The 288,358-nt window shown below is 42.8% G+C and overlaps 6 protein-coding genes and 3 long non-coding RNA genes across 23 annotated transcripts; 4 read left to right on the top strand and 5 right to left on the bottom strand.

The window, feature by feature from the left end:
- Positions 1 to 52,254: 52,254 nt before the first annotated feature.
- KCTD12 (potassium channel tetramerization domain containing 12) lies at positions 52,255 to 56,843 on the bottom strand. Its single transcript, XM_053384632.1, has one exon. It carries the CDS (start codon positions 56,524 to 56,526, stop codon positions 55,498 to 55,500), a length of 1,029 nt encoding a protein of 342 aa, XP_053240607.1. The 5' UTR covers positions 56,527 to 56,843; the 3' UTR covers positions 52,255 to 55,497.
- A 4,796-nt stretch (positions 56,844 to 61,639) lies between these two features.
- Positions 61,640 to 63,497, top strand: LOC128411970 (uncharacterized). The gene is made up of 2 exons (XR_008329988.1): positions 61,640 to 61,917; positions 62,677 to 63,497. It is a non-coding gene; the product is annotated as an uncharacterized LOC128411970 (long non-coding RNA).
- Positions 63,498 to 71,341: 7,844 nt separating this feature from the next.
- On the top strand, positions 71,342 to 72,765 carry LOC128411969 (uncharacterized). The gene is made up of 2 exons (XR_008329987.1): positions 71,342 to 71,443; positions 72,294 to 72,765. It is a non-coding gene; the product is annotated as an uncharacterized LOC128411969 (long non-coding RNA).
- A 3,478-nt stretch (positions 72,766 to 76,243) lies between these two features.
- Positions 76,244 to 80,243, bottom strand: LOC128412410 (uncharacterized). Its single transcript, XM_053385288.1, has 9 exons — positions 80,125 to 80,243; positions 78,898 to 78,974; positions 78,469 to 78,500; positions 78,218 to 78,334; positions 78,010 to 78,089; positions 77,763 to 77,856; positions 77,573 to 77,656; positions 77,380 to 77,484; positions 76,244 to 77,248 (listed from the first exon to the last, which is right to left on the bottom strand). The coding sequence occupies exons 1-9, from the start codon at positions 80,241 to 80,243 to the stop codon at positions 77,012 to 77,014; spliced, it is 945 nt and encodes a 314-aa protein (XP_053241263.1). The 3' UTR covers positions 76,244 to 77,011.
- Positions 80,244 to 87,302: 7,059 nt separating this feature from the next.
- On the bottom strand, positions 87,303 to 95,551 carry LOC128411968 (glutamine amidotransferase-like class 1 domain-containing protein 3, mitochondrial). The gene is made up of 4 exons (XM_053384637.1): positions 95,159 to 95,551; positions 89,741 to 89,912; positions 88,547 to 88,751; positions 87,303 to 87,592 (listed from the first exon to the last, which is right to left on the bottom strand). The coding sequence occupies exons 1-4, from the start codon at positions 95,534 to 95,536 to the stop codon at positions 87,400 to 87,402; spliced, it is 948 nt and encodes a 315-aa protein (XP_053240612.1). The 5' UTR covers positions 95,537 to 95,551; the 3' UTR covers positions 87,303 to 87,399.
- Positions 95,552 to 95,652: 101 nt separating this feature from the next.
- Positions 95,653 to 102,339, top strand: CLN5 (CLN5 intracellular trafficking protein). Of its 4 annotated transcripts, none has more exons than XM_053384633.1 (4): positions 95,653 to 96,335; positions 97,089 to 97,254; positions 100,078 to 100,303; positions 101,433 to 102,339. In XM_053384633.1, exons 1-4 carry the CDS (start codon positions 96,214 to 96,216, stop codon positions 101,942 to 101,944), a joined length of 1,026 nt encoding a protein of 341 aa, XP_053240608.1. In that variant the 5' UTR covers positions 95,653 to 96,213; the 3' UTR covers positions 101,945 to 102,339. The 4 variants fall into 4 exon arrangements, with proteins under 4 accessions (XP_053240608.1, XP_053240611.1, XP_053240609.1 ...); XM_053384636.1 differs by having other exon boundaries at positions 96,231 to 96,335; positions 97,115 to 97,254; XM_053384634.1 differs by lacking the exon at positions 95,653 to 96,335 and adding an exon at positions 96,405 to 96,541.
- A 4,466-nt stretch (positions 102,340 to 106,805) lies between these two features.
- FBXL3 (F-box and leucine rich repeat protein 3) lies at positions 106,806 to 121,865 on the bottom strand. Of its 2 annotated transcripts, none has more exons than XM_053384630.1 (5): positions 121,766 to 121,865; positions 116,955 to 117,318; positions 110,567 to 110,689; positions 109,085 to 109,256; positions 106,806 to 107,765 (listed from the first exon to the last, which is right to left on the bottom strand). In XM_053384630.1, the coding sequence occupies exons 2-5, from the start codon at positions 117,315 to 117,317 to the stop codon at positions 107,122 to 107,124; spliced, it is 1,302 nt and encodes a 433-aa protein (XP_053240605.1). In that variant the 5' UTR covers position 117,318; positions 121,766 to 121,865; the 3' UTR covers positions 106,806 to 107,121. The 2 variants fall into 2 exon arrangements, with proteins under 2 accessions (XP_053240605.1, XP_053240606.1); XM_053384631.1 differs by having other exon boundaries at positions 109,085 to 109,193.
- Positions 121,866 to 125,479: 3,614 nt separating this feature from the next.
- MYCBP2 (MYC binding protein 2) lies at positions 125,480 to 275,196 on the bottom strand. 11 transcript variants are annotated; one of them, XM_053384624.1, is made up of 83 exons: positions 274,685 to 275,196; positions 262,656 to 262,731; positions 257,284 to 257,499; positions 257,006 to 257,159; positions 253,517 to 253,713; positions 251,681 to 251,923; positions 251,341 to 251,412; positions 249,574 to 249,670; positions 248,016 to 248,089; positions 245,828 to 245,966; positions 244,321 to 244,397; positions 243,121 to 243,325; positions 241,966 to 242,130; positions 241,366 to 241,524; positions 239,474 to 239,678; positions 234,943 to 235,088; positions 233,812 to 233,913; positions 230,504 to 230,611; positions 215,897 to 216,016; positions 214,285 to 214,366; positions 212,863 to 212,980; positions 211,127 to 211,331; positions 210,791 to 210,944; positions 210,200 to 210,372; positions 209,187 to 209,312; positions 208,966 to 209,093; positions 208,568 to 208,659; positions 208,317 to 208,451; positions 208,149 to 208,232; positions 206,464 to 206,560; positions 205,762 to 205,954; positions 205,081 to 205,355; positions 203,657 to 203,878; positions 203,378 to 203,569; positions 202,791 to 202,997; positions 201,535 to 201,666; positions 200,837 to 201,015; positions 200,078 to 200,220; positions 198,909 to 199,009; positions 197,295 to 197,513; positions 196,149 to 196,374; positions 195,197 to 195,315; positions 194,614 to 194,701; positions 192,429 to 192,478; positions 190,670 to 190,842; positions 189,890 to 190,034; positions 188,978 to 189,190; positions 188,299 to 188,354; positions 186,999 to 187,114; positions 185,637 to 185,734; positions 184,389 to 184,505; positions 183,252 to 183,392; positions 176,927 to 177,151; positions 175,942 to 176,074; positions 174,979 to 175,104; positions 157,111 to 158,757; positions 156,360 to 156,529; positions 154,935 to 155,179; positions 153,684 to 153,851; positions 152,819 to 152,976; positions 151,915 to 152,114; positions 151,125 to 151,274; positions 150,360 to 150,520; positions 147,033 to 147,189; positions 145,596 to 145,820; positions 144,856 to 144,921; positions 143,800 to 144,039; positions 143,433 to 143,531; positions 142,373 to 142,453; positions 141,389 to 141,655; positions 140,967 to 141,250; positions 140,125 to 140,221; positions 139,124 to 139,243; positions 138,102 to 138,203; positions 136,048 to 136,176; positions 135,772 to 135,904; positions 133,448 to 133,551; positions 131,839 to 132,027; positions 130,739 to 130,846; positions 129,410 to 129,619; positions 127,350 to 127,457; positions 127,064 to 127,229; positions 125,480 to 126,281 (listed from the first exon to the last, which is right to left on the bottom strand). In XM_053384624.1, exons 1-83 carry the CDS (start codon positions 275,029 to 275,031, stop codon positions 126,166 to 126,168), a joined length of 14,085 nt encoding a protein of 4,694 aa, XP_053240599.1. In that variant the 5' UTR covers positions 275,032 to 275,196; the 3' UTR covers positions 125,480 to 126,165. The 11 variants fall into 11 exon arrangements, with proteins under 11 accessions (XP_053240599.1, XP_053240587.1, XP_053240591.1 ...); XM_053384612.1 differs by lacking the exons at positions 257,284 to 257,499; positions 262,656 to 262,731; positions 274,685 to 275,196 and adding exons at positions 160,686 to 160,787; positions 166,617 to 166,778; positions 178,081 to 178,155 and having other exon boundaries at positions 192,429 to 192,481; positions 257,006 to 257,177; XM_053384616.1 differs by lacking the exons at positions 257,284 to 257,499; positions 262,656 to 262,731; positions 274,685 to 275,196 and adding exons at positions 160,686 to 160,787; positions 166,617 to 166,778; positions 178,081 to 178,155 and having other exon boundaries at positions 143,442 to 143,531; positions 192,429 to 192,481; positions 257,006 to 257,177.
- LOC128411964 (uncharacterized) lies at positions 168,313 to 173,537 on the top strand. Its single transcript, XR_008329986.1, has 3 exons — positions 168,313 to 168,564; positions 169,890 to 169,976; positions 173,420 to 173,537. It is a non-coding gene; the product is annotated as an uncharacterized LOC128411964 (long non-coding RNA).
- Positions 275,197 to 288,358: the final 13,162 nt, after the last annotated feature.

The following is a 288,358-nucleotide window of genomic DNA, read 5'->3' as shown; positions in this document are numbered from 1 at the left end:
TAAACTAGGTCTAGGTAGAGCCTCAGAGACCAAACTGTCACATCTAGGGGGATAGGGATAGGTGCCACATTGAGCATGTATTATGTCTGGGGAAATTGCTTGCAGAAATGCATATATTGTGGGCAATAATGTGTACAAAAATGGGTATATTAAGAGAAATGCACACACAAAAATGTGCATGAAAACTCATGCAGACTTTTTAAAAGTTGCAGACTGGTCAATCGAACTTAAGATTGTAAAAATGAGAAACAGAGAGAAACCAAAATTGACATTCTTCCATTCCTTATGGCCTATGGCCTCTCTAGTGTTTTACAGTCTGATTTTAAAGTGGGAGAAAAGTAACTTGGTTATCTTTCCATTGCTAAAGCTATCATCTTTACTATTAATATGAACAATTTTATGGCAAATTTCTATTCAAAACGTGTGATTTGAACCCACACGAGAAGAATGGGAGCAATCATTTTTGAAAATAAGGTAGGCAGCCATACAGCTTGTTATTGTGAAGCACTGACGACGGGGAAGTGCTGTGTTGCAGTTAGTGACATAACCAGGTTATACAAATCAATCAGTCATGGCGAAAATCATTTCTGAAACATGCATACTTCAAAAATATATTACTTGACTCTGATTACTTATGTAAGAGAGAGCAGGGCTATAAAAATAGCTCGATTTCTGAAGGTTCTGCATGAGTTCTTCTAGTTAGTAAAAGACTCATGTTCTTGTTTTAAAATGAATCTGGCAGATTGTAGCCTAATTGTTAAAAAACAATGGCATTCATGATATCAAAAGGTAATTTAATTGCTTGTCACATCTGGTAGCTTATTGTTTCAAGAGCTGCTCTATAATGATCTGTGTTTGCATTTTTAAAAAAAAAATATTATTATTACTGGTATTATTAGATGGCCACAAAGTAACAATAGTTCTGAATTCCTGTCATATGAGGTGGACTACAAAGCAGCCATTTTTATCTAGGCAATATAATCAGTTGTTCAATGAGAAAAATAATTTTCTCTAGCTGGCTGTACCTTTTGAAATGTTATGACTTCTTTAAATGTCTGGTAACCCTGTTACACTTTATCAAGTTTATTGGAAGTTGACCTTGGCTCACCTTTTCTTCATGACATTTGTGGGCAACTCTACTGCATCAGGGACGCGGGTGGCGCTGTGGTCTAAACCACTGAGGCTCTTGGCCTTGCCGATTGGAAGGTCCGTGGTTTGAATCCCCGCGATGGGGTGAGCTCCTGTTGCTCGGTCCCTGCTCCTGCCAACCTAGCAGTTCGAAAGCACTTTAAAGTGCAGGTAGATAAATAGGTACCGCTCCAGCGGGAAGGTAAATGGTGCTTCCGTGCGCTGCTCTGGCTCGCCAAAAGGGCTTAGTCATGCTGGCTACATGACCTGGAAGCTGTCTGTGGACAAACGCCGGCTCCCTCGGCCAGTAAAGTGAGATAAGCGCCGCAACCCCAGAGTCATTTGCAACTGGACTTAACGGTCAGGGATCCCTTTACCTTTACCTACGGTCAGGGATCCCTTTACCTTTACCTACGGCACCAAGAGCCCTTTTTTGAATGCAACAGCACCAGTTGAATTCCATGTACTTTATCTAAAAAAGCACCACTAATACTCTGTTGGGGACGCGGGTGGCGCTGTGGGTAAAAGCCTCAGCGCCTAGGGCTTGCCGACTGAAAGGTCGGCGGTTTGAATCCCCGCGGCGGGGTGCGCTCCCGCTGCTCGGTCCCAGCGCCTGCCAACCTAGCAGTTCGAAAGCACCCCCGGGTGCAAGTAGATAAATAGGGACCGCTTTATAGCGGGAAGGTAAACGGCGTTTCCGTGTGCTGCTCTGGCTCGCCAGAGCAGCGATGTCACGTTGGCCACGTGACCCGGAAGTGTCTCCGGACAGCGCTGGCCCCCGGCCTCTTGAGTGAGATGGGCGCACAACCCTAGAGTCTGTCAAGACTGGCCCGTACGGGCAGGGGTACCTTTACCTTTTACCTTTAATACTCTGTTCTTCTGTTTCTCCATGTACATCCAGCTTTTGATGACCACTCTCTCCTTCTCCTTTTTTTTCCATATACAGTGGTACCTCGGGTTACATACGCTTCAGGTTACATACACTTCAGGTTACAGACTCCACTAACCCAGAAATAGTACCTCAGGTTAAGAACTTTGCTTCAGGATGAGAACAGAAATTGTGTTCCGGCGATGCGGCAGCAGCAAGAGGCCCCACTAGCTCAAGTGGTACCTCAGGTTAAGAACAGTTTCAGGTTAAGAACGGACCTCTGGAACGGATTAAATACTTAACCCGAGGTACCACTGTAATCTTAAATGCCATGCTTCTATTTTGTCCTATCTTACCACACTTTTGTGTTTCTGTTCATGGACTTCTTTTTCAGAACATGCTGGAATACTGAATTTGCTCATTTGCATTGTTCTTTAGGATCTCTTTTTGGTATTATCAAAGCTGTCCTGCATGGCATCATAGCTTATATTTAAAAAACTTTACATGCATTTGTGCTAATGATGAGATCTGCCTGGGAGATTTAACTTCTAGAGATCTTGGGAAAGCAGCAAAATCCTGAAGGGTGGCAACAAATATCTCACTTTTTCTCAGCCTGGTACTGTCCTGATGTTTTGGACTCAAACTCCCATCAGACCCAGCAAGCAAGATGATGATGGGAGATATAGTCCAAGATATCTGGAGAGCAGCCGGTTGGGGAAACCTGATTCAGATGTGTTTTACATGTATGGTATGTATACATACAAGGGTTCAGTTTCAGCTTCTTCCTTGCTGGAGCAACTTGAGGGCTCTTCAGAGCACAGCCTAAGCCTTGCATTCAACCTCAACTGTTTCTTGCCTTGGACTCCAGTTGGATCTGACCTTGCCTTGCCATGCCATATCACAAGGGTCAGCAAACTTTTTCAGCAGGGGGCTGGTCTACTGTTCCTCAGACCTTGTGAGGGGCCTGAAAAATATTTTGGGGAGAAAAATGAACAAATTCCTATGGCCCACAAATAACCCAGAGATGCATTTTAAATAAAAGCACACATTCTACTCATGTAAAAACACCAGGCAGGCCCCACAAATAACCCAGAGCTGCATTTTAAACACAGTGGTACCTCAGGTTAAGTACTTAATTCGTTCTGGAGGTCCGTACTTAACCTGAAACTGTTCTTAACCTGAAGCACCACTTTAGCTAATGGGGCCTCCTGCAGCTGCCTTGCGATTTCTGTTCTCATCCTGAAGCAAAGTTCTTAACCTGAGGTACTATTTCTGGGTTAGCGGAGTCTGTAACCTGAAGCATATGTAACCTGAAGCATATGTAACCTGAAGCGTATGTAACCCAAGGTACCACTGTAAAATGACACATTCTACTCATGTAAAAACAAGCCGATTCCCGGACTGTCCACGGGCCGGATTTAGAAGGCAATTGGGCCGCATCTGGCCCCCGGGCCTTAGTTTATCTACCCATGACAAATCACAAAACAGAGTACAGTGGTACCTCAGGTTACAGACGCTTCAGGTTACAGACTCTGCTAACGCAGAAATACATAGTACCTCAGGTTAAGAACTTTGCTTCAGGATGAGAACAGAAATCGCGCGATGACAGTGGGAGGCCCCATTAGCTAAAGTTACCTCAGGTTAAGAACAGTTTCAGGTTAAGAACAGACTTCCAGAACGAATTAAATTCTTAAACCGAGGTACCACTGTAGGGCATCCCCCATCTCTCTTTTTTTTTTTTTTTTTTTTTTGCTACAGAAGCTCTTTGCAGGTGTTTTCAGGTGTTGCTCATGACCCTTTCTCCTGAATTTCCCAAATCAAATAAACATCGACTTTATTATTATTATTTAGAGTGCTTTTGTGTACTGCCTTGATTTTATCACAGAGCTTAAACCGTTTGACTTTATTTTTTAAAAAAATATATGTTAGGTCTATAAAGCTTTTTGTGTCACTTGCTGAATTGCTTCCTACATTACTTTAAACAAATGTCTAGCTTCCTGTAAAGTGTCCACAATGATCCAGACAGGTTTAATAAAAACATTGAGCATAAAAGGTACACTCTGGTTATACAGAGTGCTTTCTTGCCTCCGGTTAGATGTTAAGAAGATGACTTTTCCACATTGCAAGTGAGCACCTGGGACTGCATGTTATTTCCCCCAAAGAATCCTGGGAACTGTAGTTTGTTAAGGGTCCTGGGAATTGTAACTCTGTGAGGAGTAAACTACAGTTACCAGAATTCTCTGGGGGAAATAATGGGCTCTAAATGTATGGTGTGTTTGAAACCTGGGTGCAAATATTTTACTACAAGAATCTCTTGATCACTAACTAATATTCAAAATCTCTGAAGTATCACCTAGAGTGTTCTGAAGGTAATAAAGAAGACTAAAACATATCTAGAAGAATTATTCACAACCCCAACCCACCAATGCCATTTCTGGCAATTCCAGGAATTTCATTAAAGCTTCTTTCAAATATGCCACTAACCTTGAAAATCTGTTCATGAATACAGTGGTACCTCTGGTTGCAAACGGGATCTGTTCCGGAGTCCCGTTCACAACATGAGCAGAAAGCAACCTACGTTTGTGTGTCTGCGCATGCACGGGTCACGATTTGCCGCTTCTGCGCATGCGCATGACATCATTCTGAGCATCTGCGCATGCGTGAGCGGCGGAACCCGGAAGTAACGCGTTCCATTACTTCCGGGTTGCCGTGGGACGCAACCTGAAAAGACCTAACCTGAACCGAATGTAACAAGAGGTATGACTGTACCTCTGATTCTAAGATTGTGCTTTCTTACTGCAAAATTAATCTCTTCCAAGTTATCCTCACCTTTTTCATAATATTTACTATGTTCCTGAATTGTCTACCCTATTATCTTTAATTCCTTCTGAATTACTCCTCAAAACTTGTTTTACCAGCTCATTTTAGTTTGTATCCAACAAAGCCATCCTGTTAGCACAAGGACTTCTTAATATGCAACAGAACTTCACCTCTCCTCTCCTTGTGCCCCAAATATGCTGCAGAGGGTTGGGGCAACCCCCAGAACAGATGGCAGGAGAGGGTAGGGAAGTTCTGTGGCATAAGCAGAAGTTCTTGTGCGTAACAAAATGACTTTGTTGGCTACAACTGTTAGGTTTTTGATTAATTGTTTTGTTGTATGTTTGAATTTCTCAGATTTCTCTTCTCATGCATTAACCTTGTCCAATATTTCATTAGACTTGGTGTCCATTTTACTGGGCATTGTGGGGAGTGATATAAATAGAAAGGAATGTAAGCTCTTCTTATATGCAATAACAGCAGCAAGAATATTACTGGCCCAAAAATGGAAGCAAGAAGAATTACCAATGATTGAAGAATTGAGAATGAAGTTAATGGACTATGCAGAACTAGATAAACTAACAGGAAGGATTTGAAACCGGCGGGACCAGAAATTCACGGAAGACTGGAGTAAATTTACGGACTACTTGAAAAGTATTTGTGAAGATCAGACAACATTTGTAGGTTTGCAAGAAGTTTTGTGAGGAGTATTATTGGAAGATTGCGAAAATGGAGAAGGGGGAGGATGATTTGTTAAGAGATGTAAAGGCAATATAAAGTTAAGAAATGCATAAGAAGTGGTTAAAACGGTGGATCATCAGAGGTTCTGATGGAAGTCTAAAAAGATTGTATAAGTGATAAGTTTTGTGGTACATTTTATAATTTATATGTTAAAATCAATATATATATATAGAGAGAGAGAGAGAGAGAGAGAGAGAGAGAGAGAGAGAGAGAGAGAGAGACTTGGTGTCCATTTAAAAATACTCTTTTTAAAATTCTCTTTTTCTTTTACCCTATTCTCTCATTTTTTATCTATGTTTTTTATCTTTCTCTTTTTTAAAAAAAGATATTTATTAAAGTTTTCAAATTTAATACAATAAAAAGAATCAAAAAGAAAAAAGCAAAAAAGTTTAAAAACACATAAAGTTCACAATACTTATTTTTCAATAACATATTTCCCTGACCTCCTCATACCTCCCCTTCTTGTATTCCAATTCAAATTGTTAGTTCAGCAAATCCTTATCATACCCTTTCCCCCCCATATCGCTCAAAGCATTACAGCTAAAAACCAGTTAATTTCTATCCAACATCATTCAACATTCGTTAATTTTACAATATTTCTGTAAATAGTCCTTAAATTTCTTCCAATCTACTTCCGCCGACTCTTCTCCCTGGTCACGGATTCTGCCAGTCATTTCTGCCAATCCCATACAGTCAATCATCTTCATCTGCCATTCTTCCAGAGTGGGTAAATCTTGCATCTTCCAATACTTTGCGATAAGTATTCTTGCTGCTGTTGTAGCATACATAAAGAAAGTTCTATCCTTCTTTGGCACCAATTGGCCGACCATGCCCAGGAGAAAGGCCTCTGGTTTCTTCAGGAAGGTATATTTAAATACCTTTTTCAATTCATTATAGATCATTTCCCAGAAAGCCTTAATCTTAGGGCACGTCCACCAAAGGTGAAAGAATGTACCTTCATTTTCTTTACATTTCCAACATTTATTATCGGGCAAATGGTAATTTTTTGCAAGCTTGGCTGGGTCATGTACCACCTGTATATCATTTTCATAATATTTTCTCTTAAGGCATTACATGCCGTAAATGTCATAGTGGTCCACAACTGTTCCCAGTCAGCAAACATAATGTTATGTCCAACATCTTGTGCCCATTTAATCATAGCAGATTTGACCGTCTCATCTTGAGTGTTCCATTTCAACAGCAAGTTATACATTTTTGACAAAATCTTAGTTTTGGATTCTAACAGTTCTGTTTCCAATTTAGATTTTTCCACCTGGAAACCAACTTTCTTATCTAGATTGTAAGCCTCCATTATCTGATAATAATGAAGCCAATCTCGCACTTTATCTTTTAATTTCTCAAAACTCTGCAGTTTCAGTCTATCTCCTTCTTGTTCCAAAATGTCCCAATATTTCGGCCATTTGGCCTCCATATTGAGCTTTTTCTGAGCTTTTGCTTCCATTGGTGACAACCACCTTGGGGTTTTATTCTCCAATAAGTCATTATATCTAATCCAAACATTAAACAATGCTTTCCTGACAATATGGTTTTTAAATGCTTTATGTGCTTTAACCTTGTCATACCACAAATATGCATGCCACCCAAAAACATTGTTAAAACCTTCTAAATCCAAAATGTCTGTGTTCTCAAGAAGCAGCCTGTCTTTCAATCATCAGAACGCTGCTGATTCATAATAAAGTTTAAAGTCTGGCAGGGCAAATCCACCCCTTTCCTTTGCATCAGTTAATATCTTAAATTTTATTCTAGGCTTCTTGCCCTGCCAGACAAATCTAGAAATGTCTTTCTGCCACTTCTTGAAACAGTCCATCTTGTCCACAATTTGCAATGTTTGAAACAAAAACAACATTCTAGGCAATACATTCATCTTTATGACTGCAATTCGACCCAACAAGGAAAGCTTCAAATTTGACCAAATTTCTAGGTCTTTTTTCACCTCCATCCAACATTTTTCATAGTTATCTTTAAACAAATTCCCATTTTTAGCTGTCATGTTAATCCCCAGGTATTTCACTTTCTTAACCACAGTCAAATCTGTTTCATTCTGAAACTTCTCTCTTTCAATCAATGTTAGATTTTTCTCTAAAACCTTAGTTTTTGACTTGTTCAATTTAAATCCTGCCACCTGACCAAATTCTTGAATTAGTTATAAAACTCTTTTAGTACTAGATTCTGGCTCCTGTAACGTCAAAACTAGGTCATCTGCAAATGCTCTCAGTTTATACTGTTTAGCTCCGACCTGTATGCCTTTAACCAACCAGTCCCTCCTAATCATGTTCAGCAGGACCTCCAGGACCGATATAAAAAGCAATGGGGAAATTGGGCACCCCTGTCGCGTCCCTTTTTCTATCTTAAATTGTTCCGTAACCACGTTATTTACAATTAATTTAGCCTTTTGTTCAGAATATATTGCACCTATACCATTCTCAAAACCTTGGCCTACCCCCATACCCTGTAAGTTCTTTTTCATAAAACTCCAAGAAATATTGTCGAAAGCTTTCTCCGCGTCCACAAATATCAGGACTGCTTTAGTGTTTATATTCACTTCTAGCTTTTCCAAAATGTCAATTATATTCCTCAAATTATCAGATAAAGGTCTTCCCGGTAGAAAGCCCACTTGGTCCTTATGAATCTCTTCAATCAATACTTTTTTCAATCTCTTAGCTAAAATATCAGCAAAAATTTTGTACACATTTAATAAGGATATGGGACGGTAGTTCTTAAGTTGAGTCTTTTCAGTTTCCGTTTTCGGTATAAGTGTAATATAAGCCTCTTTCCACGATTCTGGTGCCCTTTTCCCTTCCAATATTTCATTGCAGACTTCCTTCAAAGGTTGTAATAACCACTCTTTCAAAGATCTGTAGTATCTGGAAGTCAGCCCATCCGGTCCTGGAGACTTGCCCAATTGCATATTTCGGATGGCACCTTCTATCTCCTGGTCAGATATTTTAGAATTCAACATTAGTTTACTTTCCTGTGAGATTTTTTGTAGTCCATTTATTTTCAAAAATCGGTCAATGTGCATTTCATTCTGTGGCCCTTGTGCATATAATTGTTTGAAGTACTTCTGGAAGCAATTTCTAATCTCAATTGGATTATGTATGTCTTTTCCTTCTACTTCCAAATTTGTAATGGTATTTAGTTTTTGTCTTTTTTTCAATTGCCAAGCCAATAGTTTCCCACATTTATTCGCTGATTCAAATGTCTTCTGTCTCATTTGTTTAATTTTCCATTCTATTTCCTGATTCATCAATTCCATATATTGTACTTGATATAATTTTATTTCTCTCAAAATCTCCTGCGACTTTGGCTTTACTCTCAGTTTTTTCTCTCCTTCTTTTATTTTCTCCAAAATTTTATCTTTTTTCTCATTTCGACTTCTCTTCTTTATTGCGTTCTGTTGTATCAAAAACCCTCTCATCACAGCTTTACTTGCATCCCAGATTACTCTTTTTTCAACATTGGTAGCCATATTTATTTCAAAATAGTCTCTCAAAGTTTTTTGGGCCTTTTTATATACTTCTTCATCTCTAAATAGAGTGTCATTCATCCTCCATCTAAAGGAGCTGGTTGTTGTTTGCTTCATCTCCATCTTTACAGCGTTATGGTCTGAGCAAGTTTTAGGGCAGATTTCCACTTTCTTTATCTTTGGTGCCATTCCTCTAGTAATCCAAATTTGGTCAATCCTAGTCCATGTCATCTTAGCTTCAGAGAAGAAGGTTCCCTCTCTCCCCAGAGGGTTCTTAGTTCTCCAGATGTCAATCAAGTCCATATTGTCAGTCAATTCAAAGAAAGTTTTTGGTAGTCTACCATCTTTGGTGACTACCTGTTTTTGTGCCTTGTCCATGTTTGTAGACACAACTCCATTCATATCCCCCATCAGAATTATATTATAGTCCATATAGTCCAGAAGGATCTCATGCAACTTCTTAAAGAATTCAGATTTCCCCTCGTTCGGTGCATACACCCCTACAATCAGAAATTTCTCTCCTTGAAATTGGATTTCAATTGCCAAATATCTTCCTTGTTCATCTTTAAAAATTAATTTCGGTAAAAATTTCTCCTTTGCATATATCACCACTCCTCTCTTTTTGACTTTATCAGATGAAATAAACTCTTGTCCCAATCTCTTGTTAATAAGTATTTTCCTGTGTAACCTCATTACATGTGTTTCCTGTAAACAAATCAAGTCCAATTGTTCTTTTCTTAATATATGAAAAACACCTTTTCTCTTTTGAGGGGAGTTAAGTCCATTACAATTCCAACTTAGAAGTTGCAGAGCCATGGTGAATTACTTAGTTTTTCCTCCAACTGCACCAAATTGTTGTTCTTCCTCTGTCGGTGGTGTGTCTTTCCCTGGGCCAAGGAGTCCAAATGATAAGTTTGCTATGTCTAAAATTCCTTTTCCTGATGCAATTGGCTCCTCACCAGATTCCACTTCCTTCTGTAAATCCTCCTCGTGGTCTTTCAAAAACTTGTCTTTATCATTCACTGTCCTTATTCTTATTTTCCTTCCTTTGTATTTAAAAGATAGGCCTTGGGGGAATTCCCACCTGAAGAGTATTCTGTTTCTTCTCAATAGAACGACAAGATCTCTGTAATAAGTCCTTACATCCAAAATATATTTGGGTATATCCTTAAAGATCTCCACAAATGACTCTTCAATTTCCAAAGTTCTTTGGTAGTGCAAATTCAAGATTTTGTCTCTCTCTTCTTTTGTTCTTAATGTAATCAAACAGTCTCTTGCTTTGTTCTTTCTTTGTCTTTTACCAAGTCTAAATGCACTCACTATCTTGAATTCTTCCTTCCCCAGGTCCTGTTGCCAAAATTCTGTAAATTCCTTTGTAAGGAAGTCTGCCAGATTGTCTTTCTCACTTTCAGGTACTGCTCCGATTCTTAAATTTCTCTCCTTTCCTTGTAGTTCAATCATAGACAGTGTCAGATCGTGATCCTCTAGTTTCTTATATACCGGTGGTATCTTCTCCTGAGTGGCAGTTGCAATTTCCTTAGCTTCCTCTGCTATCTTTCGAGTCGAGGCCGATTCCTCTAGTAGTTTTTCAATGGACTGTGTATTTGAATTCACCTTCTTTCCCAGTTCATTAATACTTGTAGTATTCAAGTCAATTTTTGCTGAGGCCTCAGCTACTTGTTTATTTGTTTCTGCTACTTGTTTGTTTGTCTCTGCTACCTGTTTGGTTAAATTTTCCAAGGATTCATTAATTTTGCCAAGTGCCTGAGCCAATACATCTTCAGATGACATAGCTTTTGGTTTTACTTGCAAGGCAGCAGCTCCTACTGTGCCTGCTGCTCCGGATGTTGAAGCCCTTCTCTGATGTGTAATATCAGTCTTGTATTGTCTACCGGACCTGGTAGTTTTTTCCTGTGCCAGCTGTATCTTCCCTTTCTCATTTGCCATAACACTCTCATGTAAAACCCAAGGTCAGTCTCAGGCCTGGTAGATTTGTTTTGAAGAGGAATTTTCCAAAGCTTGGTTGCTTAGTGGCTTAATTGTTGTTGCAACATAGTCTCCTCTAGGGGGACACACTTCCAACTTCACTTTGCAACTTTTAAAACAAATATGATCCTTATAAGTCCCCCGTATCCCTTAAAAGCCACAATTTCAATGTCCTTAAAAGTTACTTTATAGTCAAAAGCAGTTCTAAAAACACTGTATCTTTCGCAGAGTTATTTCAGAATTCTTTACTCTTAACGTGCTGACAGTCTTCCCACTGATCGGCTTTCCCTGTCACAGGCAGTCCGTTCCCAGGTTTTAGAGGCAGCGTATATATCTTTACTTCCCTCTTTTCTTGCAGGTAAATAATGCTCAGATTTCTCCCCTCCGCTCCTGCAAACAGGAGGGGAACCACTTTTTTGATGTTGGATTTTAAGCCTTTAGGAAACGTCTTTCAAAGTTACAGCTTTACAGTCTCTTTGCTTTGATCTATTTACAAGCCGGAAAGGCAGACTTCCTGTTTGTACCTTTCCCGTTTCGGTGCCAAAATTACTCAAAATTTTCTCCAATTAATTCGCTTAAACCTACTCACGGGTAGTTGCTTTAGAGTCCAATTATCCAGAAAGAAATCAGCGCTCTCTGACCATGGCCATGCGGCTTCACTCTGCGGAAAGTGTAGACGACTCTCAGCCCCACGCCGCTCACTCCCATCCCGTTCCGAAGCCTTTAAAAAGGCTCCTTCGCAGCTGGGGGGGCGCAAATGGTGCCCGCCGAGTCTCCAAGTTCACAGGCTTCACCGCCTGTGATTTTTTCGGGTCCCCGCTTCGCTGCAGCGGCAAGACCCAGTGCCGCGGAGCCGATTCCCTCCGGAGCTCAGAGGGAATCCGCCATTAGTCGCTGGCGCTGACTGGAAGTCCCAGTCTCAGTCATTTGTGCCGAGTCATTTCTTCTAAACTGTTAAGATCCTTAAAAAGAAATATTTTTTAAAGAACCCCAAAGGCTTCCTATTGCATCTTTTGCTCCTGGAGGGAGGTTATCTTTATTCTGCATTTCCTTCTTTAACACAATAAATAATTTCAAAATTTATTTCAAAACCACTCTTCATCAAAATACCAATTAATACAATCTGCCTTTCTCAATAACGTTTATACCTATGTCTAACATCTCCACTCTGCTTAAATTAATATTGAAACATTCATTTATTCCCCAGTACCGTATCTTAATATTTCATCACCCAATTCATTAATCATATAAAGCATTTCCAGCTCATTAAGTCAAATGTTCAGAACATCCAAATTCATTTTGTATCTTGAATCAGCCCTCTTTTTGATTTTATGAATTCATCCAAATTATTTTTTTCAAGCACCTAAGATCAAAAAATCAAATCCATTTATTGTGAGGACCATGCCTGTGCACAAACATCAACACTACAATAGTTAAAAATATTAAAATTCATTACATACTATGCCAACAAAACCTTCTTCCCACAAAATATAAAAGGAGGGAAAATGAGCAACGAGTTAAACAGACGATGAAGGGGTTTTTACATTGTCGTCCATAAATCTTTCCCTGGCTTTCATGGCCTTCATCACAAAAACCGCTACCACATGGGTAATGCGTGGGTTTGCATCAACTAACAAAAATTTTACTCTATCTTCAGGACTGGTTATAGAGTTGGGTATAATTTGCAGCAATGCGTCTCTAAAGCCCGAGTAAATGGGGCAATAGAGGAGGTAATGTGTAAGATTCTCTTTAATTTTCATAAGGCAAGGACATAAACGATGTTCTACTGGGGTTTTTGTGTATCTACCGGTCAAATAAGCAGTTGGCAATGTTTGAAACCGTGCCATAGTAAAAGCTCTCCGAAGGGTGGGATCAGTGAGCTCCACCAAGTAGTTGGCACAGATTTTGACTGCTTTTACTCGGGGGAACCAGAAGGAAAACCCAGAGTTTTTTATCTTAGTGGAGTCCAAAAAGGCGTCTTTTTCAAAGATCCATTCCCGAACTTTATCAGGGCTCCACAATTTGAGAGTATTAAACTCAGGTAGGTTGTATCTAGATAGAATGTCTAGCAGGTTTTTATGCCAAGTGGTATTATTTTGTAATGATACAAAGGCTTGTTTAGCCAATAAGGTGTTCGGGGCATCCATGAGGTTGGTGAAAAAACGCAGGAATCTTAAGTGGGCCCTGGCAGACACGGAAGGTAATCCTACTTCCACTCTTAGGAAAGCTGCCGGAGTGCTCTGAGGGAGGCCTAGAATTCTTCTGAGATAAAATTTTTGGAAGATTTCAAGCCGTTCTAACAACTTCTGATTCCATCCCCAGAGTTCTACTCCGTATAACATCTGGGGAATCACTTTTCCAACAAAAGTTTTTAGTGCCGGGGTCACCAGTTGCCCTCCCCTCGAATAAAAAAAGCTGAGCAGAGCACCAATTGTCCTACGTGTTAAAAGGGCTACAGTCTTGAAGTGGGCAAGCCAGCTAGATGTAGCTTGGAAAGTGATACCAAGATATTTAAAGAGAAGACAAGATATTTAAAGAGGGCGATCTGGCTGTGACACCTAAGATCAATTTCTTAAACTGCCTCTAAAATCAGTCCATTAAATTGTCAAGTCCAATCAGTTCTAAGTGATTTTTCTTCAATAGTTGCTCCTCTTCTTAAATCCATTCAATGGTTAATCAGCAATCGTTTAAAAATTCATCAGTCGTCAAAGTATTTACATCTCTGTCTAGTTATGGGGATAAAAAAACACTTTCACATAGACAATCTGGTTTTCTCTGTAATATCTATCTATATCTCTGAATGTAAATGCCCATAAGCATCCATTAGTGAGATACAATGCCAGCAATCTTGAAGCCTATTTATAATTGACAAACCTCAGATAATGCACAGGTAAAAATTTCTCCAGAGGTCAGCCATCAAAAGACGTATTGTGTTTTCTTCTTTGGCGATCCCAAGTAAGATTGTCTTCCATGAACACTGTCTTAACAGTGAGTGACTATGGAGGCCAATTCTGGATCCACACATCCTTCCACAGTAGGGACATCAAGTTTCCGGGCAGAACTTGATCACGGTGACGGTTTGCCAAGCGTGCCTTCCTCTTAGCATGTTTCTCCCTTTCGTCCTGAGTTTGAGCATCATTGAAGTCCATGACGCCTTTGGTAAAGGCTGTTCTCCAACTGGAGCGCTCCCAGGCCAGTGTTTCCTAGTTGTCAGTGCATATACTACATTATTTTAGATCTGCCTTGAGAGAGTCAGCCCCCAGCAGTACACTTTCCATTTTTAAGTTCGGAATAGAGTAGTTGCTTTGGAAGACGATCATCAGGCATCCGCACAACATGACTAGTCCAACAATGTTGATGTCGAAGAATCATTGCTTCAACACTGGTGATATTTGCTTCTTCCAGTACACTGGCATTAGTTCACCTGTCTTCCCAAGCGATGTGTAATTTTTTTCAGAGACAACGTTGATGGAATCTTTTGAAGAGTTGGAGATGGCGTTTATAAGTGGTCCATGTTTCACAAGCGTACAGTAAGGTAATACAATAACATCTTGTGTACAAGTAAGCCTAATAGATAAAATGTGGTTCTTTCTTTCTTTCTTTCTTTCTTTCTTTCTTTCTTTCTTTCTTTCTTTTGCTTCTCATTTACGTTTGGTGTGCATTCAAGGCACCAACTTTGGTGTCATTCAGGAAATTATAGGAGCAACGGGGAAGCTTGCAACTGCGAGGACTGGGTTTTGTAGCTGCAGCCAGGAAGCTTGGTGATCTGCCTCCTCCACCCTTATCCCAAGTCTTCCTCTCGGATGGAGTAATTAATTTCTGACATGTCCTCTGCCAACCTCCCAAAAGGAATGCCTTTCAGTAGAAAGCAATGAACCTGGATTGGAGAAAGTGTTCCTCATCTCCTTCTCGGACTCTCTAAGAAGAGTTTGGATTTGATATCCCGCTTTATCACTAACCGAAGGAGTCTCAAAGCGGCTAACATTCTCCTTTCCCTTCCTCCCCCACAACAAACACTCTGTGAGGTGAGTGGGGCTGAGAGACTTCAGAGAAGTGTGACTAGCCCAAGGTCACTCAGCAGCTGCATGTGGAGGAGAGGGGAAGCGAACCCGGTTCCCCAGATTACGAGACTACCGCTCTTAACCACTACACCACACTGGCTCTCTATAAGTCATTTGGTGTGGGGGGAAGGCTTTATTCGATTTCCCATCCATGGCCACTGCATTGTCACCCATCCTTCAAGTCCACCCATTCAACTCACCAGGACTTTTGTTACTTTGCCATGTCAGGGAGTCTATTACTATTTGTGCCTCCATACCCTCCAACATTTCTCTGATGAAAATAGGGACGTCCCATTCCATAATGATAATTTTACTATTTATACCCCACACATCTTACTGGGTTGCCCCAGCACTCTGAGCAGCTTCCTACATATATAAAAACACAACAAAACATTAAACATTAAAAAACCTTCCCTATAAAGGATTGCCTCAGATGGCTCCTGGGTCGGATAATTCCATACCCGCCAACATTTCTCCAATGAAAATAGGGACGTCCTAAGGAAAAGCGGGACATTACAGGATCAAATCAGAAACTGGGATGGCTTTTGTAAATCAGTGACATCCCTGGAAAATAGGAGCACATGGAGGGTCTATGCCTTTCTCTTGAAAATAGCAAATACCAAAGGACCAGATGGAGAGGTGAAGTTAAGGGATTATCTGTGTCAGTAGAATTTCTAGCTTGGCCAAGTATCTTTTAAGGAAAATAATGCCTTTCTAGCTAGCATCACCCAATGTTAGATTTAATTAGTTCTCATTCTAAAGAGCCTCCCTTTTCCCAGTGGTATGGAGGGAACTCTCTTGAAATTGAGACAGCAAGTTCTCTGAATGATCTGGTTCTAACAATTCTAAACATAGAATGCAGGATTTTGTTCTGGAATTAGAATTCTGGGAGCACTTTGTTCACATAGCCGAAGTAATCATAGCGTGTGTAGATTTTGGAAGGCTATGGCTCCCTGTTGGGCAAGAGTTCAGCGCTCCTTGCTAGGCCCAGCTCCATGCAAGAAATGAAGGGGAGCAAAAGCAATGGTCTCCCTCCCTGTTCTGGTGCTTCTTTCTCAATAATACGTAAGTGCAACAGGGGAAAGAAACCAGAAAAGAAGAATTGCATTAGACATCTGCCCTGATCTGTAATTTGGTTTTTCGAGAAGTAAATTGGCTTTATGTGACCACCTGTTTGAGAGCAGGAGGGTGGATAAAAATAGCTTTGTATTAAGACAGAGCTTACAGAGAGGCACTTAAGAAAAAGAAAGAGAAGAAGAGATGACTGCAGCCTGCATTTAAAATACAATTAGTTCATGGTGGCTATGGACACTCTGGTCCAAGCCACAAAGCTGTGTGACATCACCACAATGTACAGTGCATTGTAACCGTGGCGAGGTTGCAGTCCACAAGCAGTGAGTGCCTGTATATTGTAACATGAACTTCATGGCTTCCCCCCAATATCTTTCCATCATTTCAAAGGGTCCAGCCCATAGCTGTCAATGTTGCCCTTTTTTAAAGGGAGATTCCCTTATTCTGAATAGGATTCCTCGCAAGAAAAGGGAAAAGTTGACAGCTATGGTCCAGCCTCGTGTGAGCTCCATGGCATGGGCGTTGCTTCAGAGCAGTACAAACAGGACTCCAGGAGCCCCGAACGCCATGGCTGATGGCAGGAAGGGATGGTGGCACTTTCCTGACCTCTCGGCAGCAGAGATGTTGCAGCTTACATAAAGGGAGAGCAGGAGGGGCAGGGCGGCAGGCGGAACCCAGGCGGTGCTCCTGTCTGTCAGGGTATAGTTCCATTCCACCTTAAAAGGCTACAGGCATGACGTTTGTGTATCACATGCCTATTTACTCCCAGCACTGCTGGGAACTTCCGTTGTACAGTGGTACCTCAGTTTAAGTACTTAATTCATTCCAGAGGTCTGTTCTTAGTCTGAAACTATTCTTAACCTGAAGCACCACTTTAGCTAATGGGGCCTCCTGCTGCTGCTGCACCGCCGGAGCACGATTTCTGTTCTCATCCTGAATCAAAGTTCTTAACGTGAAGCACTATTTCTGGGTTAGCGGAGTCTGTAACCTGAAGCATATGTAACCTGAAGCGTATGTAACCCGAGGTACCACTGTATGTAGCTTTTGTGTTACTGCAGTTTTTCTGGAGACGAAGGCATGCAGACATGTTTTCCTTTGTTCCTGAACTATGCTGAATAAATGCTGTATATAATGCTTACATCTGCCTCTGTCCGCCTCATCTGCTGTGTGGAGATTTACACACTCTGCTGACAGAGCGTGCACGGGTCTCTAAGCGTATCTGAGGCTCGTGTCTCTAACTGATTGATGCTGTTCCACAGGAGACCGGTGATCGTCTGGAGCCAGCTGGGGGCCTGCCCGATGCTACCGTCTCCCTGGTAGTATCCCAACACTGTCAGCGTGTTGCACAATGCCAACTTCTCTTGCCCCTCCCACTTTCCTTCCTGGTGACCTGCAGTGCCGCTTGCTGCCGCCTGAACCATGTGGGAAGAACCCACAGCGTAGCGCCTCCCCAGGCTGTAAAATGGGTAAACGTGAAATATGGGCTTCTCGTGTTTTGTAGGACTTCTTGCATTATCTTAGTGGAGCAGGAAGGAAGCTGTACTTCACTAGCTCCCACGCATGCTAAAGATAACTCTCAAAAAGCCTCTAATTTGGGTTTCCATCCACATCAAGTTGCCCATGCATTAAAATCCTCTTTCGCGAGGCCCTCCTCTGGGTGTCCCTGTCACGGTTGGAGGTGAGCTGGATGGAGACAGAGGAGGCAACATGATTGTGGGACCTTTCCCCAGAATGTGCTCCCCTGGGAGGCTTGACCGGTGGCCTCTCTTTTTGCTAGCAGGCAAAGAATGTTTTCGTTCCCAGCCCTTTAGTTTCTTGTGATGTTGATTTTATGCTGCCTTTGTGTCTGCTCTTTCATTCTTGCATTGTTCTACTGATTTATTTTAAAATTTGAAATTGTACAGTGGTACTTTGGTTTACGAACTTAATCCATTCCGGAAGTCTGTTCTTAAACCAAAGCATTCTTAAACCAAGGCGTGCTTTCCCATAGCAGCAGGGGACTCAATTTGCAAATGGAACACACCCAACAGGAAGTGGAACATGGTCTGCTTCCAAGGCAAAGTTCACAAACCAAAACGCCTACTTCCGGGTTTGCAGCGTTCTTAATCCAAGTTGCTCATAAACTAAGCTGTTCCTAAACCAAGGTACCACTGTACTTGTTAACCACCTTTGAAAATACTTGCATTGATGGTCCAATTCCACAAACAGTGAGTTGCCCAATCTAGGGGTGGCTCACCTGTGGTTCTCTAGATGTTGTTGGACTATAACTCTCATCATTCCTGACTATTAGCTATCCTGGCTGGCCCTAATGGGAGTTGGAGACTATGAATATCTAGAGGGCCACAGGTTAGTTGCCCTGCTATAAACGAAGGTAAGGGCTGATCTAAAGGAACTTGATTGAGAATTGCCGTTAAGTCTGGCCATCTACTAAGGTGATAATGCAGGGTTCTTGCAAACACTTGCAGGTGACCGCAGAAGCAGAATCACTAAGGACTATTCAGCATGTACTCTGGAAATAACTCTGTTTTTCTGAATCACAAGGGAGCAGTGGCATCGCATGTGGGGCCAGGGGTTGTTATGGGACAAAATTGTTAGGAGCTGCAAAATTTCAACCCCCGATACTGCTTAAATACAGCTGTGTGCTTCCGTCACTGGGCTCTGTTGAAAACGGCTTCTCCATGCAAATCAGGAAGCGACCTCTCCAGATAATGGAACAACTCTTCTTTTCTTTTCTCTGGGGCTGCAAATTCCTGGGTGATGTGGACCTCGTTAGGCAGTTAAATGCTCATATGTACTCTGTCTGTTTCCCTCTCTCCCACTCACCCCTCCGTGTGCCCCCGGACACTGGCAACCCATGCTACACCACTGCAAGGGAGGTTGTAACCGACAAACATGTTTTTAAAATTAAATCTGTGAAAAGGCATTTGTTAACCGTGGGTCCCAGCAACCTCTAATACTGTTTGCAGTGATATTAATGAAATGGAGTAATTTATCTATTATGACAATGTATTTTTTGCTAACTTTTCTGCCCCTTTCTGAGAAGAAAAGGAAAGGGTCTGGGCTAAACATTTATAGGCACAAAAAGTATCTAACAAATAGCATTTTGTCGGGTCACTTTGACACACGTACACAGCCAGCACCAAATGCTGTTAGAAATAAATGCTTTGGTTTTTCACTAGATTTAGTGGAGCTGAAACAACATATGGCAATGCACCTCTTCATCCTGGCTGAGGAATGCCTGGAACATGGAGTTATGGGAGACTTACCGTATTTTTTGCTCTATAAGACTCACTTTTTCCCTCCTAAAAAGTAAGGGGAAATGTGTGTGCGTCTTATGGAGTGAATGCAGGCTGCACAGCGATCCCTCTTGTTCTGGCTTCTGAGATTCAGAATATATTTTTTCTTGTTTACCTCCTCCCAAAACTAGGTGCGTCTTGTGGTCTGGTGCATCTTATAGAGCGAAAAATACGGTACCTAAATGTTTTCAAGAAGTCTGCCCCCCCCCAGCACTGTTGGGGAACATTTGACCTGAGCTTTCAATGGGGGCTTAGCTCTCCCAAGCCTAGAGATATTCCACCTGTTTCCATGATTCCACTAAATGAAACCGGGGCAGATATATTTTCATCTATTAAGCTCATTTGCTTGATTGCACATTAAGGACAAAACCAGTAATGCCAGTGTTGGTTAATATTCAGCAGAACCCCTACACAAAGCATTGAAAGGAACTGCTTTATTCTCAAGCATATATAAATGATATTGACAAAACGAACACTTCTTTTACCATGGGACTTTTGGAAGAGCAGCCACCAGGCTCGTCATTTCATATTGGGGGGGGGGGGGGGATTTTCAGCAAGGTTAAAAGATCCACAATGTGTTGTGGCTGTTTCTTCTTCTATAACACCTAATAGGCAGAGCAATATTATCAAACACAGGTCAAAAGTCACGTCTGTGTCACTGCTTGAGGCCAAGAAATTTGTGGCTGATAAACAGTAGTCACTGTGCCCTCATGTCCTTCCTAAATACAGTGGTACCTTGGTTCCTGAACGGCTTAGTCGTCGAACAAATCGGCTCCCAAATGCCGCAAACCTGGAAGTTAGTGTTCCGGTTTGCAAATGTTTTTCGGAAGCCGAACATCCAACGCGACTTCCATGGGATTCCAATGATGAAATTAGTGTTTGGGGGTGGGATTTTGAGAAATTGGCAAAATGTCTGGGTTTTTGAAACTTTCCCCCCAAAAGCTGAACAAGATTCTTAGGGTGGTCCCCCCCCAAAAAAAGTTCAGCAACTTTCCTTTAAAAAGGCTCAACAACTTTTTGTGTCCGGATTTTTACTTCTTGAAATATGGCGACCTTCTAAATGGTGCACTGAGAAGTCATTCCCAGAAACAGACGGCCTGGCCAGTGGAGGGTGGGTGGCTGTGTCCCTGGGAAAGATGGACCTGTCAGCACTGAGGGTGCCATGGCTGTTTCCATCCAAACTCAGACGACTTTTTGCTCCCCGGCTGTCTGCTCCTGCCCCCCTCCTTCCCTCCCTCCCTCTGACAAACTGACTGCTCCCTTGAAGCAACTTAAATTGTAGCACTTTTACCATCATTATTTCTAATAGGTTATTTAGAACGCAGCACAAAAAGAGAAGGACAATAGAAACTTGTTACTGTTAAAAGGGTGTACAGGCTGTACCCAGGCTATTGTTTAGCACCAAACATGACATGCAGAATAAATAATCTTAATCATGGGGAGGTGGAGAAGTTCTCATCCTCTCTCTGTCTCTGATGCTATCTGAATAGACAAGAAAGTGGCTCATTGTCAACCTTCGTATCTCTACGAGAGATGGGGAGATGCCAGATATTGGCTTTTTCGCTCTCATTTGCTCCTTACAAATAAAATACCACTGAATGCAACCTGGGCTCTTTCTGAAGGAATTATCGATATGTGTCCTGGGAGTGGAGTCTTTAAGAAAACATCTCTAAGAATACCAGACTGTGCCTTAAGGCCCTCCCCCCACACTCGGTCTGCGATAGAAGTAGCATTCTTGAAGCCCCAGGGCTGTTGCAGAGAGTGTTTTTTTCCTTTAATTTTTTGGGGGGGCCCCAAGAGAGTGGGGCCCTAAGCTACAGCTTGTTTAGCTTATACATAAATCCGGCACTGCATCCCCCTCTCCTGTGACCCAACATGGCAACATGTGGCATGAATTAAAACTTTTCCTGTTACTTTTGCAGAATTCCCCTAAAACTAACTGACAATTTAATCTTAATCTTAGCCACAAACTAGCCACAGCTCTCCTGTGCATGCACATGTACCCCAGTGAATTGTTAAAATGGATTTTTTTCCCCTGAACACTGAATTGAGAGAAATCCATTAGAATCGCAATGTGGGGGTGTAATTTCAAGAATGGATGTTACTATGAGTTGCCTTTGGTACTGTTGTGGTTTAAATGACCCCCAGTGCCATGTCTGCTCCAGAACAGATCATAAGTACAGTCATACCTTGGTTTTTGAACAGGTTAGTTCCCAAGTGTTTTAGCTCCCAAATACCACAAACCCAGAAGTGACTGTTCCGGTTTGTGAACTATTTTTGGAAGCCAAATGTCCAGCGGGACTTCCGCAGCTTCCAACTGGCTGCAGGAGCTTCCTGCAGCCAATCAGAAGCCACACTTTGGTTTTTGAACATTCTGGAAGTCGAATGGACTTCCAAAACGGATTCCATTTGACCGCCAAGGTACATTGTATCAGCAACTGTGTGGTTAAAGTAAAGGTAAAGGTACCCCTGCCCGTACGGGCCAGTCTTGACAGACTCTGGGGTTGTGCGCTCATCTCACTCTATAGGCCGGGAGCCAGCGCTGTCCGCAGACACTTCCGGGTCACGTGGCCAGCATGACGAAGCTGCTCTGGCGAGCCAGAGCCGCACACGGAAACGCCGTTTACCTTCCCACTAGTAAGCAGTCCCTATTTATCTACTTGCACCCAGGGGTGCTTTCGAACTGCTAGGTTGGCAGGCGCTGGGACCGAGCAATGGGAGCGCACCCCGCCACAGGGATTCGAACCGCCAACCATGCGATCGGCAAGTCCTAGGTGCTGAGGTTTAACCCACAGCGCCACCCGCGTCCCTAACTGTGTGGTTAGGAGCAGACTAATTTATGACAAGTTAGCATTTGCCCAGGGACGCGGGTGGCGCTGTGGGTAAAATCCTCAGCCCGTAGGGCTTGCCGATCGAAAGGTCGGCGGTTCGAATCCCCACGGCGGGGTGCGCTCCCGCTGCTCGGTCCCAGCGCCTGCCAACCTAGCAGTTTGAAAGCACCCCCGGGTGCAAGTAGATAAATAGGGACCGCTTACCAGCGGGAAGGTAAACGGCGTCTCCGTGTGCGGCTCTGGCTCGCCAGAGCAGCGATGTCACGCTGGCCACGTGACCCGGAAGTGTCTGCGGACAGCGCTGGCCCCCGGCCTCTTGAGTGAGATGGGCGCACAACCCCAGAGTCTGTCAAGACTGGCCCGTACGGGCAGGGGTACCTTTACCTTTTTTAGCATTTGCCCAGGAGCAAGAAGAGGAGGGCTCACCAGAGGAGATCAAGACCTACAGCATGGACTGTGAAGTTGGCACTGGGGTGACCTTGCACTAAATCAGCACCTAGCCCAATAATGGTGGACCTCTCTTTCCTTCTTCTTCACCCATGGGTCTGGATCTTGACCACCTGTTCAAGCACCTGCTCAGCTCCTATCCAGAGAGATCACCCCAAGGTGTGGCAAGCTCTCTGCTCCAATGTTTGCCACCAGCTCTAGATGTCCCTCTCTCCCCTTCTCTAACTTACTTCCCATCCTTGGAGAAACACCAGTATCAGGGACACTTCAGTGGCCCCTGGATAAAGGGGTGGCATTTTGGCTACAGCTCTTTAGATGAAACATGGAGTGATTCCTCCCAGCCTTGTGCCAAATTTGGCGACTGAAGTATAGGTGGGTTCCCACGAGGCAAGACACAGTGATAACATCAAGAACCTTTATTGAACTAACAGAACTGGACAACAGGGGCAAGGCAACTGCTTATATACATTTCTGAAGGCCTGGGCCACTCCCATTCCCAACGTGATTGGCTGTCTAAACTTCCAAGCTGCAAATCATGGCTCAAGGGCCAATGGCAGAGGCCCAAAACCTGAACTGTTCTGTGATTGGATATCATGCATCAATCAGAACACAGGAGCTCAGAATCCTTAGTCCAGACTCAAACTCAGGCAAACACAGACCACTGGATACATAACAGCGACCATGAACATTTTTGTTTATCTGTCATGATCTGTTTATCTGTCTGCATTCTGGGATCGTATCCAATTACAGAAGGATAACAAACAGAGGTTTCAAGACAGCTGATGTCCTTGGGGAGGTGGGGAATCATAGCATAATTTACTTGCACATCACCAGCAACTGAGGACTTAAAGCCCTCTAAAAATGATTCAGTGGCCTGAGGCTCCAGGTGGAATTGAGATTGAAAACAAACAAAGCCCTGTAACAAAGCCTTGAAAGCATCCTACCACTTTAAAAACAAACAACAACAACAACAGAATGAAGATTAAAATCATACCACAAATTGCCTGACTAGGATTACAGAGATGTGAGGCAAAACTGCTCAAATGTGAGTTCTCTTTCACTAGATAAAAACTCAAATAAGAGCACATGGAAATATTAAGAGCTCCTTGAAAAGTTGTATCTGCAGGGCTGTGCTTAAATGCAACAATTAAAAGAGGAGCTTTGGACAAGGAAAACATACGGTCAGGTCAGCGTGCCTCGCTAGCACCATCAGTCTCCTGACAACCTGTTTATTGAGCATTCATCCTGATTTACTTGCACAAAGCTTACACAGAGGTCTTTACTGAGTGTTCATTCTCAGTTGTTTGCAGCGAAGTAATATGATAATGAACATTCAGCCTAATCTGTTTATGTGGTGGTTATGGTAAAGGTAAAGGGACCCCTGACCATTAGGTCCAGCCGTGGCCGACTCGGGGGTTGCGGCACTCATCTCGCTTTATTGGCCGAGGGAGCTGGCGTACAGCTTCCGGGTCATGTGGCCAGCATGACTAAGCTGCTTCTGGCGAACCAGAGCAGCGCACAGAAACGCCGTTTACCTTCCCGCCCAAGGGGTACCTATTTATCTACTTGCACTTTGACGTGCTTTCAAACTGCTAGGTTGGCAGGAGCAGGGACCGAGCAACGGGAGCTCCCATTTATCGCTCATACATCTCACATTTTTCGCTGTGTTTCCATCACTTCCTAACAGCAAAAAATGGTGTTTTAAAAAAGTCAATTTGTTGCACCAAGCACAACACTTTAATCCACTTAAATTGCAAAAACGAAGATTTCCCGTATATGCTTGAACAGGGGCAGCCCGTCCCATTTCACCACCAGAGGCAAACAGGAAGGTGGTACTCGCCTGTTGCCTGCCCCACTGCCAAAGCCAGGGTTCATGGTGATGCCGGCTTCCAATGAGATCATGCGGGAGTTCTGTGAAAGATCTTACCAGAAGTCATCAGTGGTGCCACACCCCCTGGTAGTGGCACCAGGGGCAATTGGGGCACCAGTGGATGTGCCAGCTTGCAGGATTTCACTGACAAGGTAGCTGTTTTGGTCCACCTGCTTCAGGCCAGCCCTGTAGTTGACTCCTTCCCACAAAATACTGACACTGGAAATGGCCATACATACTGTTATTAGTTTGCACGTACCAGACATTCCTAAATTTCTGGATCTAATAATTCAAACTTTTTTCAATTAAAAATATTAATATAAAAAAAGAATTTGATCAACTGGGTACCAGACACTGAACCCCTGGATTCAGCTTATGTTAAAATCTAAGCCAGGCCAGTTTCCTCGTGAGGTAAATCACCTGGGAGATGAGCCATTAACCAAGAGCAAAGGTAAATGTCAGGGAACTGACATTGGAGCCAGAGGCAGAGGCAAGGCTCCCAAGCGATGCTGGAGAAGGGCCCAGCAGGGAGAGAGGCAGCTCATCAGCTGGGGAAGGAAATCAGCGTAACACCAGGGATAAAGGGGGGCAGATGGGGGAATCGGCGAGGGGGCTCCAGGACTCCTCGCCGGAGACCAGCGGGGAGAGCACAGGTCCTCCGCTACCCACACCCTCCCTGCGCAGAAGACTTCCGCGCAGAGAGAGTAGGAGGAGACTGGGCGTCAAACAGCTTTTATGCTGGAAAAGGTTTAAGAAACGCCCACTGACAAAACCAGAAGCCTTTCTATTAGGAATGGTAGGAAATGAAATCAATAAGAGAGACTGTAAACTGTTTCAATATGCAGTGACTGCCGCAAGGTTACTTCTGGCCCAAAGATGGAAACAGGAAGAAATTCCAACAGTGGAAGAATGGAGAAGGAAATTGACCGAATATGCAGAATTGGACAAATTGACTGGGAAGATTCGATACCAGAAAGACCAAAAGTTTATTGAGGACTGGGGAAAATTTACAGAATATCTGAAAAATATATGTGATACACAGACAACGCTTGTTGGTTTTGAAGAGACTCTGTGAAATAGTAAGAAATACTGCAAAAAAGAGAGTAAGAGGAAAAGGAGTGGGGAAAGGAATATCATGTTTAGAAATGCGTCAATAAATAGAAATTCTTCGAAAGATTGACAGAGAAACTGAGGGAAGTCAAAAATTGAAGCATGAGTGTAAAATAATTTGTTGACTGTATAAAACTTGTTTGGAAAATTAATAAAAATTATTTTTTTAAAAAAAGAAACGCCCACTAACGGCCTGAGTGCAACTTCAGTGCTATAAAATTGGTCCAGTTGAAAGGCAGAACAGATGAGGAGGGATAGACCATTGTTTATGTTGATCTGCAGGCTTCTTCTACTCACTGACAAGATTGTAAGACTTCTAAGGCTGCAAGAGCCTCAGTTGTTCTAATGTTTGTGACTGATGGCAGTGGTGGACCTTGGGGTCTCAAATTTTAGCAGCGCCATGTGTGACGTCAAGATTCCTCCCCTGCCTCTAACCTTCCATTCTACATCATAGTTGTGGCGCACCACAGGTTCTGCACCCAGTGTTACCAAACCAGTCACGCTCCCTTAAACCCACCTCTGTTGGAGGTAAAGTGAAGGCTATGTGTAATGTTATGTGTCCATTGGCAAGCTCTCTGTATCCTGGCTTTTACAGATCAGGAGACAGGAAGCATGCGAAGCTATCCAACCATTCAGCCCCCTTAATGGATATAGGGAGAATGAGATTAATGCATCCCATGATGAGGGACTACAAAGAAGGGAAGGGTCCTGCTAGAAAGCCATCTCTATAAAAGGTAAGAAAGGGTCTTTTAACCCTCTGCCAGACCACAACAACCACCTCTGGCAGTCCTGCTGGTCTGACCAGTTGGGCAGGCCCCAGGGCTGGAAGACTATGGAAGTTATCCACCTGAACTCCCAGTCCTTTGAAATAATACTAGATAGATAGATGATGATGATAGATGATAGATAGATAGATAGATAGATAGATAGATAGATAGATGATAGATAGATAGATAGATGATAGATGATAGATAGATGATAGATGATAGATAGATGATAGATGATTGATCAATAGAGAGATAGATAGATGATAGATAGATAGATGATAGATGATAGATAGATAGATGATGATGATAGATAGATAGATAGATAGATAGATGATAGATAGATAGATGATAGATGATAGATGATGATGATAGATAGATAGATAGATAGATAGATAGATAGATAGATAGATGATAGGTAGATGATAGATAGATAGATGATAGATAGATAGATATAGATAGATAGATGATAGATAGATGATAGATGATAGATAGATGATCGATGATCGATCAATAGAGAGATAGATAGGTGATAGATAGATAGATGATAGATAGATAGATGATGATGATAGATAGATAGATAGATAGATGATAGATGATAGATGATAGATGATGATAGATAGATAGATAGATAGATAGATGATAGATAGATAGATAGATGATAGATAGATAGATATAGATATAGATGATAGATAGATAGATGATGATGATGATAGATAGATAGATAGATAGATAGATGATAGATAGATAGATATAGATATAGATGATAGATAGATGATGATAATGATAGATAGATAGATAGATAGATGATAGATGATAAATAGATAGATGATAGATAGATGATAGATGATAGATAGATAGATGATAGATAGATAGATGATAGATAGATATAGATAGGCTAATGGAGTGGGCAGGTTGGACCTGGTGGCAGGAAAGTAGGGTGACCAGGTGCCAATCTTGAATCTCTAATAGTTAGGTGAAAAAGAAATTAAGCAATTTTAGCTTATCCTGGTATAGGGATAACACTCTGGGGAAAGCTTCACCTGACACATTTAATATCTACATGACACAGGAAAAAGGCAAGTTTAAAAAGTTGGCAGCCCTAGAGTTAAATTGGGCCCCACAAATTGTTTTTCTTGGAATCAAATATTTTCATTAAAACTGCTGAACAGGCAGTCAGCGAAGGTCTTTTCAATGTCAGCCACGTGGCAAAAATGTTCACCTCCACTATTGTAAGTTAAAACAGGTTGATGTTCTTCCAAGCACTCTAAATTTTCTCTCCGATTTAATTGTTGAGCAATGTTGCTTTTTAAAGAGCAGTAAGCATGTTGGGCAATGAATCATTGTATTCGTCAGTTCACATATGTTTTAAAAGCAGAAAAGGGAGTAAAAGGGAATAGAAAGCAAATATACATCCATTGCAATAAAGTCATGTGCTCAAGCATGGGGGGAAATTGCCCTAGAAATGTATTCTCAAGCTAATGAAAACTCCACAATGGTCTTTGAAAATATATTTTCATATCCCTCTTGTAAGAGCATTTAAGGAAGGAAATGCTGACCACTGGGCGATAGATAAGTGACTAGTAATAGTTTCGTGGTGAAGAGGCAAGGCATTTTATGTAAGCTGAAAAATTGTTGGGCCCCTTCGATTCTGACTTAACATTGGCAGGCGTGGGTAGATTGTGCAGACATTTGAAAGTGGCTTAAGAGGCCTTTCAGTCCAGCTCTCTTGGAAGTTTTTATTTATTTCTATTTCATTTCACTAGCATTCTTCATTTTACATTTCCTGACTGCCTTCCTGCACTCTTTGACCATAAATGCAGGCTTAAAGCTGATTGCAAAACAGTCCTCTGAATAGTAAAGGTAAAGGTACCCCTGCCCGTACGGGCCAGTCTTGACAGACTCTGGGGTTGTGCGCCCATCTCACTCAAGAGGCTGGGGGCCAGCGCTGTCCACAGACACTTCCGGGTCATGTGGCCAGCGTGACAAGCTGCATCTGGCGAGCCAGCGCAGCACACGGAAACTCCGTTTACCTTCCCACCAGTAAGCGGTCCCTATTTATCTACTTGCACCTGGGAGTGCTTTCGAACTGCTAGGTTGGCAGGCGCTGGGACCGAGCAACGGGAGCGCACCCTGCCGTGGGGATTCGAACCGCCGACCTTTTGATCGGCAAGCCCTAGGCACTGAGGCTTTTACCCACAGCGCCACCCGCGTCCCTATAGTCCTCTGAATAGCAAATAGCAAAAACAGTCCTCTGAATAGCAAAATAGCAGAAGGAAGTAGCTCGGCTTCTCCGACTGGGAATTAGCTGGCTAATAACATTTGCAGAAGATGTTAACCATCCTGCAAGATTTCCATTTTAGGGGAGAGGTAAAGAAAAAGAATTCTTTGGAGCACGTTTTGAGGAAAGTACAGTGGTACCTCGGGTTACATACGCTTCAGGTTACATACACTTCAGGTTACAGACTCCGCTAACCCAGAAATATTACCTCGGGTTAAGAACTTTGCTTCAGGATGAGAACAGAAATCGTGCTCCAGCAGCGCGGCAGCAGCAGGAGGCCCCATTAGCTAAAGTGGTGCTTCAGGTTAAGAACAGTTGCAGGTTAAGAACGGACCTCTGGAATGAATTAAGTACTTAACCCGAGGTACCACTGTATATGGAAACTAGGGGTGTGCATTGGATTCAGATGGTTCCTGAATTAAGAGCTGAACAGGAGGTTCTTGAAGGCCTGAACTATGTTGGTCCACATGACCACAACAGAACAACACACTGCACAGATTATTATTATTATTATCCTCATCATTAATTGCCTCTGTAGGGAACCCAGTGACTCAAAAAATATTAATCACTTGCAGCCCTAAGTAGCCCACAGCAGTGGTAATTTCCCAGGCTGAAGATGTGAAGCTATTATATGGAGACTGCAGAAGAGGGGGGAAGAGTCTTCCTTCCCCTCCCCTTTCTTATGACTACAAATCCAACTGAAAGTACAGTAATCATCATATAACTTCTCCCACACACAAGAATTCAGACAAATTGCAGAGGAACCCATGACATTTCCCCACATTTCGCAGCAACAGAACTTCTGCAATAGCTACAAATAGCTGTGCTGGGGAGGGAGGATTTAAACTTGAAAATATTGCTTAATCAGCCATTTCAAACTGCACTGCGAGTGCCTCTGTTCCAATATATTCTGTGAAGATGCTATAAATTAAACATGTCTTTGACATGTGTCAGATCAGTCCTAAGGAGGGAAGAGGAGGTATTATCAGTAGGGTACCAACCATTCCAGGCCCTCAAATGCTACAAAATCTGTTGTGCAGTGCACATTGTGGAGCCTGTCCTAACTCATCACTGATAATTGGCCTTTATTTTTAATACATTGGTGGGGAACCTGCGGTCCTGCAGATGTTGTGGCCTCAGCTAGCATGCCTGGCTATGCTGGCTGGGGATAATGAGAATTTGAGTCCAAAAAGGTCATTTTCCCAACAAACAAATGTCTATTTCTAGCCGGGTGGTTTCCAAAGCTGCATGTGGCAACCAGTAGTCAAAGAAGGACAGGGAAAACTCAGTGGGCTTTTAAGTAGATAAACCTCATCTAAACTTTACCATTTTACTGAACACTAAGGATGTCACATCACGCTGAAGATATTATCGCAGGAGCAATTCCTGGAATTTGTTGATACGCGGCTGTCATTTGCAGAGGAGTAACTACCTTCAAGAGCTCTCTGCGCCTTATTTAGCAAACTGCAAAATAGCGGATAAATAACAAGAGGCAGCAACATCTACTTCAAACAAATTGGTTTACAATTGCCTTCGATAAAGCGTCAGTCACCAAAACTGTCATCCTCATCGTGCTTACTTGAAAAGGATTTTCTACTTACATTGGTGGGATTCCCACATATGCTTAGGGCTGAAATATAAGATGCTTTGCTCTAACTGAAGGTCTTGCCCTGCGTATTTGTACATACAAAATGAGTGAAGAGAAAGGACTAGCAGGGGGGACCACTAAGCCATTAGTGAAGCACGTATTTATCAGTGAAGAGCACAGTGTACTACACTTTTGAGTAAATGTGTTTTAATAATGATGGTGATGACGGAAAGTCTCCGCATTGAAATGATGGTGCTCTTGCACACCCTTCTCAATTAAGCTTGTACAGTGGTACACCTGTGAAGAGCTTCTGTAGCAAAAAAAGAGAGAGAATTTAATTCTTTCCGGAGGTCCGTTCTTAACCTGAAACTGTTCTTAACCTGAGGTACCACTTTAGCTAATGGGATCTCCTGCTGCCGCCGCGCCGCCACCGCACGATTTCTGTTCTCATCCTGAAGCAAAGTTCTGAGCCCGAGGTACTATTTCTGGGTTAGCGGAGTCTGTAACCTGAAACATCTGTAACCCGAGGTACTACTGTACAGGAAAACTACCCCACAAAATGTGTTTTGGGGTCTTCTAGCCTTGGTGGCCAGATGACTATCATTGCTACCTTAAAATATCCAGGATCTTGGGCCAACTCCTGAATATTTATCGTCATCGTGATGCAACACGCAGAAATCAAAATGTCATCAAAGCCAGTTTAACTGAGCAACATAAAATAAAAAGTGAAAGAAGAAGAAGAAGAAGAAGAAGAAGAAGAAGAAGAAGGAGAAGGAGAAGAAAAGGTATACAGAAGATAAAATGGTGAAATCAAAAGAGAAAATCACAACCATACTTTAAAACATACGAAAGTTAAAATACTAAACAGATTCCCATTACCACAACTTTCTAAGCCTCTGGGTAGGCTTGCCGAAAGAAGTGTGTTTTTAGCAGGCACTGAAAAGAGTACAGTGAAGGCTGCTGCTTGATCTCAACTGGCAGGGAGTTCCAAAGTTCCAAAACTGTCGCACTATACGATTGAGTTCTCACAAATGTGGAATGGATATTATGTGGCACTGGCAGTAGTGCCAATTTATATGCAATGTTTTTTTTCCCAGGAGCTCAAGGTCGTCACCAGCCTCCTTTTAATCCCTACAAGAACAGCCCAGGTTGGGCTAAGAGGCCCAAGACCGCCCAGTGAGCTTCATGACCAAGCGGAGAATCAAGGATGCTTTAGTTGTGATTCCTGTGCAGCAGAAGGTTGGACTAGATGACCCCGGGGTGTGCCTTTCAACCGTACAATTCTATGATTCTACGAAACCTGGAAAATCTATTGCGCAGACATGAATAAAAAATATAGGAACATGGGAAGCTGCCTTACATTGAAACAGACCACTGGCCCATCCAGTCCAGGCTTGTCTACACTGACGGGCAACAGCTCTCCAACATCTCAGACACAAGACAGCCCCAGCCACACCAGAGATTAAACCTAGGCTTTGATCCAGCACTGATGAGTGATCATACCAAAGGACCATCTCACCCAACAACCTCTTTCATATAGCTACTTAGCCAGAAGGCTGCAATCCTAAAGTAAAGGTAAAGGACCTTTGACAGTCAAGTCCGGTCACGAACGACTCTGGGGTTGCGGCATTCATCTCGCTTTACTGGCCGAGGGAGCCGGCATTTGTCCGCAGACAGTTTTTCCGGGTCATGCGGCCAGCATGACTAAGCCACTTCTGGCGAAACCAGAGCAGTGCACGGAAACGCTGTTCACCTTCCCGCCGGAGTGGTACCTATTTATCTACTTGCACTTTGACATGCTTTGGAACTGCTAGGTGGGCAGGAGCAGGGACTGAACAATGGGAGCTCACTCTGTCGCAGGGATTCGAACCGCCAACCTTCCGATCAGCAAGCCCTAGGCTCAGTGGTTTAGACCACATCGCCAATCCTACTTCCCTGCTATTCCTCCCATCTCAGCTTTCTTTCACAAGTTATATTTTGCCATTTTAATAAACAGTAATTTCAGAGGGAGGGTGCTTATTCGCCCCCATTTATCTATGCTGGATCTCAGATCTCAGCTTCTTTCTCTTTTTTCAAAATGATTATCTTACCACCATTTTGATGAAGAGCAAGACCAGAGGGAGAGCGCTTATTTATCCACACAGCAAATGTTTTCTTTTGTAGAGTGCAAAACTGTAATTTTCACAATTATCTTCATCTGAAGCATTTGGCATGAATAATAAAAAAGAGTCATAGTTGTCTGTCCTTTCTAAAACCAAAGAAATGCTAGGAGGCAGTTCTGACACTAGGCTTGTGTCGCATTCGTCTCACTAGATTCTGCTCATAACTATTTCTTATTAACAGAGCAACTAAAATGAGAACGTGTTGCTTGGATACTATGCAACTATCCAGTATAGCAAATTCAAGAAACGTTTTTCACATGATGGGTCCATCAGAGCAGTGGGAACTATGGAATGAAACCATTTGTGCTATAGCAATGCCACGTCGAGTCAAAATTGATCTATTACAAGCAAGTGCCAGAGTCAAAAGTGACAAGTCAAAATTGATCTACACATCCACAAAGAGAGGTTTCCAAGAGAGCTAGGAATAGACAGTGATGCACACTAAAAGGGAGAAACAAGAATGTGAAACACAGCATTCTGTTCTTGCATGAAGCATCAGCTTAATTTTTAAAAATGTCTTCCAGTTCTCCCCCACAAGCAGCTTTTGTTTTCATTTGGCTGACTTCCCAAAGCAGCAAAAGTATTTAGGGTTTTAATGATAATTTTGTCAGTTATTAACAAATTAGAACATCAGGGTTGCTTTGCTTCCTTAAGATGCCAACGTCTTGCCAAATATTTGCATTGCTTAGCCGTGAACTTACATAGACAGATTTTGGCATGTTTGGGGTAGATAAGAAAAATAATATATAAAAACAGGGAGTGGAAAAATAAGGCAATATCAACTATAAACTATCTGTAGCTTTAGGATACAACCTAATTTTTCAAGAAGTTACTGTTTTTAGATGTACCCCTGAGGAAACTCTGATGTACCTAAGAAACTGTTAACCAACAGTATGACATACTCTTGTGATTTGTTTGTATTGGGGGTGGACAACTTTCTAAGAAGACTCTTCAGGTGTCTGTCTGTTTTATTTCCTAAACTGACCTCCTCTTCAATGTTCAGGTTCCCTCTCCATCAATAAAACCACTGACCTCAGTTGCAATACATTCCTCGAATAGCAACATGTGACATAGCAACAAGTTAGTATCAAACACTCCTAACAGGAACAAAACTTGATAATATCCAAATGCTGCAGTTACAATAATGTACTGTAATAGCAGCATTTGAGTGTGATTAGTAATTCACACTTTTAATGCTGGTGATGCTGGATTTTGTACTATGCCCTACAGTTTTCCTTGAATAAGTTATTTGAAATCCACTGGTATTAATCATTAAACTAGAACTGCACCTAATAAGTTTTGCCTGCCGCATTCTTACTTCTGTTGGGACACTCCCCCCTTTTTTCTAGCTTTCTAATTGTACTCTTTGCCAATGGAGGCCTATCAAAGCCCAAGTATATTACTGAAGTGCAATAAAACATCCCCGATTCATTTAGCTTTCAGACAGGACTGAAAGCTACAAGGAGAAAGAGCGGGAGCTTTTGAACCTTGGTGGTATAAGAGCTTCTACCTTGTCTTTGCCTGCTACGGTATGGTATGGTAATTATATTGCTGCAAAAGTTGGGTGTCCCCCCTCTCTCTGCTGAGCAGTGGCAAGAGCCCATGGGATTCTAGACACTCACCCAGGGCCTGAGTTCCTTTGGAGGATTGAGACATGGTGGAGACTGTTGTAGCTTGAAGAAATATAGTTCATTCACCTATCTGCACCGTCAGTTTACATGGAGGGAGTCCAGATCTTACACCATGGTGATTTCAAGAAGGGCTTGCTCCCCACAGCAGTGCAGCCAAGGAGTCCAAGCCATCTCTCCCAGCCTGCCTTCAGCCATCCTGCCCAATATGGATCCCAGTCTTCCTTCTCCTTCTTCCCAGAACACCTTGCTCAAAAACTCTCTTTTCCTATCACTTCAAAAACACACCCCATCACCTTGGCAACATCCATCTCTCCAGGCCAAAGGATTCCTCTCAGATAACCCATCAACACCTTTGCTCTTGTTTATTTATTTTGACAGTATACCCCATCCTCCCTGGCCAAGACCGGGCTCAGGGCGGCTAACATATAAAAACAATTGATTAAAATACAACTTAAAAACAAGATTAAAATACTACTTAAAATGCAGCCTCATTTCAGTGGAAACCCAGATCAAAAACTGTTTGGGGGGAGAAAATGTCAAATCTTCACCAAGGCCAACTATCCAGACTGGTCCTACGTGGGCCAGAAAAGCCAGGAAAGTCCCCAAACAGGGGTTCCATCACAGAAGGAAAAGGAAAGAGGGGGAGGGGATCAGGCTGGTTCCAAGCCAAAGGGCAGGTGGAACAACTCTGTCTTACAGGCCCTGCGGAAAGAAATCAGATCCCGCAGGGCCCTAGTCTCATGAGACAGAGCGTTCCACCAGGCCAGAGCACACCTGTAGTGTTGAATCCTCCCCAATTTCAAGCTGGAAATCTCTCCACCTCTGCCCAACAGCAGCCAATGACAGAAGCAGGCAAGAACTCCAGGATGGTTATGATGAAAGCAAAAACTGATCCTATACCTTACCTGCAGGGTACAGGTGGGGAGATCTCAACAGGGATTCCATTTTCACATCATCTCTATGTTAAAGACAAACCATCCAACTGCGGTGACCAGCCAAATAATATCACACCAGTGGTGGAAAAAGTGGTGCTCTTCACTACAGATTTCTATACAGTGGCACCTTGGGTTACAGATGCTTCAGGTTACAGACACTTCAGGTTACAGACTCCACTAATCTAGAAATAGTACCTCGGGTTAAGAACTTTGGTTCAGGATGAGAACAGAAATCATGCAGTGGTAGTGCAGCGGCAGCAGGAGGCCGCATTAGCTAAAGTGGTGCTTCGGGTTAAGAACAGTTTCAGGTTAAGAACGGACCTCCAGAACAAATTAAGTTCTTAACCTGAGGTACCACTGTATTTGAAATACATTGGTTAGCCACTTTACTATGTTTCTATTGACTATCAGGCAATTAGCATAAATGATCCCTACTTTCTACTTTTCCTTACCTCATCTTGCAAAGCCAGCAGTTACAACTTGGTCACCAGGGTAAATCAGGTACTGGAATGTCTGTGGGCTTTTTTGTTGTGGGGCGGGGGTGCTTCTAACTTATTCTGCTGATTATTAATTTGATCAATACAATGCTTAGGAAAGTAAAAAAAAGGACAAAGCCACAAGTTATGGCAGTTGGGTGCTGGTAGCCTTGTGGTAGCTTTTGCTGAACATTGCATTTTTTTTTGTTAAGGTTCATGAGGGATGAGTCAAGGGGGCTAATAAGTTTATGCTCTTCCTCGTTTGAGCTGGGTGAAAAGGTTATTAGGGAGGCCAAAATTATGCCTTGCTTGCTTCTAGCTAATTTCTGAGATCAAAGCTAAAGTCTGCTGTAAGTAGAAAGATGGGGTCTCCTGCCAGTGCCTGATATATGAGGCAAGTCTGGGGTCTCTTTGGTTTTCCTCTTCTTATGTTCCCATCACCTATGTCACGTGTGGTGTGTCCTTAGTTTTGAAAGCCTTGGACATGAATCCTAATGAGTGCCAATTCATGTTCCTGCTGGTTCATTTAAGGACAAAATAACTTTCATTTTAAATATGCCTTGATATCTTAAAGCGTTTAGACAAAATAAAGATCGACTCTCTCACAATCAATCTGTGTTTGGTTAGTTAGCACATATTCATTTCTAAACTTGCTTGTTTAATGTAAAAAAGGAAATCCAGCTTGGCAGAAATTCCTGTCCATTCATCTTGGTTAAACAAAGTGTCAGGTAAGGATCTCTCCTCCAACTTGAAAAAAGAAAACGAGATGGAGCCATTTGGCAGCCAGACGAGTATTCCTGGCCTTGCGCCTGAGTCCCAAACACATGACGTGGAAGTGGATTCCATTGCAGTCAAAGGCATTTCCTCCCAAGGAATCTGCAGGAGATCAGGTCACACACAAAGGTGAAAATGCAGTTTAACAGAGGAGACAATGTTTCTAAAGAACTCTATTCTCTCAATTTTTTTCATAAAGCAAACACTGTACCACAGTGGTGAAAGATGGTTTTCTTTTAAGTTGGAAACACAAGAGCCTTTGAAACACAAGAGCCTGACATGTTGTCTCTTACACAGCTTTCTTGAGGAACAAAAGGACTCTAGTTTCATGAAGCATAAGGCCACACTGGTAAGACTAGCATAGCAAGGAAGAAGAAGAAGAAGAAGAAGAAGAAGAAGAAGAAGAAGAAGAAGAAGAAGAAGAAGAAGAAGAAGAAGAGTTTGGATTTGATAACCCGCCTTTCACTCCCCTTCAGGAGTCTCAAAGCGGCTAACATTCTCCTTTTCCCTTCCTCCCGCACAACAAACACTCTGTGAGGTGAGTGGGGCTGAGAGACTTCAAAGAAGTGTGACTGGCCCAAGGTCACCCAGCAGCTGCATGTGGAGGAGTGGGGAAGCGAACCCGATTCCCCAGATTACGAGACTACCGCTCTTAACCACTACACCACACTGGCTCTCCCCACAGTGCTTTTCAGGGGCTGCCACATGATTGACAGTCAAGTGAATCCACCTTTACAGATAGTTCCCAGAAAACATCATTGCTAGAAGAACAATCATATTATAAATATTATTCCTTTGTCAGCTCTACAGATGCCACATGGATTAGACCAAAGCACACAGTTCTGCAATTGCAAAATTAAGTTATATTGTTTGTTTGTGCCCTAACATTTTCCCACTGTTACGCTCTTAGGTTTTTGTGCACAGTGAAATGCAATATAAATTGGCCTTCTCTCGTCCTTCACAGCTGTGAAGTACAGCATCAAGGTCGTTAGCATTACTGTAGCCAAATCACAGACAGGCTTTGGGGCACAGTCTGCATGGATGTTTTCCTGTTGTGCCTGCCCCACTGAAGCAAATGGTGCCTTCAACAGGTTAGTAAAAATGTCGCAGTGAATTGTGTTTCTTTTTATTTTACAGTAGAAAGTATTCTGGTCTGAAGGTCTAACAAAAATCAAATGTTCCCCACACAAGTTAAATGTTCCCTGCACTTTTCTGTGTGTGATAAAACTAATCATATCCTGAATTGATTTTGCAGGAAACATCTCAGTCCGCTTTCCAATCTGGATTCTTATATTTAGAGAAACCAGCAGAAAGGTTAGGTTATTAAGTTTCTTCCCTCATCCATAGCAGCTGACACAAGGATACCTAAGAATGGATCCCACTAACTTTGGCTGTGTGGATTTTATCTCAGACATGGAAACAGTTTTCTTGATTAAGCTGCAGTCAGTTTAATCACAACTAAGTCTCTATATAATATGTTTCAGCATTTAGCTCTTAGAGTTATATGGAGACGCTTGCCTGCTAGAAAATAAAATCCCTTGGTGCAAGGCAATTCAGTAATTGCAACTAAGTTTAAAGTGTCTAATAAGGAAATATCTCTGGGTTGAATTGGATTCAGGAAAACAGAACATTCACCAGAAGCATATATGAAGAGTTGGTAAATTTAAGTGGCTAAGTAATTGAGTTGTGATGGAGGTGATTATCTGTTCAGATCTCATCTCAGCCACAAACTGAGGTGACAATCCTGTGCATGTTTCTCTGAGTGTAAGTCTTACTGAACTCAGTGGGGCTTATTTCTGAGAAGACATGTATAGGATTGCATTATAAGCAGCTTTAAGCAAGCCTCTCTCCTTCTTCTCTCCCTTTGCCTCAGTTTCCCCTCCGCTACAATTATAACATAACAATCTTGTGAGGATTACCTACACACAAAAAGTAAAGTGTGTAATATTGGATATTATTGTTATTACTGTGTATTTTTGAATCTACCCTCTCTTTAAAAGATAGATTAACTTTTGAACTGAAGCTATAGAATTTTAGCAAACATGCAACCACAGGACTGCTTTTCATGTTTAGAATGGTTTGAACTTATATTGCCATATAATAATAATGTATGACTGTCATCATGCTGCAGTTCATGTGGCTGCCAATAGGTGGCCACAGTAGCATGATAAAAAAACAGCAGACATGCAAACAAGCAAGCAGCATGGGTGGCAGGCAGCCCAGGTGAGGAAGGGGGCGCTTCAGAGGATGGTTTGCTATTTCTCATGATCCTCTATTTCTCAAGACAATGAATAGAGAATTATTTATGAGAGTTGGCTGTCTCATCATCATCATTGTTTAATCACCCAGTGTGGGTCACTACAATTTAAAATCCAACAGTAAAGTCAGAGGGCAAAGCTCAAGAAGTTCAATAAAGCCAGGCTTTGCTAATGTTGTGAATCATGATGAGGGGCTTGAAGAGACCTGAAGCTTGATTTAGATGGGAAGGCTATTCTAAACAAGGCCATCTGCTTGGCAGAAGACAGGGGTATGGAGCGGAGGTGAGCCAATAGCAGCAAAACATAATATTCAGGTTACCTTGAAGTTACGCTTTTCAAGGCTTATTTGAATCCAGATTGCCAAATATTGGAAATCAAACAGTCTTCCCAACAAATAAATTAAAAAATTAAAAAATTGTCCAATAGCACCTTAAGTCCGTGACCGACTCTGGGGTTGCGGCGCTCATCTGGCTTTATTGGCCAAGGGAGCCAGCGTACAGCTTCCGGGTCATGCGGCCAGCATGACTCAGCCGCTTCTGGCGAACCAGAGCAGCACACGGAAACGCCATTTACCTTCCCGCCAGAGCAGTACCTATTTATCTACTTGCACTTTGACATGCTTTCGAACTGCTAGGCCTGCATGCACTGTATCTGAAGAAGTGTGCATGCACACGAAAGCAAACTTAGTTAGTCTCTAAGGTGCTACTGCACATTTTTTAAAATAATAATAATAATTTATTTCAACTGTGTCAGACCAACACGGCTACCTACCTGAATCTAGTCTTCCCAACAGTTGTTAATTTTACATGGCTTCAGAAGATAAACTACAGGACACCTATACATCCCTGAATAGGGTGGAGACAGGGTGGTTTTGGGAGGGTTGAGTTAAAACTGGTATATTACAGAACCCATTGTGCGTGCAAAGTTTGTTACTCTGGTCCCACTGTCACCTTTGATCAAAAAGGATTTTGCATAAGCCAACAAACCCCGTTTGACCAGAGACAATAGCAGGGCTGATGAAAATCTGTGAGCATCTATGGGCAATAAACAATGGCTCTGTCCTAACACTTTCAGTTATTTCTTTTTTTAAAATTGTGTGTAACAAGAGAAGAACCCCTCCCTCCCAGATCTTGACACGCTGTCATCTTGGGACCATCATAAAACCCGGGCCTGGATTCTTACAAGAGACGAGGCCATGGACCGGGCACAGTCCGCCACAGCTCGCCTCTCCAAGTGGCTCCCTAAAGTGAAAGTGGTAAGATCACTTGCCAACTACTTGATAGACCTGACGGAGCCCAATTTGAGAAGAGCGTTTACCATGGCCCGTTTCCATTGTATACCCACGGCCTTCTTGCAGGGGATTTACTTTAAGACCCCCATTACTCAGCGTCTATGTCCATGCACAATGAATGAAGTAGAGGACTTCATACACTTCTTTTTCTACTGCCCTATTTATGAGCTAATAAGAACTAAGCTCCTCCTCTTGATCCCACCCACCATCACATCTAAGGAAGACTGTTTGAAATTCCTTCTTGTGGACGCAAATCCCCAAATTTCACGTGGGGTGGCAATCTTTATAGTGCAGGCTTTGAAACTTAGGGCTACACTGACTGGGTAGTGTGTCCCAGACCTGGACCTGTTTTAATTCTTTGTATTACATTTTTAACCAAATGTGCCGAGCCTATTTTGGGGCCATTATATGTTTTATATACATCTGCATTTTAGATTCCCGGCGCTGGCAACTAAATTTTTATATTATTGTTTTAGGGTAATTTAAATGTCACAATGCCAGTAATATCGTTTGAATTCTGTTTTATCAGGTTGCTTCTCTCTAGCATTTTTGTCTTATCTTGCTATGGCTGTATGCTAATGCAATAAAGGTTTGATGATGATGAAGAGAAGAACCCAGAGGAAGAACCCAGGATGGCACAGCCAGCCAGACTCATAACAGAGTGACAGCTGCAGCATGCAATCTGAAAAACAAAAAAACAACCCCCCACAACTCCATCCTAAAAAAAATTAATGTGCTGAGAAGCAAAAGGCAAGGAACACAGATTTGGAAAATTTTAATCAATGATAATTATGGATGAAGAAGAGGAGTCGCTCATCAAGCGTCTTCTTGACATTTTTGAGTGGGTTGTTCAGAAGGTGGATAATGCCAGCAGCAGATGTTTGCGTTTCCACACTGTCACATCCCACTGCACCTTTTGAGAGAGAAAGAAAAGTCCCTGCTTACTTGATAGACCTAATTTGAGCACCCTTCTGATGGGTTGAGAGAATAGCACTTGCCAAGAAAATGCCGAGTTGCTCTCATTCTGCCATTTTAGACAATTCCCAGCTACCACTCTGGCTTTGTCGCCACGTGGTGAGATGAGCCACAGCCCCGTGGCAGGGCACAGGACGGTCCAATCAGAAAAGCAAACCAAGCAACTGTCTGGGGACAGCTGACTCAGCTAGGGAAATGTCTTGGAGACAGAGTTTGCCTCTGTGTACCTGTTTGGAAAGCAGAGAGCGAGTAGGAAACTCATCGATAGGGATGGTGGAGGATTTCACAACGTGAGCTCTGCAGCTGTTTGCTCATTCAACGACCTGGTGAGCCAGTTGCTTTCCGTGGGAGCACTGGCAAGCCTCAGTGATACCATTTTAAAATTTAAAGAAAATTGCAGACTTAATGCTGTGGGCATCCGTCCATCAATGGAAGTGTGTGCCTTCAGGGATGAAGTCAAACCATCAGAGAATTACAGCGCCTGCTGTATTTAATGACACTGTTTGCAAACCCATGACATATTTAGCTATGATTTCTTATACCATTGTTACTCTATTTGTTGTCATTGTTTTGGAGTTACTTTGGCAAAATGTGTATTCTGTTGAACTGTGTTTTATTGAGGTGACAATTGCCATCAACATTTACTGTTTCATTTCTCCTTCTGTCTACCTGCCTATATAGATCACCGTTACACAATTGTGTGTACTAGTAGCTTTATAAATACAAAAACAAATTTCAGAACAAAGAATCTTTTCAGAGACAGCTTCATACATTCTTGTCCAAAAATAAGGTATTTTTGAAGGACGCAGGTTTTCTGCAGCCTCATCCCTCATCAATCCATCATTTATTAACATTACGTTTTTCATTTACTGTATTTACATGAATCCAGTGCGCACCTCAATTTTCAAAACCTCGAAACCAAAAAAAGGATTTACAGGCACCAGAAAATCTAATGTGCACCCTAATTTTCATGACATAATTTGGCCCAAAAAGGTGCAGATTACATTCGAGTAAATACAGTGGTACCTCTGGTTGCGTACTTAATTCGTTCTGGAGGTCTGTTCTTAACCTGAAACTGTTCTTAACCTGAAGCACCACTTTAGCTAATGGGGCCTCCCGCTGCTGCCACTGCACGATTTCTGTTCTCATCCTGAAGCAAAGTTCTTAACCTGAGGTACTATTTCTGGGTTAGCAGAGACTGTAACCTGAAGCATCTGTAACCTGAAGCGTATGTAACCCGAGGTACCACTGTCCAGCATTTCTCATACAGAAGAGGAAACAATGCAAACACTTTTTTTGTCTGTGGTGGTGAAGGACAGAGGTCATTCCAGTCCAACCCACCCTCACTGGGGATGTTCTGCAATGTTAAAAATGTGACTCTTACTAAAATAATTCTTAACATTACTAATTTATATTAATAACAAAGTTCAAACTGAATACATTTTTTAAAAAAAGTTTGTTTTTACATGCAAATTGCTTTTATGAGAAATCTGAATGTAAAAATATATTTTTGTTATAAAAATGCTTACTTGAAATAAATGATTTGTTGATTTAATTCCCCCTTTTATGTGCTTTCAATCATCTTTCTAATGTCTTCCACTATAGTATTAATTCAGGCAGTAATGGCCAAAGTGGATAATATTTCTCCTGTGGGAAAAGTGCTTTTAGCAATTATTGCCTTTGCCAAATTTTCTTCTGCAAGTGGCCATTCACAGCTTTGCAACAGGAACAGAAAGGGAGGGATGAGGGAGAGGACTGGATTTGTTGCTGTGTTAAACGGTTTTTCCCAATAGGGGATGTCTTGCTGATGATCTGTGTCATTCACTCGCAATGATTTTAAATCTTTTGTTTCCTGCCCCCTGGGGGCAGATGACTACTGGATGGTGGGCAATCAATAACTGCAGCGGTACTGTAAACTGCAAGAAAATATAGGAATATAACAATATCCATTATGTAAGAGGCAATCACACCACCATCAGGAGAATCGAAAACAATAATGTTATTTTCACAAACTGCCATACTGGGCCAAGATTGGACGAATTTAGCAAAATGTGAGCCTCTATAGACCTGGTTTGAGTAACGATAATGCAATCAAAAGAAGAGCAGACCCCATCCCTTCTTATCGCTGGCTGATATTCCCTCCCAGACAAATATACTGTCGCAAAGAGAGAGAGAAGTAAAGAACTGATAGAGATTAACAACTACGTCTTATTGTTAAGGTGTGAAGGCAGAGAATAGCCAGGTAGCAATTGGCAGCCTTTTCCTCCATCCGAGTTGGTGGCCATCACTCATTTTGTGAGATGGAAGACATGAGTTCTCATCTCATGTCAAGGTTCTCCTTGAGGGAAACTTTGATACTATTACACTGGCTGTAGCAAAATTCCTCTCAGAGGTACAGTCATACCTCGTGTTACGTCCGCTTCATGTCACATTCTTTCAGGTTATGTCCCACGGCAACCCGGAAGTACCGCAAAGGGTTACTTCCAGGTTTCGGCGCTCGCGCATGCGCGCAAAATGACAGCATGTGCATGCACAGAAGCAGTGAGTCACAACCCGCGCATGTGCAGATGCACCGTTGCGGGTTGTGTTCCTTTCATGTTGCAAACAGGCCTCCCAAACGGATCCTGTTCACAACCAGAGGTACCACTGTAGTAAAAATCAGAAAGATCCTCCTAGCAAGGCCAATTTTACACCTTAAGAACTGTTGATATTTACTATTGTTGTACTATGGGGTTTTTTGGGTCTATGGACCACAATAAAGCTCTTTGTATGACTATCCTAGAATGTGGTATCTTTGAAGAAGTGGCAGCTGTGACCGTAATATGCAGCCAATCCTCGGAAATTCACCTGCAATTACTGCCTTAAGAAATAGCAAACCACGTGCAGTTTCTCTTGAGGGGAGCCTGAGCTCTCTTAAGGATTACTGCACATGGTGGAGATTGCCCAGGAGCTTCAGAATGAGTGGGGGACCAGAGGAGGTGTTCAAAGCAATGGGGACCCTCAGAAAAAAGCAGGCCGTGTCGACCACCATGGTTCAAAGCAGTGCTCCATGGACTGGGGAAAGGATGGTACTGAAGAGAAAGGACTGGGCTGAGGGTGAAAAGTCAGTGGGTGGAATTGAATATCCTCATGCGCTGAATCTGACATGTGGGCACCCCAGCTTTAAAACTTAACATGGTTCCCACTTCAATCTAACACGACAAGACCTTATTGCATATTGTAAATGCAGCAAAAATTGAGATGCAAGATAGCAAGGTTCCAGGGCCCAACATGCAGACAAATGTTTTAGCACCCAGGTAACAAGCACTAGGTATATGCAAATAATTACAAGGAAAGACAGCTTGTCATGGCGGTTAAACAGAGCGTGTTTTTTGCCGACTATGCTAAATGTACGTAACACACCAGAGCAGTCATCATTTGACCTTCAGCTTTTACCGTATGTAAATGACAATTTATGGAAAACCAGCTGTTATTAACTCACAAACTGTGTTGCTGAAACAAAACCACGGCTCCAGACAACCGGTTAAGAAAAATAATTTAAAAGATGACTGAGTTTGATTAATAGCTGTCGACATGTGATGCTGAAGTGAAACAACAGGAGCCATCGTTCCACTGGACGTTGATAAAATATGGAAAGAAGCCCCAGCGCCTTGCTTCTTGTGGCAGTGTGCGCAAAGAGCATTATGCGCGTGCTTTCAATCACACTTTGAGCAATGAGAAGTTTCAGGGTTACAGTGCTTACCCAGAATTCCTTTGGAGGGGTGGTTGCAGCATTTTGTAAGATATTTAACTAATATGCAAGTTGAGCATTAGGCAGAAGGTCACAAATGCTAACACACCATAGCGCTCCCACATAGTCACCAAATTCATTAGTTGCTCGTTTGTTTCTGGACCCTATTCAAAATTCTCACATGACTGTTTATAGCCCTAAGAGACCTATGCCCCAAATATCAGATATACTACCTCCTTCCCTACAGACCCACTCAATGTTAATATCACCAGAAAAGGCCCTGTGGATAGTTCTGCTATCCTCAGATGCTCAGGGTGGTGGTGGCCTAAGAGACAGCATTCTTTGCGGCAGCCCATAAGTTGTGGAACTGTACAGTTTCACTGAATGCTGAAATGCACCATTTTACCCTGACCTATAGACACCTGAGATAGGCATTTTTAGAACCCACTCTGTTGCCTAGTGTTGTTGGTTATAACCCACCCTGAGACCTAAAGAAATAATAGAAAGGACAACAAGAGGTGGTACTTAACGAAGTTTTACTCAAAGTACATCCACTGAAATTTTTGGATCTAACAAGAATTTCCAGTAATTTCAATAAGTCTGCTCTAAGTAAAACTCAGTTGAATACCACCCTAGGGTTCTAGGGACACCAACATCTCCAAAGGATTCTTTCAAAGTTCAACTCCACCTTCCAGTGGTATAGCGTGGGTTGCTAGTGCCCGGGACCGCTCTCAGGTATAGTGGTGTGGCCGGATGACCAACATCCATCCTCCTTCCCTCAGGGCCTCCCTGCACATCTTTTTCTTTTGCTATGGCGTTGTTTAAATAGGGGCCACATGGAGGGGGTGGGCAGGCAGGGAAACGGATGGAGTGCACCCACACATTCAATTACCTGACACCCCTAAGAATTTTGTGCCCGGAGCAATTGTTCCAGGAAAGCCTCACTTCAAAGCAGGGTCTTTCAGATGCCCTTTGTATTGTGCGTCCAAGGTATTTGTGCTTACAATGGTATTGGGGCAGCTATACGTGATCCTACTTTCAACATGCCTTGCGTCCTCAGAAGTTTCAGGTTGAACATACTTCTGTTTTGCTCAATCAGCGCACACATGGCAGCTTCCTGCTGAAATCCTGTCCCTTTTCACACCACAAACATTCCTAGGTGTGGGTGGTTGTCCCACTTTTGCTGCACTGCAGTTCAAGAGCGACCCTCCAGAAAGCAATAATGCAGTAACGTTGGAGAAACATCCCAGAGCAATTAATAAAATAGAACGTTGTGTGGATGGTCCAGTATAAAGCCACCAGTAAAGGTAAAGGTAAAGGTACCCCTGCCCGTACGGGCCAGTCTTGACAGACTCTAGGGTTGTGCGCTCATCTCACTCTACAGGCCGGGAGCCAGCGCTGTCCACAGACACTTCCGGGTCATGTGGCCAGCGTGACAAGCTGCATCTGGCGAGCCAGCGCAGCACACGGAAACACCGTTTACCTTCCCGCTAGTAAGCGGTCCCTATTTATCTACTTGCACCCGGGGGTGCTTTCGAACTGCTAGGTTGGCAGGCGCTGGGACCGGGCAACGGGAGCGCACCCTGCTGCGGGGATTCGAACCGCCGACCTGACGATCGGCAAGTCCTAGGTGCTGAGGTTTTACCCACAGCGCCACCCGCGTCCCTAGGGACCTATCAGAGGACATCTATATAAACCCCCAAACTTACAGGATAGTTTTTAACCAATATGTCTATCAGGCGTTGACAATCTTTTTTACGATTGAATATTGCAGGGTTTCATGTCCCCTATGGGAAGGGCCAAGTAAGCAGAGAGCAGGGCTGGATCCAAATGCAGTCACTGCCTTTAAGGCTGGCTTGATGTGCAAGCATTAGAAGGCAGTAATCTTACTCTAGAAAGCTACACCTACTCACACCAAGCAGCTGTTAATGCACAAAAGCAGGCTGGGGTGTGTTATTGTTTTTCTGATCAGCTGGCTAATGTACTAACTGATGTCATAGAACTATGCAAAATTCAAACCCCTCTGAATTAGGCCCCAATCCTGTTACTTAGGTGACATTCCACTGCAGAAAATGTTTGAAATTTAGTTATGATCACACGGCAGGAATCTATCACAAATGGCACTGGTTCAGTTTAAGACCTGGCTCATAAACAGAGCTTTGATTCGTTTTGAAATCGCAAGGGAATATGTCTTGGTGACATCCTATAGAAAATACAATTGAGCAATATGCTGTTCACCAGAAAAGTCAAGGGTAATTATTTTATCCTTTGGGGGGGGGAATCAACATAGGTCAGCAGAAGCTGTTGTTTCTATTATTAAGCTCCAAAAGACAATATACTTTAATTCTTTATGAGGCACGTAACTTGCCCATTACTAAAAAAGCAAAACCACAATTATAGTCATTTGGAATGTTCTTATTAGTGATTCCCTGGGCATAATTGTACAAATTAATTGAACTGCTTGGCTCTGCGCTGAGAAAAGGAACAATGCATTAGCTAACTTTGCAGGCTATTGTTCAGTGCTCTGTATTGTGCTTTAAGAAAATCGTCATGCTGGCAAAGCAGTGGACCACAAACTTCAAACTGTCCTCCAATCTACATTAATTGGATATGGTGCTTCAGAGCGCAGTGGCTGCACAAATCCAGATGCGCTTTCCTATAACAAAAATCTGGAATTGTTTCATTGTGCCCAAATCTGGTTTTGGTTTGGAGTGAAACTACTTTTGTTATCCTACTCTCCTGAATTATTCAGAAACTGAATTAACACAGTCCATCCTTCTGAAGTTATCAGCATCGTTTGAGACCGTGGTATCTTTCTGGATCATCTCTCTGGGTTAAGGCTGGAGAGTACCACATTGTGGTGGTTCTGGTCCTTCCTGGAAGGCAGGCAGGCTGCACAACAGCAACGGACAATTTATGGCCCTCAATTGTCCATCACCCACAATCATTATCCATGGTCATGGAAGGATGGATTCCAACATCTGCCCTGCCTTCACCTTGAATGAGCCATTTTTGCCTACTTGTGATGGATACTTTTAAAAAGTTTGCCAAAGGGAGAGAGGGAGCCCCTTTTTGTTGTTATTGAAAGGACTGAGAGCAAGTGGGAGGCCATAAATCATTGATAAATCACATTGTGCATGCAAAGGACTACAGGTTCAGTCGCTGACTGAAAGTGTGGAGAGCTGATGTTATTCAATTTACAGCATTGAGTTTGATGGACCAAAGGTCTAACTCAGCATAAGTCAGCTTTCTGAACCTTAGTATTTATGGAATTGATCTGCAATAGGACAGAGCTGCTACATCCAGATGCCAGAAGGGCTATTGAACTTTTAAGAATCACACAGAATAAACATTTCTACCAGGGGCTACTTCTTTCATCGCAGCAACATTATTTGCAGGAAATTCTGGTCAACTCTAAAAGCAGAAAGAGCTTTTCCAAGGCTCCAGGCTCAACAACCCTATTGAGCAAGCAATTGTATATTAATTTATGCAACATTATTCATAAATGCAGAGTCTACATAAAGGTGACATTAGCTGTCATAAAATGTCTTTGTCCCACTCTTCAGAAAAGATGTCACAAAGTACTTTTTTTCATCTTTAGAACTTATTAGATTTTTTAAAAAACAAACTTCACAAAAGATGTTAAAGACATTGTGTACTGACAAACTGAGTTTTTGTGTACCAATCTTACTGTGGTTACAAAAACACAATTTCTAAACACTACCAAGAAATAAAAGTCAAATCACACTACAGTGGTACCTCAGTTTAAGAAAAGCCCTGTTTACGAACTCCGTAAAACCGGAAGTAGTGTCCCGGTTTGTGAACTTTACCTAGGTCTACAAACAGAATTCGAATGGTGGAAGGGCACAGGAGGCGAGAGGCCTCATTAGGGAAAGCGCATCTCGGTTTAAGAACGGACTTCCGGAACAGATTAAGTTTGTAAACCAAGGTACCACTGTACTTTGCTACATTTATCAAATGTCTTTTTTGAAAAACTGCTTTACTATCTAATAGACCAGCCCCCACCCCCAAAAAAATATCCGTTAAGGATGTAATCCTATACATATCTTTTCAGGAGTAATTCCCATTGAGTTCAGTAGGGCTTCAAGTCAGCCTAAATAGATAAATACTTCACTTGATTAAAAGGGGGAAAGAAACGAGATTTTACTTGCAATTAATGAGTAATCTTCCATGAATCAGAACAAATCTATCATCCCATTAGGCTTTTAATGCATAGTACATAGCTCTCAGCAGCAGTTTTAATACAAGTTCAGTCTTCCGTTAGTGCAAACCTTTCACATAAATTTAAACCCTCTTGCAGGAAACTCCAAGGAGAAAGAAAACATTTGTAAGATCGAAGCTGACTGCTTCCTTATAATGAAAATGAAAGAAAAATAATTATGTTTATTTGTGTGCCTCTATGTGGATTCTTAAATATATATCTGTGACTTTTGTTAAATCATCTTGACTTGAAAGTCAGTTTAATTTAGGTTGTGCTAATAATATGCTGCTTTTATAGAATCCATTTACAGAGAACCCACAACTTCAAAAGGCAAAAATCTAAACGTTTTTCATCAAATCTCAAACCCAAGTGGGATAACTCTATAGTGGTGAAAACATGGCTAAGAGCTTTTTAAACTGCTTCTCCAAATCACTAACCCTGCGTCTTCATAATATTAATTAGAAAAACAGCAGGCTGCAGAAGTACCACTATTTCATAAACAGAGCCCTGTTATATTGTACTTCAGAGATGAAAATTCCTAACACAATAAATCTGCCAGCCTTTTAGATGCCACAGGGCTGGATTTTCTTTTTTAATCTAAAAAAAAAAAGTTCACATGATAAAGCGGTTGGAGCAGGCAGCTGCATGCGTAAACTTTCACAAAGAAAAATAATCCCAGCACATTCGAAACTCAAGTGGACCAAAATTAAGCAAAAATTAAGCAACTTCAACATGAGAAATTAGTGTGATTGCGGGTATTCTGGAAACACACAACGTAGATCCAAAAACTAGCAGACGCATCTCCAAATCTGGTTGCTGTCAGATAATAGTGTGGATACATGGAAAATCACATATTCCCTTTACAAAACAAACATTACCATTCAGCTGTTATCTGTATCAGTGAAGGAAACAAGGAGCCAGTGGGGTGTCTGGGGCTTCGAATGGGGAGCTTCTCATTGGAACCCTGAAAATTAAACCCTAACTCATCCCTTTTAAGTATCTATGCTTAAGCATTGCAAAGGCAAGTTTGAGCATGTGGTGGGGGAAATGTACACTGTGATTTCCAGCTTTACAATTCTGACTTATCACATTCTCAATTTCGCCAGGGTCTAGAGCGTGGACTTGAATCAAGCCCAAACTTCACCTTAAGAAATCCTCGTCCCACTGGGATGAATACAACGCAAATAATGACAGCAGACCTTCAGGAAAACCAGAGCAGGTTGTGTCTTGGATGAACAACACCTTCCTAGTATGTTTTCTCTGAAGCCCAGTATAAAGATCATGGCTGGGACCCAAAGTCTGTTTTGGGTGTACTCAACAGTTTTGTGCACCTATAACAGAACCACATGTTTTATCATGGGGAGGTGGAACCTGTTCCCTTCCCCCCTGCCCAAGGCGGCTGGACTCCTCATTGGCAGCTGCCAGCATGGTTAGTGGTCAGGGATGATGGGGGTCAAACAACCTCTTGCAGGACACAGATTCTCCACACCTGCTTCATCAGATAAAAACAGCTTGAGGTGTTTGGCATGGAATGCAGAGAATGGAAATTCCTGTTTAAGAAAAACCAGCCCAGGTACTTGGTAAAGGTAAAGGATGTGAGCAATTTTCTTCGGATCCCGGCCAATGGTTTTCTCGCGCCCCCCCCCCCACAACACTGAAGTGTTTTATCAACTGTTCGTTACACATGCGCTTTTAGGACAAGACCTTTGATAACATTTGCGCTTTGCAGCCCAATCCAATGCATGTTTACTGAGAAGTCATCACCTTGATTTTCTTAAGATTCTTTGTCAAGTGATTATGCTGAGGATTGTTAATATGTTCATACCCAACCTTTGCACCAAGGAGCTCAGCACAGTCTCTCACATTCTCTCTTCACAACAACCCTTTGAGGTATAGGGCTCATCTGATTTAGAACACAGGCCTCTCTGGTTCAAGTGTAAATGAATGTCCACTACACAGCCTGGTTTGCTATCTTAAGTTGCTCAAGGTATTAAAAAACAAAGTTTGTTTGTACTAAAACACAGGTTCAATTTTAACGTTATCAGATGTACACTTTGACAATACAGTGGTACCTCGGGTTACATACGCTTCAGGTTACATACACTTCAGGTTACAGCCTCCGCTAACCCAGAAATATTACCTCAGGTTAAGAACTTTGCTTCAGGATGAGAACAGAAATTGTGTTCCGGTGGCGTGGCAGCAGCAGGAGGCCCCATTAGCTAAAGTGGTGCTTCAGGTTAAGAACGGACCTCCGGAACGAATTAAGTACTTAACCTGAGGTACCACTGTACACATTAGAACGACCCTGTTCCAACCTGGGATTAAAACTCATCTCCATGACCTCACACATACATTCCTCTTTGACTTTTAATATTCGCATCAAAGATATGTGTAACCATTTCAATACAATCAACTTCCAAAACAGATGTGTTTAGAGTTAAGAACTATTACGGAACAATGCCTATGAAGGTGATAGAACTGGCCCAGTTAGTTCATTTGTCATCTTCCAGATGTTCCAGCCCAACTCCTATAATCTCAGACTGCTGGTCATGCTGGCAGAAGCTTATGCAAGTTGCACTCCAACATCTGGACAGCACCATGTTGAACTAAACCCAACATTCCTGAATTTGCAATTGTTCAATAATACAGAAATGCAGAGTTTCCCAAATTTTGGACTGCAATATGAGCTTTGCACCTAAACTCATTTGTACTGGAAAGCCCATTCACACCACTTGGAAAGGTTCCCAGTTTTGCTAACTTTGACAGCAAAGGACCAAAGTCTTGCTTTGCACATTCCTGCCATTTACAGTTAAAATAATCAGAGTTTGCAGTGTCGTGGGAGAAAAAAACTCCATTATTTCCCTGGAGCTCTGCTGTCAGTCAAAGTAGACAATTCTGAGCTACAGACATTTTATTTGTGGCAACTTTATATGTTCAATGGGACTTACTTCCTAGAAAGTAGACGCAATATGTTCTCACACAAACCACACAGGGGTGGCAGATAGGAAGTTTTTTTTTTGGTTTAGCTAAGTTACAAACCTAAATTTCCTCAATCACTCGGCTGTTAATGACAACCCAATATCCCACCAGTCCCCTTAATGATACAGAACACAACAATTACAAAATTACTAGATAGTTCCTTTTAATTATACCCATTCTGGTTTAAAAAATAATAGGAGCTTTAGGGTAGTCTGCTAGCAAATAAACATTCACTAATCAAAATACAAGTTTTCATTAGAGGGATGCGTTTTAGCTAACAGGAAGTTTCGCTGTTAATTCACATTCAAGCAAATAAGTGTCGACAAACATACTTCTATCATTTTGCTGATGTTTGTATGCAAGTCTCCCCCCATATAAATAGGTGCAGAAACACAGCTTAATATGAAAGTACTCTGTCCAGGTACAGCATATGAAAATCTGTATAGCACTAGTAAATGAATAAAAAACTAAATGATTCGTGTAAAATGTTTATACACTTTATATACACACTAAGTCACAAGTTCAATTAAAAACCACCTCCATTCATAACTCTTATGATAGACTTAGTAAGCTACAGTACAAGATTTATTTTTTAAACAGAAAAAAGAAAACTAGCTAAGAGCTCATTTCAGGACTTACTGAAAACTGGATTGTATACAAAATTTTAGAAAACATACTTCAGAGAGAATTACTCAACACAAACTAGAAAAAGACTGTAATCAGCTCTCGAGAATGACATTTTAAATACTTAATTGCAATCAATAACCTCTCACTTAGCGAAAATATGACAATGGAATTATTTTATAATAAGGCATAAGGACAACCAGGGTACTCTCTCTTCTGCGGCACTCTGGCTTCCCAATGCTCTCTTATTGCTTGTCCTTATTTAAAAATGCTCTCTCTCCCTTTCTTTTTCTTGCTTTCTTTGAAAAAATACATCATTTTAAAACCATCTCCCAGAGAAAAAAGGAAAACATTTCTGTGGATGGGAGATGTTTGAAATCTGGATTTTTGATTGATATTTATAAAGCCCCAGAAGAATTTCAAAATGAATGGTTTAAGCTGCAGCTACACATTTAGCTAAAAAGAAGGAAATAAAGAAAGCCTCTCTCTCTCTTTCTGTCTGTCTCTCTCTCAACAATTCTAACAGGCCAGCACTTGATCCTAAAATAATATTTTACTCAAATAAGGAAATTCCACTCTTTGAAATGAGAGCTTTGGAGTGAGGGGGAGGAAACTTAATAGAAATATTCTTTGGTTAAGACTATAGTGCCCATAACTCTGTATCCAAGCATCAAGACACTGTTTGTAACTAATTCTGGCTAAATTGTCAAGTTTCAATGTGCACCGCTTGAGGAATGGCCAAATGACTGGATCGCATAAAAAGCACCCTTTAGGTCGCAAATGTAAATGGACAGTACTTTTAAGTCGAGCAATGTGCATTTATGTATAGATCTGTTTAATGCGCGGGAGGGGGGGGAATCAGAGCTTTCGTTCGGAGTAAAAACTTGTGCTTATACATCACCATGGTGGTCTTTCCCTATAGATAAGACACCAGCCAAAATTCCTACATACGTGGACTTAATGTTTCTGCATTGTTGTAGGTGCAAACCCCCTCCCAGTAGAAAAGAATGAAAACAGAGCCAAATTTGCCCTTAGGTATTTGGAGAGAAAGACCGCATCCCACTCAGAATGCCCATAACTTTTACTCAGCAGCATGTCTTAACAAATGTAGAAATACCACTCTTTTGCCCAGGGAAGGAAAGGGCACCAATGGACACTTCAAAGAAGCATTAAACTGAGCCTTGAAGACATCAAACAAGAATACATATAGGATGCTACCCAGCCAAGTCATACTGAGGGCCTACCCCTCTTAGTATGACTTGGCTATTGCCCAGAGAGTTCCAAAAAACGCTTAGCACATCTGTCAATCTGTGGTGCTGCTCAAAACCCAGGACCTGACACACCTCCACCCTTAGCCAGTCTGGTAGACTACTTTCAGAACATTTAAACAATGTGCAATGGGGTTTTTTATATATAATACACACACATACATACATAAAGAGTGATAATACAAGAATTTTCATCAAAGACTCTTCCTTGCTATTGTCCCCTGTGTCAGAATTACATTTTGCAAACACACTCAGTTTTCAAAGAACTGACATTGCTTCGTGCCATCAAAGACTTCTGCTCCTGGAAGGGAAGTTCCAACTGTTCAAGTGGTGTAAAAATCCAGAAGTCGCCACTTTGATGACGGCCCCTTTTGGCACTGGCTCTTCTGACCCATCACCATTGTAACACAGTTCCAAAGAGCTGAAGAAGAAAGAGACTTTGGAAAGCGGCAGAGAAGGCAAAGGGAATAAAACGGTACAAGGAGGTCCCTGATTGCGTTGTCTAGTATTTCGCCCCCAAACAGGGTAGGGGTTGGGGAACAGAAGCAGCCACAAAATCTAACCTGTCAGAAATAGCTGTTCCATTCCACTGACTTCATCCAATTTAGGAGATAGGCAACACTGGGAAAATAATTATCAGGAAAGGTTCTCTCTGCTTCACCACCAACATGGCTGGGAAGTGCAAAATGTTCTCTCTCTCTCTCTTTCAGATTCCTCTTCCCATCCCAGGGCAAGAAGGCAACACTTTCTGGGAAGCAGGAAGGATGGCAGCGGACTGGCCACAAAGCAGTTCCTTCACCTTGATGCAGAAAGAAACAAAAGGCTGGAAAATGGGAGACTGGTGGAAGCAGACTCAGAACGATGCAAAGGGGTCCTTTTTACATCATTGAAGTAGCATTTGATGCCCACCCATTCTCTGGATGGGGGAGCGGAGTGGAGATGCAGGAATAAAATATACAGCACGTATGTTCTGGGGTGAACAAGACAGACATCTTTGGAAGCATGCATGTTAAAAAGGGGACACAGGTACGTGTGTCGAGATTTGTGTTTTACCTCTAGCGATATGAACAGATCACATAGTGGGTTGATTCTGGGACAGTGAATTCTGCACAGCTGGCATTTGAGGTGGGCAGCGATTATATAAAAGGGTTGGGCAATGGCAGCACATTACATGGAAAAGGCCCATGGAAGTGCTCTGGACCCATGTTAAGTGCAAGGGGTAGAAGGAAGTGATCAAACATGTACAAAACAAGAGGCGTTCCTTATGGGCGAGGGGCTGAGTGACTGTCTATATAAGGAACCTTGGTGTAGATGGTGTTCTTCCAAGGTGCAAGTGAGGGGTGCATGAGGTGTCACAAAGCTATGAAGGGATGACCACAGGGCAAGTGCATAGAAATGTAAACAAGGGGCCGGGAACTCAGCGTGCGGAAGGGAAAGAAGTTCTCTGCACCTTTAAGAACAACACAGAAGAGGAGACACCACAATGGGGAGGTTTCCTATCTGTGCAGTTCTAAAAGGTGGAAGAGGCTTCAGGCTGCCACCCTCTTGCTTAGGCAAAGGCTCCATCTGGGATGCTGGACAGGAATTCAGGTGGGGCACTTTTGTCTCTCCCAGCACAGCCCCTTCAAAACTCTCCTACAGTTTTGCAAGGCGCAGCTCCCACGCACCAAAAATGTGTCGAGCCTAGGCAGGTTTCTTTCTGCAAGGTCAGGCCCCGGTCATCCTAGGTTAGGGAAAGGAACGGCATGTGCCTGGAAAAAAGAAAAAATCTGGGGTGTGGTGGAGCTGGTGGCCAGCCCAGGCTGCGCTTGTGCATCTCGGTCCCCTCACTCCCTGCAGAAGACATACTCGGTGTAGCTGGTCCAGATCTTGTCGTCGGCGGGGCCGCCCTGCTCGGGGGCGAAGGCGCAGGTGCCGGTGGAGGAGCAGGCGGCCATGCGGAAGCCGGCCTCGCTGAGCCGGTCGAAGGCCTGCTCCAGGAAGTTGAACTTGAGGTAGTAGCGGGCCGTGTAGCGCTCCGGGGGCCGGTCGGGGTCGCGGCTCTCGTTGAGCGTCTCGCCGAAGACCTCCTTGGCCAGCGCCGTCTTGCCGCACACCGTGATGCGCGCCACGCGGCGGAACTTGGCGTCGGCCTGCGCGTCCCGCCCGATGGTGTAGGAGCCGCGGTAGCCGATGGTGATGTAGCCCGAGCGCCGCCCCGACGCCGCCCCGCCGGCGTCCAGCGAGAGCGACGGCGCCAGCAGAGGCCCGCCCGACGGGCTGCGGCTGGACGTGGGCGAGGCCGACAGAGCCCCGCCGCCGCCGCCGCCCCCTTCGGGAAGCTCGGCCTCCAGGTAGCCCAGGCCCGGCGGCGGCTCGTCGGCGCACACGGAGGCGTCGCGCAAGAGCCCCGAGAAGCGCGCGGCGGCGGCGGCGGAGGGGAGGCCGGCGGCCGCCAGACGGCGCGCCAGCTCGGGCAGCTGGAAGTACTCGGCCTCCCTCTGCAGGCGGCTGCGCTCGGGGAAGCGCTCGGGCAGCACCAGCTCCTGGTCGCGCAGGTAATCCAGGATGTAGCGGAAGAGGAAGCCGTCGCGGTCCAAGAAGAAGCGGCCCTTGGAGTCGCGCGGCAGCTCGGACGCCGCCTGCTCCGAGAACATGCGCCACAGCAGAGAGCCGCGCACCGACAGCACCGTGCCGCGCCGGGTCACGTACACCTGCCCGCCCACGTTCAGCTCCACGATCTCCGGGAAGCCTTCGCCGCCCACCGACGACGCCGCCTCGGGCTGCGCGGGGCGCGGCGCGCTGCGCAAGGCGCTGCTCCCGCCGCCACCGCCGCCGCCGTTGGGGAGCCCCCGCGCGCTGTCCGCCAAGGCCATGGCCGGCCCGGAGCGAGTCCTTCCTCTACGGCCGCGCCCTCGGCTTCTTCTCCTCCAGGCTGGCGCGCTGCCTTCCCCGCCAAGCTCCGGAGCGCGCCCGCTGCTGCTGCTGCTGCTTCCCGGGCTCCGCTCGGCGCCCGAGCTTCTTTCTCTTTCTCTCCCTCTCCTCCGGGCTTCGGGTCCTCGCGCTCTCGCGACTCGGATGCGCCGGCGGCGAGCGGCGAGCGCGGCTTATGTAGCGGCGCTGCAAGCTCGCAGGAGGGGAGCGCGCGGCGAGGGGAGCGCAAGGCGTGGACGGGGAGAGGAGGAGGAGGGGAGCCGGGCGGGTGGGTGTTGACACTGACGTGGGGCTGCGCCTTCCCCAATTGCGAAGGAGCCCGAGCGCGGAGCTCCCACCCCCTTCCCCCCGCTGCCGGGGATATATTTATTTATTTGCTCGGCGGAGAATGCCAACTCCGGCCAAATCACAATCAGCTCGACCCCCCCGTCGGAGAGACGCGCAAGCAACCCCCTTGTTGTGCTGGGCTCGCTTTGCAAAAACAGGAGGCTGCCATTCTCTGGAGCGCTTCCCTTGACACCCGCAGCAGCAGCAGCAGTAGGATTTTCCAAGCGATTTTTAAGGATGCAATCCTACACATACACGCACTTGGGATTAAGCCCTGTTGAGTTTAGGGGGGCTTCCGAGGCCATAAAGTCGGGCTGCCCCGTCCCCCTCCCCCCAGAGGCGAAAAGATCGCAGCTCTTGCTGTCCCTTTACTCCGGAGTAGCCTCCTCTTCCGTGAGAAATGTGCTTGGCGAATGGCAAACGCAGTTGCATTTTATTTTATTTTTACTTTGGGGTGGGTGTGTGCGTGCTCTAGTCCTGTTGAGGTTAGTGCAGAGGCTGATGGAGTGGATTTGAGACGCTGCTTGCAAAAATCAACTTTTAGAGGGAGCGGCGCCTTCGCATGAATCGCCCCGAGTATGGCTGGCTAGCTCCCCAACCCTCGGCGTGCCTTCGACTACCACAGGGATGAGTGAGGTGAAGATTTAAGGCGCTGGATGGGAGCAAAGGAGGAGCGGCGATGGGCAACGGCTCCCTAGACTCCCGTTCTTCAGAAAGTGCAAGTCAGCAGGGCTGCCGCAGAGTAAATGGATTGTCTCAGGTAGAGAGTGTGAGAACCAGTCCAGGGCAACGGTGTTGGTGCAGAGGCACTAAACTGCTGCAACGTCACCTCCAAGCTGTCCACTACGGAGCGGGTCCCCTGACGTGACGGATGTCATAATGCAAACTCTGCGCTTTTTGCAAACAGCCTCGTTGCAGATGGGAAGGCAAAGGAGCCTTGTGGCTTCCTGACCTCTAGGCAGACTTCCTCTTTTTAAAAATGTTGGGTTTAGCAAAAAAAATAAAATAATAAAAAATGCACACATCCCCCATGCCTATTTTCCCCTGCTCCTCTTTTTCTAGTAAAACGATTTTACATAGTTTCTAAGGGGGAAATGAAGAGGCACATTTCATTTTACACATACCAATCATTTTCTTGGGTTTCTAGGCTTCTGGTTCCAATTGATCCTTGACTAATATTGTCCTAGAGATATTTTTTTTTTACTTACCCTGCTTTTCATGCACCCACAATCTCTGGCCCTCCCTCCATTTTAATGAGTGGAACAGATATTGTTAGACTTCGAAGACCATATTGTCGTTTCCCCGTACTAAATTCTGCAGCATTTATCTTCACTGTGGGCTTATCTCCAAAAATGCTGCCATACTGTAATTCTTTACTAACTGTCCCTGGGCTTGCTTAAGACTGCAGTCACAGTACTGCAGCACTGCCAGGCACTGAAAGAGTGAAATGCAACTTACAAACATGTACATCTGTAAAAGGCCTGAGACGTCAAACGGTTAATGACTTATGTTAATTCTTTTCCCTGTTTTACAAATAAAGTCCCTGTAGGATTGATCCTAAATAGGTTTACTCAGAAGCAAATCCCATTAAAGCAGCAGATTTTAGTTCCTAGTAAATATGTTTTAGACCATAGTGCTACCTGCATCCCCTTAGAACCACAGTATTATAATGCAATCCTATCCACATATACTCAGAAGTAAGTCCAATTCAGTTCAGCAAGACTTCCTCCTAGGTAACAGTGTATATAATGTTGCAACAGTGTTAGGAACTCAAATATATAATCTAGGAGACAAATGACTCCTTAATCCGAGGTTACAGTCACCAAGATGGAATGTCTAGTTGCCGTTTCGGGACAAGACGGCTTTAAATTCTTATTTTTCAAATGATGGTCTGACTGCGATTATCAGTTAAACATTGAGCTAGTTCAGATGACAACCTTGAGCTAGGTTAAGAACTTTGAGAACCTGAAGAAGAAAGAAGCGAGGCTGGGGAAACCCAGCCAGATGGGTGGGGTATAAATAATAAATTATTATTATTATAAATCACTTGATCCAGGGACAGTCCACATATATATTGGCCTATTACAACCTCGTTTTCTTAATGGTGACATAACCTAGGGATATTCTTCACAACTGTGAGCAGGGCAGTAGACGGGGTAAGTGAAGACAAGCTACAACAAATAGCTGTAACTCCTGCTCAGGCTGCACAGAAAAAGCATTTGGTTCCTGAAATTCATTCCAATTGTGCAGATAAAATATAACTGACAGAATTCTACAGGATGGGTTATGTTAGTGTGAAAAGAGTAAAGATGCAATGATGCCAAGGCATGCACCTCCAGATGGCAGAGATGTCAGGTGCAATCCTGGCACCCAGGAATCTTCACTTGGTCGCAAGTGTTTGGTAGCCAGGTGCAAAATGCGCCTGGCCCCTGGCTAATTTCAAACACTGGATTGCAGCCTTAAGCATTATATTTCACCTTTCCTACACAGGAAGTTATGGTGCAGTCTCACTTCCAGCATAAAAGCTTCCAGTCTGTAAATGTGCTCATAGGAGTGCTTCTGCAGGTATTCTGCTTTTTTATTTAAGTAGCATGGGATGGATTTGTAGCTGCACACCTGAGCCTGACCCAAGTATGGGATGCTGCCATAGAGCCAGGCTGTACACGGGTGGCACAGGAGCAAGCCTTGGGCGTGAGTACAATTCCTTGTTGCCCACATAAACGACAATGCAAAGTGCAACTTAAATAAGTAGGGGCCTTTCTGAATTAGCCCAAGTCCTGTTCTCCATTTGCAGTGAGAAAAAGATGGGCAGTTCTCAGGAAAGGAGCCATTTCCCACAAGCTCCTTTTTGTGGTCACAAGTGCTTGGGTGAATTGACCTCTATTATCATTAGAGGCATTGTTCATAGTGGGAGGAGGTGCGTGAGCCCAAACTGTGTGTACCATACCACAACAGCCTAGCAGACTATATAAGCAAGTGGGACCTGCAACAAAGAGTTGCAGCATGGACTGCTCATCTTGGGGGGCAAGAATTTCACCTTAAATGCCCAGCTGATACTCCCATCCCATATTGGCTGGTGCTGTGCACATGATTACAGCCAGCTGCCTCCTCCATGCCCCTCTCCTGGCCAAGCTTTTCAGTGTTTCACTTCTCTATAGCCAGATTTGCATGATCACTGGACATGTTATTTTGGGGGTGTCTTCACCCCTGGGCTGACAGTTTATTCGTCCATCAACACTGCCAATGGAATAGTGTCCTCCAGTGCAGCCAGCTAGTTTAGGAGGTATATGACAGGCCTGGGGCACACCTAGTTCCCATTTCTAATGAAGGGCAATGACTCTGAGGCCTGAGGCAGTGACTTCAGCCTGCCTAATAGCAGGGTCGGCCCAGCTGCTGCCGAGCCTTCAGCAGCAGTGTGATACTGAAACAGAAGTTTTTTCCTGGAGTTGATATGAATAGTGGACAAAATATAACTTGCCATATTTCTGAGTCTTAAGCTGCAGTCCTATATTTTGATTGTAAGTGATTTTAATTCTGCATTTTATTGTTCTTACTGGTTTAAGAAGGGCAGGTAAGGAATTAAATTAAGAATAGTAATAATTAGCTGGGAGTCAGCTACATTGAATTCAGTGGTGCTGCATAGGATTGTACTGACAGATTTATTATAGAGATGTTCAAAAACCCTTTGAGAAAAACAAACAACTGGCTACCCTATTAACATTCTATGCAGGTAGCAGATGAAATACTAAAAGGATGTTTTCTGACTTTTAATGGGGTGGAGGAAGAGTCAAAATAAGGGCATTACATTTAATTGAGCTATATTTATGCAACTAACACAGGAAGGAGGATATTGAAAAGAAGCTAACCATTAACTAATAGATGCTTATTCAATTGATTAGAATGTAAGAGCCGCTTTTCCATTTTAACAACAACAAAAATTAAAAACTGAAACCACATAGAAGCAGCAAAATAAAACACAACTTCAATCCTATCTGCATTGCAGGTACAATTTAATGGGAAATACTTCTAATTAGATATGCTGAACCACTGCAATAAAATTTAAAAGATTGAATCTGTATTGGGTTTTTCGGATCAAAGAACACTCCCGAACCAAATCTCAAATAGAGGCCCACTATTACACCATTGAGGACGCGGGTGGCACTGTGAGTTAAACCACAGAGCCTAGGGCTTGCCAATCAGAAAGGTCGGCGGTTCGAATCCCCGCAATGGGGTGAGTTCCCATTGCTCAGTCCCTGCTCCTGCCAACCTAGCAGCTCGAAAGCACGTCAAAGTGCAAGTAGATAAATAGGTACCACTCCGGCGGGAAGGTAAACGGCATTTCCGTGTGCTGCTCTGGTTCGCCAGAAGCGGCTTAGTCATGCTGGCCACATGACCCGGAAGCTGTACGCCAGCTCCCTCAGCCAATAAAATGAGATGAGCGCCGTAACCCCAGCTTCGTCCATGACTGGACCTAATGGTCAAGGGTCCCTTTACCTTTACTATTACACCATTAAAATGGCAACAAAACTCAAGAAGCAAAATCCAAATGATCGCTCATGATCCCTATGAAGCGCAAACACTTTTACAAGCCTTCTCAAGCCCATCGGGGAAGGAGCAATGTGGGTTCTCTGGGACTTGCGCAGTGAGAATTCAACTACTGAAAAGCTCTTGCTTCTTTTATTGGTCCAATAGATTAGATGAGAGTCTAGTTCTCTCACCAGGTGCTTGCTCACCAGGTGCTTCCAAGAAGCTCATCAACCGGGCATGGAGGCAAGAGCCAACCCATAGTCTCCCTATCGCCGCCATTTGTATTCAGAATTCAGCTCTTGGAGAGATGGAGCTTGTCATAGTTAACGACTGCTCAGCCACATTCTGAATCAGCTGCAGCTTCCAAGTGGTTCGTGAAGGCAGCCCTCAGAGATCACATCACAGTAGACCTGGAGCTCTTCAGATGTTCCATCATCTCAAATCATTGACCAAGCTGGCAGTGGTTGACATGAATTAGAGTCCAACAGCAGCTTGCAAAAATCTATCACTTGCCCGATAATAAATGTTGGAAATGTAAAGAAACTGAAGGTACATTCTTTCACCTTTGGTGGACGTGCCCAAGGATTAAGGCTTTCTGGGAGACGATTTATAATGAATTGAAAAAGGTATTTAAATATACCTTCTTGAAGAAACCAGAGGCCTTTCTCCTGGGCATAGTCGCCGAATCAGTGTTAAAGAAGGATAGAACTTTCTTTATGTATGCCACGACAGCAGCAAGAATACTTATTGCAAAGTATTGGAAGACACAAGATCTACCCACCCTGGAAAAATGGCAGATGAAGGTGATGGACTACATGGAATTGGCGGAAATGACTGGCAGAATCCGAGACCAGGGAGAAGAGTCGGTGGAAGAAGACTTGAAGAAATTTAAAGACTATTTACAGAAATATTGCAAAATTAATGAATGTTAGAATGATGTTGGATTGAAGTTAAGTGGTTTCTAGCTGTAATGGTATAAAAGAATATGAAAAAATGGATTTTTAATAGGCAAAAATTTAATGCTATAATAATTTAAGATTAAAGATCAGGATAAAATAAGGAGGGAAAGGAATTGCTGAACTAACAAATTGAACTGGAATACAAAAAAGGGAGGTATGAGGAGGTCCGGGAAACAAGTAAATGAAAGATAAGTGATGAAAAGATTGTTTTTTCTTTTTTCTTTTTCATTTTGTAATATTGTAAAAACCTTAATAAATATTTACTAAAAAAAAAAATAGAGTCCAACAGCAGCAGAAGGTGGCGGACTCTCATTCAATGGAGGTTTTTAAGCAGAGGTGAATTGGCCATCTGTCAGGTATTCTTTAGCTGTGATTCCCGCATTAAAGGGGGTTGGACTAGATAACTCTTGAGGTCCCTCTCAACTCTACAGTTCAGTGATTCCTAACGCTGCGGTCCCACAGAACTTTCCCCAGCCTGCAGTAGATGAAGGAGGATATTTCCAAGCCATTTATGACACTTGCAGTGGGTCTTAAATATGGCCAAATTATGCCTTTGGGAACAGTGAGCTGGGATAAAGTATGAGAGGAAATGGCGAAAGTGTGGCAACAGGCAGGAATTTAATGCAGAGACTCTGCAGGGGAAAAAATAACCACAGGGAACTGGGCATTTTATGAGGTTCAGTGGCACAGTCGATATAGGTACTTTGAATCAGAAAGCAAATAGAGTAGCAAAAAATGACAGCCCAAGATGCTGTTTTGTATGGGATACCAAAAAAAAAGGAAAGAAGGAAAGAGATGGAGAGAATGTGTAATTCTCTAAGGCTTACAGTTTTTAAAGAGTTCACCAATCAACTGTCCTTTGTGGTGGTGGTGGTAAAGCCTTAGTTTTATCACATCAGTGTTCCAATATCGCAATACATTTTTCATTCTGGGGGACAACAAAGGACACAATGTGGTTTTAAATCCAGGGTTCCGGTGTGCTTTGCACATAAACTGATTGTGCCCCAGGCTTTTGATCTGCAGTGAAAATGGGGGCAGTGGGAAATAGCAATTGATTAGCAACTGGTGAGATTCTGCACAGGGTTAACAACTGGGGGTTTCTTAGAAAGAAAGAAAGAAAGAAATAGAGAGAGAGAAAAGGTACTGTTTCTTTGTATTCCATTAAAAAAATACTAATTAAGCACTATTGCAAAGTGAGACTCAAACACATTTTCTTTTTGCACAATCTTGTGGGTTCTTCACAGACCGCAATTTTCCACTGCTTATTCTTGCACATAGAACTGAAACCAAAGGGGTGGAATTTTCAAGACTCCAATTCCCCTTGCTCAAACTTGCTTGCAGAAAGAAAGAAAAATGGCACACCCGAAAGATAACCTATTTCTGGATATTGTTGGCATGACAGATTTTAGGAGGAGGAGACAGACAGACATTTAGTGAGGTGACGTTTAAGAGTCTCTCAAAATTAAAATTGGTTGCCATTGCCTTTGGGGGCGAAATCCAGTACCTCAACAGCAGAGTGAGCAGAAGGAGCCCCCCCAATAACAACAACAACAACAACAACAACAACAACAATAATAATAAAAAATTTTATTTATATCCTGCCCTCCCCAGCCGAAGCCGGGCTCAGAGCGGCTAACAACAGTAAATGATACAACATTCTAAAATCATTTCATTATAAAATCAGTTCAAATCAGGTTAATGGCAACCATTGGGCTAGAGTTCTGTGAGGTCTGCCTGGCTTACCACATTCTGAAGTGAACGAAATAATGCGCACTGCCATCTAAAGACTGGAGCCCCTAAGACCATCGGATGTGATATACTTCACCACCTAAAGAGCTGTGCCCTGTAAGATCAGTTGTGCTATCCTTTCCTCGTCTCACAACAGGCACCTCCAAACAATTGTCACTTCCAGTTTCCCATCCGTGGCTCAGCATCTCCCACTTTCATTCCAATTATCTTAATCAAGTCAAATTATTCACACATTCCAATGAGGTACAGCTCCCTGGGCGGAACATTCCCAGAATATCCTTCAGAGCACCACAAATGGCCCACCTCTGTATTCAGAAAGCTAATTTATATTTCCAGCAAGCCTTTCCCCAGAGGAGGAGATATATACAGGGACACGTAACTCTGGTAAAATTCATTATGTACAATAAAGTTTCCACAGAAGAGACATGTTGTGGGAGGGGTGGAGGGAAACCAAGTTATTCTGCATTTTGAATGCCTGTTATGTTGCCATCGGTTTGCATCAATTTAACTGGAGTTACTTTTAAATGTTAACAGAGTTAGGAGGCACCTTGTTCAGTGGGGCATTGAGCCCCCCACATATCAGGGCCAATGTGGCAAAAAGAGTTAGAAAATTAAAGAACTGAACTAGAGAATCACACTAGCTCATAGAAGAGTCTCAGTTCCCGTTTACGGAGCCAAAGAATATGGAATATGTAGAGAGAAATCATCATTGGCCAACAATACAGATTCTATTTTATCGCCCCCCCCCAAAAAAAAAATCACAAAGGTTAGAGTGGGGAGGTGGTATTTTTAGATCAGGGTATGCAGTTGCATTGGGTACTATACTCTACATTGTAGCATGGATTAAACAATTTGAAATGCTTTAATGGCGGGAGAGAAGACAAGAACTCTCCCAAAAGTGACCACAGAGGACAATGGCATCCTAGGCAATGCTCAAGGGGATGACTGGGAGATGTTGTGTGTGTCCAATTCTGGGCGCGACAACTCAGGAAGGATATTAACAAGCTGGAATGTGTGAAGGAGGGCAACCAAGATGATCACTTTACTCTAGTACAGGGATGGCCAACAGGTAGATCGTGGGGTGCCTGTGGTAGATCACGGGACTCCTCCCACCCCACCCCCAAAAGCTCAACAACTTTGACTTCCTAAAAAAATCTCAACAACTCTGGTCAATCCAGTGGGTAGATCACTGCTTTTTTATAGTGGGCGTAGCTCGCAGTCTCTTGGAATTTGGACAAGCCTACTCTAGTATATTCATTTTTGTAATAATAATAATAATTTTATTATTTATACATCACCCATCTGGCTGGGTTTCTCCAACCGTTCTGGGCAGCTCCCAGCAGAATATTAAAAAACATGATCAAACATTTTAAACTTCCCTAAACAGGGCTGCCTTCAGATGTCTTCTAAGAGTTATGTAGCTCTTTATCCCCTTGACATCTAATGGGAGGGCGTTCCACAGTGAGGGCGCCACAACCGAGAAGGCCCTGTCTGCTTCCCCGTAACTTTGCTTCTCACACTGAGGGAACCAGCAGAAGACCCTCAGAGGAGGACCTCAGTGTCCTCAGTGAACGATGGGGGTGGAGATGTTCCTTCAGCTATACTGGACCAGGGACGTTTAGGTCTTTAAAGGTCAGCACAGGAGAACTGCCTTCAACTTGGAGAAGTGTGAGTTTCAAAGAACGGCTGTGTTCTGGTTCGAGTATTGTTTCAGAAACTGTGAATTAGGTAGGTTTGCCTCTAAGTGTGAACAGAATTAAATTTCTCCTCCAGTCTCACTTACAAGCCTCCCTCTGAAAGGGAACCTTGATTTCATAAGGTTCCTGATCAGGAGAAGGCTTGTGAGCACGTTCAAGTCAATGCATGTGCAAGCCCCCTTCCCACCATCGGGGTGGTGGAGTCTGTAGCCAGATGCCGCCAATATAGAATCCTAATACCTGAACAGGGCTACAGAGGATCCAGGAGAATGATGAAGAGGAATAGAAGCCCCTCATCTCTACACCTTTTAAGAGCTACTTCCATAAACTCAGCAACGTTCTAAGTATTTCATAAGAACGTAAAAAGGTCTATCTGCTGCATTGCACAAAAGACTCACCTATCTCTGGCTATCTCTGATCCAGCAATGTGTGCATGCAAACCATAACACTGTCAGAATCTTATCTGACCGGATCCTTGTTTGCAGACACACATGCACGCACACCCCGAGAGTCACTACATAAAAACAGAGTGATTTTGGACATAGTTGTTGTTAAACTGAAGTGTTGTGAGAAGTAACAGAAAAAGTTCTCCAATTAAACCCCTGCTCATGTAAACAGAGAAGCTGGCTGCAATCATGTCTGTAACCTATGGGAAAATGGTTTTAGGATCTAAGCGTTCACTGTAGAATTTTGTTTTCTACTTGTATTGCAATACAACCTACCATTACTGGAGCCTTAGCAAGTATTGCAATTATAAATCTGAAGTTGAACAACAAGGGTCTTTTCCATTTTGTCCAATGCTACTGAATTGCTAGGCAGGAGACCTAACCTAGGTTAGTCGCTTTCCCATTATATAACCATGAGTTTGGATTGTCCATGTGTTCATACAAAGGTAAAATAACATTCATGGTTGGGGCATTACCTGCACCTGAAAATCCCAAGGTGTCTTTAAAGAATCCTACCTCACAAGAGAGGCAGAAACAAGAGCTCCAGGTTGCAACCTTTTCCTAGACCCAGTACTGCACATAAACAACATGCTTTCATTTATATTACCGGACTTTTCAGTTGCATTTTCTGCCAAAAGGCACTCGAAATAGCATACGATCCATAAAGAGAATAAAAGCCACCAATCATAAAGTCAATACGATAGCAAAATGTAAAAACCCATAAAACTAAAGGGCAGGTATCAAAACAAAGAACAGTCAGCACATTAGCAACAACAGGCTCCAAAAGCTCTCCTGAAAAATAAGACATTCAACCAATGCTGGAATCTAAAAGAGGCATGAACAAGCCACTGCTGTGAGGATTATTGATCGTGGTCCTGTAGCCCCACCCCTTCTGCTTTGGCCACACCCATTTAGCACAGCTCCCTGCCCACTTTGGCCAAGAAAGAAAGATGGAACGGAAGAGATATGAGCATGTACAAAGTGCCTTTCTATAAATAAGGACCAAGTGTCCCTTACAGGAGGCACTGCAGGGGTAAGACCCGGCACTTTCCTTTTTTTAAAAAAAGTGCTGTTTTCTTTCATCATAACCGCCTGAGATCAGAGTGGAAGTTCTTCTTTTTGTTAATAATGGTGAGATTCCTGTACCCACTGATTATGCAGGAACTCAGCACTAGACAGAGCACATTCACTTTAACCCCATTCCATGGTGATCCTGTCGTGATCAGCTGGGAAAACACAAAGTCAAACTTAGAGATACGGTGGTACCTCAGGTTACATACGCTTCAGGTTACAGACCCCGCTAACCCAGAAATAGTACCTCGGGTTAAGAACTTTGCTTCAGGATGAGAACAAAAATCATGCTGTGGCGGCGTGGCGGCAGCGGGAGGCCCCATCAACTAAAGTGGTGCTTCAGGTTAAGAGCAGTTTCAGGTTAAGAACGGACCTCCGGAACGAATTAAGTACTTAACCCAAGGTACCACTGTATTGTATTCATGGTTGAAATATGCTACCCTCCACCCCCAAAAAAATTTCAACACGCCCATTATTCTTTTTGTGTACATTATGCAATTCCAATGGGGCAAACTCCAGCTGGGACAGCTCACTAAACCGTTTGTTACAATAAGCACTTAAGCTAGCCACATTTAGTTTGATGAAAAACAGTCATCTGGATCACATACCCATTGTGGATCAGGACCCCATGTTGGTTTCTTGCTGAAGATCTTACCCAGACTGCCATTTGCCCCAGAAGGAGCTGTTAGCAGTACTACCTGTTTAACTGTTAAGCCTCTCACTCCAGTTGCAGAAACTAAATATTACAACACCGGCTTCCACAGAAAACCTGCACGATATCGCTTATATTCCTACCTTCCAATCCTCACATGCACAGACTGCTTGTGCCTGATGCTAAATCTGCAAACAGACAGCTGATTGTAATGTATTAACGAGCTCTAAGGCAACAAGGCAGTCTCCCATTGCTTTCAGTAAGGGAGTGAAGCGGGGGCTTAAATATCTTCCATTGAAATCACTGAAATTTAAACTGCTCCGTTTTGGCTAGATGAGCCCTTAAGTTTCTAGACACACAACCAGCCTCTGCATTATACTAAAGCTATAGCCTCTGCATTATACTTAAAATTCAGGCTGTGCTGAATAGCCCCTTTTCCCTGGTCTTCATGGATGTTCTGCACATGTCTGAAGGGAGCGCTAAGCTTTATGTGCACAGTCTTCTATCTGATCTGGAACCTCAATGGTTCAAAGTTCTAGATTGCCTGGAAGACAGTACCCAGGAAGGATCCTTCCCTTCAGATATCTGTGCGCAAGGGAGAAGAGCTCAGCCAGCACCATTCCTCATGTGCATGTTCTCTTACACTATAAATATAAAGCCCAAAGAGGGTATGTGTGAATACTGTTACCACCTGCGGGGCTTGGAAACAGGCAGCGGTCATGGGAAAGGTAAGATGGATCAGAGGAAATTTTAAGAAACCTACGCACTGCAACTTTTACCTCCAAATCTTTATTTGAATATTCTTTTATGAGAAGTGGGGTTTGGGGGGGGAGCTACCTCAAGAAAAATAAAAAAGGGATATTGTTCTTTACGTATTAATTTCATTTTGCAAATTTCCAGAATCTTCTGTGCTGCTGTATTTTATTGGTATGTCCTGTTGAATGGAAGTTTTGTAGATACATGTAAAAATAAAAATAAAGTTTAGATAGAATATTCAGGAAAAGTTTTGACTGAGCAACAAAGTGATTCAGTTTCCCAAAAATGCACTGCTGTCATCGTGGGTTGTGTGCATGTTATTTATGTATGTATGTACTGTATGTTTGCATGCATGCATGTATAGATAGATTACAGCCCCTGCTCCCTCAGCCATTCAGTTACATAAAACAGTCTTAATCTCTTTGTCATCTTTTGCTGTCATTTCTATTGACGTAAGAGACTATTAAGTAGAGAGAGATGCAGCGTTTAGAGATGCTAACCCTGGAACAAAGTGGTTTCACTGGAAATAGATGCCTCCCTCTCTCCCCTGATGGGAGAACCTATTTATGGTGCGAGCGGACAGCTTGGAGCTTCATACAAACACTGCTGTGAACTTCCAGCTTGCCATTTCGGAATGAATAACAAATACCTGAAAGCAAACAGCCAAGTATTGCCTGCCATTTCTTTTCATAGACTTGAAAAGGCTGGATGTCATTAGGCCACCCCACCTCTCACACACACCCCAACACACAAATATCCCTTTGAGATCACTCTCAGCAAAGAAGGACAATATATAGTTATTTATTAACATTTATTAGGTGCCTCGTTACAAACACCCTAGGCCACATACAATCAATTCAATATAAAACTAAAAACATAACCATAAATGCAATAAATTCATTTGTAAGTATGGAGTGTATATAGTTCTCCACACACACTTTTTTTATTTTAAGCATTATTTCTTCCAACAGGTTTCAGGGGCAACATGATAAATGCAACATTCTGACACACGTGTCCTATGCACAGCTGTTGTTTCTTTTAATGCCATCAGTTTCTTTCGTGGCCCCACAAACCCGACCCACAAACACAATGCTCCCCTCCTTGTTTGTGCTCAAGTATCACCCATTGCAGATTTAAGATTACCGCCCCTCCCATCCTAAATCCCTTTGTTTTGGAAGCTGTTGGGTTTTTCTTACAAGGAAAGGGGAGCCCCTAGTGGCTTGAATCTTAAGTTGCAAAGGCAAACTGCAATTGCTGTTTCTGACTTTTTCCCTCTCTGAATGAAAAACGAGAAAAGATAACATCCAGGAGTTTTGGGCACCCTTGTTCAGTTACCGTGCCATGTGCATCCAACAAACTGCGACGACTTCAGCCTCAATCCCTCCTGCTCTTTAAGATGCACATTCCCGGGGTTCAGTGGCATAGCATGCAAAATGGTTAGGGGTGCAGAATTTCAACACCCAGGACTCCCTCAGTACAGCTGTGCACTTCCATTGCTGAGCTCCATTGAAAATGTGAACCAGGAAGTGACCTCTCTAGAAAACAGAATGACTTTTCTTTTCTTATCTTTGCGGCTGCAATCTCTGGGTGACATGGACACTGTTAGGCTGCGTACCACATCCATTTCACCTCCTCACCACTGCGTGGCCCTGGGCACTGCCAACCTACACTACACCCCTGCCTAGGTTTGAAAATCTTACAGCCGAGATGAGAAACCAAATATTGTTTGACTCCAAAGGTGAGAGGTGAGAGGAACTGTGGTCTAACAACATCTGGAGGTCCACAGGTGCTGCATCCATGATCTATGCCAGAGAATAACCCAAGCCATTCATGGCTGGAGATCAAGCGCCATAATCAAGACATCCCTATCTAGGTAGAGGAGTTCACACTTGTGGAACCTATTCTCTCAGGCCAGGGTGCGGCAGACAGGTTTCAAACAGAAAGGTCACTTTAAAACATGGACTCACATACATGCATGCCTTGGGGGGGGCACAATTTATTCTCTTTGTCAATGAAAGGTTACCCCATGATTAAAATTAGGTAAGGCCCACTAGGAGTCAAATACAATTGTTTTGACCCATTGTCAACCAGTTAGGTACCACTGGATAGACCCTCCATCATCAGAAACAGAAAAGTAGCCAGAAACATTGGCGAGCCTGTCTAAAGAAGAGAAGCAATATTACATAGACTAGGAAACACATGAAATGTTAAGAGATGCATTGATAAAAGTTGGGGGTGCCAAGAGTTGTGGCTCCAGATACTGCTTGTGGGTTTGGATAGATTGGCACCTGTGGCGTTCGTACGGAGCCCCCAGTCATCACGGACTATTGACCCGTACACCATTAATCCACTGCCACCAACCAGGTCCTCCCCAGTAAATCACTTAGTCTCAGACAGATTCTCAAGTTAACAAAGAAGAGTGTAGTTTATTGCAGACACAAACAAACTTTAACTGCATTCCAAACGTTGTTACTCTTTACCTTCTTAGTCTTATTTTATCCTGTCTTCATCTCTTCTACCTCCTCCCCCCCAAGAACCAACTGCACTAACTGTCTCTCTATTTCCAACTGCCTGCCAACTGCTTTTCCAACTGCCTTACCCAACCAACCAACCAACCCACTGAAACCAACCAACTGCCCCCACCCAAACCTTGGGCTAAGTCCTTTTATAAACAGGTAGGCTCTGCCTCTGGCTTTCCTATTGATCTACATTTTAACCCTTCCTCTCCCCCCTGTACAGACATTTTCAAACGAACGGGCAAACACCACGTCACCATTTCCCCCCTGGTGGTATTCATTGCATGGATGTAGCCAGAGGACAGAGGGGCAGGTGCCCCCCAAATCAAGTAAATAAATAAAAAGACTTAACTAAAAGTAGAAATAATCATAATATTTGAAACTGAAATGTTCACTGAGGTCACTTGGATGATGGCATGGTGCATTCTAGCGACGCAACTGGCAACCTGCCTGAGCAATAGGCATGGCTTCTGCAAACTGATCAATCACGTCCCAGGTAGCTCAGTCCTGGCTCCCCCCACCCCAAAAAAAATCCTGGCTACACCCATGATTCATTGTTTATAGACAGTTCGATTGGGCTCATTCTACTTTGATGGCTTTGTACACATTATTGGCTTAAAACATAGGTAGGTCGTTGTTTCTTTCAATTCAGATCAAAGCTGGTTTGGGGGAGAAGGACATATCAAAAGGCAGGATTTCATAAGAAAAGGCAGGAGAGATACAGGATAAGTGGCTAATGTTGTGTGTGCAGCGCTTCTCTAACTGGGGGTAGGAGTGAATTGGATGCAGAGTAAACAGAAATGCACGTCTCAGAGGTGGCGATGGGTTGAGTTTAGCTATGCTGCTTCAAATTACTGTAATCAATACCAGGCACCTGTAAGTGCACTTGAAATGATTTCGAAGCAAAATATTTATCATGCTCTTACGGGGGGGGGGTGAGGCTTTTGGAGCTCTCTAATCTTAGATGGCTGATGATATTTACAGAGCTAACAGGTGTCTTCTTTTTCAGCTGAAATGGGGAAAACACACAGAGAGGCCAGCATTGGGATTAGAAAATAGAAGAATTTGCTTCTTCACCTTCTTTCACTTTGGCACAGAGCAGAGCACAGATTAACTCCTTACAGTCCAGGATGGTAAAAAGACTGGCGTAATAAATACAATCGTGTTCATTTGGTTGTGAAGACATTTGTGGCTGCAAAACCGGGCTGGACTTTTACAAACTAGGTTTAGAGGGAAGGGCTTTCAAGTCTGCAGTCTGTAGGAAGAAGACTACATTCCCAGCACCAGAGGAGTGTGGTGATGTTCAGAAAAGGCTGGTTTGATGTGCCACATTACTTTTTCAACAGCAGTTTTCTTTCTGCATCTTAATAGAAAATCCCTGACCTTGAAATGAGATGAGTAATTGGTGTTAAATCCGAGAAATAAAAATGTAAATAATCCTCTATTATGACTCTTACAATAACAGAACATGACATTGGGGCCAAGAAATGTGGCACCTGGATTAAAGATGAAGAGGATTTGTATCTTTCTTCAATCTAACAGGCTCATCTTCTCATTCACCTGAATTATGGAAGGAGAGGTACAAACTTGAAGGGCTACTTCCCAATGCATAGTTAGGCAAACAGCGACTGAGGGTCCTTCCAGATTATCTGTTTATTGAACATAAAACCTGATTTGTTTGCAGGGAGATTAGATACCATTGTGTCAAAGCAAGCATTATCCTACATTTTCCATGTCAGAAAAAAGTCTGGTCTATTGGGAAATTTCCATCAATGGTGTCTCCGAAAAATTTTACACATCACTTGGGAAGACAGGCGAACTAATGCCAGTGTACTGGAAGAAGCAAAGATCACCAGTGTTGAAGCAATGATTCTTCAACATCAATTTCGTTGGACTGGTCTTGTTGTGCAGATGCCTGATTATTGTCTTCCAAAGCAACTACTCTATTCGGAACTTTAAAATAGAAAGCGTAATGCCGGTGGTCAACAATAGAGGTTGAAAGACTCTCTCAAGGCAAATCTTTAAAAAATGTAGTATAAACACCGACAACTGGGAAACACTGGCCTGGGAGCACTCCAACTGGAGAACAGCTTTGAAGATGCTCAGGACAAAGGGAGAAACATGTTAAGAGGAAGTCATGTTTGGCAAACCATCACCGTGATCAACTTCGGAAACCTATGTCTCCACTGTGGAAGGACGTGTGGATCCAGAACTGGCCTCCACAGTCACTTATGTACTCACTGTTAAAACTGTGTTTATGGAAGACAATCTTACTCGGCTACAAGTGGTCGCCAAAGAAGAAGAAGAAGAAGCAGAGATACCATTGTGTCAAGCATTGTCCTACATTTTCCACATCAGAAAAAAGTCTGGTCTATTGGGGAAGCAGGTTTGTTGCGCAAAACCTCCCAATCAGCTATGGGGCAAGGCGAAAGTGTCATCATGTGATTGAATCCCACCCCAAAATTGTGACAATCTGAGAGTGCTCTCAGAGTGTCCTTTTGCAGTCAGGGATATCTCCCCATCCGTGTACAGTGCTTTATAAATGATGACAGTTATAAGGGGGCAGGACCTTTTCAGTGGTATACAACTGGTATAGAATTAGCCTTCTCCTTGCTATCATTTAGGTCGGCTCCAAAAACATTTTTTTACAAAAAAAAATCAGGATTGCTTTCAGTGAGGCGGTTGAATTGCCTTCCTAACACTGAAAGGGATGAATGCTGTAGAAAGAATTGAAAGATCTTGCTGCTGCTGCTGCTGTGGTCGCAGTTGCTTCTTTTATATGATTCTTCATAGTTTTAGTTCATAGTTTTTAGTTCATAGTTTGACTTCATAGTTTTTATATGGTTCTTCGTAGTTTTAGATGCTGTAAGCCATTGGGGGATATACTGGATTTTAAACAGCAGCTAATAAACGTATAGAAAATTTAGAGGGGACAGGCATCAGAAAATAGGAACAGTTTGGACTCTGAATAGTTGGACACTGTATATAGCTTTAAAAGGGGGAAGAACATTCATGAACTTTCTGTTTTGACTCAGATAAATGCTGCAAAAGGGGGGGGGGAGATTTTTGGAACAGGAAGAACCCCAGCCTGTCAGACTCTTGGGTTTTCATGATCAGCGTTCATTTTGAAGAAGTCAAAAATAAATGGGGAAGCTTTGGTGGTGCAACTGTGCAACCTGGCAAATAACAGAACTAGCTGAGGAAATGCTGGTTTTTGGAACTGCGGTGGGTTTCACAAGTTTAAACTGGAACCTTTCTGTTAAGTCACCCACCCCCTACTTATTGTCTGGTCGGATTTGGAAAAGAAAAGGGCTTTTGGTAGAGAAATGTATATAACCTCCCATAATCTTGCAGTCCAAGTCATCCTGAAACAGGTTAAGCTAAAAGTGGAGACAGCGGGTAGGAGATGAGGAGAGATATCGTGGCTCTTGCACAGCCCCCATTCATTTTAACTTGAGCTGAAGCATTTCCTGGTGGCTGTGCCTGTGTATTCAATAGCTTCCCGAAGTGACATCTTTAGATTTTCTGCCTCAGGTGCCTTGAAGCCAAAGGGCTGCCCCACACTGCTATTTAAACATATTCTGTCCAGTCCTATCATGGTGGGATAACGTCACAACTTCCTTATCTGCTGTTCTTTCTGTCAACCTTTTGAACCTTCCATGAGGTCTTCAGTCTTCTTATCTCCAGGTTAAACACACCTGCTTCCTTCAATGTAACTTCGTAAGACTGCCGTTCAAGACGATTTATCAGCTTCTGAGATCTCTGCAGCTCTCACTATCTGGGCAGATGCTCCTATGGAACATATCTGATCATCTCTTCCAGACATAGCAATGGCAAGAGGAGCAGTCCATCTTCTCTAAAAATCAATGAATTGGGCTGTATTGTGTTATACAACAAGGAGGAGCTTGAATTTTTGAGTGCTGGCATGCGGAAGACATTCCTTGCCCAGACAAAACTCTTTGCAGGCATAAGCAGCCTTAAAACCACTCTTCCATTTTTAATTTTTTTTATTTTAAAAAAAGAGTGAGCGGATTTAGTTATGACACATCCAATGACATATTGACCTATTGCCCCTCAGTCCATCTTAACTTTTACTTTACCAGCTGGTGCTACTTCCTTTTAAAAAAGAAACCACCCCATCCTTTAATTAGTGGTACAACACATTTCTTGTTAAAAATACTTTTAGAAAAATTGAATATATCTATTAATTTTTTAAATTTAATTTTCGGTTCCTTCCCTTGCCAGACAAACCTACAAATATATTTTTGCCATTCTTTGAAGCATCTTGTTCTGCCTACTTTTGGAGCGGTTTGAAATAAAAATAGCATTTTAGGCAGAATATTCATTTTTATAACCAAAATTCTTCCAATTAGAGGGAGTTTCATTCTTCCCCATAACTCAAGATTTTTTCTTATATCTTTACATGCCTTTACATAATTATCTTGAAATAAATTGGAGTTTTTCGCTGTTAACCATATTTCCAGATACTTCACCTTTTTCTCAGTTGTCAGCCCACTGTCCATCTGCCAATCTTCTTTTGCCTGTGCATCCATATTTTCCACTAAAACCTTAGTTTTAGTTGCTTTAAGACCTGCAATGTTTCCTTATTTCCTTCTTTCCTCCAGTAACCTAGGTACACTTGTCAATGGTTCTTCTACAGAAAACACCACATCACCCGCAAAGGCTTTTATCTTATAATTCCGTTGGCCCACCCATATCCCCTTTATGTCAGAATTATTTCTTATCCTCCGAACCAACACCTCTAGGGCTGATATAGATTGAAGCAGTAATAGGGGGCATCCTTGCCTTGTCCCCTTCTATATCTTACATTTTTCCTGTAATGGCATTATTTACAATCAGGCTTGCAGTTTGATCTGTATAAATTGCCTTAATTCCTTTGATGAAAATGACTCCTAATTCCATTTCCCCCCTAATAACTTAATCATAAATGACCAAAAACAAAAAGAAATTCAATAGGCACTAATCTAAGGTTCTGCACTTTGGCAGGAAGAACCAGCTGCACCAATATAAGATGAGGGATACCTGGTTTGCTAGTAGTACATGGGAAAAGGATCTAGGGGTCTTAGTGGACCACAAGCATAACGTGAGTCAACCCGTGAGTGATGCAGCAGCAAAAAATGCTCATGCTATTTTAGGCTGCAACAACAGAAAAGTGTCCAGATCAATGGAAGACAATAACACAATGAAATTCAGGATAGTAGCAAATTATTGCACTTTTATTCAAAATCCATTAAAAACTGTTTAGTTTAAGGAATGCAAGAAAATGGATCAGCTTGATCCAGTGAGACCAGAGAGAGCCATTTTCACTTGGAAGATGCAGCGAGCTTTTTTTCTCCTGCTCTGGACGGTAGGACTCGAACCAATGGCTTCAGGATACAACAAAGGAGATTCCGACTGAACATTGTTCAACAGAGGAATGGACTCCCCTGGACGGTGATGGACTCTCCTTCCTTGCAGGTTTTCAAGCAGAGATTAGATGACCGTCTGTCATGGATTCTTTCTTTCTTTCTTGTTCTGCCCAATCTCAGTCCATATTTCATGGCTGGTTAAATCATCTGCCCCCCTCCTGATTCTCAGCGCCTCTTCTTCTGCCAGCCTTTGGCCAATTGAGACGTCCAAATAGAGCAGCAATTCCTTCAGGGAGGAAAATTATAACTCCTCAATGATGATGTCATCTGGATGGAAAAGAATGAAAAAGATAGAAAATCAGTTCAGTCCTCTCCGCTTCTTGTAGCTGGATTCAGTCTGGGTGCTGCCCTCCCAGGCCAGGTGGGAAAGGCTTGCCAGGCAGGGAGCAGGTCCTGCAGGACTCCCAGCAAGAAGACCTGGGAGGTGTGTCTTGGGCAAACAAGGGACAAGGGAGTTCACTGTCCCCAAGGTGTGGGGCTTACCTTCTTTCAGATTATTCCTGAAACAAGCCAGCTCCGGCCGAATTACTGTGTTCTGCAGAGGAAAGACAAATCTGAGTCAGATGACACTATGAACCCCACCCTAGATGGGTGTAAGAGAAGCCGCCCCACCCAGGAAGGATGGAAGCAACCAAAGAACTGAATACAGGAAGGCAAAATACTTACTCTGAGGTTCGGGAATCTTCGTGAAAGGGCCAGCAGCAGGGATATACTGCTGGCCGCTAATTTCCTTTGGTCTTCACTCCCCAAAAGGGCGTAATATCGGAGGTCCTGCGGGATGAAAGAAATGGGACAGTCAGTTGGGTAAGGGACAGGGGGGCAACCCTAAAACCACTCCTGATGCTATCAGGATACCTACGGTAAGCAACTGGAGAAGGCTGCCAGTATTGGGGGCTTCTAGGAGGAAACCCCCCAGCAGGCTCTGGAATGGCCTCTTCAGTTCCTGTGGGAAAAGAGAGAAGAGAGGTTGAGTGCTGCTGGGTTAAATTTTGTAAGAGTGTAAAAAGAAGAAAGAGCTGTGCAAAGAGAAGTTAAAGCAGAGGACATACCTCTTTGTCCTCATCTGCGCTCCCCAGAACTGCCTCTGTTGTTCTATGGAGGATAGCACTGACCATAGAGGGACTGAACTGGGGTCTCATAAAACTGGAGAGAGAAAGGGAAGGGGTTAGACACTGCCTCCTCCAAGTCTCTTTTGCCCCTTTCTCCCTCCTGCCTGCTCTTGCCCACCCAAAGTTCCCCCTGAAGTTCTGCCCCCCCACCCCCTGCAGCCCCGCCCACCCCAAAGACCCCACTCACCTCAACTGCAGGAGGGTCTCAAAGGCCAGGGCCAGGCTCAGGGGGCGATCCCTGAAGTACTCCAAGTGGCCGAGGATGTCCTGGAAGAGAGCAGAGGAGGAAAGTCAACTCCTTCCGGGAGTCTCCAGAGGACGGCTCCAACCCCAAACGCCAGCCCCTCTCTGCCCCTCCCTCCCCGCAGGGATCCCTCACACCACCCATCACTCACCAGAATGGCTTTGGCCGTCTCCTCCTTGGAGTACTTCAGGGTTCGGAGCCCCCTGAGCCGAGCTGCCTGGCAGGCCTGGATGATGCCCAGGAGATAAAGCTGATCTTTGTCTAGCAGCTGAAAGGCAAAAGTCAGGCTGTCAGTTCCTTGTGGGGGGAGGGCTCCTCCGTATCTGAGAGTGCAGAGTGGAGTGCAAGAGGGGGGCAGGTCTGAGGGATCCCCTCCCTGCTCTCGTTTTATCCAATACTCACCGCAATGGAAGGGATGTCGATCCCTAGCACATCTGCAAAGAGAAGGACATGGGGACAGGTGAGTTCATCCCTGAGCCCCTTGCAAGGCTTTTCCAAGAGTTTTCTCCTGGATTCCAAATCCTTCTACAGGAGAGGGACACCCCAGGCCTTGGGGGCCAATCCTGACCTCCTGCCCCAAGAACATGGCTCCCCAGGGAAGGTGCCCTTCCCACTGATAACTGCCCCCCTGCCTTGCCCCACAGCCCAGCCCTTCTTCCTCCATCAGACCCCACGAAACGGGGTGGTTGCTGGAGGGGGGTTGGGTTTCCAGATGCTGTTGCAGATAGGCAGGTTGGATCCAGCTGTCTGGCTCCGTGCATCTTTTTACTAGATGCCCCCCTAGCCCATTCCTGCCCTCCTCCGTCCCCAAAAGGAGGGCCACTTGGTCACCTGACACCGCGGGCTGCTCCAGGACTTCCAAGGGGGCCACCTTGTTGCAGCTGATCAGGCGCCTTAGGCACCTGAACCTAGAAGAGACGAGCAGAGAGAGCGACTCAAAAGCTGGCAGCCCCAATTCGTGTGTGTGTGTGTGTGAGGAGGGGTGTCTGGCCCAATTCCTGCCATCTCTCTGCAGTTCTGTGACCTGCAAGGTCATCGCCAGAGCTGGAAAGAGGTAGCCCAGAGCACGAATGGCTGGCAGAGAGAGAAAGGAGGTCCCAAGTGCTATGGGTTTAAGAGCTCCAGCCCAAAGGAAAGGCAAGCATTGCCAGCTGTTAAAGGGCTTCTCTGCCGCATCTTCTTAGGGCAGCCCTGCCCTTCCTGGAGAGGGAGGAGACCCCTAGGAGGGTCCTCCAAGCATCAAGGTGTCCCAGAAGAGGAGCAGAACATGAGGAAGGGGGTGGAGTCTTTCTTGGAGCCAGAGAGACCCCCCAGGAAGGGGGAGAAGGCCAGTCTTGTAGGGCAGCTGGAGAGATGCAAAATGGAGCCAGGCAGAGCTGGAGTGGTTGGAGGGCTGGGCTGGGAGGACCTGGGAGAGCAGGGTTCAAATCTCCACTCAGCTCCCTGGTGGACCAGAGAGCTAAAGCTGTGGAGGGGGCCCATGACTCACACCCCGCCCCCAGGAGACCAAGAGAAGGCAAAGGAATGGTAATTACAGCCTGCACATCTTCTTGACGAAAAATCCCCCCTCCATTCTAAGCTAACTACCTAGCTAAAATTCCCACCCAAGCCTGATCCCAAACTGTGATCCCACGCCCTAACCCCAAACCTAACCCCCACCCTAACCCTACACTTACCCCTAACTATTCTTCTATAAACAAAAGAAATATATTTAAAAATGCACACAAATATGCACAAATGCGCACAAATATGCACAAATGCGCACAAATATGCACAAATATGCACAAATATGCACAAATGCACACAAATATGCACACACACAAAAGGTAAAATAAAAATTAAAAATAAAATAAAATAAAATAAAATAAAATAAATCAAATAAAAATAATAAATAAAAGAAAAAGAAAAATAGCAAGCAAACCTCTCCTCTTCTACAACCGCCACCACCACTACCTCTCTCTCCTGACTCTCCTCACTAACCCACAATGGCCGCCTGCAAGTCAGAGGCTTTTAAGGGAAGAGCAAGAGATGTCACAAAGGAGGGCAGGTCCTTGTCACCATGGCAACCCCTCCACCTGGACCTGGCCCCTCCTGAGAGGTGATGCTTCTCTGTCAGAACTTAGAGGCACCTTCTGCTCCACCTGCAGCTGGGCTGCATCTTCTCTCAGCAGATTCATATCTGCATTTCACATCCTTCTTGCTGCAGCCCCTTTTCCAAAGGGAGACCATCCCCACATCCTTCAAGGCAGGCTAGGGATCTCCATAGCGCAGGATTGGACCATCTGCCTTGGATGCAGGTCTTCTGTCCTGGGCAGCATCTCCAGGGGGGGGGTTGGGAATGCTCCCCCCATCCGAAACCCTGGAGAGCTGCTGCCAGTCAGTGCAGGCTAGTTGAAGAAGGATATTGAGCAGCTGGAAGGTGAGCAGAGGAGGGCGACCAGGATGATGAAGGGTTTGGAAACCAAGCCTGATGAGGAATGGTTGAGGCAGTTGGAAACCAAGCCTCATGAGGAACGGTTGAGGGAGCTGGATATGTTTAGCCTGGAGAAGAGGAGACTGAGGGGAGAGAGGAGAGCCATCTTCCAATATCTGAGGGCTGCATCAGGGAGCAAACTTGTTTTCTGCTGCTCCAGCGGGGAGGAGGGCAGGAGAGGAGATTAGGACCAAACATTAGGAAGAACTTTCTGGTGGCAAGAGTCTCTGGGACAGTAGTGGACTCTCCTTCCTTGGAGGCCTTTAAGCAGTGTTAAGATGCCAATCTGTGAGGGATTCAGCTGCAGCGCATAGCACGAGCCTACTTTACAGGGTTGTTGTAACCGGGGCGTCCTGTTGGAGGGCAGGCAGGTGCGCAGGCAGCATGTGGGGAAGCCGGGAGCAGGGTTTGCTGGCCAGGCTCCTGAGGCGGTTTCCTGCCAGCTGCGCTCGTGGCCTCTGCATGCAAAATGAAGGCGCACAAATCTCAAGGGCGCCTCAGTATTTGTGTGTGTGGCTGTTCAGCATTACTCCCCAACATATATAGAAAGCTGAGGCAGAGGTGCCTAGTTCTAGAGTAAATTTATGCTACGTAATTTTTACCAAAGGCAATGCATGAAAAAAGAAACACATGTGCCCGGGAGATTCTGTAGGAGGCTGCAAGCCCAGGAAGCACAAGCAAGGAGAGTGCTCAGGGAAACTTCCCTATCCCAGTGTTTTCTAGGCCCTTTCTGCCCTTTAAATGTGGGTCTCCCAGTGTTTGGGAGTTTGGTCTCAGCTAGGGCCAGGGCCTTTTCAGTACTGGCCCCGACTTGGTGGAACGCTCTGTCACAAGAGACTAGGGCCCTGCGGAACTTGACATCTTTCCGCAGGGCCTGCAAGACAGAGCTGTTCCGCCTGGCCTTTGGTTTGGACTCAGTCTGACCCTTATGTTTTCCTCCCCTTATGGTTTTGATCTATGGGCTACTATTAAAATGAGGCTGCATTTTAAATTGTATTTTAACCTGTATTTTAAATTGGTTTTTTTAATTATTATTGTAATTTTACTGGTGTTAGCCGCCCTGAGCCCGGCTCTGGCCGGGGAGGGCGGGGTATAAATAAAAATTCATTATTATTATTATTGTTGTTGTTGTTTGTTTGTTTTTTAAGAAAAAAACAGTGCTGGTAATCACCATGAAGTTGTTACAATAAGTGCCACACTTTTAACATCGGGGGGGGGGAGGTGTGGGTACTGCATACCCTTCAATACCCGGGGGGGGGGGGGAGCACTACACATGGTGGCCATTTCTGACTTTTCAAAGCTCGAAAATCCTTGCCTTTAAAGAGGAAAAGATCTGGGACAACACTGGGATGGGGAGGGCGTAATGCAGATGTCCCTCTATTAATGAGACAGGCCACACATTGCTCAGGTTTGGACAACCCCCAGCATGCCGGACTAGGTAGCCTGATCCAGCAGGGATCGTCTTATGTTATCATGTTACTGTTAGGATCACCCTACTCTTGTGTAGGACCCTGGTAGAGACGCATGCCCGACTGGCATGTTCGCTTCTTCCTGGTCAGTCCTGTCTCCATCACTTCCCACTCTGTGGAATGAAAACATATAGCGTCATGTGATAGACAACAATCCCATGACTGCAAACATGGAGAAAGAATCCTAACAGTCACAGTTTCATCCGTATGGTAAGGTGATATGTACTGCTGCTGCTGCAGTTTTGAAGAGTTAAAAGGTACGTTTCCCTATTTCGCCGTGTCCTGGTGTATTATAGGTTGCTTCCAGACAGATGTTTATTGTGAGATTGGCACTGCTCTCGCATGCACACCCATGACAGCAGCATCAAAATGCTAGGCTGTGTTTTATATTCAGAACCACAGTTTTCACAGAAAATCAGGTAAGTTAAAAACAACAACAACCACCTGGGGCCAATGTCCCATTTGCAATTTCTGAAGGGCCAGTTTGCAGTATTAAGCCCTCAGCTGGAAGCACCCCTAGACATTTCAGTTGCCGCGCAAGTGGGGTGGGGATAGGGCAGGATGCAACAATATTGTGCATTTCAAATGTTTGTACATAGTGCTAGCAAAGGTACAAGATCCTGCTGTTGGGTAAATGTGTATTGGAAGGTATATGCTTGAGGGTTTCCTAGAGGCACCTAGCTGTGAGAACAGGATTCTGTTCCAGATGGGATTCAGCAGGGCTCTTGTCAACGGCGTACAGTGGTACCTCGCAAGACGAATGCCTCGTAAGACGAAAAACTCGCAAGACGAAAGAGTTTTTCGTTTTTTGAGTTGCTTCGCAAGATGAATTTCCCTATGGGCTTGCTTCGCAAGACGAAAACGTCTTGTGAGTTTGTTTCCTTTTTCTTAAAACCGTTAATACCCAGGGAATCCGTGCTTTGCAAGAAGAAAAATTCGCAATACGAAAAAACTTGCAGAACGAATTAATTTCGTCTTGCGAGGTACCACTGTAGTCCATTCTCCAGATGGGGAATGTTATAAGATTTTTGTTAAAACATAGCAAATGGAAGGGAAAAGGCAGATGAGGCAGACAAAGGCTAGCATCAGAAGGGATGCCTTTCTCTCTCTCTCTCTCTCTCTAAATAGCTGAGCCTTGGGCCGCAACACAAAGCACTTTTGAAAGCTCCCCCCACCTCAGAAGCAATTTGTCAGGGGAAGTTCAAAGAAAAAGAAGCCCAAAGTCCCTCCCTCTGGCCACACGTAACCTAGGCAGACAGACAGACAGATATGTACAATGTGTATAATGTATAATGTTGCAGTATATAACATATCTACATTTTATAGCGTTGTGACCTCAAACAGGAGGAAGCTGCTCAGTTTGCTGTCTAGCATTAGAGTGCCCTCTGGTGGTAATAGACGGCAGTGCCAGAAATTCGAAAAAACAGATTTGCCACCTTAGCAGCAAATTGGATGTCCGTAATGTGAATCTCTGACATAGGAGGTGTGCAGTCAGGATGTCTCACTGGCTTAAATAGAAGCTGGGCTGGAGATGGAAGAAAGGGAACCAGATGAGGGAAAGTAATCCCATTTCCCCGATTAAAATTCCTCTCCACACCTCACATGGGGAAACCTAGTGTTATGGCAGCGGTGGGCAAGTCCAGATGTTGTTGGAATACAGCTGCCATCTACGACTCCCAGACATTAGGAGCAATGGTCCAGGATAGGGTTTTTTTAAAAAAAATATGCTTGATCATAATACCAGGCATAATCTAGCCAAAGCTAAGTAACTCCAGTGGGAGGGTTGAGTGAGTGCTTAACAGGAGTATTTTGTTGTTGTTGTTGTTTAGTCGTCTCCGACTCTTCGTGACCCCATGGACCAGAGCTCACCAGGCACTCCCGTCTTCAGGAGTAGTTATGTTTAGTTATGTTTAGTAGTTTATAGTTATGAGCAAATAATAATATTCTTCAGTACATCATAATGATGTACAGGAGGGATGGGTGACCTGTGGCTGTCTAGGTCAGCCTTCCCCAAGCATGTTTTGGACCACAATTCACACCAGCCCCAGTCTGAATGGCCCAAATTTAGGGTTAGTGGGAGTTATGCTCCAGCAAAAGCTCGAAGGCCACAGATTTCCCACCGCTGGTATGTAAAGAAGGCAGGCAGCTCCTTTGGAACATCATCTCACCTGTTTTTGCCACCGTCTTCTCCGCGGTTGCCTTTGTGTTCTGATTTCAAGCTAGCGTTTTAAATTTAAATTGACTATAGCAGCAGCAACAAAAACGAGGGGAAATGTTCTACAGCTGGGTCACACATTTGAGATCTACCTTGCTGAACAATACAAAATTGGCCAGCACTTTTCAGATGTACCTTTTCAAAATTGCTACTTTGGGGATTCCTTTATGGAAACATACAAATGGCATCATATAATACTCTCCGAAAGCAAAGCAAGGGGAACAGGCTGACCTGCTAAGCCGATTCCATACTGTGTGCACAACGGCAAGTGTGCATTTCAGGAAATCCTGCCGTTTTGTAAGAAGTATTTGAGGGCTAACACCATGAGGAATGGGACATTTAGGCATGCACTTTTCACTCGCCAACTAAAATGAATGGGATTTAGGAACGAATTGCTTTGGCAGAACCATAGCCCTGGCTGCAAAACAATTGAGAGCCTCAGGAACTTTAAAGCAGGCTTGTCAAAGTATTAAAGAATTTGCAGCTGTGTAATCATCTGTGCTTTGGCCAATTAATGTCTTGACTGAATCAAAATAATTTGCGTATTTTTTATTAACTGACGCCAATTCCATTTTGGCAGTTTGCTGCCTTTTTATCAGTATTGCTTAAACGGCAGTAATTGGGTTGTAATTTGCCGGTGGGTTTTCTGCAGTATTCTGTCTTATATGGATTCTTATCCTTAAATATAAGTATTACCAAAACACTTAGCATAGCTGCCAGTTTGAGGTATGAATTATGAAGCTTTTGAATTCTGGTGCTGGAGGAGACTCTTGAGAGTCCCATGGACTGCGAAAAGATCAAACCTCTCCATTCTTAAGGAAATCAGCCCTGAGTGCTCACTGGATGGACAGATCCTGAAGCTGAGGCTCCAATATTTTGACCACCTCATGAGAAGAGAAGACTCCCTGGAAAAGACCCTGATGTTGGGAAAGATGGAGGGCATGAGGAGAAGGGGATGACAGAGGACGAGATGGTTGGACAGTGTTTTTGAAGCTACTAACATGAGTTTGACCAAACTGCGGGAGGCAGTGGAAGACAGGAGTGCCTGGCGTGCTCTGGCCCAGGGGGTTACGAAGAGTCGGACACGACTAAACGACTAAAGAACAACAACAAATTGTGTGGAAAGAATCAGTCAGTCTAGGCTCTCCACAGATACGTTTGTGAAATTAGTGGGGGAAATTTGCTGTCTACTTCCCTTACATATGAAAAGAAGGGGGGCCTCTCCTTATAACACCTTTTGCGACCCTTCTAAGCCCAGTTAGTTGCTCTGAAATAGCCACGTTTCAGATATTCTTGAACCAAACCTCAAGGGCCAGCTCAGCCTGGAATTTCCAAAAATACGCTGTCACCAAACGTGCAGCTGTCAGTAGTATATATATATATATATATATATATATATATATATATATATATCACATCCTTAATTCCCCCCCCCTATTTTTTCCCTCCCCTCCCCCCCAGACTTCCCTCAGCTCCTCTCTCTGGTTTTTCCATACTTATAATTCTCTGCATATTATAAAGTTGTAAAGATCCTTAGCCTATCTGTCTATGTGTTATTAATAATAAATTTGTGTATGTTTATTCAAAACCTGCCAAGGAGTCCAATTCATTTTGTTCTTTCTTTAAATACTTTGTAAAAGGTTCCCATTCTTCTGTAAAGCCACAGTTGTCCTTGTCCCGCAATTTGTGTGTCAGTTTCGCCAGTTCCACATAGTCCATCAGTTTCTCTGCTGTCAGTAGAAAGTTAGATCTTTATGTCACACTAAGCCTGTTTCTCTTTCTCTCTTTGCTTTCCAGAATCTGGGGGGGACGGACCCATCTGAGAGAGCAGTCACGAGACAATTGCTTTAGGGACCAACATTTGGCCTGAGCCCAACTGCGGGCATTCCTGCTCTTGTCAATGCACCTAACTACTTAAAAGACTCCGGCCGTAAGCCATCACATTCCTATTTAAATGCCAATTCAAATTGATGGGACTTACCAACCACTTCTTCTGGCTTGTGGTCCAACATCTATTTTACCATAGCACTGGCAGGGCAATCCAAACCCGGGTTAGGCAGCAGGGGGGCAACTGCTGCACCCACAACCTTGACACTTGTGCGAGGCAAGGTGGAGTGGAAAGGAGGGGGCAGGCAAATGGCTGTTCCGGAGGGTCTAGGTGACCCTGCGCAACAGTAGAGGAGGCAGAATAGGAGCTGGAGGGAGAAGTTGGCAAAAAGTCCCTTCCCCTGGCAGGAACCTTCAGCTGGAACTCAAGACAGGAGAGCAAGCTTGGATTTCACCCTATAGAAGCTGGTGCAATTGATAAGTGTCACTAAAATAGGTCTTGTTTGCATGCCCTGAGCGAGACAAAGTTCTTCCTGGGAGGACATTCACCTACCACTTGCTGTCATAATAAGTAGCTCCCAGAGTCCACCGGGACACGGGTGGCGCTGTGGGTTAAAGCCTCAGCGCCTAGGGCTTGCCGATCGAAAGGTCGGCGGTTCGAATCCCCGCGGCAGGGTGCGCTCCTGTTGCTCGGTCCCAGAGCCTGCCAACCTAGCAGTTCGAAAGCACCCCCGGGTGCAAGTAGATAAATAGGGACCACTTACTAGCGGGAAGGTAAACGGCGTTCCGTGTGCTGCGCTGGCTCGCCAGATGCAGCTTGTCACACTGGCCACGTGACCCAGAAGTGTCTCCGGACAGCGCTGGCCCCCGGCCTCTTGAGTGAGATGGGCGCACAACCCCAGAGTCTGTCAAGACTGGCCCGTACGGGCAGGGGTACCTTTACCTTTACCTTTTAGAGTACTGCTAGGTCGGCAACTAGCAGTACAAAGGCCAAACCCACCCATCCCAAGAAGTTCTTGTTAGCCCTGTAGTTGCAAGAGCCGGCAGGTGCAGGGAGACCTGTCTGTGGCAAGAGGACTGGCTGGTAGTGCACTTAAAAAACATGATGGGCCCTTGGTCCTTCCTTCATCATTCTTTCCAGTAAAACTGGCCTTGGGCTTAAAATAAGAGTTAACAATTTGCTTATCTCAAGAGGAAAGACAGAAGGAAGACCAGGTTCAAAATACCAACGACTGAATAAAGACTCTTGATCTCTGTGGCTTAATTATTTTTATTAATTCTACTGTATTTAACCAAAGCGTCATTTGTTAATGCATTTGCCAGCTGCCGCCAAGCCTGGCTTTCCCCCTTCATGCCAGTTTCAAGACTTCGGTAACCATGGTTCCAACCCCATCAAAAATTTGATGCAAAGGGGCTTTGCACATGAACGCGCAAGTGGTGACTATTTTGTTTGCAGAATCCACGTGGGCCTCGTTCACGTCTTTGCAGATGTGCTTGCAGCCAAGTTCTTCAATAGCCGCAGCTGTTTCAGCATCAGGAAACCTGCAAGGAAAGGAAGTTAAACAAGAACTGCCTTTCCCTCACCGCTGAAGTGCTGGCTTTGACCGTTAATGCTCTAGAAGGCTCAGGACCACAATACATCAAGGGCCGGCTCTCCCAGTATGAACCAGACCAGACCCTGTGGTCTTCATCAGAGGCCCTTCTGCATGGACCTCACCCAAGTCTATATCGTGATAGCAGCTTCATAGTTTTTTTTACCTGGCAATATATTGCGAATCATGGTGTGTGTGTGTGTGTGTGTGTGTGTGCTATGCAAAAATCACAATGTGGTAAAAACCATGAAGCCAGCCAATGTCCCTACATAGCTCCATCCTTATTTTGGACATTATCATATATCAGTATATCATGATGTTTAGCTGGAAGTTGAAAACCAACTCCATCCTTATTTCAGACATTGTGATATGTCGGTATATCGTGATGTGACATAGCGTGACATTGGGTGGATGGGACTTGTCCTTATTAATATTTTACAGGAAGAGCATTTTTTTGTATTGTACAGTGGTACCTCGGATTACAGACGCTTCAGGTTACGGACTCCGCTAACCCAGAAATAGTACCTCGGGTTAAGAACTTTACCTCAGGATGAGAACAGAAATCGCACAGCGGCGGCGCGGGAGGCCCCATTAGCTAAAGTGGTACCTCAGGTTAAGAACAGTTTCAGGTTAAGAATGGAACTCCGGAACGAATTAAGTTCTTAACCTGAGGTACCACTGTACTTTTTTTTCTGGTTTTAAAACAAGACATATAAAAGCGATTAAGTTGCTCTGAGGCTTTTTCTTTTGTACAAAGTGACCAATGAGTGTAATCAGCAACAACCAACAGAGAAAAACGATAGATTGGAGAAAGCTGTATATCACTGTAACAGTTGGATCTTGTGATCGGCAGAGAATTGGCACGCGCACAGAATCAGATGACGCTCCAAACAAAATTCCTTACCTCCCGTCTACATTTCTGTTGTGGCCGACGGTGACTTCACAGCCTGGGAAGACTTTCGCTGCCAACACAGGGGAAATGCAGCACAAGCCAATGGGTTTCTTCACGCTATGGAAAGCCTCAAGGGTGGACTTCACAAGGTTGTTGACCGTGCAGTTCTTTCCTTCCACCGCCCAGGAACACAAGTTCTTCGCTACGCCAAAGCCCCCTTGAAGGGAGGAGGGAAAGATAAGAGCTCACTCTTCCATGTCAAGAAGAAACTTCCTAATATTGCCTCTTCCAACACAGCAGCGTTGCTGGTTGTCACCCAATGAGGCGACGCTTATTTGATATTGGCACAAAATTGGTTCAGCCCTGGGGGAGCACTCTTCCCATAGAAACTGAACAGGCATCTTCTATGGTGAACATTTTGCTGATTTCCCCCCCTTTGCTGCCAGGCAGATGCAGATGCTGAAGATAACACATCTCCTGTAATAGTTTGTGATCCATTTTCAAAAAATGTTTTATGTGTCATACAAATGATAACCAATGTTGGAAATGCAAAGAAAAAGAAGGTACCTTTTACCATATGTGGTGGACGTGTCCTAAGGTGAAAGACTTCTGGAGGGAAATTTATAATGAATTGAAAAAAATGTTGAAAAACACATTTATTAAGAAACCAGGAGCCTTTCTCCTTGGAATAATAGGACTAGAACAGCCCCAAAAAGATGTTAGACTGTTTTTGTATGCCACTACAGCGGCAAGACTTTTATTGGCCAAAAAATGTTTTATGTGGCCTTTATCGTGTGCATTAGAATTGTGCAAACCACTTTCATTTTTTAAATTTATTTATTTATAAAATAAATAAATGTGGAATGTAGAAATTGAGATTATTGGTTGGTTTTTGTTGTGTATTTGTGTATAAAATTTAATAAACTAAAATAAATAAAATGCACTATGTTTTGCAGGAGGGAGTATTGTTGCAGTGAGGTGCAGTGTTAAAATCTAGTTATAGAGTCCCAGCTCACAGTGCTGAGCACATTGAACAGGTGCAAATGATTTTTAAGGTTCACAAATAAGTGAGTGTTAAACTAATTCATTTGCAGCGCAATCCTAACCATGTCCTTTCAAATGCAAATCCTGTGGAATTTAATGGAGCTTACTCCCAGGCATATAGGATTGCAGGTTTGATTAGTTTATTTTTAAAAAAATGCTCACCTGGAAAAATAATTGCATCAAATTCACCGACTTTCAACTCAGCCAAATCCTGGATGTCCCCTCTCGCAAGTCTAGCACTTTCAACTAAAACGTTTCTCTTTTCTTCACTTGGACTACCCTGCAAATGATCAACAACGTGCATCTGCTCAATATTTGGTGCAAATATCTTTACCTGAAAAAGAAAAGGGAACACAAATACATTTGTGTTACAAAGTAGCACTTTTGCTAGTTGCAAGAGTCAAGCTTAACAATGGGGTTTTTTGCCAATTTTAAGCAAGATAATTTTGCAAGTATCAACATTTCAAGAGGTTTCTGAAATTCCAAAATGACAAAGCGTATGGATTTCAGCATCAATTGGTATTTTAGGTAGAAAGATCACAGACAAGATCTTTAAAACAGGGCTAAATGTTGCCTTTAATATAGACACATTTTTAAAAAATAAGATTTATCTTATTATCTACCCCAGTTCAAACAAGAATATAGTGTTTTCATTTTAAGTTGTAAAATAAACAGTACTAAACGTTTGCAGAATGTGCTTAGCAGTGATACAGTCACAGACCATATTCTGTCAATGTTTAGTAAAATAACTTGCAGTGTATTTTCAATTTAATGGAATTCAGTATGATGCTGAACCTATTTACTCAGACACAAGTCCCATTGAGTTCAATGAGACATACAGCCTAGTAAGCTTAGAACTGGAGCCTCGTTTCGTTTTCAAGACTGCAATCCTGTGCACTCCTTTGCAGAATCCTAAACTCTGCTGAACGCACAGAGGCTTGTTTACAAGCCAGCAAGCAGAATATTGAAGGCATCGAGATTGCCAAAGACAGTTTGACCTTGCAGAAAGGAACAGGAAACAGGAAAGAGACATTTTCCATGGAAAAACCTTCTGTGGGAGACTTCCGGGTTAGCGCCAGCGGCTAATGGCGGATTCCCTCCGAGCTCCGGAGGGAATCGGCTCCACAGGATCAGGGTCGTACCGCTGCGGTGACGTGGAGACCCTTAAAAATCACAGGCGGTGAAGCCTGTGAACCTGGCGACTCGGCGGGCACCATTTGCGCCCCCCCGACCCGCGAAGGAGCCTTTTTAAAGGCTTCAGAACGGGGGACGGGGTGAGCGGCGCGGTGCTGAGAGTCAACTGCTTCTCCTGTGGAGTGAAGCCGCACTGCCATGGCCGGAGAGCGCTGACTTCTTCTTGTGATTTGGACTCCAAAATAACAACCCGTGAGTAGTACGGAAATTGGACTTTTAAAGAAAATTTTTTGGTGAATTAGGTACGATCGGGGGAGGTGTAAACAGGAAGTCAGCCTCCTCCTCCTGTAAATAATCTAAAGCAAGGACCTGCTAACTAAGGTCGAGATAATTTTTTCTTTTATCATTTGGCAAAAGGCATTAATTTCACAATTTGGCACTAGAAGAAATCTTACTGGAGGATAAGAGCTAATTTTGGGAGCTGAAGTGCCACCCCCCCGGACCCGGGAGTGATCCGCGAGAGAGCCTGTTGAAGGTATTGGAAGAGTTTGACAGCTGTCAAATTAGCTGTCAGACGGAAAAAGAGAACTTTGTTTCTGTTGCTTCTGCTGGCTATATTTGCTACAATTTGACTATATTTTGTTGGAAACAAGGAAGAACTGATACAAACTAATTTGATTTTTGGATTTGAACTGGAAAGAATACTAAGTAACCAAAATCCCTCTAGAGGGGGTTTTGGGACATCACAAGAATGGCTGAAGGAGGGGAAATTCAAGCTGAATTGGACAGAGTCTTTGTTCTCTTGGGAAAGTTACAAGGCCAAATTGATGTTTTGGCTACAAATGTTACAACTCTGGACTTAACAGTAAACAAACTCATTGAATCTGATAAGGAATTGTCTCAGGAAGCCCATGCAGCTGTACAAGAAGAGAAACTTGAGAGCTTTGAGAGTGTGAAGAAAGAGATTTATGTTGTTCCTGAGAAAAAGGAAGGAGGAGCTGTAATTTTACAGATGATAAAGGAGAGCCAGAGGCCTGACATGATGGCTGCAAAGGAAAATAAGAACTTGATGGTGAAAATTTGGTTTGAATTGGAGACTGAAGAATGGAGAGATCTCCTTGTGTGGAGATCTGAAGACCTATGGATTACAAATCTGATTAAGGTGGAAGTTGGAGCTTTGGAGACATTTGGATTTGAAAGGAGTAAGAAACAAGATTTAGGCTCCACTTTTAAGTGTGGAGGTCTGGTTGGAAGAAACATGGACTTTATTGGACTAGAGCTTCTCCGAGATTTGGTGTTTAATACCAAGGACTATCAAAAAAGCCGGCAGAGAGGAACTGAGAGAGAATTAAGAGCCTCGGACGTGAGATCTCCAGGCTGAGAGTAGATTGATTGATGGACGATTATTGGGATTAGAACCGGGAAAAGGGGGGGGGTGGAGTTTGGGAATCCAAAGGGTGTATAATTATAATTTGTTTTGCTTTTATTTTGTTTTGTTATTTGTATGAGAATTGAGGAAATCGTGGAAGGGAATTTAGGTCGACTTTAGGAAAAGGCTTTAAGAATAAGCACGGATGTATAATTATTGATGTTTATAAGGCAAAATTGGTTTTTCAAAATGAACTAAATATAAAATATAAAACATAAAAAGGTTAAAAATTAGGGACAAGAACTTGTTGAACTGTTGTTTAAATATTGATGTTTATAAGTTAAAATTGGTTTTTCTAAAATGAATTAAATATAAAAAGGTTAAAAATTGGGGACAAGAACTTGTTGAACCAACAATCTGAATTGGAATACAAGAGGGGGAGGTATGGGGAAGTCAGGGAAATATGTCATTGAAAATAAGGACGTTGAATTCTATGTGTTTTTAAAAAATTTTGTTTCTTTTTTTTATTTTTTGATGTATTATAATGGAAAAATCTTAATAAATATCATTTTTTAAAAAAAGGAAAAACCTTCTGTGGGTGGGAGAAAGGCCTTTTTTCCAGCTAGAACTCACCGGAGCTCAGTTCCAGCACCTCTCAGGGGGACTCCATTGCCGTTATAAGAGAACAAGGGAGGCATTCATGGTGAGTTATTGCACCTCTTTTTCTAGAAAAACTATCACTGAATGAGAGCATATGCAGGTCTTCTTCCCTCTCCCTGTGTGTGCCTGTGTACAGTTATAAATGCAGTTACAATGACAGTCAAAAATGCAGTGCAATTATTCCACCACTTCCTTTCTAAAGCATGGCATGCCTTGGTTCTTCTTTTACTATGAAAGATTGGCATTAAAGAGGGCTAGGATAGAGTGAAGTGGAGGGGACAAATGCTAGCCACTATGTAGCAAAAGCCACACAAACTTTTAACAATAACCCGAGACCTCAAACTTAACCCCCATGACAACACAGTGAAATCGTATTACAGCCATGGACAGGATTCCTGCATCGCAGTGGGTTGGACTAGATGGCCATGGGGGTTTTCCTTCTGATACAGAAAAATAGGGGTCCCCTAAGTCCATGATCAAGGGACGCAGGTGGCACTGTGGGTTAAACCACAGAGCCTAGGACTTGCTGATCAGAAGGTCGGCGGTTCGAATCCCTGTGACGGGGTGAGTTCCCGTTGCTCGGTCCCTGCTCCTGCCAACCTAGCAGTTCAAAAGCATGTCAAGTGCAAGTAGATAACTAGGTACTGCTCCGGCGGGAAGGTAAACGGCGTTTCCGTGCACTGCTCTGGTTCGCCAGAAGCGGCTTAGTCTTGTGGCCACATGACCCGGAAGCTGTACGCCGGCTCCCTCGGCCAATAAAGCGAGATGAGCGTCGCAATCCCAGAGTCAGTCATGACTGGACCTAATCATCAGGGGTCCCTTTACCTTACCTTTAAGTCCATGATCAGTCAGAGGTGAATGGATGGGGGCAGGAAGCAGGGAAAGCAAAGCAGATCTTTATTTTTCTGTAGCAACCAAATTCCCTCCTTTCCTAGCAAGGAGGCCAGAGAGACCCAGAACCAAGAAGAAACATAATAATAATAATAATAATAATAATAATAATAATAATAATAATATTTATACCCCGCCCATCTGGCTGGGTTTCCCCTGCCACTCTGGGCGGCTCCCAACAGAATATTAAAAACATGATAAAACACCAAACATTTAAAACTTCCCTAAACAGGGCTGCCTTCATCTCTTTTAAGGGTTTTCATTTTGGTGTGCATCCCCTCTACAAACAGTCAGAAATTACATCACACCTGAAGTGGGGTTACTGTGGCTCAGGCAGGCCAAGGTGGGATATTCCTGAGGATTTAGCAAGTTTTACATAGTTTTAGGGACGCGGGTGGCGCTGTGGGTAAAAGCCTCAGCGCCTAGGGCTTGCCGATCGAAAGGTCGGCGGTTCGAATCCCCGCGGCGGGGTGCGCTCCCGCTGCTCGGTCCCAGCGCCTGCCAACCTAGCAGTTTGAAAACACCCCCGGGTGCAAGTAGATAAATAGGGACCGCTTACTAGCGGGAAGGTAAACGGCCTTTCCGTGTGTGGCTCTGGCCTGCTAGAGCAGCGATGTCACGCTGGCCACGTGACCCAGAAGTGTCTCCGGACAGCGCTGGCCCCCGGCCTCTTGAGTGAGATGGGCGCACAACCCTAGAGTCTGTCAAGACTGGCCCGTACGGGCAGGGGTACCTTTACCTTTACCTTACATAGTTCCAGACACAGTTTATGCAAAACATTAGCATTGCATCATAAGACCATCAGGATGCCCTCGGACATCCCTCAATGCAGAGCCTCTGGGCAAACAATGGCAATTATTACAAAGAAGGTTCATAAATATAGGAGAGGAATTCCTTCAGGAACTTCCCGATTGATCTCTGCCTGCGTGTTCTCAGGCAAGGGGGATTAAGGAGGCAGAGGAAATATTGAGGGTCTTTAGGAGAGCCAAGATGGCTTTTGGATTGCTCTCCTGTACTGTTTTAGACATAACAAAATTCCTTCCCATAGCACCTTAAGAAACCAACTAAGTTTGTTACTGGTATGAGCTTTCGTGAACAAACTTAGTTGGTCTCTAAGGTGCTACTGGAAGGAATTTTTTTATTTTGTTTCGGCTACGGCAGACCAACACGGCTACCTATGGCACCTGTTTTAGACATGTGGTTTATATACTTATGTATGTGCATTTACTTTGTGCAATTATCCACATTTATCCTATATTTGAGACCTTAGAGGTCCTACAACACTTCTACAATTCTATGATTCTATCCTGAGGAAATCGCAAGAGACCCTTGCAAGCAGTTTGCTTGCTTGCTTGCACTAAGTTTAAGCCGTGGGCAGGTGGGCTGGGCGGATTTTGCACGGCAGGACACGAGAGGAGGAGGAATCCCATTGTTGTAGAGTCGGAAGGGACCCCAGGGGTCATCTGGTCCACCCCCCCTGCAAGGAATACCCCCCTTTTGCACTTTTAGAGGGTCGCCAGCCTCACCTCCGCTCCAGCCCGGCTCAGGTGCACCAGGACGGCGGACGCCTCGTGGATCTCGCTGCCGTCGAAGACGCCGCAGCCCGCCAAGACCACGGCCACCCGCTTCCCCATCCTCGCCTGCGGGTCCCCCGCGTCCACGGAGGAAGAGGCCGCAGGAAGGAAGGATCCGGTGCCGGATCCCCCCCGCCCCCTGCTGGTCCGGAAGAAGAGCCGTCGGGGCGGCGCTTTCTGTGACCCTTGGAGACGGGAGGACAGGAAAGATTTCGCGTCCTCCAGGAAACGGCGTCGCGCCTGGGATGCAAACACGGCAGCTCCCCTTCCGTTTCTGAGCGCAATGCGCGCCGATTTTGCAGCGCATAGGAGGATAATCACACTACACATGCGGTTTGATCCGGCGTGCACGTCCCAAAAAAAGCTTTTCACGCGTGAATATGATGATACTTAGTTTTTCCTCTTTGTAAGAGTAATCTGTGCTGATTGCAAGACCTCTCCGAAATTGTCTGGTCTAAGGGTAGCTAACACATATTTGAAACAAGCTAAAAGCGTGGAGATTTTAAAAGCCTAAACTGCACCCCCGGATCCGACGCCTTGTGCAAGGCGACCTACTCGCTCTCCGGCCACTGCACCTAAAGGAAACCCCAAAAAACTACAGCAGAGATATGGAATCACAGAACTGTAGAGCTGGAAGGGAGCCAGGGGTCATCTAGTCCAACCCCCTGCAATGCAGGAATCTCAGCTAAAGCACCCGTGACAGGTGACAAAGGCTCCCTTCTCCGTGCGCAAACAAAAAACGACCCGGTGGGGCTGAGAGAGCCGGAAGATCTGATTCCCCCATCGCGATCGCGGAACAGAAACCAGAGGCAGAGAGGGGAGGGAAATAATAACAGAAGCTCTTGCTAAAAGCGTCCGGGAGGTTTCCGCACTGAGCATGTGCCCGACCCCTCGGCATGTGACGGGCTGAACTGTGCTCAGCTGACTGCTGGGCGGGCGAGAGAAACGCGGAAGCGGAGCTGGGCTGCCCTGCGCCGCTTGCTTTCTGCTTGCAGGGGAGCTGCATCATGGCTGCGGGCGGGGAGCCGCCGCGTCTGTGGCTGCTGCTGCTTTTGCTCCTGCAGTTGGAGACGCCCTGCAGCTCGACATGCGCCTCTCCGGGGCAGCAGGGGTGGCCCGTGCCTTACAGGTGAGAGGACGGCGTATGGGGAGGGGAGAGGGTCGTCGGGCAGGATCCCGCCCCCCGCGGCCGCCTAATATAGCAGGTGCGGTGATGGCTCACTTCCAGGGGATGGCAAGAGAGGTTTGGGCTCCCCGTCCAAAAATTAGGATTTGCAAACATCCAGGCTGTGCCGAAAGTGGAACAAAGGGGTTGCATGCAATCCTGTCGTTCAGGTTTTTGCTTGCGCAGGAGAACTTTCCCCCTCCTCTCCCCTGCCCCCCCCCCAAATCTGGGGGACCCTCTGAGCATATTTGAGGAGGGGCGGTGCTAGGGGGAGGAAAGGAAGGAGTCCTGTTGTGTCAGTGGAGCTTCAGATGTCCAGAGTGGGGTCATAGAATTGTAGAGCTGGAAGGGATCCAGGGGTCATCTAGTCCAACCCACTGCTGCGATGCAGGAATCTTGCCTACAGGCATCCCTGGGTGGTCTCAAACCACCAGCCTTATGGTTAATAGCCAGGTCCGAGCAATGCAGGGTTTCAGATGGGAAGCTTTTTCAACACAGATGACTCATGAGCATGCAGTGGTGACTTCTCAGGACCTGGGCAGTCTCAAAATGGGGAGAATAAGTATAATTATGGAATGTGGCTCTGCAAGGGAGAAAACTCAAGAGATTTGCAAGCAAAAGATGATTTCCAGTTTATGGCCGTTTCTTTTTTTTTAATCTGAACTTTTGGGTTTAAACGAATTTTTTTAAAAAAACAACACATTTATTTTAATGCAGGCGTTTTGATTACCGCCCTAAAACAGATGCCTACTGCCAGGCTCGTTACACTTTCTGCCCAACTGGCTCTCCCATTCCGGTGATGAGAGATGACGATGTCCTGGAAGTATTTCGGTTACAGGCGCCTGTCTGGGAATTCAAATATGGAGATCTCCTTGGTCATATGGTAAGGTGACATGTGTTTCCTCTTCTGTTTTGTCAGCCTTTTGCTAGCATCCCAATTAACCTAGATTTCAAAACGTGCAATCCAGAACTGACATTGTTAATTTGATTAACTATAGACCATGTAAATATATTCATAAAACATTGTTTACCACTTTTCTGGCAACAGGAGGGTGTTAGAAAATGTTCTGAGAATTTTTAAGTAACAGCTTTGAAAGAAGCAATCTTTAAATGGCACTTTCAGGGCGATTTTTTTTTTTGTTTTATTACTATTCCTGGCTAGTGCCAGTCACTGGCATGTTACAGTGATTCACTCCCTCCTTCCAGATATTAAATGTGTAAAAGTTTCTCTGTTCCTGCAGAGAAATCACGGGACGTCCACTTCCTGAAACTGCGCCATTTCCCCAGATTGCTTTGTTATTTTATAGCATTCATAGTGTTGCCTTTCCTGCCATCCAAGGCATGTTACAAAAAACCCCAGTACGACAGCATAATTGGCCAATTAGCCTTACGAGCTGTGCAAGGTATGGCTCACTGATTCTCATAGTTGGTCTGCAATTTCTAGATTGTGGCAGTTCTGTGAACACTTACCTAGGAGCAAACCTAATTGAAAATTAAGCATGATTTATGGGTGGCACTGTATGTTAAACCACAGAGCCTAGGACTTGCCGATCAGAAGGTCGGCGGTTCGAATCCCCATGACAGGGTGAGCTCCCGTTGCTCGGTCCCTGCTCCTGCCAAGTAAACAGCGTTTCCGTGCGCTGCTCTGGTTCGCCAGAAGCGGCTTAGTCATGCTGGCCACATGACCCAGAAGCTGTACGCTGGCTCCCTTGGCCAATAAAGCGAGATGAGCACCACAACCCCAGAGTCGGTCACAACTGGACCTAATGGTCAGGGGTCCCTTTTCCTTTATATGCATGCAGTGGGTCAGGCTCTTATCGATGTATAGGCCAACTAAGGCCTGGGGGCCGAATCTGGCCCAATCGCCTCCTAAATCTGGCCCATGGACGGTCCGGGAATCAGCATGTTTTTACATGAGTAGAATGTATCCTTTTATTTAAAATGCATCTCTGGGTTATTTGTGAGGCCTGCGTGGTGTTTTTACATGAGTAGAATGTGTCCTTTTATTTAAAATACACCTCTGGGTATTTGTGGGGCACAGGAATTTGTTCATTCCCCCCCCCAATATAGTCCAGCCCCCCCACAAGGTCTGAGAGACAGTGGACCGGCCCCCTGCTGAAAAAGTTTGCTGACCCCTGCTCTTACTGTTCAATCCTCTGTGTGTTTACTTAGACTCACGTCTCAATTGTATTTAGTGGGGCTTACTCCCATGTAAGTGTTCATAGGATTATAAAGCAGTGTTAGAAACTCAAGATATGTAAGCTAATCACCTGTTGGCACCTGAAACCTAGGTTATGATCACCACAATGGAATTTCTCAGCAATGATTTTTTTTTACACTGCAATTTATTATTATTTTTATTCATTTCATTTCTGTACCGCTTTATAATTTAAATTTTTAAAAATTTACAACACATTAAAGCATCCAATAAAACAATCCAAAATAAATTGCAAGCTTCCAGGAAAATACTTCAGATCCTTTCCCCATATTAATTCACCTACTTAATTTATATAGCAGTAGTACTCCAGGAAGCCAGGGTGGTGCAGCAGTTAGAGTGTTAAATTAGGACCTGGGAGATCAGGATTCAAATCCCTGCTCAGTCATGAAGCTCACATTGGAGCCAGTCACTGCCTCTTAACCTCCCTCACAGGGTCATAGTAGGGATAAACTGAGGGGGGGGGTGAACCATGTACTTCTTGGAGAGAACAAGGGGGGGATATAAATGCAATGAATAAGCTCTTCTGTGTACCTGCTTAAGAAAGCTGGAGGGGTCGGCCAGATGGAGATATCAGTTGCAGCCATATATCTGTCATATGTGATGGACCTGTAAAAGTCCATAAAAGGGTAAAAGAGTGTTGGGAAATAATTCATAATGAATTGAAAAAAATGTTTAAAAGTACTTTCCCCAAAAAACCAGAGTCCTTTTCGTTGGGGGAAATTCCCAGGTGTCAAAAAAGGTTACTTATGTATGCCACTACTGTGGCCCGTGTTTTGTTAGCCCAAAAATGGAAAACGAGTGAAGTCCCAACTAAAAAAGAATGGCGACTTAAGCTGATGGAATATGTGCAGTTTGCGGACCTAACATATAGAATAAGAGAACAAGAAGAACATATGCTTAAAGAAGATTGGAAAATGTTTATTGAATATATGGAGGAAAACTGTGTATATTTGAAAACGCGGGCAGCATTAAGATGAATTCAACAGTGTAAATAAGTTTTGATGGATGTAATAATGGAATACTGAATGGATTAGTTTATATAAAATATGCAGGGATTTATGTTATGCAAAATGAACCATGGAAAGAGAGGAAGGGAAATCATTGATATTTTAAGTTTGTTTAAATGAATATTCTAAGATGTAAAACAGAGAATTTAATTAAAATTATAGGAAAAAAGAGAGATTTCAGTTGCCAACCCGGCATCCAGAGAGCTCCATGTGGTTGCAATTGGACCTGCGCCAGCCGCAAACTGTGCCTGGCTAATTTCTAACACTGCCTTGGAGCAGTAAGGGGAAACCTGTGGCTTTTCAGATGTTTCTGGACTGCCAGCTTCCATTGTCCCTGACCATTGCTGGGTGGTGCTGATGAGAGTTCTGGTCCGACCACACTCGCTCCCCACCCCTGATTTAGAGTCCTTATAGAGAGAAGAAATGTGGAATGATGAACAAAGGCATGCCTTCACTTGTGTTGGTTGTTCCTTTCTTTTAGAAGATCATGCACGACGCTGTCGGTTTCAAGAGCTCCTTATCGCAGAAGAACTACACAATGGAGTGGTATGAGCTCTTCCAGCTGGGGAACTGCACATTTCCTCATCTCCGGCCCAATTTGCTGGCCCCTTTTTGGTGCAATCAGGGGGCTGCCTGCTTTTATGGAGGAATAGATGATGCCCATTGGAAGGAGAACGGGACCTTGGTTCTGGTGACCACAATCTCAGGTAAACATGCAAACTTTGTCATGGGGCTTGTTGACGTGGTGGGGATTCAGAAGTTGTTGGTGCGTAATTATTATTTTGGGCTTGGTTCAGGCCAGTAAGCAATCTGAGGGTGTTACTGTATATCCGTACATCTTTGCAAACTGCTTGCAATCCTCCTCCCACTTTTCTGGGAACAATCCTTGCTGAAATTAATCAGACTTTCATTTGAGTAGATGTGGTTAGTGTTAGAATTCCTGCTCCGTGATTGCAGTCATGGGATTGTTGTCTATCACATGAAGGTGTATGTTTTGACTCCACAGTGGGAAGTGACGAAGACTAGTGGGACTATTGTCCTTAGTTCTTTTGCTCTTTGCTGTCTGATGCTAGAGAGAGAGGGAGCCATGTTGCAGTGCTCCGTGTGTGTTTATATGTAAATAAAGTAGATTAGCCAAAATGCTGAGTTGCTGAGGTCTGTTACGCAAGATGTGCAAACTCTGTGGATCCCTAAGTGTGCCGGTGTCTGTTGGCATCGGTCGCTGTGACATTCAGGCTGAAGAAAGCTTTTGAAGCTCCTGTATGATGGACCAGGAGGGAGAGAACATGCCAGTCGGGCATGTGTCTTCGCCAGAGTCCTACTCAAGTGTCGGCTGAACTCCGGACAGTTAGAGCCATTCCTCTGTTTTCTGTGGAGCTGGAAAGATCTCCAGAGGTTTCCAGATTTGAACACTTCATGGACACAGATTCTGTGTCATCATGTGCTTATACCAGGCATTCTGGTGTTCCTTCTGAAATAAATTTCAAAAAATGACTGCTATGCTTGCATAAGAGCATCAGCCCAGCCTGTTGGGGAACATTGAGAGCCAGTGGGGTGTAGTGGTTAGTGCGTCGAACCCTGGGAGACACGGGTTCAAGCCCACACTCTGCCATAAAGCCGACTGAGAGCCCTTGGGTGTCTCTCAGCTTAACCTATTCCTCACAGGATTGTGAAGATTAAACAAGGAGGGAACCAAGCTGAGCTGCTTGAAGAAAAAGGTGGGAAAGGCTGCAGAATTAAGGAGGTTATTTTAAAGTACAGATAGTATTCAGCTGTGCAGATATGATTCTCCTATCTCCTTCCCGTAGTGTGATATTGTGTTTTCTTCTTGCACAGGAGCTATGTTTAATCAAATGGCGAAATGGGTGAAATACGACAACGAAACTGGCATTTACTACGAGACGTGGATGGTCAAAGAGAGCCCGGAGGAGCAGGCCAGAGTGTGGTTTGAGCCTTACGAATGCTCCAAGTTTGTACAGAGGACATACCAAAAGCTGGCTGAGCTGGGGGCCATTTTTAAGAAGATACAAACAAATTATACCACTATTACTCTCTTCAGTGGAGAGCCCGTCTGCTTTGGAAATGAAACGGCTATATTTGGACCACACGGAAACAAAACGCTAGCTCTGGCCATTAGAGACTTCTATTCTCCTTTCAAACCTTATCATTCCGTCAAAGAGTTCTTTCTAAACCTCTTGAGGATATTTGATGAAGTGGCTGTGGACCATCAGTTTTACCTCTTCTATAACTTGGAATATTGGTTTCTGCCAATGAAATATCCTTTCATGAAAATAGCCTATGAAGAAATCCCATTGCCTCATTCAAACAGCACAAAGTTGGGCGTGTAGTTTTTCTTAATGCCCTTTTTTTTGTATAAAGACACCAAAAAAAGGCAAAATAAAACCCCCAAACCCATTTTATGCTGAGTTGCCTCAGATGTCTTTCAGGCTGACAAAGATGCCTGAAACTACTGGGATATACCTGGATTTTTACTAACGCTGAAAAGGTTATCTGCACAGGGAAATGAATGCATCAAACCTAAGCTATTTCACCTTTAATTTTGTGAGGGAATGATATTCTTTTCCAAGCCTTCAATTTTGACTTCCAGAGACACTTGATGTATGCACTGGAACCAATGTGGGTGAATAAGGATGGTAAATAATTATTCTAACGTTCTCATTATGTGCCCTGTACCTGATTTGAATGGTTGCATTTAAACGTGGGAGCAGCCCTCCTGAGTGATCCCCCCCTACTGTTTTCATTTTATTACCCTCACTGTAGCACTTTGTAGAGCAGGCATCCCCAACCTTTAGCCCTCCAGATGTTTTGGACTACTGGTCCTGATAGCTAGGGATCATGGGAGTTGTAGGCCAAAACATCTGGAGGGCTGCGGGTTGGGGGTGCCTGCTGTAGAGCTGCAGGAGTGGACAGCAGATTCAAGTAATGCTGGCACACAGAGGTATGTGTGGGGGGGGGAATGGTTTTCAAGGATACTTAATAAGCCATTAGCATTGGACAATCACATAGAATAGAAAATAGGAATGTGGCTGCACATACATTCCTAACCTTGAGGTCAACCTTAAGACAATTATGGGGATCTGCTTGAGCACTTTTAAGTAGCTGCTACTTACTCCAGGTGTGTTAAATTTATAGGTTGCTGTGATTCTAAAGGATATTTTTCCTGGATGACCACCAGCTAATCTGTGCTGTTACTTGAACTACAAAGTTTTTCAAAATAGGCTCAATGAGTTGGCAGTGTTAATTTGTGTGTTGCAAAACTTCTAATCACAATGAAATTACGTGCCTTGCTTTTAAAAATATTTCTTGCTTGGGATTAAAATTTTGTGTCCTTTGTTTATCCATAATCCCTATAGTTTGGATTAAAGTTTTAATCCTAAAGGAGATCCAAGTAACTACTGACCCAGAGGTCTTATCTCTATAACTGGGACAGTTTGTGCCAGTGTTTTACATCTTAAATGGAAACTTGGGTTAGTGAGCGTAATATCCTTGGGGAATTTAAACTTGGCTGTTTAAACTGGCCTAAGGAATAGCACTGTTTAGTATTGGCCCATCTAGCAGATAAATATGTATCAAAATGAGCTAAGTTTTTATTTACTCAAGACACTTTTTTGACTATACCTTTCATGATCACCTATGTAGCAAATGAGAACGATACTACCTTGATAAAAGATTGTTTTTGATCCATGAACTGTATCAAAACACATCTGCTCAGATGCATTGCATTAATTAGAGTTTTCTGAGAGGATGTTCTCTCATGGAGTTAAGGAAGAATGTGTCCTTGCTTACACTTTTAAGTTTTGAAGATACCTTCCCCTTTCCTAAGATCTGTTCCATGAAGGTATTTATTGTCCTATTGTGATGCCATTCTAGTTTCACAGATGTGGTTGCGCCTTAAGGATTTACTGCTTATTATAAAAATAGCAATTATTAATCATCATTCAAAATCCAAAGTTATGGTTTGGCACTCTAAGGTTAGATGTATCATACCTGTTCAAAACAAAACAGGATCTTTGCTGTTCCTAAAAGAGAAAAGCTTTCGCTAGCAAGTGAGCCAACAGTTTTATTCTTGTGAAAGATGTTTACTAAGGGTAAACAATGTCATTATTTTTATCTTTGTTACCTAGTCTACATCAGAGGTAGGCAACCTAAGGCCTGGGGACCGGATCCGGCCCAATCGCCTTCTGAATCCGGCCCGCGGACGGTTCGGGAATCAGCGTGTTTTTACATGAGTAGAATGTGTCCTTTTATTTAAAATGCATCTCTGGGTTATTTGTGGGGCATAGGAATTCATTCATTTTAAAAAAAATTCAAAATACAGTCCGGCCCTCCACATGGTCTGAGGGCCGGTAGACCAGCCCACAGCTGAAAAATGTTGCTGACCCCTGGTCTACACAGACAGAATTCAGTTTTATTAGAATTGCCCTTGCTATTGTTTGTGTAAACACAAAAGAAATAGGAGCTAAAATGCTTGCTTGCAAGGTTTCACACGCAAGTGCCAGTGTAGCCCCTTGAGAAATTATAAATTTTTTACCAGTGCTTTTTCCTGTGCAGCGAACAATGTGGCAAATCAGCCTCTGCAGGAAGGTGGATCAGAGGAAGTTCCTTTAGTTTAGATCTAGCCCAACTTTATAGAACAGAAAGGGAAATCACACGGAGGAGGAACACTCATTCATATAACAGAAACCTGGATGATATTAGCTTTGCTCTGCTGCTAAGATTATACCTGATTGCTATGGGGTAGGGAGAAAGCAGCCATTATTAACAATACTATAATGAAATAGAAAGGTAAATCAGGCAGCTACACAGGAGCACTTTTCAAAGTCTCAAGATTCACACAACCAAAAATAACACCATAAGGATGGAAAACAATATTACTTAATTTTCATTTAAAAAACCACCCAGAAACCAAGTACATTTTAGAATCAAAAAGGATATTTAAAGTGTTCCTTTAAACAAATTCAGATAAAATCTGCCTATTCGATAAAGAGCTACAGAAACTTGTATCCTATTCAGATGTAGAGTCCATTGAGCAAAATGTTCTTTGAATCATATACTTGTCTTACAGTTCACTCTCATCTACACGTCTGGTATATTTGGCAGTAATTAAAATGGGTACATTTTCTAATTACAAGAGGATCCTACACTCAAAATATAAAATCCGTACTTTTTTTTTTATTTGATGGAATCTTAATAGAAAGTGCATGCAAAGTTTTATCACTTACTCTGTACAGTATCACATCATGGTCTTTGTTGGATTTTTTTTGAGAAGTACCGTAATACTTCTGAAAATATCAGAATCTGTCCAGGTAAACATGTACAAAAACAGGTGCCAAAATGTGTTTCTGATTCAATACATAAAGTTGCTGGTTTTTTAAACGTTAACGCTTTTAATTAAAGGTATATCTTTCTTCACCTACCATGGAATGGGTCTTTAGTCAAACCTTAAAATGTATCCTGCATTACCACTTAAACCTTCACTACGTCTGCCTCCCACACCTTCAGGTTCCTTTTAAAAGCTTGTTTAGACTCTGGCGTAGTGTTTTCTTGGCCTAATTTCTGTAGGCCTTCAAACCTAGTCTTTATTACTCCGCAGACGTTTCTCTTACTGCTGAAAGAAGAGATTGCTCAAAGAAATATTTCAAAAATATTTTTGATGTAGATACAAGCTAGCCTTTACACACTGCACCACACTTCAAGTTCATAACAGCATAACAGCAATGCAGTAGGTCTTCTTGGCAAAATGTGCTAATGCTGAAGAATATGGAAGCGACGCCATTATGAAGAATGGGGCTAATGCAATTTTATACTTAAAAAACACCCAAACCAGTATACCTGAAGGAGCCTCTCCATCCCCATCGTTCTGCCTGGACACTGAGGTCCAGCGCTGAGGGCCTTCTGGTGGTTCCCTCACTGCGAGAAACCAAGTTACAGGGAACCAGGCAGAGGGCCTTCTCGGTAGGGGCACCTGCCCTGTGGAACGCCCTCCCACCAGATGTCAAAGAGAAGAACAACTACCGGACTTTTAGAAGACATCTGAAGGCAGCCCTGCTTAGGGAAGCTTTTAATGTTTGACAATTATATTTTAATATTTTGTTGGAAGCCGCCCAGAGTGGCAGGGTACAATATTATTATTATTATTATTATTATTATTATTATTATTATTATTATTTTATTTTTATTATTTATTATTATTATTATTATTATTTTATTTTCCCTCTAGAGCATTACAGCCAGTTTGCCATGTAGCAATGGATGGGGGGGACTGCCATTTGTGGGACTAGTATAAAGACCACTGGATTAAGTTGATCAGTTCTTTTGATTCTGACTTATAGCAGAAAGTTTTATAGCTCTTCTTAGACGTGAGTGGTTTTTGGCACATGCAAGGTGACTTTTCCCTTATAACACCACCACCCTCAAAATCATCTGAAAAGTCATCCTTTAGGTGTGAGAGGTGGCTGCTATGGAAGGAAGTGCGTGTGCCTCTCTAGACCCTGGCCCTGATCAGTAACTGATCTCTTTTGTACCATCGGCTAGGAAAATGTAGCTGTTGTTCAGGCAAGATGGCAGCAACCACCCACACCTTACTTGCCCCATGTCTTTCTGGTAGCAGTGGAGTCCAGGCAATAATTATTTTCTTCTTTACACTAAAAACCATTTATTCCATTTAACTATTTTGTACAAACATTTGGCTTTGTTTATTATTGAGGAAATACAAACAGCGTAATTCCTAAAAGTAAATGCTGTAGAACAGTTAGACCGGGGGGGGGGGGACCAATTTTGAGCCATAATCAATATACAGTATACTCCTCCTATAATACTTCAGCTTCCTGAGCTTTACTAATACCTTAAAACAGGTTTATGCACATTTTTTAACACCCTATAAACGTCAAATTTAGGTCTTCAAAAGTGCAACAAATAAGCTTTTGAAAAACTCATTACTAGTAATTTTTACACACAAAAATATTTTCTAAAGTGATTTAATAAGCATTTTCTATATACAATTCAACTATGTAGGCTGTATTGCTCTGTCTTCACATGTCGTACCTTACATCCTATTGTATGTAACCTTAACCTGCGACTCCATAGGATAAATAGCTGAGTATAACATGGCCCAGGTATCGTTAGTAACTCCAAGAGTCTGTAAGAAAAGCGACCTTCCACCCTTTACAAACTGTACTTCAGTCTTGTAGTTCCTAAAGTTAGTTTAAATACTGACATTTATCAGAGTAAAGTCTGAGCTACAGCATCTGAATATCAGTTCACTATTTTCAGTTTCTACATACATTTAGGTAGACCCCGTCTCAAGAGAGGGAAAGAAAACTAAAAAGTTTTTTTATGGACAAGTGTGTCAGAACACCCTCAGTCTCCCCTTTTAAATGTTCATTTTAGAAACCAACATTAAGTCGTACGTAAGTTTTCTACAACACATTACAAACTACAAATTAGCTTATGTTATTAAGCTGCAACATGGTATGCTCAAAATGTAAGGTGCCTTCGTCAGAGACTACCAGGTGGGCATCATGTCTGGAAACCAAACTCTACCAAGATGTTTTGACACTTCCCAATGAATCTGCTCCAAGCTATACTTCTGGTCAGGAATCAAGACTTCCTCCATTATAGACAACTGAGACAGGCGGCCACCACACATCTTAACAAACTCCACAAAGGCACTGCAGGAGACTTCGCACTCCCCAAGGCCAATCGCTGAGAGATTCTTACAGCGCTCTGCAATGCAAATCAACTCTTCATCCAGTGGCCGTAATCCATTGGCACACACCACCAGTTCTACCAAGCGAGGGCACGTCATCCCAACCCGGCCAAGCACTTCTTTGCTTACTGATCTCCCAAAATAAAGGTGAGTGACTGGTATTTCGTATCGGAAGAATAGATCAAACTCTTCTTCGTATAAGAAAAAATACATGACTAAGTTCACTTTGGGAGAATGTTTGATGAAAGCATCCCAACTGCTCTTCTCAATTGTGTGGAAGTGCGTCTGTCCAGGGTTTTCACTGACTACATCAATGCGCAAGTGTTCTAATCTGACGTGTTTTTCAGAGGACAAAGCAAGGAGGAGCTCATCGCTTAGCAGGTGGTAGTTCAATGCCAGCTCACGTAATCCATGACACTGATCAGCCACACAGAGGATACCTTGAGAAGAAAAGAAAATGTTAGAGTGTGAATTCACTTCCAAAATGTCTCATCATCATCATCATTAGTAGCAGTAGTAGTAGTATACCGCCCTTTATCCGAAGATCACAGGGCTGCTCGCAACATTCATACCATGACTCAGCGTGACATGCAAATACAGATTTTTGAAACAGCTGCAATTGATTGGGACAACTGACTCCTAACACACAGTGGTCAAGTCTATACATGCATGTCAGTTTATTAAGCTGAATTATACATAAGCCAACTGTCCCCATCCCTCTGGTACAATCCAACACTGCCAGGGCAATTAACCAGCATCTATTATGTCACACCGGGACGTGGGTGGCGCTGTGGGTTAAACCACAGAGCCTAGGACCTGCCGATCGAAAGGTCGGCGGTTCGAATCCCCGCGGCGGGGTGAGCTCCCATCGTTTCGGTCCCAGCTCCTGCCTACCTAGCAGTTCGAAAGCACCATTAAGTGCAAGTAGATAAATAGGGACTGCTTTATAGCGGGAAGGTAAACGGCGTTTCCATGTGCTGCGCTGGTGCTGGTTCGCCAGATGCAGCTTAGTCACGCTGGCCACGTGACCCAGAAGTGTCTTCGGACAGCGCCGGCTCCCGGCCTCTTGAGCGAGATGAGCGCACAACCCTAGAGTCGGTCACGACTGGCCCTGATGGGCAGGGGTACCTTTACCTTTATTATGTCACACCACCCTATCCTTACGTGCTTCTCAGAGGACCACAATTCAGAACTTCCTGAACTAATCATAGTCTCCCAATACACCCAAGTGAGAAACTATGGAAAACACAATCAGAATAAACTGGGATCATAAATCACATTTTGAAATTGCTGTAATATCCTAGTTTGTTCAGTCCCTGCAAACCGTAGTTTGACACTTAGAATATACTAGGAATCTATTATTAACCCAGAAACTGTTGAACAGCAGTGCACTGAAAATGAAAGAGGAATAGAGTAGTGTGAGCATACAGGCACAAGGCTCATTCGTATCTAGCCTTAGAGATGCATGTCTGAATTGAAGCAACACTTAAGCCAGAATGGTCATTTTACTTCTTCAACAGGACAGCAGTATTTCCATTGGTTACATAAGCTTCTGCTGCAAACCAATGAACACCAAAACAGTTTAAGATTCAAAATACAAACAAGTATTTCCATAGATTATACTATATGTAGTCAAACAATTATATGATATAACTGAATGTACTAAGAAAAAAATATGTGCTAATAATTCTGACATAGACTGGACAGTAAAAAACTAATTTAAGATAATCACACTTAGATATTCTAAGAGTAAGCTCACCTGCTGGAGAAACATGAGGACAACTGCTCATCTTCAACAGTTTCAGAGTATCACTGTTGTTAGCTACTAGGACCTTAAGAGATGGATCATCTACTGGTGTATCATCTATCTTAAGTGAAGAAAGTGATTTGGAGTTTACAAACACCACAGTCAGTGCAGAAATAAAGTGTGACTGTAGAAAGGAGAAAAAAAATAGAGAAATCAAAAAGGAAACTTTATACCCACAACAGAAAATGTATTTCACCCACAAAGAGAATCTGGACAATGACTCAAAATGTTGAGCAACCAACCTATTTTTCAGCTGCTCCTAAAACAGCACATAGAGATAGGCTAACTGAGTTTATGAATATTTATCACAAGTTCAGTTTGCCACTCATCTGGAACAAGCTAAGATTGCCTCCAAAAAGGCACATTTTAACAATAAGCGTAGCTTGTGGCTTGGAAGAAAGCCAAGACTGGATGTCCCAGATTTACACTGAGCTGCCTTTCTTTCGCCTACTGCAAATAATAGACAGGCTTTACCTCAGTAAGTACAGAGTTCTGCCAAAAATTTAACGCATCCAATTCCACTTGTGCCAGCAAACTCCAATCAGTGCAGTTGGGGAAATAGCCAAATTAGCATCTGATGGCCCTGCTGAATGGCAGAGGAACTGGACTGAGCAGAGGTGTCTCTCAGCCCTGTGGGTCAGTTGGCCCAGGTGGTCTCCATTTGCCTCCCCTTCAACCCATGGAGTGGTAAGCAAAATCTGGGGTGCCAGGTAGCGGTTTTCATTGTGTGAGATCTACTTCTCTGTCTGGGTTTACCCTCTCCAAAGACTCGAAATGGTTATCTTCTGCTCACTGGGAACCCTGGTTCCTTCATCAGCCTCTCTAAAAGACAGCTTCCCAGATCTGTTCACCATGGCCAGCAGATTCTTGCCTCACTCTTGCTCCTTCCAGGAGTTCACCTCCTTCTTCCCCTTTTGCTGGGATGGACCTCCAGCCAGAAGCTTTCCTCTCCCCTCAGCCCACCTTCCTCCAGGAGGATTTGAGGCCTTGTCAAGCAGCAGTGCCTGCAGCAATGGTTTCAGGTGTTTCCTACCTAACTGTTAGATGGAGAGGGGAAGCTGCAGGACTTTCCTGCCTGAAAATGCCATTCCCTGCCAGCACCTTCTCAAGTTCCTACTGATGAGTCCAAGTCCTGTCAACTGGGGCCCTGGCTCTCTTAAGCAGGAAACACAGGGTGCGGCAAGGTCGTTCCTGGCAGCCTTTAACACAGAACAAAGATTGCAATGCTCACTTTCATCATTGCTGCAACAACCAACACAGTGACAGAAACAGGGTGTGGGCTGATGGAGCACACTGCATGGTTTGAAAAGGTCTGAAATAGGATCATCACAAAGGCAAAAAGCTTTTCACAGCACACACAAGCAACTACAAATTCATAATTTGTTGATCGAACAGCTTCCCTTCTAACAACATAGTTTTCAGTAGGATCAATACCTTTGGCAAATCCATGAAGCTTGGTCGAGCAGTGGAAATTAGTCCTAGTGTTTTTAAAGAACAGTTCACAAGCTGTGATAAGATATCACAAGCTGCTTCAGCCGATTCCTTGCTGCTGTCCACCTTAAAAAGGAAACAAACACACAATGGATGCAAATACCACTCCAAACACTGAAAAACTCTCTAAGCTGCTTTATTTAAAACCTTCATACTCTAGCTGTTCATGGACTTACACACTTTTGCTATTATTAACTTCGTTGCTGCTACAAAAGATCAGACAAGAAAAGTAACTCCATTTTAGGGCACACATATGTTAAATGTTAGGTAAAGTATTCTAGCTATTAGTTGTCTCTAATAATTATCAGTTATAGATACAAATAGGTGGCGCTGTGGGTTAAACCACAGAGCCTAGGACTTGCCGATCAGAAGGTCGACAGTTTGAATCCCCGCGACGGGGTGAGCTCCCGTTGCTCGGTCCCTGCTCCTGCCCACCTAGCAGTTCGAAAGCACGTCAAAGTGCAAGTAGATAAATAGGTACCGCTCCGGCGGGAAGGTAAACGGCGTTTCCGTGTGCTGTTCTGGTTCGCCAGAAGCAGCTTAGCCATGCTGGCCACATAACCCAGATGCTGTACGCCGGCTCCCTCGGCCAATAAAGCGAGATGAGCACCGCAACCCTAGAGTCGGTCACGACTGGACCTAATGGTCAGGGGTCCCTTTACCTTTATAGATACAAATAGTTACTAATTATTAATTAGCTGTCATTCTTAAGAAGGTACAAATGAGACATGCAAGAAGAATGCTCATGTTCTACATTTCCAACTCAATCGTTCTCTGCAAGAAGGGCACTCCACCCCAAACACCTGTCTTCCATTTTTCTTTTCAAACTGTTTCCAATAAAACATTACATCATATTGAATAGTGACCATGTTCACTCCTCGTTGGCATTCTATTTCTGTGGGGGAGCAATAACTTCCCCTTAGGTTTTTAAAAATACTTCTACAAACATTAAGAGTTCTCCCAAACATGCTGGTATTTCCTTCTTGGTTTCTCAGTGTCTGTTTTTGCTACAATCCCGGCAGCACTTGCTACTTGAAGTTTTCTGTTGGGAGGAATAAACTGCAACCAGCCAACAAAAAACAACAGTTCTTCTAGATAATCCATCATGGATTCATCCATTTATGACATACCATATTTTTTGCTCTATAAGACTCACTTTTTCCCTTCTAAAAAGTAAGGGGATATGTGTGTGCGTCTTATGGTGCGAATGCAGGCTGCGCAGCTATCCTAGAAGCTGGAACAGCAAGAGGGATTGCTGCTTTTGCTGCACAGCGATCCCTCTTGCTGTTCTGGCTTTTGAGATTCAGAATATTTTTTTTCTTGTTTTCCTCCTCCAAAAACTAGGTGCGTCTTATAGAGCGAAAAATACGGTAATCTTTATTCACAGCGCCTAAGAACTACACCGGAGACTTGCTGAGATGAATACTTTCAGGAATAATTATTATTTTACATGTTTGGCATTTTGCAGAGGAGGGAAATATATATGGAGGTACCATGAAACTAACACTGTGTGAACCATCACAGTAGTATGGTTCATATGTAGCAACAAACCATAGTTTGGCATTAGGCTCACGCATTGCAATTTCTTCTCTCTTTCCTCTCATTGTGCAATCCAAATGGCAAGATAGACTTGTGCTTGCTGTCCAAGTCAAAATGGCAAAAATGGTTTGATCAGTGTTTGTTTTTATGGCTTGGAGGGCAAACTGAAATCTTCTTAATTTGCCAGTGTTAAGTGTAATGATAAACTATGTTAGCCAGGATATTTCTAAGTGCAGGGAAAACGGAATGTGCAAACCCATGGCTCACTCATGCAATGCCAAACCATGGTTTCAAGGTAAGCGTAGAATCATTTCCCATCTGCCGAGCTGTTCTTTCAACCTACTCATTATCAGTTGATCGTTTGCAGTCATGCTCAGGCATGCTTCGCAGCACTATGATTAAGATTGTAAACCTCTTGAATTATTCTTAGTTGAGAAATCATCTAGCTTCAAACAGGTGGGCTAATCATAGAATCATAGAGTTGGAAGAGACCACAAGGGCCATCGAGTCCAACCCCCTGCCAAGCAGGAAACACCATCAGAGCACTCCTGACATATGGTTGTCAAGCCTCTGCTTAAAGACCTCCAAAGAAGGAGACTCCACCACACTCCTTGGCAGCAAATTCCACTGTCAAACAGCTCTTACTGTCAGGAAGTTCTTCCTAATGTTTAGGTGGAATCTTCTTTCTTGTAGTTTGGATCCATTGCTCCGTGTCCGCTTCTCTGGAGCAGCAGAAAACAACCTTTCTCCCTCCTCTATGTGACATCCTTTTATATATTTGAACATGGCTATCATATCACCCCTTAACCTCCTCTTCTCCAGGCTAAACATGCCCAGCTCCCTTAGCCGTTCCTCATAAGGCATCGTTTCCAAGCCTTTTACCATTTTGGTTGCCCTCCTCTGGACACGTTCCAGTTTGTCAGTGTCCTCCTTGAACTGTGGTGCCCAGAACTGGACACAGTACTCCAGGTGAGGTCTGACCAGAGCAGAATACAGTTAAACATTTAACATTTTTCACAGCAACAAAATGCCAACAGGTAATTTTATCATAATTTGTTTAACTATAAAATTACAAATGAAAGCTTTGGTTCATCATGAATAGCCACCTTAAAACTTTTTTCATTCCTCCTTACCGTATTGTACTCAAACCAAAGTAGCTTCCAAAAATAAGTGTGCCCTTAATTCATAGACAAAACTACTGCTTTAGTTGATTAATCTGTTAATTAAAATGGTTAATTTGCTGCCTAATTATAACACATTTCTCCTAGAACTTATGAGAAATTTCCCTCGAAATGTGAGTGGCTACCTTAAGTTGAACAGAGAAACAAAAACACTAAAAAAACAAGTCTGAATATGCTTTGTAATGCAGTTTTCTTAACATCATTACAAGCAGTCAATAAACTTTTATCTGTTTTACAGAATATGAATTTTGTGTTACTGAAATACTGTTCAACAAAACATTCAACCTTTAGTGTGACATGAACAACCAGGATTGGGTTTTTTTGTGAGCCTCAGATTCACATGCTCCTCCTCTCCTCTCCACCCATGTAGTTGGGAGAAGTTCAGAAGCTTTTGCTTAATTGCAGTTTGTTGTGCTGTTGAACTGACAAAAAGGTCTACTAAGTTAGTTCTTGGTATGAGCTTTCGTGTGCATGCACACTTCTTCAGATACACTGAAACAGAAGTTGCCAGATCCTTCTATATACCGTATTTTTCGCTCGATAACACGCACCTGACCATAACACGCACATAGTTTTTAGAGGAGGAAAACAAGAAAAAAAAATTCTGAATGAAACAGTGGATGTATCATTTTTGTGCTTCATGCTGCGGCCACAGACATGTGATTTGACGGTGAGTTTGGGGTAGCCCAATGCAAAGATCCTGAGGATCCATGTGGATCCATGCTTTGTAACCATGTTTTTGCACCATTGCAGCCCTGTTTTTGCATCAGATCATTGCTATGTGATCTGATGGTGAATTTGGGGTGACCCAATGCAAAGATCCTGAGGATCCATGTGGATCCGTGCTTTGTAACCATGTTTTTGCACCATTGCAGCCCTGTTTTTGCATCAGATCATTGCTATGTGATCTGATGGTGAATTTGGGGTGACTCAATGCAAAGATCCTGAGGATCCATGTGGATCCGTGATTGGAACCACGTTTTAAGTAGGGAGGGAAGGAAAAACATAGAAAGGATAAGGAGCGCCGAAAGGGGTGTGCAGAGAGGCAGCTGGCTAAGAATGCAGGAGAGGGGTTTTACCGGAGGGAGGAAAGGAAGGCAAAAGTACCCCCCCCCACAAGCCAGCCAGCTCTCTCTCTCTCCCCCCCCCCCAACCTGCATGTTGCCTGCGAGTCCCAGACGCACGGAGAGGAATTAGAAGGCAGGGCGCTCTGCTTTCCACTCTGGAGGGGAGGGGTTTTCTCTGCTCTTTGTTCCGTTTGAGCAAACACAGTAAGGAAACAGAAGCGGGTGGGCAGTAAGACCCTGAGGCAGAGCTTCCTCCTTTCAAGGCTTCCCTTCTCCGGACGATTTGATATTTGCCTGATTTTTGCCTTCACTCGCGCTTGTCAGCTCCAGGGACCACACATTCGCTCAATAACACGCACAGACATTTCCCCTTACTTTTTAGGAGAAAAAATCTGCGTGTAATAGAGGGAAAAATACGGTAGTGAGAAAGTGGGGAGGGGTATTACTCAGAAGGGTGGTGGGAATGGGTGATTGGCAGATAGCTGTGATGAGCCTGTTGACGACTCTTAACGACTGCAATAGGTCTTACAGGAAAAAGCAAGGGGTGAGAAGGTGAAAAATGGCTTTGTCATGTATAATGAGATAAGAATCCAATGTATTTGTTCAGACCAGGTCTCTCCATAGAAGGACCTGGCAACTTCTGTTTCAGTGTATCTGAAGAAGTGTGCATGCACACGAAAGCTCATACCAAGAACTAACTTAGTTGTTCTTTAAGGTGCTATTGGAAGGAAAAAAATTTTTTGTTTTGACTATGGCAGACCAACACGGCTACCTATCTGTGACAAAAAGGTGGTTAACATTAAATGCAGCTACAGTTACTGAAGCTGGCTTGATTAAACCACCCATTGAAAAGAATGTCACACTGATGCACAACCATCTCAATCCCATCCTTATTCAAATACCCTGATGAAGAATACTAAACACATGGGCTCATATAACCCCATCTCACATACAAGTGCATCTTTCTGAATCTGACTAGATCTCTTTTAAAAAACTCTCAGGATACCATATCATTCTGAAGGAAAGCAAAACAAGGAAGACAAACATTATCATAACAGGATGCATTTCCAATAATGAACACAGCGATATTTTTTTTTGGGGGGGGAAATCTCCTGTCAGTTTAACTTAAATATAAGAAGATGTTATAAATAGTGAGAGAATTAGCAGACTGCAGTCATTTTCAAAGCAAACTTGTAATACGAGTCTAGCAACATGGACAGCATGAAGGGAAGTTAGTCATTGACAAATTATTCTCAAAAGATTTTAGTTGTGACCTGTGAGTATGCCCTGGGCTCACTCAGGAGGAAGCGCAGGATATAAATGGAATAAACAAACAAACAAACAAACAAACAAACATCAATTCACACACACAAAAGCTCGTAATTATCTCTTACAGTTTCCTGACATTCATGGGTTTTTCAGTCTCATTTGCATGAATTAAAAGGAGTGTCTCGCATTTCTAATCCTTAACTTGGAACCTACCCTTCATTCTTTGACCACAATGGGGCTGTCTCGTTTTAGCTTCTCCTTTGCAGATCCCTAAAAATCTGCCACTAAGAACTAAGAAACATCTTCAGAACAGAGCAGCACAGAAGGAAGTAAAAATTGCAGCCCTCGTGGAACTGTACCTTTTAAACCAAACCCATGTTCCTCATTTTACAATGGCAACTGCATTAGTGCTTTTCCTCAGTAGAACTGCCCTCTTTCCCCACTAAGGGAGCTGGAGTAAAGCAAGCTGGGGGTCAAGACAATGCCAGATGAACCAGAACCATCTACAATCTATTGTTTGAAGGGAGACTGTAGGACATTTCTGTTGTGATGAGCAGCAGTGCACTGGGACTAGCGCCAGAAAGATAGAAGGAACAACTATCTCTGTGCTGAAACAGCAACATTAATTTAAAGTCCCTGCAACATGAACTCTCTCTTTGGAGACTCTCTGAAGCAGGTGTTGAGGGAAGTTGAATAGAGAAAATTTAAGTCCTACTGCGCCAGTGGAACCCTGCTGGTGCAGTATCAGTTATAACATGAAGTTTTTCTTGTTAAATGTTGGCACAGCATACATCAGGATTAGTTTTCACCATGCTTGAAATTAGCATTTTCAGGTAGACACTTCATAACTCACTGTAGAGATATATACCATGTTAACTGGATACTGTTAGCTTATTTGATTCAAACAATAACATAAATGCAGATGTAAAGCTAGAAATCCCCCTTCTGTGTTCTCTTAGTTTGCCTTGCTCGCTACAAAGATAAGCTCTAAAATTCATTCTGAGTTTCTATTTTAGGTACCAAAAAACCAACATGCAGGTTCGGAATGAGGTTCATTTTAGACCCTATCACTGCAGGAAATATTGCTACTTACAAAACATGCTTCAAAGATTTTCATTGTTATAGCAATGATTTGTTTTCTCCTATTTTCCTAATGCCAATTAACTGGCCAGACAGGGAGCAGGCCGGAAATGTAGCAAATATGTGCAGTTGCGGGAAAACCAGCAATTTATGAAGTATTCAACTGTCTTTTTAAAAAAGTTATAAAGCTGTTACCTTGAAGCTGACATATTGTAGATGATTGGAATGTCTTTTAATAATTTGCTTGATGAGTTCTGGATGGGTAGCCTTTAAGTAAGATGTGGCTGGCTGATTCAGTTCAAATTCAAAGCACCTCCATAATTCAGGCATGTGGAACACTTTGTTCCACACACGGCAGACTTGGGATGCATGAGCACGATCAAGAAGAGGCAGATACTGGAACACCTGCAGCAGAATATCTGGAATGAGGCTCCCCCAGTCAGGGCCCTGAAATACTCCAGCAGATTCTTCATCTGTAATTTTCACTTTTTTGCCATCTGCTGTATTCTCATCTGATAAATGATTGCTGGTCTTGCTGTTTTTTCTGCCTCGTTTCATTCTATCAAGAGAAACACATTTCAGAATATATTAGCTCTACAAGTTAAAAGAGCATTTCCAAAAGATAACAAGTTCTCTCTTAATATAAAGCCTCCAAAATCAAGTAAGATCTGAAAGCAAAACATCCAGAGGTGTGGACTAATTTCTTTTTCTCCATGTTAGGAACATTGATCTGGAATAGATTTTTATAATGCCATCTTCTCAAATGAGACTCTCACAATGACACTACAGCTTTTGAAAGGTACCATGACAGACATTATATACACAGTACTGGTCTTTTTGCATATCACTTTAAATCATACTTAAAATAAAACGCTTAAATGTGAACGTGCAGTATGTTAGTGCACGCTGCTGAAATAATGGGAGCTTCTGCTGCACTGCTGGAAAACAAGTCATGGTCTGGCTGAGTATTACGTCTGAATCTGAGCATGTGGATTGTTTTCCAAAAACAAACCATGAGTGGTACCCAAGAAATTTTTGTTTTTTCTCCTGCTTTATTGTTCATCATCACATCTGTACAACGTAAACATTCATTCATTATTATCCATAAATCAAAATTGTCAAACACCATCAACTTGTGACTTCCCGTCCTTTCCATATTTCTTCCATTTTAATAAACTTGTTGCATAAACTTAACTACTTAATTACTGAAAAAGTATTAAAGCTTGTGTACATTTTCCTTTAACATAATTATTTACAGAGGCTACTCAAAGGCTACAGCTGTGTTCAGCTCATGGCAACTGTTTTTAAAATATTTCTTAAAAGGTTCCCAGCTTGAAATAAACTCTTGTTTAGACTTATATTTGATCTTTTCAGAAAGATTACCTAGCTCAGCATATTCTACTAACTTCAATATCCATTTGGTTCTAGTAGGAATTATGTCACTCTTCCAATGTTTTGCTGTAAGTATTCTCGCCGCGACAGTAGTGTATAATTTTTCCCCATGCATTTTTGGGGCTATCTAAGCCTGTTATACCGAGTAGTAATGACACTGGGTTTTTAAAAAAGGTTTATATTTAGCATTTTTTAAAGTTCAAAGTAAATGTCATTCCAATAGGGTTTTATCTTTTTATATACCCACCACATATGGAACATAGTGGCACCCTGTTCTCCACATCTCCAACATGCATTTGGGACATTTTTATACATTTTAGCAAGTCTGCAAGGAGTCAAGATACCAGCAATATAACATATTTTGGAAATTCTCCTTTAAAGTGTAGCATGCTGTGAATCTCCAGTTGACTTTCCAAAGGTTTTCCCATTGAGACATCTCTATATTGTGACCAAAGTCTTGGGCCCATTTGATCATGGCTGATTTAACCTCCTCCTCCTTGTCTTGGTTACTGTTCAAGAATCATTTTGGGTGAAAGAAATCATAAGCCTGGGTTCAGATGTAATGCTAAGCCAGCAATGGCTCGATTCCCAGAAGGAGTCGGAGAAGAGTGAAGCATCTGCAATTTCGGCAGTGTGCAGTGTCACAGTATGTTCACATGTTTATCTTAACTATAGCTTAAAGTGATGTGTGAATCATATCATTTACTCTTACTTTATGTTGCTCTTGAAGCTTCTATAAAATCAGTAAAAGGCAGAGGATCAGCTACAAAGGCACATTTTTGTTGCAGGCTTCAGATATCGGATTTCAGAACAAATACAGGACTGACTATCCAGGTTACATATCAAACAGTGGAAGGTGAGGTGAAATGAACAGAATATTTTCATACTCAGGCCATTACACCATTGTTGAAGCTACCTGACGTAGCAGGAAGAGGTTTTACTATTCTTAGCATAGCAATAGAACATTTTTCAGTTTACCATTATTGTGCTATTTATTGTGCTATTTCGAAAAATCATTGTCTAATTAAGCTGGCAGAACTATGTGTAAAGCAGTAATTCATACAATATCTGTTTATGGCAGTACCAGTATATGCCCTCACCCTAAGCAGTTATTTGATGGCACCAAAAGTCTTAAGATCAGACTATAAGAATATAAAATGAAAATTAATTTGGGTGCAGTCTAAATAACTAGTTACAATACAATTGTACTGACAATGACACTATTCAATCAACACTTTTAAAAGGGGTGGAGTGAGGACTAGCCTTTAGTGTGCTTTGAATACACCTATCTCAGTTCTGCCAACATGCTGTTTACAGTGTGCAGACTGGTTACACAGAAAGGAGCCAATCCATTGCTGTTTAGATCCTTTTCATTACCTCTAGGTGTACTGTTTGCAAACAGAGGAAGGAAAACATCACTAGAATTTTGAGGTTGTTATCACCTTTGACACTAACAACCTTTAAGAACTAGACGACTTTTATTGAGATTGTTGCATTGTACTTATTATTCTACCCAACAAACTGTCTTGGGCAGCTACAAATAAATAATTCAAGGCAGTGCAAAGAACTACAGTGGTACTTCGGGTTAAGAACTTAACTCGTTCTGGAGGACCATTCTTAACCTAAAACTGTTCTTAACCTGAGGTACTACTTTAGCTAATGGGGCCTCCCGCTGCCACCGTGCGATTTCTGTTCTCATCCTGAAGCAAAGTTCTTAACCCGAGGTACTATTTCTGGGTTAGCGGAGTCTGTAACCTGAAGCATCTGTAACCCGAGGTACCACTGTACTGTCAAGAAAAAGGAAGGGAAACTCCACAGGGTGCAGACACCTAAAGAGATCCCAAGGATTACTACCTGTATACAAATATTTCTAAAACTACAGCAGTCACCACACTGAGACTTCGACGTGTTTTTTTATATATATCGTAACTTTACTGACAATGTGCAATGGCATTTGGGAGCTTCAACTTTCTTCGGGTCACTCTTCATTTCCTTTAAAAAGTTTGTAATGGATAATTTGCACCATTCAGGACATTTACAAATATGACACTGCGTCTTAGCTGTGCAGCTGGCAGAGTAGGTATGTATGATAGGTATAGCAAAGTATGTGTTGTGCTGGTGGGGGGGAGAAGGGTTTGGCAGAAGTGACTCTACGGCCTTACAATACGCTTCAATGAGGCACAGCATATTAGTCTGGCAATGTGGGCAGCAAAGTGCAGTAAAACACATCTCTGCGCAGAGCTGTTTAAAGGTTTGTTTTTTTAAAAAAGAATACAGTGGTACCTTGGGTTACGAACTTAATTCGTTCCAGAGGTCCGTTCTTAACACGAAACTGTTCTTAACCTGAGACGCGCTTTCACTAATGGGGCTTCCTGCCGCTGCGCAATTTCCGTTCCCATCCTGGGGCAAAGTTCTTAACCCGAGGTACTACTTCTGGGTTAGCGGAGTTTGTAACCCAACGTGTTTGTAACCCAAAGCATCTGTAACCTGAGGTACCACTGTACTTTGTTTACGGAACAGCTTTCCCTCCGAAAACCGGCCTAAATTTTTATGTCACTGCAGGGCAATGTGGCTTTTGTTTGTTTGCTTTTACATCTGGATATATTTAATCCACAACTTACAGGTCTTAGTTGAAAGGGAAGGTGGGGGGGGGGGACAGACAAACAACTGGGATAGCTGAATTGGTAGAGCATGAGATCCTTAATCTCAGGGTTGTGGGTTTGAGCCCCAAATTGGGCAAGAAGATTCCTGCATTGCGGGGCTTTGGGCTAGATTTCCAACTGATTTTATGAATGACAGCAGGAGCTGGAGAGGCGAGCAAACCCCCTTGGGGCGGGAAAAATTGGGTTTGATGCAAATGATTTTTAGACTGGGGGCAGGGTTAAGGTTTTGTTTATTTGCTGATTAGTGGGTCAGAGTATCCCTTTGTTCATTATTTGAGAATTGTTAAGGCTGCTTGCTACTATTGATACTCCCCTCCCCCCCTCCACAAATGATATGTTGTAGTTAATATTAATGTATTATATGATTCCCCCCTCCTTTTCCCCAATGATATTATGTATTGCAAAAAAACTCTTTGCTGTAAGTCGCTGGACTAACCTTTGGGTGAAAAGCAACTAGTAAATTGTTTATTTATTATAATAATAATAATAAATATTTTACGGTTTTGTCTTGTGGCTTGTTTGCTGGGGATTTTTTTTTTTAATCAATCGGCGTATAACTCCCTCCCATCCGATGTCACTTTTAGAAGACACCTGAAGGCAGCCCCTGTATAGGGAAACTTTTCAATGTTTCATATTTTCTTATGTTTTTTATTTATGTTGGAAGCTGCCCGGAGTAGCTGGGGCAACCCAGTAAGCTGGGCGGGGTGCAAATAAATTATGATGATGATGATGATCATTATTACTATCATCATTATCCTCATCATCGTCCCCTTAAACGGAATAAATAAATGCAATAAATAACATAAAACCCAGCGCGTGGCGGTCACGCCTGCGTGGAGCTGGAGGGGCGAAGGGGGCGTTTCTCTCCCTTCACCGCAGCGCCACTACCGGGGGCGCCCAGAAACCCCCACCCGGCCCGGCCCGGCCCCCCACCCGGCCCGCCGGGGTCACCTGTCGGAGGCAGCTCCCGTCCTCCGCGTCGCTTATCCGGGGCCTCTCAGTCCTTCCTGCCGCCGCCGCCTCCTCCTCCGCCGCCTCCTCATCAGCGGCCCCGCCAAGAAGCCACCAGGCCCGCTCCGCTCTGGTCGGCAGCTGAGGGACAACAACCAACCGCTGCCCGACCGCCCGCCGCTTGTTTACTTCAAAATGGCGGCGCTCGTCTGACACTGCGACGGGGCTGGCCCTCGACCGCGCATGTGCGGGAGGGGAGGAGTTTGCGCTTGCGGCCCCGCCCTCCTCTCCCGCGCTCTCGCTCTCCCTCAAACGCAGACGGCCGTAGAGGGAGGCTTCCTAGAACGTCCCACCGACGGCGCTTCCTAGACGTTCTCGACGCTGTCACGTCGCCGTCCGTTTCCGAAGCGGGGGTCCCCGGCTGTGGTTGGACTACAACTCCCGTCATCCCTTGTACGACTGGTCCCGCTTGCGTAGGCATGATGGGAGTTGTAGTCCAACCGCAACTGGTTGGAGGAATAGCTGGAGGGAGGGGAAGGGCGAGAGGGAGCGAAAAAGGAGAGAGCGGCTCTATTATCATTATCATTTTCCTTATCATTATCATTACAAAGTAATAATCATGTGAAGGAGAGATGTAGACGTTCGGCTGCCTAACAAAGGAGCCCAACTCATAGCTGTCAACTTACAGATTTGAAAATAAGGGACCAGCAGCCTCGAAAATAAGGGATCAGCAGCCAAATAAGGGATTTTGGCTTAGTTTATGCAGAAATCTGGCACTGATGGATCCATGCTGCTTTTGCTGCGACTGGCTGTGTTTTGCAGGGGGTTGGACTAGATGATCCTAGGGGTCTACAACTCCGACCAAAGAACAGTGGCAGACAAAACTGATGAACGACGTCGAGATGGCAAAGCTTACAGGCAGAATTGGAAACCAGGAAGAGGACCTCTTTAATAAAGAATGGGGAAAGTTTATAATTTAGTTGAAAAGCTATTGTAAAGAGTTACATACATTGGTAGTCAAAACAAAATTTTTTTCCCCTTCCAGTAGCACCTTAAAGACCAACTTTAAAGACCAAATTTTTTCCTTCCAGTAGCACCTTAAAGACCAACTTTAAAGACCAAATTTTTTCCTTCCAGTAGCACCTTAAAGACCAACTTTGGTCTTTAAGGTGCTACTGGAAGGAAAAAAATTTTTTGTTTTGACTATGGCAGACCAACACGGCTACCTTTCTGTATACATTGGTAGGATTGACAGAAAACTTGTAGTAAAAATTTGAACTCTGGATGGACAAATGATTTATAAAAATAGAGTTATGAAAGGGATGCAGAGGGGGAAATCACTACATGAAGATGCTGCACTGGTTGGAGGGGATGCTAAGCAGCACGTCGGGGCTGCCGTCCTCCTGGCACGAGGAGTTCCATCGGCCCTTCCCCGCCCGAGAGAGAGGGGGGAGGGAGAGAGACTCTCACCCACGCTGCCCGTGAGCCCGGTTGCGGGGCCGCTGCGGCCGCTGAAGCGCCGCCCTTCTGCATCCCTTCCCTTCCCATCCCCTCCTCTTCCTCCTCCCTCAGACCACCTCCTCAGCCACCGCTGCCGCCTCCGGCTTCCCCTGGCAGCACAGCGGAAGTCTTGAAAGAGAGGGGCTGCCTGCCCGCCCGCCGCCACCCATCTCCTCACAACGTGCCCCTGAGGGGGAAAAGGGAGAGACGGAGACGCGGCAGCTCGTGCCCGTGTTCTCTCGAGGCGGAGGACCCCGAGCCGCTGCTTCCCTCCCGAGCCGGGCGAGCATGAAACCCGGGAAATTTAAGGGACATCATCAATAAGGGACAGCAGCGGGACACGGTGCTGGGATAAGGGAGTTTCCCGCCAAATAAGGGACGGTTGACAGCTATGGCCCAACTAGAGGACCAATGCTGCTTCCTAGGTTGAAAGCACTTGCAATGGCCCTGTTGGTTTTCGTGAAAGAATTGTGGGGATCTTTAAAATTCTTTTGTTGAAAATATTAAATATATATTGTTAGATTAAATTTAAAAAGTAAGAAATAGAACCAAGTCACACGTTCAAGATCTACAGAGCCCTATCCCAGTGGTAGTTGCTAACATTTTGACTACTGTATGCAGTTCTTAACCTTGATGCTTCCACCACAAAATATGGCTTGCCCAGTACTTTAAGAAAAGTGTGCCATGATATATGTGCAGAGTGCAGTTAGTTGTCTCCTCTTAAAAAAATTAAAAATCAGTTATTTTCTGCAACACCAATGGAAGAGCTTTCATGTATGAGGGCCCAAGTGTGATTTTTTTCAGACACGTTTGACTCCAGACCTCGTTTAGAAACGAAGCTACAATTTTTGAATTCATGTATCGTTTACATCTATGCTAAACACGGCAAAAGCTTTTACAATGCGAGGAAAGCTTGCTTCCAGTTGTGTGCAGCTCCACACCCCCACCCCAAAAAAGAATCAATTCATTCATTATCCAAACACTTTTTAAATTAGAAGAACGGAGTATTCCAGCCAATAGACAAAAATAATGGTTATGTTTGAATGAGGCCACATCAGAGCACAGGAGAAGATATTTGAAATGCATGGCTCAGTCCTGAAAATGTGAAGTAGTAATCTCTGCTTATGTGTGGAGTTCATCACACCAGACTGATCATGATCAGCCTCTGTTGTGTCTGAATTTGGAGAAAATATCTTCCAGGTTTCGGAAGACAGGCTCAGAGACAGAGGCCAAATTTTCATTGTAGAAATTCACTGACCAAATCACAAAAGAAGCTAGAAACAACAGTGACAGCACTTTCCTCCATTTGTGTGTGTTCCAAAATATATCCGCTGCTATGGAATAGGCTTTTTCCAGAGTACTCAACTTCCTAATGTTGATTTCAGGCACTCTGGAATAACATCCCATTAATTTGTACCCAGGATGCTTCTTTCTTTCTTTCTTTCTTTCTTTCTTTCTTTCTTATTTATTTAACCCCCGCCCATCTGGTTGGGTTTCCCCAGCCACTGTGGGCGGCTTCCAACAAAAGATTACAAATACATTAAAACATCCTGGGTGTCTGATGTGGTTTCCAGAGTGCCTGACATGCATCGGAAGGATACAAGCATTCTGGAGAATCAGAGAATTGTAGACCACGAGGGTCATCTAGTTCAACCCCCTACAATAAGGGAATGTTTGCCCAAAGTAGAGCTTGAAACCAGGACCCTGAGATTAAGAGTCTCATGCTCTACCAACTGAGCATTTTGAACATTATGTGGGAAGATGGGTGGCATGAAGACTCCAGGAATACTCTTTATGAGTGAACTGATAAAACAGGGTTTTTTGGTGAAGGGGGGTTGTGGGAGGTGGTAATTTACAATAATTACACAGCACCCCCTTAAGAGAGTACAACAGCAAGAATTTCATGACTCTGTTCTTTTACAAACTTCGTACAGTTATCGACTGCACACACTTTGGTCCTAAAACAACTTCATTTCAGAAGAGGAACCAAAGTACCTCAGGACGCAGGAGGGTGGGAGGTTTTGTGGTATAAAATGATAAAGGGTGTGTTTTTTTCTAGATTGAAAAGGAGTGTGTTTTATTTGCTAAAGCGCTGCGTCAAAATTGATAAGGAAAACAGAAGTGTTTTCTTACCTCATTAAGAACGCCCTTCAAATAAATTCATTTTCGATAGTTAAGAGTTTCTACTCCCAAATAAAAGTTCTTTCACATTCATTAGACTTTCACTGTATAAAAATGTACAGCGGCTTTATTGACATGTACATTCCATTATGTTTACAGCTGCAAGATATGAGGCACACTCAGTATTGCACTTCATTAAAATTTCAGGCTCAAACATAACCCAGAAGTTTAAATGAAACTGCTGTTTACAATTTAGTAATTCTTATACAGGACAAACATTGATATTTTATATATACAGCGTGATACTGGTTACATTTATGCCTTCCTAACACTTTAATAACAGTCTAAGAAATAAACCAGAATATTCCTTTTTTTCCACCCCTACCCGTGATGCAGTTACAATTGTACAGGATTACAAAAAAGTCAGTATACAATAATCAACTTTTTCTTCATCTGATATCCAGCATCATTTGGAGTCCACGGAAACAGAGCCTCTTTGACAGCAATTATTTATTTGCAAGTGTCCAATGCTTTGTAGCTGATGCACGTAATGGCCACATGCAAACACCTCACAAGTTTTGATGTCTTGGGTCATAAATGTCACTTTCCCCAAAGCAAGGATTATGTACATGGTATTTGGCATCCATCTTCCCGTATTGTGTTCCTTTTTTCCTGTGTTATCAAATGGTCCCATCCTCATTTTAATTGTGGTTTATAATGAACTCAGGACACTTGTGGGATGACAGCAGCTTTGCTCTGGCAAATTAAAGGACTATGGACTAAAAAGTATGTGCATTTCTGCAGACGCCACAGCCTAGTGCAAATTCCTCGCCAGTAGGTGGATGGACTACATGAAGGGGACATTCTGTTCCTTCAAGCTGCTTGCCCTTGGGACCTGCAAAAAGGTTTAAGAAGACCAAACAAAATCTGTAAAACATTGCACGAGCACTGAGAAATTTATAAAGCTACACCACTGAAGGGTTCAAATCTTTATGCTAAAGGTAACCCACCCATCCAACCAAATTGAGAGAGAGAGATAAGAGATCTGACCATATTGTGCATGGTGCCTCTCTTCTTGTGGAAAGAAAGCTGTAAGAATCACCTGGCATGAGTAAAAATTTAGTACTCTGACAAATCAGGTGACATGCAAAACTGAAGGCTTACACAGGGGGTAAGCATTTAACACGAACCTCTTGTCAGAAGAGAGTTGAAGGGAACCACAAAAAGTCTATACTTTGTGGTCTTGGAGACTAAGAAAACCTCAACATTGAATTTATGGCTTCCTAAAGGGTTTATGTTACTTCCCCCCTCCTTCCGCCCCCGTTTTCTTGACCCAGGAACACCGATCACACATTATAGGATATTTGTAATTTCTGTTCTTCATGCATGTACCAAAAGGCACTGTGAAATTTGTTTGAGAAGGGAGGGGACCATTTTGCTACTGGTTTTAATGTGATTGCTTTGCTTATTTGGGGGAATAAAACATCTGATATTATTTTCAAATAACTCAGCCTCCATGCATAAAACTGAACATAATTATGAAAATCTGAACAGGAAATACTAATCTGTGCAAGGATCTATTGTAGCAGATCCTGCTTAAAGACTATCTGGCATGCTACTTTTCCAAGAGTTTAAAGCTATTCCAAGATACCTTTAACTACCATTTTAAAATGTTACCTGCAGGACAATGTGGAAGTTCTTCTTTAGGAATGCTAGTCATTCTTTGGAAGTCGTCATGACAAGCATTGCAAAAATGGGTTGTCCCAAAGCAAAAAAACACAGCCACTGAGCAGCAATAACGACATTTGTACTCTAGAAAATCTGTACCATGTTTAGGACACATCTGTGAAAAAAGGGGGGAAACCAGAGGTTAAGCTAACTAGCATGAGTTAAAAGCTGTTTTCCTTTGTACATTTGTGGTGGTGGTGTTTTTAAAAAAAGCAAAGCAAAAGTGTTCTCCTACCTGAGCCCGTGAAACATCAGAGCAGGCACCACAGATGAGCTCTCTAGGATCATAGTCATCTCCCTGGCCAGCCTCAGCATCACAACGTGCTTCTCCACCAAAATAGGCCTAAGAGGGAAAACATACAAAAGACTATCAGGACATGGAAAACTGAAGACAGTACAGTGGTACCTCGGGTTAAGTACGTAAGTAATTTGTTCCGGAGGTCTGTACTTAACCTGAAACTGTTCTTAACCTGAAGCACCACTTTAGCTAATGGGACCTCCTGCTGCTGCCGCGCCGCCGGAGCCCGATTTCTGTTCTCATCCTGAAGCGAAGTTCTTAACCCGAGGTAATATTTCTGGGTTAGCAAAGTCTGTAACCTGAAGCGTCTGTAACCTGAAGCGTCTGTAACCCGAGGTACCACTGTACAGTTCATTTACAGCATCTCAGAAGTAAATTGATTTGCAAAGAGGAACAGATGAAATGTTATTAGTATATAACAATATTTTTCCATGTGTGTATCTATAGATCTCAAGCATAAGGGTGGTTCACTATTGGTGAAGTCTTACATTTACCTGGCTAATTTTGGATGTGCTAACAATTAAAGCAGAGGGTTTCTACATTTCAACATCCTTGTTTGGGGGTAGAGGGGGGTTTGTGAGGGATAGCAAGTAGTCAGGATGTAGTTTCATAAGAAACAGAGCATGAATGGGAAACCAGTGGCCGCTCCAGATGCTGGAAGAAAGAGTTCTTGCTTACTTCTTCTAGTCACTTCTACCTTTCTGAAAAAATGTCCCCCAAAAGATGTCACTGCACAGAAAGAGGAGGTGCCTGTAACCAGGCGCTGAAGAAAAGAGAGCTGCTGAAGTTTACATTATTAACTGAAAATGACCATCAGAGGGCTGAAAGTCTTTTAAATGCTTATTTCAAAAATAAAGCTGGAATTGAAAAGGTACAATCATGGAATTAGGTTCTAAAATATTTTTGCACAGTATAAACCAGCGTTTTACCATGCATGGAAGATTGTATCTATTTCTGGCACAACTGACAGAATCTTTTGCAGCACCAAAGTGACCTCTCCTGGGCAGTGTGCATGGGCGTCCTGGGCTGGCCAGAAGACAGGAACCGACTCTCGACCTTGCTGATGTGGTCCAGAGGAAAGCAAAGCTTGGCTAGAGGAGTTGCTGGAAGGAGGCATACAAGACGCCATCTAACCGTTTTAAGGACTCCACTACAGTTTTGTGTAGGGCTTACTGTATTTTTCGCTCTATAAAACGCACCTTTCCCCTCCTAAAAAGTAAGGGGAAATGTGTGTGCATCTTATGGAGTGAATGCAGGCAGGAGGCTCTGCTCAGCGCTCCCTTTAAGGAGCCGCGTGGAGCGTGTGTGCGGCTCTTGGGGGCTTTTCCCCAAGGAGGGAGAAGGGCTGCCCTTCTCTCTCCTCGGGGAAAAGCCCCCAAGAGCCACACACACACTCCGCGTGCTCTTTAAAGGGAGCGCGGCTTTGGGGAGAGCCGGGAAAGGCTGTGCGCGGCCAAGCAAGAAGCCAGGACAGCCAGCGGGATCGTTGCGCAGCGATCCCGCTTGCCGTCCTGGCTTCTGGGATTCAGAATTTCCCCCCCTTGTTTTCCTCTTCTAAAAACTAGGTGCGTCTTATGGTCTGGTGTGTCTTATAGAGCCTAAAATAAGGTACTCCTTAGCCTTTTCTTCCCCCGAAGATATCCTGCAAGGCAGCAGATACAGATTTTTCCTCGGGGTTTACTTCCAAAGCCTTTCTCACAAATGAGTGTGGCCGCAAGGCAGCAGAGGTTTAGGATCAGAGTTTTCCTTCTCCTAGATGGGCTACCTCCCCAGGTTGACGAGTCCCATCTGCCCCTCACTTCCCTCTACGGCACGTGCAGAAACCGCCTTCTTGTCCATTGGGACCACTGTTGGTCTTATCTGCTCCGTCCACCAGAGCCTACCCTCTCATGTAGGGAACCTCCCTAACTCACCAAGGGTTGCCGACCCATACCAGGGCTTCAAGCAATTTCCTAATCTGGTTAATCTGAACAATGGATCTAGGCCCCAAATCATACCTTTTTGCATTTGTAGCAAACATAATAAGCGTATCTGTTCATAGCGAAGCCAGCAGGGTCATTGTAAAACCGAACTCCGGGTGTTGTGATGGCCTCACTTTTGTGCAGTCCTTCATACTCCAGTCTCATCAGTGCTTTCCTCTTCACGTCTTCATAGAGCTCCTTGATTGGATCAAGCAAGTCCTTTAATACTGTATGATTAATTTTGTTCTGTTAGAAACCCACAGAAAAGAGGAGAGAGACAATTAGGAATTTGTAAACAAGCATTTGGCAAAAATGAAGATTTTATTTGGCATGTAACTTATGAACACCAACCCAAAGGTTCACACACATTTTAAACAGGATCACACAATTTTAAACAGCAAAATGCCTATCGACCAACATGGTAAGAGTCTCAACACTCCTGTTGAGAGGGCCATTTCAGTGATGACGCCCTGGTAAAAGAATATCTGGTGCCCACACATTGTGGCCCTTTGAGTGCCCAGTGAAGTACTTTGTATTTTCCCAGCCTTTTGAAAAATCTTTTAGTAATGTAACTGTTTTTAGAATAACTCCTGAAATGTTCAAGATCTGCTGAGAAGCTTGCTGTACTGGTTTTATTATTTGATGTTGTGTTTTTATGCTGTATTCTATATTTTAGTTTTATGGCTTTGATTTGTTTGTTTCTTATTGTTGTTGTGTGTTATCCAGAAAGCCTTGTTATTGGGTGACAAATAATTGCTGCTGATAGATGAAATGAGAAAACACCCATCAATGTTTAGCATAACATTTGTTAATGCAAGTATGCAAAAGTAGAGAGGCAAGAAAATATTGTTTATTCCTTAACCATAGCTATTTTAATGTATCTAAAAGCCTCAGCACATATTACTGGTGTGACTGAAACATGTCAGTGATTTCCATAGTTCGAAATGTGCAATTTGTTTCACATTTCCTTCACAGGGTGCTTGCTCCTTCCTGTTATATTATGTTAAATCACTAATTGTTCCCCATTTACTTCTTCCAAATCACACATACTTTGCATACACTGCTAACTTGAGCAGTTTCTAACATTTACTGTAATGGTCCAGAGACATAACTGTTGCACAAAATTATTTTGGAGGTTATTTTCTATCAGACACACCAATTGTTTCTTAAATTCCTTGGACATTTATAGCATGCAAATCAATAATTTAGAATTTCGATCAAGCCCTTAATATTTCCTAGTAATGTTCTTAAAGACTATCCATTTCACATTGATTTCAATCCTGAAAATCGGATGAGCACATTTCTTGGCCCTTCAATATGGCTTGTTTCTCAAGGGATTAAAATAGCGCTTGACCATTGGCTCACCTTGCAAATAGGGCAGGACATAAACCCAAATGTTATCCGTGGCCCAAGCCATCTGTTTTCTAAAACTCGGCAACAGCATTGCAAATGGAATATATGACTACAGTCCAACTGTGAAGAGGAAGATTTATCAATACATTAACAGAAATAATCCCTGGTACACATCATAATATTAAGCTTTGCCTTAAAGCAGACAAACTGCAAATCAGAAAAAAAATGTTTACTCTGATTATACAGTAAGAAAAATGGGTGATACCCAACACATTGTGAATTGGTGTCTGTTAGTACAACTTAACTTCTGGTTTCTCCTCTCCAGCCACCTATGTACACTCAAAATATGTTCCAGAGGGTTGAAGACCCTCTGAAGCAGACCCTGAAATGTGGTGATGGAAGGGAGAAACAGGAAGCCACATTATGCTAGCACATTATGCTCAAGCCTGCAGACATAATTGAATCTCACACAGTAGATAATTACAAAAAAGTTGTTAAAAGAACATTGTAGATAATAAAACAATGTAAACAAATACAACTAATAAAACACTGCATTAAAATTATTCAGAACCTAGAGCTAGGATTAAAAGATCCAACAGCTGCTTAAACTGACTTAGATTAGAAAAAGCTTGTGAAGGGCACATGCAATTTGGCACAGAAGCCAGACATTTGGAATAAAAATTGATCGGGAGCAAAGTCAAGGATTGTGAATTCATGATAGAGATCATCCATATGAGATAACTCAAGGCATTAACTAGGTGACTTGGTAAAAGCACACTTGGAATGGGTTGAACCGATCATTAGGGTAAATTTCAGCACTGGATAAACCTGACAAAGGAAGACCAGCTACTAAGCACCTGAGCAGTACAAATGCAACTTGGAACCAAAGAAGGTTGGCAATGCTCTGAGAATTAGAACAGCAGAAATTCTTGCATCATAATTTATTAGCAATTAACACTACCTGGAAAAGCAGCACAAAAACAGCAGCTCTGAATAGTTCATAGTTTACATGCTGGCATAAACATGATTTCTACAAAGTTGCTCCCTGCTGATTAACTAGGAACCTCTGAGAATCAGCTAGTGTTTTTGTATATTAAACACAACATTCAAACCTGAATAGCTGGTGCTGCCGAAAGTGCCTCGGTGAAACAAATCATGCACATGTCATCAGCATCTTGTTTAAGGGTCGTGGTGCTCTTATCGCAACCATGCAAACAGGGCAAGCAATGCTCTTCATTCTTGACACCGCCACAGGGGTGACCACAAGGATGAGTCTTGCTGCAAGCTATCTTAGCGTACTCCTGTTAAAAACAGATGTAAACTAACATGATACACACTCAGGTGGTTGGAGCCAATAATTTCTATTTGGCAGAGAGGAGAAAAAGTCCTGCCACAGATTTAACAGGTAACAGCAGTAGTAATTGTATTATATAGGAAGCTGCCTTACTGACTCAGTATGCGTCAATACCGTATTGGGCTGAATATAAGCTGCACCCGCAAATAAGCTGCACCTTTAAAATTGGGGGGGGGGGGGAGAGACATAAAAAAGGCTGGTGGGGTTTTTTTTTTTGCCTGTTCAGTCTGCTTTCCAATTGTTTCCTTACTGGGCTCTTTGCCGGCGGCCTTCCCCTTTCTTTCCAACAGTTCGGGGGAGGCTTGGGAGCCACAGTTGGGACGGGCGCCATTGTCCCGCACCCCTGACGGCCCTTGTGGGCAACTGTTTCAGCAGCGATATCATAAGGTTGCGAATATAAGCCGCACTTTAACTTTTCACGGTCGGAATTTGGAAAGAATGTGTGGCTTATAATCAGGCCAATATGGTAATTTCTTCTTCCCTTTGCCAGAATTGGCGCTTCAGGTGGAACAAGGGCATTGGGAAGGAGAACTGCACCTGGCAGGTGTGTGAGTAAACAAGAATGATGGAAGAAGGCAAAATATGAAAGGAAGGGGAATATTTATCACCTCTGCACTTCCTTCTTTCAGTTCTGCATGCATTTCATTCCCTTCCCACTGCCTGAAAAATCCCTCTGTTGCAAACTGAAAAGGAGGGGAACCTATTCGATAAGGGGGTATTGGAACAGTATTGTTCTCTCTCGGTGCTTCTTGGTTATCTAAAAGAAGTAGCTCAAAAGGATGATATCTCACTTTATCTTAAGTTGCGCCCTAAATGCTCATCCAGACCCCCTTTAAAATCTTCCAAGAAAGAAAATTCCGACCTTTCTTGTCTAACGAATGTTACTGCCCAAATAAATTATTAGAAAGTACTAAACCATGTCTCCATCCTCTTTATGTTATCTTTTCAACACGCTTGGCACAAAATGTCCGTTTCTGGTACAGCTTTCATTGCCAAGCTAACTGAAGTACTAAGCTCTTAGAGCTCAGCACACAATACAGATAAATGGATGCAAGATCAAGAAATGAGCTGCCGGAATTACTTCAAAGCAGGTTCAGAAAAGGGTAATTTGGAGGATGACAGTGGGAGTACTAAAGCATTCCCCAGCCTTTCTGCCAAAATTCTCCTATCCCCTACTTGCAATCCTGGCAAACGCACACACAGAAAGGTGTGGAAGTTTCAGCAAAGATGTTTTGCAAAGAAGAAGCAGGTTGTTGGGTTTTTCTCTGTATGCCTGTGTGCAACCTGCAGACGAGCTCTCACATTACTGAATCAAAATAACGTGTCACTTATAAATGGGGTGGAAAGATTCAACAGTTCACACAGACCTGGCAATCGGCATCAGAACAGACGCTGCCCACTGCTGATAATTCTGTTCCGTTTCTGCAGCCACAAAAACGGCACGCTTCAGAGCTGCTCGTAGTGGGTTTGCCTAGATCAACAACAGGACACAAAGTTAGTACTCTTCGCCTAATGTCTTCTTTCGTTATTATTGCCAAGGTGAGTGTTAACCATTTTACCAGAAGAAACAGGCATTGTACATACAGCTGTTAAGTAAAGCTGGCTATTGCAAAGTAAAGGAATCTACAGGTTCCCTGTGTGGAAACAGTCTCACTGCCTGAGATAATTTTCACTTGGAGGTGGCAGAGACTGAACTTGAGACCAGGCTTAGTACAGGACAATGCGCTACATGAGAACACAATTCCTTCTCCTAATCCCAACAGCCTCTCTGTTGCACACATTTCTTCCTGACACAAGTGGTGGTGTAACCCACCCTGTGCCTCCTTCTGAGAAAGATAGGTAAAGGTAAAGGTAAAGGGACCCCTGACCATTAGGTCCAGTCGTGGCCGACTCTGGGGTTGCGGCACTCATCTCGCTTTATTGGCCGAGGGAGCCGGCGTACAGCTTCCAGGTCATGTGGCCAGCAGGACTAAGCCGCTTCTGGCGAACCAGAGCAGCGCACGGAAACACCGTTTACCTTCCCACCGGAGTGGTACCTATTTATCTACTTGCACTTGACATGCTTTCGAACTGCTAGGTTGGCAGGAGCAGGGACCGAGCAACGGGAGCTCACCCCGTCGTGGGGATTCGAACTGCCGACCTTCTGATCGGCAAGTCCTAGGCTCTGTGGTTTAACCCACAGCGCCACCCATGTCCCTTCCAAGAAAGATGCCCTTTCTCAAAAACGAGGCATCGTGGGCAAGGTGACAGAGCGTGCCCGCAGTGCCACAGTTTACTCATTAAAGCTAGCACAAAACTTTTATGCTACTTTCAAGCTTTACATTAACTTTAAACAGTAATTTGGTGCTCTGGAAACAAATGGCGGCGACAGAGGAGAGGCACTCCCTGAATGACCTCAACCACGATGACTCAAAACGAGGCATGGAGGGGTGGGGAAGGGGAAAAAATCAAAGCACTGCAGCAGCAGTGGTGGCGGCAGCTGGGCAGCCACAATTATGACGGCAGTTGGTGGCCCTGAAGGTGGCAGAGGTGGGACACATATACCGTATTTTTCACCCCATAGGACGCACTTTTCCCCCCTCCAAAAATGAAGGGGAAATGTGTGTGCGTCCTATGGGGCGAATGCAGGCTTTCGCTGAAGCCTGGAGAGCGAGAGGCATCGGTGCGCACCGACCCGTCTCGCTCTCCAGGCTTCAGGAAGCTATCCACAAGCCTTGCAAGCCCGGCGGGAGTTCCCGCGGGCTCACAAGGCTTGCGGGCAGCAGCCTGCAGCCCCGGCGAGTGTCCGCAAGCCTTGCGCGCCCGGCGGGAGGTCCCGCCGAGCGCGCGAGGCTTGGCGCGGCAACCTGCCGCCCGAAGCACGTGGAGCCCTCCGGAGGGCTCCCCGTGCTTTGGGCGAGTGTCCGCAAGCCTTGCGCGCCCAGCGGGAGGTCCCGCCAGGCGCGCAAGACTTGGGGCGGCAGCCTGCAGCCCGAAGCATGCGGAGCCCTCCAGAGGGTGCCCCGTGCTTCGGGCAGGTGTGCGCAAGGCTTGGGGCAGCAGCCGCGGCTGGGGGGGGGGGAATAAATTTTTTTTATTCATTCCCCCCCCCAAATGAGGTGCGTCCTATGGGCCGGTGCGCCCTATAGGACGAAAAATACGGTAATTCACCACTCCTGCCTCATCTACTGCTTAGAACTTTCTGCATGGACCTGAGCCCAAACCTTTTGCAAAAGAGGTGCTTTCCACTGAACTATGAGCCAGAAGTAAGTGTTACCAGCATTACATAAAGGGCTCATAATAATAATATTAATATTGATAGGGATAGGGATAAGAATTTATATTTTTTAAAATATGACATTATCAACCCAACTCCTATTACCAAGTCTTGTGCAAATGATGCAAATTAAGCACATACAAATGATCTCTCCTTCCATTTTTATTTATTTTGCTTCAGTAGTACGCAGATCTCTGCAAGTGTTAGGATCAGCTGTTCAGCTTAGCTGAGTACTAAGCAGCCTGTTTGCTTTATATAAAAAAGTTCTGCTGCTTGAGTTGATGATCCAGTTAAAACTGTGCATAATGGAGACCTATGCGTTTCTTAGTAAATCAATTAACCCATGTTTTACAGAAAGTCAACGGAACATTTCATCTCATTTTAGGGATTTATATTACCCTAACTACCCAAAGGATACACGAAAATACATCCTACCTGTTTGTTCTCTGAACTCTACCATAGCCTTCATGGTTTTAGAGTCTGCAAGAGCCATCAGCCAGAAAAGTTTGGTCCTACCACAACCTTCATGAAGATCGACCTTGATCGCCTCCTCCTCTTCTTTGAATACCTGTCAGATTTGGCCAAACACATATTAAACTGACAAAATGCAAAGATCATTCAAAGATACAATCTCTGGTGATACTTGTACATATGGATCTATGTTTCTACAAAAGCATTTCGTCCTGAGAGGATGAAAACATCACACTTTACCTGTCTCTGATGAGACTTTGTTCGCCGATGGAGATGGAGGAATCTATCACAATCGGTACAGAGATTCCCACAGACGTTACATAGGATGATTGCAGCAGTTTCTCCATCATCATGGTTATCACACATAGGCTGATGGGGGAAAAGAGCAAATAGTTCAAGCCGATGGAAAATTTTCTTATTTTATCCAAACAGGAAGAAAAACTTACTTGTATTTCAATCATTTATATGCAGCAGCTTTTTAACATATAAAATGTTAATTATAAGTAGTAAGAGGTTCTCAGAATTACATTTTTTGAGGGGATGGGAACCTCACCCCAATAATTTGCTTTAAAAAATAAAATCAGAATGAGGCAGATAGGGAGCTTTATGACACAGATATAACCAGGCTGTAATTTGTTGAACAATAGAACTGTGATTGTTTCAGCTTTCAAGTATCAAACAATATGATCCAATTAGAAAACTACTGAAACAATGATGCGTATTTTTATATACTAAAATTTAAACCCCAAGTTTGATTGTAAAATGATGCTGGGCACATTTTAATCTCCTCATTTCTTCCCCAGTGGCTATTTTGTTGTTGTTGCTTAGTCCTTTAGTCATGTCCGACTCTTCGTGACCCCATGGACCAGAGCACGCCAGGCACTCCTGTCTTCCACTGCCTCCCGCAGTTTGGTCAAACTCATGCTGGTAGCTTCGAGAACACTGTCCAACCATCTCGTCCTCTGTCATCCCCTTCTCCTTGTGCCCTCCATCTTTCCCAACATCAGGGTCTTTTCCAGGGAGTCTTCTCATGAGGTGGCCAAAGTATTGGAGCCTCAGCTTCAGGATCTGTCCTTCCAGTGAGCACTCAGGGCTGATTTCCTTCAGAATGGATAGGTTTGATTTTCTTGCAGTTCATGGGACTCTCAAGAGTCTCCTCCAGCACCATAATTCAAAAGCATCAATTCTTTGGCAATCAGCCTTCTTTATGGTCCAGCTCTCACTTCCATACATCACTACTGGGAAAACCATAGCTTTAACTATATGGACCTTTGTTGGCAAGGTGATGTCTCTGCTTTTTAAGATGTTGTCTAGGTTTGCCATTGCTTTTCTCCCAAGAAGCAGGCGTCTTTTAATTACAATACTTTAATTCAGTGATTCTCAAAGGGTGTGGCACAAGAAGAAGATGACAAGTGTGGCAGGAAGATTCAAGGACAATCAAAGAAACCTTTAAACCTTTCAGTGTATTATAGTTTAGCATAGTATAAAAAAAAAGTCCATGTGCAGAATATGAGAGAGATCTTTTCAAAATCCTAGTTGTGACCCAGGACTGCTGTTTGAATAGAGTGCTAGAGAGGACTAAAAAAAGACTGTCTTTCAGAGAAGCTTGTCTTCCATCAATGATCTCCTTAACAGGGAAGTTGAAAACCACTCACTAGGAGCATAAACTGACACTAATAGGAATCAGTGGCTTCAAAAATATAAAAAAAATTTTTCCTTCCAGTAGCACCTTAAAGACCAACTAAGTTAGTTCTTGGTATGAGCTTTCGTGTGCATGCACACTTCTTCAGATACCTGAAGAAGGTATCTGAAGAAGTGTGCATGCACACGAAAACTCATACCAAGAACTAACTTAGTTGGTCTTTAAGGTGCTACTGGAAGGGGAAAAAAATTTTGTTTTGACTATAGCAGACCAACACGGCTACCTATCTGTAACTTCAAAAATATAATAAATGTAGTCCTGCTGGTAAAGCTGGAAAGGGGAACCCCCCCTTCTTTCCAGCCTTTTATTCTTGGGGTGTCATTGTAAGATTGTACCCAGTGTCTCTCATCAGCCCCTTTAAGAAAAAGTAAATAAAAAGTGCACAAATCTTCTCCAGCAAGTGACAAGTCTCCAACAAGCAACTGGCTGAGTCTGCAGGAAGACTTACAGAAGTGGGCAGAAGAAAAGGCACAAAGCACATGCTTAACTGTTCACATTGCAAATTCTGCACAGTAGTAGATAAACTAAGGATTTATTCAAAAGTTGGTGAAGTTTATGTTTCCTGCAAAGTTTGTTGCTGCCTATTCCTTACCATTTGTTTTTGCTGCCCATCCTTTCCCATCCACCTTCCAGAGGAAAGTCTGTCTACATGGTCCTGATCAAGCACACAAAGGGATGCAAGAGCCAGCCAGAGCTGTTAAAAAGAGGACAAGATCAAATTATTTTTTAGAGTGCGGTAAGCCATATTAATCCTCGGAATTAAGCAATGAGTTTATATTGATGACTTAAACATAACCATCTTCAAACTGTATTTTCTCTAGCAACATGCAGAAGTTCCGCAAGAAGAGTAATGAACATTTAAGATTTTTTTTAACCCAGCATAAGCTTTTGTAAAAGGCATTCAGAATATATTGCAAACAGCTTATATATTCTGTACCTCACACCTGATTAGCAGTTATTTTAGAATTTTAGGAAATTTAGTACTATTCTAAAGAGGTTTTCGTTTTCCCTGCAACCACTGTCATCTCCTTTTCAAAAATATCATTTAGCCACGCATACATAACTAAGTTGCCTCATATTAAACTGTGTGACATTTATATATACCTTCATTCTTCTGTGAAATACTGAATTTATGGTCAACAAAAGGTTTTAACAAAAGGAGGGGACGGTGGCATGAGAGATCCAACAATGTTGTGTAGCTATTAAAACTGATAATTCCCTTTTCGTATACAAAGCACTATCTCTGCACAAGAAGTAGCTTTTTCAAACTCGTAATATTACACACAGAACACAATTCCCAGCAGATATGTACTTGGAGGAAAATCAAATTTGTTAGCAATGGGAATATAACAGAAAAGTTCTGCAGCAGTAAATATAATCAGATCCTTTTGTTATTATCAGTGTTTCTCCTTTTAAGATCATCATTATTCTTGTACAGGTGATATATATCAAGAAATACAATTTACTCAAGGAAAAAGCAATAGCCCACACAAATAAACCAAACACAAGAGACAAAAACCTTAGGTGGCTAACCCAGGTACGTGTAGATGTCCCTGGCGAAACCTCTCCAATAAGCAAGATACAATGTGTAACAGAATAACCAACTGTTCTTACCCTGGTTGTTGCAATGCAACGCACTGGTGACCTGAATTCTTCCTCCATTTTGGTCAATGCAATGATTGTTTCAGCTATAGCGTTTTTTGTCACACGGGACCAAGCTTCAGACAAGTGACCCTGTGGAAGAGACACAACTTAGACCGAGCCCTAATATAATGCACTGTGCAGAAATGTACACTAAAACTGCAGAACGGTCGCATCTCGTGCGGGGGTTACGTTCCAGGGATGCAATGTACAGTGGTGCCTCGCAAGACGAAAAGAATCCGTTCCGCGATTCTCTTCGTCTAGCGGATTTTTCGTCTTGCGAAGCAAGCCCATTGACAGCTTAGCGGATTAGCGCTACAGCGGTCTAGCGGCTTTTCGCAATCAGCTGTTAAGTGGCTTATCAGCAGAACAGCTGATAAGCGGCTTAGCGGCTTAGGAAAAGGGGGGGAAAAGCGAAAAAAACCCGCGGGGACTCGCAAGATTTTTTCGTCTTGCGAAGCAACCCCATAGGGAAATTCGTTTTGCGAAGCGCCTTCAAAACGGAAAACCCTTTCGTCTAGCGGGTTTTCCATCTTGCGGGGCACCACTGTATATGCAAAAATGCATATATCCGAATTCCCCCGGCAAGACCAACTTTACCTTTCTGGAGTCTGCACTGAGTGGGCTTTGCTCTGTTAGCAAGGCAGAGAGCTCAGAAAGGAAAAAGCTTGTCCAAAAAAGCAAGGGATTGGTGGGGGCAGAGGAGCTGCACACTTATCGGCTCTGAACATTGCCTGCCTTGGGTGCTAGGTGGCAATATTCACCCATGGGATGATGGCCAACAACCATGGAAAACAGTGAATTCTGCATGCTACCACTAGGTGGAGCTCTAGTCCCATCTGATGTGGTCCTTACATGCAGGGAGAAAATAACGCTTTCTGAAATTAAAGGGAAATCTCAGTGCAGGGGAAGGAGGGTGCAGGGACCAATTCGGCACAAGAACAGCACAGTACGCTAAGATGCTGGAAGCTTACGGCAGCCATGTCTTTAATGAGCTTAATAATGATCTCTGAAATCTGTGTTGGTGTTGAGCCCTTCATCCACCAGTGGCTTTCACCTCGTCGAAGATAGCTGGAAAGGGGAAAAAGCAAACATATATATGTATAAAATCAGCATTAGAAAGAACCTGAGAATACAATACAGCCATACCTCGGGATGCGAACGTGATCCATGCGGGAGGCACGTTCGCAACCCGCAGCGCCGTGTGTGACGCGATTTGGCACTTCTGCTCCTGCGCAAAGCATGATTTAGTGCTTCTGCACATGCGTGAGCGCCAAAACCTGGAAGTAACCCGTTCCGATACTTCAAGGTTCGGTGCGGCCCGTAACCCAAAAACGCGCAACCCGCAGCGTTCACAACCCGAGGTATGACTGTATTGAAATGAAATGCATTTTGCCGTCTTTGAGAACACAATGTTTGACATCTTTTTAAAATAGGGTTGCCATATTTCAAGGGGCAAAAATTCAGGCACCAAAGGTTGTTGAGCTTTTTTTAGGGCAACCGCCCGATAGCCCCTCCACCGCTGCTGCGTCCAAATCCGGGTCACTTGAACCAGAACCAGAGCCCAAGCCACCTGCACCAGAGCCCAGGTTGCCCACGCCATAGCCCAAGCCTGAACCAGAGCCGCCCACACAAAATTAAAACCAAAAATCCAGGACATTTGCTTTAAAATGTAAAATTCCCCCCTGATGGGCATGTAGGACCCCCAAAAGAGGAGATATCCGGCAATTTCCGGATGTAATTTTTGAAAGGGGACATTTTAATTCCCTGTGCCGTGATACTGAAAGAACATTAAAAGAGTGCAACATCTACTAACCTGGAATTGAAAATCATTGGTAATGTAACTGTAGTAACTCCTTTGCCAGCTGCAGTGCCAGCTGTGCCAGTGATAGTGGTTCCTTTGGCTTTCAGCTGTACAGTGAGTGCTTTGGCAATGCAACCCAGGAACATGTCCAAGATGCCCAGCTTATTCCAGTCTCCCTTCTCTGTTGAATGAATGATATCGCTTATATCTGCTGGGGGCAGCGCCTTGACTCCTATGATACTAGCCAAGCGACTAGGGGTGACTTCTGGCAGCACACGCCTAAGTAAGGAGGTCACCTAGATGAAGCACCCAGGAAGTTAGTCAACATTTTCAGTGTCTGAGTTAATGTATCAATTGATCATTATAAACAACTTCAACTAAATTTGACTACGATGCCTCTTTATACCATATGAAAATTTTCATTTTGCACTAACCTGCCTCTGTACCCTGGGTGAAGCAGTATGTAGCAGCGAGAAGAGATCTTGAAGCAACGTCAGTTGCTGAGCCAAGTACTGACGCCCTACGTTAGAGCCACTCAGTGCCAGCACCATGGACAGCAGCTCAAAACAATAGGCATCAGAGGCGGCATCCTCGTCGCTAGGCTGAGAGTTTGCGTTCTCTTTGCTAGAAATTGCATGCTCCCATTCTTCCCGAACACGAGTCGCTTCCATTCGGATAGCCTGTACAATATGAGCGCAAACCTAACATGGGGAAAACAGGAAAAAGTAATTTAACTGCAATCAACCACCTCATGACTCCAGTGCAATTAAGCTGATTTATAACTCATCAGTGTTTTAATTGTGATGCCATGATCAAATTCCATACGCACATCATGCCGTGCAAAAATAAGCCTTATGCCCTTCCCACCACATCAGAACATTTTGCGGGATTACACTGTGCCTAAGTCATTCGATGAAGAAAGGGACAATTTGCACATGCATAGGCTTCAGCTGACACAAAATGTTCTAGATGTTAAGTCCAGGGCTTGCTCTTTTGGATCGCCACGTGTATGTGGTGTATCTGCAGTAACTTAACAAATGGTCCCTAAATTAATTTGTAAAACACAAACGTTTTGATTTCTGCTGAGTAAATTACCTGGCCCCCACCCAAACTGTTTTTGAATTGCTCTGCTGCTTATATCCCCAGAAGTTCCTAGTTTGCATTTTCTTCTTTCTAAAGAAACAAAAACCTGCTTGACCCCTTTTGCATAAATGTGGGATAGTTAACATGTCCAAGCTAAAAAATGCTCAGCAGCCACCAAACTCTCTTTCTTTCTCCCAACCACTTTCTGCCCTCCTCTCCCCAATGGCTGCCACTTCCCATGCTGAACCTCCCTCTCTCTCCTGTGCCCAGGAGACCACATATCCAAGGGTGTGTAGAATGCTCAAAACTATAAAAGGCTACTGTAGTAAACAAACCTGCTTTTGCAAATTAGTCAGTTTACTTCTGCTGAATATAATTCCAACCATGTGCTCTTTCAGGTCTGCATCCGAAGTTGCCTTTAGATGGAAACATTAACATTTGATGTGAGCCTATGTTCCACGGTTTGATTTTTGTAACATGAAACTTAGAACAATTTTGCTTTCCTTGCATATGCTGGCATTTACGAAAACAGAATAACTAGCCAAAATAAATTCGCTGAAGAATATATACATATCACACATTTTTTCCCCTTAAAGAAGTTGTCAATAATACTGTCCTGGTTTTTTTGTAAGAGTTTAATACTCTATGAAGAACTGAGCTCCCAAGTATGTCTTCGACGTCAGAGACAGAATTTTGCCTTGGGAGAATCTGGCATATTGTGACTTACAGTGCAATTTTAATAATGTCTACTTAGAAGAAATTCAGTGGGCTATAAGGGGGTTACTATTGCACCCAGAGACTTCCACGTCTACTTTTTTGGGAAATGGGAACATGAGTGATCATTTGTTTATGTAGGACCTTCTGGCAAGAAGAATCGTAGCTGCTTTTTGCAGGACCTGGATATTAACACAGGAGTTCCTACTGTTAAAGCAATAAAATACTGTGCAAGTTAAAACAATCTGCTTTACTTGCAGATAGTGCTTCCATGCATTGGCTTCCTAGTGAACTGCTTTTTGCAACAAGAATTAAGAAGAAACTGGGATGTAGATGTGGACTTTAAATAGTGGCTGTTAATCAGAACAAAACATTAATAGTGAGGCTGCTCCAAGATTCAACGACTGGTGAATCAATGCATCTGAAATAAATAAATGGCTTACTATGAATCTTGCCAAACATTCCCTGACTATTGTTGAAAGTTAAGTAATCCCAAAGAAAGTCTATATTTCCAGCATGTAGGTAAACATTCAGCATTACTAGCAATTTGGCGAAACCACTACTGAATTAAAAGGAAAATCTAGGTCAGGGAATTCAGTCCAACATGGCAAAAGTCAGAAATTGACAGAACTTTCATTACTAGTTTTAGAATCATAGTAATGATAGAATACAAATAAATACATTGTGTACTTTTTCTTCTCCTTCAGGTGAAGACAGCAAAGCTTTTTCTTCCTGTTCTGGTGTTGGCTCAGCATCTCCAGATATGAGTTTTCCAAAGACCTATTAGAGAATGGATAAAACAACAGTAGAAGAGTTACGTACAAGCTTTTATGCAGCTGCATTAACCGTTTTAAAATATCTATGTGCAGTTCATAGCAGATACCCAATATTCAAAAATAAACACATGCATAAAGCTCCCATAGAGTCTTTCATTGAAACAGCTTCAGATAGAACTTCAGAGACAGAATTACACAAAAGTCACTCTTAGATTATATGTCTAATTTACAGCACTAAACATGAATTGTTGTGATGTAATTCAGTGTCTCACCTGAGATGTAATAAGTCTGAAGACCCGCAGTGTCTCAGCTTCACAGTTCCTTTGCTGAGCTACACTTGCTGAGATCTGGCCTGCTATCTTGATGCTTTCGCCATCCTTCCATCCCAGCACTTTCACTTGCCTAACTCTGAGAGTGTTCTCTGGTCCCTTTAATTCAATTTTGATGATGTGATTATCTCCACCAGGAAGTTCACTGGTTACCCAGCCAATATGCCTTGAATCCAAGTCAACCTAGTACACAGGAATGTAAAGATGGATTTGTAAGGTGGGGGGAGGCACACATACAACTAATGACTTGCCTTTACAAGTAACTGGTTCAAAAGCCAATATTTAAAAGTCTGATTCACGCATCCACATTCAACAGTTGAGGGCTTGGCATGTGTGAATGGGTTATCACCACAGACAGAGCTTTCAACCCAACCAACGTCAACTCAAAACAACTGCTAATATGAATTAGATTAAAAATGGACCTTCCCCTCCTCTCTGTACACAGGACTGGGCAATTTAAAACTGTAACAGTATTCAGCTTCTGCAGCCACCTGATCCTTTATTACAGGCACGTATAAGGGGCAAAATGCAAAACATAAGGAGGTGGAAGGCATTCGTTCATTTCCCACATCTCTATTTGTTTCTTCCAGAGACATAGTACAAATATGATGAAAGGGCATCTAATGTTCAGTTATGGAGATTTTGTAAAACAAGTCCCTTGAATGGCATGGTAAATGCATATTACTCCTGCAAAGAAGCCAAATAGAATGAAAGATTTCTGCCACCACCAATATGCTGTGCCTAATGGTAGTCAGATCCTATTACATAATCAGCATGCTTGATTGAATTTTGATGCTATCTTATTTATACTGTTTTCATTGAGCTGTTGTATGTATCACACTTTTACTGTATGTTTTTTGTAACATCTATTAATGTTGTTCATTGCTTTGGGGCTGCAGGGCTGTGAGCCAAACAAAGCAACTATAACATTCCAACTAGTACCATATATTCTTTAAGAATTAAAATGTACTCTTCTTCATAATTAAATTAGTTATTTACCTGCTTTATTCTGCAAAGATCTTCTACTGTCTTGCCTGTTAAAAAGGTCATCGAAGTCACTTTGTTCTACAAATGACAGAATGAAGCAAAAATAAAAAGACGCTTTCAAATGTGTTGAGAATACTAACAACACAGCTTAAAGTGCAGGACATGAATATATGTAATTTTATAAAACTAGATAGTGAAGAAAAGCAGAACTGTGACAGCCAAACAACTTTAAAGCTCAGCATTTTCACTTCATGTGGGAAGCTATCAATTCTATATTCTGTCAACTCACTTCTCTAGGTCTGTGCTATATGCAGGATGATGTATAAGGGATTCTCTTTTTGAATGCACGAACCCTGCATTTCTGAACCAAGGATTTTATAACTCAATCCTATGGGTTGCATTCAAAGTAGTAACTAAATTAAAGTAACTTAGCAGCATGCTTGTTCCACTGGCGAAATGCTTCATGACAGTCGTAGACTGCTGTGCAAGAAAATGCAGGAGCAGTGTTTGCTGGTAACTTCACTGCACAATGCATTTACAATAGTGCAGCTGTTGCATTGGACTGCTCTGTTCACCCATCCACTGGCTCAAGAGCCCTTGCAGAAGTGGACAGAGAACGTTTGATACAGTTTGATCTAACTATTTTATAACTACACTCTCTACAGCAGTGCAAATTTATGAGAATATGCAAGTTCTGCTATTCTTTGTTTCAACAAAATTCATGCAGAAATATGACACAGAATATGATTTACCCCAAGATCCCGTGAGTTGTCAACATGGACAGACACATAGCGAGCATTAATTCCTTTGACGCAATTAATGGTAATGTTTTTAGTCTTATTTTTATCTTCATCTCCAGATTCCCAGAAGGTTTCTGTTGACCCATCCGTCAAACTACCAATCATGGCTGGGCGACTTGACGTTTTAATATCCACAATGCTGGTTAAGTCTTTTAGACAAATCACTATACATGATTCCTGTCAAAACAGTGGAGTTTCAGAGTCAAAGAGGTAAAAAAAACAAAAATCAAGCAAAAAATTATGTCACTCCTGTGGTACAAACCATTCTTTCTTGATTAGTTTAAATGAAGAGCAGATATGAAATGAGACAGTGATTTTGAGTTTGAAGGTTCTCTTTAAAAAGTAAAGTAAGAATAAAAACACTGTTTCTATTAACATGTGTCTAGATTAGACGACTTTGTCCATGGAGTTTTCTTGGCAGGGATACTGGAGTGGCTTGCCAGTTCCTGCTCACTGAGTGCTCACTGGAAGGACAGATCCTGAAGCGGAGGCTCCAATACTTTGGCCACCTCATGAGAAGAGAAGACTCCCTGGAAAAGACCCTGATGTTGGGAAAGATGGAGGGCACAAGAAGAAAGAGACGACGGAGGATGAGATGGTTGGACAGTGTTCTTGAAGCTACCAGCATGAGTTTGACCAAACTGCGGGAGGCAGTGGAAGACAGGAGTGCCTGGAGTGCTCTGGTCCATGGGGTTACGAAGAGTTGGACACAACTAAATGACTAAACAACAACAAGACTAGACGGCACATCCAAAATCAGATGCAGCTTACCTGACACCATTTAGCCACACATCACAACTTGCATTTCCTCCCATAGGTCTACACCAGAGGTTTTCAACCTTTTTGAGTCCATGGCTCCCTTGACCAACTACATTCTTTCTGGAGCACCCTTGTGGGGCTCAGGAGGTCAGTTATGTCACCCCTTGCCTACACAGCTAGCAGCCTCTCATCCTTTTTCGAACACCGTCCCTTGTGCCGTGATCCCTCAGCCTCCTTTCCTCTCCCTCTCTCCTTGGGAGTCCTTCAGGCAGTTGCTGCCACCCCTGGTCTCTGACCTTGCCCCCCCCCACCCCAAAGAGAGGGGCCTCCCAGAGGCATCATTCGCCTGTGGAGCTTGTAGCCAGGGCTGCTGCAACAAACAGCTGTACAAGCCTTTGGGAGGCAGAGACGCAAGAGGGCATCCGAGGATGGGCATCCCTGACCATCATTCAAGGCACCCCAGGGTGCCGCGGCACACTGGTTGAAAACCACTAGTCTACACATATGGGAAAGATCAGCTTGTGAAAATGAAGTACTTCTGAAACTTCATTTTAAGCGAGTGTATGCATTTCTGATTAGTAAGATATGCTTATCTATTGCCTCCCTGGAAACTTGGGAGATGCGACTTACCTGACTAATAGCTTCAAAGCCAGACTGGATACTGATACTAAAGCTTTCTTCACTGTCTCCATCATCAGATTTGGACAGAATGTTGTTAATGTGGTGAAACACATTGCTCTGGTGCAGAAACTGGTGATCCGATTGCTTGAATTTGAGGCTCCAGCATCTGAAAAAAATAAGTTAATAAGCACCCTTCTTCAGTTTAAATGCATCTAATGAACCATGAACAGACCTTAAGACTCTGAACAGGCAGCCCAGGCTCTACTAAGAAGAAATGCATTCCATTATTTGCTGAGTTCCCATGTCTATCTATGTGGCAAATAAATGCCTTTTAACTATCTATCTATTATCTATCTATTTATTGTAACATGAAATGTAGGCTATGAGATATACAGAATATACAGTATGAAATACATTAAAGAAATTCCTGTTTCCATTCTGTATCCCTTTCATTACTAAACGTATGTGTAAATATATATATATTTCTTTTTACCTATTATTGTGACTTCCCTCCACCACGGCTCGACATCCTTTGTTATATTTTAAAACTTATCATTGTGTTATATATATTAGTTACACTGACCCCAGGAACAATCTTACAATAGTTTTATCACACCTTTACGAACTTAGTCCATGCATATCAATAAATTTGTTTTCGAACAATGTTTTGTCATATATTCTTCTAAACAAGTCCATTCCTTCTTGAGTTTTTGATTCAACTGAAATCTGATGGCTGCTGTCATTTTAGCCAACTCTATGAATTCACATAGCTTGTTTAACCACTCCTGTATTGAGGGGACAGTGTCCCCTTTCCAAATTTTGGTATCAGTAACCTGGCAGCAGCCGTGGTGTATAAAAATATTCTTTTCTTATCTTTTAACTTATGTATCTCCAAGCAGAGGCAACAAGTGTGTAAAATATTCACCCATCCAGTCGTGGAGCGGCCCCCGCCTGCGCCTGGTGCGCACCAGGGTGTGCGTAGGAGGCGCCTGGGGATGGGGCATGCCGTGAGAGTGACCCCTGAACCACTGCACACTGAGCCAGTGTGGTGCAGTGGTTCAGAGTGGTGGACTCGTAATCTGGTGAACCGGGTTTGATTCCCCGCTCCTCCACATGCAGCTGCTGGGTGACCTTGGGCTAGTCACACTTCTCTGAAGTCTCTCAGCCCCACTCACCTCACAGAGTGTTTGTTGTGGGGGAGGAAGGGAAAGGAGATTGTTAGCCACTTTGAGACTCCTTAAGGTAAAGGTAAAGGGTCCTCTGACCATTAGGTCCAGTAGCGACCTACTCTGGGGTTGCGGCGCTCATCTCGCTTTATTGGCTGAGGGAGCCGGTGTACAGCTTCCAGGTCATGTGGCTAGCAGGAATAAGCCACTTCTGGCGAACCAGAGCAGCGCACGGAAACGCCATTTACCTTCCCGCCAGAGTGGTACCTATTTATCTACTTGCACTTTGACGTGCTTTCGAACTGCTAGGTTGGCAGGAGCTGGGAACAAGCAACGGGAGCTCACCCCGTCGTGGGGATTCGAACTGCCGACCTTCTGATCGGCAAGTCCTAGGCTCTGTGGTTTAACACACAGCGCCACCCGCGTCCCTTTGAGACTCCTTAGGGTAGTGATAAAGTGGGATATCAAATCCAAACTCCTCCTCTTCTGCTACAAATCCAAACTCCTCTTCTTCTGCTACAAATCCAAACTCCTCTTCTTCTGCTACAAATCCAAAGTCCTCTTCTTCTGCTACAAAGCAGGGCGCACTCATAGCCACGAGCAGGCGTGTGCCCTGAGCCTTGAGATCCCAGCGATGCTTTTGTGAGCAGCGCTGGGCTCACAGGGAAGGCGTCGTGAGCAGTTATGTCCTTCACACTGCGCACTCTGGCAAGTGCCCCAGCCCCAGCAGCTGCTAGCAGTGCCATAGTGCTGGGTTCACTATGGGGCAGGGCACTGTGTTGCGTCCCCCCTCAAACTGTGCCTGGGGAGATGGCCCCCTCAGCCCCTCCCCCGCTACACCACTGCACCCACCTGAGATTCAAGACTAAGAACAGAAAAGACAGGGAAGGGCCTAGAGGCTAACAATACTTGAAGGATATTAGATGTCAGTTCCATTAATGTTTGTCTCTGAAAGTAACGAATGAGGTCTTACATTAATATGGGCTAAGTAAGTACGGCTGAACAAAAGGAGGTGTGTTTAATTTTTTTGTGGGGAGGGGACACACCAGTCTTTGCAATATGCAACACACACTCTACCTGAATGAGCAGGTTGGGAAATGGTAGGAAAATGTTTACATATTCCAGCATTTGATCCAGCTTCCTGGTCATTACACAGCCCAATCTGAATGAAGACTGCTCAAGAGCAAGGGCAATGACATAATCACATAGCCAGATGCAAGTAGTAGCCAATGGAGTGTCATCACAATCTGCAATTTGTTGGTATTGATTCCGCAAGAAGCCTGCTTTTGTTTTTTGAAATGGTGCCAGAGCTGCAGATCAGAAAGAAGGTAACTGCAGTACTGGAACAAGGGATTATTCTCCATATATCCGGACAAGTTTAAATCTACATTTATACCTGCTTGGAGGCAGGAAGGTACATGAAAGAAGTAAACCATTTTTACTGAGTTTTAAATACAGGAATCCTGATCAGTCAATGTACTCAGCTCTTACAAGACAGAAGCAGGATTCTATGGTTTCCTATTGCTCCAAAATGAAAGCAAAAAAACTTGTGTTAATATGTCCAGTATAACAAATCCTACCAATTACCTTGTGAAGCAACCTAATTCTGGGCATTTGAATGCTGCATACTGAAATGTGCCCAGCCACATACAGAGGAGGTGCCTAAATATCTGAGTAGGTAGATTTTTCCCTAAGGTAAAGGTAAAGGTACCCCTGCCCGCACGGGCCAGTCTTGACAGACTCTGGGGTTGTGCGCCCATCTCACTCAAGAGGCCGGGGGCCAGCGCTGTCCGGAGACACTTCCGGGTCACGTGGCCAGCGTGACAAAGCTGCATCTGGCGAGCCAGCGCAGCACACGGAAACGCCGTTTACCTTCCCGCCAGTAAGCAGTCCCTATTTATCTACTTGCACCCGGGGGTGCTTTCAAACTGCTAGGTTGGCAGGCGCTGGGACTGAGCAGCGGGAGCGCACCCCGCCGCGGGGATTTGAACCGCCGACCGTTCGATCAGCAAGCCCTAGGCGCTGAGGCTTTTACCCACACCGCCACCCGCGTCCCTAGATTTTTCCCTACTTTTGCTCTAAATGAAAAAAGGCTATACACACACACACACACACACCTTCTTCTCTCTGCTCAATTTTTTAAAGGAGATTTTCTGTATCTAGCACCTACCTCAGAGCCATCTGTTGCAATGAACTTCCACTTGGGAGAGACATCATGAGGTCAGAAATGGTCTGTAGCAAACGGTGGAAAGTATGGGGCAAAGGATGAGCTGCTTCACCAGCAATCACTATGTCGGACAATGGATGCTCACAAACTCTTGTATCCTTTTCCTGAAATTCAAATTGCGCAAGTTACATCTGAAGAGCTACCCTCTTGAAGTAAGGGCACACCCAGGTCTAGCTGTTCTCATTATGTTAACCATTTCCCCAGTATATATTCAGGATCTGAGGCTTTCAAAATTCTATATGCAGAACTTAATAAAATTAATAGGTGTGTGCTTAATTACACACCCACATATATTGCAACACGATTCAAGATGGTTTGTTTTTCTGCACTGCAATTAAGATGAGGACTCTGACAAAAGGCACATGATTTACCTTACAGTTCTGATCAATATTAAGTCAATATTCTTTCTATTTTTGTTTTGTCTTCTATAGAGAATGCTGTATACTTTATGCTTTGCTGGTATAAATTGGTCATTGGTGACAATGAATTCAGATTAAAAATAATCAAAACTACTTTCCTTACAAATGTTGTACCCTGCCTGTTAAACAGAAAACTGATGCAATTCTGGTATTTTATCTTCACTGAAACACTGTCTTCACAGGCATTATAAAATCTGCTGAGACAATATTAGGTGATTGGGAAAAGGTGATGCACTTGGTTCCATAGTACATCATCACAGTGAACTAAGTTGCAAGCACTTCAACTTACTTGTTCAGCGTTTTCTTTGTTTGCTTTGTTCTCTTCATCCTCTTCTTCCTCTGGTTCCACAGGGGCAGGAGTTAGAGAAGCCACAAAATGCCATAAAATATCATGAAGAGATGTTGTTTGAATGACATTGCAGAGAAGCCAGTTAAAAGCCTAGAAATATAAAAGTTGCAAAGTTTAAGTGCAGAGGAAAACTGGAGGGGAGATTCCAAATTTCAGAGGATGCAATAGTATTTTGTAGAAAACACGTGCAGTTTATGCAATCCATGATAGTAAGACAATCTAGACACATGTAGGGCACTGTTATTTTGTTTACAGACATTTGCAGTTAGCTGGCTGATGATGTAGTAGTAAGAAAAACAGAAAGTTAACTCATGGGAGTGACAGGTGCTGAACTGAAATGCAAGTAACTGCATAAACTGCATGTACTGGTTGTTAGTCACATTTAGAGAAAAGTCAGTACAGTGGAACCTCGTGTTATGGACGGTTCCGGTACTTCCTGGACGCAAGATGAAAACACGCAACCTGAAGCAGACGTATCATGAGGTTTGACTGTATTCTGATAGCAATGTATGTGCAAATAAGGCGGCTAGCTATGCAGAGGAACCAGAAATAGATAGCATTCTAGATATCTTAACCTAGCACACTCTTAAGCAAGTTTACTCAGAAGTAAGTCCAGCTGCCTACATTCACACATCACGATAAAACACTTTGGAAAACTAAAAATGCTATTACAAAAAGAATGAATTACTGATGTGACACTGATTCGGATGATAATTAAGGCACTAAATACCTCCATAGCAAACACCCGGCAAGCTGATTTTCTTAAAGCTTGTTTCATTGCAATTTCAAGTCCCTCCAAGTCATGATGTTGGATTACAAATGCCAGAACAGGCCACTGGAAATTTCTCTCTCCTTTGGAAAGAGAGCTGTGGGCGGAGATTAACCGAGAAAGTTCAGGAGATGGATGTCTCAGGAGAGAGGACCCCACTTCTATTTAAAAGCATAAAAATACGTACATATTAGAGAGTTAATAATATACTAAGAAGGTTAGTATATTAGTATTAATTTACTGAAAGCAGAAACTGTACAAATATCCTGTCCTACCACTTAATGCTAAACATTACTTGTTGGTTATACTGAATGGGTATCTTAATTCTCAGGCAAACAGTTCGGCTGCAACCTTTTACATTCATCAGATATTACACTTTGGCTGTTCAGGCTCAGACAGACACTGCTTTTGGATGTGCTGTGCATTGTGGACAATCAGAAAGCTGAACACTTAAAAGAGGGGGTGCCCATTGTGCATAATAGTGAAGGGGCTCACTGACTCAATACTGACCAAAAACAAAATTAAATGCAAAAGAAGAACACCACAGGGAGAAAATAAAGAAACAAAAGAAGAAGAAAAATGGGCCTAACTCATACTCTTTCAAAAGAAAAGTTTTTCCTGAAGGTGACGGCCAAGACGGAAGGAAGCAAGAAGGCACCAGCCATGTCTCTTTGAGAATGTGTTGTGATGACTGGGGACAGCCTTCATGCTAAAGCCTCTGTCACTTAACTAAAAAGTTCTGATCAGTGCTCTGCACCAGAACTCATATTTGGGATTGCACAGAAATCACAAAGAAGCAAAGTAGCATATACATCCACACAAATAGTTAAAATATTTTCACAGCTGGCAAAGTTTATATCCTTACCTGCATCTCCACTGTTGACTCTCCTTCTGGGGATAGCCTTTACTCGTGCAGGTAAAATGGAATGTTGTTTATCATATTCCGATGCAACGACTGAATATGACCTTTGAAAAACTGTGCGCTTTGCCAAATCTGTATCTGTGATGGGACTAGTCTCTAAACTAGAAAGATAACAGTGCATTAATTAACATCTTTATAGGCATATGCATTTTAGCAACCCAATAATTTAAATATATCTCCTAGTAACAAACAGGGAAAGCTCATGAATTCAATCAACTATTTCTTGCTCCTGGATTTCTAAGGTTTCCAAAACGGATTTCAAACCATGCATTTAGGAGTGAATCCTGATTAGCATTAACCATTGTGCAGATATGATTACAAACTCTGGTTAAGAGGCTTTTATATGGTAGAAGGCTTTAATTCAGGGATGGGAAGCATTATGTCTGTGCCGGCCCCCAGAAAATTACAAATTATCTTGCAAATTCTAAGATGTTCAGCAGCAGGGTTTCAGCTTATCTAGAATGAAACAATCAACGTCTTTATTTCTGACAAAATTATAGACTATATGAACCTTTTAAGAGTTTCTATGTCAGACATTACATTACATTACCATTTTTACTAGATTACCAGTTCCCTAAATGAAATATCATGAAGGTTAGTGCAAGAAATCAGTTTCTTCTTGAGCTTATAAAAAAGGTGGTAAACATAAATTGTTCTTCACACTATCCTTGCTTTCAGTAAGTGTAATAAGATGGTCTCTGGATGCTTTTCTCAAAGTAGTGTTATGAAGAGTTGCAAATAAATAAATAAATAAATCACAATTTAGCAGTTAGCACACCAACACATACTAACATACACATTGGAATACCTTGGTGGCATGGATTTCATGTTACTTTCTGGCTCCTCAAAGACATTAGGACTGGCATCAGGAGTAACAGATATATAAGGTGCAGGTACTGAAGTTGAGCGCAAATACCTCATCTCATCCTGAAAGAGGTTGTCGTCTTGATAGCCAACAAAGTTTTCATGATGATGTCTGAAAAGAATTAGACACCACATGTTATGTAAAGCCAAGGCTTTTTCGGTCCAATCAGTCATCAACCAATCATTTAAATGCATAAACCCAACAAAAATGATATATTACTATCAGTTTGCCTAACGGTTACCTAAACACACCTGGGACATAGTATTTCAACTAACTGTCCAAAGATACTAGCTCATCAAAACCATACCACTACACAGGCTAAATGTCTCAACCAAAGAAGCTTTCAAAATTATTAAATCTTGTTTTACAACTCCCCTTTTTCCTCATTTGAGAGGTAAAGGTTGAGTGGGATGACAGGCTGAGCAACAAGTCAGCAAGGTTCAAAATACAAACCTTGCAAGTGCCATCTGCATATGAACCCTTTTCCAAGGAAGGGAGGTTCAGCAGCAATAGGACTCCCAGCAAAGGATCTTACCTGGAAATTCAGTAAGATCTCTGGAGAGAATCCAACTGCTTCTCTTTGTGGAAGCAAAGACAAAATGGACTCCAGCCAGAATCTGTCACTTCCAGTATAGTCTATTTTCTTATGAGATTTTACATTCTATACCTTAAGAAGATATTCACTTCATCGTGCCCAATGAACTCTTAAAGTGGTCTGAATGCCATGTGATTGTGTGTGCACGCACACACAGTTCAGTGCTGCAAACAGGCTTCTTAAAGCACAGACATCAGACACTCAGAAATGAGCTAGAACTCTTTGGAAGAGCATTGACTGATAGGAAAGTATATATAGTAAAAAAATCATCAAGACACAGTTAACATGTGCTTTTAAAAACTTTAAAACCCACCTGTAGCCATGCTTGAAAGAGCTGAATGTTATTTACTGAAAATGATCTAACACACACAAAGGTAATGATTATAGTTAGTGATTCCAGTTAATTAACAGATTGCTTCTTTAAACTAGGAATCCTTGACCTAATAGCAATAATGATTACCCTTAACACCAATACAGTAAATTTTGAGTTTTAAAGTTATTGTTATCTCAAGACAAAGTAAATGCATTTTAGAAAAGCAGAGTTATTAATGATATTAAGGCACATTTGGGAGGGAGTCAATATGTTTGTTTATTGTTACCTTGCTAATGTCTGAAGATAGAGACAAGTCATTTTAACAGGAAAATCCTCCGAGATGCCTTCCTTGACGCTCGGAAGCTGTGACTGGAATGGTTTGGAAGGGTGGTAACACAGAATACTGGGCTCAGCTGCACTGCTCAAGGCCAGCAAGAACAATGCATTTGCTTTGATCACTTGATGGGCTTCCATTGTGGGCAAGGCACGAGGTGTCTTAACTTGCATTGGCTTTCTCCGAGACTGTTTGACCTACAGGGAGACAAATAATGCTACTTCATGACCATGGCAGTGGAACTTCAGGGTCCAACGAGAGGGAACAATACCCTTGCTAAGCATTGCAGCTTTAGCACCTTATACCAGACCTCCACTGCTTATACTTCACCCCTTCTTCACTACTCAACCAGCATGTGCAGGTGAAAATGGAAGTATGCTTCATGTTTGGACTTGATATCCCGCTTTATCACTACCCGAAGGAGTCTCAAAGTGGCTCACAATCTCCTTTCCCTTCCTCCCCCACAACAAACACTCTGTGAGGTGAGTGAGGCTGAGAGACTTCAAAGAAGTGTGACTGGCCCAAGGTCACCCAGCAGCTGCATGTGGAGGAGCGGGGAAGCGAACCTGGTTCACCAGATTACGAGTCCACCGCTCTTAACCACTACACCAAACTGGCTCTCTGTCCCTGTGAACTTCTGTTCCTGGTATCACATGGAGGACAATCTTGGCCTCTCAGGATAGCATCTCCCTCGGGCTTAGAACAGCTTATATGCCTTTGTAAGAAATTATTCTTGCATTCCACAGATACAACACAGAATTGATAGCAGAAAAAGCAACCCCTACTATAAATGCATAGTTTTCTCTCTTTCAGTGTCACATGAGGAAAATGGGAGCACTGAGCATTCAGTACACCCAAATGTGACAGCCCTGTGACTGTGGCAGATGACAAATGCAGGTCTAAGGATCACATTCTTTTCCCATTTTTGACTTTAGCCCAGTAAACAGCAGTACTGCAAGTAAGTTCATTAATATTACTAGCCCACTTTTTGTGTGGTCATTAGCCACTGTCTTGCCTGCCATATTTCTATTTCAGTCTTTTAATGGCATGGGCAGCCTGAAAGAAAGAACTATTTTCCAACTTATAAAAGCTTGCTTTCCTGGTCTTCTGAAAGCAATTCATACAAACAGTCAAGGAAATGGCCATTTACAATCTGGATGTAAGGTATACACGTGAAGTGCAATATTAGCTGCAAGATGTGCTTCCTGCAACCCCAAAGCCCAGCGAGTTCTCAGGCTTCCAGGTACAGTGGGGAATAATGCAGTCAGAACACACCTAGGTTGGTGTACGGAGAACAAAGGTACATTATTCCTAGAGAGCATTCCTGCAGAAACTCCACAGTCTTGCTGTAGATAGCAAGAAACAGATTAAAAATACCTTTTCTCTTGCTGCTGCCTGCTTTTCACGGAGGTATTTTTCTCTGCACCGATCACAGACTAGGTACCATGTGCTTCCTCCTATGCCACCATCGCCACAATTGCCAGCCCATCCTCCACAGAAGTGCCCAATGCTGTTATAGCCTTGTCCACCAGCATAGCGGCCACAACCTTAAAATAATGAAAAGTCATGTTTAATAGGCTCTAAATCCATTATTTTGTTTGCCTGGCCACATAGTCACAGAGAGCCGAGTCTTCAAAGCTGGGGTTGCAAACCTTCGGCCTGTGAGCCAAATTTAGGCCAGCACAGGTCTCGATTTGACCTGTAAGGCTGTTTCCCCCAAACCACACCCACCTATCCCATAATAAGCAATATCAGGTGTGGGGCACACAGAGACGTGGCTCCTATGGAAAGCAGGGCTGAAATCACCATCCATCAGCTGATGAGTGGTAAAGTTTAAGTCTGAGGTATCTACTGCAAGATCACAATGTGGTGATCAAAAAGTGTGTTGTCCCTCCTACTGGGCAAAAGTGGCCTACCCAATTCTGGCCCCCACACACATTCTGGTGCCACGTTCTTTGGTTTTTACACGAACAGGGTGAACACATGATGAAACGAAACACGACTGCTGCCATCATGCCTATAGTTTAGCCCTCAAACACCTCTGGGTCTGCTCCCATTCTCTTTGCCATATGCCGAAAGGGTCCTTTGCCTGATGCAAAAAATCCCTTTTGTGAAACGAGCATCTTACCTGGGTGAGCTTGTCTCATGTGGTACGTCACTGGGTAAGGGTGGGATTCCCCACACAGTTCACAGATGGTATCTTTCTCTGGTCCTCCCACTGCAAGCTGAGCCATTTCACCAAAGAGATTTCCCCTCGGTCTGGCCTCCGCTTTTTCTTTCTTCTTCTTCTCCTTTTTGGACTTCTTGCTATCTTTGTCGCTTTCTTTCTTCTTCAACACGGCACAGGACCCGGGGCTTGGAAAAATCATGTTCTGAGAAGCTGCCTTGATTGTTGCCAGAGAAATGTCTTCCCAGAAGGCTACCAGGTGTTGGAGGGTTAATGGAAGAGGAGACTTGGACTTCATAGTATGGTGACTGGTAGTTTCAAAAGAGGTAGCTTCACTTTTTCCATCCTCACATCGTTCATGAAGAGGAGGCTCTTTAAGCATAGAGAGGACCTTATTTTTGTTTATGCTGCCCATTTTCGATATGTCAGGCCCATGGGGAGCTATGTTAAACATATTCAGAGCAGAAGATATTTCCAGGGAATGTCTGTTCTTCAGCTTGGTTTCTTTCTCCTCTGCAGGCTGTTGGCCAAGATTGCTTCTAATGGGTGCGTGCTCCTTCGAAAGTTCTGGGTTGAATTTCAAAAAAGACGAGCAGGCCATTGCATCGTGGACTATTCCTTCATGCCACAGGAAAGAAGCAAAGACAGCCCGGGCACATTCAGCCACAGATGGAGACATTGCTTGTTTGGCGGGCTCTACTGGTCTGGAGCCATCGCCTTTGAAAAGGCATACGGACTTTTCCTTTTTGGGTCTTGTATGCCTATTTGCACATTTGCGGCTCACTTTGGGAGATGCCCTCGTGTCTTGCTCATCTTTCAGCGGTGCTTTTCCTATGCTGAAATGAACTTTGTTCGAGCAATCGTCCACGCTCTTGAATTCAGAGTTATCTTCACAAGTACTGTCTGTAATGCTATTGGTCTTTAAGGTACTTGAAGTGCAGACTTCAACAACTTCGCTGTGAAGGTTTTCTTGCACAACGTGAGGGGAAGGGGCTCGGTTTTCGGTTTCAGCCGCAGGTTTCCCATCTTTCGAAACAATTTTTGGTTTGGGAGAAGTGGACCTTCCCCTCAGTGGTTCTGTTAGGGGTGCTTTCTTTTTGCGAAGGGTATCTGGGTCAAGTGTATATGAATCGGACTTCGATCTCTCCCGAGGAGGATCAAGCTTTGTTTTCACTGGGGCTGAAGGTTTCTGAGACAGGGTCTTCTCGTGAGGAGATGAGGAACGGCGAGATCCGACACCCGATGTGCAGGATTTCCCTGCTGAGATCGTCTTTGGAGAAGATGATCGCGTTCCCGGCCCTGGAGATTCTGCCCTCAGACCAGATGTTGTCCTTCCGTCAGATTTTAAGGTTTGCAGGGTGTTGTGGTTTGGAGATAAGGATCTGCTGTGGGAATCTGACCTCAGTTTTGCAGTGTCAGATTTTAGCATCAACGATTCGCTCGCAGATAAGCTCTCTATATTCCTGGGCTTCTTCTGGTCTGTAGCTTGGTGGCTCATACGGCTATCGGGTTTAGGTGACCTGCTGTCTGCTCTGTACTTTGAAGCCATATCGGATTTCCCTGCTGAAGAAACTGGTCTAGCAGCTGCAGTGAAATTCACTCTGTCACCTGTATGGCACATTTTATAATGACATTAAAGGGAAAGTGCTCATTTATAATACAACAGATCACAACGCAGGATAGGAGTAGAGAATACTAGATAGATGATAGATAGATAGATAGATGATAGATAGATGATAGATAGATAGATAGATAGATGATAGATAGAGAGATATAGACAGATAGAAGAGAGAAAACAGTGAGTTCAATACTTTATTGGTTGGATTCAGAGAAGCATGAGAACTCAGTTTGCACAATGCGACTATCTTGACTTCTCCTTGATATACACCAAACTGCTTCTGAGGGTTAACAGATCTTCTAGAATGGCATGAAATTCGACAGGGTGGGAGGATGCAGTGAGGCTGGGGAATTAGCAGAATTAGGAACAGGAGCAGAAATGCCCCTTGGATTCAAGCCTATATGAGGGTCTCCCTGCTAAAAAGTAGTAGAACTAACTGCCTCCTACAGGATGGAGATTGCAACTAGAACTACTGCTACAAGAAATGTTTGAGTGATCCAGTCAAAACAAGGTGTGCTGCATCTACAGCTGAACTACCGAGGTTGGGGTCTGTGTGTGCAGGCAGCACACTTTTGCATGCAAAGTCCCAATACGGCAAAGTTATTTGTGTATGGGGAAAGGTTTCTGCACAGAAGGTTGGATCTAGAGTTCCATGTGGAACTTCACTTATGGAATAGGGCACACTCAGGTCTCAGTTCGTGCTCCCCCACCCCCAAATCTGCCACAACACCCCACTGAAGGGCAAAGGAGGAATTGGCAAAAAAATCTCCACTTTTCACCGAAGTCCTCGGTAGATCCAACCCCTTTCCATCATGGAAAGGCCCCCTTCCACTTGCAGAAAGGTACCTTAGATTCAACTAAGATAATATCCTTTCAAGATTGAGACTAGTGGTTTAACAGTGTTCAACATGTAGCTAAAATTTTTACTTGAGTGTACATATTCAAAACAACACTCTATATGTAACATCACTACCTCAAGAAGACACAAGGAAAAGGCTAATGTCATTCCTTTTTTATTTTAACTGACAAAACTTTATCAAAAAAATTAGTGACTAGATTTAACAGAACTGCACTATCTAGTATCAAGGTTCTTAAACTGTGCTCATCTGACAACCTACAACTGGCTAAAATATACATCGAAAATATCAACTACAATTTAAAGAACCGTTGAGGCATATTCTGCAAGTCATGTTCAGCACAGCTAATGCTATAAAGGCAAGACCAATTCCACCATGAACTAAAGTAAGATCTAGCTGTCCAGTCCTACTCACTTGCCTCTGAGGAACTTGGAGGGAGTTCCTGCCTGGCTTGACATCAGGAAAGGAAAGGGAGAAGGGTTGGGAATGCTGCTTAAATAATTCTGATTTCATATGCACATGGTGCAATTTCTGTTTCTGTATTAAATTTGAGTGTGCTTTTAGTCTAAAAATCTTCCGTAAGCTACATTGGGACACCCATGGGGCTATAAAGTGGGAGATAAATATTATTTAAAAAATAAATTAGTAAATAAATGAGCCCATATAATGCTTCTCAAATGTATTCCCCCCCCAAATAAAAGCACACTGTGTTCCAAGTATGTAAAAAATGCTATTCTATTTTTGCTTAGATATAAACAAGACACTAAATCATTTTATTCACTGTAAACTAAAATAAATATATTGCATTGCTTCCCTTTCCACAAGGAGGCAAATAATCATTTCCACGTATTTCCGAATGCTACTGGAGTGATTTCTGAACCTCATGTTTATGAATGTTGGGTAGTGCATACCACACATTTATAGTAAGTCATGAAATGATTGCACTTAAGAAAAGCAAACCTTTTTCAAGTGAATGAAATGGGGTGCTCAGCAGGAAAACATTTACTTATGGATTTCCAACAAATTATGAATAACCTGTCTACAATGGCATGCATACCCACCCTTTAGCTTGTGAGAGAGAGATGAAATAGCAGAAGCAGGGCCAGCTACATCATTACTTTTGTAAATGCGCTCACGAGAAGCAAGGCAGCAGGATGGAGTTTCTATAGTGGAAAACAGTGGCACAGAAGCAGCATAGATTCAATGGGAAAATAGCAAAGATAAAACAAGCAAAGCAAGCAGTTCTGATGAGACACAACTTTCCTGCAGCATAATCAAATTCATTTTTAGCTTACGCTTAAGGATTAAAAATAAATAAATGTTCTAGATGTTACTCTTCTCCAAAATAATAAATTCATGTTATTTTTCAAGACAACATTAGGGAAAACCTCAGCCCAAATTCTCATGGGAAGCAAATGGTTGATTAAATAATAAGAATGAAACAGCAGCTAATGAATGGCTTTGCTTTGTTCTGCTCATTGATTGCTTTTGCTGTTGTTATTGAGCAGGGGTGAACTGAAACCAAACATGTTGTTTGACAGATCTGAGTATTATTTCATAAGCTTAGGTGAACATATTTTTTCATTATCTGGCTTTGCATCTGCACACAAATTGAACTTTCAAAGAAAGAAATAACCACCCTGAGAAGATGAATTATCTGTTATTCTTGAACGGGGGGAAGGGGAGTTCTTTTTCCAAAGTCCTTTTGCTATTTCAGTCATATAGCATAACACTAATTGAACTAAAAGACAAAGTATTTTGCTGACAATGGCCCAGTTGACATGTCACATTAAAATGCGGTCTAAAACAAGGTATGGATTAATGTGAACCCTGGCATCTTGCTGCATGTTGTCTGAACCCACTATCATGGTTTGTTTCCCACCAAACAATGAGTGGTAATCCAAGAACAAACACTAGTTTCCATTCATGGTTTGCTTGAAGAGAAACAAGCCACAAGCTCAGGTTGAGATGACACAACAAAATCAGACTCCGTCTTGTTTTGTCTGCAGCATTACAGCAGCAGGGGAGGAATGGTGTGAGAAAATTTGAAAAGCATGCACTAGAATGCTGCTAATTTACACTGAACCACAGTTTGCTTTAAACTATAGTTTAATGTGACATGCAAAAAGCTTGTGCAATAGATGACTTCACGCCAATCTATAGTGTTACAGGGGGTGAGAATTGTGTTGGTTCTTGCACACTTTATACTTGGTCCTCGCCTCCTTGCAAAGGGGCAGGGGACACTGTTGCAATAGGAAATAAAAATATTCCTTTCTTTCACTGAATCCTGCCTCCACCCCATTTTCTTTGACCGATAATAGACTTAGGGGACACTGAATCCCTTAATGGAGAGTTGGGCAGTAAAAGCCAAGCCCAATTTTTTCGACAACAGCTTTCAGGTTCACCAAACACTTGAGTAATAAATGAGGAAATCTTTTCGTTTTGCCTTATTAAAAATCCTTTATTTTCAACACACTTACTATTCTCAATTCTAGGCTTATGGGGTTCTTCTTTTCTAAAGGAGGCCTGCATTACCTAGAACCTTTTGTGCTCTAAGAAGGGCCACCCCCACCCCACTTAAGGCATGCTATTTTGGGGGCAAAATGTCTGCTCAGAAGAGGAAATACTGCATTCAGGAAAGTGGAACTTTTCAAAATTCTGCTTTACTATAAACAGAAGAAGATTTTAAAAGTCTGCTATAGGGACCCAAGCCTACAACTGGAACCAAAAGAATTCCAGGTGCTAGAAATGTACTTGAGTATAGTTTCAACGTGTTTATTCTATTTTTGATACTTTTCGGAACTTTGGGTATTTCATAAAGAATGCTCCTGTCCAGGCTCAAGATTTTTTTTAAAAAAGATATTTATTGAAATTTTCAACTTTAATACTGACCATCCTCAAGATTTTGGCTTTTGCTAATATAATGTTATTCTTGGGATGGCCTCTGCTCAAATAAGAAGTGCACGGTTATATTTTGCATCTTACAAACCAGGCTTTTTTCACTAACATGGAAGTCTATTTCTGGGTATTGTTTCTTTTTTAGGACCTATTTTTAATTTGGTTAATGGCAACATACATGTCAGTACACTTTAATTTACATGGCACATTTTACAAAAAGGAATCATGACTATTTTTATCTGTGTAATATGAGTATAGCATTTTCTTACATTTTGCATTTTGCATCCTTTATCCTATTCATGTAATTACATTATGCTTGAGGAAGAAAATTTCCAAATTCATTACTATGATTACCGTAAGTACATTTCTAGCACCGGCCCCCCCCTCCCGATTTTTTGTCTGTTGACGGTGCTATCCTAGTTTTACGGTTGTTATCCCCTTATCAAACCCCCATATCAAACACTGTTTCAAAACCAGTTTGCCAGGCTGCATAGGGGATTGCTGTGAACAAGTTTAAGGCCTCCTTAGACTCATGTGTTGGCTGTTGGCCCATGTGTGAATGCGATAAAGCTCTCTGGATCAGAGTCATGATAATTTTTTAAAAAATCAGTTGTAAATCTGTTAAGATTTCTCATATAACACACATTTGCAGGGGTTAACAGTACACATGTTGTAGCGAATAAATAAGTCTAAAATGGGAGCAGAGAGTAAGCCTGAGTGAGCAGAGTGTTATCTTGTTGTTGTTGTTGTTTAGTCGTTTAGTCGTGTCCGACTCTTCGTGACCCCATGGACCAGAGAACGCCAGGCACCTCTGTCCTCCACTGCCTCCCGCAGTTTGGTCAAACTCATGCTGGTAACCTCGAAAACACTATCTTACTTCCCAGTAAACATGCAAAGGACTGCACTTTAATTTGGCCAAGAAACATTAATGTCACAAAATACAAAAATGGTACTGTGCTCTACGTTATCCCATAAGCAGGTTGTTTTATTGAATGCTCTACCCTCATCAACTGAGGGCCAAACTCAGCTTAAGATGAGATGTTAAATCTGCCTCTGTTTCTCAGGTGCTGATCAAATTACATCTGCTGGGTGGAGTGATAATGAAGAGGATCAAAGCAAGCATGGAAGGGAGACAATCTTTCCTCCACTACTGCTGTCCTGAGGAATATTCTTCTTCTGAAGTTGTTACTTACTTTGAAGGGGGAGAGGGGAACCCTTACTTGGGAATTTGCATTTCCTTCCAACACAAATACAGGTTTCAGAGGAAGACGTTTATTCAGGACCACAGCAGGGGAACTAAAGGAAAGATCCTACGTTAGATGTGTGCTGATAATAGGCTCTCATTTTTGGAAGCTAATGCACAAGGTGTCCCAGGAATTTTGACTTTTTGCCAGAACTGAACATCGTACTCTGCACTTCAGTCTCAAATGAGACCCTTTAGTTCGACGTGACTGAGATCCTTTGGAAAGCTATTAGACCAGTCACCACTATTACAGTAGACATTTTATGAAGACTATAAGGAAGTGTCTTGTTTCACGCAAAAAATACGATCCTCAAGTCAAAAAGCCAAAGATCGAGTAGAAGGTGAACTATTATTCCAATTACAAAAGACCATTTACATTTTCTTCAGGTTTCTAAATAAGACAGAAATCTGAGGATCGACAAGATAAAAGTATCTGAGGCATTATCTGCTTAAGTGGGTTTGAAGTGGGAGGCACTGGGCATTTTCTTCTGAAAATGGTCCATCCAGTTCAGCATCCTGCTCTCTCAGTGGCCAGCCGTATGTTTTTGGGAAGCTAGAAAGCTGGACCTAAGCACAACAGCACTCTCCCCACTTGTGATTCCTATCAAATGACGTTCAGAAGCTTACAGCCTCCAACAGTGGAGGCAGAACATAGACATAGTGGCTAGCAGCTTTATCTTCCAGGAATCTGCCTAATCTTCTTTTGAAGCCGTCCATATTCTACAAACTTTTAAGTTCATCCTCATTTTCAAAAAGAGCCATAGAACTCTGCTATGTGAGAAAGATGAAAGAGATGAAAACAACTATGTAAAGAATAGGAGTGACAAATAACAGTAATATTCAAGACCAACAGAACCTTGGGTAGAGGGTCTTAGCGCCATGAATAAATCCCAATGGCAAGTGCAATACTGATAGTCTTGCCTCATATAGATAAACTGCAGGATCTTGGTATGCCAATGCAATAGAGAAGCACGTATTTATGAGAAGAAATTGTCTCACTTGGGTGATTGCCACAATGGATGCTAGAATCTCCCATCTGAAAACAGTAGTGTGGAATGAAGCAGGTGAGGTGCTTGTGATAAAGCAACTTCCTTGCCTTGCTACTCATCTTACCTTCAAATATAACTACCAAGCATAGGCCTTGGGAGTCATAAGATGGACTCCAGAAGGTGCTAGCAATTTTCTCTACATCATATGAAGTAATGCATCCTAGTTGAGGCTTCCTTCCCCTTCTACAGAAAAATCAGAAGAACCTGAGCGCTAGATACCTCAACACCACCACCACCTCATGCATTTGGATGAAGTCAAGGAGGAATCAACACTCGTTGTGGCTTCTCTCCCTATCATAGTCACTTTCTGAAAATGATTCTGAGTTCTTCTCCATGCTGTTGTGATGGATGAGCTCTCCAAGGTTCTTAAATAGTTAGTGAATGAATGAATGAATGAATGAATACAGGGACATTCTGAAAAGGGTCTAGGCCCACTGCTACCTGTGTGTTGATACATTTAAAGGTCTTGATAACCAGAGAACAACGGAAAAGGAGGCTGCTTCTGGATTACTCTCCCAAAGCAGATAATCCAATGGTACCAATTTCTACAGATTCTTGGCCTCTGTAAGCTTGGCATCTATGATACCTCCAGATATCTCAAGATCAACTATAGATGCAGGTGCATGAAGAGAGGAAGAATGCTCACAAATCTATGTTGGCATTTTAAAACTAATCTATAATTCCCAAGGTCTAGATCAAAGGGCAAGCTGAAGAGAGGCCTTCGGTTCTAAGGTGTTTCTTACTCTGATGCTCAAGTCAGTTTCTTCTGGTGCTCCCAATTGATGGGAAGAAGGTATCAATTGGCACAACCACTTCTCAAGAGTAGACAAACAGTTCTTTGAAAACACCCATAAACTAAAGCCTAAACTAAAGCAGATTATTGTTCTCCTCTAGCTGCAAAGAAACATTAACTGGAAACAGCAGCTGGGACATTATATGAACCCACAAGATTTGATAGGAACCAATGGCTTCACGTTACAAGAGATCCCGACGAAACATCAGGAAGAACTTTCTGACAATAAGATCTGTTCGGCAGTAGTATAGTCTCGAAAGGTTGCAGACTCTCCTTCCTTGGAAGTTTTTAAGCAGAAGCTGGATGGCCATCTGTCATGGATGTTTTAGCTGAGATTCCTGCATTGCAGGGGGCTGGACTAGATGACCCTCAGAGTCCCTTCCAACTCTACGATAAGATATGTCTACTGAAACAACTTGATGTTAGCTAAATGAGCTGTGACACCAGAACTATATTACTACTACTATGTGATACTACAACCACCTTCAACTTAATGGAAAAAAATAATGGTCTTATCTTCCAGAATTGTTAGGGGTGAAACTTCTCAGCACATCATTTATGAAGGGTGGGACCTTCAGTGATCATCAACAGCTTTAGCATTAATACTAAAATTTACAACAAGGCACTGATATAGAAATGAATGGATTTATCTGCATAAGGCTTGTGTGCTCAAGGAGTCCCAAGAGATATTTTAAAGTGTTACTGCAAGAGTATTTGAAACCCTGTAATTTAATTAAAATCCCAAAGGATTTGGTTCAAAAAAAATGTATAAATATATTTTTCAACACTACAGAAAATATGCAAAAGGTCAGTGCAGTAGTCTCTAATTACTATGGGAAGGCTGATGTTTGCTTCAAAGTCATGGAAAGCCAAAATAAAATAGGGATCGGGAGAATCAGAAGGTGCGTTGATGGATGATCAATAGCTAGAAAGCAACTAAGATTGTTATGCAAGCAATGGTAAAGCTTCAGAAATGGGCTGATGAGGCAGGAAAGGCTGACAGACTTACTCTGAAGCTGTGGCTGAGGTTGCTGGAAGGAAAGGGATTGTCCAAACACAAATGGGCTGTGGACTAGGGAAGAGGGAGGTTTTGCAGCTTGATCAAAGATGGAAGGAGCTGGGAGACTAGGCCGTGACTGAATGGAATTCAGTATGGCACTCAGTTGGTCACCTGTAGTAGGCAAAACAGTCAAAACTACAACCTGTTATTTTCCAAAAAGTGCTGAATGAAGTCTCTTTGAAAGTTCAGTACTGATAAAGCCTGCACTTGTCTGTGATCTTGTAGCTAGGTATTACTCTGGAACAAGACACAGAAATTACCAAGCAATGTGTGGTAGAACCATGGAGTGTTCAACCCAATATTTTTGCAAGGGGTATAAATAGTTGTGCAAGTGATTCAGAAAACATTTCCCCCCAGTGTTCTGATCTGCTTGTTTTGAAAATTAAAGCAAAATTAATGATGACATGAACTCTCAGATGGCTGGACTGGGAACAAGAGAGTTTATAATTGGGAATAAGGTAACAGCAAAAAAAATAATATTTGCTATAACAGCCTGCCTTCAAGGAAACAAGCTTTAAGGGCAAGGACTGCATGTGATCATTATGTATATTTCGTAATAAAGCACCACAGCTAGACAGTAAGTTCAACTAGGATTTTTTAAAGCAGTATTAGTTTTCAAATGATGTTCATGCCTTATTTCTCATGAAATTGTACTTAAACATGCTATTTGTTATTACATGCACCAATGTTTAAGTGCACAGCACCGTGAAAGTAAATTGCAGTGTCTTTAAATACATAATATATTGGTCCTTAACTAAATGGGATTTTTGAAAAATCTGCTTTGTTTTACTAATGTCAACAAAAACTAAAATTTTTGTAGAAAGATCTAGGCATAATCACTGAGTCTGAATGCAGTGGTACCTCTGGTTACGAACTTAATTCATTCCGGAGGTCCGTTCTTAACCTGAGGTACCACTTTAGCTAATGGGGCCTCCCGCTGCCACCGCCGTGTGATTTCTGTTCTCATCCTGGGGCAAAGTTCTTAACCCGAGGTAATATTTCTGGGTTAACGGAGTCTGTAACCTGAAGCGTCTGTAACCTGAAGTGCCTGTAACCCGAGGTACTACTGTATTTGAAAAAGACTTTTTAAATTTACTATTCATTTCAGTTCTTGGAAGTAGCCATAGGGCAGTCTTTTGTTTTCCCAGAAATGAATGTCTTTCACTTTTGCTTTCCCAGAAATGAATGCCTTTCACTGGGTGACTTAAACTTTCTTGTTTGGCAGAGGCTTGGGAATATAAATGGTTCTACTCCTGTGTTTATTTTTGATTTGCACTTAATTGTTTACATGCTGGGCAATATTTAACTGTTTTAATGACCACCTGTCTTTTTTATTTTGTGTTTTTAGTAATTTTATGATTAACCTATTGTTAATTGCTGTGTCAAGCTGCTTTTTTTAAAGGAGAGGCGAGACACTGTAAATAAATAACATCCCTCTTGACAGAAGACAGGGTCAGTTCTGACTTCGTTGGTAGTAGGGCATCTCCTACCCTTTGCCAGCTGAGCTTGGCAAAGACAGCACCCCCTTGGTCCTTAGTACAATACAACAAAGTGGGTAACCACAGCAACCTGGAAGAACAATAGAATAACAGTGGAGTAGAATGGAACTTTGGGCACTTATTGTAAATGGTCTTTCCTGGCAGCAAAATGAGCCAGCCACTAACAGAATAAAGCATGCCCTATTTTCCCAAGGCAGGAAACTTGTGTCTTTGATTTGCATAGGCTTCCTCCTTCCCCTTTAGTTTTCATTCATTACTAAGCTCTTTCAGACTTGTTTTCCACGAATCGGAGACATTATCTCTCCACCTGCCTACCTACAGAGGAAGAGGGAACCTTTTAGAGGATGATGGAGAAGTTGGTTGTGAAAATGTGATTCATATGACTAGCAAAGCTTATGGTGAGTGGGTTGCCTGTGGGGTGTGGTGGTAACATGCTTGTTTGTCTGCTAAAGAAAGCCCACTTGCAGTGAGCACCCAATGGTCCATTCTCAAGCATAGCATGATCCAGACACTTACAGGACACACCAGAGCTGTATCTGCCTAGAGTAGGGGCCATTCATTTTGCAACTCGCCTGCCAAAAGCTGCCTCTGCTGAGGCATGGAAGTCCAGCTTGTAATAGCTAATATATAAACTGAGTGCTCTGCAAATGGCTGCTCTCTGTGCAAATTTCTGTGATGCTTTTGTTGAAAGAGAGCCATGACTCTTAGGGAGTGTGTGTTGTGGTGAACCTAAGTTCCAGCGGGTACAGAATGCCAAGGCGAGACTCCTTATGGGGTCCTCACCACGGGATCACATTCACCCAGTGCTATACCAGCTGCACTGGCCCCCAGTGGAGTACAGGATCAGGTTTAAGGTGCTGGTTTTAACCTTTAAAGCCCTATACGGCCTAGGACCCTCGTACCTACGGGACCGCCTCGCCTGGTATGTCCCACGGAGGACCTTACTGTCTTCAAACAAAATCACCTTGGAGGTCCCAGGCCATAGAGAAGTTAGGCTGGCCTCAACCAGAGCCAGGGCTTTTTCGGCTGTGGCTCCGATCTGGTGGAATGCTCTGTCACAAGAGACTAGGGCCATGCGGGACTTGACATCTTTCCACAGGGCCTGCAAGACAGAGCTGTTCCACCAGGCCTTTGGCCAAGGCACAGCCTTTGGTAATTCTTCACAGAACTCTAGCCCAATGGTTGCCATCAATTTGATTTGAACTGATTTTGTAATGAATTGATTTTAGAATGCTGTATTATTTTAATGTTGTTAGCTGCTCTGAGCCCGGCTTCGGATGGGGAGGGCGGGATATAAATAAATTATTATTATTATTATTATTATTATTATTAAGTGCTGTGACTTGTAGGTCAACGTACTACATGCTTTGATCCAACATGCTACCGTGCGAGCCCCAGCCTTTTTCCTCATGGAGGTGGGATAAAATGAAGCAAATGGGCTGTGTGTTTAATACAATCATTTTGACAGAATGATTCCGCTTTCTTCTTTAAATTTTGCTAAATATTATGCCTGCCATCCCCATCCCCTCCACTGGGATGCTAAGCTGGTTTCTTCCTCATGGTCTAAATCCTCTAGCCAGCTAAGACTGGGAGTTGTGGGGCAAGATTGAATGGCCTCTGGGGTGGCAGGCTGTATCACAGGGTTCACATGCTTCATGTGAGAAGCTTTCTGAGTGATGTTGGAAATGACTGACTTATATTTCCCTTTGTACCCTTTTTGCAGATTTGCGGCGCTCTGGTTGACAGAGCTGGTTGGTTGCCTTTGTTCCTGTCTGTCAGGGCCATTGCAACAGCAAGGAGAATGGGCAAGGTAAGGACATGGGGAATAAACAATGGAAATATTTGCCTTTTCTTTAACTGGGAGGAAAACAGAAGGATGAATGGAAACAAGAAATACTAAGAGAAGGCAGGCAGGCAGGCAGAAAACCTAAGCACATTGCAGAATGAAGCAGGTTAGGAGAACATCTCTGCAAAGGGTGAAGGCAGGAAGTAAAAGTGAAGAGGAAGACAGAAGGAGGAAGCCTAGGAAAATTAAAATCACAGCTTTCCCATTCATGCCTTGGACAGTGAGCTGATGGGTGCTCTAAATGACCCTCATCTATCTGCTTTTCCCTACCATATGCATTAATAAAGGTAAAGGTAAAGGGACCCCTGACCATTAGGTCCAGTTGTGGCCGACTCTGGGGTTGCGGCACTCATCTTGCTTTATTGGCCGAGGGAGCCGGCGTACAGCTTCTGGGTCATGTGGCCAGCATGACTAAGCTGCTTCTGCCAAACCAGAGCAGCGCAAGGAAACACCGTTTACCTTCCCGCCTGAGCGGTTCCTATTTATCTACTTGCACTTTGACGTGCTTTCGAACTGCTAGGTTGGCAGGAGCAGGGACCGAGCAACGGGAGCTCACCCCGTTGCGGGGATTCGAACCGCCAACCTTCTGATCGGCAAGTCCTAGGCTCTGTGGGAAGCAGAGCAGTTTTCCAGCATGAGGCACCTCAAGGCTGCTGACTTCTTCCCTACCTGTGGAAGAACAACTTACTACTTCTTGCCTTGTTTTCCTTCCAATAATAATGTACCATATTTCCCAGGTGCTTGATCAAGATTAAGGGGAGAGGGGAGGGGAGAAGGAAGGCAAAGGAAGCAGACTGGAGCTCTGACCAGAAAGCAGAGGACAGGACACACCACAGACGTTTAGCCAATCTTGTGCTGCTATCTGGAAGTGAAAAAATGCCCTTTAGCCACCTATAGAAGAAAGCCTCTTTTCCTCTCTTCAGCTTCAGTGAGGATTTCAGCTTATTGAAACTTACAATCTTTAACAAAGTGTCTGCATAATACTATAAAGAAGCCTTTTCCAATGTGATGCCCTTCAAATGTTTTGGAGTACAATTCCCATTAGCCCTAGCCAACATGGTAAACCAGTGGTTCCCAATTAACTAATTATTGTGGACCCCACCTCGCCTTATTTTTCAAAAGCCAAACCATGGACCCCCCTACTTTTGAAAATTTTGATTACTCTATGGTAGTCACCTGTGCAAAGCAATTTTTTGATAAAATGTGGGGTGGCCCCTAATAAACAAAGGGTTTTAGGTATCCTTTAAAAAAAGACCATAAAATCTGTCAAATAACCACCAATTGCCTATCCCCAGACAGTAGGAAAAACTTGTCTCCATTGCTCCACTACAACTGAATTTTAAAAAGCAACTGTGTTCCTAACTTGCAACTGTTCTATATGCAGAATCCTTTTTATATTCAAAAATGCTATTTCTTACTTGTAATCTGATATGGTACATCTTAGCAAAACTTTGCATCATATGGTTCTGCTAACTGAAGGGATCTTGCACCTTCAAGACATAGGTGAAGGCTTGGTCAGGACTTGATAAAGTATTGGTGAAGACTGAGTAGAAAACAGCTGGAATTTTGTAATGTTGGTAATAATAATAATAATAATACTAATAATAATAATAATAATAATTACTATTATTAACTGTTTAGTCCTCCTGTACCCAAATTTCATCCCTGGTTTCATCCCTGGCTTAAAGAGATTAATTAGTTAAATACAGTACTTATTTGAAGTGAGGTTTTTCTTCTTGCTGATTAACCAATAGGAACAACCAACTTTTGAATTTTTTAGGATTCTACCGTACATCTGTTTCTTCCCACTCCAAAATGTAGCCACATAGGTTCCCACAGAAAAAGAATGAACGAACAAAAAAACCACACAGGCTGCATTTTGCACCAAATAGGTCTGGGTGATGTATTGATACATTGTCCAGGACCAGTATGAGGGACAGACTGTGATGGCGGCTTCACTAGGCAGTATACCGTGAGTGAAACCACCACCGCACTAGACTCCCTCCAGCTGGTGCTGGTACCAGAGGGACCCAGGAGCAGCGGTGGTTTCACCAGCGATATACTGCCAAATGAAGGTGCCATCCCACTCTGCCCTCATACCAGCAGAGAGAGAAACCAGTTGCATTGGTGAGGCACCGATACAGCTACTTCCTCCCTCCGCTTCTTCAAACTGCTCGGCTGAGGAGCACATGGCTGCCCTTGCCTCAGCCAACCAGTTTCACAGAGCCCCTGCCCTGCCAACGGCTCACACAAGCCAGTGGTGGTGTGGGGGCGCCATAAAACTGCTCCATTGAGGGGTGTGCAGTTGCCATTCCCCTCAGTCGAGCAGTTAACAGAGCCTTCAGGGGCCTGCTGCTGGCCTGTGTAAGCTGGTGGCTGGTTGGGGGCTCTGTTAAAGTGCTCCCATCCACCCACCCCCCAGCTATAGCGAGCTGTGCAATTAACAAGATAACTGAGTCCCTGGCAGGGGATAGTGCTGCAGACCCCCCTGGGCGTGTCCGACGGACCCCCAGGTGTCCCCTAATTGGGAACCATTGTGGTAAATTGTTGAGGATGATTGCATCTGTAGACCAAACACTTGGAGGGCACCAAGTTGGAGAAGGCTACTTTAGACCATAAGGTAAAGGTAAAGGGACCCCTGACCATTAGGTCCAGTCATGACCGACTCTGGGGTTGCGGTGCTCATCTCGCTTTATTGGCTGAGGGAGCTGGCGTACAGCTTCCGGGTCATGTGGCCAGCATGACTAAGCTGCTTCTGGCCAACCAGAGCAGCGCATTGAAATGCCGTTTACCTTCCCGCCAGAGTGGTACCTATTTATCTACTTGCACTTTGACGTGCTTTCGAACTGCTAGGTTGGCAGGAGCAGGGACCGAGCAACGGGAGCTCACCGCGTCACGGGGATTCGAACCGCCAACCTTCTGATTGGCAAGTCCTAGGCTCTGTGGTTTAACCCACAGTGCCACCCGCGTCCCTGGAAAAGGCTACTTTAGACCATAAATCATCAATGTGTGATCTAACAATACAACTTCCTAGCTCCCAGCATCTTACTGTAGTAAGGAATTAGTTCAGTGATTTTTGGGTCTTTCCACAACAGGGCTGACAGAAAACAGGTTAGAAATAGGTTGCAGCCAAATCAGCAAAACTAAGGAAAAACATGAAAGCAGCAAATCTGTCATGAGCACCAAATGAGACAAAGCACTTTAATGCTCCTGAAGTTATGTCTCTGCAGGTTGCTTTTTGTCAGCTACGCCAGTGATATGATTATAATGATATGCCTTTGTAGGTGCTTCACCTAGGGAAAAAAATCATACAAACTTTCCTGTAGTGTTCCTTGTGATGTATTGGCAGAGATGACTACAAGGCACTAGGCTCAAACGCTCTAATATGCTGCTCTAATTATTTTTAGGTAAATTTACTTGCATGGAGACCTAAGGGTATGCCAGCTGAAAGGATGCACTGCTCTCTGCACTGAACTACTGCAAATACACAAGGAGAATGAGACAAGAAGAAGACATCAGAAGGCATGCAACAATAATCAGACTGCAATCCAAACACGCTATAGGTTAATTCAGCAAAACGTAAAAAGGGGTTTCCAGGAAAAATGGATTAATGAATACGTGACATTTATTCATATCACAACCAAGAAAAATGAACACAAACTGTGTGTTTTTTTTAATAGAGAAAACATAAGAAATTTAAGAAAGAAACTTATGTTCAAGGAAGTCCGTGGTTCACGACTTCTCCTCAAGAATGCAACACTGAACTTGAAGCAACACCTGGATAACATAATGTTCACCTGAGGATAACTATTACACTTAAAATGTAGGGAACGATCCAGTCAATGTTAAGCACATCTTTCCCACTGGAATCAAATTACAATTTATAGGTGCTCACGTTTTGCTGGACCATGCATTATTCTCAAAAAAGAAAATTCCAAGTTGAAACTTTTGCTCTTCTATGGGCATGCCTATTTTAAAACATTTCTTAATTTTAAAATTCTATGTTCTAAAGTTGTATACTGCTCTCTTTTACACTAGTCTGTAAAACTAGATGTACTAGTCTGACCTCATTTATCTGCTGTAGGAATACTAAAATGACACAAGAAATATCAATATCAAGAGCCACTAACACAGAAAGGTTTGGGGTTGCAATACATTTCTACATGCACATTCTACAATTGCCACAATGGTTTCCATGGCAATTATACGTGTATAGATACTGGTAAGCACTCAGCTTTTCACTAGTGGGGTACTTTTCACATTACACTTAAATGCTTAATTTAAAGGTGCTAAACTAGCAAAACAAAAACAATGTAATATATAGTGTTACAGTACTGTCTAGAATTTTGATTTAGAACCTAACTATATAACTTTCATGTCAGTACAAGGACTCAATCTGAATCCAAGTGCTGGTACATCAGACACCACTGGTTTTCCTGTTCTGGTTTTTGTGCAGTGTTTTGTGGAATAAGGAGGGTCTGTCAATGAAAAGCTTTACTTTTTACAGGGAAAACTACAGTTGTGACATGGAATATGACACCGATCAAACTGTAAAAGTCAATCAATACTGTGGTTTCTCAAAAGTATTTGCTCTGAACAGAATGCTTAGAGTGTGATGCTAATTTTATAGAAGCAAGCATCTTTAATGCACATTCACGATCTCCAAACAGTTCTTCAAAACTAGCAGTTTTCACTACAACGTACAATTATTATAACTCAAGCCCATCTTGTTCAACAAAGGCTCAGTTTAGTATTATTTCAATCCTGATCCTACAACAAATAAGCAGTGCCAGTTTTATAACTCTGAGCCATATAGTATAATTAAAGTCTCATATAAATGAAGAATTCCTGCACTGATGAATTGCCTCCCAGTTTTTTTAAGTAAATACACTGGAGCTACAAATACAATGGAAAGCACACTCAATATTCAAAATGATAGAAAGAAAATAATTAGTAGAAAATTTACCTTTGTTATTTCCAAGGCCATAATCAAATCCTTGTCCATTACTGCACGCTGTCCCCTTATTGAAAGTTTGCAGTGAGAAAGGACTTGGCGGGGGAGTCTGACCATTCTGATCTATAAAAGCTTGTTCTGTAAATGCAAGAAACAAAACAAACACAAAACTGCTTCAGAATGTAATTTATGCCTCTACAGTGGGAATGAAGGCCAAAATATATGTACACAGGAATGAAGGTTTCAATTAATAAATCACTAACTAGAGTAGTAGTAATATGTCTTCTCTAAATTAAGATTAGACTATAGTCACACACTCCTTGAGTGTCCATGTGCAGAAAGGGGCAGCAGGGTCCCTCATCCCATATCCGTGTGTTGGGTGTGCACATCTGCGAAAGGGAATCCTATGGGCATCTGCTGATAGTGGAGCTGGAACCCTGTGTGGTCAGGGTTCCAACTCTACAGACACAGGTTTCCCCTTCTCAGACATCTGTGCCCACTGCTTGGATGCCAAAGCCACCCCCATTGTGTGGGGTCAGGAGTGCAATCCTGTTTGGCCTTGTCTATGAGTGGCTGCTCCCTTCCTTACAATTAATGCATGAAAAGGGCTTCCATGGTCCTATGCCCGATTTCACTCCAATAAACTATTAGAAGTCATTCCATGATAAACGTACATCGCTTTCGACTACCTTAATAAAACATTTTGCCTTCTAAATTGTTCACAATGTTTAGGATTTCTTTTCAAATATTTTAAACACTGTTCTGACTCTTTAACTTGGGAAGCTTCACCTGATCAGCTCAAACTAGCACAAGAATATGGCCACATACCTCTGTTAAATGAAGAACTTTGGGTACCAGTGCACTCCTCTGTTCTTTCTGGGGTTTTTATGCTAAATTTTTAGATTATTTACATCTCTGCTTTGTATTGTTTGTGTGCTTAGTTTCTATCTTTTTGTAAAAATTAAGGAGACTTGCCATCTTCATGCCGGAGATATTGGTTTCCACCTCTGTCTCTAGCTAAGGACCACGCATCACCTTCATCACTTTCACAGAATTCTACCATGCTGTTCTTATCCATCTGCACCCACGTCCCTTCAGAATTAGTCACCTGGTACATACACACACACACACATAGAGAGAGAGGCACATTTAATTTACTTTTCAAATTATCCACCAATGAGATGCAGCAAAATGTTTCCATATGTGAAAAAGAGGCTCTTTTCTGTCATGGAAAGGCAACAAACATTCTTCAAGTTAAGCACAGAAGAATAAGGAAGAATAAAAAGCATTTGTATTCACAGAAGGTTTAAGATGATTAGTATCTTCAGTGTGTTAAGACTGGATTATATTCAGAAGAAAAGAATAAACAGAGCACCAAACAAGTGTCCAGATACACATAGCATTTGATACCCGATAGAATGCAAGGGTCGGATTTGTATTTATTTATTTGACACATGAAGCAGAGAAAGCTTGGCATTGACACCAGGTATTTAATATTCACAAAGTTGCTATCATGTCCTGTGTGCTGTTTGAGAAAAAATCATAGCATGACACACTACATCCTCAAGCCCATTGCAATAGGAGAGCACCAAAGCACGATCAACCGCATGCAACAGTTGAATCAATACCAAGAAATAAGATAACTGAGTTCTGTTGTATCCCCAAAAATAATTCATTGGTAAACGCTGAAATATGCATTAAACATAGTCCTTTAATAAACCCACATTTTAAGCAAGTGTACAAGAAAAATCAAGTTCAATCAATGCCCGATAATGAAATATATGACAAAGGCAAAAGTGGTTTGCATCAGTTTACACCATAAACAACCTTTAGGAAGTTAACAGTTAGCAACCAAGGGTGGAAAAGCAAACCTTGCGTAGGATAGCTGCTTTTCTTACGATTGCTACTATTATAAACCAGTATCTATGAAGATAAGAACTGAAGCTACAAGGATCCATACCTCGCCCACTGCCTTGACTTTGTTTCCCAGAACTAACATTCCAATTGGGATACCTCTAAGGTTGGGACAGCTTCTGACGTTGTGACCTGAGGGGCCAGTCTTCACTACCTTATATACTCCAGGCCCACCACGAATGAACGGCATATCTGGTTCCTGCATTACCGCTTCCTGAGGGCAGTGTGAGTTTAGGTCTTTGAAAAAGTCATCTGTGTTAGATCTAGACTCCTGAAAATTTTAGAACAAAAAACCAAAAAAAAAAAATTCCTGTTAATAATGCCTTTGTACTTTTCAACTAAGCCCACCTCTTTGTTAGACCTGAAATAACTAAGGTCTCATCCTAAAACACTTGACAGAGCACGTGTTAAGCTATAGTTTTCCATATAAGACAAGAACTGAACTTGCAGTACTCTCTATATTACTACTGAACACGAAGAATAAACGATATGAGTACATATATAAAAATAAAAGGCACACATTTGCAACATGAACATTTGGAGCAATTCTTCAACCATGGTTAAGAAAGATGATACAAACACAGGACTAATACACAAGACTATGGCCAAGTAAGAGTATTCATGCAGGAGAGTGCAAGAAAAGAGGAGGGATAGAGGGTATTTATGCAACTGTTGGAGACATTCAATACCAAGCTATACAGCATCACATATGAGCCTTCTTCTGCAGAATGTAAATTGTTATTACCAGCTAAATATGGAGACCTAAATGAATTAATGCTGCGTATTCTCTGCATTTTGGCGAACAAAGATGTTATTCAGAAGTTTGTTAACCAATTCTTCCAGGGGAATAGTAATGGTAGGCAAGGTTGCCAAAGAATAGCTTGCCAGTCACTACCAGCTTTCTGCTGCTGTGCGCAGCTACAGGAAAGTGTGGCATGTGTTCTAGGTAGGTGCCCTCAATTCCTGCAGATCAATGGTGGGATCTAACAGGACTGGTAAGTACCAACGTATGCTGAGCATGAGAACTAGAACACGTCAGAGTCTCCAGCAGCGTGAAGCAATTGCTCGGCAGATGTCAATGTGGAAATAGTATCCTTGAAAGTCTGAAAACCACCAATTTGAATGTTCAGATGGCTCATACTCCACAATGCCAAAATACTTGTACACAAGAGACTGATCCTGACATTTAAGAAAACTCACCTGAGGGGGGAAAGGTTTGGAAGTCCATGAAAACAAGTCCAAATCCCTGACTCCTTGGCTAGCATTAAAGATATTCTATGTAAAGTTTAAGATAGACACATATCAACAGAGAACTGGAGCATTAAGACAGCAGCAGAAGAAATTAAGAGACGAATAGAACATTTGCTTAATTTTATTTTTTTTCCCTGCATCCTTGCAAACAACAATCATTTCTGTTCACAAAAAGGTACTCTTAAAATGAAGCCAGCTGAGCCCACTGTTCACCACGGGGGAAACAATCTGTTGGAGACAAACAGCTTATACTGACAGTTCTAAATGATGTAGTGTGTCATGCCATTCACTGAATAGAAAGATTCTTTTATATAGAGCTTAACACGTTTTGTGCAAGGCAATTCCCATTCTCCTGTCTGAATGAGAATACAAGTCCTATCAAAAGCCAGATTTGTTTTATGAAAGACAGTCTGCCACTTTGTGAAGATTTGTTTTCTTTTTCGGGGGGGGGGGACATGGGGAGGCGGAGCGAGGAAAAAAGATTGAGTGTGGACACTCAGCCACCTATTTGCAACTGGAAAGGTTTAAAACGTAGCTATCAGTACTCAGAAAACTTTGGAAAGCACCCAAATGCCAAGTGTCCAAAACCATAGTAACAAAATACACCAACATGTGAAACACAGAGTACTCTAAAAAAAATTATTTGAAAAAAGAAATAAAATTAATGTATTTTCCACATTAAGACGGATAAGGGATGCACACGTTAAAATATGCTGATTTTGGTACCTTGCGGTGGGTTTTTGTACTAGTCTAATATATTTGGAAAGACTATTATTTAGATCAGCCATTTTCCCATTTATTTTTGAAGACTGACATTAAGCAGATGGGAAAACGTACCAAACACTTTAACCAGCTTTAAAAAATACATTTTAAAAAACCCACGCAAAATGAGTAACACATAAAATAAGGAATTTGGCAGTTTAACTCAATCTTCATTTAGTTAAAACTGGGGTAATGTTCAGGTCATACATCATTTCTCTCTAAATACATGTTCTTTTAAGGAAAAGTGGCCAGATTAGTTTGAAGACCTTTCTTTGCAAAAAAGAAAAAAGAAAAGAAAAGAAAAGAAAGTAATTGTCCAGCACATCCATTGGATGAGATCCTTGTAGCCATGCATAATATTCCATGCAGGCACTGAGGTCTTACACCCCCCCCACCCCACCCCCCCAAAAAAATGCTCTTGAAGTTCAGGGGACCCTTCAGAGCAGGACTGAAAAGGTACAAAGAGTTGGAACTGAAAATAAAAAAATGGGAAATCCCTTTCCCCTGCCCACTAGAAGCATTTTCCACTCACAAGTGGGGCTGTTTTGATCTTGTAAATAAATCCAGTACTTACACAAATAAGGTGGCTGATGACCTTTTTGTTCAAATGGGTCAATGAAATATATCAATTTTGTACACATCTAAAAATACAACATTTGTTGGAGTAAGTTGTGCAAATTTTAGATGAGATTTAATCAAAAAAATGGAACAAGAGGTTATACAGCAGACTTTCCACACATAAAACAACATCAAAATATTGCCCCAGAGTGCTCTTTGAAACATACACTTTTATTATTGTTGTGATATATGAATTATGCAAAAAGCAATGGAAATGAAATTAGGAGGTCAGAAGCAAGTGGTGACTGCAATGAGTATTCAAAATGAATGCATTTATTTGTGTAAGCGTTAGGATTCCATGTTTTTCTAACATATAATCTTCTCCGTCACTTTTAAAGAATGTGCATGCATCAATCACAATAGAAAGCTTCCAATACGGAACCGTCATTCCTACTCATTCAATGTTAGTATTTGCCAGACACTTTTAAGTTGTGAGTATACATTCTTTACAAACCCAATCTACAAAGAAGTGCTCCTAGCCTTCAATTTCTCACAAATATTTTATGTTGTTAAGTCTAAAAGATAAACCTTTCAACAATAATGTTTGCCTTCAACACAGCATCAATAAACTACAGCACATTGCTTTTATCTCAGAATTTGCATAGTGCAACCTTGTTTTTAGAACAGCTTTCCTCTGAAGAGATCTAGATATCTTCCATTTCTATGTGCCACTAAAGGTTGTTTTGTACAGAAATCAAGATACCTAGGAGTGATACAACTCTTAAGTAAATAATAGTTTAAGAACTGCATCTGAAGTCTTGTTTTTCAACATTTCATATTTGCCCTGTTTTTGTAACATAACACGGGTAAATGTGTGGTGGGGAGGGCTTACTTGCAATTCAATATTTTCTGCCCGACGATTGGGACTGCTAAGGAAAGATCTCAAATCAATAAAAGTCTTAGATACTCTCTTGCCCTTTCCCACCTTTTCAAGGATAAAAATCTGTATCACATTTAATGGCACATATTAAGTCCCTGACCAGCGTTTATTGGAGTGTTATGGGTGCAAGTCGCAGGGAGGATTGTGGGAGTTAGCCACATGCACATCCAAAACTCTTACCAGGTTAATACAGTGGTACCTCGGGTTAACTTAATTCGTTCTGGAGGTCCGTTCTTAACCTGAAACTGTTCTTAACCTGAAGCACCACTTTAGCTAATGGGGCCTCCCGCTGCTGCCGGGCCACCGGAGCACGATTTCTGTTCTCATCCTGAAGCAAAGTTCTTAACCCGAGGTACTATTTCTGGGTTAGCGGAGTCTGTAACCTGAAGCCTCTGTAACCCGAGGTACCACTGTACTTCTCCCTGGTAATTTAAGTCTGAACAGACCCAATGTCAAGTATTTGTACAATTTTTTTTTTAAAAAAACTTCATCAGGAATAAAGTTTAGTTGAGATTTTCAAGTAAGTCATGGAATACAGTCTATCAAGGAAGCTAGTTAAACAAGGAAACTGTTAAGCAAGCTCTCTGGACTGTCATTCTTTTAAGAAGAGAGATAAAAGAAAAGAAAGAAGTAGTACTGAAATTCCCAGGTATTAGCATTTTAGATTTGCAAAGTATGGTATAAAAGGAGCGCTTAAGCTAGAGTTTTCTTCCTAGCCACTACTCCCCCAAAGCAATGAAGAGAAGATGACCAGCACAGCCATGCTGCCAAAATCGGAAGTTTCACAAAGATATTTGAATAAGTGATGAAAAAACAATAATAAAACTGTTGGGTGCTAGGCCTCAGCAGCCTAAGAAAAGTGAAGCAAAAGGCACAGGTCTACAACCGGCTACAACTAAAATCCAAGAGAACATTCAGCATGTATGCAGACAGCCCAGGCAGCACACACAGGCTACATTTAGCAACTAAACAGGCATAGCCAGGAATGACTGTGGTCCATAAATAATAAAAAACCAAAGACTTTATACTATAGCCACTATCAGGTCAGCAGTAACCAATGGGTTAGGGTTAGTGGCTGGAGCAATGCTGGAAACTGAGCACACATCATAACCTAGGGAACATTTAGACCTGCAACCCTTGTTGGTTCATCACACGGGACAGCAGAACACAGATCTGAAGGTTCCCAGTTCTACCCTGTCACAAATGCAGAGGTTTGCCATTCACCTCAAAAATACACACCAATCTGCTTAACATTTCCCAGCTGCCAAATGCACATGAAGGAACTATTATAAAATAAAAATAAAAATGTACAAACATGACTTGGTTAGATCACTACGATGCCCTCAAACTGGTAAAACGTCCCTGACCTTTTAAGAAGATAGCTTATTACTTAAGTTGGAACAGTTTACTCTTCCACCTTTAAAAGAGGTTGCCTTGAAGCAAGTGGTTGCTATCATCATACAACTTTCCCACTAGAAGCCACTAAGTAGCTTACTAATGCAACACACCCTACGGAAGCATCGGGTTGTATCCAGTGCTGCTGTCTCGCCTGTGCAATAGACTCCCACAAAAGAACATCCTCATCCGGCTTTCCTCTGCAGCCCTGCACCATCAAAATCAGGTTCAGAAGGTTGGGGGATCCTCTGGAGCAGATTTTGGGGGCATGCGGATAGAGGATGTTGTGTAAGTAGAACTCCGGTCCCACTTGCATTTGATTCAACTTGTTGTCTCCATGCTACCACTGTCTGTAGCTTTGCATATATGTTCTTCTTCATGCAAAGCCCTCTTTCAATGAAAATAACAGGCTTTCCTATGTCTTTTATTTCTTGTCCTGTCAGCTTTGTCCATTCACATATTTGAACCTGTGCCATGACATTTCCACACCCTTTCCTGAAGTAACAATGAAGATGTACTGAACAAATTCTACCAGCAGGAAAAACTGCCTTTCCCTATTCTTAACTCCTTACAGATGCGGTATCTTAAATCAGTGATATCTATAATATGTTACAGTCAGTCATGACAATATGGTAAATACTCTTATTCAATATTTCAGAGTTCTCTCACAGGAAGTCCTCAATAATGTGGCCGAATCAAGACATATTTTATCAGTTTCAGTTTAACCAAATCTTTTTCACACATGGAAGAAATGATGCTATTAAATACATCAATTAATTAATTAATTTACTATGGGCTGGTGTAGATATAACCCAAGAACACAATTTTCCCCTTTCAAGCGCAATTTGCCACTCTTCCTTGACAGCCCTAAGCCAGATTTGAAATCAAGGTTAGAGAATGCCAATATACCACAGTTAAGTGATATGACACATTAAACCCATACAACTAAGAATAAATTATTATATCATATCCAACTATTATTTAAAAAACCCTAATCATCTTAAAGTACCCAGACGTATCTCTTGAGGGGTAGCTTCCCATTGTAGAAAAATGGTATCAGTATGGTATCCAAATGAGAAAGAAATATTTCTGGCAGCAGCAAGCCTTTATAACACTTTGAACCAATTGCTTTTTAAACTACAGAACAAGCAGTACAGGATATGCATTTATGTTACATATTAGTCAAATATAAAGGGTTCAGATGATAGCACAGGCCCACCATAGCTAAGGTTCCAACTTAGCTAACTGCCTCCTTTGGAGGAGAGGGGATATACTTTCAGAAACCTTAATTGCTTCAACATCAGCATTATTGTTGATGTTACAGGACCTAAAATTGGTTAATGGGAATGATTATCCTTACAGATGAGATGGATGAATGATGACAACCTTAAAAAAATGATTGATTGATTGATTGATTGAATGAATGAATGCACTATAAAATTCTTTAAAATTGTATTTTACTTACATCAACAGGGACCAAAAGGCTCTTGCCAAGATGCTGGTTAAAGGAAAGGCACCAGGCTTCAGTGTAACCATTCATATTTGGAACGTATTTCCTTATTGTCTCATCGTTCAGCCGTAGCCATACACCATCATCATTGTGAATCTATGAAGAGTAAATACAAGCCAGGCTACTTAAGCAGCAGATGATAACAGATTAAAGATCTAGCATAACACAGCTGCATGGGAGGTAAACATTTGGCCTATTTAACTAAAGCTTTTTTAAAAGGCACAAGAAATATAAAGCAGATGAAGATTATGGATGAATTAAGACCAAATGTATTTAAAGAGCAACTTCCTAATGTATCTACAACAACGCAACATCGTGATATGGGACACCACTCCAGAAAGGCAGCTGGTGTACCACTGTTGCAAACAGTAACTTGAAAGCATCATGTGTCTCAGGATCAGACCGTGAAAATAATTTTTACTATGAAGGTAAAGAATGGCTGGAAATGTAACGATTAAAAGGCATATTAAGGAATTAAATTATGTATGCCATGCTCACAATGATTTGCAATCTTTTTTAAAAAAAATTACTGCAAAAAGCTGGTTTTTATTTTACAAAGTAAGAGTTACAAAGGAAACATTCCAATTCTCTGTAAAATATATATGTATTGTTTTCAGAAACGGCTGACTTCTTTTAAAGCTAAAAATGAAACATTTCATTTCTGAAAAATCAACAGAAACTTTAAAATGTTAACAGGATAAAAAAAAAATATCTACCTCAATTTCGCCAAAAAGCAATCTTGCAGTCTGTAGCATGAGTTTAAAGCAACACAGAAAGCAAAATGGCTGGTTAATCATATGGCCTGATGCAACTATATGTCCTTTTATCTAACTTTTGTGGCAAATACCCAGAAGAGCTCACAAGCACTCAAGTAGCATTTACGATTTTTCTCCTGTGAACAGCAGGCCCCCATATCACAAATTGCTTTTGAAAGTATTCCATTTCAAAAAGGCTTCTATGGCCCAGCATGGCTTCTGGCCCGAAACACTGAAGTTCAAAGGCCATGTGAGATTAGTCATGGCGTTCTGGTCTGTATATGCAAGTGGTAATTTAATCTAGATCTCAAATCCATATAAATTTATTGCAAGTTACCTCATCAATAAAGGTAATGGATCCATTGACTTTTACTATGCCTATCTGCTCACTCTGAAGGGAAGGGTGACTACGGATACGCAGCCCTGCACTGTCCTTGGCCACAAATTTGCGAACCTAAGAGAAGCAAAGAGACAGTAAGGCAGAGAAACCTGGAAAAGGGCTCTTTAAAAGGAGTATAAAGATACAGTTTCAGATTATGGAAATCCACAGAGCTTAAGAGGAAAGCCTCCTAACAGCTATAGTCAGCTGCTAAACTCACCCAGACAGATGAACAAGAAACCAAAACAAAAAATCAAAGTCTGTTCTCTTCTGGAAGCCATAGAAAAATAAGGCTGTTATAAAAGTCACTCAAACACACATGGACCAACAGAATTAGATATTCAGAGTTTACTTTAAGTCAGATATAAACAGTAGTCACTGTCAACCCAATGAGATGAGAGGCCAGGATATTCCAGCCTAGTTGTAAATGCAAGTATGTTACCTAAATCAACAGGAGCTACTCTTGTTCTGAAAAGCTGTTGGGCAACAAAATAATCACTGGGACTTAACATCTGCTCCTCTGATTTTTCACGTAGAAATCCTAATGATGTTGGTGAGACCTATCCCCACATAATTCATGTTAGAACTGCACTTAAAAAAAAAAGCAAAACTTTGTTTGGAGTTCTTGGGATACTGAGAAGTTTATAGGAACATGCCTTATTCTTATGAAGGCAAAAGCTTTCCTTCCATTGTGAATAGATTGTGACTGGGACCGTCACAGGGTTCAAGCTTTCTTCCCCATGGCTTGGTCATAATACACCCCCCCCAAAGATATTCATTTCTGAAAAATCAGCTATGCAAGATGGGAATAACATAGTTAAGCACCATCTAGCCAAGGGGTATATAAGTGAAACAGTTATGATAACCAGTATAAATGTAAGAATGCAGAGCCTCTTCCACCCTAACATAACAAATAAAATGCAATAAACAGGTTTTGAAAATACATTTGATTTGTGTATGTTTGCCAAGGAGTCAGAACTGAGTATTAGGAGGAGATCTTTAACAATATACAACAATTTTCTTCTTTTCTGTTTTAGCAGTTTCCCGTCATCATTTAAACATATATTGCTACCTTGAAGTTAAAATGCTAGTCCATCTAAGCTAGGGACTGGACCCCTGAGCTCTGGCAGTTTAAAAATACTAAATAATATAGGTCATGTACATGCACTAATGTAATTTTTTTAAAAAACGTTTTCGTTCTTATACCTTATTTGGTAAAGGCTCTGCTTTCGGTTTTACCAACTGGGTTCCAGGTGGTATCATTCCTTTTGGAGGATCTTTTACTTTCACTTCTAGTCCAGCATCTGTAAATTAAGAAAATTACCATGAAGTGTATATAAGAAATCTAAGTAACTGTTTGAAAGTTATTTTATTCTGAAGTGGGTTACATTCAGGTCTTGGCAATGCGGTAAAATTCTAGCTGGTTAAGTGAAAATTACTTATGGCATCAAAGCAGCTTAAACCTGTGAAACGCATTAGGCATGATAAATGTGACTCCTAAATCTAAATTGTTCCCATTTTTAAAACGTTTTTTAAAAAATTAATTTAGAGAGTATGGTGCCAAGCACCCAAATTAAAAACAAGGAGTGACAAGGCTAGATCTTCTCATTCTGGTTGCAAGTCAATAAAAAGTTCAACTATATAAAAGACTGCATTTAAAAATGACAGTATTAAAATCATACGACAGAAGGTACAGCCAATTATAAAGCAACACAAGCAATTACAGTGGTACCTCGGGTTAAGAACTTAATTCGTTCTGGAGGTCCGTTCTTAACCTGAAACTGTACTTAACCTGAAGCTCCACTTTAGCTAATGGGGCCTCCTGCTGCCGCCGGAGCACGATTTCTGTTCTCATCCTGAAGCAAAGTTCTTAACCCGAGGTACTATTTCTGGGTTAGTGGAGTCTGTAACCTGAAGCGTCTATAACCTGAAGCGTATGTAACCTGAGGTACCACTGTACCCTCCTCAATCTTTACATGATAATAAAAATGTCATAAAGTATCATGGGGAGGAGGAGTTTCTGTCAGAATATTATTTGAAAGAAATGTGTATATAAACATAATTCCTTGTCAAGGATTTAAAGGACTGCTCACACAACAGGGAACTCCAGCAGCCCGTGACAGGATACATATGGGGAAATCTTGTTGTTCAAAGCACAGTTGGACAGCAAAAAACTCAACTGGCATTTCAGTCATAAACTAAGCAGAGCTACTGTTTGAGGCTGAACACAAAGTGGACTCAGTCTCCAACTGTGGAAGTGGGAGAAAGCTCTACCAACACAGAGATAGAGAGATAATCAGCCACTATGGGAAGATATTGCATTTGCTACTATTAACTTAGGCTAAAATGTATGCATACACTGTTATTAATGCATTTTCCAACTATGTGCTCTGACAAATTTTCGGATTTGTTTTATTTTCAAGTATTTTAATATCCTTTTGAGTAAAAAGAAGAGGCTATATGTCCTCAAAACATTATGATTAACTTTAAAAGCTCTCTCTCTTTCCATGTTCTGGCATACCGCCATAGGTGTATTGACATCATACAAAGATACAGACTTTTATGTACCTATTTCAATGCCATCAATGGTAACGTGAATGGTGTAGAGACCAACTGCTCCTGGAGTCCAGTTAGCACAGTAAGTTCCATCATTGTTGACTCTTATCAACATGTTTTCACTTGGTCTAGGGAGGGAAAAAAGGATATTGAAATGACAACACACCACCCACTGCTTGAATATCAATTCAGGTTGCCAGCTCTATGCTTAGAAAATCTAGTACTGTATCTTCGTTTACATGCAAGCTTGTTTGATGTAAAATAGCCTTGGCTACAAAGTAATAATATAACATCAGTGAAATTACCGTATTTTTCGCCCTATAGGACGCACTTTTTCCCCTCCTGCGCTCTGCGCAACCCTCCGGAGCCCGGCAGGAAGCCGTGCCAGGCTCCCAAAGGTTGCGCAGAGCTGCCTGCATTCTGAAGAGCGCGCCCGGGCTTCTCGCAGCTCTCCGCAAGCCTGGGGAGACTGGCGCGGCTCCCTAGGCTTGCGGATAGCAGGCTGTTCTGGGGGCTGGGGTCGGGGGAAGCTTGGGCTTCCCCTGCGCCAGCCCCATGCCTGGGGGCGAATTTTTTTTTTCTTTATCCCCCCCCCAAAGAAAAGTAGGTGCGTCCTATAGGGCGGTGTGTCCTATGGGGCGAAAAATACGGTATTTTTAAGAAGAAAGAAAAAACACAAACGGAAAACCAAAGCAATCATGCCTTCCAATCAAAACATTTCATATTTAAATGTCAACCAACTGTGTACCTTTGTCAAACAGCAGCATTCCACCACCCTCCAACTTTTAAAACTAAGGGAAGTTTCAATAATGGTTTTGTGATATGGCATGCAGGTTGCCATTGTTTTATTTTTATTTTTTTAAAAAACTTAAGTCCACCAAAAGCATAGATGCTCCCAAACAAACCTATAGCAATTTGATCCTGGTTTCATTCTGACAAAATGCCATGTTTAGAAAAGAGCCACTAAGATAAAAATGTGAAAATAAATTCAAATGCAGAAGGAACTAACCACTCAGATTCAAATACAGCTTTACCCCAAGCATAAGGCAAGTACAATAAGAGAGTGTTTTAACTTAGACACTGAGTTGTACACAAAGCTGTATGTGCAAGCTGAAGAACCAGAACTTTACCCCCTGCAGCCCCTTTCACATCCATTCAAAAACTGCTCCAGAAGTTTAGAGAAGCTGCTGGTGCAGTTTGGGGAGGGGCATCTTCCTTTAATATAAGCCCATATGAAATCACACAAAGTCAGTTTTAAAAATTACTGTATAGTATATAATTTTAAATGTTACATTTTGCACAAAATTATTACCTCTTGGGTGTTGGTGAAGCAAAGCGCAACTCTTCAAAAGAATAATTTTCATAGACCTATAAAGCAAAGAGCGTATCAAATTACATCTGTTGTAATACTAATTGAAAGAGTCAAAACCTGGTTCCTCAGCTCGAATAGCACACAGAAAATAATCAGAAACGGATAAAATTACTCCCATCCCTGAAGAGAATACTCCGAACGGGAAAGGAGTTTATTAAGATAGCTAGTGGCTTCATTCAGCATGCTTCTGAACTTGAACTCTCATATAACTGGACCGGTCACTCTGGAATGAAGTGATGTGTTTTTTCCTCATTACACCCTGGTCTATCTAGTGAGAATACAAAGAAACATCGCCTAATTAAAACTGTAAAGACCTAGAGAATGTATCACACCAACACACTTAAGTCAAGCTTCTATCCTTTCCAACAGCAGGAGCAGACGGATTTCCAGACTTGAAATGAGCTAGTTTGAGTAAAAGATGATGAAAGTACAATCACGTGCCACCTCTTCAACGGAATTGTCTTTCTAAAGAACAATCTTGCTCTTTGCAAAAGCAGTAAAGAATACCCACCAACATAAAAAGGAGAAACATGTTGACCCCACTAGATTTCTAGTTAGTCTTCGAGTCCCTTTGTTCATTAGACAGATTTAAAAATGTATGCCTTAAGTAGCAGTTTACCTTCATCATTGTAATAGCAATGTAGCGAGCTTCCTTCACTATCATTGGTTCATAAGAGGCATCAAGTTTTGGAGAGGGAAGTCCTCCGAAAGTCAGATCAGTGGAGGAAGCAGCAGCGCCTGCGGGACTGCCTGGGATGCGCTGCAGTTTTTTTGCCTGTTCTTGCTGCAATGAAGTTTTTTTCTGGGAAACAGGAATTGCCTTGACTTCCACCTGCCAGATTTAAACAGGAAAGGTGAGTACCTCAGGTTAAGAACTTAATTCGTTCTGGAAGTCCGTTCTTAACCTGAAACTGTTCTTAACCTGAGACACCACTTTAGCTAATGGGGCCTCCTGCTGCTGCCACGACGCCACCGCACAATTTCTGTTCTCATCCTGAAGCAAAGTTCTTAACCCGAGGTACTATTTCTAGGTTAGCGGAGTCTGTAACCTTAAGCGTCTGTAACCTGAAGCATTTGTAACCCGAGGTACCACTGTATATTAAATACCATTCAATACCACAAAAACAGCTAGCAATAGGCTTGTCTAAAATATTGTGGGGAAATACCTGCTTCTTCCTCAAAATACAGTGGTACTTAATTCGTTCTGGAGGTCTGTTCTTAACCTGAAACTGTCCTTAACCTGAAACACAACTTTAGCTAATGGGGCCTCCTGCTGCCGCTGCAGCACGATTTCTGTTCTCATCCTGAAGCAAAGTTCTTAACCCAAGGTAATATTTCTGGGTTAGTGGAGTCTGTAACCTGAAGCGTCTGTAACCTGAAGCGTATGTAACCCGAGGTACCACTGTATGGGAAAAACAAAACTATTTCACACATCTTCAGAGGGCGAGTTGAGATTCTTTGTGCTAGTTGTATTCCAAACTGCATAAAGATCAAGCAAGGGGTGACAGGAAAACCACCTTTTTAAAGTTACCTTCATATTAGGCACGTGAACAACATCACCATACTGGTCTTTTGTCTGCACGGTAATAATAGTAGGCCAGCCACAACGTATGTCATCTTTATTCAGAATCAAGGATGTTTTCTGGGGATCTGCATACGAATCTGGTTGAAGCCATCTAAAACAGGAAGGATAAAGCCATTTAACATATATAACTCATTTGGTGGAGTTCAGTGTGGAACTATTACATTCTCCCAACTCCCCCAAATGAAATTTTGAGGGGCATGGAGGGGGAGGGGGGAAGCCTTGCTGATGTTAGGGTTCATTAGTTGACTCCTGCCCTGTGTTCTTGGGGAAATAATATCAAAGTGGGGTATAGAACAAGACAAAATTGTGGAGTTGGAAGGGATCCCCAAAGATTATCTAATCCAACCCCTTGTAAATCAGCAGCATATGCGTTACAGGAAGCAAGATAAAGCTATCAAAAACAAGATCTTAGTTTGTCACAGAAAAGTACTACCTTTAACAACAAAGCATTCTGATTAAAACACCCCTGCTAAGACTTCGGTTTATATAGCACTTGTGCTATATTTCATTCTAAAGACTCAAAATGGCAGCCCTTTCCTGTACTTACAAAAAAAAAACCCTCCAAAGCCAATTAAACATGGAAGGAGGGATGCACGCTTTTCAAAGTAACAAATAAGGAATAATAGAAGGAATACTTTGGTGCTGCGGTGCTTGTGGGTCATATTTATTCAAAACGATAGCACAGTAATAGAGGTGGTCATGGATGTAACTTGGTAAAAACAATACCTTGCAAGTCGTCCGCCACTTGATCCTGGCACACATGAAATGAAATCCTCCAAAAATGATTGTTCATTGCTTTGTACTTGCAGAGGGAGATTTCCTTCAAGCGCCTCCAAGATAGTTGGCGAATGAGATAATGCTAAACCTTTTCCCAGGATGCCAGAGTGAGTCTTGCAAACCTGGAGAGGGTTGTGAAATATCACTTAGTGTTTACATGGGTTGCATTTAAAATAAGATTTCTGGTAATCAATTCAATTATTTATTTTATTTGTAAAATTGGGGCCCAACGGCTGCATCTGCATGTCATGTTAAGCCAAACTGAATTCCCAAAAGTCTCCACTTCAGCCCTCTGCTACTCCTGGCCATATCACACTGGGAGCAAGAAACAACAAGCCTTGGATAGTCACGTCATCTGAACCCAGGCTTCCGATTTATTTCTGTTCAAACAAACCACAAGTAGTAGCCAATGTTTATTTTTGGCTTGCCACTTGTGGTACCTTTGGGGGAAACAAACCATAAGCCTCAGGTTCAGAAGACACAACCAGTCAAGGCTATGGTTTGTTGCACCTGACAAGACCAGGAGCAGGGGATGGGTGAAGAACTGGAATTAAACATTTACTATGGTCTACCTGGAAATGTGAGCCAACCCAGTCTATCAAAAGTCCCTAGAGCAGCCTTCCTCAACCTGTGGATCCCCAGATGTTGTTGAACTACAACTCCCATCACCCCTAGCTAGCAAGGCCAGAGCTCAGGGATGATGGGAGTTGTAGTCCAACAACATCTGGGGACCCACAGGTTGAGAACCACTGCCCTAGAGCATCAAATACATACAGAATGCAATGGCTTCATTATAATTTCAAATTAAAACTAGTAAAACTAAAGGATTATAAAGGAGGTACTCTCTAAAACCCAAATCTTACTTCTCAGCAATCTAAAGCAAAAAGACCTCATGGATTTCCAAACCTGCACCCTTCAAAGCACTCCCTGAACAGGAGCATAACTCAGAATATATCTTTTGGTGCCATCCTTTAAATTGCTGATCCTAACAACTGTATACTGGACAGCACCCTTTTGTGAATAGCTCAGAAAATTATGTCTAGGCCAAGAGACAAGTATATGCATTTTTAGTGATTATACATGCAGTACAACTCTTATCTATGCCACTGTATTTTAAATACCTGAAAGCTGCCTCAAGAACCTTTGTTAGTAGGCGGAATATAAATAGTCCAAATAACTAATAAATAAAAATTCAATAAATAAGGTAAACTAGCAGGCTGCATCACAGGAAGAAAGGTTGCAACTCTCTTTCAGATCATATAATATTGTTCTAATGCAGTGGTTCCCAATTGGTGGTTCGCAGCACCTGCCCAGGGGATCTGTGGCACCATTCACACAACCAAAACTATCATACAGATATCAAAATGTTCAAAAGTAGGGGGTCCGTGGCTTGGCTTTTGAAAAACAGAGGGTCCACAGTTCTCAGCTAACTGGAAACCACTGCTCTAATGAATTATATCAGGTGTTAAATGGAAGGAAATCTTGAAAAGATGATGCTTTGAATAGACCAACTTGAGATCTCCTGAACTGGTATACACACTGCTCATCACAGACCTTGCCCCCTGCTGCAGCTATTACTTTGAGAAATTCTATTACACACTGAAGTTCTCCTAAGCAAGCCAAATTAAACCACTGTGCTTTCTGTTTTGTACCAATTAGCAAAGAATCTCAGTGGTTTATTTTACAAAGGCAGCGGTTAATTGTCTACCTGCAGAGCAGCTTCTTCCAGGATCTCAAGATCTTCTTCAAATTCATTGCCTGCTTGGATAGAGTAAATAATGTCATGAAATCAAAACACATTTTAAGGTTTTATCTGTATACCGAGTGTTCCCCTAACCTCACTTCACGTGACAAACTGGGTAACTGGCTCTTCCCCTTAATCTAATTTCTAGTAATGACAGAATTCCTGCTCTCTACCTCTTAGGAAAAGAGCCTCAGAAAACAGAGTTCAAACCATATCCAAACTAACATTAAGAAACCCTGAAAGGAGGGAAAACAACAACAACAATTAAATTTATATACCACCCCTTATTGAAAGATCCCAGGGTGGTGTACGGCATTCAAAACACAATACAGAACAAAACAAAACAAAAATTCCTTCCAGTAGCACCTTAGAGACCAACTAAGTTTGTTATTGGTATGAGCACATGTATCTGAAGAACACATGTATCTGAAGAAGTTTGCATGCACACATAAGCTCAATCCAATAACAAACTTAGTTGGTCTCTAAGGTGCTACTGGAAGGAATTTTATTTTGTTTCGACTACGGCAGACCAACATGGCTACCTACCTGTAAGTACAATACAGAACATCAGTGATAAAAATGTTATTAAAAGCATTCTGACAGACAGCCTAACAATAAAATAGTCAAAAAAAATTTTTTTCCTTCTAGTAGCACCTTAAAGACCAACTAAGTTAGTTCTTGGTATGAGCTTTCGTGTGCATGCACACTTCTTCAGATACACGGAAACAGAAGTTGCCAGATCCTTCTATATAGTGAGAAGGTGGGGAGGGGTATTACTCAGAAGGGTGGTGGGAATGGGTGATTGGCAGATAGCTGTGATGAGCCTGTTGACGACTCTTAACGACTGCAATAGGTCTTACAGGAAAAAGCAAGGGGTGAGAAGGTGAAAAATGGCTTTGTCATGTATAATGAGATAAGAATCCAATGTCTTTGTTCAGACCAGGTCTCTCCATGGTTTTAAGTTTGGTAATGAGTTGCAATTCAGCAGCTTCTCTTTCCAGTCTATTTCTGAAATTCCTTTGTAGTAAAACAGCTACTTTGAGATCTTGTATAGAATGTCCTGGGAGATTGAAGTGTTCTCCTACTGGTTTCTCTGTCTTGTGATTCTTGATGTCCGATTTATGTCTGTTTATTCTTTGGCGTAAGGTTTGGCCTGTTTGTCCAATATAGAGAGCTGAGGGACACTGTTGGCATTTGATGGCATATACAATGTTAGACGATGAGCAATTAAATAGTCCCGAGATGGTATGTGTGATGTTGTTGGGGCCAGTAATGGTGTTGTCCGGGTGTATGTGGCAGCAAAGTTGGCATCTGGGTTTATAAACTTAGTTGGTCTTTAAGGTGCTACTAGAAGGAAAAAAAAATTTTTTTGACTATGGCAGACCAACACGGCTACCTATCTGTAAATAAAATAGTCATCATAATAATAGTCCTCTCCCCCACACTTTCACAGGCCATGGATTATTTAATAGCCATAGAGCGGGGTAAAGAGGAATTTTTTTTGCCTGGTGCCTAAAGACATGTAATGATGGCGCCAGGAGAGCCTCTCTGGGGAGAGCATTCCACAACTGGGGAGCCACCACAAAAAACGGACCATTCTCTTGATGCCTACATTCTACTACACAGATAGGGCTTACTAAAAAACTAAAAGCCAGTCATTTTTCTCAGTCCTACTAAGTCAAGACAAAAAAAAGAGGGGGGGATATGTACCTCTTTATATTAAAAAAAAACAACCAGAATAAAAATATCTTCATATAAAGATTTCAACTTATGAGTTATCATTAAAAACACACACACAACGTTTTAAGCTATCTTGAAATGACTGGCAGATTAGGCCAATTGGCCACAATCCAGAAAACTGCCTGGCAATCTGTTCCTTGCAGGAAGCAGGCCTGTTGGCTCTCCCTGTAGCCCTGCACATCACATGGCAAACCACTATTGAAGCTTGGGAGAATCTCAAAAGCAGTTTGTGATATGGCACCGAAAGCTGCTGTTCAACAACATAAAATATCTTGTTTAGTATGCACAAGTCCTGGATCACGTCGGTTATTTTTGTCAGCACATCCTTGTCTGCCCTCCCTCTACACAAAGCAAGTGTTGCTAGTTTTGTGCCGAATCCAACAAAACTATCCCTATCAGAGAGACATACCAATGGGGAGTGCCAGATCTTTTTTCATCAACGCAGCTGCACATGCTCCTCCTAAATTGGCCAGCTCTTTTTCAAGCTGAATGATACCCTTAAAATAAAGAAGACAAAATGATTTTACATATGGTTTTAGGAACGCAGCAAATTCCCCCATATTCTCCTCCTGAAGACAAACTTAATATATCCACTTATAAACGAGTGCTTGGTGAGGCATGCATTCTGCAACCAGCAGGTCATTTTCAGTAACCCAGCACCCATGCATTTCAGCAATGTGCAAGGGAACCATGGCTAGATTAATGGATGGTTTTTCTATAACACTGACCTATAAAATGAATGCAACACTTCATGGATTATAAAGTCCAGATATTTACACTAATAGTTTAGTCCCCAGAACCTTTTGTGATAAAACTTGGTTCACATTTCTATACCCTAGAGAACACACTAGAAAAGCCAACAATCAAAGTAGTCTCACATGCATACATCTAACAAATATTTCAGGTTAAAAATGAACTAAAGCAATACAATGAATCTGCATGTAGAAAATTATGATAATTTTAAAGGCTGCAACACTTAAGTGTATCCTCACCTCATCAAGTCCCGGGCTAAATTCATAACCAATTGCAAAACACTTGAAACCATAAAAAGAAGCTTTTTCATCTTTCACATAGTCTGATGCAGTTTCCAGTGAGAAGAGCGCCTCATTACCTAAGGGGAAATACTAGATTTAGCAAAGCAAAAAACGTGGGCAACAAATCACTTAAAATCAAATGCAAGATCTGCCTGTAATTTGAAAGCCAAGCTGTGTACTTCTTTATCTTAATTCACAAGTAATTGTATTCATGTTGTTTACCACTGCTCTTTGTTACATGCCCTAGTAATTAACCTCTACTATTCTAGTACAGCATCCAGGGGATGTGGTTCTGGATTAAAAGTAGAAGATAATCAAAGCACAACACCCAGTTTTCTTCTTAGTTAATCAACATGATTTCATATCCACTCAACCACTTAGTCATCAGCTGATCCTCATCAGCAGAAATGACATATCTGTGCACTAAGAAGGCCTTGCTGCTTCCAAAGATTCATACAGTGGTACCTTGAGTTACCAACGCCTCAGGTTACAAACTCCGCTAACCTGGAAGAGTTACCTCGAGTTGAGAACTTTGCCCCAGGATGAGAATGGAAATCGTGTGCCGGTGGTGCAGCAGCAGCAGCAAGAGGCCCCATTAGCGAAAGCACACCTCTAGTTAAGAACAGTTTCAGATTAAGAACGGACCTCCAGAACGAAGTAAGTTCGTAACTAGAGGTACCACTGTATTTGAAATATTTATTCACTATGCAAATCAATGTCTTATGAAATAAAAATCCCACCATTACATAACACCATTTAACAGATTATAACTTCACATGCATAAAGGCCAGACAAATATTTCATCTAGTTGAGGCCAGAGAATTTTTTTAATACTACAGTTTAAGTCCATTTTAGCCATCCATTATAATAATAACAATAATATATATATATATTCTCTCAATGTAATTACCTGGAAGCACCAAGACCATTGTAGGCCACCCAGATGAGCCTGAAAATTTCTTCAGTTCTATCCATGAATTGAGATTTTCATGAACAGAAGCCTGCTTTGGTCCAAAACCTGAAAACTGGATGATTCGGGCAGGAATGAGCAAGCGAAGAACATCCTCTGATTGAGCAGTTCCGCACTGAGCGTCAAATTCTATTGTCATCCACCTGACACATTCTGGAAATGTCACCTGAGAAAAAGTTGGGAAATAAAAATATTTTCTCCTTAACTGGTTTTTTGTTGTTGTTGTTGCTGTTGTTGTAAATGGCTGTTCACAATTAGGTTACATTCACAATGATGTTGAAGTTTATTTAAGCAAACAGAACTAAAATGAAACCTTGCAAACATTGCTACAAGTGGCACCCGCCCTGTGGAATGCCCTCCCATCAGATGTCAAGGAAATAAAAAACTATATGACATTTAGAAGACATCTGAAGGCAGCCCTGTTTAATAGTAATAATAATAATATTTTTTATTTATACCCCGCCCTCCCCAGCCAAGACCGGGCTCAGGGCGGCTAACAAGCAATAATAAAAACAAGTTGAATGAATACAACTTAAAAACAAAATTAAAATACAACATTAAAATATTGAAACATTAAAATATTAAAATGTAGCCTCATCGCAGGAGGAGACAGGAGAAGAAAAAGGAAAGAGGGGGAGGGAATCAAATTGGCTCCAAGCCAAAGGCCAGGCGGAACAACTCTGTCTTACAGGCCCTGCGGAAAGAAATCAGATCCTGCAGGGCCCTGGTCTCATGAGGCAGAGAGTTCCACCAGGCCGGAGCCAGAGTTGAAAAGGCCCTGGCTGAAGCTAATCTAACTTCCTTAGGGCCCGGGACCACCAGGGAAGTTTTAAACGACTGATGTTTTAATGTATTTTTAATCTTTTGCTGGATGCCGCCCACAGTGGCTGGGGAAACCCAGCCAGATGGGCGGGGTAGAAATAAAATAACAACAACAACATTAAATATCATGTGTTCCATTCTTTGCCATTTATACAACATCTGACATGGAGTACAAAATGAAACAAAACAACCCGCTTTGCAATATAATCCAACATCGTACGAAACTCATAAGAAGAGTGATGCAGACTGCAGTGAAGAACCTACCTTGTAATGGGTGACACATGCTGGCTTGTAGGGGTGTTCGCATTCAATGACAGCGTAGTGGTTAGAGGTAGTACAAGCGGAAAGCCCTTGTTCAGGTTGGTTTCCTGTAGTGCTGTCGGTCGACTGGTTGGGGTTGAAGGCAGGAGGAGCATACTTCTGGTTCAAAACAGCTACAGATGGAAGCAGCTGCTGAACTAGGCCAAAAACCTCTACAGCAACCTGTCACATGATAAACATGACCAAGTGTTTGCAAAACTGAAAATGCATCTCGGTTTGCTTTACAGTGTTTGTGTAAATAATGTTACATTATCTCGACCTAGTCCTGATCTTTGGTGTAAAAGGGGCACTGGTATTACCTGAAAGGTATTTTTACCTGAGCATAAAGATGCCCCCTAGTGCTTGGAGGCAGGGACACTATCACTTCAAATAACTTGTCCATGCCTTGTGAAGCCTCAGTACATTAATGACCAAGCTACAGTGTCTCACGGGATGCGGGTAGCGCTGTGGGTTAAACCACAGAGCCTAGGACTTGCCGATCAGAAGGTCAGCGGTTCGAATCCCCGCGACGGGGTGAGCTCCCGTTGCTCGGTCCCTGCTCCTGCCAACCTAGCAGTTCGAAAGCACGTCAAAGTGCAAGTAGATAAATAGGCAGGAAGGTAAACAGCGTTTCCATGCACTGCTCTGGTTTGCCAGAAGTGGCTTAGTCATGCTGGCCACATGACAAGGAAGCTGTACGCTGGCTCCCTCAGCCAGTAAAGCGAGATGAGCACCGCAACCCCAGAGTTGGCCACAACTGGACCTAATGGTCAGGGGTCCCTTTACCCTTTACCTTTACAGTGTCTCACACTGAAACAAGGTATCCAGAACAATGCAAACAGCATACATAATACCAGGTAGTCTCTGAAAGTGCATAGATAACTAATAAACCAATCAAAAAAACACCTTAATATTGTATAAGGCAGCCAGATCAGGTTTGGGCCTTGAAGAGATAAATACGCTCAAGTAAAAATATCATTCAGAGGCCCCTTTTCCCTTAAGTGTACCAAGTCCTAAGGTAGGATGTTCCCAAGCTAACCAAGTACAGGGCAGGTTTAGACTATCTATTGACAGGAGCACATGCTGGACCACTTGCCTCCCAAAAGCTGCCTTAGACAAGGTGCAGAGATCAATTTTGCAGTGCTTCATTCAGGTGTTAGGCTTAATGCAGGCCGCAGTGTGACAAGCCACATGATGAGAGATATTTCGTTACTACGCCACCAAGGTAAACTACAGACCTTGTGAAATGAATTGTGATCTTTGTCAGAGGTGGAAGATATAATGAGACATATACACAAATATGATGCACCATCCAACATGGCGCTAGACATCTGCTTGCCCAGCGAAGCAAGATGAAGGACACAAAAAGTGAGTCTGACTATCTAAAAGAGTTGATGCAAGAGAGACATACATTTACAGAGAGTGCCATGCTCATTCAGGCAGGAGGCGAGGAGATGGACAAACGGTTAGGAGGATTACCGCTTGTTAACGGAATTGAAAGGTAACCTCTGGAGCAAAAATGGGTCCATGTGAAGCACAACTCCATCCTGAATGCTACGGAGACTGTTAGCCACATACCTTGGGAATAGCTGCAGCCACAGGTCCAATATAGGCAATGATAAGAGGAAGGAGCATATAAAAGAGACTGGAAGAGCTGAGCAGTTCTGGAATGTCATCCGCTAAAACAACAAAGACAATAAAAACCCTGAGATACTGAGATATGAAGATACCAATCATATTCCACTACTCACTTAAAGCAGTACAATTAAATTACTCATTAAAGGCATGATCAAGCTAAACATCTGGTGTCCTATCCATTTCAGTGGGAGAATTAAGAATGTGCTCAAATCTCTCACACTGAAATTAACGACTCTTATATACACTTGTTCTTTGGATGGACCATGTTATATGAATTTATACCACAATGTTTACATTTTACATTATTTTATCCAATGCTGCAATACTGATATCGCTTTATTTAATCTTCCCACTCAATTGTGTATTTTGTATCGCTTCTGAATCTCAATTTAAAAGAACCACCTTGCCTTTGGCAAAACAACCACCCAGCAGGTGACCCGTAGAAGTGATGTTTTTTAAATTAAAAAATGACAAATTTTGGAGTTGGGGGGAGACTAAAAATCCTTCAGGGGTCCGATGCTAGTCATCCCTGGATTCAGATTTGGATATTACCTTTATTTTTAATGCAAACTGTTGCACCATTTATTGTATTTATTATGTGCAAAAATTTAATAAGTGAAGATGTCATGAGCAAACATTCACACTACAGAACCTCACTATCACAAACAGATCTTGATTAAGGAGAATAAGGAGAATCCATGCCTCTTTTTTTGTGTGCTCAACACACAACAAAAAGGGACAAAATAACCATAGTGAAAATACCATCAGTCTCACCATACACAATTAATATAAATTTCATAATCCTTAAAACTAATGGTCTCTTCTTTTTAAACCCGACTTCCCATCTACTCCATAATTCAAAACCATTCTTAACTGCCAATACATGTTAGTACTGTCATCTCAAGTTAAATCAAAATATGTTAAATTGTCTAACTAGTGAACAATATCGCTGGAATTATTCAAAAGCCGCTACGGATTTTAAGTCAGTATTATTAATTTTCAAATATGTTTTAAATACTTCCCATTTTGAAATGAATTCTTTCCTTGGTTTGTTCTTTAGTTTTTTGGACAGACTATCTAATTCAGGCCTTTTTGCAACGTATTCTTACCGTCTACAGCAAGAGCCCTGTGTAAAAGGTCTTTAGCAGCTCGTACCACAGCACTCACGACAGAAAGTGCTCTGCTACAATTTTTATCTTCTTCATTGGCTTTACTTAAGAGTTGTGACTGTAGATCACCATCATACTCGCTTCTAGAAAATGAAACCAATAAAACATGAGCAATTCTCAGGGAGTATCAAGTAAGATGAGCTAATACAGAAAAATACAACGCTTTTCCAACAATGTCACCAGACATATAGATATTTAAAAGCATCCTTCAGCCTGTCCTATATATGATATATTCTTCTCTCTCTTTATCTCTGTGTGTATGTGTGCAAATAAATACAGTGGTACCTCGGGTTACATACGCTTCAGGTTACAGAATCCGCTAACCCAGAAATATTACCTCAGATTAAGAACTTTGCTTCAGGATGAGAACAGAAATTGTGCTCCGGCGGCGCGGCGGCAGCAGGAGGCCCCATTAGCTAAAGTGGTGCTTCAGGTTAAGAACAGTTTCAGGTTAAGAACAGACCTCTGGAACGAATTAAGTACGTAACCAGAGGTACCACTGTATATAAAATATCTCTTCATGAAGGGCCATTTAGGAAAGCTCTTTTTCGAAAACAGTAAAGCAAGCACTATACCAAAACAACATTTCTAAGTGAAATAAGGTGGAATACAATGCCTTCAACTGATTTTTACATGTTCATAACCCACATAAATTCAAAACTAAACAAAATTCACATAATGCAATTATATAGTTCATACCTGTAATAGAGAATCTGTGGGATCTGTCCCCGTGTTTGATTTGTGCCATTGCTGCTCAAACTACACGTACTGAAAGTGAACGTTACACCATCTGGACACTGAACAGTGGTCATCCCTCCATCCCCATTAGCTGTCCGACTCCCGTAATTCCTCAGACGAACTGCATATTTCACATTCTCCTTCAATTAAAAGCCAGGAAAGAATGCAATATTAGACTAAGCAGCAACATTTTGCTTGATCGTTTTACATGAGCTGTCCTGAAATTTTTAAGGGAAGATGAAAATTCTCCAATAGCAACAGCCTCTGGGAAAAGCATGTTTGGAATCAGTGGATTTCTGGCTGAGGCAAAATGTTTCCATGTCAGTAGAGCTACACCAGCTTAGGGTTGCCGTACGTCCAAAATTTCCCAGACATGCCCGAGATTCCAAAGGTGAAGTCACCATCCGGGCGGATTTTTTAAAATTTTGAAAAATGTTTGGTCTGTGTGTGTGTGCTCAGTCCACAGTAGCCACTCCTGAATGGAGTCTGGAATACTTTATGCCGGTTTAATTTACAGCAATCTTGCTTTAAACCAGCTTCTTGTGTGTAAGATTGCTCCCTAAAATGTTAATCAGCAAATAATTTGTTGAATTGAAATAAAATACATGTGCATAATGCAGATCTATTTTTCAGTTGCAGGAAAAAAAAGTTTGATTTACCTTCAGAGGAACAACTTTGTCAAGTTTAATTTCAGCAATATCACTTGGGGAGTCATCTGTAGTATACGTCCCTTTAACTAATTCTAGAGATGTCCATCTGTGAGAATGAGTTGAATCTCCTGTATGATCACTCTATAAATAAAAAGAAGTAAAGGTAAATATTTAAAGGTTATGTAAAAAAATTAATCTGGATATTCCTCTGCCTGTTCCACCACCCAAAAGTCCCCTTGCTGCCCCATATATTTGGAACTGCCTCCTAGAAAACTTGTGTGATTCTCTTTCTTAAAGGTAAAAGGGACCCCTGACCATTAGGTCCAGTCGTGACCGTCTCTGGGGTTGCAGCGCTCATCTCGCTTTACTGGCCGAGGGAGCCGGCGTTCAGCTTCCGGGTCATGTGGCCAGCATGATGAAGCCGCTTCTGGCGAACCAGAGCAGCGCACGGAAACGCCGTTTACCTTCCCGCCGGAGCGGTACCTAGTTATCTACTTGCACTTGACGTGCTTTTGAACTGCTAGGTTGGCAGGAGTAGGGACCGAGCAACGGGAGCTCACCCCTTCGCAGGGATTCGAACTGCTGACCTTCTGATCGGCAAGTCCTAGGCTCTGTGGTTTAACCCACAGCGCCACCCGTGTCCCTTTTTCTTTCTTATGCCTGCTCAAAACCCACCTTTTAGGTACAGCCTTTGGGCTCGATCCCTAGTTACCATGTCCTACTGTAAACCTAGTTTAAGTACATGTAAGTGAAACAACCACATATTGCTTCCCTGTTTACACCTGCCTCCACTTCCCTCCCCATTATTCTGCTGTTTCTCCTGTGTTAAAATTTGCAGGCTCCTCGGATCAGGGAACCCTTTCTGCCTATCGCCCCATTCCATCTTTTGTCCTTCAATATATTTTTTTAATGTTACTTCCCCTAACAATTGCCTGCCCTTCAGCATTTAAACCGCATTCCTCAGCACCCCTAAAAAGCAAGTGTAAGCTTCCAAACCATGTGCTTGACAAGAACTAAGGTGCTTGCTTCCTAGGGGTTCTCCAGCCTCCTATTCTCTACCACCACAACTCTGACCTATATCGTACAAGAGAGGGGGATATTAACATTATATTTAAACTGGGCTGCACTGTTTTTGGGTGAGGCCCAGGAGTCCAATGTTTGCAACAGTTTTATGTGGATTTTTATTATTATTACTATTCTAGCAGTAAAGGCAACAACGTAGTTGAATTGCAGGGGCTTTTCATGAACAATTGTGAAGTACATACATCATCAACTAGTACTTCCAGTTCATATTCATGGATTCCTCCTCCTCCATAGACAGAGAATCCTACAACAATAACCCCAGGTTTGTCCACAGAGAAGCAAATTGCATCAGGGGATCCATTCCCTGTATTCCAGCTTCTTCCTTGGCTTGTTTTTGTGAATCGATTTGGGCTTGACTTGACAGAATGAAGGGAATTAAGTCCATCAACCTGGAAAGAAGCAGGACAGCAATTAGCAGAGAAAAATCCAATTTAAGGCTATTTTAAATTAGATCCTTGCTTCAAAATCAACTTACATGAATGAAACTGTGCTATCAAGCACTGTTCCTTAATAAAATAATCCATTTATCAGTGAACTGTTTAACTATCCCTAGAAAAGAAAATGACTAAAGGAACTAGGAACACCTAGTTTTATATGGACAACACAACACCTAACAAAATCCACTACAGGCTTCAAATCGGTTGCATGATTTCTGGAATGAAACATGATTCACTCGTGAAAGAAAAATATCTAAATATGGAAATGCTGTCTTATCTTAGCATGCACCTACCAATCCAGAGACAGAGGGATTATGAATTAACCACATTACCTCCGATCCCAGTGCAGAAGCTGTGAGTTCACTCACAATACTGGCAAGTAATCCACAGGTGTTAGAAACCAGGTGTGCAGAGAAAAGTTCATTTTCACGCCTAAGGCTATTTCTTACTGGCAACACGACAATCACCAGCATCTTTTCAAGTACTTCACGAAAGCTTGTCATCCCTGAGATGTTTTCTTCACTCTGTAGAACAAATTGGCACATCAGAACGGAATGTCTCATATCAGATTATTATGATATATGCTGTGTGCTTTTGTAGCTGATACTCGCCTGACTAAGTTTTTCCATGTGTGCTACCAGCAGAGGGAAGCGATGGGCCAGCGCAGAGTCATTTTCAGTGCTAACTTGTTTCACCATAGAATGCAGTAAGACTTCTCCATCATAAGCAATAGGAAAGATGGAGGTCAGTTTCACAGACGTGTGGCACAGGGCTGACATCACAGCTGCGAGAAGCCTACTGCTTGAAGTCTTGAAGTTTGCTTCCTGGATATCCTTAAAATAAAATTAAAAAATGCTTGTAAAAATGGCATAGCTGAACGATGCAAAACAGCCTGTGTAACTACTTCTATTCTGCCATTTATGATAATATGTATTATAAAAAATATATATATAGCCTTCAGAGTCCAGTACGCAGATGGTTAAAACACAAAACAAGGGTTGGATGCATGGCAGAAGGAAGGGATCATGAGTGCTAGTAGTCAATTCCTAGTTTTTAAAAAGAACAGAAGGTTGTGTTGAAATGACTCTTCACCTGCTGCCCCTCAAAAGTGCAAAAGGGTGAAGGTCGCACATGTGAACAACCTTTATGCCACAGAGCATGGGTAGGCAAGCTAAGGCCCGGGGGCCGGATCTGGCCCAATCACCTTCTTAAATCCGGCCCGCAGACGGTCTGTGAATCAGCGTGTTTTTACATGAATAGAATTTGTCCTTTTATTTAAAATGCATCTCTGGGTTATTTGTGGGGCCTGTCTGATGATTTTACATGAGTAGAATGTGTGCTTTTATTTAAAATGCATCTCTGGGTTATTTGTGGGGCATAGGAATTTGTTCATTTTTTATTTTTTTCAAAATATAGTCCGGCCCCCCACAAGGTCTGAGGGACAGTGGACCAGCCCCCTGCTGAAAAAGTTTGCTGATCCCTGCCACAGAGGAATATCTCTGACAAGGGGAAGAATTTCGGGAGCTAGTACTCAACCTTCCCGGCAATGAGTTTTGGGGGCTTAGTGGGGGGAAAGCAGCATAATGAAGTAGATCAGAAGAGGAAGCTGGCAAGCAGCTGGAAAAGGACAGCAGGATGTGGTGGTGAGTTGTAGGCCAAGGTGGAAGCAATGAAGAGAGAACTAGGAGCAGGAATGTTTAGAATGTTCCTGCAATCACCTTCCTTTGTATAATGTATGAAATGTATACTTTATAGTTTTGGCCTTTATGGATAGGAAAGCTGTAAAGTAAAATGTTATAGGGCAATTTGCAATTGGAATTAAAGGATGGTACCAAACTGAAAACCGGAGGCATTAGTCATGATAGCTGCATACTTAGAGAGTCACTAAATGTTATACGCTGGGGAAAGAATGAGCTACCGAAATGTTTCATCTTTTGGTCAAGGCTGCTGTGTCTGTTTGAAAGGTTAATGTCAATGTTTCACAATACTGCTTTTGAACTGTTTAAAAAAAATATGTACAAAGACTTTTCCGTACCTGATCTAAACAATTTAGCAAGTCACAAAGGCAAGCCCATTGTAGAGCTGGTGTCGGGTAGAATGAGTGAAAGCAGGCTGTGAAGGTGTTATGGCACTCCTGAAGAACAGCTTCTAGAAGATTCAGCGGCTGAGTGAGGTATCCTTGGGGGTCGTTGTCCAACTTGATCATACAGTGATCTACTCCTTCAGATAAAATTTTTCTTAGTAAGGTTCTAGTCTTCCCAATGCAGTCTGCCAGCTTGCTAGTTTCTTCAACAACGGCTTTCGTAGTAGCTGGAAAGCGAAAGACAAGTTACTAACAAAATGGCAGACAATAATCCAATCAGATAATTTGACTCTCCTTCCTTGGGATGTTTTTAAGCAGAGATTGGATGATGGTTATGTATGATCTAGATGAGATTCTTGCATTTCAGGGAACTGGACTAGATAAGCCCAGAATCCTTTGCAACTCTACAATTTGATGGTGCTACGATTCTATGACTTCAGTTCACCGAAGAAGAAAAAGGCATAGTGAATATTAAGTCTCCAAATAACATCTACTGAAAATGGGTTTCCATTTCCTCAGACCAGTAACTAGATTTTAAATTTGCTTTATTTTGTGGTGGGTTTATTTTGCTCTAAATGTTCCCTTGAAAACTTGGGTTTCATGAACTTAAGATATTTGAACTTAGTATATTACCTGACACAGGGTATATCTCACACGTATAGACACGCAGCAGCCTCAAGCAACAAGTACCAACGAATCGCAGCCTTTCTAAATCCAAAAGGGTAGCTGTATACTGGAACCCTTTCAATCCTCGAAGCTCCTCTACTCCCAACACTAAGGTTGTCCAGCTCCAATGAAGAATGCTCAATAGTGATTCAAAACACTCCTGTTTCAAGACAAGTTGTGGAAGAAGAAAGGTGACCAAACCCAAAAAGAGACCCCAACAACCTTCAGATTAAAGAGATTTCCAGCCCTATTTCTTGACTAATGCCAGTGTCCTCAGCAAACTGCTAACAACGAAGCATGAAAATCTCTACACGCCCACCAGTAGAAATAACGATTGCTGGGAGGAGAGGTCCCAGGACAAGGTAGAAAAAATTCAAAATCCACCCACCCACCCATTAGAATGCTCAATTAGTGGAAACAAATGTAGCATCTAACAGGATACCCGAGAGTCTGACTCAGACAACATATGATGAAGGATCCTGATGGATAAATAACCTCACTAATTCAGGATGACATTAACCATTGCATTGGACACAACAGTTTTGTGCAGGTATGGCATGTTGAAAGCAGCATTAATTTAAAATATGCTTTAGCCTACATTCTATTAACCAATTTTAGATGAACAAACTAGGATGACCCTTGTATGCAACACACTTGACAGATACTTACCACTGAGACAGTTCTTGCGAAAGAGCGCTTTAAAATGTGCACAGGCTCACTCGTTTGCTGTTTTCCTTTTGAGGCACTGCCATCGCTCGTTGGCAGCCTGAAAGCAAAAAAAGGGTGGGGGAATTATAATCCCACACTTCTTTACTCTAGATACTAGAGTATAGAAGTAGAATTTATAAACATTTGCACACGCTGTCAATTCATATGGTAAAACTGGAGAATGCACTAAATGTGGTCTTTCAAAGAATTATCAAGCAGTCTTGATCCTGAAGATATACATTCTGTCCAATACTTCACTTTCCTATTTCACATACGTTTTCTGCTAGGCTACAAGACAAGAGAAAATGAGAAAGTTGGAAAGCCCTGTTCTATGAGTGGATCCTAGCAGTTCTTAGGATCTAAGCTCTTGATGACTGCACACTCTATTCTTTCTCTTTTTGGAGGGTCAAAGCCCTACTGTAGATTAAATCAGCCAGCTGCAAGGTCTTCTGGCATAAAAAGAGATTTATGTCCTTCTAACTGCAGGCTGTGTTCCCTCAAGCTGCTCCCAGGATCAAGGGAACCTGCTAGAATAGTATTATGTTTAAAGTAAGGGGATACAGCTGCAGGTGGCTGGGGCAACTAGAAGAAATCTAGTGCAGTCCTATGTGAGATCTACTATAATTAGTCCTCCAAAGGTGTCCAGAGCAGAAAACATATTAATATTAATAATAAATCAAAACTTCTATTAAAGTTTAGAACTCCTAAAAAGCAATCCCCCCCTCTCATACTATTAATTTCAGGACTTCCAGGGACAAAATTTCAGCCATCAAATGCCTGGGTAAACAGGCATGTTTTTAAATTTCTCCTAAAAGTTACTAGTGACGGAGACTGACTCACCTCATTAAGGAGGGTATGTCACAAATTGGGGGCTGCCACCAAGAAGACCCTGTCACAACTAACCAGGCAACCCAGTTTAATAGGTTCATCTCATCCAGGGATAACCAGATATAAATCCTATATAGCAATAATGCTCACTAGGTACATTTGGGATAGTCGCCATTGCTCAGGTTAAACTAATGAAAAAGTTGTAAGAGTGGAAAAATTGGGATATTCCTATACATGTCACTCCAAACTTTTTGTAGGAAGGGTGAAATACAAACGAAATAAAAGAAAGGCTGAATGACCACTGCATCTTCACTGTACAGAAAAGGTTAAAGGTAAAGGTAAAGGGACCCCTGACCATTAGATCCAGTCGTGACCAACTCTGGGGTTGCGGCGCTCATCTCACTTTATTGGCCGAGGGAGCTGGTGTTTGTCCGCAGACAGCTTCCGGGTCATGTGGCCAGCATGACAAAGCCGCTTCTGGCGAACCAGAGCAGCGAACGGAAACGCCGTTTACCTCCCACCTATTTATCTACTTGCAGTTTGTCGTGCTTTCGAACTGCTAGGTTGGCAGGAGCTGGGACCGAGCAACGAGAGCTCACACCGTCGCAGGGATTCGAACCGCCGACCTTCTGATCGGCAAGCCCTAGGCTCTGTGGTTTAACCCACAGCGCCACCTGTGTCCCTACAGAAAAGGTTACAAAACTGCAATAGCGACTATCGTAACAAGATGTTTCAGTGAACGCTGTATTAAACAGTCCCCCCTCCAAATGACATCTATCACTGTTTCAAAAGGGACCAATTTTTTAAAAAAGCATTACCTGTACAGCAACTGGGGAATCTGACCGGCATTAACATCTGTACCATTATTCGATTTCTTTGAACTCTTAAACTGGAAGACGACACTGAAGAAGAAACGTTATTCAAACACCAGTTACATGGCTTCTTCTGAACCTCAAAACAAAACATCCAAGAAAGAAAATATTTACCCATCATCCGTAGTAATAGATGCTTGTCCATGGGACCCGCAATCACTGCTAGGGCCAGATACTCGTGCCCAGGCTACATACCACCAACCAGCTTGCAAAAGAACTGGTTCATCAAACATCATTGCATACTTTTCCCTGAGAAAAAGACACAGATAGAAATCTAACGTTATCGTTAAGCGTTTCACAACAAAATGAACTTTATGCGCATTATCTGTTCATCCTGCTTAAGGACAGCTCTTCCGCCATTTTACCTTGCAGCACAATCATACGCCAAGACATCCGTTTCAGCAAGAAGGTCACCATCTGTCTCATGATCGCCTCCATCCGGACCCAATTCAAACAACTGAAAAGAGAAGCCTTTAAGAGTTTTACTTTCCTGCCTTATTAGTATGTCATTCTACCCCACCCCACCCCCGAAAAAATGTGTTGTGTTGAAGGGTGGTATGAAACATAAAACGCATGTATTTATTTACTGCAAGTTTTCTCTTGTTTTCAAATTTAGTCTTCTTCCCAGGAAAGCTGTTTCCCTTTGGTTCCAAAAAATCTAGAGCTCTTTTTTTAACCTCTTTCTCCCTTCCTATACCTGATCAGTGTAATGCTATATCCTAAACTCAGATTTAAACATGCTCCAAAACAAACTTTTTCTTACCTTTATTTTGGCAGTATATTCACCCCTGCCACCAAAGAGGCCAAGTCCACCAAGTAAGATGTCAGTATCAGCACAAAAGCGGATGGCTTCTACTGAGTGGGCTGAGTAACCCCAACCCCCTCCATGACCTAAAGGGAGAAGGAAAAGGTAAGTTTTTGCACCATCAACTTCATGCACTACATACAGGAAGGAAAATCTGTATTTGATACATAGATAGATACTTTCAAATCTGTTGACAATGCTATAGTCTTCTTTGGAATACACTTTCATTACAGCTTGTGTTTCTTCTTCTGTATTTGTCACGCCCATTTTTAAGTCCTGCATAGCAGCCAATGTATCAAGACAACCTAAAAACGACAGAGAAAAATGAACTGAGCACATTCTGGTAGAAGGACTAGTGTCTGTAAGAAATTAGATCAAGCTATACTAATTGACCACACCAGACCTCCAATTAATTCTGACCAGTACTGCTACTATAGGAAACAAAATCATATGAGGTTTAGAAACGAATGTCTGGAACAGATCTGCAGATGAATTGGAAATAACTCCCAAATGTGACTGGTGGTAACCCAGATTAGGCTCGAGTTTATTTACATTAGACTGGAAGTTATCTGTAACAATGTTTAGAAGAATGTAACTCTCCTGCCTTCTCTTCTCACACCTCCTAAATTTGCTCCAGGGGGTTCCCCTGGAGCAGATTTAGGTAGGCAAGGAAGTTGCATAGCACAGCTTAAATTTGTATTATACAATGAATTAACTGAATACTACCCATTCGTTTTAGCAAGGGTACTGAAGCTACCATAGTGCACCCTTCCTGTTGCCATCTTTTCAATAAATTATCTCAGAGTAAAAATGCTCTTATTACCAAGCAGAAGTAATTCTTCCCAAATTCTAAACTAGGATTACCAATTTATAAATGTCTTGTTTTGCTAATCTCTGTTAGATTAAATGATGATTAGACGCTTTCAAAGTAGCTTTACAAAGTGCACGGGTTAACAGCTTGCAAGAATCTACACAGAAGGCAGATTAACTTAGACAGGAAATAGGCTTAGTGTTTGAAACCTAAGAGAACATGGATTAACTGAAGTGCTACCATTCGAAGTCTTCAGGTAAATAACGCCTTTAAGTGTAAACTACTAAAGCACCAGGACAAGTGAAGAACACTTTTATAGAAGTTAATAAAAACCGCATTTCATCAACTTAATTTCAGCTATTTGAGGTCAACTATTCATACCTAGAATGTGCAAAGCCGCATGTGACCTTGTTGTAAGAGCTTTGGACCCCGTTGGAAGAGCCAGTTCTGGGCTTAGAATACTGCAGCGGGATTGCATGTCAGGGGCCGAGGGAAGTCTGGAATCAGCTACAACTGCATTGTAACTCCACAGTTCTCTTGTATTGGGTCGAAACCTGACCAAAAGAAGATGTTTCAAATGTAAAGCAAGAACGATGCAGCAGTCATCTTTTCATGCCATTACTATTAAAGTATAATTGATCCAAACAATGATTTTCACCCATTTTTTCACTGCCGTGGTGCCAGCTACATTTAAGCAACAGCCCCCAACCCCAATGCCATTTCTAGACACATATATCAGAGTATATACTAATATAATGGTCAAGCGTCTATACTTCCTCTATAACATTGCTGGCTAAGAACCTATTTCCAAAACATTAAGTGGAAGGAAGCCAAGATTCTCCACCTAAGAACAGAAGGAACTAGCTGAAGCCACAAGTGGAATAAAGTTCAATGTGCACTAGACCATCCTTCATGAGCTCTCTCAAACCCAGATAACTATGTTCCCAGCAGCTATCTTCAGCCAACATTTACCTCCAAACAACGTCATAAACAGGATCTAGACATACACCAAATCCTTGAAGGTCCTCCTGCTCAGAATCATTAAATGTTTTGCAACTTCCGTCAACTTTATTTATTAAGAGACACTTAAATGGAGGAGGCTCTGATATGCTCGCAGGAACCAAGCCTGGGAAAAAACAAGAATTCATGTACTTAGTCCTCGTTCATTCTCTCAAATGGCAATAACATAGAGAGGTGAAAACATATTTATTATGCTTTGAGGAAGCCAATACATCAGCAAACACAAACAGGTTGACCTCAATTTCATTACTTCCTTTCAGTTACAACAAAAGAGCAAATGAACCTTGCCTATTATGTGTCTGCTAGCAAAGATTTCTGATGTAGCAAGCACATGAGAGTTAATGAGAGCTTCATCGATGCGAAGAAAAGTCTGGTCACCACTTGCTCCAATCCAAGTTGCTTTGCGTCCGTACTTTGATCCTATGTTAGGCATGGGTGCTGGTTTTGCATTCCAGTAAGGAATATCCAAAATGGGCCTCCCAAGTTGCCCTTTCTAAAGATGTGAATTAGAAAATGACAATGGTTAGAAATGCAAACATTTCACGAACGAGCATTATCAAGCATCGTCAGTGTTGGAAACATAAATATGCGGCACTGTGAGGTGCCAGGGTGCGCAAATCCTATACTGGCACCTGGCCCATTAAGCAGGCCCTGATCTACACCAGCAGGCAATGACTCCTGAGGAGGCCATATCTGGACACTGCCTGAAGACTCCATTGGTGGGTAAAGGGCGGGGCTCTCTCCATCAGCTGCCTGATGGCACCGAAAGAGTCCAATTGCTACACCTTTGGCAGAAGGGAAGGGAAAAAAGGAGGGTATGAAAAGCTTCTGAGAGAGGGGAGAGGAAGGGAAGGCGGCCAGTGGAGACACTGGGAATAGACTGGGCAAGGTGGATGCCTAAATAAGACAACTCTAAAGAGATTCCAGAAAGGTGTTCCGTGTTGTAATTTCTTCAGCATGTCCATCTCTCCTTTCCCTAATAGTCCATTCTTTTTGGGAGTAAGCCCCAAAAAGAATGGACTATTAGGGAAAGGAGAGATGGACATGCTAAAGAAATCACAACACTGAAATAGCCGTGAGAAAAAGAGGTCTGCTAAAGGATTTGGTGCTGGGAAGAATCTGTGCCTAAGGGGCAGCGGATAATGTGGAGCAACATTTCTGGACTCAAGCTTGATATACATCTGAGAAGATGTAAGCTGGTGCCTTGTTTTGACCCCCAGGCTTGGTGTAACCCATGGAAGGCATAGAGCTGCCCCCCCCTTACAACAAATATTATGTATCTCAATAAGCATGTAATGTCATGGTTTTACCGTTGGACTGTGAGCTCAGTTTGTAAAAAGCACCACTTGAACAGGTTATTTGGGGATTGGTTCAGATTGGCCCCAAAGCAACTCATTTAAGTTCAATGGATTTAGATCGCTGTCTCCACCAAGAAGCACACAGCCACTCATGACCCCTCCTGCCCATTCTCATCCTAACCTGGCCGCAGCAGAATCTATGCTGGTGCTTCCATTTGGAACTATGGAGTTCCCCTATGGTTTCTGGTGGGCCTGGACCCTGCATTCCAACCTCTAGGGCTGCGCACGGCCCTCCCAATACAATTCATCTCTGCTATCCCAGTCAGGTACATTTTGGTGGGAAAGGGAAGGAAGTAGTATGAGCTGAATGGAATCATGCTGAACCAAACACATCATAAGCTGGGTCTGCACTTCAGTAGGATTTGGACATGGCTCATAAAGAGCATGAGATGAGGCTTGAAACTGGAGAAATCTCTTCAATTCACAAGTGGCATCAATCAATAAATGAAAAAAGCTTATTTGGAAAAGCAAAGGATTATTATTATTATTTAGTCTCCCCATCCTGATACATAGCAGAACAAAGGGGGGGGGAGATATATAATAAACCAGCAGACACACAAAAATCAATCTTTAAAGCAGGCAAAAATACATACATATGAACTTTCACCAGTTAATAATCTTTAAGGTGTTTCCAATATGAAAATGTAATTTTAACAAAAATCTTACCGAGAAGCTTCCAAATGTGAAGACTTGTCCATCCATTAACAGAATACCTGTATGATTGCTGCCTGCAGTAACTTGTGTGCTAGGTCCTGGAAGTGCCTGTACTAGAGTAGGGCATCCCCTAAGTTGGAACAAAGCAAGTGCATCTTTTATTATGTATACATTTATCTTCTATCAAAAAATATAGTCCTTATGTATTTTACATGATATCAGTGAATGAAGCTGAAGTGGTACAATTAAATAGAAAATGTTTAAATGCTAAAGAACATTTGACAGTTAAATTGTGAGGATAAAGAAACCATTAGAAACATTAGAATAGTGAATAGTGCTCATAAATATAGGGCAGAATTGCACAATTTGGTAGTATGAATGGTTATTTAAATATCCCTGCAATGCTACTACCCCCTCTTCCAACCTACCCACTATTTAACTCTTTTTCTCTGCCATTTGGATTGTTTAACTGGTTATACTTTTCTGCTGTTTTGTTTCTTGTCTGAAACACTAAAAAACAAATACTCGCTCCATTTGTATGTTTTACAATAGAGATGTTATTAGACTCCAAATCCCATGTTCAATAGCCAAGGATGATGGAATCTGGAGTCTAGTAACATCTGGAGCGCTACAGGTGACATAAACCACACTTACTACGTGCAAGTGAATTGTGCCTGTTTCACTACTCTTGTTTCATGGGACCACACTCAGTAAACTAAGAACAAACTTTGGCTACAGATTTACACACAGTAAGCAGTGGTTTATGGCTTACCATGACATGAAAATGTGGCCACCGTCACACTTTTGTCTCATAAATCTAATCCATACCATGATGTATTTACTTTCCATTAACAATATTTGCCATATTGAACCCTAAATATAGTTTACATGTAGATACAAGTGAGATATGTATGCATATACATGTCTCTTGCAGACCTGTTTTTTGTTGTCTGTTGTAGAGAGGTATATATTCTTTAGAACATCCACATTTCTTGCTAAGGCTTTACAAATTCGTGTAATAAAACTTAAAGGGAGAATGGGAAATGATTTATTCTGTAAAGGTCGGGGAGGAGAAATGTAAACCACCATTATTAGCAGTAACCTTGTTATTACTACTTTTATGTGTGTCATGGCTGCTTGCTAAACACAATAAATTGAACTGAACTGAACATAGTTTACATGTGGATATTGGTGAGATATATATGCATATACACACCCATACACAAATCAGAGTGTGTCTATCACTCACACAAAAGCATCAAATATTAAAGGCTAGATGTGATAACATTATATCGCTTTGCTCTCATGGGGGAAATTCCTATTACCTTCAAAAGCATTTGAGTCAGCGTAGGGAAAATGCAAAACTGAAAGTATTCTGCAGACAGAATAAAGATGCAACAATTTCATATTTAAAACACGTTTATAGTCACATACCTGGAATTAACGTCTCCATGTCCAAGCTGCCCATGCTGCCCATATCCAAATGTGTAAACATCGCCATTCTCCATCAGAACAACTAAAGGGTTAAAATACGGGGCTTTAGAAGTTTGCACTTTCTACAAGTCTGCCCAGTATGAAATATTTCCAATGTATCCAGTAAAAACAAGAATGGGGTGCTTTCTTGATTTTTCCGCATTTGATGCAGAAATCTTTTGGATGACATATAATTTTGCAAATTAAAAAGTTCACTGAAGAACAGTTGGATAAACGTTAGCATGAATGAACAGTATGTTACTTCTAAAACAGGGGTGAGGATCCAGAATCCCACTGGCCAGATACAACCCCTGGGTCTCTCCATCTGGTCAACTGCATCCCCTCCATGGCACAGCCCCTGGCAGGTTTAGGCTTAGCAAAAGCTTTATTGGAGTTTTTTCCCCAAAATCTAATAGAGGGGCGAAAGGGGCATGGCCAGGGTAACTGCAGCTGGGTGCCCTCCTCATGAACTCCAACGGCCTCATCTAAAACAGATCCCCTCCAGGCATTTGGGCTTGACAACAACTATTGGTAGCAATGAAGACTATTGCTTGAGGGAGGGGGGAATGACACATACAATCTCCGAGAAGACTCCCCTCCCCCGTCAGCAGTTAGGTTTGAAAAACAGCAAAAATGCTTTTTAAAAATCTAACTACTAAGGTGGGAGGGACGCAGGTGGCGCTGTGGGTTAAATCACAGAGCCCAAGACTTGCCGATCAGAAAGTCGGCGGTTCAAATCCCCACGACGAGGTTCCCGTTGCTCGGTCCCTGCTCCTGCCAACCTAGCAGTTCAAAAGCACCTCAAAGTGCAAGTAGATCAATAGGTACCGCTCTGGCGGGAAGGTAAACGGCGTTTCCGTGCACTGCTCTGGTTCGCCAGAAGTGGCTTAGTCATGCTGGCCACATGACCCGGAAGCTGTACGCCAGCTCCCTCGGCCAATAAAGCGAGATGAGCGCCGCAACCCCAGAGTCGGTCACGACTGGACCTAATGGTCAGGGGTCCCTTTACCTTTACTAAGGTGGGAGGAGTGAAAGCACGTATGTGTGCACTGCATGCGTCTTGTGTACACATGCGAGTCTTCACATGCTACATGGATTAGTGGGTGTGGCATCCATGCTGTGTGTATTAGTGTTTATGTGATAAGGCAATGCCCACTTGGGCTTTGTCCACTTTTGTTTTACCCTCCACTCCCACCCCCCAAACTGCTGGCATGTGGCATCCAGAGGGCTGATCAAGGATAAGGATGGGGAACTAAAACTCCCATTGTTTCCCTACTTATTGGCCATGCTTGCTGGGACTGATGTGAGTTGGAAGTACAATAATTAGGGGGCCATAGGTTCCCATCCTTGGCCAAGAGGGAATGCTTTCATAAGGTCAATGAAGTTCCCACACCCCTATTCTAGAGGCATCAAGTATCATTTTAAGGACTGAAATGTGCATCTCGTTTATTTAATGTAAGTACATATACCATGAGCTACCAAAGCTTTCTGAGGAAGCTATGATCGATTGAAACTCTTACAACTAACATTGGAAAAATGAAGTCAACATGACACAAATGTTTCTGTTATCTACCTGAATGGTGAAATCCACAGCTAACTTGTACTGCTCGGAGTTCACAGTCAAAGCGGACTGCCCCAGGTGGGTAGGTTGTGATTTTGCTGGCATCCTTCTCACTCCTGTCTCCACTTCCATCTACAAACATAATGCGCAATTATACCCCATACCATTCCTCAATAAGTGGAAGGAGCAGTGAGCAATAGCATAACAACTAAAAGGATTAAGCAGTGCAGGTGAAAGGTTGGGGCGCAGGGGTTATTACAGTAATAGATATCAGTATTGGTGACTATGAAAAATCAGAAGAGAATAACTGTCAGTTCTTCAGTGGTAAACTGATATTCTTCTAAAACAAGACTTTTAAATGTTACAGGGAACATTCAGCAAGTTCAGCAAAATCCATATTACTTAATTCAGTAATGTTAAAGGCAAAAAAACCCCCAAAACTTCCTAACATATATTTGAAGAAATTAGGAACTTCAGAATCACAATTTGTATGTAAATTGATAATGTTGCAAAATGGTATGTTGTTTAAAAATTGGATGGATACATAAAACTGTTGCTTGTGTTTAACGGATGCTGCAATCAAAATGCAAGAGTATGTGAGAAGCTGTTTTGCTTTCTTTTCAAATATGTAGCAATTACACCACCATGCCCAGTTCACACACGCAAAATAAAAATAACGCTTGATTTAAACAAGCAAGCAGTGGCTGCTGTTGAGATAAATATTGAAACCTGAGTTTTGTAATGGCCACACTAATCCAGCTGCATTACGAAGAAGGGTGAGAGTCATTCCAAAGAAATGTAGCATCGTAACTAACAGGATAGTATTATTATTCAGTGTATGTTATGTTCACATTTCAAGGGCAGCATACAAGGAGTGCTTCTGTCAGCACAAGGACCTTCAACTGAGTTAAAGAACTTCCACCTTCTTCTTTCCCCATGTGCCCCCTAGAGATTCTGTGGTTCCCCCAACCCTCTAGAGTGGTTTTGCAGGGGGGACAAGAGGGGAACTTCCATTTAAGCAGAAATCATTGTGCCAGCATAAGCACTTAGTTAGATACCACCAGTTAGTTTTGATTAATTCATCTATTTACAACAGAATTAAAATAGCCCCTACGAACAAAAAAAGGGCACCCTTAATCTCAGCTCCACAAATTAAAGTTGGCCACCACTCAGCTAAAGATTCAATGATTAAACCAATTAAAGAATGCAATCCTAGTAATTAGGCCTGCAATGCAATTAAAGGGATCTTGATCAATTAATCAAAGGAGCATTGCACATCAATTACATGGGTATACATTTTCGTTTGACTAAAACAGTAGTTTAGATGGGGGAGGGGAATACTTTTTGTCAAGTTCTGCTTTTCAATTGTTTTAAAAATAGGTACTTTTCTGAGTATGGCAAAATGAAAGAAAAACAAACAGGGCCATATGCAGTCATCGAAGGATCAAGAGTGATTTTTATCAAATGTATGGAGTGGAGTGGAAACTGCAACAGATTTCAGCAATGTTTCCCATAAATCTAAGAAACCTGAGGCTTGCCAAGGTCATGGGATAGGGCTTTGAAGCCATAACCTATGGCCCTGGTTGATATCCCTTCCTCCTTTCCATCCTAATCTCCATCTTTTGTCGTGACTTCCATGTCAGCAGATAAGCAGAGGTTTCTACAAAACAGAACATGCGAGAAAACATTTGCTAGCACACAAATTTATATAATCCAATGCTTTTTTTTCCTAAAAAAATGTTGAGGGGTACTCTCATCTTCCTACTCATATTGAAATACTGCCGCTCAATGTGGCCAAACTTAGATTCACAAACTGTTCAGGGGTATGCATACCCCCCCAAAAAAAGCACTGATATAATCTATCCCATGAATGGAAAATGGGATTCCAGCTAAAAGACTGGAACTTTCTGGCACAGAACACACACGACTCTCAATGAACAATCCATTAATACCAACATTCCAAATTCAAGCAACTAAACTTGAATTCTATGTTTAAAAGGGCCAGTTAGCATGCTCTCAGAAGCCTATGAAAGGAAAGGTGACCATCTGAAAGATGAAAGCAAGTAGAAATCGCTGCAAACATCGAGTTGTGAAAGCTAGGAGAAAGCTGTATGAAGAAAAAGGCAGGAAGGTGTTCAGCACCTTAAATTTGTAAAATCCCATTGCTGCTACTTGCAACAGTAATTCCCCCCGCCCCAAGGGCAAAAAAAGACAGAAATACCAGAGAGTGGGCACTGCAGGCTAACTAACTTTTCAGGGGAGATGAAATCAAGTACAGCGAGACCAAAGCACAGTGAAAAGGCCTCACAACTGATCATGCACAACCAAGATCCGTGTTAATTTAGAGCTAGGAAATTCAACGTTTTCTGGACTGAACTGCACTAAAAAGTCTGTGTGAGAGAAAAAGTCAGACGTTCAAACTGGGTCTTCAAAACTTGAAGGTTTCTAAAGCACACTTCGTACCTATATTTTGTTCAGTGTAAAAAATATTTGATGCACCTGGCCATTGACAACTATTTTCTCCAGGTTTGCAAAACTGTATTTGCAGGGTGAAGGGCAAGGCAAGGGATGGTCAGCTGGTGGACAGAAAGGAAGGCAGAAATAGGGGAGGGAGAATGTAGTTTAAATCCTGACCTCAGTAATGAACCTGCTGGATGGGCACAACAGAGATCTCAGAATCCAGTTTTGAGGATAAAACTGGATAAACTCACATATATTGTGCCAATGCAATAAATAAATAAATACATCAGCTTTAGCAACCCTGGCAGAAAAGGATCCTGCTGTATTTTAAGACACAAAACTTCAAATTCATGCATTAACCTACAGAAACTGAAATCCAGTTTGCTTCAGAGATGTATCCTTGACCTTCAGCTAAACCTATATAACTATGCCAGCTATATCCTACAGTAAATGGTTTGCTGTTTTAAGTACTACTAAATCTGTACCTATATCTCAACACTAAATTCTTACTTTTTACAGTCTGCAACAATGGTTTGGTCTTAACAACACTTCTTGTTGTTGTTTAGTCATGTCCGACTCTTCGTGACCCCATGGACTAGAGCACACGAGCACTTAGTAAGTGCAAAAGTCACATATTGAGGACACATAATACGGGATGAGAATAGCCACTATACAAAGCACTGCCTGTGGTTGACAGCGTAGGAATTGGCAGTTTTCTCTGGATTCAAAAAAGCCCACTTTCATTGCATTGCAGTACCTTCCAGCCATCAGCCACCTAGAACAGGGCGGGCCAGTGCGTGGCCCTCAATGCCTTTTTTAGAGGCCCTCAGCAACATTTGAAGCCCCTCCCCCAGCCCTGGCACTACCTTCCCAAAGTCAGGTAAGCAAGGCACTGGGCACTGGGAAGGAGGCTTGAGGGCTCCTAAAGTACTCCTGCCTCCTTCTTCCCAAAGCCTAGTTAGTGCTTTCCCCATCTGACCATCAGTCCATCATGATCAATCTTATCGATACTGCTGCTCCCCAGCGTTACAGGAAGGAGTTATCCGCAATACTAAGGACTAAACCTGGAAACTTCTGCATGCAAGCCATGTGAATTATTCTCTGAACTATGGCTGCTCTGCAATTCAATTGCTTAAAGTTGAGTCAAACCAGATATATAAAGTAACATATTTATTGATAAAATAGATTTCTGGAAGGACAAACTGACTAATCAAAGTTGCCTTTCCAAGCACAGCTTATACTTATGAAATGTGTTAAGCACAAAACCACGTTTTATTTAAAAAAAGTTTATAATTTTAAAATTGTGCTCTTTGTATTTTATATTACAGCCAAGTTAACAACCTGTCAGGGAACTGCCATCTGAGACGCAGGAGGTGAAGGGGCTCACGGAGGGTGAGAGAGACCATTCAGCTGAGGAGGGGACCAGCAGGGGGAGAAGTGGAGTTCCAAGGGAAAGTGAGTCGGAGGGAGGGCTCAGAGACACTTCAAGCGAGAACAGTGGGGAGGTTTCAGGACCTCCTGTAGGGACACCCACTCCTCGCCGGAAACTGTCACGCCGAGAGTCCAGAAGACGCGTTTCCGTTAAGGAGCTTTTATGCTGGAAGAAGTTCCGTAAACGCCCACTGTCCGATTCAACGAGCAACTGATGGAGCCATGCTTAAGGAGCTCCGTCACAGACAGAGGTTTGTGGACTTAGCCAAACTCTGAGGGCCTAGGATTTTACGCACAAGCAGCTCACCATCCCATCACAGCAATCGGACAGTCCCTGAAAGCAGCTTGTGCACAGAGGCATCATGAGCAACCCAGCCGGAGCCGGGGGAGCAGGAGGAGCTGGAGAGGGTCCAAGCCTGGAAGAAAGGTACAGGGTGTTGGAAGTCCAGCTAGCACTGCAAACGGCGAGGCTAGAGGAAAGGAGGGCGCAGGATGCAGAAAAGGCAAAAGGCGCTACACTAGCAAGAAAGATGCCAGGTTTGGTGCAGAAGTTTGGGGGGGACCCCAGGAACTACCAAGCCTTTAGGACAGAGATGCAGTATGCTCTCGAACTGCAGTTTAACGACTTTCCCGACGAGGCATCGCGAGTGGCGTTTGTGATTGGCCATCTTGAAGGGGGGGCGAGAGACTGGGTTAGACCCCTGATGGCAGGGAATAGTGAAATGCTGAAGGACACGAGGAAGTTTTTTCGCGCCATGGATTTGATGTTTTCCAGCGAGATTGAACAGGGACTGGTGCGCAGACAATTGATGGCTTGCAAACAGGGTAGCCGATCGGTTCGTGAGTACTGGACTGAGTTTACAATGTTGATACATAAATTAGGGTGGGACCTATCGGCGGAACCCATTCAAATGCTCTTTGAAGAGGGGCTTTCTTCGGCGGTGAAAGACGAACTTTCCCGAGCGCCCAGGGCGGAGTCTATGGACCAGCTGACCAAATCAGCGCTGACCATTGGAGCGCGCCAGGAGGCAAGAGCCTTGGAGAAGCGGGAGGGGAAAGGAGAGCGTTGGAGGGATTTCCGCATTCCAGAGATTCCAGAGCCGAGTTTCACGCCAGGAGAGCCGATGGAAGTTGGAACAGCGCGCGCGCGCGCAGTTTCAAATCCCAGTGAAGGGAGGAAGAAGGAGGAAAAGAGCGCCAAGAAATGTTATCTGTGCCAGCAACCAGGTCACTTTGCCAGAGTCTGCCCGCAAAGAAAGGAATGGCAAGGGATGGCGGGAGCTGTTGGGGGGAAGGAGGAGGGAGTACAGGAGCCAGTAAAAGCCAACGCCTGGCTGCCACCGTCAGGGCACTGCAGCCAGGCCAAGGAGCAGTAAAAGTGCCCACTCCGGAACCTCCAAGACCAGCCCTAGTAATAGAGGTGTTGCTAGAGCTGGCAAACGGATACCCACTAAAGACAAAGGCGCTGTTGGACTCAGGCAGCTCCTGTAATTTTATGAGTAAGGAGTTTGCAGCCAAACACCAGATACAGATACTCCCTTTAAGCAACCCCCTGCAGGTGACCACGATCGATGGGAGGGAGCTGTTGGGAGGAGAAGTTAGCCTACAGACCGTCCCAATGGTTATGAGGGTGGCCAGGCACACCGAAAGGATAGCGTTCAATGTGGCCACCCTGGGAGGGGCTCCCGTCATTTTGGGAATGAGCTGGCTAGCGTTGCATGACCCGCTAGTGGGCTGGCATCAGAGAGTGGTCTCCTTTGGGTCAGCACATTGCCTGGAACACTGCAGAGAAGGAAAGGTGCCAGAAGGGGCAAAAGCCTTTCTAGCAGGGACGGAAGTGGCGGACAAAGGGAAGGTGCCCAAACAATACGCTGACCTGAGCAAGGTCTTCAGCGAAAGGGAAGCAGATAAACTACCACCGCATAGAGACTTTGCCAAATTAACCTGGTCCCTGGGGCCCAGCTCCCCGTGGGCAAGCTGTACGCCATGTCAGACAGGGAAATGCAGGAGTTAAGGGAGTTTATTGATAAAAACCTGAAGAGGGGCTTCATCAGAGAGTCCAGAGCGGTGGGGGGGAGCCCAGTGTTTTTTGTGGACAAAAAAAACACGGATAAACCCAGGCTTGTAGTGGACTACCGGCGGCTAAATGCCGTGTCAGAACCAGTGACTTTCCCCATGCCCAGGATTGATGACATTTTGACCAGGGTGAGGAAGGGAAAGATATTCACGAAACTGGACCTGAGAGGGGCATACAACCTGATACAAATAAGGAAAGGGGATGAATGGAAAACCACCATGTTCACCCCTTTGGGGGCTTTTGAATATCTCGTTATGCCATTCGGATTGCAATCAGGCTCCGCCTGTTTTCAATCGCTCATGAACCATGTCCTGGGACCTTTGCTTTACAAGAATTGCGTGGCCTTCCTCGATGACGTGCTGATATATTCAGAGAATGAGGAGCAGCATGTAAAGGATGTCAGGGAAGTGCTGAGCCAGCTGCAAGCAAACCAGCTGTGGGTGAAATTGGAGAAGTGTCAGTTTCACACCAAGGAGGTGGACTTCCTGGGGTACCGCTTATCAGACAAGGGATTAGCCATGGATCCAGGCAAGGTCCAGGCGGTGCTGGAATGGAAGACACCGAAAACGAAAAAGGATGTGCAAAGGTTCTTAGGGTTTGGGAACTTTTACCGTAAATTCATCAAGAACTTTGCCCACTTAACGGCTCCCATCACGGACTGTCTAAGCAGCAAGAAGAAATTCGTTTGGACGGCAGAGGCGGAGCAAGCATTTGAGGAATTGAAAAGGGCATTCGCTTCGGAAGAACAGCTCCTGCATGTGGATTTACAAAAACCCATGAGAGTGGAAACTGATGCCTCAGACCGGGCGGTGGGGGCGGTGCTGCTTCAGCCAGGGAGCAATAAGTCGGAATGGAGACCGTGTGCCTTCTTTTCGCGTAAGCTGAACAAATCCGAGAGGAACTACACCGTATATGACCGAGAACTACTCGCCATTCACGAAGCGTTCCGGAGATGGAGACATTTACTAATTGGCGCACAGCATAAGGTGCAAGTGTGTACGGACCACAAGAATTTGGAGTATTGGAGAACGGCACGAGTGCTCAACCAACGACAAGTGAGGTGGGCCCAGGAGTTCTCCAAATTCCATTTTGAAATCTGCTATGTGCCAGGTCCAGAAAACATTAGAGCGGACGCTCTCTCACGCAAACCAGAATATTTGGAGGGGGAGGGAGCGCCTGAAGAGAGACATATTATCCCAGAGGACCACTGGGTGTGTGGGGCGGCCTGGGTGGGGCAAAGAGAACTGGTAGAGGGAACGGTAAATGATGAATACGCCCAGGATAAGCTCAGAGGTTTAAGGAGAGAGGGAGAAGACCCCGGAGGTTTTGAAGAAAGAAACGGGCCATTGTATTACAAAGGGGCACTATATATACCCGAAGGGGAATTGAGGGGGAGAGTACTCAAACAGCTGCACGACAACCCCACAGCGGGGCATTTTGGGCAACACAAGACCATGTGGTTGGTGACCAGGGAGTTTTGGTGGCCCAAGGTGAGGGAGGATGTACGGGAGTATGTGAGAAGGTGTGACCAATGCCAGAGAGCCAAAGGAGAAAGGCGGGCGCCAGCGGGGTTATTAGAACCGTTACCCACACCAGAACGACCGTGGGAGGCGGTATCGATAGATTTTATGACTGATCTGCCCAAATCCCAGGGGAAAACCGCCATACTAGTCGTAGTAGACCTGTTAACTAAGATGGGTCACTTTGTAGCTTGCTCACATGCAGTCACGGCGGAAGAGACAGCGAAATTGTTTGTAGAACATATTTTTAGGCTGCATGGCGCCCCCTTGAGGCTGGTCTCCGACAGAGGGAAACAGTTCACGTCCAGATTCTGGAGGAAACTTATGAGCTTGTTGCACGTAGAGGTCAACTTTTCGACTGCCAGGCACCCTGAGACCAATGGGCAGGCGGAGAGGGCAAACGGTATCCTCCAACAATACCTGAGGTGTTATGTCAATGACAGAGAGAAGGATTGGGTCGAAAAGTTGGCGCTAGCGGAATTTGCTTACAATAATGCAGAGAATGTGTCCACCGGGATGAGCCCCTTTTTGGCTAATTATGGGTGCCACCCCAGGGCGTTTCCAGGGGAAGGAGGGGAGAGATGGAGTGTCCCGGCCGCTGAACATTTTGTAGAAGAGATGGAAGCGATCCATCGTCAACTCCAACTCAACTTAGAAAGGGCCAAAGAAGAATATAAGAGGCAGGCAGACAAGAGCAGAAGGGAAGGTGAAACCATTAGGGTGGGGAGTCAGGTCTGGCTATCAACCCAAGGGTTGCCGTTCAAGGGGGGTTGCAAGAAATTGAGACCCAAAAGATTGGGACCATTTGAGGTCATCCAACAGGTCAACCCAGTGGCTTTCAGACTCCGGTTACCGAACCACATGAAACTGCACCCAGTATTCCACAGGTCATTACTGTCACCATATAGGGGGGAAGGTGAAGGGGTATCCACACGGGGGCCAGCCATAGAAGAAAGGGAAAGCAGCAACCATGTGGTGGAAATCATCGACTCCAGGTGGAAGGGTAATCAGGTGGAGTATTTGGTCGCGTGGGAAGGGGAGCCGGAGTCGGAAAACACCTGGGTGACGGCAGAGGAGGTCCGTGACGAGATCTTGATAGAAACGTTCCACCAAAGGTTCCCCAGGAAACCTCAGCCAGTAGCGAGGTTCCGGAGGGAGTACTTTGGCACCACCGACGATGAGGAGGAACTGGAAGGATTCAGGGAATCGGAGTTGGAAGAAGGAGCAGACTCCGATGAGGAGGAGTACTTGGAAACCGGAAACAGCAACAGGTGGAGGGAAGTGTTCGAAACTTCGGAAGATGAGGGAGGTTCCTTCAGGGGTTTTGCTCCCTCGCCTCCCGCAGAGGAGGGGAGGGAAGGGGGTGAAGGGGGCCCTGGAGGGGAGGTGGATGTCAGGGAACTGCCATCTGAGACGCAGGAGGTGAAGGGGCTCACGGAGGGTGAGAGAGACCATTCAGCTGAGGAGGGGACCAGCAGGGGGAGAAGTGGAGTTCCAAGGGAAAGTGAGTCGGAGGGAGGGCTCAGAGACACTTCAAGCGAGAACAGTGGGGAGGTTTCAGGACCTCCTGTAGGGACACCCACTCCTCGCCGGAAACTGTCACGCCGAGAGTCCAGAAGACGCGTTTCCGTTAAGGAGCTTTTATGCTGGAAGAAGTTCCGTAAACGCCCACTGTCCGATTCAACGAGCGACTGATGGAGCCATGCTTAAGGAGCTCCGTCACAGACAGAGGTTTGTGGACTTAGCCAAACTCTGAGGGACTAGGATTTTACGCACAAGCAGCTCACCATCCCATCACACAACCCAATAACATTGAACCACTTGTTGAATTATGCAGCTTTCAATATACTGTAATTTTAAAGAGTAGTATTCATTTTAAAAGTGCCTAGGCTTTATCAAACTCTATTTCTCAGATGCTACATGTTTTGTTTTATCACTATTTATATTCAGTTGTTGAATACATTAGACGTGTTGCCCAGAAACTCAAGTCCATTTCTTCAAGAATGAATTTTCGCATCAGTTGAGTCAAAACAATTATGCTGATTTTAAAGGTCACTAGAACTATGCAAACTGAGTGTTTAGAATTTAAAAACAGATGTTTCTTAACAGCTCCATGCCTTTATTCAAAAAACAAAAAATATCCTTCTTTAACCCTGAAATGATGCACAACTGTTTACTGAAAGTGAAGACTATGAACACACTCACATACACTCTTCACTACTTTTGTCCTTAATGGTTTGTGTTCTCTGATCAAGGACAAATTGAATTGTTTTAGGAACGTCTTGAGCCTTATGGTTAATTATAAGAAACAGAAGCTTTATGTTTTCAAATTTCTCCAAGGGATCAAAAATTATTCTCTGACCTCATGGAAATTACTGTTTGCCCTAAACAGGTGTCCAAATACAGTGCATCCAAACCTGAACAAACTTTTTTTGGAAAATTACAGATGGATTTGGAACACAGAGCAGATATGAATTGGTGGAGCAAACTGCAGCTTCCCAGATGACATCCCTTCCCAACCCAATATTACTATTCCATGTTTTTGTCCTTCATGGTATGTTGCCAATAATGTTTTACTTGCTACTGCCATGAAACAGCAGAAGCCTGAAACAGGTTTTTTAAAAATAAATAAATAACTTTTTTTGCTTTTGAGCTATCAAACCATTGTTAAGAGCTTGGGGATTACAATAACTGAGTGATTTCCACGTGTCAGGGAGATTTGCCAGCCAGAATTCCATTAAACAACAAAATTCCCTTATAATGTTTATAGAATTCATCAATAAAAAGGTCAGGGCACAGTGATTTATTTTAAGAGAACTAATCACTTCTTTGATTTCTTCCTTAGCGATATTTGAATTAAGCCCACATCTCTCCTCTCCTGTTAATTACTGAATTTGTATTTTAGATAAGTAAGCTTAAATTACTTTGGTCTCAGTATGTCCTGATGCATACCATTACTCATAGAAAGCTGCAACAGCCTCAGATATCTCCACTGGATTCCAAGTTCATGTACTATTGCTTAACTGAATTTTACATACAGCATGCTTCCCCCTTTTTTTTTTTGCTTTATTCCATTTGCTAACACCCAAGATTCCCTACTCCCATATTCATAAAATCTGTTTTGTATAGGGTGGATCAATCATTGCTGTGGACATTCAGAAACTTCAATTCTTTTCTTTTCATCTCTAATTTCCTAAATATATTTTTGAGCCAGATTCACCATATTTTGCCAATAATTTGGCTCTTTACTGTACTAGATCCGGTTTTTTTGGCCTATTCCTATCTTTAATGGCAGCTCTCTCTGAAGCACACCCCACTGTAGCCTTCACTGTCTCCCACTGTGTGGTAAGAGAAACATTTGTTGTATTCTTTTAAGAAAAGTAATGACGTCAGCTATCTTGTATTTTGTCTGCAGAGTAGTCAAAGCTTGACCGTTTTTTCAAGGCAGTCATTTCTACCGAAACTGGAATGTGATGCTTATCTCCCCTATGCTTACCCTACGTACAGCTGGTAACAAACCCTCCAAGAGAAACACAGTTCTGCAGACTGGCAAATGGAACGTGGTGCAATGATCTGTAGGATGACTCTCAAACCAGACATCCCACAAATCACATTTTCTAAGCAAGTGTAGCAATTTTGTTTTATTTTTCCTGTAACCGCTTAACTAAGTTGGGCTGCCAATTCTTTCCTAAAGTTGTTAATTTTAAGGTTAGCTTGGTTTGAGTGAGCCATTCATTGAGATGTGGGTACCATCTTGTCACCTTGCATTTGCTTGGAAGGGCCTGGGTCCATTCTTTTCAAGAGGTTGACATTTTGAAATTCCATTCTTTACCTTTCGAAGTGCCAGGCGCCAGGGAGTATGGGTCACATTAGGGGGCTTTGATCACCATGGGAGCAGTGTTTATAACTGGAGGAAACCAAAGCTAGATGCAGCCCTTCCAAAGTTTGGCTTGCCACGGCCCCATACAGCCCAAGTTCTGAGCTGTATTTTTCTGACTTGCTTTTGGCTGTTCAAATATCCAGAGACTTCTGTGAGTGACAGGCACTCTGAATCTGCTCACTATAGCATGACTAAATCCAACAATCCATGCAAAATATATGCGGATAGCCCCTTGGCCACTCCCCTTCATTCTCAAATCACATCCTCCCTCTCGGACTTACAAACTATCCACAACTAGCCACTGTAAAAGAGGTGCATATTGAACACACACTTAAGCTCACCATCATCAACTGTATACTTTTGAATCTCATTGTCATTCAACTCCCACCTTTTAATTTTCTCCTTTATATGCCTGCAAAACTAAGAGTTAATGCATCTGAGAAAGCAAGTGGACTTCAGTCCATGAAACCTTCTGCCATAACAAATCTGTTAAGTCTTTAATGTGCTATAGGACTCCTTATTGTTTTTACTTGGAATTAAGTTCTTGGGTTGGAAGTTTTTAATTACTGAGACTGAATGGAGTTCATAGTCCTTGAACACAAAACTCCACTTAGTTAGCCAAAGCTTTCTTCATTTCAACGCGATAATTTTGGTCCAGAGGAAAACTCGTTTTGTTGATCCTATGTTACACTACTGGGAGTTAATAAAGGAAAAGAAATTCAAATGCAATAGTCTCTTAATTCCAATGGAAATGTTCTAAAATTTAGGTTTCCCTCTCAACGGGCTAAACCCACAATCCTAACTAAACCTACTTACTTGGGAGTAATCCACACCAGTTCAACAGGACTTACTTTTGAACAGACATGGTTAGGGCAGTGCTATAAAATCCAAGCAGGGAAGCTTAACTGGTTTTTGAATCTAGCATTTGTTTCAATATCATGTGGGTCAAGTGAAATAGAATTTCCAAGTGTTCAAACCTGACTCATCTGTGTAGAGACAGCTCTCAACTGCAAGTATTTACATCCATAAAATCACACTGCTAAAGTTAATGAAATTATGCAACAATGACTTGTTAAACGGCTTTCCTCATCAGATAATGATAAGCATGCATGCTTTTGAGTTTAAGGCATCTACACAGCATTCTTAGGGAAAGGATTAAGGTACAAAATAAATAATCAACTGTGGGGCTGATTTAAAGCTTGCAATATATTAGCCGCTCACTAGACCGTCAGCCACCTTAAACATCAAAAGCTTTGGGTTGGTGTTTTTTTAAAAAAATCACTATTCAAAAATATTTTCTTGATACCAGCAAGGCTAATGCAGAAGGAAATGGGAACTGCTGTTGCTGCTTCATCTTCAGACTCCTGCTGTTTGCCGCTTTTTTGTTTACGGCACTGAAGCACCAGATCTGCCTGGAGAAAGGAGAGGCGGAGAGCAGGCCGACCAGCATGTGCTGCCTACTCATTCGGACTGCAAGATTCAGCTCCTCTGCGCAGCAGCTGCCCTCCATAAAATTACCCAACGTGCAATTCTCCACATGAGCACTGCATGCTGGGTATCTTATAGAAGGCAGCTGCTGCACAGAGGAGCCAAATCAAAACCGAAAAGGTCACGTGCGCCAGGCTCCTGGTGGGTAGAGGGTCAACCAATGAGTGGGAGCTATGTAGTTCAAGAAGGCTGGTGGGCTTCTTCATGGGTCCTTGGCAGTGCTCCGTCTGCCCCCATTTTTGTCCCTGGTTGTTCCTATAGTACTCCCCATGCTGTTTGTGTGCTTGTCTACCACTCTCACCACATTTAGTGGTAACACAAAGAGCTTCACACACACACACCCCACCACCAAGATATCACATGGATTTAAACCACTAGGAACCTTCCTGACCCTGTATGTTAAAACCATGCTTTCAATATGAGTTCAACATCTAGAGCCCATGTTCAAACAGAACAACTGTACAACTGAAATTAGGTTAATGTGGAGTGTCAGTGCTTCCTTCCCCTGCCACTGCCACTGCCACACACACACACACACACACACATATACACACACACACAATATATGGATATACGGTAGTTATAGATAGATAGATTTGCAGGAGGGATGCCTATTCTACACTTATTAAAAGGTTATACATTTCAGGATTCTGAGTAATAAAAACAATGATCATTTTATTATTTATATCCTCCAATCTGATTGGGTTGCCCCAGCCACTCTGGGCAGCTCCCAGAAAAATATAACACAATAAAACATCACACATTAAAACCTCTCTAAACAGGGATGCCTTCAGATGTCTATGGGAAGTCATATACTAGTTTATCTCTTCGACATCCGATGAGAGGGTGTTCCTCAGGGTGGGCACCACTACCGAGAAAGCCCTCTGCCTGGTTGCCAGCAACTTTACTTCTCGCAGGGAGGGAACTGCCAGAAGGTCATGAGAGCTGGATCTCAATGTGCAGGCTAGATGGTGGTGGGTAGAGATGCTCCTTCAGGTGTAAGGGCTGAGGCCATTTAGGGCTTTAAAGTTCAGCACCAAGTAAGCAGTAGTGAAGCAAGTATTCTTTATGAGTTAGGACCTAAGCTGAATAGTCCAGAGCAGGTCTAAGCAGTATACAGCCCATGAACCATCTCTAGCCCAATGGGTTATTTTTCACCTGCATTGCCACTGCAAGCTCTGTTGCTACCAGTAGCAGATGACATGGCGGGCAGCAACAGTTGCCTGACTTCCCAACAATTGAGTTGATGCTGCTCTATGGGAAGCGGAAGGGCAGGGTGCAAATCCCACCATGCTACCCCACCATGTTGTCCACTACTGCTTGCTATGAAGAACGCAAGTGCTTCCTTCGAGGTCAGACAGGAATGCCTGTTTCCCGACAATGGTTGCTATCAGTTTCAGGATTTCAAAGTACACACTGTAGACAAAAATATGTATTTTATAGCCAGCCAGCATATAGTCACCAATCCTACCAGAAGGAATTATTTGATCTCACTCCTGTTTTTCATTAAGAAAACAAAACAATGAAACAAGGGCATGCATTAAAAGAAAGGGAAATTAAAATGAAAGTAATGCACATTTTCACATATTCTCACAGGAAAAACAGCTCAACATTTAAAATGTGTTTTCCTTTCTCCTCAGGTTACTGAAGATTAGCCAGAAGAGACAGTAAGTTTTGTGAACTTCTTTTAATACCCAGTGGATAGAAAAATAACTTGAAGAATAGGTGTAAGTCCAGCCCAATCAATAAGGAAGACCAAATACCTTTATGCTTGTCCCGGTTATGCTTTAGCTGTGTTGGATGGGGTCTTATTCTGGCTAGAGCCTGCTCTCGATGGTTCATAAAAATAGGACCAGGAAATACAAGGGGGCCTGAGGAGAAAATTTTTTGCACATGCATAGGAAAGCTCACAAAATGGAAACTGTGTTCAATAAACAAAAAAAGAATCAAATTAAAAGCATGGAAAAGGATGCAATAATGAATACTCAATATTTCATACTTTTGGAACAGATTATCAAAATCTAATTAGAATCTGAGTACATCTGAAATCTTACATAATGGCACGAGAGTAAAACACTGTGGTGTTGTTGGGTATGAATACTGGAGCTCAGTTCCCCCCTTCCCCCCTCCCCAATCAGTTTTTTCCCCTCTTGCAAATAAAGCCAGTACACATCAATCCTAAATGTACAAACTATTTTCTCCAAACGGAAAACAGACTGTAAATTTGAAGCTAAGCAGGCGTCATATGCCATCATGCATTGAGCAACCAGACCTGCACTGGACCTGCCTAATGTATGTTTAATGTAGCATAAGAATATGGTCATATACAAAGATCCTGGTCTGTTTGATTGATCCCCATTATTTTGATAGCTATCAAAGACACAATCAGGCCTATGCACATAGATTTCTATTCTACTATGACTGTCAATGACTAGACATCTGACAGGTCTGAACGTGGGTAGTCAACAGAATGAGGTCAGCTCACAATATCCCAATCCCTCTCCTGTGGGTAGGAACCATCTGCACAGGGCAACATGACTATTATGCAAGTATTTTGTGGGCATAATAATAATAATAATAATAATAATAATAATAATAATAATTTTATTTATACCCCACCCATCCAGCTACCAACAAAGCAAACTGACTCCAAAATCTAGTACTACAGAATGCAGCGTGGAAAAATAAACATTATCTATTACCTGCATAGTTACTCATTTAAGCACAATCACTATACAGTGGTACCTCGGTTTTTGAACGTAATCCATTCTGGAAGACCGTTCGACTTCCAAAACATTCAAAAACCAAAGCATGATATCCGGAAGCCACAAAACCCAAAAAGCAGGTATTTTTACAATTGTGAAGTGGGAATTGTAAAACTACTGAACATCAACAAGAGCCCAACAACAAGTTTATCTAAACACCAAAAGCCTGGATACTTTGTTATTTTCTCTGAAAGAGAAAAATATAAAATATCAGGAGAGTTGGGCTGTGAGAAAGACCAGTCCAGAAGTCCTTTGCCCCTTCCACTGCTGATTATAATCTATCAGCTCCCTGGCCCTCTCAGTGCCACATGTGTTGATCTGTAGGTGACCTGGAGAAACTTGTTATGCTGCATGTCTTTTTTGTTGTTTTTTAAAAGATATGTTACAATCAAATGGTAAAACGGGTTTTTCCAGAATATATGCTGCCAGAAGTTTGGGTTTCATGCATTTACTCAATACTATCTATCTATTTGATTTATACCCTGCCCGTCATCATAAGATCTCAGGGCCGTTCTTCCTGGAATATGAATGCCACAAATCATAATGCAGAGGAATGTGCACCTAGAACAACAACACAGGAGGTCTCAGATCTTGCAATACCTGGTAATGGTTTCATGTTGTCTACTTCCTCACAATGAAAGCAAATGAAGCAGTTGACAAATGCACATTGAGTCCATTCTAAAGAGAATGGACAAAAGGACACACTCGGCCCAATACAAAAACCCCAAAGGAAGACCTTAAATATTCCATTCCCTTTTAGAAGACTGTCTATCAACAAGAGTTTCTTGCAAGTCTCACGCCTGAACAGACCAATCAGCACTAATTTCCGATCACTGCACTCCTCCTTCACTGTGCAGAGGTGTCCTGCCACATCAGTCATCCTCTGTGCTGCAACTATTCTGAGACCTTCCAACAAGAGCTGCTCAAGATTTCAAATGAGCCTAATGTTTTCAGAATAGAAATAAGCTAGCAAGATCAAAAGCTGAGGTTTGGTTTCTTCAGCTAAGGTTTGCCAATTTCTTTTGTGCACCTTAAATACAATCTTACTATCCCTTACCAAAAGATCGTTAAAATTATATATTTTTACCTTAAAAACCAGCTCTTTTGTTCCTTCATAATAATCTGATATGTATTCAAATACCCACATAAAAAAGCAAGCTCTGCACTAAAAAAGTGAGTAAAAATATTAAGCACTGCTTGGGTGCATGCGACTAATATTGAAACACAGCATTGGCCCGTTCTACCTTAACAGACACACTGGTGTTTTTTTCTAGCTCCTAAACATTACATGAAAAATATTCCTCCTTGAAATACAGTCTTACAACTCACATGACTATCAGAAGGTAGGCTCTCATGGTATAATTTTGTGTTTGGGTACTAAGAACAAACTACACTAGCTGTGCCCACTGTGAAGGTGCGCGCGCACACACACACACACACACACACACACACACAATTTGACCCTTTCCTCATTAATACACACAGAAGTGGGACCCCAATCCTTTCCCAGACATGGTTTCTTGGTATTTTAAAAGAAAAACACACAGGGCACTGTCACAGCTGGCCTACTGCATTTTGCAGCATTCTATCAGTCTATGCCACAGAACAAAAATGAAAGATAATCCTGAGACAATCTAAAGACAAATTAAGAAACTGTAAAATATTTCATGCTCAACGATAGTCTCCTGAACATATAACACTGTCATTAAGAAAGGTAAATCCTTCATTTGCCTAGAAGACAAACAAACTAATCTTCATGCACTGGTATCCTGCATGTTGATGTAAGAGCAAAACCCAACATAGCTGTCTTTAAATCCTCATTCCATCTACCAAATCCATGAACTCAATGCACTTTAAGTAGTTCACCTTTTGCTTTTTTTAAAAAAAAGGAAACGAAATAGGTAGAGTTTGGTGCATCCTATTAGTTTCAGAACTCATTGAAGCCCTAAGTACCTAATAAACTCTTGAACTAATCATAGCAGTATTTAAGGCAAACCAAAAAGTACTGTGTTTCAGATGTTTCAGATCACACAGAAAAGGTTCATCTTGGGGGAAAGCAGATTCCAAGTTTTTGCAGTAGCCCAGGAAGATAGATTTAGCTATTCATTGTGGAAAGAAGTCAACCTCTGTGACTCTGTTCTCCATTAAAGCCCAACAAAGCAGCAATATAATCTCAGACTGGTTTGTAGTCACAGCCCTTATACATTCATTTCTGGGATTTATAAGCTGATTTTTGTATGTCACTTTCTCAGAATTATGTTTATCCACTTAGACTTAAGTCTTAAATAGAAGCTAGTTCTGCTGACCTCTCCCTTCTTCCAATCTGTGCCTCCTGTTCACACGCTGCCGCTTTTCTTCTTGTCGCAACTGGAGGTGTTCTTCGATATTAACTCCAGGCACAGGGACAGCTGGAGAAAAACAGAAAGGGAACCGTGAATTCTCATACTGTCAGCATACTAAATGCATACTATCATTTCTAAAGCACTTTAAAAAGAAAGTAAGGCTCTGAATCAAAGATATAGCTGCGGAAGAGTGCTGTGCTTTATCTATCTGCATGAGGAAAAAAAACAATTTTAGGAATAGAAGGGGGATCACACTACAGTGGTACCTGTAGATGCGAACAGGATCCGTTCCGGAGCCCCGTTCGCATCTAGAAGCAAACATAACCAGCGACGGCACGTCTGTGCACGCGTGCATCGCTTTTCAACGCTTCTGTGCATGATGTCATTTTGAGCGTCTGCACATGCGCAAGCGGCGAAACCCGGAAGTAATGCACTCCATTACTTCCGGGTTGCCGCGGAGCGCAACTCGAATGCGCTCATCCCGAAGCACATTCAACCTGAGGTATTACTGTATTAGACAATTCTCTGTTCCTGCTATTGCTTCTAAGTTGCGCTCTTCTGAAGTGTCCCCCAACTGTCCGGAACTGGGTGTTTTTTCTGAAACTTTTTTTACTAAAGGAAAAATTGGAAATACTAAGAAACAAATTAAAAAACCCTAAAGAAATATTCTATTGGCAGATGAGTGAAATGCTTTTTAATACAGTTTTAGTTATACTGTAGTCATACTCTATGTTACTCATACTCTGAATAGACCCTTTGAAATCAATCGATTTAAGTCAAAGTTACTTAAATCCACTGATTTTAATGGGTATACTTTGAGTACGATCTAGATTTATATCACCCAGATTTCATCCATGGCTTCAAATTGTCCAGAAATTTAACATCTCTGGCTCAAGAGTAAAGTTCATCCCAAATTAAAACGCACAGAGCATATTTAACAGTCTTAAATTAAACTACAGTACCACATTTAAGTATAGTTCTTAAGGAAGACTGATTTTAAATGCAGCACAAAGTCAGCTCAAGGAAATGACTGGTAACATTAAGCTTAAACCCCTTTCCAAAGGTTTCCATGTTTCCCATTTTCAAATCACTTACCTAGCAGAAGGTCCAGTGGTATCATCTCTTTTACGGCATCAAGAATTCCTCTTTGCCTTGCTTCCTGGCCATCTAGTTCTCTAGCACAGGCTTTGCAACACCCACATACAGCACAGCCAGACTCACCAGAACCACAACCACAGATTCTGAAGAAAGCACAGATATTTTATTACCCAAAGAGGAAATACTCTCAATGCATGCATACAACTAAGATCAAGCATATAACTAAGATCAAAACCCACTTAGCTCTTAACCATGGTTTGCTCATTGTGCCACAAATATATTTCATACTTCAGTGCTCCCAGATAGAATCAGCTATATTGCCTGCAATTAGTCTTTGGCATCTCAATCCATGATAAAATTTATTTATTCAAAAGACTTTTAGGCCACCTTTAATGGCAAATGCCCTCTCAAGGCGTATTACAAAGCAAAAGTATACAATCACAACAAAAAACATAATTAATAAAAATCAATTAAAAGCAAAAAAACAATTCAAATACAGACTAAAATATATCTGCAAAAAACCATCTCAAGCAAAGACCAACAAGAACAGATGTGGTAGTTAATTATTATTTTTAATTTCACAAAATTTCAATTGGGGGGAAAAACCTCAAAGTAGTTTTAAAGAGTTCTTGTATCCATGAGAGTTCGTGTATCAATGACTTCCCATTGACAATGCATTCCAAAAGCACACCATAGAAAACATACTCTCCCTAACGCTAACCTGACAGCTCTGAGAGAATACCACGAAAGGAGGGCTATCTTGAGAGCCTTTTAACTCACAAGCATAAAATCATATCACCTACTCCCAATGCTGAACTTTATAATCCATCACATCACTGCAAGCAAAATTCTATGTGAATAATTCTTTTCTCTGTATATACACTATATTTGTCCTAGACTATAATCACACACTTTTCCAAGACTTAAAGGTGGGGACAGGGTGGAGAGTGCCTAAAACCTATAGAATTCATGCTGGCAACTTGAAGATAAGTTTTAATTTTTTTTTATTTATCGTTGTTGCTGCTGTTAGGCAAAGAAGTCCCTTTGGCGAAGGGCTGCCAGTCAGTGGTAGAAAATATGCTTTGCATGCAGAAGGTTCCCAGGTGCAAACCCCAACATCTCCAGGTAGGGCTAAGATAGAACCCAGTGTGAAAACTTGGAGACACAATGCCTGTAAGTGTAGACGCTACTCAACTCGATGGACCAATGCTCCGATTCTGCGTAAGGCAGCTACAATAATAAATAATAATAATAATAATAATAATAATAATAATAATAATTTATTATTTATACCCCGCCCATCTGGCTGAGTTTCCCCAGCCACTCTGGGCGGCTTCCAATCGAGTGTTAAAAACAATACAGCATTATACAGTGGTACCTCTGGTTACGTACTTAATTCATTCCGGAGGTACATTCTTAACCTGAAACTGTTCTTAACCTGAAGCACCACTTTAGCTAATGGGGCCTCCTGCTGCCGCCACACAATTTCTGTTCTCATCCTGAAGCAAAGTTCTTAACCCGAGGTACTATTTCTGGGTTAGCGGAATCTGTAACCTGAAGTGGCTGTAACCTGAAGCGTATGTAACCCGAGGTACCACTGTATATTAAAAACTTCCCTAAACAGGGCTGCCTTCAGATGTCTTTTAATGATAAGATAGCTACTTATTTCCTTCACATCTGGTGGGAGGGCGTTCCACAGGGTGGGCGTCACTATCGAGAAGGCCCTCTGCCTGGTTCCCTGTAACCTCACTTCTTGCAATGAGGGAACCGCCACAAGGCCCTCAGCGCTGGATCTCAGTGTCCGGGCTAAAGACCAGAGAGGCGTAGAGACTAGGTATGTGCCTAATATTCATGAAGACTCCGTCACTAAGAGTCTTGATCGCTCTCCCTTCCTTACCCAGGTGATGCACAGCCAGGCTACACTACTACTGGGGGAGAGAAAGGGGAACTTTGACTGCTCTGTGCAACTCCACTAGCTGGCTGTGGAAGGCTGGAGCTGCTTTGGCTACGTTGGAGGGGGCAGCAAGCGCTCCAGCCCACTCCTTCCTCTACACAGCCAGCCTCGGCTTCATGCCACCTCTCATCCTGCCCTGTTCCAGTGACCACACTCAGGGACAGCCAGCTGCAGGCAGTGGCCAAACAGGCAGGGAGAATCAGCAAGCAGAAGCAAGCACAGGCTCAGCCTGCACAATTGAATTCAGGGCGCAGAAATCGAGGCAGGGGGTTGGGCAAGCCAAATGAGCATGGAGCCAGAGCCCCCAAGTCCCTAAATATATATTTTTTTAAAAAAGATATTTATTAGAATTTTACAAAATGAAAAAAGAAAAATACAAAGTAAAAATAGATTAAAAAAAACAATTCCATCATTCCATCACTTTCGTTTGCTTATTTCCCGGACCTCCTCACACCTCCCTTTTTGTATTCCAGTTCAATTTGTTAGTTCAGCAAATCCTTCCCCTCTTTGATTATCCTAATCTTTAATCTTAAAATAATATAGCATTAAATTTTTGTCTGTTAATAACCCATTTTTTTTCATACTCCTTATAGTGTTATAGCTAAAAACCACATAACTTTTCATCCAACATCATTCTAACATTCATTAATTTTACAATATTTCTGTAGATAGTCTTTAAATTTCTTCCAGTCTTCTTCCACCGACTCTTCTCCCTGGTCTCGGATTCTGCCGGTCATTTCTGCCAGTTCCATATAGTCCATCACCTTCATCTGACATTCTTCCAGGGTGGGTAGATCTTGTGTCTTCCAGTACTTTGCAATGAGTATTCTTGCTGCTGTTGTAGCATACATAAAGAAAGTTCTATCCTTCTTTGGCACCAATTGGCCGACAATGCCCAGGAGAAAGGCCTCTGGTTTCTTCAGGAAGGTATATTTAAATACCTTTTTCATTTCATTATATATCATCTCCCAGAAAGCCTTAATCCTTGGGCACGTCCACCAAAGGTGAAAGAATGTACCTTCAGTCCCTAAATATAGAGGTAAATTGTTTTTAAATAGCATAGCTCTGAAAATAAGATTCCTGAGAAAAATGGAAGATCAAAGTAATGCAAGTGTGAAGGTAGCTATGTCTGGATCTATCTGCAAATATAGAAGGATTCTTTTGTTCATGGCAGCCTTTTGATTCATTCAAAGAATCCCAAGAGCCAGTGTGGTAGTCTCGTAATCTGGGGAACCGGGTTCGTGTCTCCGCTCCTCCACATGCAGCTGCTGGGTGACCTTGGGCCAGTCATACTTCTTTGAAGTCTCTCAGCCCCATTCACCTCACAGAGTGTTTCTTGTGGGGGAGGAAGGGAAAGGAGAATGTTAGCCGCTTTGAGACTCCTTAAAGGGAGTGAAAGGCGGGATATAAAATCCAAACTCCTCCTCCTCCTCCTCCACTGGCAGAAAGGGGGAGGTAGCAATTTTAACCAATTTTCCTGCTCCACCCACCCATGTGCTGGAGGGTCTACCAATCCTCCAGAGCAGATTCCTGGAGGATACAGTGGACTGGAGGGGGAAATCAGCAGAAGCCACACACACCTTTTACTGAGGGAAACAAAGTCTGGATCCAAGTGAAATATTTGCATGCCGCAACAGCAGCAAGAATACTCATCGCAAGGTATTGGAAGACACAAGATTTACCCACTCTGGAAGAATGGCAGATGAAAGTGATGGACTATATGGAATTGGCAGAAATGACTGGCAGAATCCGTGACCAGGGAGAAGAGTCGGTGGAAGAAGACTGGAAGAAATTTAAAGACTACTTGCAGAAATATTGTAAAATTAATGAATGCTAAAATGATGTTGGATTGGATTTAAGTGGACTTAGTAACAAGGTTAATAAGAATATGCAAAAATGAATGGATAAATGGATGGAAATATGAAGTTATAAATGTGTTGAGATCTTGAGCTAAATTTAAAGAAAGAGGGTAAGGATTTGCTGAATCAATTATCTGAATGGGAATACAAGAAAGGGAGGTGTGAGGAGGTCTGAGAAACAAGATTATGAGAATTCTAAAATTTGGAAAATTAATTGGTTTTTAATTATTATTATTATTTGTGTTTGTTGTGTTTTATGCATTTTTTGTATTTTTGTATCTCTTGGTTTTTTTCCTCTGTATCTTTTCTTTTGTTTTGACATTCTTGTCTTGTTTTTATAAACCTTTAATAAATATCTTTTTTAAAAAAAAAAGAAGAAAATTTGCAATGCGTGTGTTTTTGGAGAGTTTTACAGGTATCTGCTGCATGTTAAAACTCAGGTCTTCCCGCTTTTCAAAACATTTGTCATCCAGCACACATATTGGCCTAGCTGTTAACCAGAAAACAATACATTCCAATCTGTGAAATTAACACAGCTATAAGCAATTCAGAATTTCTTCTTAGAAAACAATATCAGCTATTCAAAAAAACAAAAACAACACCTGTATGGGTATGCTTTCTTTCACTGAATAGTATTGGGGGGAGGTTAGTCCCCTACATAAATTGACATATAAATAAAGTATTGTTCAGCTACATATTAGGCATTTTTACTTACCCTCCGGGAACCCTGTCAGGACGTCCGCTGCTAACGCAGCTTGCTCCATAGCCTGTGCAGTCCCCACAAACGGTGCACACCATACATTGTTCCAGCTTCCATTTATGCATGCCTGGTGGACACATCATGGATTTCTCATCTTTTTCATCTAGCTCTTCTTCTAAATCTTCATCCATTGCTGTCGCCATGTTCTCCACTCCAAAACCTGAGAGACAACAACCATTAAGAGATCTGGCCAGTCAGCACAGCAGTATAGAAATCACATGGTAAAACTATGTTTGGAGAGCAGTAATTTTAAGTGCGTCTACGAGGTCCAGCTAAAGCTGTAGTTAATATAACACACTCTATGTTGCATTGCCTTTGAAAAGTGATCAAAAATGTCAACTAGCGCAAAGACAGGCAGCCAAATTGTTGACCAGGGCTAGGTATAGAGAGCAAGCTATCTGAAAGACCATATTCCCTCATATGAACAAGCCCAGTTTCTGAGATCTTCAGGGGAGGGTCTTCTTTCAATTCCACCACCCTCACAGGCGCACTTGGTATGGGTGTGGGGCAGGGCCTTCTCAGTGGCTGCTCCCGGGCTCCTTCCCTAGAGAAGTTAGACTGGCTCCCTCCTTGCTGTCCTTCTGCCGGCAGCTTAAGATCTTCTTGTTCCAATGGGCTTTGGTTTTAATGAAAGGACTGGTGCCAAACTGTTTGCATTCTAAGTTTTTAATAGATCTTTTATATTTATATATAGTTTTAATTTTATAAATGTTTAAGTGTTCTTTAATGATTGGTTTTTTACCCCCTGTATTTTTTAGTCTTTCATATTTTATCTGTAAGACACCTTGAATCCCTGTCAGGGAAAAAGGTGGCATATAAATAACTAAATATAAGAATAAGGATAAAGTTAAAGACTTTCCTAATGTACAACTATGGCACAAAAAACTCAGCCATTCTAAAGCAACTATGTACTGTGGTTTGAGGTGGCTGGGAAAGAGCCATGGCACCTGAATTCCTCTTTCCCTTCCTAATCTTGGTGCATTAGAGGAGAGGAGTGAGATTTTGGTTTCAGCTCCGAGTAACCTGCAGTTCCCCATTAAATACACACTTTGGGAGCTATGGTTTATTCTAACACTAGCCCAACACACCAAACCATGCTTTTATCCTGCTTTGTTCAGCATACCAGATTTAGAAGAAGTTTGGGTTCCTAAAGTTCATGCATAATGGAAATATGATTTAGTCAAAACTGAGAACACAAGCTTTTATTCCCTAATCCCACACATGGAGGAAAGGGGGGAGAGAGTGTACAACTCATTGCAGATAGATCCATACAATCTAAACCTAGGTTCAGATGAAGGGTGGGAAACCTCAGACTCAGGGGCCAAATGTGGCTTTACAAACCTCTCTATCCAGCCTTTGGGATTCTCAACTGTCCCTGTTCCCTCTCATTGAGCCACATCCCACATTTGCCCTCTTTGCCTAGCTGGAATTTGTATTTGAACTGTGATAAGACCTCTTGTTTGCCTGACTGGAAAATAAAGGTACTGGGGGGAGCCATGCACATAGAAACTGACACAAATGTCTAACGTTCGGGCTCTTAAGGACTGTAACAGATGCTATCTTTACATTTTGCATACTACTGTACCGAAGCTGCTCAGATTAAGGAGAATAAATAATGGAAATGATATTATAAGCAGGACAGGTATTGCATCTACTACAGGCAAGATGGAAAGAAAGCTGCTGATTAATACAAAACATGAATAGCCTGAATTTTTATAAAAACAAGGGAGCATGCAGTATTGAAGAGAAATAGTATAGCAAGCATCAAAAAGTGAGATGGAAGAGATGGTGATAGAGAAAAATCGTTCTTGACAATGAAGCACCACAAGACAGAAAATAATACTGACTTTTTCCTCCCTGATTCATGGAACCAGTGTCTCGTCCACATTGTCCTTTGTTATTCACTCCAAATGTCCAGACTTCTCCATTCTTCATCAGCACACAAGTATGAGCTTTGCCCATGGCTACCTGAGTTGCAAAGTGGCCTTTCAAATCTGTTACTAAACCTGAAAGATAAACACACATCTGAGTGGCAAATAATTCCCTTGCTATGAAATATATATGCACTGTAACTCAGATGTAGAAGGACAAGAAGCTATTAAGACCAAAAGCAACAGCCAGCTAATATACCATGATTAGGCCCAATCAAGACGTCAAAATTGGGATATACTAGCTTATTCTAATTGGCTATTTTCTTACCTATAGTTTTTGGATTCCCATCCCCAACAGTGGACCAACAGCTACTAATAATGTCTGTTTCTACCAAGGGGAAATAACAGCTCAACATTACAAATGCTTACACAACAATGAAAATAAAACTAATTTCACACAGCATCACAACAGAACCCCTCTGCAAGTTATTTCAACTGGACAGCTACATATATAGTACAAACTATTTCTCTTTATCAAGTCAATTGTTCTTTAAAACATCTACAATATCAACTTACTTGTTCCATCAGAGTAAATTGCGTCCTTCCCAAACATGTATAGTTCTCCATCTTTTGAAATAACCGAACTACTCCCGTTATTGCATGCAGTATATACCACAATTTTTCCTTCCATTTTGATAATCTTTTTGGGCTTATACGGCTTAGACTGCCGCCTACTTTTGGCTTAAAAAGAAGGGGAAAGTGTTACATTAGAAAATCTAAGTTTTAACATGAAGCTAAGGAAATAAATGTGTTTAACAAATGGTAATGTGATTGAAAATCTAGGCTATTTATACATACAAAAAAGGAAGATAGTGGATATCCATTATACTTCTACCTTTTGTATTTCTACATATTCAAAGTCAAAACTGTAAGAATTCGTACTGTCATCATGAGACTATGAAGAGCTCTATGCTTTCTTCCATTTTCAGAGAGGCATGCAAAGCAGTACACATATATGAGGATTCAAATCAACAGCATATAAACGGCTAAGGTTTTGTTTTGAAAACTTCCAGGCACAAAGGAAACAATGTCATCACTGTGACCTATTAACTGCAAATCCTGTTCAAAATGTCTCAAAGCAAACATATCAAAGCAAGTCCACCCCATACACACAAATAGCATAAAAATGTACACACAACACTGTGTTTCTAACACTATTGTACAATACACACATAATGTCTGGCAAAGGGGAGGGGAGATAAAAAGTTAGTCCTACCAAGAGCAGACCCACTAAAATCAAGGAACTAAATGGGTCTACTCTGAGTATGACTTTGTTGCATATATTCCAAGGACTAGGATGTGCAAGGTTAAGGTGAGACTTGAGGATAATTTTTAAAACGCTGCTTCCAAGTTGTATAATAAGAATCAGGGATGAAAATATATTATGCTGTTTTCTATAGAAAACACACAAAATGATGATCACACCACTAGATGTGCTTCTACTTGAGCTACTTGCAGTATCATTCAGAAAATAAATTTCCACCTGATTTTTTCTTTATTCACAGGAAGAACACTTCAGTGTTTGGAGAGCACAAATTGTGATATCACCCAGGTGAAAAAGGACTATGAATCCTAACACAAAGAACCAGAAATTAAGAAAGCACTCATTCAAACTTTGGAGCATCTCTCTAATGGTTGTTAATGCAGGCATCACAAACGCCCCAAACCTACTTGATTCTCCATCTTCGCCTTTACTTGCTGAGCCTGTGAAAAATATGCTTCCGTCCTCCGCAACAAGTAAAGCATGTGAGCCATCATGCCCAACTGAGAACTGAACAATCTTTGGAGATTTGGTGATCGGCAGCTCAACCCACTTCCCTGCCGAAGGACCACCTTGTTTTATTCCAAGGCTCTGGTATTTGCCAGTATAATAAATCTGAAGGGGAGGCGAGACACTAACATTAGTTCAATTATAACATTCAATCAATGTAAAAAAAGAAAGAGAAAAGCGGTTTGACAAATTTCTAAGCGGGTTTGACAAATTTTTGGACGCGGGTGGCGCTGTGGGTAAAAGCCTCAGCGCCTAGGGCTTGCCGATCGAAAGGTCGGCGGTTCGAATCCCCGCAGCGGGGTGCGCTCCCGCTGCTCGGTCCCAGCGCCTGCCAACCTAGCAGTTCGAAAGCACCCCCGGGTGCAAGTAGATAAATAGGGACCGCTCTGGCGGGAAGGTAAACGGCGTTTCCGTGTGCTGCGCTGGCTCGCCAGATGCAGCTTTGTCACGCTGGCCACGTGACCCGGAAGTGTCTCTGGACAGCACTGGCCCCCGGCCTCTTGAGTGAGATGGGCGCACAACCCCAGAGTCTGTCAAGACTGGCCCATACGGGCAGGGGTACCTTTACCTTTATGTTAATTTTACTCAAAGCCAGTTTGCAATGAATGAAGTTTTACTTACAAAACTATGAAAAACACTGAGGACAATTGCTACACACTACTACATTACCTCATCAGGTTGCTCTTTTCTTTAAGTATACAGAGGAACTTTCACAAAGGAAAGCAATTCAGAAAAGAGTGAATCACAATCCACACAATGCCATGTAACTTTTTTCTCTCTTGGAAAATGCAGCTGGGCAGGCAGGCCACATTCTGAAGTGGAAGTCCCACATGGGGTGTATGTGGGTGTTATCTAACTTCTCATCTGGTACTTTTCCTTGCTAAAAAATAACCCCTCTCCTTTTGCTAGCCTTCCTCTGCAGACTAAAGCCTGAATGCCTGGATTCAGAAAAGAAAAGGCTGAAGAAAAGCTACTTACAATTCATTGAGAATCACATACAGTTTGGCCCACATATAACATTGTGCCCAGCTCCCAAACAGCACTATTGCGAGCCAAGGGGACATTATACAGTTGGGTGTACACAAAAGTGTTTCCAATACCTTTCCACTAGCCGTTTTCATTAGTGCAAATTCTCTTCCTGCACCTAGAACAGCTGACTCTTCATCAAACCCTGTACCTACAAACACAAAGCTGGTATTAGCTATCAATGCTTTTCAAACACAGGTGTTTTCAGTGTCAAATTCAAACATTCCATGGGCTCAGTTTTGTGCAACTGGCATCCATTCAAATGTTCAAGTACAAACATCTTACACAAAATATTGCAAACACAGCTCCTGGGCAGGAAATATTGAAACACACTCTATTAAGACTACGGTTACAAACAAATTTTACACTGGAGGATAAAAATAATTGGTTAGTTTAAAAAAAACACCCTGACAAATAATTGAGAATTGTGGAAACAATGGTACCACTCACCCACATAGGGTAAATAATTTGTGAACCTATATAAGTGCATCAAACCTATCACTTATTTTTTCAGCTTTAAAATATGTTTCCCTTTTGGATGTTTCTTCATACTCAATCAAACTATCATAGAATCATAGAATCATAGAGTTGGAAGAGACCACAAGGGTCATCGAGTCCAACCCCCTGCCAAGCAGGAAACACCATCAGAGCACTCCTGACATATGGTTGTCAAGCCTCTGCTTAAAGACCTCCAAAGAAGGAGACTATACCACACTCCTTGGCAGCAAATTCCACTGTCGAACAGCTCTTACTGTCAGGAAGTTCTTCCTAATGTTTAGGTGGAATCTTCTTTCTTGTAGTTTGGATCCATTGCTCCGTGTCCGCTTCTCTGGAGCAGCAGAAAACAACCTTTCTCCCTCCTCTATGTGACATCCTTTTATATATTTGAACATGGCTATCATATCACCCCTTAACCTCCTCTTCTCCAGGCTAAACATGCCCAGCTCCCTTAGCCGTTCCTCATAAGGCATCGTTTCCAGGCCTTTGACCATTTTGGTTGCCCTCCTCTGGACACGTTCCAGTTTGTCAGTGTCCTTCTTGAACTGTGGTGCCCAGAACTGGACACAGTACTCCAGGTGAGGTCTGACCAGAGCAGAATACAGTGGCACTATTACTTCCCTTGATCTAGATGCTATACTCCTATTGATGCAGCCCAGAATTGCATTGGCTTTTTTAGCTGCCGCGTCACACTGTTGGCTCGTGTCAAGTTTGTGGTCAACCAAGACTCCTAGATCCTTTTCACATGTACTGCTCTCAAGCCAGGTGTCACCCATCTTGTATTTGTGCCTCTCATTTTTTTTTGCCCAAGTGCAATACTTTACATTTCTCCCTGTTAAAATTCATCTTGTTTGTTTTGGCCCAGTTCTCTAATCTGTCAAGGTCGTTTTGAAGTGTGATCCTGTCCTCTGGGGTGTTAGCCACCCCTCCCAGTTTGGTGTCATCTGCAAATTTGATCAGGATGCCCTTGAGTCCATCATCCAAGTCATTGATAAAGATGTTGAATAAGACCGGGCTCTCTGCAATCATGCTCTCTGCAATTTATTAAACATGGAACAGGAAAATAGAGAAATGATTCCTTACTGATAATGTGCATGTCTTTCTCCAGATCAAATAATGAGATACCACATGCGTGTAAGCATTTTCGTGCAAGCTTAAGCTGCAGTTCTTGTTGTAGCACCGGCTCAGTACTTGTTGCAAATATTCGAACTACAAAACCATCCTGCAACAAATAACAATACAATATTCAACAATTTGAAATAATTATTGCCACAGAAGGATAGAGCAATCTTGTTCTTCCTAGATTGTATTGTGGATCTTTAGCAACTCCTTCATTAAATAAGATATATGCAGGGTCAGATGCTGATTAATATGAGTAACGGTGCAAACACAACAAGCAAAAGAACACACATTAGTCCATAACTTACAGCTTTTTCATATTTGCACATTCCTATCTCCTAACTGCCAATGCAATGTTTAACTCACACAAGATATAAGCAAAGCTCATCAAACCATATTAATATCTGCACATCAATTTTATATGCAGAGAATATTGTTATACATTTGGTTATTTAAAAAAGGAGCAACTGAAAGGTGCTGAAAATAAACAACCAGGTTTAAGTTCCTACAGTCTGAAAATATATGAAGTTCCCTTTTAAATGACAAAATACTTCCAGTCCTTTGAGTATCAGTTACATTTTGGCATCTAGGTGCTCAGGAAATTAGCAAGAACTGGGAGTTTTCTGCAGCATTTCCCAAGAGTTTAACATGTTAGCTTATTTGTTAGTAAAATGAGGAATCCCACTTTTACTTGATGCCTTGCTTTTCTAACACTTGCCCTTATCTGAATCCTGCAGAAAGCACAGACCATCTGCTAACGTGACAGATGTGCTGAAATGCTATCAAAAGTATTAGGGTCTTTTGCATGCTTTTCACCTACCTTCCCAGGCAAACCTCCTCCCTGCAAACAAGTGAATTGGTGTTAAGGGTATCAAACAAAATATTGGACTTCTTTTGTCATTTGCATCTTGGAGGCAAAGCAAACCTCCTTTAAGGCAAAACTATAAAAGATGCCAGAAATCCATGTTTAGGTCCCCTGACCTCTTTTTCTTTTCCTAAAAGCAGCTAGGGTAGGTGGATTTGGATTGTGCTGTGGCGTAAGAGAGAGGTGTTCAAACATTTCACCTTGAAAGTCATTCTCATGAAGGTGTCACCAGCTGCAGAAGGGAAGGCATACAGGTAAATTTGAACCTGTATATTTCACCTTCCCGGAGGTAATAGCCGCTCTCATGAAGGAAAAGGATTCCACTTCTCACCCCATATCATCCCCAGCTCTTCAAGAAGTGTAGACAAACCAAGGTAATGAGAAGGAAAGCTGTTTTTAGAACAGCCAAATAAAAGTTTGATTTTAAATGAAGTTTATACTTTTAATTCCAAACTGATTCAAGGCTCTCTATCAAAGACACTGAGGTAAAGATTTTTTCTAAGTTAAAGTATTAAAAATCTGACTTTAAGGTGTTTATTAAAAGTATTTGGAAGGATATAATTAATAATAATAATTCCTTGAATATCTTAAAGGGAAGATGTTTTTAAAATGAAATAAAAAACAGAGAGCCAATGAGAATGATTAAGGCACTTAGGATCCTAACATTGAAATGGCATATTTTCCATAACAGTTAAATCAAAATAACGCAAACTAGTGTATTTGTTAGAAAAACAGGCCTTCCAATTTTATGCAAGCCGCTGCACTACTCATTTTATAACACTTGCAGCAAAATGTATTCAGCAGCTGAAGATCAGAATGGTTAAGAGAGCACAACAGCCCCGAGAAGTATGATGTGGGTGGGAGAGCTAAACTGTAACACCAGATGCTCAACATGGATACATGTGCCAGCGGGCAAATATTTGGCACTGAAGAATCCTTAAGACAGATGTGCAAGAAGATAAAGAATGGCTAAGTGAGAACAACAAGCAGCACCATACAAACTCAAAATAGTCAGGAGTAAGACGAATAAGTACAAGTCAGACAACATAAAATTTGGAAGCTCCTGAAATATGCATTTAATTCATTTAAGAGGTCTAGGGGATAGCCATTCTTCCCATGCATTTCTCCTTTAAATATGACAAGAGTATTGTGATGCATATTTTAATGGCATTAAACATGCTAAGAATGTGCAATAACTGCAGAGTTTGGAGGTCAGCATTGAGATTATTCAATAAATCATGACAAAAAGTCCTTGAAAACAAATATCAGAGGAGGTATCATACTTACGTCTCTAGAAGCTGCTATCTGATTAATATATTCTCCATCAGTGAAAAGGATGTTTTGCCCTTCAGCCTGGCAATCTGTACAGAACACACCATTATGCAATATCAAGTCACATTAAATACTTTACCCTCCAAATTTCTATAAATGATTCATTGAAATAAATAACTCCACACAGACAGAAAATACATCCAAAGTAGCCTTGTTCCCATAATTGCAGCAAACACAACGTAAAATCTTATTTTATTGATGTATAGAGAAGTTGCCGAAGCTTCGATATATTTTAGCACATAAATAGAATCCAGATCAATAAGCTATTCTTTTATTGCATGCTTAGATGATAAACACCGCAATTACAAAAAAGAAACAAAAAGGAAACACCTACTGATCAACGAAGCAGAGTGTACATATTCAGTGACAATTATGTGCTAGTTAAAACTGACACTTTATTGATAAATTAACATATTGGTAATTTAGATTCAGAACTTTATAGTTAATAGCTGTAGGAAAACAGTGGCTTATTTATGAGTCAACATACCGTGGGCTCCTAGCACAACCATCTACTGAGGGGTTATGTTTGGAGTAAGTTTGGGAGCTGCTGGGGAACGGCCTAGGCACACTTCCTTGCCTCGACAGCACAGACTATCAGGCTGCCTTCACAGCCCCAAGGAAATACTAAGCTTTCAAACTTTGGTGCAGTAATGCCACTGGAGTGCTTTCCACTACCTGCCTCCCACAGTGGAGCCTGCTAGGCTAGGAGGCATGCCATGGGCAAGCTCTCCGAAAGCTCAGTCCTTAGTAAGAAAGGCTCTCTGCAAATGGCTACAGCACAACGCCATGCTCATCGGTGCAACTGGTGTGTTTCTTTAAGTACACAGCAAAGCAATATTCAGCGCTGTGCCTTGCAGAGTCAATACACGCCAAAGCTACTGAACTTTGTGGATCCAAGGTGGGACAAAATAGCTCTGATCTTCCAGAGCCCTGAAAAGCAGCACAGAGACATAGCACAGACCTCATTCTGTCATGTAAAAGCCGCTGCTCACTGTCAGCTGCTTGCTGCGTTTCCAGGTGTTGGTATTATCTCACAAGTTGACTGCAGAGCTGTCAGCAGCTTTGACAGCAGACTATGGTCTGTAGCAGCTGATGTGCTATTCCATGAACACTTACACTTCGAGGTTTCGGAAAACAATCCGAATTGTAGAAAGTTGATACATTGGTTTTGAGAGTTCTTTTTCTTCTTTCACTGGGGAAACCCAGCAGAATGTGTTGTGAAATAATATACCCCTGTGATGCTTAAATGCTAATGTCTGTTTAAAAGGCTCTAATTTGCCATATTGATTCAGTCATGAATCAGGAGACAGACTCTGGTTTGGTCATTTCTGACAGTATCATGATCATTAATGTATTATATCGTTTGTCCAGAATGTGAAGCTTAAATCATAAGCAATAAGTTTATCAGTATTTTCAGTAAAACGGAACACTATAAAACAAAAATGAAGCAAAACAAGGTCATGCACAACGTAATATTATAAGCAGTCGTAAGAGCCAATCTGCATTTCTGTACCTGGCAAAGTTACTGTACCATCTTGTTCCAAAGATTCGGGATTGATTCTTATGGCTGTCATGCTATGATTGTTCACATCTCTATATAACAAGTAACCCTACAAAGACATAATGAATAACTGACCATTAAAGTTCCAGAACTGTGTTCGCAGTAACATAAATAAATGCTATTTCATCTTTTCCTGCTTTACCTGTTTTGAAACTGACTTATCCTTTTATGGAGGGATGTATGCACACTCATTCATGAGTGTATACCACCTTTAACAGACTGCTTTGCAGTTACTTTGAAGTTTAAGCAGTCAATCTTAAATAAGCGCAATGCATCATAGGATTCACATGATGCTTGCCAACACTCCATATTGACAAGATGATGTCATTATATTTGCAGTTCAGTGCGATACGAAGCAAGAGGAAGGTAAACAGAACATTTCTATTTATACATCTATCTGGGTTAGAATGTCTTATTCCCAAGAGTAGATAATAAGCAAAAGAAACATTTGAAGGAAAATATGCGCAGTGGTCCTTCATATTCCAATAGAAACCTGTTCCTTCCCCCAAAACATAAGGAAGAACATCCAGCAGTACTATGAATTAAGGACTTGGCCTACAGATCTCATCTTCCACTGTTCCCCATGATCAAACAACAGTTCAACTAAGATACAATATAGACCATAGAGATAAATGGACAAGAGAATGGAGGTTTTAGTCAAGATATTTGTAACTGGGGAGGGGTGGGCAGTTCAAGATTGCTTCCTGTAACAATTGCAGGATGTTAGACATCTAGCGACATCCTGTACAGTCATACCTTGGGTTACGAACGCTGTGGGTTGTGCGTTTTCGGGTTGCGGACTGCGCCAAACCTGGAAGTATCGGACAGGGTTACTTCCGGGTTTTGGCGCTCCTGCATGCGCAAAAGCACTGAATCGCATCACGTGCGCACATAGACGCGGCGCTTCAGGCTGCGAATGCTGTGGGTTGTGAAGGCGCCTCCCACACAGATCACGTTCGCAACCCAAGGTGTGACTGTACATATTTTCACTATGCCATAGCAAACATTAGGAACAAGTAGGAAAAGTACATTTTGCCACCCAGCTCAATTGTTGCCAAGCCATGTGCTTAGATACCTTTTATGGCCATTTTAAAAGTGAACTTTGTCCCACCTCAAGTCCTATACAGTGGTGCCCCGCAAGACGAATGCCTCACAAGATGGAAAACCCGCTAGACGAAAGGGTTTTCCGTTTTTGAGTTGCTTCGCAAGACGATTTTCCCTATGGGCTTGCTTTGCAAGACGAAACGTCTTGCTAGTCTTGCGATTTTTTCCCCGCTTTCCCCCCCCCTTTTTCTAAGCCGCTAAGCCGCTAATAGCCTTTTAGCAGCTAAGCCGCTAAGCCTTTAATAGCCGCTAAGCCGCTAAACCGCTAATAGCGCTAATCCGCTAAGCCGCTAATAGGGTTGCTTCGCAAGACGAAAAAACCGCTAGATGAAGAGAATCGCGGAACGGATTCTTTTCGCCTTGCGAGGCACCACTGTACAATATTTTTGGGTAAGTATCAAAAATTGAATATATTCCTATTTTACATTAGCCACCATGTACATTTTAAAGTTTAATTTTATATTTTAGAATTATAAGCTCAAATTATATTACTTTCTTTCCATTTACACCAATGGATTTATAATGAATTATACCGTGTTTGGTCCAATTTAGCCTACATTATAGCTCATTCAATTTAATATTAATTTCTTGTATTTGATTTCAAATTCTGCCTACCTGAGCATAACCCAACCAAGACTTCTTCTCTCTTCTATTTTTGATGCGAGATGTAGAGTTGTATATATGACCCTGCAATTTAATACAATTGTTGAAGCAACCATCTATAAAACAGTCATACAAAAAAAGCAACATTTTAACATTTTAAAACATTTTAAAAATAAGTTGGTAAACTGTGGACAATTCTTTGTCCGATGCACCTTCATGTCCAGATGTTCAATACATCTGGGCTCCTTTGGGAGGAAGGGCAGAATATAAATTTAATGAAATAAATAGAAATGAGTTTTACTCATTTAAAAACCGATTCATGAAAACTGTTCAAGCTCAAAATGTAAATTACCCTGACTGTCCCACTGTAGCCAGAGCCGATTTTGTACAGTCCATCTTTGCATAATAAATACAAAAAGTAACCATCACTCTGAAGGAGACACTGGTCATCTTCATCTACAGAGATTTCCTTTAAAGACCACTTGTGCATCCGGGCAGCTTTCTTAATTCCATTGCTAAACCAATCTTGGATTTGTATTTTGCCCACCAAAACAGCTTGTACACTCCTCTGGAGGGAATTCAGTATAGTTGGCACCTTAACGGGGGGAAAGATAATCACTGTCACTTACTCGAAAACTTTAAATCACCAATCCTAAAAACGGAAAACAACAACATAGTGCAGTTACCTGAAAGTTAATACTAAATGATATAGACTAAGTGATAGTTCATTCAACACCTAACCTACCTTATGGAAATGGATTTTGCCTAGCATCAGGGAAAGTTGTTCCAAGTGACAACTTGAGTTAGTCAACAGCATGTACTGCAAATGACTACTTATTTTTCTGCTATAAGAGGTTGTCTTTCATGAGAATGAACATTGGCTTGGATCCAAAGGCGTCTTGTGTGAGCCAAAGGGCACTTCCGCCAAAGGCGGTCTCATCGAATTCTTCCAATTTCCCTAACCTGCTGCAGTCCCCCATACCCCTTCTATATAGTCCCTCAGTGGCTCATGTGGGAAGGATTCAAGGGGTTGGAGTGAAGGCAGGAAACCCCCACTGAATGAGCAGACGCTGTTCACTCTTCTCTGGATTTAAGCCATAAGATACATACACGTTATTCCTCCCTTTCACAAAGTTATTTACATTCAAATCTTCAATGTGTTTCACTTGAAAGTTCCACAGAGTTTGAGGGTAATTTCATTCTTGTTACCGTAATTATGCTTAAGGTCAAGGAGAGCTGCCTAGCTGGAAAATAAAGGTACTGTACCGTATGTATCTTATGGTGCTCTTTAGTAGTTGTATAAGAAACAAAAATGCAAGTTCTCAGAAACCTTTACAATCTGAAAGCTTCAAAGAGCAGCTCCAGGTTTTATAAGCAGAAGTGAGAAAGAGATGCACACGTAAATGGCACTTCTGCTTTTTCTGATAACTAAAGAAGGAATACATAATGGAAGATAGGCACAAGCTTCAGGTGGGTCACAGCCTGAACCTCTCACTTATGTAATTTCTCCTGTGGCTGTAACAAGAAAAGGGTAAAAGCAAAAGCACAAAACATCTACTAGTGAGCATTTCTCACCATGCCTAAGGTTGCTCTGAGAATCTCAAGAATGTGGGTTTCCAGAAAACAAAAGCCTGAAATGGCGTGGTCAAACAAGGAAGCAAATACTTAGAAGCCCATTTTTATGGCAGCTGGGATCCAAAGGTATGCTCAGTCAGAGGTTTTTTATTTTTTCCCTTTAAGTGGCAGACCCACCACTCCACAAGCCACTTTTCAAACCTTGGTTTGCTTTCCAAAAACAGAAGTACAAAGCTTCCTTGGAGAACTGGAACCAATTGTGTTTTTCTCTGGATCCAGTGCAATGCATTTCAACGAAAGACTTATATTACAATTCCTCAAGGAAAGGTTTCAGGTAATTCACTCCAAACACATTTCAGAATAACATGACAAATACTTGTCAAACATACGGCATGTGCTGCCTCCATGAAAAGGGCAAGCTCTATTAGGCCAATTGCAGTGAACTCCAAACCACTACCACCTGTGGCCTGTTGTCAAAATATTTCTAATGCAATTCTTAGCACTCAAGCTGGCCATCTCTGATTTGGGAAGCATCAAGCAATTTATTGGGATCAGAGACAGATACAGATGCATGCCATCAGCCAACACAATAATCCAAATTTTGATCAAAGACCTGGATAGTTTGACAAGCGTGGCTCCCATTGTTGGTAAGGATAGCGGAGATTGCCTGAAGCGTTCGTCCCGTTTCTCCCCATGCAGCTACAAGACTGAAGAGGCAAGCGCATGAAAGTGCTGTCAAAGACTGACCAGTACTGTCATTCATTCCAGTACTCCGAACAGTGATTTCTAGAAGAAGCTGGAACAGAGACTCTAAAGATAGAACAAAGAGTTATTTACACAAAAGCAGAGTCATCACAAACGATAACTAATACCGATTCAAGAAGTACTGTTATGATAACCTGCCATTAGTAATCCATGCTCTTGTGAACTCCTGTTTGGTATTATATGATGCTATCTTGCTCACAATAATCCAGTCTTAAAGACTCTGCAACAACTGCTCACTACAGGGCCCAATTCAATGTACAGTGGTACCTCGCAAGACGAAATTAATTCGTTCCGCGAGTTTTTTCTTCTTGCGAGTTTTTTGTCTTGCGAAGCACGGTTTCCCATAGGAATGCACTGAAAATCAATCAATGCGTTCCTATGGAAACCGCCTTCAGACCAGGTCCGGGGACAGTCTGTCCCCCGACCTCTTCTGAAGGCTGGGGGGGGGGACAAGGGCTTTTCTTCCCACCGCCAGCCTTCAGAAGGCTGTTCTGAAGGCTGGCGGTGGGAAGAAAAGCCCTTCTCCCCACCTCCCGCCCCGCAAGCTCCCAGGACAGGAGGGCTTTGATGCCGATTGCCAGCATTTTAAAAGCCCCCGGGACAGCGGAGACTTCTCCGCTGTCCCGGGGCGATTTTAAAATGCTGGCGGGCGGCAGCGAACGCTTCGCTGCCACCCGCCAGCATTTTAAGATCGCCCGGGACAGCGGAGAAGTCTCCATTGTCCCGGGAAGGCAGGCGGGGGGGGAGCAAAGACTTTTGCCCCCCGCTGGCCTTCAGAAGAGGTCCAGGACCTCTTCTGAAGGCCGGCGGTGGGCGAAAGTCTTTGCTCCCGACCGCCAGCATTTTAAAAGAGGTCCCTGGAGATTTCCCTATGGGCTTTCTTCTTGCGAAGCAAGCCCATAGGGAAATTCGTCTGGCGAAGCACCTCGAAAAACGGAAAACTCTTTCTTCTTGCGAGTTTTCCTTCTTGCGAGGCATTCGTCTTGCGAGGTACCACTGTATTAGCAATCATTTATAAAGCCCTGAACAGCTTGGGGACCAAACATCTGCAGGAACACCTCCTCCATTGCAACTCAATCCTTAAGAGCAACTGGGGGGGGTTATATGGTCCCCATTAGGATTTGGGAGAAAGAGACACATAAAAGGGCCAGCTCTTGTTTTCTGGGGCCCTGACTCTAGAATCATCTTCCCTTAGAGGTACACCTGTCAGCCTCGTTGTTGTCCTTCGGATGTCAATTCAAGGTATTTATATCTTCCCATTCTTTTGTAGTTTGACCATGGGATGTTTAATCCTCAGCAACAATATTTGAATCAGTGTTTTAATGAGTTATTAATATTTCTTTTTAGTAATGTGCTTTTACTGCTTGTGTTATGAATTTTGTACGTTTGTTGCACATCAACCTATGTTCCTTCGGGGGAAGGGTGATTTATAAAGACAGTTAATAAAATAGACAAGCAAATAAATAAGTAGCAATTAATGCCTTGCAAGACAGACGCTTTATTGGAAAAGAGAAAGAGCAACAATGCTGATGATTTGCCCTGGATCCTTAAAAAAATTAAGACTGCTCACTGAAATTATTTTTAAATAAATTGGAATCTATGCAGCATCAGAAAGAACTCAGATTCTCAACGGTTCAACCCAAAGTCTGGGGAATACTCAATGGTTAAAGGATATGCAAGACACATAATACAGTGTTCAATGCCACTGACATACATCTATCTGACAAGAGGATTTCTGCCTTTCAAGCAGCACCACTCAGTTCACAGCAGAATGCTTGAAAATAGTCATCCAATCACTCAAAACATGTTGCCTTACTACTTTGGCTGTGGAGAATGAAACTTGTAATACAGTAATACCTCCGCGAACGTCCGCCTTGTCTAGCATCCATTCCAGCGAACGTCCGCTGCAAACCCGGAAGTACTGGAATGGGTTACTTCCGGGTTTGCAGCTTGCGCATGTGCAGAAGCGTAAATCGTGCTTCGTGCATGCACAGAAGCACAAACCGCTCCGCGTGCGTGCGTGTGCAGACACGACACTTTGCCCTGTGTCCTTTTTGGCTAGCGGCCGGGGTTCCAGAATGGATCCCGGCTGCAAAATGAGGTACAACTGTAACAGATACTATAACAGATTTGTTGATATAGCATGTAAGAGTCCATGTTTTATATGTTTCAGCTCTTATTTGTGTCCCATGCCCCAAATGAAATAAATAAACATTAGCCCTATTTCTATCATGCAACGAGCACAGAAGGAGAGAGATAGAGAGAAAGAGAGAAAGAGAGAGAGAGAGAGAGAGAACTAGTTAAAGGGTGGGAAATTTAAAAAAAAAACCTTGCTATTTTTAGAATTTTCCCCAACCCTCCAGGACAGATGCGCATGGGGGGGTCAGGGGATGGGGAAGAAAGGAAGAAGTTCTGCAGCATTAGCAGAAGCTGGGATAGCTCAGTTGGTAGAGCATAAGACTCTTAACCTCAGGGTTGTGAGTTCAAGTCTCATGCTAGGCAAAAGATTCCTGCATTTGCAGGGGGTTGGAGTAAATGACCCTTGCCATCCTTTCCCACTCTACAATTCTATGATTCTAAGTCATTCTGCTCACACAATGACTTTGCTGGATTCAACCCAGAAGCAATTATCGGTGACCACTGCGTGGGTGATGTGGTGTAAAATTGGCTCAAATGCCCTTCTATTGAAGCAGTTTGGCATTAGGTTTTCTCCCTCCACCTTCCCTCTCCAGCATGAAACACTCATAAAGCTAAAATTGTTTCAAATGTAATGAAGATCACACTGGTCTACTTGTATATACGTGGCAAAGTGAATTTTTTTTAATGTGGTTGCTGAATTATCTTTAAAAGCAAATCAACTTTTTAACACTGCAAATCAATTTTTTACACTTCATACAATTAGTAAAGTTAAAAATCAGTATTTGCTAAATTACCCTTATGTTACCCGTTTATTCTGCAAATACATTTGGAGAAAATCTTAGCAGAACAAAGGCAATACGATTGCCAGCAGAAAACTCTGGAAACATTCATAATCACGCAAGATTACACTGATGTTGTAATCTCCTTATATGATTCTGAATCATTTCACCTGTTGTGTCTTTTTCCTCTTTAGCTGTTATTCTTACTTGTATTTTTAATTGTTTGCACTGGGTTATAAGCAGCTTTGATCATTTTAAGGAAAGGAAGGGTAAAAAATATTTCAAAGAAAAGAACTATATAAATACTCCCTGTGAGCTACCAGATATACATCCCATAAATTGTGTTTTAAAGATTTATCAATATTTCCCTGCTACTGTTTTGTCTGAAAAATGAGAAGTTAAATTGCAGGAAACATTACCTAGAACTTCAGGAGGTTCAGACTGGAGACCTTCTGGTTGCTGGCCTTGAAGAACATTCAGAAGGGCCTGCAGACTTCTCAAACAGAGAGATGGATGAGAAAACCTTGTCTCCTTGATAAGTTCAAACACTTCACAGAGTCCAACTTCAATTATCTAAAATAGAACACAGTAAGTCCCGTTACAGAGAGATGCTTTGAGTTCTGTACGACAGAACATGTCAAAGACTATTATTATGCCTTTTACGTGGGAGCTTGACGTGGTCAGCAGGGTTACTTGCCTTTGGAAGTTTGATAGGCGGCTCCTTAGCCTCCTCCTCTTCCTCACTGTCTGAATCACCACTCTGCACCATGTTTTTGGAAGCCAAGGCTACAGAGGTCTCCCTTTTTTGCCACTCCAGAACACAATGCCGCACATTGCAGTAGACGTTGAAAGCTGAAGGGTTGCTGTGAAGCTTGATGTCTGGTATGGTTACCATACTATCCAGGTTTTCACTCTGATTAAAAAAAGAAAGACGTTTTCTTGCAGTCAACAGGTCAGCAAAATCTTCATGTTGTATTAGAGAGGCATTCATCAAAACCACATTCTTTTGACAAGTCCCCTATATTTGCTAAAGGGGTAGAGAGTTATTCTTTTTACTCAAAGGAAAGCAAAAAAAAAAAGGAGAGAATAAGCATGATCCATTTAAAAACTGAGAATCACAATGGGAAAACCCAGCCAGATAAATTGTTGTTGTTGTTGTACCAAAATCATGAACGTAAACGGGGGATTTCTAAATCAAATATTGTTGCACTATATCTTCTCTTGGTAGAAGCATGAGACAAATCACAATTGAGAGAACTTTTCTTCTTTCTTATTTAGCCTCCCTGCAGGAATTACCTATAAATTAACTGATGCAAGGATGCCAAGCTGTAACACAGTATGAGTTCACTCATTAAGTGGATTTCACAGCTGATTTCTCCAGGGGCATGGCACCAAAAAGACTTGTGTCAAACAGCTGCAGCAGTTTTTAATTAAGGACAGAAAGGATGCCCACCTGCTATTGCAGCCCACAGTATCCCCTTTCCCATCACTTCCCACTGCTGTCATGGAGTTTGCAACTGGTAAAGGTGCACTGTCTTCAATTAGCAAAAGGTTTCACACGTTACAATATTTGCCGCAGCTAAAGTGATGGTACAGGTGCTGTTTGCTGCAGTAAATGAATGAAGGGTACATGAAGGGCAGGTGCAGATCCTAAATACTCTGAGGCATGTGCCAAGGAGCACCACTTGGCTGCCACTCCCTGGCATGCGTCCACTGTATGCACCGGATGAGTGGCTACCCTTCGTATCTTAACATGTTGCTTTTTTCTGGAAAAATACTGAGCCGGTGTAATATAGTGGCAAAGAGGCTGAGCTACAAATTTGGAAGTCCTTGGTTCCAATCTCACTTTTGCCATGACCCTTGGCAAGGAGAGTGCAGGGACGGGTAGGCCAGAGTAGAGAGGTGTGATTTTTCTGGTCCCCACCCCGGGGCCAACCTGACCAACCCCAGCGTATGTTCCTGATAGGAAGTACAGTCATACCTCAGGTTAAATATGCTTCATGTTGAGCGCGTTCGAGTTGCACTCCGCGGCAACCCGGAAGTAACGGAGCATGTTACTTCCAGGTTTCGCCTCATGCACATGTGCAGATGCTCAAAATGACGTCACACGCATGTGCAGAAGCGGCGAAAAGCGACGCACGGGTGCGCAGACGTGCCGTCACTAGTTACATTTGCTTCTGGATGCGAACAGGGCTCCAGAACGGATCCTGTTCACATCCCAAGGTACCACTGTAGAAGAATGAAGAGAAAGAGAAGAGGCATCCAAGTCTCCCTGTGCCTTGTCCATCAATGGTACCAAAAAGTATCATTAAGCTACCCCAGCACTCAGAAGACCTGCTGTCTGGGGATAAGGTGGGGGGAATGCCCGGGAAGAATGCAGGTGTTGATAGTAAAGAGCCATGTGACAGTAAATGCATGTTTCACTCTCTCAGAATCAAGGCTTAGCATATAGTAAATATGATCATTACAAGCAACGGTCAAAAGGGTGAAACTTTCCAGACACTTTTTCAAACAAAATGGGGGGGGGGACACATGCAATGATGAAACAGAGCAGCAAAGCTTTTAAGATGTAGAAAAGGCTATTCAATTTTATTTTAGGTATATGGTTTTCAGAGGAAGGGGAGACCATGGAATTTACATCAGAACACCTTTATACGATGACCGAACTCATTGAAGTTTTCATTGTTGGGGTACATTTGATTTTACCACTCCACTCCACTCACATAGCCTGAAGTGACAACAAGAAAAATATCTGCTCCACTTGCAAATGTTTGATTGCAACAACTCTCATTCATGGCTTTGTAACCTGAATTGTAGCCTAATATACTTTTTGCATTTGATAATTGTTTGAAGGTTTAGCTGGTACAGATTATAGCAACAAGTCTCTTAGTGGAGGAGGAAGTAAAGGTAAAGGTAAAGGTACCCCTGTCCGTACGGGCCAGTCGTGTCCGAGGCCGGGAGCCAGCGCTGTCCGAAGACACTTCCGGGTCACGTAGCCAGCGTGACGAAGCTGCTCTGGCGAGCCAGCACCAGCGCAGCGCACGGAAACGCCGTTTCCTTCCCGCTATAAAGCGGTACCTATTTATCTACTGAGGGACGCGGGTGGCGCTGTGGGTAAAACCTCAGCGCCTAGGACTTGCCGATCGCATGGTCGGCGGTTCGAATCCCTGCGGCGGGGTGAGCTCCCGTCTTTCAGTCCCAGCTCCTGCCCACCTAGCAGTTCGAAAGCACCCTTAAGTGCAAGTAGATAAATAGGTATCGCTTTATAGCAGGAAGGTAAACGGCGTTTCCATGTGCTGCGCTGGTGCTGGCTCGCCAGAGCAGCTTCGTCACGCTGGCCACGTGACCCGGAAGTGTCTGCGGACAGCGCTGGCTCCCGGCCTCTAGAGTGAGATGAGCGCACAACCCTAGAGTCTGTCAAGACTGGCCCGTACGGGCAGGGGTAACTTTACCTTTACTATTTATCTACTTGCACTTAAGAGTGCTTTCGAACTGCTAGGTGGGCAGGAGCTGGGACCGAACGACGGGAGCTCACCCCACCACGGGGATTCGAACCGCCGACCATGCGATCGGCAAGTCCTAGGCACTGAGGTTTTACCCACAGCGCCACCCGCGTCCCGGAAGAGGAAGACAGATAGCAAATTACACTAGTGCTGGGCACAGCTAAAGGTGGCAATATTAATCTATAATTTAAAAATCCTAAGAAGCTTGGACTTTAAAGACACCTCCTCTAAAATTCCATCACAAGTCTTCAGTTAAATGCAGCCTTGATATTCTCTGTTTGCTAATTTCATCCCATCATGTCACAAAAAGAGGAGTCCTGGGTTGCTGCCCCAGAATTACAAACTCCCTTTCCTTAGAGGCTTCTCAAGGCCTAAGCTTGTACATTTTTCAGCAGGATCTTGTGAACAGATAGATTCTGAGCATTTGTTCATTTTAAGATGCTAAATAAATATCATACAGCTACAATTTTTCAGCTGATTGCATCCAACAGTATCCCTGAAGAAGCTTCTATCAGCATAATGGAGAGAAAGAAAGTTTTACTGATTCCCCATCTCCAATGCAGCCTCTCCCCCCACCTCACATGCTGTTCCAAAGGTTTGCCTGATCCTCTGGAGCAGATTGAGAGGGCACAGGTTGCTGCTGGTGGGAGGGGGAATCAGCCAAAGTTGCCTTCCTCTGTTATCCACTGATGGAAATCTGTGCTGGGGATGGTCAACATATCTTTTAAAACCAACACTCTAGCACAAATGTCGTTAATTTTTAGCATGAGGATACATGGCTTTTGGGGATGCGGGTGGCGCTGTGGGTGAAACCACAGAGCCTAGGGCTTGCTGATCAGAAGGTTGGCGGTTCGAATCTCCATGACGGGGTGAGCTCCCATTGCTCGGTCCCTGCTCCTGCCAACCTAGCAGTTCGAAAGCACGAAGTGCAAGTAGATAAATAGGTACCGCTCCAGTGGGAAGGTAAACGGCGTTTCCGTTCGCTGCTCTGGTTCGCCAGAAGCGGCTTAGTCATGCTGGCCACATGACCCGGAAAAACTGTCTGCGGACAAACGTCGGCTCCCTCGGCCAGTAAAGCGAGATGAGCGCTGCAACACCAGAGTCTCGGCCAGTAAAGCGAGATGAGCGCTGCAACACCAGAGTCTCGGCCAGTAAAGCGAGATGAGCGCTGCAACCCCAGAGTCTCGGCCAGTAAAGCGAGATGAGCGCCGCAACCCCAGAGTCTTGGCCAGTAAAGCGAGATGAGCGCCGCAACCCCAGAGTCTTGGCCAGTAAAGCGAGATGAGCGCCGCAACCCCAGAGTCGTCCGCGACTGGACCTAACAGTCAGGGATCCCTTTACCTTTACCTTTACATGCCTTTTTAAATGCTCATTTCTGAAGTGAAAGCGAAAGCGCAGACTAAAGCTAACTAGACGACACCTGTAAGTCCTTCAATGTGGCTAGAAACCATACAGAATGAACTTGTGTGCAAACAGATGTGAAATATTTTCTTCTGGTGGCAGCACTTTGTGTCTCATTGGGAACCCCTCTGGAGGGTTCTGTGATGTGTGGTAGCTGTTTGAAAGAGTACAGGTTGCTGCACCTGGACACTGGGAGATGAAACACCTTGTGTGCAAACAGAACACCATAAGCTACACTTTCAACACACTCATATCTTATCTCCAACAGACACCATTTAGACCAACTAAGTTAGTTCTTGGTATGAGCTTTCGTGTGCATGCACACTTCTTCAGATACACACTGTGTATTCTTCAGGTACACACTGTGTGTATCTGAAGAAGTGTGCATGCACACGAAAGCTCATACCAAGAACTAACTTAGTTGGTCTTTAAGGTGCTACTGGAAGGAAAAAATCTTTTTTGTTTTGACTATGGCAGACCAACACGGCTACCTTTCTGTAAACAGACACCATTTAGACATAATTGTAAAGACTTCCTGTTTGAGATTGTTTTAGTGACCAAAGTTGAACAGAGGTTATCAGAGTGGATGTTTAATCTTGCTGGATTTTGTGAGTTTTAATCACATTATGTCATTTGTTTAAGCATTTATACCCTGCTTTCCACTGCGTACATACATCTCAAAGCAGCCTTCAATAAATATACAATATACACATTTTAAAACAGATTAAAACATTAAAAATAAAAACATTATGAGAGTGTCACTGTGCAAAGGCATCCTGAAATAAAACTAGCCTAGTGTATGAAATCTAGCAGGGACAGTGCCTCCCTGTTCTCTACACCACTTTAGGATTTCTGAACATTTTAAAACAGGTCACAAATGACAGAGTGAAATAAAAAGCTAAAAAGAGTAACCTTGAAAAAAATAAAACAGTAAAACCAAGGAACAGAAAACTGCATAATGAAATGCTCAAATCACCCCATTGTTGTGGAATCCTAATAAATGGATTATAACTTAAATATGCCCAGTATTGAACATCTTGAGTTTCTTCTAGCTATACAGTTAACACAGGTGTTATTTTTCCTCTTTATTTAAGTTTACTCCAATTTGCAGTCTTTTATTCCAAGTTGAAATAGTCAATTACAATATGAAAAAAATATGATTTACCTTGTTCCGTGCTCTTATTTTCAATTTACTCTTCTGCTTTCTTTTTAGTTTCTTCTTACTTAAAAGCTTTTTACACCTATATAAAAAATGAACAGTTTTTGTTTTAATTTTTTAAAAATCATAAGACACCAGCAAATTAGGTTTACTGTTCAGTCCTCAGAAATGTTTCAATGGATTTTACATCAACATGTGTGTAAAGGATTGCATCCTACTGCTCCACACAAAGCAGAAACAAAAGCTAAACTGTATCATCAAATGCCATCTATCAACATCAGTCTCCAGCAAAGATATCAAACTACAATGGTCCATTTAACATGCAAATTAATCCCACAACATCAAGGTATGAAGTCTTCATCAGGAAACTTGATCCAGTATTTTATTACTTCTTCATTCTCTTACAAATGGGGTCAGAAGACTGAAAAGATAACTTAAGAGAAAATCTTCAACTATTTATAGGTTCCATTCCCACAGAATATCTGTTTGTGTATTACATAGTAATAGATGTGCTACAATCTCTTGTATAATGGATATAAAACACATAAAAGTTAATTGGCTTATCTGAGCAACAGAAAACTGATTTCAGTCCAAATAGAAAAGCTGGTATTCATAATTCATTTTTTCATTTGGATCATTTTATGATCTGAATCTCATTCTAGTACAGTATTAGAAACTTGAGGTATGAAATCTAGGCACTCAATGGCACCTTAAACCTAGGTTATGGGCACAGCAATGGAATGTCTAGATGCACTTTTTTATAACAAGAATAAAAGCTGAAAATGAACTGCAGCTAAAATTTTCCACATTGTCTAGTCCTTCCCCTGTCCACCCCCCTAATAGTCTTAAGAAGGTCTCTTCTCCAGTCTTCAGAGAGTAGCTGGAATTGTGGAATTTTTAAAAAAGATTTTCACAATATAGCCAATTTTCATAGTTTTAAATACCCCAAAACTGAAAAACAAGTCTGCACTTTTTTGGGGGGGACCCTGTAATAACCAATATTATTTTAGATTTTAAGATGAACTTTGTTTCATTAATTTTTTCTTTTACAGCTATGGATTGTAGGAAAGTTGTACCCAGTAGCCTTTTTCCCCCCACGATGTCCAAAAAACGTAACATTTTGTTACAAGACATAAGAGACGCATAAATTTTATTCTTTGTTGAGAAAGAGCATGTCTTTGCAATCATTTTCACCATCAAAAACTTTTGAATGCATCATGCCCTAACGCTGAAAATTTAGGTTTTCTAAACCTAGTTCTTCTACCAAAAAAGCTACATTTATACCTTTTTTAGGCATTTATAGAATCTTCTGAGTGCTGGTGTATTTTTCCCCTGAAATCCTCATCATGTTATTGATCTCTATGTAAAATTTCAAAGAGATCTGATAATTGGTTATGGAGAAAAAAAATAAAATGCACACAAGGCCGAGGATCTCAAGAGGGACAGAAACACAGATTTCACGAAACCTTTAAGCGCTATAAAATTAAAACCGATTGAGATAGAGGGAGGAAATTTAACGGGGTTTCTTTCAACCGTAAGGGAAGGGTGTACACTAAGTTTCATCAAAATCCGAGACAGTGGGGGGCAAAACCCTTGTTTTTTGCATGGATTTGGTGTGGAATGACCCGTAAGGTAAATATAAACTAGAGTCCCATGGACTGCAAGAAGATCAAATCTATCCATTCTGAAGGAAATCAGCCCTGAGTGCTCACTGGAAGGACAGATCCTGAAGCTGAGGCTCCAATACTTTGGCCACCTCATGAGAAGAGAAGACTCCCTAGAAAAGACCCTGATGTTGGGAAAGATTGAGGGCACAAGGAGAAGGGGACGACAGAGGACGAGATGGCTGGATAGTGTTCTCGAAGCTACTAACATGAGTTTGACCAAACTGCGGGAGGCAGTGGAAGACAGGAGTGCCTGGCGTGCTCTGGTCCATGGGGTCATGAAGAGTCGGACATGATTAAACGACTAAACAGCAACAACAAACATTAGGACATGCTCATGAATTTATTTATGGCAGTCTTCTCCAACCTACTGCTCTACAGCAAGTCCCATCAACTCCAGCCATAAAAGCCATGGAGAAATGCTCGTGCTGGCTGGGGCTGATTAAAAGTTTAGCCCAAATATCTAGAGAGCACCAGATTGGGGAAGCCTAATTTATGCAATGCAAAATACTTGCACTACGTCGTAATAGAAATCAATAGCTCTTTACAATGATCAAGAGATGTAGAAAGGAAGAAATGTTTTTATCACTTTTCCTAGGAATGGTCAGCATGGAGAAATGTTATTTTGTTTGTGTCACCCACCATCAGAAGGTTGGCGGTTCGAATCCGTGCAGCTGGGTGAGCGCCTGTTGCTCTGCCCCAGTTTCTGTGAACCTAGCACTTCAAAAGCACACCGGTGCAAAGAGATAAATAGGTACCACTGCAGTGGGAAGGTAGAGGGCGTTTCCATGCTCTCTGGCTTCTGTCATGGTGTTCCGTTGAGGCAGAAGCAGTTTAGTCATGCTGGCCACATGACCCGGAAAGCTGACTGCGGAAAAATGCTGGCTCCCTCAGCCTCAAAGCGAGATGAGCGCCACAACCCCAGTCACCTTTGACTGGACTTAACTATACAGGGGTCCTTTACCTTTACCTTACCGTTTTAGATCCCACAAACAATGAACAAAAGAAGAGAACTATTTAGAAACAATACCATTTTGATATATCACAGAAGTATTTCAGTTTGCTTATTAAATAGCTAATGGCTATATAAGAAAATAAAGTCTCTGTTACATTTGACTTCATCCAGTACCAGAACTCATAGTGTCAACCTCCTGTTTTGTTTAAGAATGTAGTTTCTCTATTTACAAAAGATCTAAAAGATAATTTGGTATAGCCATGCAGTTTTAAAGGCAGCTTTATATGAACCAACAATAAAATTGCGAGTAAGGTTTAAAGAAAAAGATGTGTGTAGCTAATTCTGTCAACAGTGAATTAGCAAGTATATGATACTGTCCCCCCCACTTTGTTTTAGAGAGGTATTTGGCAAGTATACCACTGACTAGCCTTACAGTCTCATACTCCATTACATTATGCAATATTATAAATGGATGCATATAAGTGAATCAAAATAGAAAACGCATACACTAAGTCTAGGCATCCAGTGCCAAAGATTTTCTCAAAGCATGTTCTTGTAGGTTTCCCCAATAACAATAAGCAGGAAGTTAAATAACACAGTCTATTTAAACAACATTCTTATCATTATGGCTGCAATCCAAAATTCATCGACTTAGTAGTAAGTCTTGCTGAACTCAGTGCAACTTTCTCCCAATTAAACATACTTAGGATCAGCTTGTTAATCTGTTAATAAGTGACTTCTATTATTAGCAGTGCTCTGTCAAATGCAATCTTTAGTTCAATACATTCAATGTAAAAGCAAGCAAATTTTTAAAAATCCTTCTGGAAATGCAACAAATAACCGCATGTGACATTCAGTGTCACATTAGAGTACTTCTGCTAGCATGACAGAAGTTCCCCCTATTTCTCTCCCCTCTTCAGATCTGCTCCGGAGGGGGGGTGTCCCCCCAATGAAAACAGATTTGGGTCCCTCCAAAACTGATTTTGGGGCTGCAGTGGGGAAGTGAAGAAGGGGAAATCCCTTTATGCTAGCTAAAGCTGATTCCACTGGCAGGTGGCTACCATCAGATGTCAGCCCTTGAACTTTAAAGGGGCTTCTAAAAAAACCACTACTGTATCATTCAACGTTCTGTGTCCTCATCAGGAATGTAGTTTCCAGACATCGTGAAGCCACTGAATAAAATATATTCAGGCTCTTCTTTTAGAATAGGAGAATTGAAATACATACAGTATGGTTGGTGGGTGTGTATTACAGTACTGTAATTTCTTCTCAATTGGCATATTTTCCTCATTTATGAATATGAAATATTTTGTGCATACATGACTGAATGAAACTGTACTGTGTAATAAATATATGTTTTATAACTGTTTGTGTTAAATATGAAGAAATCAGTTACTATTTTTTAGTATTAAAGGATTTACTGTATATTTAGCATTACAAATGGTTAAATATTTGTACTACAGTGGTACCTCGGGTTACATACGCTTCGGGTTACAGACGCTTCAGGTTACAGACTCCGCTAACCCAGAAATAGTACCTCGGGTTAAGAACTTTGCTTCGGGATGAGAACAGAAATTGCGCGGCGGCAGCCAGAGGCCCCACTAGCTAAAGTGGTGCTTCAGGTTAAAAACAGTTTCATGTTAAGAAAGGACCTCCAGAACGAATTAAGTACGTAACCAGAGGTACCACTGTATAGGTAAATACCTTAGCTTGAAATGAAACATGAGGCAAAAAGTGTATCTGACCTCTGCAAATGTTGCAATGTAGGGGGCCTGGCTGCTAACAGAAGCCTTGGTTACAGTTGCTAAGGAGGCAACACCTTTGGCAACAATGCTGAAAATTAGTGTACTGTGTATTTATGCTGACTGGGGGCATTAACCTGACTGACTCTCAGAACATCGCTCTAGAACAGACATTCCCAACCAGGTGCCCTCCGAATGCTTTGGCCTACAATTTCCATCTTCTCCGACCATTGACCATGTTGCCTCTGGCTGATGGCTTGAGTCCAAAATATCTGGAGGGTCCAAAATATCTGGAGGGTACCAGTTCGGGGAAAGGCTGTTCTAAAAGAACTCCTCTTGGTCCTGAAATAAAAGCCAATAGCAAGGGGTCCTTATGGCGGCCACATGTTCCTAGCCAGTATTACATGTATGGCCACTACAGACAAGGGCAACAGAGGAAGACAGAAAGGAAAAAGAAGGGTAGCAAAAGAGAAAAATAAGGCTGTCAAAAGTGGAGGTACAATCTAGCAGGTTCCTGCGAGGAACATCCTGAACAAAACATAGAAGGGGAAGGACCAGAAAGCAACAGCTGGAAAAGGCAATAAGAGGGCTTCAGGAAATATATGCTTAAGAAAGCAGAGAGGCTTCAGCAAGTATGTAGCTGGGAAGTGGACCTGGCCCAAGTGAAAACTTCTGTTCAGAAAGGAGTCCTCATTTGCAGCTAAACATTCAACAGACCAGTGAGAAGTGTTTTATTTGTTTGATAGTTTAAAATTGTTTGATGGTCTGATTTGTAATAATTTGGAAAATTAATCAAAATAATTTGGAAAGGGGTGGGGGGAGAGAACTGAGAGAGGACTTCAGTCCAGAAGCCGGGGGGGGGGGGGAGAGAGAGAGAGAGAGAGAGAGAGAGAGAGAGAGAGAGAGAGAAATTAAGCCCTGGCTTTAAATGGGGGGTTACCTAAACAAGGGTGACTCATTGGTAACTATAACAAGATGTGACATCTCACAATGTTATCCTACAAGCTTTAAACTTGTTCCTTTTAAACATATATTAATGTCTATAATATCCTTTGGTTCATGTTTAAAGTCAAAAGTTGTGGGTCAACCTCATGCTTAAACTATATTAATCAGGCTACTATAAAGAGAAGATGAAAATGAGTGTTTGTTTTAAGATATATGGTGGCAGCAGAAATTTAACAGCAGAGTTAAGTTAAAAGACACCGGTACATATGTTTTTTCAATGGTTTGTAACAACTATACCAAGCGTAACAAAGGGAACTGCAGGTACCTACACAATACAGCTGTAATCCTACATGTACTTAGAGCCTGAGATTAAATCCTATTTAATTCAATGACATTTACTTCCAATTAAAGATGTTTAGGATTGCAATATTGAGTTATTTATATTAACTTAATAGGTTAAAGGGGCAGGAAAGATATAGCTATCAACATTGTAGTAAATAAAAGGAAGGCTATTATTTGGGCTCAGAAGCCATACTTATCACTCATGAGGAGAGGACCTCCTTTAAAGAAAAGGCTGAGAAAATAAACATCCCTATAAGGAATGGCAACATTTTAAAATATTCAACTACTGTAATTATATTCTTTTATTAAGTGTGAAGTTAATTGCAATTATGCCCAGTAAGCCTTGAATTCTGTGTACAGTTGTGGGAGGACAGTCCACTGAATTCAACGGGACTTGCTTGTGAGTAAATATGCATAGGATCAAGAGACAAAAGTTACAGTTACTGTACACAAAATTAAACTACCTTGGACACTATTTGTTTTATTTATGGCCTATTCCAGCAAATACATACCTCTGAAAATGTTTAACTAGTCTGTTGAAATGGAAAGGTTTGCATGAACTGAAACCAGCCTTTCAACTCTTTCTCCTGCTAAATCCATTCCTTAATAGTTGGTGTGTATGTGTGTGTTTGAACATTCATTAGTTTATTTCACTTGATGTAAAAGAGGGTGATATATGAGGTTAGTGAAAAGAAAGATGTTTCAGAGGCTGTGTTATACAACAGAGGCCTTGCCATGTGGTTTCTCAAGTCAACAGACTTGCACTGCACCCCAAACTCCTTATTCTGCAACATTTGAAAGCATTTTTGAACTGTAATGTGAAGCCTTAAGAGTGCTGCTTCTCTGGTAAGAGCTGAGCATTATTGCCTTTGAATTGTTACCAAGAAATTTACAGTAGTGTGCTAAACTGTTTTAACTCTTTCATTAATTTATTCTGAAATAAAGTATTTGATTATAATATTTCCTGCCTCCCATTTCAGGCCTTCAGAAGACAAACTGAAACCCTCTCTCCCCATTTTTCTATTCTGTCCAGTTCCACGTTATGTTCACATTATCCCCAGAGACCGAGAAGCACCAATACCTTTTAAAGCGTGCATTCGTACATTCTGTGGGTTGTACCCAATAGGCAGAGCAATCCAACACTACCAAACCTCTGTCCACAGGCACTCACAGATGCAGAAGGTGGACAGGCAGATGGAAACAGATCACTGTACCAATTTCAGAGTTCCTGTGAGCAGAACTCCATTCATGGGATGTTCCACCTCTGGAGCAGAGGAAGAGGCAATCTCCCCCAATTCCCTTTCCCGCTGCAACTCCCCCATTAAAACCTACTTGGAAGAGTTGGAAGACCCTCTGGAAACATGTGGGGAAGGCTGCTTGAGTTTGGGGGGAATCACCTTTCTACCTTCGTTCAGAAGGAGCCTTTGCTAAATTCTCAGTTCCTTCCGTGAATGGAAGGAGTCCTTCCAGTCACAGAATACTGTGGATCCAACCTAATGTTTTGCTGTTTGACTTCCTTGGTCATAGGTTCACTACCAATGTGTTAAATATTAAATAAAAACTTATTGTATTACAACTGTTACAAGTTTATTTTACACACACAGAAATATGTGTATGCTCCATTTTCAATGTGTTTTTTTCAAAGAACACTATTTTGGACTATTTTCAATAACCAAGATACCTTGTAGGGTTCATATCTAAAAGCAGTGTGTATAAGTAACTCCAAACTATATTCAATTCAGTATTCAGTTGAATGAAAAGTAATAATACCACAGCTATCAAAACATTGTATTGTTCTAAAGTAAAGCAAATTAAGAAAGCATCTGAAAGCACCTGGACATAGAGGCTATTTTGTACTGATGCAATGTAATAAGTATATAGTTAAAGCTATGGTTTTCCCAGTAGTGATGTATGGAAGTGAGAGCTGGACCATAAAGAAGGCTGATCGCCGAAGAATGGATGCTTTTGAATTATGGTGCTGGAGGAAACTCTTGAGAGTCCCATGGACTGCAAGAAGATCAAACCTCTCCATTCTGAAGGAAATCAGCCCTGAGTTCTCACTGGAAGGACAGATCCTGAAGCCGAGGCTCCAATACTTGAGAAGAGAAGACTCCTTGGAAAAGACCCTGATGCTGGGAAAGATGGAGGGCACAAGGAGAAGGGGATGACAGAGGACGAGATGGTTGTACAGTGTTCTCGAAGCTACCAACATGAGTTTGACCAAACTGCGGGAGGCAGTGGAAGACAGGAGTGCCTGGCGTGCTCTGGTCCAGGGGGTCACGAAGAGTCGGACACGACTAAACCACTAAATGACAAAAACAATGTAATAAGTAAGCTAATGTTTGGATACAAGTTTTATTACTGCCAGGCCATCGGAACCTGGGCTTGTGGTTTGTTTGGGAAGCAAGAAACCATGTGCCCAGGTTCAGACGACACAACAAACCAAGGGTAATGTTTGTTGCTTCCAGTGATGGCAGAAGCAAGGGAGAAGTGAAGAGGAAACTTTTGAGCAGTATGCACAGCCACACTGCTCATTCACATGGAATCAAATCAGAATACTGTGTCATTCCCATTTCTGTATCATAGATATGGTATGGATGCAAAGAATATGACTGTCCATCCCCTAAAAATGGGGGAAAAAAATTGATCCCACCAGGGAAAGCTTCTAGCCATTCATTTGCATATTTGCCAAGTGAAAGAAAAAGCAATGGTACTTTCAAAAACGTTAGTGGATTCTACTGTATTGTTTCATGTAAGGGCATGCTGTACACTTGCACCAGGCAGATGGAACCAACTGTGGTTTTTCAGTGGGTATCCCTTGCATGTTCCCATGTGTTTACAAACATCCAATTCCCCTCAATGCTTCAGAATGTTCACCAAGAGCATACAATGTACATGAAGCAAAGATGTTTTCCACATAAACTGTAAATTGGTCCTGATACTGTGAGGTCAGAGAAAGAATGCAGGTCCTGCTAGCGCAGAAGGAATGCACAGATTACATTTAATATTTATTATCACCATCCAAAGAGGGGCACCACAGGCAATACTGAAAGTTCAACAAACAATACCAGAAAGAAAATCTAAGAAATTCTATTTACCAGTTCTATCGCCTTGGCACTAGGAATTAAGTTCAGACCTTGAAAACAGGCAAGTTGTCACCTTGGGCTTTGCTACTTACTTCCCTTGCCAACAATGGCTACTGCTTTTTTTTCTTGGTACCAAAAAGATGGGACACTGCATCCAAACCTATTGGATGACACAATATAACTTGGTGCACATCTCCTTGAGGAATTATCACACACTGAACAATCCTACTATTTATTTATTTAGAGCTTCTGCAAACTTCACATTCTCAGCACTTGGATGTCTGACTTGCCTGGCTCCAGCAAATAATGAGTAATCAAAATCTAAGGGCAAATGTGAACCTGCAACTCTTTATCCAGAAGCATGCAGCTTGCTGAAGGAGTATCAGGAGGAGGAATGAAATGGCATCTTCTGTTTTAAATGAGAGCTTTTCCATGGGACGAAGTATTTCTATTCCAGAATCCTCAGATTTAATAAGTGATTGAAGAGTACTTCAGACCATCAGTAAGCACTCTAAAGCAGCCTAATTTTTTTAAAAACGAAATTCTCAAGGTCTAGGAGAAAGCACATAGAATTAATAAAACATATAGTATAAACCTATGCAGAGTTAGGCTCAGGACAACAGTCAGTCTGATTTGGTAGTCTCCACTACTCAATCCAGAATAATTTGTGATTAAAAAAACACAACTGACCTGGGGGAGGGGAATGGGCGGCCTGGACACTTCTTTCCCTTAACCTGGATAGGTCAATTCATCAGTCCAAAAAGCATTTAAGCATATTTGGTTATACTGTTATAGCATATCTAACCAGCATGTGACACTGGACTGTATCTGACTGTCATATTCCAAACAGAGCCACTAAAATCAATTGGTCTACCGTGGCTTAGTCAGATGCAACCCACTGAATTCAGTGATAAGCCCAATTGATTCCACATAAAAAAGGAGTGCTTTTGAATATGTTTTCAACCCTAGGAAAAGCCATGTCACTATCCTTGGAATTAATAAAGAACTTCTCCCTGTACAGATGATTACCAGACCTCAGTGATTCTGCCAGGTGTTAAGTGTTTCAGCATCCCTTTAAAATCAAGGTTATTTAAATAAGAATACATAACTATCAGTTTCTTCCTACATAAACAACTATGTGCATATGTAAAAGATCAGCAACTCATTCTTTCCTTTCCTGATTCCATCTTCACCCAGTCCAGACTTTAGCTATAATTGACAACAGTAACTTTCCATTCTTATGATATAACAAAATCAAACTTCTTCTTTTGCTGACAATGAGTTGTCACATTCATTTCCATATTGTTTGCATCCATTCCTTGTTATTGAGTCAAAATGTATATTGTAAGCTATTCAGGAAAAAAACTTGAGTTTTTATTTTTGCTTACTTTACTTTTTAGAGTGCATTTATAGGAGTAGGAACCAAATGCTGCGCCTGAAAACATGAGAGTCTATCTCACCACCTAGTCAAACACCACATTTGGCGTGGCAGCAAATAAGGAGTAAGATTACCAACTCTTAGCTTGCCTTCCTGTTGTTAGATTACTAACAATACGAACCAATTTCCTTTTATAACCAACACATGGCAACAGGTAAGTATGATTTCAAGAGTTCTAAATATTCAATGCCAATAATATACAGGGCGATCCAAACCTCCTATCTGCCATACTAGAGGGGTTTTGGATGGGGCAGAGATGCTCCTCTTCCAACCTCCTTTGGCACCCCAAAGCACCTGCCCAAATGGTGGGAGAAGCTATCACTTGTGATATCTCTGCCAGCAGTTATCAATGGAAATTCCCAATACTGGGCATTTCAGGGGGAGTGGCTACACCACCACCTGATTCCATCACATCCTGGCAGGAGCAAGCTGGTGGTAGCTACACTATCAACCACCACCACTGCTAGTCAGCGGTTAAGATAGTCATTATTGCAATCTAATTTATTACCCTAAAATAAGTAGTCTATCATCCAACTTTTGACTGCTCTGGAAAATACTACATCTCTACACTAACAAAGAGGCAACCTATTCCTCGCTGACAGATTCTTGTAGGTAATATTCCTGTGCACTCTGCATAAATAGTATATTTACTCCAATTACTTGGTAGTTGCCTACTCCACAGCCTGTCAGTAGGGATTAATTCTAAAGCAACATCTTTCCTCCAGAGAAAACTGGTGAAAAAATGTTATGTCAATTCAAAATCCATATGGATTTTGCAAATCCGTGTTCTGGAAACCACAGCTTGTTCTTCCCTGCCAAAATCTAACTGGATTTTACATTCTACTTATTTTTCCCCCACATGGAGTCCTTGACAGGTATTTCTACACAGATGGAAAAGAATAATACTGGAACAGGCCCAAGTTCTCAAGATTTGACTTGCAGACAAATCTGTATCATCTTGCTCAATGACAGATGCTAATTCTCGTTAGGAATTGTTCAACGTTAGCCCCAGTTCTCTTTCCCTCTGCCCACTAGTTTTGATACATTAAGCAAACACAGATTAAGGAGGGGCAACATCTTGGGGTGGAGGACCAATGGCAGTAGCAAAACTACTTTGATGCCCAACACAAAACAGAGGTACTGCCCAAACAAGAGGGCACACTCTGCTTACTCCAAGAGGTCTTTGCCACCTGGATTTTTTAAAATATCTAACATACAGCCTCATCGCTGAATCACCAGCAGCGTGTGGGCCTTCCTGAGAAGAGACAGAGTTCCCTATTCCAAATATTTTGTGGCAGTTACCACCTAGCTGATGAGCCGAGATGGCACACAGACTCCTTTTTCCCTGACGAGATGCCCAGAGATTGAACAGGATTTGCCACGGCACTAAAACGCCACCTTCCTTAAGCTGCGATTCTAAGCACAGAGACACTTGCCTGACCCAGGAAAGCCCCCTGGAACTTACTTCTGAGTAAGCAGGCATAGATTTGCACCTTGCCAGGACCAAAGTCCACGATGGGAACGGCTGAGCTTCCCATTCAAATCCTGCTACAGGAGGGAGCTGGTGCTCGTGTGGAAGACCACCGTGTGCTTGTGCACCCATTAGCCTATGAAGTGCGTGTGGATGTGTGCGCGCGCGTGTCTAGGCAATAAGGTATTGTCCTGCCTTTTAAGAACTGCAGTGCCAGAGGGAGATCTCGTTTTGGACAGGCAGCTGGGCTGCTGCGCAGGGCTATATATCTGCCCGGGGAAGATCGTCCAGGAGCTGCCTGCACGGGTCCCACCACCCGGGGTGGCGGGTCGCGTGTGTGCGCGCATCTCAGCGCCCGCTTCCGCGTCGCCTCCGCCGTTGTTGTCATTTACCTGGCGCCCGGGTGTCCGGCCTGCTCCCTCTCGCTCAGCGCCGCCGCCGTGTAAATCCTCCGGTAGCGCTCGGCCAGGGCCCGGCCCGACAGAAGCAGCTGGTAGCGGCCCCGGCAGCCGCCGCCGCCGCCTCCTGCTCCTCCGCCTCCGCCGGGAGGAGAAGGCAGCCCCGAGGATGTCATGGTCGGCGGCGGCAGCAGGAGCAGCGCCCCGAAGCCCGCCGCGCTCTCGCCGGGGCCCATGGCCACGCACGGCTCGCCGGTGCCGCTGGGGAAGAGGAAGAAGCCCGGGCCACCGGGCTCGGATCCGGCGGCGGCGGCGGAGGAGGAGGCGGCGGCCCCGCTCATCGCTCTCCCCTCCCCGCCCCTGCGCGCTCCGCCCCCGCGGCCGGCCGGGAAGGAAGGCAGGCGCCCGCTCCTCCTCTTTCCCCTCAGCGCCTCAGCGGCCCGGCCAGAGCCAAGCGCGGCGCCGCAGCCAACAGACACACAACCAGGCCGCCCGGCCGGCAGCGCCTGACTGAGGAGAGCTGACTGACAGGCGCGCAGCTCCTCCCCCTTTTGGCGCGAGCGCGCCGAGAGCGGAGGGAAGGAGGGCGGGGCCGCGGGGAAGAGAGCGAGGAGAGGGGAAGAAAGGGGCGGGGTGCGCGCGCGCGCGTGTGTCTGTGAGGAAAAGCGAAGCCGGCGTAGGGCGAGGCCGGGCGACGCAAGGGCGCGCGCGCGCTCTTCTTTTTTCGCGGGCCGCTTCCTCCCTCTCTATGGTACTTTCCACTGTAGCGCGTCTCTTTCCGACTGTCAAAACGCTGACATTTTGGTCCGGACTGCGCCTGCGCGACGTCTCCCTTTTTTTTTCGGAGAGAAAAAAATGTCTTGCCCCACCCGCTTTTTATTTCCGCCGCCCCCTCCACACACACACACACACATATTTGTAGGTACTGAGAGTCCATGTGCGCATGTCTGTTGCGGTTGAGGAGGGAGCCGTGTGTTTCTCTCAGGGGGTGTCGCTCGCTCTGGGTTGTTGTTCTTATTTCTCTACCTCCCCCCCCCCACCCTCTTTCTCTTGTATCTGCTTCCCGAGAGCGCGTGGAGATGATGTCATAGTAAATTGTGTGTACACACACACACACACACACACACACACACGGTGTTGACTCTTAAATATTTAGCAGCGGGTGGAAAGAGAAGAGAGAGATTTTTTTTAAAAGTATTTCAATTATTAGATATTTATTTATACCCCACCTTCCCCTGATGGGAATGAAGGCACCTTACACAGAGAGAAAGAGAGTGAGAGAGATTTGATGTATTATATTTCAATGTTTTTATTTGCTTTATTGATTTTAAAAAAGAAAATTACAATCAACCAAAAAAACCACGCCCCTGTATAAACATAGAAAATCTTATTAAAATAAGAAAATTAGGACTCTTGGATGGGGTGACGGGAAGTCACAACAGAAGTTACGTTGTAAGAAATCAATTTGTCATTTCTAAATTGTAATACATTTCGGTTTATATTTTGTTTTGGTTTTTTGTTGATTGTAATTTTCTTTTTTAAAATCAATAAAGCAAATTAAAAGATTTATTATATTTCTATGCCACTTTTCATTCACATGGACCGCAAAGCGGTTTGCAAACAATATGTGACAGTAACAACAGAACAACAGAAATGCAACATAAATCGTATAGAATAACAAATCCTCAGTAAAACAATTGCAATCTATAAAGCACTACTAACAGAACAACTGAAAAGAAAAAGCAAAACAGCATGGTTACAACCAAAGGCATAGGATTCACAAAGTACTACTGCATTCATCTATAAAAACTATATTTAACAACACAGGCGTCAACTCTATGGGGCTGAGGACAGGACACCCAAAATATACTGGGTCAGGGCTGAGGGGCCCAATCCTGAGGAGCCAGGAAGAAGCTGGAAGTAGGCACTCCTAGCCAATGAAGCCTGGTGAGTCTTTAGTTACCAAAAGGAATCAATACCCCAGGCTATGAACCAGATTAGATGGAGAACTGCTGCATGATACTTAACATTAACTGAGGCCTGCAGTTATGAGAGAACTAAACTTGCAGACCCTTGGGGCAGTGCCTTGTCAGTTGTGGTGCTCACGGGACTGTACAAATGCTTTGACAGCAAACATAAATATTAGAACTTCCCCATGCTTTTTTTCTGAGGGTACTCAAGGGTACACAGTACTGGCACCTTTTCCCCCTCAAAGAAAAACACTGGCTAAAACTTCATGGTGAGTAAAAAAGGTAAAGGGACCCCTGACCATAAGGTCCAGTTGTGACCGACTCTGGGGTTGCGGTGCTCATCTCGCTTTATTGGCCGAGGGAGCTGGCGTACAGCTTCTGGGTCATGTGGCCAGCATGACTAAGCCACTTCTGGTGAACCAGAGCAGCACATGGAAACGCCGTTTACCTTCCCGCAGGAGCAATACCTATTTATCTACTTGCACTTTGACGTGCTTTCGAACTGCTAGGTTGGCAGGAGCAGGGACCGAGCAATGGGAGCTCACCCCGTTGCGGGGATTCGAACCGCCGGCCTTCTGATCGGCAAGTCCTAGGCTCTGTAGTTTAACCCACAGCGCCACCCGCGTCCCTCATGGTGAGTAGTGGCACCTTTTTTCTAGAAGAAAAGCACTGAAACTTCCACAAGCTTATGGTCCAAAAATGGTTACATGAGAATCACCACATGAGGGAAATAACTGCAACCCAGTCATATAAAAGAATGTTGCAGAAGTGTCTGAAAATATATTCTCATGTGCAGTGCTTTTTTTTCTGGGGAGACGCAGAGGCACGCATACCCCTAAACATTTTGTGAATCTAAGTTTGGATTGAGGGGAAGTATTTCAATATGAGTAGGAAAATGAGAGTACCCCTAAATATATGTTTTTTTAGGGGGGGAAGCACTGCTCATGTGTAGTTTACTTGCTCCTAAAAGTAGGAAGCCGTCAACAGTCAAGGAGATGTGGTATATAATTTTTGGGGAACAAGTTGTGAGAGGAATAAAGGCCCAGAATTGATTTTTTGGTGCATAAGTAATGAACCAGATGAAGACTCTTTAGCTTTTAGGTCTCAAACCAGTTTAGACTAAAAAGTTACTGCTCTCATTTTAGTTGCAGTTCATTTAAAAAATGAATAAAAGCAGATCTATGAAGAGTATGGATACTAGTGTGTGCTGCTTTTTTTATTCTGTTCCTTATTTGCTGATTCCAGGAGCCCTGCTATTCAAATATGAGTTTTGCCTTGATGACTTTGGCTAGCATGTATTGACATTACATTACCTGATCATATGCATTGGGGTCCATTGGGACGTTGCCAGATGTGCTTACATAGGATAGCATCTGTATTCTTCATGGATGTGTTTGATGCTCCTCCCATGTCTAGCAGTGATCATACCTCATGGTGGGTAAGTTTGTAAGATCTTGTTGAGAATTTATTTCAACACGCATGGTCTAACTGGACTTCCTGGCAGGTTTTGAATAAACATCCACAAATTTATTAGTTGAATACATGATAGATAAGGCAAGGATATGTACAATTTTATAACATGCAGAGAACAATATGTGCAAAGAAATCAGAGAGGGGAGCTGAGAGCAGTCCTTGTGGGGGGAAGGGGAGGAATAATGTAATTGATTACTTGGACTGATAATTTGTTATGTTGGAATTGTTTAATAAAAATATTTTTTTAAAAAAACAGGCATGGTCAATGCACTCTGTAATTGCAGCAGTTTGACCCCTGCATTGTTTTAAGACACTTCTGGAATCGTAAAGATAATTCTGTCAGTCTCAAATGCGAAGTATTAAAAGTGGCAGTAATAATTATTGCTCTTTTAAAAATTCATACGTGCTATGTCACTTTCTTGCCTGTGTTCTTAATCCCAGCTAAGATGATCATGGTCAGAATTCTGAATATCTCTTCTGCAAATGTTTTTGGGTTACCCCTACCCTAATGTTTTTCATGAATTAGGAAATTGTGTAAATTGAATCATAAAACAAACCTTAAAACATAAAATGATACTCCATGTTGTCTAGGATAGAGTTCCCCTGCTTCTCTTAGTAAGAACCAAAACATTTAATTCTAGTGAGTCTTCTCGTGAGCCTTGTAGCATCTGTGCTGTATTGCCATTTGCCTGTTCTGCTGATGACAAAGATATTGCTCAGCAGTGGAGCTAGATAAAGCAACCTACAGTCCACCTTAAAAACTGGGTTTATGAAGGCTTCTATAATACACTCTATATAGGAAGATGTGCCTCTGGTTCTATTGAATACAGAGCTGGGAGGAATCTGGTGTTTCTATTTGTATAGCCTACTCTGTCATGCAACAAGCTATCACTCTCATAACTTGTTTTTTTTTAAACATTAAACTGAAACTTTAAAGTCTCTCAGCCATCAGTGGCCAAGCATGCCAGACACATCTATTGTTAGGGAAATGATAGGTAAATGGCTCAGAATGGCTAGAAAATAGCATGAGATACCTCTGGAAGGTGAGACTCAGTCCCCATCCCCCCACCCTAAAGCAAGGAAACGACCTAGGGAGTGTGTATGTCAGAGAACTATGGGGGAACAAAAAAGAGGACATACATAGAAAGGCGGGGTGCAGGTGGTGCTGTGGGTTAAACCACAGAGCCTAGGACTTGCCGATCAGAAGGTTGGCGGTTCGTATCCCCGCGACAGGGTGAGCTCCCGTTGCTCGGTCCCTGCCCCTGCCAACCTAGCAGTTCGGAAGCATGTCAAAGTGCAAGTAGATAAATACCGGTAGGTACCACTCTGGCGGGAAGGTAAACGGCGTTTCCGTGCACTGCTCTGGTTCACCAGAAGCGGCTTAATCATGCTGGCCACATGACCCGGAAGCTGTATGCCGACTCCCTTGGCCAATAAAGCGAGATGAGTGCCGCAACCCCAGAGTTGGTCACGACTGGACCTAATGGTCAGGGGTCCCTTTACCTTTACATAGAAAGGCAAAAGCACAGAGCTGAGCTGTAAGTTGAAGGCATCTAGGGGTGCCTCTCTGGAGATCTGAAAGTAAGGAAACAGATCTTCTATACTGTCTATCTTCAACTATTCTCAATTGTAAATAACCCAAATATTACAAGAACACCATAACTTCCAGACTCTGCTATTGTTTTGTAGCAAAAACAATAGTTTCATAACACCTGAAAGACTAACAGATTTTTATGGTGTTAGCTTTCATGGACTACAGTCCACTTTATCAGAAATTGAGATTGCCCAAAGTCTCCAGTGATCTCTCCTTCCAAAGTAAGCTAAACCCAGCTAGCACTGTTTCATGAATGTCACACTATTCAGGAAAGTGGTAAACCCTATTCAGTGTTTTGTTTCATTGGTTCCGTGGTTATGCTTTTCTGAACATTGCTCTGTTCACCAGTCCCCACCACAGCTGGAACTTCATCTTACCGTCTTCCTCTTTTGATACAAGGAACTAATTGCGTGGTGTGGATTTTGGTTGTAAATTTCAAAACTACATATGCAATGTTTTTTTAAGGGTGCAGAGAATGAGCTGACAAGCGTCAAAGTGAATTTCCAGTGTGTAAATTTGTCAAAATTCCTAGGTTTAAGCTAAATAGGAAAGGGAGTTGATGAACCTGCATAAAATTTAAATGTCCCTTCTTCAACTGGGCATTGGTCTGGCAGTATTTTTCAACATATTTTGAGGTTGCCAGTTCTGTACAGCATGCCTATTTTGTAAAATCACACCCTATCTTTAAGATAGTTTGGGAAATGCAGACATATTTGTTTTAATGTAGTTAAGTCTCTTTCAACCTATTGCTGTGCAGTGGAGTGGACTTCTGCATAAAAATGAAATTATGCTTCATGGCTACTATTTACAGAAACAGCAAGGTGGTATATAAATGTAAGATATAATCAGAATCAGAACAATTCAGTTGTACATTTATTAATAAGTATGTTTACTTATTCAGTCTAAACCACTCAGCCTAGGGCTTGCTGATCAGAAGGTTGGCGGTTTGAATCCCCGTGCCAGGGTGAGTTCCCATTGCTCGGTCCCTGCTCCTGCCAACCTAGCAGTTCAAAAGCATGTCAAAGTACAAGTAGATAAATAGGTACCACTCCAGCGGGAAGGTAAACGGTGTTTCCGTGCACCGCTCTGGTTCACCAGAAGCAGCTTAGTCACGCTGGCCACATGACCCGGAAGCTGTCTGCGGACAAACGCCGGCTCCCTCAGCCAGTAAAATGAGATTAGCGCTGCAACCCTGGAGTCGTTTGCAACGGGGCTTAACGGTCTGGGGTCCTTTTACCTTTACCTATGTTTAGGATTGCAGCCTAAATATAACCCTACCTTCAGATATCTTGCAAAGATGCATGAAGTTCATACTATTAGTAAAGGTAAAATGTAAAGGACCCCCTGGACAGCTAACTCCAGTCAAAGGTGACTATTTTGATGCTGCGCTCATCTTGCTCCAGGCCGAGGGAGCTGGCGTTTGTCCACAGACAGCTTTCCGGGTCATGGGGCCAGCATTATTAAACCGCTACTGGCACACGGCAGACCATGATGAGTGCCAGAGCACATGGAAACGCTGTTTATCTTCCCGCCACAGCAGTACATATTTATTGTTATGTACTGAGTTGAATAGGCTCCAAACTGCAGCAGTCTGATTGGTCCTAGAACAATAGGATCCAAAAGGCAGCAGTCTGATTAGTCCTAGAACAATAGGATTCAGAATGCAGCAGTCTGATTGGTCCTAGAACAATGCAGCAGTATGATTGGTTGGAAGGAACCACCCAATCATGCTCCAGATTGAAGTGAATCCACAAGCTGATTGGCTTACAGTAGAATTCCGGAATTAGCCAATCATGTGCAGCCCATTGTGTAAATAATGTATATAAAGCAGATACTTTGAGGGGACATTCATTCATTCCTCCTCACCACTATGAGCTGAATAAAGAGCATGAAATCACTTTGCGACTCTGAGTATATTTCACTGGCGACGAAGGTGGGATCCCGCTGAGCTGACTGCCACACACAGCACCGCAGCACCGCCACCTGCCACACCGCTGCCTCGCACCGTGTATCCAGGCTTCAGCTCCGGGACACAAGGAACTCAGAATGGCAACCGACAACAGCTTCTCGCCGTTCAACCCAGCATCGGGAGACTGGGAAGCGTACGCCTCCCGTTTCACCTTCCTCCTAGAAGCCAAAGGGGTCACCGACGAAGAAGACGCCAAGAAGAGGGCGATATTCTTCAGCGTCTGCGGAGAGGAGACGTTTGAAATCGCCCGGGCTCTCCTTGCGCCTGAAGACGTTGCTACTGTTCCATACAAAACAATAATGGAACAGCTGAAGGGGCACTTTTCGCCACAGCCCTCAGTGGTGGCTCGTCGAAATGCCTTCTACGCAAAGCGGCAAGCCCCTGGGGAAACCATAACTGGGTTTGTGACCTCTCTCCGCCAAGCCGCCCGGTTCTGCAACTTCTCAGAGCTGGAGAACATGCTTCGTGACCGCCTCGTCGGTGGCCTGAAGGATGAGAAGCTGCAACGACGCCTCTACGCTAAGAAGGACCTAACGTTCCAGGTCGCTCTGGAGGAGGCCCTGGCAACGGAAGCTGCCGAGAGGTCGACGCAAGAGGCACGGCCGAGCCAGCTGTCCCAACCGAGGGTCCACCACGAAGACCTCACCGACGACTCAGGATCCGACAGGGAGGAGGTGCACCGAGTACAGCAGCGCACTCAAGCAGCCCACATACCACAGCTGCCTCGACGAGAAGGAGGGAGCTGCGCAAGCTGTGGAGAAAGTCACGAGAGGAGGACCTGCCGTTTCCGCAACGCAGAGTGCAGGCAGTGCAGAAAATTGGGACACATCGCCCGGGTGTGTCGGGCTCGGCCCACCCGACGCCAGGCATCAGATGACCAATCCAAGAGCCCCAGGTCCCGGGGCCCAACGCACCAAGGCAACTCGACAGAGCTCACGGACTTCCAGGTATACCAGTTGCCCCACCCCAACGTAGAGAAAATTTATGTTGACGTACAGATAGAGGGGGCCCCATGCCGCATGGAGCTTGACACGGGTTCAACTCTATCCATAATCTCGGCAAGGACCTTAAGGAAACTGTGTCCTACTGGGGGTCCCAAACTCAGGCCGGCCCCATTCACCCTCCGGGACTTCCAAAAACGTAAGGTCCCCACAATGGGGGTGGGGACCTTCAGGGTGCAATACCGAGGGCGGACGCGGCAACTGGACTTGCTTGTGGTCAAGGGCCCCTACATTAGCTTACTGGGATTGGCATGGTTTGGACCACTGGGGCTAGCCGTCACCGGGGTGAACCACACTAGCTTACAAGTGGACGTGGACGCCATATGCAAGGAATTTCCGGGGGTTTTCGATGGGAAATTGGGACAGTATACGGGCCCCCCCATTGCTCTACAGCTTGACCCCGCAGTACGACCGGTCAGGCTCAAGGCCCGCCGGGTCCCGTTCGCCCTGAAACCCCGTATAGACGAGGAATTGGACCGGCTCGTGGAGCAAGGAGTGCTGGAGCCGGTGCCTAATGCCCCCTGGGAAACCCCAATCGTCACGCCCGTCAAGCCTAATGGTTCAGTCCGCATCTGCGCAGACTACAAATGTACCATAAACAAGGCCCTCACGGCCCATGCATACCCAGTGCCAGTGGTCAGCCATGTTCTTGCCACCCTGGCTGGGTCGAAAATTTTTGGCAAGCTGGACTTGGCCCAAGCATATCAACAGCTGCCAGTAGATGAGGCCACAGCAGAGGCACAGACGATTGTGACGCACAGAGGAGCATTCAGGGTAAAGCGGCTGCAATTCGGTGTCAGCGTGGCACCAGGCATATTCCAGAATCTAATGGACTCTCTACTTAAAGGGATTCCTGGCGTCACCCCCTTCTTCGATGATGTGTTGATTGCCGGGCCCACACCAGAGGAGTTTGAGGACCGCCTCCGCACCGTTCTGCACCGTTTCCAGACGGCGGGTCTCAAGGTGAAGCGGGAAAAATGTCTACTAGGAGTGCCTCAGGTGGACTTTCTGGGATTTATGGTGGACGCAGAAGGGGTCCACCCGACTGGGGACAAGGTACGGGCCATTTGTGATGCCCCAGCGCCCAAGAACAAGACTGAACTTCAGGCCTTCTTGGGACTATTGAACTTTTACCATTCCTTCCTTCCCCACAAGGCGGCGGTAGCAGAGCCCCTACACAGACTCCTGGACAAGCGGGCCCCTTGGGTGTGGGGCCAGCGCCAGGAGGCCGCATTCCAGGCAGTCAAGGACTTGCTTGTCTCAAACTCGGTCTTGGCACACTTCGACGAGAGGCTGCCGGTGGTGCTAGCATGCGATGCCTCGCCCTATGGAATTGGCGCTGTCCTGGGACACCAACTCCCGGATGGAAGAGAGGTACCGGTGGCATACTTTTCCCAGACACTCAACGCAACCGAGCGGAACTACTCGCAAATCGACAAGGAGGGTCTGGCAATCGTGAAGGGAGTAAAAAAATTCCATGATTTCTTGTACGGGCGGCCCTTCACCGTGGTGACTGACCACAAGCCGTTGCTTGGCTTATTTGCCCCTGAAAAGCAGACCCCCCAAGTGCTGTCTCCTCGCGTCCTCAGGTGGTCAATTTTCCTTGCCAGCTACCAGTATGCACTGATTCACCGTCCGGGGAAGGCGATGGGCCATGCGGATGCCCTCAGCAGGCTACCACTACCGGAAACAGGCCCCGACCCAGCACCTGCACAAGAGGTTATGAGCCTGGAGCTGCTTCCCGACCGCCCCATTCAGGCACAAGAAGTTGCACACCATTCCAAGAAAGATAGGGTCATCTCCCGGGTCCTGGACTGGGTGTGGAGGGGATGGCCCAGCAGCAGCCCCGGGCCAGAATTCGCCGGCTACACAACCCGCAAACATGAACTGTCGGCCCACAAGGGGTGCCTGTTATGGGGAAGCAGGGTCGTTGTTCCCCAGCCCCTCCGCAAAAGGGTCCTCACAGCCCTACACGAGACACACCCAGGGGTAGTAAGAATGAAGGCCCTTGCCAGGAGTTATGTGTGGTGGCTGGGGATCGACGGAGAGATAGAGGCCTGGGTCAAACACTGCCAGGCCTGCCAAGAATCCCGCCCAGATCCCCCAAGGGCCCCAGTCCAGTCCTGGGAGTCCGCCCGAGCACCATGGTCACGCCTGCATGTGGACTTCGCTGGCCCCTTTCAGGGGAAAACATTCTTCATAGTGGTGGACTCCTACACCAAATGGCTGGAAGTCGCACTGGTACCGTCCACTTCTACGTCCGCAGCCATCCGGGTACTACGCAGGCTGTTTGCAACCCACGGGCTCCCTGACACTCTCGTCTCAGACAACGGGACTGCATTTACGTCAGGAGAATTCCAAACCTTCACAGCGCAAAACGCCATCCGCCACATCTGTTCGGCGCCATTCCATCCTGCCACCAATGGCCAAGCAGAACGCATGGTGCGGACCACCAAGGACACCCTTCGCCGCATGACGCAAGGGGATTGGGAGTACCGCCTTGCCACATTCCTTCTAGCACAGCACAGCACCCCCAGCTCAACAACTGGCCGGAGCCCCGCTGAACTACTAATGGGTCGGCGCCTTGCAATCAGATTGGACCGCCTTCACCCCGATAGAGCTCAGGATGAGGTAGTGGTGGGGGAAGGCAGGAACCCCCGGACCTTCGAGGCCCAGGACCCAGTGTACGCAAAGAATTTTGGGGCAGGCCCAGCATGGGTACCCGCCACAGTCACCAGGGTCACTGGCCCCGTGTCGTACGAGGTGCTAACAGATGGGGGGCAATGCTGGCGCCGCCACTGCGACCAGATACGGCGACGATTCCCGGGAGAAAACCAGGAGGAGGAAAGGTCAGAGGAGTCCCAAGGGAACAGAGGGGCAGTGAGGCCCATAGAGCACGAGGGGCCAGCAGGAGAGGCAGAATCAGTAAATACAGAGAGGACCTGCGAGGCCGAAAGGACACCGGAACCAGAACCACGACTGAGCGAGCCGGTTGCGCCAGACCAGACAGCCCCATCACAGCCAGCATCCTTGGAACACGAGCCAGAACCTGAACCCCGGACCAGGGAACACCCCAGGCCGCAACGCACACGTAGGCCGCCAGCGTACCTCGAGGACTATGAATGCGACCTCCCGGGCAGGACGGGAACTTAGAGGGGAGGGGTGTTATGTACTGAGTTGAATAGGCTCCAAACTGCAGCAGTCTGATTGGTCCTAGAACAATAGGATCCAAAAGGCAGCAGTCTGATTAGTCCTAGAACAATAGGATTCAGAATGCAGCAGTCTGATTGGTCCTAGAACAATGCAGCAGTATGATTGGTTGGAAGGAACCACCCAATCATGCTCCAGATTGAAGTGAATCCACAAGCTGATTGGCTTACAGTAGAATTCCGGAATTAGCCAATCATGTGCAGCCCATTGTGTAAATAATGTATATAAAGCAGATACTTTGAGGGGACATTCATTCATTCCTCCTCACCACTATGAGCTGAATAAAGAGCATGAAATCACTTTGCGACTCTGAGTATATTTCATTTATCTACTTGCACTGATATGCTCTCGAACTGCTAGGTTGCAGAAGCTGGGTCAGAGCAACGTGCGCTCACCCCGTTGCGCGGATTCAAACCACCGACCTTCCGATCAGCAAGCCCAAGTGGCTCACTGTGGTAGCTCAAACTGAACAATACATCAGGACTGAGCTATGAATCTCATTTGAATCTCTTCTCTGCCAAGAACGCGCTAGGTGGCTCTTGGTAGCCTCTCATTCCATCAGCCCCACCCCTTTAGCCTGCAATAAAGAGATAATAATAACTCTTCCTTGCAGAAAGATGCACGTTTTCTAACAATATAATGCATGTGAAATTGCTGAACACTTGCAAGCATTGTATAAACACTAGGCATTATTATGGGTTGTTGAAGTGTCTTGCTGATAAGATTGTTGGCTAAAATCATGAGTTTTGTGTGATCGCTGCCAGCTTGATAAAGTTTGGCCTCATCAAGCATAAACAGTGAGTCAATTTGGAATGTGCACCGCTCTTGGGTCCTACAAAGGCAGAGTATTTTGCAGGATTAAATTGTCATGATCCAAAGATCTGCTGAGCCAGGCAAACAGAGGATATTGAATGACGTCACCATCCCTAGAAGGCTCCAGCCATGCCCCAGATCCTGTTAACCTTTTATCTACTCTGCCCTTAGCACCAGACAATGTATTTCAAACACCCTTCTTTCTGGTACAAGTTCATATATGTCTTTCAGAATAAAGCTTTCCCTACTTAATTTACTGTAGTGCATGTTTGCCAGGTGTTAGAATGGCTAATAAGGTTGCTAGTGTGGTAACTATACTTGTCTTCCCTGCACCCCTGGCAGTTTAATTTATTAACTGTGAGAGACTCTGAAGGCAAGCTGCATCGTCTGCCTCGTGGAATACTTTCTTCATAAACGAAATCAATATGAGCCTTTGCTACTGCTGTTAATTCATAATGTAAGTTTTTCTGTACTGCTATCTTTTTGGGTTGTTTGAAGCAGCTTATAAAACAATAAGTACTAAAATATGCACATTGACGCAGCGGATAGGAGGAGTTCAGTGGTGGGGAACTGCCAGCCCATGGCCTGAATTAGGCCCGACAGTGGTTCCAGTTTGGCCCTTGAAGTTGGTTCCCACAACCACATCTACCTGTCTTGTATCATATGTGATGTCGGGTGTGGGGCAGGTAAGACTCGCCCCAAAAGCAACAATCAGAAACTTAAAAGTGCAATCCAAATGGCTGAGGGAAGAGAGAAGGGAGGCTCCCTTCCTCTGAGGGAAAAGGACCAGAGGAGGCGTTGCTGAATGAAACTAAAAAGAGAGGTAGAAGGTGCTTTTAAAAAAGAAAACTGAAATGGATATAATGGAAGGAATGAGTGAAGGTGGTCGTTTGGGCAGAGGGGATAAGATACATTAAGTGTGAAAAGTGGAGGAGAAATCATAGCAGATGACTAAGAACAGTTTGAGAAGCATGGGGGGCATAAAATAAAAAGCTCCCCAAGAGCTTCTGGATTAGTTACCCCCTCCCCAAAAAAGGATTTGAGTCAGAAAGCTTCCACAGCCATTGTCTATATTTAACAGGAATTCTGTAATTCTACAGGCAGCTTCCCACAAGAAGTAAACGGCTAAGAATTTCTGCATGGTGCATCCATAAAATGTACTGTGTTCCCTCACTACACCATACCACCTAAATAACACATCTCTTAGGCATGGTCTTTAACAGCCGCAATTTGGCAGCATTTTGGAGCTTGTGTGAACATGGAAATTCCTTAACACAGCAAGTTAAATGGGAAGGGTTTTTTGTTAATTGAATTCACTTCTATGGGATGTGCTTTGGCAGAACAACTGAGTTTCACAGAAAGTGACTCATCAGGCATAACCTGTCACTTTTACTGCCTTTCTCAAAAAGGTTTACTTGAAGTGCAATGTCAGTTGCGGAAGATCTTCTTGCTAAGATCTGTAACCTTTGCATCTATTTCAAAAGAATCTCACTCCTTCTGAATAAAACCTACTACAGGTCACCCAGTGCCTGCCACTCCAGTGGGAGAGTTAACATGCTGAAATCTTTTGTCTTGTAATCATCACCATCCAACGTTTCTTTTTTCTTTTTTATGTGCAATGTTGGGTTTTGAAGGAGT

This window comes from Podarcis raffonei, chromosome 4 (assembly GCF_027172205.1).
Source record: "Podarcis raffonei isolate rPodRaf1 chromosome 4, rPodRaf1.pri, whole genome shotgun sequence".
Taxonomy (NCBI): domain Eukaryota; kingdom Metazoa; phylum Chordata; class Lepidosauria; order Squamata; family Lacertidae; genus Podarcis; species Podarcis raffonei.
This window is presented reverse-complemented; position numbering and strand designations above follow the sequence as displayed.

Bases quoted from the DNA above. Each gene is read 5' to 3' on its own strand.
- KCTD12 (XM_053384632.1), bottom strand. From the start codon at position 56,526: ATGGCCTTGGCGGACAGCGCGCGGGGGCTCCCCAACGGCGGCGGCGGT.
- LOC128412410 (XM_053385288.1), bottom strand. From the start codon at position 80,243: ATGAATCTGCTGAGAGAAGATGCAGCCCAGCTGCAGGTGGAGCAGAAG. The intron at 77,857-78,009 runs GTGAGTGGGGTC...TTCTCTCTCCAG, and splicing joins GAGACCCTCCTGCAGTTGAG to TTTTATGAGACCCCAGTTCA. The intron at 77,249-77,379 runs GTAAGTATTTTG...TTTCCTCTGCAG, and splicing joins GAAGATTCCCGAACCTCAGA to AACACAGTAATTCGGCCGGA.
- LOC128411968 (XM_053384637.1), bottom strand. From the start codon at position 95,536: ATGTGTAGTGTGATTATCCTCCTATGCGCTGCAAAATCGGCGCGCATT. The intron at 89,913-95,158 runs GTGAGGCTGGCG...TTTCTTTTTCAG, and splicing joins TGAGCCGGGCTGGAGCGGAG to GTAAAGATATTTGCACCAAA. The intron at 87,593-88,546 runs GTAAGGAATTTT...CTTTCCTTGCAG, and splicing joins AACAGAAATGTAGACGGGAG to GTTTCCTGATGCTGAAACAG.
- CLN5 (XM_053384633.1), top strand. From the start codon at position 96,214: ATGGCTGCGGGCGGGGAGCCGCCGCGTCTGTGGCTGCTGCTGCTTTTG. The intron at 96,336-97,088 runs GTGAGAGGACGG...ATTTTAATGCAG, and splicing joins GGGTGGCCCGTGCCTTACAG to GCGTTTTGATTACCGCCCTA. The intron at 97,255-100,077 runs GTAAGGTGACAT...CCTTTCTTTTAG, and splicing joins GAGATCTCCTTGGTCATATG to AAGATCATGCACGACGCTGT.
- FBXL3 (XM_053384630.1), bottom strand. From the start codon at position 117,317: ATGAAACGAGGCAGAAAAAACAGCAAGACCAGCAATCATTTATCAGAT. The intron at 110,690-116,954 runs GTAACAGCTTTA...TTCCTTTTTAAG, and splicing joins TACAATATGTCAGCTTCAAG to GTGGACAGCAGCAAGGAATC. The intron at 107,766-109,084 runs GTGAGCTTACTC...TTTCTTCTCAAG, and splicing joins TCCTCATGTTTCTCCAGCAG to GTATCCTCTGTGTGGCTGAT.
- MYCBP2 (XM_053384624.1), bottom strand. From the start codon at position 275,031: ATGAGCGGGGCCGCCGCCTCCTCCTCCGCCGCCGCCGCCGGATCCGAG. The intron at 212,981-214,284 runs GTATGTGACTAT...GTTCCAACTTAG, and splicing joins CATGGAGACGTTAATTCCAG to GGGATGCCCTACTCTAGTAC. The intron at 144,922-145,595 runs GTAAATCATATT...TGTCATTTGTAG, and splicing joins ACAACTCACGGGATCTTGGG to AACAAAGTGACTTCGATGAC.